We start from the raw sequence: 288,358 nt of genomic DNA, 5'->3' as shown, positions 1-288,358 counted from the left end.
ATGTCCAGCTGCCTGAACATTTAAAATATTTATTATTTTAAAATATCTTAAAACATATTAAATCTAGTATGTTCAAATTCAGTTAGTTGCAAAATTAATAAAATATAATCATCGATATCATACCTGGATTCCTGTTGCTCAAGGAGTATTCCTCAAATGAATATAACCCTAAAACTATATTTAATATTTTCTGATGACTTTAATGGCAATTTGGAGTCTTAAAAATGCTTCAGTGCCATCGTTATGAACACGGATTATCATTATATAGTACTCTAGAAAACACTGTGGTGCTATTAACATTTATGCTCATAGTGTTAACTTGGATCTCTAATAAACAGGAATGTATCGTATCACTTTGAAAGAGTAACAATTCATTCTGATTAAGCACAGAACATAACTTTTTGTTCCTCTACTCCATTAGGTGTAAAAACCTGAAGGGTGTCACTCAGCACCTAACATTGAAAGAAAGCCATGTAAACTACAAAATCACTTTTTGGAGTCCATCACAGTGACATTTTAGGACAACCACACAATCTAAAATCCCAGGAGGGAAAGACATTACCAGGGAGAGGTGGGAGCAAGGATGGTCTCACCTGTGGCAGAACATAGGAGGAAGGTGAGGCCTCCATTCAAGTGGGTAGAAAGAAATCAGCCAGCTTCAATTAGAAAATGAGTATTCTGGGGATCAAAAGCACAGCAGTCTGATTATAGCTAACAGTACAGTGCTATGTACTTGCAAGAGTTAAGAGAGTAAATTTAAATCTCACCACAAAAAAGAATGGTAATGATGTGACATGTGGGAAGTGTTAGCTAAGACTACAGTGGTAACCCTATTACAATATATATGTATCAGGTCAAACCTTTGTACACCTTAAACTTTCATGATGCTATATATGTCAATTATCTCAATAAAGCCTACAAAAATTAGACCTAAAAAAAGGAAAGAAATCAGCCATCATTAGCATAAGCTACCATGATAGCAAAAGGAGCCACAAACACAAGGGAGTCCCCTTGTAGCCTTTTGTTTTGTTGTTTTGTTGTTTTGTTTTTTGTTTTGTTTTTTGACAGTCATTCACTTGGTACTCACAGGAAATACTGGAGGCAGGGAAAGAGACTGGAAAAGACTCCCTCTGTGGAATAGGCATGGAACAGAGAATCAGCCACCACTGTTGGAAGGAATGAAGCCATGCTCCTCTGTTTGGACCTTTCTCTTAAAAGGCTTAAGCTCTGGGGAGGGGTAGTTATTGCTGGCACCTGCAGCAGAACAGATGCACTGTTTCTGGAAGGACAGAAGAAAATATCTCTATCCCTAGGGGAGGGCAGGAAACAGTCCTGAGCCCAGGATCCTGTGCCACTACTATTAGAGGTCTCCTGCCACTGGACTAGAGCAAAAAAACCACCTGCTCGATACCTGCCAATAATATAGGCAGAAAATTGGCTATGTGCCATGGGAAAGAGGTATAGTGAGAAAACTCCACCTCCAGAGTCCTTATGTGCAAGCACTCTGGCTGAAGCTGGGCCAGGACAATAAAGGATCCTCCTACCCTGCTCCCTAACAGTCTAGTAGCAAGACATGATAGTCTACCACTCTGAAATGGTCAAGAATATGGAAAAAAGCCCATCTATGGTACAAAGAAACGGCTAAGAATTGGAGAGTTGAAAGCAAATATTGAGATAAGCTTTCAGTCACTCAGATCTTCACCCAAAGCACATCACTAGAGAAATCTGAAGACTGTGGCATGCTGAAGGTAACCACAGCAACTATTAAACCTAAACCTGGTTTCTCTGCATTAACTCCTATAATGAAATTAAATTAGAAAACAATAGCAAATATATATGGAAGATACCTGAATACATGAAATTCAAACAACAAATTCCCAACTAACCCATGAGTCAAAAAGAAGATTTACATTGTGCTGAATAAAAATGAAAATACAACATCCAAAATTAGTGAGATGCTGCTATAACAGTGCAGCTAAAAAAGATCAAAGGTCTCAAACTGAGATCTAAGCTTCCACCTTAAAAAAAATTACACAGTTGGGGCACCTGGGTGGCTCAGTGGGTTAAAGCCTCTGTCTTCGTCTCAGGTCATGATCTCAGGGTCCTGGGATCGAGCCCCGCATCGGGCTCTCTGCTCAGCAGGGAGCCTGCTTCCTCCTCTCTCTCTCTACCTGCCTCTCTGCATACTTGTGGTCTCTGTCAGGTGAATGGATAAAATCTTAAAAAAAAAAAAAAATTACACAATAAAAAAAAAAAGAAGCAACAAAAAAAGTTTCAAAAGAACAAATTTAAACTACAGCAAGCAAAAGGAAAGAAATAATAAAGAATAAGAGAGGATATCAATGAAATTAAAAACAGGAAAAGCTGTAGAGAAAATAAATGAAACCAAAATGAGTTTCTTGAAGAGATAAATAAAATTTACAAATCTCTCACCAGAATGACCAGGTTAAAAACAGAAAATACAAAGAACCAATATCATGAGTAAAAGAAGACACTTTCTACAGACCCCACAAATATTTAAGGGATACTAGGAATATTACCAAAAAAACTCTATGCCCATAAACTTAACTTACATATATGAACAAATTTCTTGAAAGACTCATATTCCCCAAGTTCACTTCAGAAGAATTCCTATATCCTATAGGAGCTTATTATATCTGCTAAAGAATTTGAATTCATACATGAAAATTTCCAAAGAAAACTTTCAATGACAAATGCTATCAAACATTTAAGGAAGGTATAAAATTGTTTTTAAAAGCTCTTCCAGATTACAGAAGAAGAGGGAGCATTTGTCGACTCATTTTATGAGGCTAACATTACCTTGATAAGAAAACCAGAAAAAATTATAAGAAAAGAAAATTATAGATGGCTATCTCTCATGAACACATACAAAGATTCTCAACAAAATACAGGCAAATCAAATCTAGCAATATTTTAAAAACAAATTTTATGAACAAGTGAGGTGTATCTATGGATTCAAGAGTGGTTCAACATTTTTCAAAATCAAATTAGCCAATATAATTCACCATACCAACAGACTAAGAAGTAGAACCATATGGTCAACTAAACTGATGCAGGAAAAGCATTTGACAAAATCCAACATATTTTTCTGATTTAGGGGAAAAAAAAACCTCTCAGCCAACTAAGAACAGAAGGAAACATTCTTAACATGATAAAGATCATCTACAAAAATATCTACTGCAACATCCCTAAAATCAAGAACAGGACAAGGGTATCTCTTCTCACCACTTACATTCAACATTACACTACAGGTAATAGCCAATGTAAATAAGGTAAGAAAAAGAAATGAAAGTCTGATAAAAGGTAGAAATAAAAACATCTCTATTCAAAGGATACATGATTATTGTCTTAGTCCGTTCAGGGCCACAATAACAAAATACCACAGACTGGGTGGCTTATAAAAGAATTTTTTTTCATAATTCTAGAGGCTGGAATCCCAAGATCAAGGTGCCAGCATGGGGCCCTCTTCTGGGTCAGAGATTCCTAATTGTTTCCTTATAGGGTGGAAAGGGCTAGAGATCTCTCTGGAGCCTTCTATAAGAGTAGTAATCCCATTCAGGAGGGTTCCAGTCTCATGACTTGAACACCTCACAAAAGCCCCACCTCCTGATACGACCACCTTTGGGGGTTAGGATTCCAACATATGAATGGGGGGTGAAGGGAACACAAACATTTCTACCATAGAAATTATCTACACAGAAAATCTCAAAGAATATCCAAGAACTACTGAAAGTAATAAATGAATTTAGAAAACTTTACAGGATATAAGGCCAGTTCAAGAAATTTCAACTGTATTTCTACATATCAGGAAAGAACCGTTGGAAATTAAATCTTTAAAAAGGTATCATATTTAATAGCACCAAGAAACATAAAACACTTAGGTGTAAACCTAGCAAAGTAAGCACAAGATTTGTATGCTGAAAACTACAAAACACTAATAAATTAAAGAAGAACCCAAATGAAAAGAGAGATGTATGGGGCTCATGTTTTGGATAACTCAACAATGTAAAGATGTCGATTTTCTCTAAACTGATCTATAGATTCAGTGCAATGCTAATCAAATCCCAGCAGGATATTTTTATACAAATTGACAAGTTGATTTTAAAATGTATGCAAAACACAAATATAGAAAAAAAACCTAGATATAGTCCATTGATTTTTTTACAAAGGCCCAGAGGCAATTCAATGAAAAAAAGGAAAGTTTTTTCTGCAGTTGGTAACTTGAAAAATCCATATACAATAAGATACTGAATATTCATGTGCAAAAACAAAAAACAACCTTTGACTCACATTTCACATCTTATACAAAAATTAACTCAAAATGGATCATGGACTTAAATGTAAAACCTAAAATAACAGAACAGGATAAAAATTTTGTGACATTAGACAGAGTCCTTAGATACAACACTAAAAGCATGATCCATAAAGAAAAGTCAATAAATCGTACATAGTCCAAATTTAAAATATCTGCTCTTCAAAAGATACAGCTGAAAGAATAAAAACTATAGGAATGGGAAATGGACTGAAGCTTGCCAGAACTGAGTAGGAAAAAGGATTAGCTACAAGGGGCCGAAAGGAACTTTGGGGGTGTTGGAAATGTTCTATAGCTTGACTTGATGGCGGATATATGGCTCTATGCATTTGTCAAAAGTCTTAGAACTATAAACCTAAGAAGAGTGAATTTTACTGTATATAAAGTATACCTCAGTAAATGGTGTGTGTAAATGTGTGTGTGTGTGCGTGTGTGTGTGTGTCTGTATATATATATTTAATATACTCCATTACCCTTGTGTTTTCTTGAGGTAAATCCAGAGAAGCACTTTTTTTTCTCTTTAAGAAAATCAACAAGAACAGCATGGTTTGGGCAAAGTTTTGACAAGTAGACCAATGGAACAGAATAGAGAGTCACAAAGAAGACCCACACATAGGTGGAAACATGATTAATGAAAAGTTGACCCTGTAGCACAGCACACAAAGCCTTTTTCATGAATGGTTTAGTGGCAATCTGATACAGTCATAATCTTTTTTTATGAATGGTATATTGCCTGATATTTCTGGCAATCTGATATAGTGGAAAAAAGTGTAACTTAACTCCTACATCACACCATATACAATAATCAATTCCAGACAGATTATGCACCTAAATGTAAAAAATAACAATAAACTGTCAAAGAGATAACTAAGGACATTATTTTTATGATTTTTTTGAATCAGTAATTATTTCTTAAGTAGGACATAGGATGTAGTAATCATGAAGGAAAAGATTGATTAATTGGGCAATATTAAAATCAGTGAATTTTGTTTGTCAAAAGACACCATAAAGAGTGAAAAAGCAAGCCACAGGCTGGTAGAAAACCCTCACCACACATATAATCAACAAAGGGCTTGTATTTATAATACATAAAAAGTTATTTTAATTAATGAGTAAGACGGATAACTATAAAAAATTAGGCAAGAGATTTCAAAGGCATTTCACAAAGAGGATATTCAAATGTCCACTAAGCACAAAAAGGTGTTCAAGCTCACTAATCATTCAAGAACCCCAAGATAAAACCACGATCAGACACCATTTCACACCCACCAGAATGGCTAAAATAAAGTGAATGAAAATATCGTGTTTTAACTAACGTGTGAAACAGGAGGAGAGCCTGGATGGGGAGATGCAGTTGCAACAATTCCCAGAAGAGATGCAAAGGAAGGAGCAACAGGCCTCAACAGGCAACAGCAGTGGAGATGGGAAGAAAGGAATGTGACAAACCATGGAGAAGAATTGCCGAAAACTGTTAACTGATTAGATAGAAGGGGAAAAGAGAATGAGACAATAGTCTCAGGCAAATAAGGGAAGCCTAACCACCAAAGACTTCAAAGAAATTTATCTTCTTTCACTGTAGGAAGACAGTACCATAAATTACAATCAGTACTTTGCTGGATCTTTTTCACACCGAGTTTTATGTTGCACATACGAGACAGGATGCCAGAATGGTGCACATCAGAAACTCTGCATCTGCATATTTATCAGAAAAAATAAATTACACATTGTATGTGAAGGTTTTTATCTCCATTTCCTCTTATAGCATTTCCCATATATATGCAAACAATGACAAATTATGGTCTTGTAAATCTCTTAATTTTGTTGGCAAAAAAAAATTCTTTTATAAAATTTTCTAATCATGAAAACCAATAAACCAGAGGCTTCAATGTCCCAACCATGTTTCTCTGTTGGACTCATATCAATTTCCCAAGAACTTATCAAGCCTAGTCAGAGAGTCTATTCACTTAAATATTTCCAGGCTAAATTAAGATGCATCTTATTTATTTTATGGTAAGTTTTATTTAGCATTTATCATTTAAAACTCCCAGGCCACCAAACTTCCGAAACAAGACCCAGCTGCTTTCTGTCTTCAGTGAGTGGCCACTGGTCAAAGGGCATGTTTTGGAAGTCAGAAGTCTGCGTGTGAGTCAGGCTGAGTCTGCCCTGGGCAAAATTTGGAAGATAGCACATGTCTTTCATTACTTGGTTTTATTTTGATATGTTTTATTTTGAGGAATACCCCCACATAAAAATTTGATCCCACTTTCCCTGTCTCCCGATGTCCTTATCTTGCCCTGTAATCCTTCTTCCCGCTTTGCCTTCAAAACATTCGCTCTGAGGCTGCATGCTATCACGTCTGAACTCTCTTCAAAACGAACCAGCTGCCTCACACTCTTGCTAGGTAACAAGTTAGAAAATGGGTAGGTGTTAATACTCAACAATATCTTCTTGAACATTGCTATTGAAAAAACCCTCCTTTTCATTACATCCTTAAATAAAAGTCAGTAGTCCAAACGTTCATGGTAGAGGATATATTTTGAAAGCAAAGATGTCTTTTAAAGTTCTTTAAAATACGGGGCACCTGGGTGGCTCAGTGGGTTAAGCCTCTGCCTTCGGCTCAGGTTATGGTCCCAGGGTGCTGGGATGGAGCCCTGTTCAGCTTTCTGTTCAGCGGGGAGCCTGCTTCCTCCTCTCACTCTCTGCCTGCCTCTCTGCCTACTTGTGATCTCTCTGTGCAATAAATGAATAGAGTCTTAAAGTTCTTTAAAATAATGGAGTATTCATCTTTTGTCCATTTAGCCAATACAATGATTAGCAATATTTGTTTTTAATAATTGCCATGTAACAGGGATAAAGAGAAGAAAGAGAAAGGAAGAAATAGATTTCAATAAAGGGCACAAAAAAGAGTCCATACCAGATCTTGCTCAGAGCGGATATAGGCTTAAGACAGTAAGTGAAGAACAGTGACTGCAGAGAAATAAAGTAGAAAGGGGAAAAGAAAGAAGGTGAAGGAAATTGAAGAACAGAAAGGGGAAAAGAAAAAAAGAAAGAAAAAACCTGGAGCTACAGATTTATCCCTTCTAATACAGAAGCCTCTAATTGTCTGCTGGACAGGAGTTGCAAAAGTAAAACTTCACCTTTGTTTAAATGACAAAAGTAATTAGATGTTAATTATACAAAAAGTGCTCTAAGAAAGCAAATCATTTGTAAACAAAGGTGTTCCATCCCTCATTTGATGACCGAACAATGAAGCTGGACTTCAAGAAAAAATATTTTGTTAATGACTTTTGGAAGTTGCCCCTCTGGATTACCTTTGTTTAAGACAACCAGAAAGAGATGACATATTCCAACTTCTTTTCTTGATGTTTATATAATGGTTCATTCTTCTGAATTTCCCTGATGAAACAGTAACCCTAGTAGAAAACAGATGAGCTCAGAGTGAAAATGTTTGTGTGTTCTTTACCAATACATGGATATCAATTGAAAATTACAATGGAAATTTTCCGAATTGTCTGCCATAAATTATAGATATTCGGGGTGCCTGGGTGGCTCAGTGGGTTAAAGCCTCTGCCTTCGGCTCAGGTCATGATCCCAGGGTTCTGGGATCAAGCCCCGCATCGGGCTCTCTGCTCAGCGGGGAGCCTGCTTCCTCCTCTCTCTCTCTGCCTGCCTCTCCACCTACTTGTGATTTCTGTCAAATAAATGAATAAAATCTTTAAAAAAAAATTATAGATATTCAAAACTTTTTTACAATAAACTAAACCAAAAGCTATGTAATCAGTAATGTGCTGGAATCTGAACTATAATACCCATACTTCTACAGAATCAGCACATTTGAATTACCTTCATAGTTTGAATTTGGTGTTCTCCAAGCCTCTGCCGTGGTGTTTGTGGGGGATATTTCAAATGCAGAGCTCTGTGTTACCTGGGCCCAATTCACAAAAGAGGCCTACACTTGAGAGAGCTGTACAAAAATGTTTGTTGAAATGAAGTAAATTAATGAAACTTCACAATTTCAACCCTGTACTCCAGTCTGGACAGGAAATGTGTGGCCCTTTCTAAATCTACTCTCCTAGTAACAGCAGAAACAGCGAAAGAGGGAAAGGAAGACCTGTGTTTGGGTTTGTTTGTTTTTATTAGACCTATTAAGAGAAACTAAATTACTTAAATTTCAACTACACATTAATGTAAGCTCTGCTAACCCACAGACAACTAAAAAGATTCAGCCACATTTTGAAAGCATCCCTTTCATTATTTTTTTCAGAGTTAAGACTAGAGCTCTGGAATGGAGCTGGTCATGAAAAGAGCTACATGGTACATGGAATGAATATTTACAGACAACAGTGTCAAGCAAATTGCAAAACTCCAATATACTAACAGGAAAGAAAATATCAAAAGTGAAGGAAAAATCCAAAGTAGAGGGAAAAAATAAATTGTAAAAGGTAAAATAAGGGCTGTTTGAAAGTGTCATCAAGAAATCTTAGCATCAATATAAATAAATCTAAATGTGGAGAAAGAAACATAGACTGACAGATTCCATCAGCAGCTCTAAATCTCCCCAATTTACCCATCAGTTTCTTCCAGACACTACTTTTTTTTCCTTTAAGATTTTATTTATTTATTTTAACAGAGAGAGAGAGAGAGGGAGAGAGCACCCACACAAGCAGGGGGAGGGGCAGAGGCAGAGGGAGAAGCAGGCTCCCCACCGAGCAAAGAGCCCAAACTCCAACCCAGGACCCTGGGATCGTGACCTGAGCCAAAGGCAAACCGCTTAACTGACTGAGCCACCCAGGTGACCCTCTTCCAGACATTACAACAAATATGTCTGACTTTCATTAATGAGCCCATCAAATGGAAATATCAGCAATAATATGAGACCATATCAAGCAAACATGAACTACAGAAAATAATTTCTGATTAGGAACGGATTCAGGTTATACTAAAAAAAAGATATGACCCTTCTGGATTTTTATGTGTATATGCTAATCTTTAAAAATTTGCAATCTAGGCAAGCACAAATTGGTGGTCACACTTTTAAAAGTTGTAAAAGTCATCCATATTCATCAGTGATATTGGTCTGAAATTCTCCTTTTTGGTATGGTCCTTGCCTGGTTTGGGGATCAGGGTAATGCTGGCTTCATAGAAAGAGTCTGGAAGTTTTCCTTCTGCTTCAATTTTTTGAAACAGCTTCAGGAGAATAGGTGTTATTTCTTCTTGGAAGGTTTGGTAGAATTCCCCAGGGAATCCGTCAGGTCCTGGGCTCTTGTTTTTTGGGAGATTTTTGATCACTGCTTCAATCTCGTTATTAGATATCGGTCTATTCAGGTTGTCGATTTCTTCCTGGTTCAATTTTGGTAGTTTATATTTTTCCAGGAATGCATCCATTTCATCTAGGTTGCTAAGCTTATTGGCATATAACTGTTCGTAATAACTTCTGATGATTGTTTCTACTTCCTTGGCGTTAGTTGTGATCTCTCCCTTTTCATTCATAATTTTATGAATTTGGGATTTCTCTCTTTTCTTTCGGATTAGTGTAGCCAGTGGCTTATCGATATTATTGATTCTTTCAAAAAAACCAGCTTCTGGTTTCATTGATACGTTCTACTGTATCTCTGGTTTCTCCCTCATTGATCTCAGCTCTAATCTTGATGATTTCTCTTCTTATGTGTGGAGTTGGTTTGATTTGTTGTTGATCCTCCAGTTCTTTAAGGTGTAGATACAGCTGGTGTGTTCTGGATTTTTCAATTTTTTTGAGCAAGGCTTGGATGGCTATATATTTTCCCCTTAGGACCGCCTTTGCTGTATCCCATGGGTTTTGGACCGAAGTGTCTTCATTCTCATTGGTTTCCATGAATTGTTTCAGTTCTTCTTTGATCTCCTGGTTGATCCAAGCATTCTTAAGCAAGGTGGTCTTTAGCTTCCAGGTGTTTGAGTTCCTTCAGAACTTTTCCTTGTGATTGAGCTCCAGTTTCAAAGCATTGTGATCTGAGAATATGCAGGGAATCATCTCAGTCTTTTGGTATCGGCTGAGTCCTGATTTGTGACCCAGTATGTGGTCTATTCTGGAGAAGGTTCCATGTGCACTTGAGAAGAATGAGTATTCTGCTGTTTTAGGGTGGAATGTTCTGTATATATCTATGAGGTCCATCTGGTCCAATGTGTCATTCAATGCTCTTGTTTCTTTATTGATTTTCTGCTTCGATGATCTGTCTAGTTCTGAAAGAGGCGTGTTAAGATCTCCTACGATTAGTATATTCATATCAATATGACTCTTTATCTTGATTAACAGTTTTCTTAAGTAATTGGCTGCTCCCATATTGGGAGCATAGATATTTACAATTGTTAGATCATCTTGGTGGATAGTCCCTTTAAGGATTATGTAGTGTCCTTCTGTATCTCTGACTACAGTCTTTAGTTTGAAGTCTAATTTATCTGATATGAGAATCGCTACCCCAGCCTTCTTTTGAGTCCCATTGGCATGAAAGATGCTTCTCCACCCCTTCACTTTCAGTCTGCGTGTATCTTTAGGTTCAAAATGGGTCTCTTGTAGACAGCATATGGATGGGTCCTGTCGTTTTATCCAATCTGCAACCCTGTGCCGTTTTATGGGTGCATTTAGGCCATTCACATTGAGAGTGATTATTGATAGATACGTTTTTATTGACATCGAGTTACCTTTGAAGTCTTTCTTTCTGTAGAATGTCTCTACGTGAGACAGGAACCTATCAGAATCTTAGAGGAGAACATAGGCAGTAATCTCTTTGATATCAGCCACAGCAACTTCTTTCAAGATACGTCTCCAAAGGCAAAGGAAACAAAAGCGAAAATAAACTTCTGGGACTTCATCAAAATCAAAAGCTTCTGCACAGCAAAGGAAACAGTCAAAAAAACAAAGAGGCAACCCACGGAATGGGAGAAGATATTTGCAAATGACAGTACAGACAAAAGGTTGATATCCAGGATCTATAATGAACTCCTCAAACTCAACCCACACGAAACAGACAAACACATCAAAAAATGGGCAGAAGATATGAACAGACACTTCTCCAATCAAGAAATACAAATGGCTATCAGACACATGAAAAAATGCTCATCATCATTAGCCCTCAGGGAGATTCAAATTAAAACCACATTGAGATATCACCTTACACCAGTTAGAATGGCCAAAATTAACAAAACAGGAAACAACATGTGTTGGAGAGGATGTGGAGAAAGGGGAACCCTCTTACACTGTTGGTGGGAATGCAAGTTGGTGCAACCTCTTTGGAGAACAGTGTGGAGATTCCTCAAGAAATTAAAAATAGAGCTTCCCTACGACCCTGCAATTGCACTCCTGGGTATTTACCCCAAAGATACAGATGTCATGAAAAGAAGGGCCATCTGTACCCCAATGTTTATAGCAGCAATGGCCACAGTCGCCAAACTATGGAAAGAACCAAGATGCCCTTCAACGGACGAATGGATAAGGAAGATGTGGTCCATATACACTATGGAGTATTATGCCTCCATCAGAAAGGACGAATATCCAACTTTTGTAGCAACATGGACGGGACTGGAAGAGATTATGCTCAGTGAAATAAGTCAAGCAGAGAGAGTCAATTATCATATGGTTTCACTCATTTGTGGAGCATAACCAATAGCATGGAGGACAAGGGGCGTTAGAGAGGAGTAGGGAATTTGGGTAAACTGGAAGGGGAGGTGAACCATGAGAGACTATGGACTCTGAAAAACAGTCTGAGGGGTTTGAAGTGGCGGGGGGGTGGGAGGTTGGGGTACCAGGTGGTGGGTATTATAGAGAGCACAGCTTGCATGGAGCACTGGGTGTGGTGAAAAAATAATGAATACTGTTTTTCTGAAAATAAATAAATTGGGAAAAAAAAAACATAAATAAATAAATAAATAAATAAAATAAGTAATCTTAAAAGCAATATACAGATTAAAAAATAAACATTGCACATACCCTAAAAAAAAAAAAAAGTTGTAAAAGTCAGAGTCTAAGAAAAGGGAAACATGCTGCTATTGAGCAGGGAAGCTGGAAAGAATAAAGGCCAGTCAGGGGGTATGCTTTAGGCAGAAAATACATAGCAAAGACCTGACACAGTAGGGCCTGGGTGCTCAGTTGTTAAGAATCTGCCTTTGGCTTAGATCGTGATCCCAGGGTCCTGGGATCTAGCCCCACATTGGGCTCTCTGCTCAATGGGAAGACTACTTCTCCTTCTCCTGCTCCCCCTGCTTGTGTTCCCTCTCTTGCTGTGTCTCTCTCTGTCAAATAAATAAAATCTTAAAAATAAATAAATAAATAAAAATATTTTGAAATAAAAAATAAAGAACCCTGATACAACTTTTTCCATAAAAGCTAGACTGTTCAGGAGTATCTATGGATAGTAATTACCATAGGAAGTTTGTTTCTACTTGATTCAGTATTTTTATTGATAATTTGGAATTTAAAAATCAAAGGTTTAGGGGGTTTGTTGTTGTTGTTATTGTTGTTTTTTGACATATAATGTATTATTTGCTTCAGGGGTATAGGTCTGTGAATCATCAGTCTCACACAATTCACAGCTCTCAACATAGTCAGGGAAAGAAGAAACAAGTAAAAATAAATATGCATTAATAACCTATAATTTTAACATAAATTAATAATACAAAACTTTTACAGAAGGAAATAACACAAAATGATGATCTGCAAAGATTACTTCTAAAATATTTTGCATTATCCAGCTCCTATAACAGAAATAAAACAAGCATACCTGGGATAGCCACTATTATTTTTAAATTTTCTGTATGTTCTAAAGGAATCAATCCAATAGAAATTAAACGAATTTTGGGCGCCTGGGTGGCTCAGTGGGTTAAGCCGCTGCCTTCGGCTCAGGTCATGATCTCAGGGTCCTGGGATCGAGTCCCACATCGGGCTCTCTGCTCAGCAGGGAGCCTGCTTCCTCCTCTCTCTCTCTGCCTGCCTCTCTGCCTACCTGTGATCTCTCTCTGTCAAATAAATAAATAAAACCTTTAAAAAAAAAAAAAAAGAAATTAAACGAGTTTTTTAATTTGCCAAGAAAAAGAAAAAGTATTATTTGCACATGATACAATTTCTCTCCCCTTAGAAAATTCAAGGTAACTAACTGGGAAAAAACTGTCAATAAACAGAGAATTAAATAAGATGGAAAAAACCTCTTCCTAAGCATGACAACAGAGGCAGAATTCACAATGAAGGCCTGGTATATTTAAAAAAATAAAATAAAAATTTCACGGCAAAAAAATCTTTTAAAATACCTTCAAACAAACACAAAGGGAAATGACATTTGGAAAAGAAGTTCTGCAACATACATGATGTTAATAGGCTTCATTATACATACTTAATATGCTTTATCATATATGGTTAATATACCTTACCATACAGCTTAATCATGTATTATATACCATGTATATGAACAATATATATGAACAATATAATTAAGATAAATATTATAATAAAAAAAGAACAGAAATCTTTAAAAAAAAAAGAACAGAAAGCATAAAAATATGTATAAAAATTGTCAGTGGCTGATAAATGACAAGATGTTCAACATCATCATTAATCAAATAAATTAGAACTTTAATAACGATTGTATTTTAGCTGTCCAATTGGCAGATTTTAAGGATTTTTTTTAATATCCACTATTAGCAAAGGGCTAAAGAAAAAAGAAATTTCTGCTGGGTATAGTTGGAAATAATCATTGGTGTAGGCTTTCTGAAAGTAAATGTACCAGTTTATCAAAAATTTAAGTGCACATATAAACTTTTGATGTGGGAAACAGAGGCAGAAGAAAATCTATTAAATTTCCTTACCCACTGACAAGCCCTTGAAACAGGCAGAGTGAAATTCCTCTAGGGACTCAACTACCTCCACCTTAAGGCTTTGTGAATGAAGCATGAAGCATAAACTGCAATCCTAGCCTGACCAGTCCCTACCCCCAACCAGGATCCTGTATGTCTACTTTAACAATTCCTTTGGAAACTTTATCTGTAAATCCTCCAAGATACTGTTGACAATCATTCCCAAACATATGGCCCACTGATATACATCTAAAGGGTCTCACGACAAAGGTTTTATTACTGATAATGAATAACCTTTATCCCAACAATAGTTAGCCCCTCAAGGTCCTGGAAACCTTGCTTCCAAAATTTCTTAGAGATTTACACCATCCCTGACCCCCTTTCAACTTACAAATATATAATGGACCCCTCCTCACAGCCCTGGGTCCTGTGCCTGTATTTTAATAAACCACCATTTTGCACCAAACATGTCTCAAGAATTCTTTCTCGGTCATTGGCTCTGGCCCTCACCCCACCAAACCTCACTTATATTCTAAGACTACATTACTTTGACCTAGCAATTTCACTTCTTTATATCATTAATTACATGAAGACCAAGGGCATATAAGAAATTTTGTTCGTAACTAAAAATTGGAAAAACCTAGATATTCAGTAAATTGAGATGAATTAAATAAACTATGCATAGGATAGGCCAGTATTTGTTTAAATAAAAGCATGCAGTACATAATTCCCCTGATATATTCACATGCATTGAGCAAAAAAATGGAAGGATATTAACTAAAATGTCAACACTAAGAATTTCCAAATTGTTTCAGGGTCTGCAGTTGTGACACGAACAAATGGCCTCTCACTCCCACTGGAAAATAAAAGAATTTTCTCTTTCAGCTTAAATATCAAATGAGTGCTTTATTTCTGCTTAATCTAACTTATTGTCTTGTTGGGTCCATGGTCAAAGAACGAGACTGATATAAGGCGAAGGTCAAGCAAAGCTTTATTTCATGCCAAGCAACGAGAATCAAACTGACGGGCCAGGGCATCTCTTACAAAGAGGTGACCACTCTCTGCCTTACAGACTAGCTTTTAAAGGCAAAGGCCATGTGGTTGGGCCTGGCCACGCACAGGTGGCCAATGAGATAGACTGTAACACACAGAGAAAGCTGCACAGTCATGCTAGGTCCCACACAAGTGGCCAATTGAATTATAATTTACCCCATAGTAGATATTTGAACTAGCCTATCACTTCGGTCAGAATTGGTGCCCAAAAGGGGCCCAAAAGGTGGGGCCCACACTCCTTGGTAGCTAGGGAAACAGTATGAGTGCTCTACTGATTGGATGTCTCCACCTGACCCGAGTCATCCCTGCATTCCAGCTGTTATCTCCACCTGACCTGACCCACCCTTGTATTTGGGCTTTGTTACCTGGGACTGGTTTCCTGGACTTGCTTTTAAGTAAGCTAAGCTCCCCCCTCCCCGGGTGGGGCAGGGTCAGTTTAAGTTTTACTGCCTAAACAAAATCACTGTTTAACCAGATGGAATCGCTCTGACTAAATAGTCCCTTACAGTCTTTATCATCACAGAAAAAAAAAAATCTCATTTTCTCTGAGCACCATCTTTATAAAGTTAGAGTTTTGTATAATAAACTTTTATTAGCTAGAATGGTTATAATGAAATTTTAGAATATAGGTGAGGTTCCATGGGGTGGAGTCCGGAGCTGACGACCAAGAAAGAATTCTTGAGACATCTTTGGTGCAAAATGGTGGTTTATTAAAGCACAGAGACATGACCTGTGGGCAGAGAGAGCTGCTGCCCGGGGTTATGAGGGGTGGCAGGTTATATACCATGGTGTTGGGGAGGTAAGGAAAAAGGGAGGTTTCAACAGAACTTTCGTATGCTAAAGAGGACCTACAAGATACTGGATACCAGAGGCCTTGCCATTGTCAAGGTCCTTTTTCCCTCTAGCAAGGTATTAATATTAAGATAGATGGGAGAATCCTAAAGAATGTCACACATGTCCCACCCAGGAGTGGGGGTGGGGGAAGATTGCAGGGTGTCAGCCTTTTGCTTTGTCCTCAGCCAGCCTTCTGTTCCCTCATCAGTTAGAATATACTTTCTTGGCAAGTGATCAATTAACCAGGGGTGAGGTGAACCACGAAGGCACACATATCAATTTTATGGGAAAATATACTTTCATGACTCTCAAAAGAATCTGGGACTGAAAAAAATAATCCTAATAACAAATCAGCCTGAAGCCTGAGGGAAGCAGTCCTCGGTGGCAAGAGTGCCACATGCCCCCCAGAATCACCAGGAAAGCAACAGTGGCTGAGGCAACAGACCCCTTGCAAGCACCACATCAATGACGCCCCCTCCATCTGGAGCTCATGAGGGGTTTTAGATAAAACAGAAAATGTAGCTCTTTATCACAGTTTGCAAATGGTGCAGGCAATTAACCTGCAAAATGCAAAGATAATGTAATGTTACAAAATTTGCAAACTTTTATAACACACACATACACACGCACATGCACACACACACACACACACACACAAACATCTTCTAAGGAAAGTGTTCTAAACCTTCTCAGTGAACCACTGGGCCTTTAGGGGGCGGATGAGGATGTGGTTGGAAAAGAGAGTGGTGCTACAGGAAGGACCATAAGTTGCTGGGCCCTACCCCAGAGTTTTTTACTCATCTGGTCTAGGGTGGACCTTTATAATTGACATTTTTTACAAGTTCCCAATAATACGAAGGCTGCTGGTCCGAGAGTTCAAACATAGAGAACCAGTAGACTACAGCTAAAATTCTTTTCATAAACAGTAGATGGAAGAGAGGTAGAGAAAGTAAGGAGAATCTACAAACTTCATATGGGGAGGGAGGCTTTTTTTAAAGAAAAAGAAATGACAGTGGCCTTGAGAAATGATGAAAGAAATTTCAAAAAAATCTTCCTTTATCCTATGTCTTAAAGTTCCCTGTCACCAACCCCTGAAGAAAATCCACACTAAACATATTCTTCTTCAAAGTATTCGTAGTCAGATGTGGATCTTTCTAAGCTTTTTTCATGTGTCCAACATTGACTTACTGAGCTTATCATCTATGCTAAGCACTAGTCAAGGCCCTGGAATAAAACACAGAGACCAAATTCCAGTGAACTGGAAGCTCACATTGCCCAGAAGGGAAGCAGAACATGAACTAAAAGGCCCCATGGTATCAGGTGCTATACAGAAAAAGAAAGCAGAGCAAGAGGATAGATGATGATGGGAGGTAGTTGGTTAAGCAACTGCCTTCAGCTAAGGTCATAAACCAGGAGTCCTGGGATCAAGTCTTGCATCGGGCCCCCAGCCGCATGGGGAGTCTGCTTCTCCCTCTGACCTTCACCCCCTCGTGTTCTCTCTCCCTCTCTCCTTCTCAAATAAATAAATAAAATCTTTTTTAAAAATGGCATTTTAACAGAGATATGAAAACATGAAATAAGAAGCCATATAGATATCTGGGGGAATATGGCAGACAATATGGGAATTGCAAATATCCTGAAATGGGAGTTTGAGGAACATCTGTGAGGCCCATGATGGTAAGAGATATAAAGGCAATAAGAGATAATAACATGGGAGAGGTGGCAGAAAGCCAAATAATACAAACCAATTACTCCTCAGTAAGGACTTCGACTTTTACAGACCATGAAGTAGAAAGCCATGGCATGTTTTAAGTTAGAAGGATGACTATCTCACTTTTTTTTCTTTTTTGGAGGGATAACACATGGGGGGGGAATGTATGTATTGGGAAGAGACTACATTGGATCAAGGACAGAAGCAAGATTCTAGTTTGTAGGCTGCTATCATAATCCAGATGAGGGGTGATAGTACTCACACTGGGGAACTTGCAGAGATGGTAGTAAGAAGTGGTTGGATTCTGAATATGTTTCAAAGAGTGTACCATCAGAATTTTCTGATAAATTGGATGTGGTATACGAAAGAAAGCAATCAAAGGTGATTTCAAGGATTTTGGCCTGAGCAACTGGAAAACTGGAGTTGTCATACATGGAGGGGTTGGTACAATTGTGGAAATAGCAGGTGCAAGCACAGAAGAGAATGCTATGGGTTGTGGGGTCCAAGGGAGGGACCAAGAAGAGTGGGAAGCAAAGAGATTTTAAAGGCAAGGATTAGATGAACTCACCTGGGGAGTAAAGAAAGAAATGATCCAAGGACTCAACCCTTAGAGGTCTTGTAACCCTTAAAGATTGCAAAGATGAAGACAATCCAAAAAATGAGACTGAGAAGGAGCACTTGGTAAGATGAAAAACAACAACAACAACAACATGGAGTTGAGGGACTCCACTACAGCTTAACCAAAAAAGAGTTTCAAGGAGAGAATGACCAGCTCTGTCCAACTCTTGTAACAGGAGGTTCAGAGGAGGGGTAAGAATTAACCACTGGATCTAACCATTTGGAAATCACTAGCAGCCCTGCTAAGGGCAGTTTGACTGAAATGGTGAAAACAAAACTCTAGCAGGGTAAGTTCAAATAAAACATAGCTCTCCCTCTCTGCATTGAGTCAATCTCTCCAAAGCTAGAAATTTAGAGTTAATCCCTGACACTGCTGTCTTTTTCATTACTATAATGATTCATCAAGTTCAGTATTGACTCTCCTTCTGAACTTCTATCTTTCTGCCCACTTCTTTTCATGCCCAAGTCACCAACCAAGTCTGCATATGTTATTTAAGGAAGCCCTTCTTTATGCTCACACCCCACTCAAGCATTTCTACTACACATTCTCACAGCAACTTGTGCATCTTCTGAGTATGTATCACTAATGGTTAATTATTTGTAGGATGCCAATCATCCTGATAGAGCCTAAGTGCTACCAGGAAAACCCCATCTGTATTGTTCACTCCTCTGTAAACTCCTAATGTGACACATGACACAGAGCTGAGTTTCAGTAAATAGCTGTTGGATGAATGAATCAATGGTACCCACTATACCCTGATGATTTAGTACCCCATCAGACAAAGCTCAGTCTTCTTCTTTGTGTCCTTTATTCCAAGTCCGTCCTTCACACCCAGTTTCTGAATAAATCCACTGTCTCACATAAATCCCAAGAGAAACCGAGCTCTCTGCTTTCTTCTCTCATTTAACAGCAAAGTGCTGAACACCTATGATGCACCACACAAGGCATTAGGGAGGCCACAGAAACCATCGAAAACCCCTTGCCTTCAAGAAGTGTGCAGTCCTCACAATAACAACATGCTGGTCACCAAAATAACTCGATTCCCCCTACCTAACCTCTGCTCACTCCCGCTAACAGAAAATGCCTGCTGGGTGGTACTACATGTTAACAGCGAGTGTCATCCTGGAACAGACCAGCAGAATCTAGACCTCCAGATGCACTGGTTACTTCATTTTCAGATCTTCTTTCCACATATCCAAAAATCAGCCCAGGTATCTTATCTAAACATAACAGACCTTGGATTCCTGTCCTCGGTCTTCTCGCATTTGTCTTGCTTAATCACCAACCTAGCCCTGACCTTGTTGTAAAGGGAGTGGGAGTGGGAGTGGGAATGAGAGGTGGAGAGGAAATCTGCTTATTTCAAATTCCTAGATATTTGGATTCTAGATAAGTAGATATCTGCTATAAAGATATATCTGCTAAAATCTAGATAAATAGATGTCTGCTAGAAATAAAATTATATTCTTGATATCCTCACTATACAATTTCTGTCCACACAGAAAAAATAATCTTTTTAAAAATGCTTTACCTTCTAAAACATTGAAAGATATAAAATTCATACCCCAGGACAAAGGGACGTTTTTCTAAGGTCATTCCCTTCTACATTGGTTTTTTAGAAACACACCACGGAAGAAAGATTTGGTTTTCTAAAAGTATATGATTTTATAGAGGCTATAAGAAGAAGTCATTCATCCATAGAGGAAAAAATCAAGAATACAGGGAGCCAAAAGGGGCTATCTTTATGCTTTTGGGCACTCTTCTTTCATGACTGGCTTTTCTACTAAAAACTAAGTATCTTTTTTTTTACAAAACAAAATATATTTAGAGATATTGCTGTGAGAAAAAAAATGTTTACTGATGTAATTTATAAAAGATATATCACTTCAGTTAAATGTACCCATAACAATTAAAAGATGCTCATTTTTCTTTTTTTTTCCCAATAACAAGTCTAGACAGGACTGACTTAAGGTAATAATTCCTTAATTAACCATTCTAAATCATCATGAGGAATTAAGAAACAGGATTCTATTCTCCAAGTAGGTTATCAGGCAAGTGCTTCCAATAAATTTAGTTTGTTTTTTTTGCTTAATTAAAAATTAATTAGCATTGGCCACACTTCTCAATTTTCTCCATTATATTCCATTCATCATATTTTCCTAAGAATGATGTTCTAGCTTGTGTTAAATTTTTCAAGGAAAGAAATAACAGTTTTCAAGGAAAGAAATCAGGAGCTGATTAATTTTAAATTATTATTCTAATTAGAACAAAATAATTTATCCTTTTAATCTATCACTATAAATTATTATATATTAAAATTAGACAAATAGAATATTGACTGAAAAAGGCTATAATCTAGAAAACTGGAACAACATGGTCCTAAAATTTTAAGACTTTGAAAAACCATCCTCTAACATATGTCTTTAAATCATTCACAAAACATAAATATTCACTGAAACTAAGAGTGAAGTAAGTTGTTCTAGGGGATGTTATAGCTCAATGAGATTCATAGACTAGGAATGCTCTGTATTATTCTTCAGCAATTTATCTTGAGTTTAGCAAAGTGTTCACAGGAGTGTCTCTTTATTTGTTATTTATTCATGAGAAATTTGAAGGTTAATTATTTGGCACTCTTAAAAATACTTTGTACTAATCTTCTTTAAATGCTACTCCTACATATTTTGAAACTTTTAGAGTTCTCCAAAAAGGAAGTCTCTTGCATTGATCGCTGATCTTTTCTGTTACCCTGAACATGAAATGAAGGAGAATTTCCCTCTTTATTAATTACAATTCTTTGGATTGCAAATGTTAGGAAACCCAATCACAAATGAGTTAAGTAAAAACAATAAATATTTGTCTCCCCTAACTAAAATGTCCAGAGGAGTCCTTGCCTCAGGCTCTATCATGATTGATATTGTATATGATTGTAACTACCACCTTCCTTTAACCCAGTGGTCTCATGTCTCTGCTCCTCTTTATAGCAAAACTCCTTAGAAGAGTTGCCCATACTCACTAACTTCATTTCTGCATTCTCCATGCTTTGACGATGGTGCTGAGCATGAGAGCTGCGTGTCCCCCGCTGAGCTAGATCACAGGAATACTCCCAGCCTTGGCCGGGGGATGAGGCCTCCTTTCATAACACGACTAGCCCCCACTCTCTAGGGTGTCCCAGCTTCTCACCACTAACAACAGCTTTCCTTTCCAAGGTCAGCCACAGGTGGTTAGTTAGAGGAGGAACAGGGAGAGGAAGAGCCAGACACCAGGGAGAGTCTCTGGGAACAGTATGTTCACTCAGAGCTGAGTCCCCATTCCGCAGCTCCCAGGTGGTTCTTCTCCACTCCTACCCCTCCCAGGTTTTTTTCCACATTCCTTCTTCTCCTGTGAGTAGTTCCTTTGCCTTCCTTACCCTTTCCTCCAGCCCAAGCTTCTGAACTCAAAGAACCTCTGAATCACCCAGCCTAACATTTCAGCAACTGGCTTTTCTCTATAAATTTCCTACTCTTTGGAGCTGCTTCAGATGCAGGTGACAATCATCCAGAGACAAGGACTGGGGAAGGACGAGTGGTCAGGGTACTCCTTCTGACAACAGAAGGAAATATTCAAGGTATAGATTAATACCTTGAGATATCCAGCCACAATTCTTTGGCTATTATTCCAATGATGTTTTTATTTGGCTATTATTCCAAAATGATGTTAAATTAACATTAGCATCTCCAAAATTCACACTTCCAACAACATAAGTAGGGTTGAATTTTTATTTTCCAGGGGAAAAAAAGGAGAGAGGTAATCTTATATCTTTACCTTGGGAGAAATATCTTCAAACCAGCACTATCCATTCAGTGGGACATATATTATCTTTAAATATAGGTATTTAAGGTAAGGTAAATCCCTCATTGAATAAATTATTCTACATTCCTGCAATATAAAAAGCATGCAGCCATTAAAAGAATGAGGTAGGTCTCCACGTGCTGCAAAGAAACAATCATTAAGACTTTGTTAAATTTAGAATAGCAAAGTATAAAACTATTTAATCCCCTTTCTGTATATATGGTTTTTTTTTAAAGATTTTATTTATTTATTTGACAGAGAGAGATCACAAGTAGGCAGAGAGGCAGGCAGAGAGAGAGAGAGGGAAGCAGGCTCCCTGCTGAGCAGAGAGCCCGACGCGGGACTCGATCCCAGGACCCTGAGATCATGACCTGAGCCGAAGGCAGCGGCTCAACCCACTGAGCCACCCAGACACCCCCTGTATATATGTTTTTAAAGTAATGTTACTTAAATTTTTAACATGCTTTTAGATTATTCATTCATGTATATACATGAAAAATTTCCGGAGGTATACATTAGAAACTCTTGAATGGCATCACCTCCAGTGAGTGACACTGTGGCTAAGGGTCGACTAATCACTGTTAACTGGATAGACTTTTATTGTTTGATTTTTTTTTCTACCATGTGTACATCATTTCACAATATGAAAATAAACAAGATTCAATTCTTTACTCAACAGTATTTGAAGGTCTATGTTCCTTCATATGCAAGTTACATCAACAAGGGGTACAAACATTTTTTTTTTAAAGTGACACAGGCATGAGAAGTTAATGCAAAATCCTGTCCTTAAATGGTCTCCTCTCCCTGAAGGGTCTCTGAGAAATACACATACACAGAGGAAAATATATGCACAGAAAGCAACGGCCATCAAGTAAATCCTTTGTTGCTCCAGTCTGCAGCCCTGCAGGTTGCTAAGCCGTACTAGACCACCTAGAGACTCCTTATGCTTAAGTTAGGAAAGCCCTATGTAACCTGGAATCCAAACAACAAAAATGGCCTCTTATGCCCCTTTCTGTCTCATCTCTTCAACCAAATATGAGGTCCTCTCACTTCAAAGCAAGTAAGGCTGATACAGAATATACCAGAAAGAAAAACTGTAAAAGCACTAAGAAATTTGCCCATGCCCAGGGCAGTGAGAGCTGATCTACTTGTCAGAGCCCAGACTGCTCTTGAGAAATAGGCTATCAACTTGGTGGCCATCAGCAGGAAGCTCCCAAGAGAGTATGACCTCAGGATGGAGGCAGACCATACCCGTACTGTTGCCCTAATAACCATCATTGATCCTGGGCATGGGCCTCCACTTTGAGGTGGAATTAAGCACCTATCCTGAGGCATCTGCAATCAAAGAACAAGGAAGACAATCTACTCCTGCTAGGAGCCAGCCCCAACTTTACTTTGTACAGAGTATTTCTTCAAGATCCAGCTGTTTGCATGAAGACACCATCTGGTTGGCAAAGTCACTTTTCAAAATGTATTTTCAAATGGTCACCAATGTATTTACCTTAATTAAATGTGTCGTCTTTCATTTCAGAACTAATTTGAGTTAAATTTGGCTAGTATTCTAGAGGATGACAGATTATTTCAGTCTGGTAGAATCATTAACACCGAGAAGCCAACTGACAAAAAGCATCAAATCAAATGGAACTCTGAGGACTACTTCGTTGAAATAACAACAACATCATCTTTAAGTGTTTTTCCACACAAGATAGCATTGTAATGCCCAGCCCCCAACATTATCTCACCACAAGAAAACACACACCCAAAATATAGTCAGAGGTCCAGACTGTGGCAGATGTTTCAAATGTTTATTGGGCTAATACTTGAAATGCTGGTCACAGATATTTATTTATAACATCTTTAACATCCACACATTCCAGAATTTCAAATGATGCCTAGAACATAGTAGGCCAGCAATAAATATCTGTAGAGTGAAAGAAGGAATATTCAAAAGTTAAGAAGTTTTAAACCAAAAGAATATTTTTTTCTATTTAGTGAACCCTGTTTATTAACAGTTTTATTCAGTTATCTCAAGCTTTTATTGTCTCTCTCCCAATTATTTTGTGCTTTTGATCATCTTCAGAACTGAAAATATTTCTTGATAAAATAATAGGCAATAATATATACATGCTGTGTCACTTCACTCCTCGATCAACTAGATATTTAAGAAATTTTGCTCTATTGAATTTGCCAAAAAAATTTAATGAATATGTTCACTAACTCAGAATTGAAAACATATATAAATTTAATAACTTGGATTATTAAATTTTTTAAAAGAAAACATATATAAAAAATCAGTCTGAATCTTCTATATAACCCATACATATGGATATGTCTTAATGTGTCCATTTTCCAATGACAACTCTATTGGTTAAACATAGGCATCCTACTTCTTAAGACTGAGGAACTAGGATTCAAACTTCATGACAATGCCTGTAGAATCAAAGACCTGATCCTAGGCCAGCAGCAGCTGTAGCAAAGATGATGATTTAGTTGGGGACGACAATATACCAGGGCTGACAAAGACCAAAAGCCTTTGTTGACGGGAAACCCACCCAGGGTATAATGAACACAATATACTAGAAGATCATTTGAGATGTGGGTAGCTAAAAATAATGATGAAATGATAGGCTAGGGCCAGTCTAGGAAGGGTGTTGTATACAAAGCTAGAAATACTGAATTTTATTCTATTGTAATGGGAAACCATCAAGAGACTGTAGGTAACAAAAGGCCCAAATCTAGCATACTAGCTTTATTCTTCAAAATAAAGAGTTATTGGAACACAGTCACGACACTCTTTATATATTATCTACTTTATATATTATCTACGGCTGCTTTTGCTCTACAACATTAGAGGTGAGTAGTTGCAACAGACACAAAGACTACATCGCCCACAAAATCTAAAATATCTACTGTCTGGTCCTTTACAGAAAACATGTGCTGATCCCTAATATAGACTAGAGCCTTAGAAAGAATTTTGGTGACAGAACACAGAAAGTTAGACAGAAATAAGGAAACAGTTTATGAGGTTCATCACTTATGAACGTTTTCAGCATTTCAGTGACTAAAAGGTAGGGCTAGGAAAAGACCTCTCTGAGAATGAAAATCTGCATTCTTAGTGAACACAGACAGTACCTTGTAAAATCTAGGGCTGAAAGAATTCTGAATCACGACTTATAAATTATCTTTCCAAGAAGGATAGGTATCAAACTGCATGGAATATATAGTTGTCTTCGTGCTGGTTAGAATATGAAGATGGTGGGACACCTGAGTGGCTCAGTGGGTTAAAGCCTCTGCCTTCGGCTCAGGTCATGATCCCAGGGTCCTGGGATCAAGCCCTGTATCGGGCTCTCTGCTCAGGAGATGGCCTGCTTCCTCCTCTCTCTCTGCCTGATTCTGTGCCTACTTGTGATCTCCGTCTGTCAAATAAATAAATAAAATCTTAAAAAAAAAAAAAAGAAAGAAAGAATATGAAGAAGTTTAGGCTGTTTGGTTTTTATTTGTTTGTTGTTTTAGTTTTGCCAATTACAGCATTTGATTTCTGGAATTATGTATTCTTAGAAGCCCTTCCTCCCCACTTCCCTTCAGTCATTCATAACAGTAACAAATGTTTACAGAATGCTTGCTGTGTGCTTCGCGGTAGAGAATACACCACAAGAAAAGACAAAAATCCCTGTCCCTGGGAAGCATACACTCCAGTGGAAAGACACAAAATGAAAAAGTAAATTATATGACATGTTAGATGGTGATAAACATCATGTGGAAGGAAATAAAACAAGAGAATAAGAAGTACAGTTGGTGTGCAAAAGAAGAAAAGGGAAACAGCAAAGTCACATTGGGCCTTGTAGGTCTGTACAAGAATTCTGGCTTTTACCCTGAGTGAAATGGAAAGGCACTGGAAGATTCTGAGCCGCGAGATGACATTATCTGACATATTTTTAAAACCTCACTGTGGCTGCTATGTGAACAGACCAAGAAGGCAAGGATAATCAGAAAGAGCCTACTTAGGGAAGCTACTGGAAAATCCAGGTGAGAGATGATGGTGGCTTCAACTAAGGTAATAAGGATGTAAGTGGTCAACCAGTGGTCAAATTCTGGGACTAGTCTGATGATAGATCTCAAGAGACTTCCTGATGTGCTAAGCATGAGGTATGAGAGAGGAGTTAAGGGTTACTCAAAGCTTTCTGGCCAGAGCAAGCTGGAAATATGAGATATTGTTAGATGAATAGAGATGACAGCTGTGGTGGGTTGGGAAATCAGAGCCTCAGATTGGGATATTTTAATTTAAAATGTTTATGGATATCCAAATAAAGCATAGAATAGGCAGCTGGATTATAAATCCAGAGTTCAAGGAAGAGGTCCAGGCTGAATAAATATACACACACACACACATATATGTATATATGTATACTTAAATTTATATATTTATATAAATACATAAATGTATATATTCACACCATATACATGGTTTCTTAAATGCTATTGGACTCAATACGCTCATGGGGAAAGGGAATATAAATGAATGAAGAGAAGAGACCAGAGTCCTGGGCACACCAATATTAAAGATCAGGTTGATGAGAAGGACCCAGCAATAAGTGACGGAGAATGGATCTCCATTGATAAAAAGAAAATCAAAACAGTGTAGAGGCTGACAATCAACTGTATTGTCTAGGTTTTCTGTGATGAACATGTAAGGCTTTAAAGGATTTTTAAAACATAAAGAATACTTATTTTAAAAAAAAGAATATTTGAAGGATATTTGTCCCATTCCTTTATTATCACAGCCCAGGTCAGCAATGATAGATATATTTTAAGAGGAAATGCACTTCCACTTTCCATCTTCTTAGATAAATCAAAAGGACCCAGTATTTATCCTTAGAACAAAAGCAAATATATCAAGTCAAATATTTTAAATTTTTATCAAATTACTAGAACTCTTTTGCTCCCTAAGACTATGTGTTAGATTTATTGGTTTGAAATTTCCCCATGATGGCAGTAATAAATAAATAAATGCTCAAGTCTGAGTGCTCTATTTAAAGTTAGACTTCTGAGTGTTTTTTAGTTAATTACAATCAGCAGCTCCCCATAAAACTGGAGAACAGAGCTGAAGAGAATGCCAGCTTCCGGGGCCCTACCCTGAGGTTTTATTTGATGTCCTTTATTATTCAAAAGGAATTTGTTTATAGAAGGAGGGATCCAAACCATCAGAAGCAACAAACAAATACCCTGTATGGCTGAGTCTATCAGCTATTGATTCATGAATCATTTGGAAAACTCCTTTGAAGATCCTCAGGCATCACAAATTTTGTTCAGTTCCGCTTTGCTATTTGCACTAGAAATCGTGATCTTGGGAATGGAAAATGAAGAAAATGTTCTCTGGACTGTTTAAAACACACATGCAACTGGATCCGTGAGGCAAGACGAAGTAAGAGCTGCCATGTTTTGTGATGGTTTGAATCCCATCTATCTTAGGCTTATGCATTGTGTAATCAACACCACACAGCATCACTGATTTAGAAGATGTTAAATAACATGAAACGGTAACGACCAGCAGCTTGGTGTGAGAACAAAACCTCTTAAGAGACTGTAAATGATAACATAGCTGCTTATATCCCCAACTGTCTGGAGTAGAATTTATCATCAGTTCTTCACGAAACCATTGTAAAATGTGGCCTCTAATTACGATTGCTGGGGAATTCAAGCTCCTTCCACAAGAAGCTAAGCATGTATAATGTGGAAACATGCATAATGCGTGTCTCCCTGGGTGTAGCCCAGCATATGAAATCCTGTCCTGGGGATAGCCCCCATAGAAAGTAAGGATGACCCCAATCTCCACAAACTTCTCCCCAGAGGTCCTTAGCAACTGGGGTATTATATCCAAATGGTATGCTTCTGGTATTTTCTCCTCAAAAGAAATAAGAAAACTTTTTTTAATTAATTTATTTATTTTCAGAAAAAACAGTATTCATTATTTTTTTCACCACACCCAGTGCTCCATGCAATCCATGCCCTCTCTAATACCCACCACCTGGTACCCCAACCTCCCACCCTCCCGTCACTTCAAACCCCTCAGATTGTTTTTCAGAGTCCATAGTCTCTCATGGTTCACCTCCCCTTCCAATTACCCCAACTCCCTTCTCCTCTCTAATAACCCTTGTCCTCCATGATATTTGTTATGCTCCACAAATAAGTGAAACCATATGATAATTGGCTCTCTCCGCTTGACTTATTTCACTCAGCATAATCTCTTCCAGTCCCGTCCATGTTGCTACAAAAGTTGGGTATTCATCCTTTCTGATGGAGGCATAATACTCCATAGTGTATATGGACCACATCTTCCTTATCCATTCGTCCGTTGAAGGGCATCTTGGTTCTTTCCATAGTTTGGCGACCGTGGCCATTGCTGCTATAAACATTGGGGTACAGATGGCCCTTCTTTTCACGACATCTGTATCTTTGGGGTAAATACCCAGGAGTGCAATTGCAGGGTCATAGGGAAGTTCTATTTTTAATTTCTTGAGGAATCTCCACACTGTTCTCCAAAGAGGTTGCACCAACTTGCATTCCCACCAAGAGTGGAAGAGGGTTCCCCTTTCTCCACATCCTCTCCAACACAAGCTGTGATCACCAAGACAGCATGGTACTGGCATAAAAACAGACACATAGACCAGTGGAACAGAGTAGAAAGCCCAGATATGGACCCTCAACTCTATGTTCAATTAATCTTCGACAAAATAGGAAAAAATACACAGTGGAAAAAAGACAGTCTCTTCAATAAATGTGCTGGGAAAACTGGACAGCTATAAGTAGAAGAATGAAACTCAACCATTCTCTTACACCGTACACAAAGATAAACTCAAAATGGATAAAAGACCTCAACGTGAGACAGGATTCCATCCGAATCCTAGAGGAGAACATAGGCAGTAATCTCTTCGATATCAGCCACAGCAACTTCTTTCAAGATATGTCTCCAAAGGCAAAGGAACAAAAGCGAAAATAAACTTTTGGGACTTCATCAAAATCAAAAGCTTCTGCACAGCAAAGGAAACAGTCAACAAAACAAAGAGGCAACCCATGGAATGGGAGAAGATATTTGCAAATGACAGTACAGACAAAAGGTTGATATCCAGGATCTATAATGAACTCCTCAAACTCAACACACATGAAACAGACAATCATATCAAAAAATGGGCAGAAGATATGGACAGACACTTCTCCAATAAAGACATACAAATGGCTATCAGACACATGAAAAAATGTTCATCATTACTAGCTCTCAGGGAGATTCAAATTAAAACCACATTGAGATATCACCTTACACCAGTTAGAATGGCCAAAAATAAGAAAACTTTTGATTATCAACAGAAAGCAATGAATTTTCATTCTCATGATTTATTCAATAGCAATTTGAAGTTATTGATTCAGTGTACTTATAAACCTTATTTTTTAATTGTATAATTTCTGGATCTACTTACAGTTCTAGGATAAAAAGAAGCCTTCAAATTGTATGTGACTTCCTGAAGATCTTTCCACTAAAGATAAAGAGTCTACCTACTAGTTGGTGCCTATCAAAAAAATATTTTTTAAAGTCTCTCATGTTTAGAGTTAAAAGAGCCAAGCTTTGCTGCTTGTATTATAACAGACTTGTTGTCAATTTCTTTCCCTTCCCTCTTTGTCAGTCCAGGTGATAACCAGTCTCTTCCTTTAAGTTCAGTTTAAAGTTCTTGTCCTCCTAGAACCATACTCTGAAGGCTCCATCTGTATAACCTTGTTATGATGCTCCCACACCCTCAGTGGGCTCCCATTCCCAACCTCCAGACATGGAGGTGTCTACCCAGCATTTTCTCCCAGATTTCACTTCCCTTCCTGTTTTACTTCATTGCCTTACCTTCTAGATCCATCTTTTCAATTGTTCTTTTGCCACTCTCCACGACCCCCTGAACCTCTGCCCTAACCTCACAGCAAAACTCTAACCCTGGGTAACCCAACTCATCACTCTCCCTGCACTCAAACACAGGCCACTGAGTGTTTCCAGAGAACAGCCCTTTTTCCTATTCACCTCAAACTATTTATGATTTCTTGTTATGTTTATTACAGACCCTATAACTTACCACATATCATCCCTCTTACCTGAGACCCATTTTTCTTCCCCTGTTTTTTGCTAACCCTACTCCTAGATCAAGACTCGCTCAGGTATACAGCCTTGGAGAAGCAGCTCCTGGCTCTATACATTGTAAGAAGACGCTGTGCAGTTAGATGTCAAAGATAGAGGGAAAGTCGAGGTAATTATGGATCAAATCCTGGACAATTCTGGGGAAAAGTGGGATCTACAGTTAGAGGGTAGATTGTCTTTCAAATCAGGGATACTGTTACTTTTGTAAGAGCTTCCTTGGGTGATTTTGGTAATCAAAAAGTTTTGAGTATACGTACCTAGATTACATTTTATAGTAACTAATACAAAACAGTTTTTCCCTCTGAAACAGAGGAGAGTCAGATATGGAAGAATGAGTGCCTAGTTAACATTGTAAATGGAGTGTGGAAAGTTGAGAAGCTTATACCTATGATCCTTGATTTTATTTAATTCCAAAGGAAGAAAAGGAGGAAGGGTAGAGGAATACACTAGATTGGCAAATTCTTAAATGATAAGAATGAATTTCACTGGTCAAAGATTACCTAGTTTCTTTTGACAGTGATTATTACAAAAGATGGGGTACTTGCTTTTTCTGTGAAATCAAGTTTGAGTTCTAATAAAGATTTCTTTTTTTTTTTTTTAAGATTTTATTTATTTATTTATTTGTCGGAGAGAGAGAGAAAGAGTGTGCACCAGCAGGAAGAGTGGCAGGCAGACGCAGAGAGAGAAGCAGGATCCCTTCTGAGCAAGGAGTCCGATTCGGGACTCGATCCCAGGACCCTGAGATCATGACCTGAGCTGAAGGCAGCAGCTTAACGGACTGAGCCACCCAGATGCCCTTAGTAAAGATTTCTTGGTACTAAATGCATCCCCTAAGTTTCTTGTCTATGCATATATTGGTTTAGTTGTTTTCCAAGAATTCTTTAAGCCCTATATTGTCTATGACAGATGTGTAAAGTCATAACTGCCTGTAAAAACTGGAAGAATAACAGAAACCAGCAGCTCACTGTTAAGACTTCCAGTTGGTACCAATTATTTGGGAATTAGTTTCTGCAGATATATCCTTAAATACTGCCATTTTAAATGAAAATGTTAGCAGTCACCCAAAGGCAAGAATTATTTCAAATGTATAAATTGAGTATTTGAAATTATGACTAGGTGTGAGAATGAAAATGAATTAATCAGTACATATTATTCAACATCTATATATGCATGCCATATTTTAATAGCAACAATAATATGAAAAAATGCATAGAATTCCTTCATATCCCAGCCTTTAGAGAACTTATAATCCAGTTGAGGGCATAAGATATACAGTCATAAAAATCTAAACTTCAAGATGACATATAAACAAAAAAAAAATTTATGAATCTGACAAGAATAGTTAAAGCACTACAGAGAGGCTGTAACTGTGTGCTGGGGTGGCTGAGAAAGTGGATATTTAAATGGGGTTTTGAAAGATGAAACAATTTTCAAAAGCAGAGAGGGAAAGCAATGCAATATTCAAGTCAAAAGAAATGTTTTTTTAAAAATGCAAGGAATATAAACTGTGTCATATTCAGAAGCCCATAAACAGACAGTTTGGCTTACAGACTGGATCACCTACTGCAGTCCTGTCCTGTTCTAGGTGCTGGGACAGCACAGTGAAGAGGTCAAAGAAGTCAGAGGAGGCTTCACTCGCAGGGAGCTCAGAGTCCAGGGTATAGAGGCAGACATAAATGAGTAGACCAAAAATATAAATTTCAGATAGTGATAAGTTCTGCAAAGAATACTAAATTTGGAAATAGAATCAAAAGTATACAGAATGTTAGCTTAGATTGGATGGTCAGGGAAGGTCTCTCTGGGAAGACAGCATTTGAGCTGAAATCTAAATGACCAAAAGAAGCCAGCCATGAGAAGCTCTGGGAACCAACACTCCGGTCACAAGTGACAAAAAGGGGTCACCTGGGTGGCTTAGTTTGTTGAATATCTGACTCTTGGTTTTGCTTCAGGTCATGATCTCAGGGTCGTGAATCGAGCCTTGCATGAGGCTGCAGACTCCGCAGGGAGTCTGCTTGAGATTCCCTTTCCTCTGCTCCGACCCAAATCACATGCTCTCTCCCTCTCTCTTCCTCTCTCTCTAAAATAAATAAATAAATCTTTTTTTAAAAAACTGACAAGAGGAGGCACCTGGGTGGCTCAGTGGGTTAAGCCTCTGCCTTCAGCTCAGGTCATGGTCTCAGGGTTCTGGGATCGAGCCCCGCATCGGGCTCTCAGCTCAGCAGGGAGCCTGCTTCCCTTCCTCTCTCTCTGCCTGCCTCTATGCCTACTTGTGATCTCTCTCTGTCAAATAAATAAACTACATTTAAAAAAAAACTGACAAGAAAAACAAAAGCCATGGGGAGGAAACAGGCTGGCTTGTTATAAATAAAAGTATCCAGCGTGATGGAGCATAGTAGGAAGTAGAGAGAATGATAGCAGAAAAGGGGAGCTAAGTCATGCAGGGTCTTGGGGCCATGGTATGAACGTGGACTTGTATCTAGATGATATGAAGAATCACTGGAAGGTTTTCGAAGGAGAGTCTATAATCTGATGTATATGTTTTAAAGATTCCTCTTTATATGTGGAAGTTGAGATTTTTAAGAGAAAGCATAGAAACTAAAAAATGTTTAGGAGGCTACTAGAACCATCTAGTAAAAGAGGATGGTAACCCACATTAGATGGAGGCTGTGGCTGTGACAGGAAATAGTACAATTTGAATATATTAAAAGGTAACCGGAAGAGAACATGATAGTGGGTTGATCATGTCGGGTCATGAAGAAAGTGAAGGAATCCAGGATGACTTCTAACTTTTGACCTGATAGCAGATGATGGGATGGGAAAGTCAAGGGGAGGAACAGGTGAGGAAGACAGGAATCACAGTCTTTTTGGACATATAATATATAGAGTCAATTATCATATGGTTTCACTTATTTGTGGAGCATAACAAATAGCAGGGAGGACAAGGGGTGTTAGAAAGGAGTAGGGAATTTGGGTAAATTGGAAGGGGAGGTGAACCATGAGAGACTATGGACTCTGAAAAACAATCTGAGGGGTTTGAAGTGGTGGGGGGGTGGGAGGTTGGGGTACCAGGTGGTGGGTATTATAGAGGGCATGGCTTGCATGGAGCACTGGGTGTGGTGAAAAAATAATGAATACTGTTTTTCTGAAAATAAATAAATGGAAAAAAAATATATATATAGGACATTTTTACCTAAATTGAGATGTCAAATAGTCTGCTGGATTTGAAAATTAAGTGTTGCATGTAGATTTACATATGAATTAAGCACTTTTACAAAAGTAAGGGAAAGCTGAAACAGATCATGCAAACCTTGAATGAGGATATGGTCTTTAATGTGGAGGAATAAGAAGTCACTAAGTGTTTCTGTGCAGGTAGTGGCATAGATGTTTTAGGAAGGTTTATAAGACAGCAGGGCATAGGGCTGGAAGGTTCTAACAGAGTCTGAGGATGGGAGAGCCATTAGAAGATAACTGAGGTCATCCATACTTAAGAGGATTGAAGTTATTTTCCATAGAAACATAATTCAATCTGAAATACTAGCAAAAAGATGAAAAACTTTTTCCTGACTATGACCTTAAGGAGGCAATAAAATTCAGATGTTTTCCCACAATTTTGTGGCATAGTCTACTGTTTTTCATCAAGTGAACTATAAACATGACAGATTCTACATGTACAGCTGTTTAGCCATTATGGTAGTCAAAATCCCTATAAAACCAGTCACCTCTGTCAAACAACTCATTGTCTGTGATCTCTCTTGCCCAGTTTTTACAACTGACCTGACCAAGGTGGCATTTCCATATACTTCAGCCTGACCTGTGTGAAAGTGGACAGAGAACCCTCCCCTCAGCAGCTCACCAGGACTGATGCAGTGGCTTTTCCTGGGTGGTTAAATCTTGAGCTAGAAATCAGCATGCATCCTGCCCCACAGTCTGCCAATGCTGAACTTTTTGGTCCATCTCTTCTACCTTCCTCCCTTTCTTTCTGTCCATCTTCAAAGTATGGCCTCTATTCTCTAAGTGTCCTTTTCTAGGGAAAAAAAAAAGATTTACTTATTTATTTGAGAGAGAGAGAGAGAGAGAGAAAGCACCAGAGGGAGAAGAAGAAGTAGACTCCCCATTGAATAGGGAGCCCAGCTGACAGAGGCTGGATCCTAGAACCCCGGGATCATAACGTGAGTCAAAGGCAGCCACTTAGGGGCGCCTGGGTGGCTCAGTGGGTTAAAGCCTCTGCTTTCAGCTCAGGTCATGATCCCAGGGTCCTGGGATCGAGGCCCGCATCACGTTCTCTGCTCAGCAGGGAACCTGCTTCCTCCTCTCTCTCAGCCTGCCTCTCGGCCTACTTGTGATCTGTCAAATAAATAAATAAAATATTAAAAAAAAAAAGGCAGCCACTTAAATGACTGAGCCATTAAGGCACCCTTATTCTCTAAGTTTCTAAAGTGAGTAGAAAAACAATACAGAAGGGGCGCCTGGGTGGCTCAGTGGGTTAAAGCCTCTGCCTTCAGCTAGGTCATGATCTCAGGGTCCTGGAATGGAGCCCCACATCGGGCTCTCTGCTCGGCAGGGACCCTGCTTCTTCCCTCTCTCTCTGCCTGCCTCTCTGCCTACTTGTGATCTCTCTCTATCAAATAAATAAATAAAATATTAAAAAAAGAAAAAGAATACAGAAGATGCCCTTCTGAGTGGATTAAAGAATCATGCCAGTGGAAAAAAGATAATAAAAAATTTTTCAGGGGCTCCTGGATGGCTCAGCGGGTTGGGTCCCTGCCTTTGGCTCAGTTTGTGATCTCGGGGGTTCTGGGATCGAGCCCTGCATCGGGCTCCCTGCTCGGCAGGGAACGTGCTTCCCTCCCTCTCTCTCTGCCTGCCTTTCTGCCTGCTTGTGATCTCTGTCCGTCAAATAAATTAATTTTTTTATAAAAAGAAAAAATATTTTTTTCAGACATCTGCAAGTAGGAACCAGTTCCAAACATGGTTATTCCCCAAACAGTCAGAGCAGAAATACTCCCCAATTTCCTGCAAGTCAACTCTGGAACTGGTGTCATTAGGAAAAGACTGAAGGAATTGCAAATACCCCAATTCTTTCTCATATTTTCATTTCTGCATATCCACATGGTTTTTGCTGCCTGTGCAGATAAATGAACAAGAGAGAGTCAAAAGTGGGGCGCCTGGTGGCTCAGTCATTAAGCATCTGCCTTTGGCTCTGGTCATGATCCCAGTGTCCTGGGATCGAGTCCTTGGTCGGGCTCCTTGTGGGGGGGTGGGGGGAAAAACTGCTTCTCCCTCTGCCTGCTGCTCCCCCTCCTTGTGCTTGTACTCTCTCTCTCTCTCTCTCTAACAAATAAAATCTTTAAAAAATAAATTAATTAAATTAAAATAAATAATTAAATAGAAAGGCAATAACATCAGTTCAAATTATACAATTAAAATAATTATAGTTATCAAATTCTATTATCCATGTAAAATGAGGCCTGTCTCCTCGTACTCACTACCTTGTGTAGTTCCCCTCCCCTTAAATGTTGGCTGGACATACTGACTCACTTGTGATGTCGAAAGTGACAGGATATCACTTCCAACATTTGGCTACAAAAAGACCCTTACCTATCTTGTTCACTCTCTCTTGCTCTCCAAGTGCTCACTCTGATAGAAGCCAACTGCCATGTTGTAAACTGCCCCATGGAGAACTCCAAGTGGAAAAGAACTAAGAGAGGTCTCTGGCCAACAGCCAGCAAAGACTAAATCCTGCCAACAATCACATGAGAGAGACTGGAAGCATACCATCCCCGGCCAACACCTTCACTACTTCCAGGAGAAGATCCTGAGTTGCACCCAGATTCTTCACCCACAAAAGCTGGGAGATAATAAAATTTGTTATTTTGGAGCAATTTGTTACACAGCTATAGGTAACTAATGCAACCCATAATTAGTTGTGTCCATGAAATTTAAACTGTGAATAAAGAGATTTCACTGTTTGCAAGTGATGGTTTATAATTAGTTATCAGTTTTCAAGAGATTTTGATTGAAAGTCCATGCCCTATAGAAAGTACAATAGCAAGCAGAGCTCCTTGGAATCGAAACAGACCCTAAACGGGCTACCATGTTGAGTCAAAGGAAATACATTCCCATCAATTTATTTTATATGATAATTCACAAATCTTTGCCTCATTTATAGAACAGTACCTATGGGGTCTTCTTTTACTTGGAATGGACTCTTCTGTAAAATTCTGCCAAAACTTCAGCCAACCTCATGTATGTCCTAAGGAGCCAAGACCCTTCCAATACATCAAGCTGGTTACTTAATCCTCTCTTGATGAAACAGTCTGCTTCCTTCTACCAAAAAATTGGAACCTCATAGTCATGATATTTGCACTTCCCTTTACTGCTATAAAATGAAAAATTAAGCTTAGTGTGGAAAAATAATAAAACCCAAAATTTCTGTCTTTGGATCTCTAAAGTAGAGTAAGTAGCGGATAATCTATACCCTAGGCTAAAGACTTCGATTTTTTAAACCACGAGCTGGTTTTATCGAGAGGGCCCAAAAATAACTTTTTACCTTCATTCTTTCTTCCAATAATTAGATTATAGCTTGTCAGGAATATTTTTCAAACAAGTATCTTTCCTCTTTAGTACCAAAAAAGAAATAATGCTAATCTTTTGTTCCCTTCCGTTGTGAGGTAAAGGAACTCACTGAAAATGTAGCTCAAGATCAAAAGCAAAGTTGAGGAGTCACAGAAACAAGATAGACAGCACCCATGCCTGGAACTTGAATCTACTAAAATGACAACTTTCATCTCCCGGGCACTGACCAACATCCAATGATATATGTGGGGATCCAAATGGTATAGGTATCAGAGAAGAATATAACTGATTGACAGTATGAACAAAGAGTGAACCTCTGCTTCAAGAAGTAGCACACGACACTAAGCAATATAAACCAAGGCTGTACAACTTCCAAGCAATTGCCAAAATATCTAAGATTTCTGGATTTTTCTGAGAAGTACACTGCATGTTGATATAAAGGAATTATTCCATCATTTAAGGACTAAGGAATATCTACAGGTGACTCCCTCATAAATGTCCATTAGGTTCTAGCTGAGATGGGAATGCTGACAGAAACATGGCCTTCATGAAGGCTTTTCTAACCAAGCCTCCCCCTACTCCCTGACAACAGTTTCTGTCCTCGTCTTTTCAGTATATTTTGGCTCTGGAATAACCTTGGAGACAGACTTAAATGACAGGTCTTAGTAAGAGAAGTGACCACAGTTAATTCTTCTCTTCCTGATCACAAGCGAGGGCTATGAATTGATTCCTTTTGTTAGGAACACTTTAAGATCAAACCTCTGCCCTTATTTATTCAGTAAATGAGAATTCCTGCATTTCAAGTACTACTTTAAGTTGAAGACAGTTCTGAATCACTGAGCCACCAGCACATTTGATTTGTTTCGGAGTCCAATTTAAGTTGGAAGAACAAAAGGGTTATCAAATATTAAAGAAGGATAAACTGTATTACCTCTGGGCGGGTGCATTCTTCCTACTAAATCTATCACGTGCCCCAAGTTACACAAAACTTGCTGTCATTTCAAACAACCCAGTAATGGTGGCTTTGATGGAGTACAGTGCAGGAGGCAGGACCAAGTCTTTGTGAGTTCGCAGCCACCTAGGAAAAACCACATTCAACACATTGTCCAATAAGTCAACTGAATGTCCATTAGGGTTGTGTTCTTTTGCTAGAGCTACCATAACAAAGTACCACAAACTGAGCAGCTGAGACAAAATAAATTTATTTTCTCATAGTGCTCAGGCTGGAGGTCCAAGATCAAAGTATGAGCAGGACTGTGCTTCTCCTGAGGGCACTAGGGAAGAATTTGCTCCAAGCTTCTCTCCCAGCTTCTGGTAATTTCTTGTCTTGTGGCAGCATAACTGCCTCTGTGCATGTCTGTTTCCAAATTTCCCTTTTTTAAGAACACCTGTCGTATTGGATTAGGAGTCCATTCTAGTCCAGTATGACCCCATCTTAACTTAACTGATTATCTCTGCACCCACCCTATTTCCAAAAAAAGGTCACGCGCTGGCAGTAAGGACTTCAGTATATGAATTGGAGGAGCGGAGCCCAACTCAACCCATAACAAAGGTCACTAAGCATTTTTGCTAATGAGCTATTTTGGCAAGCCTGGATAGACCACAGTGGCTACTTTAGAAGGGTGATGTTGCAAGAAACATTCCTGGAACAGAAACTGGGCCTGGTAGCCAAGACAGAGGGGGAGATTTATTTACGGAGAGGTTATCCTAATACCTCTTTAAAAGTCAGAGGTAAGCCCTGGGATGAAATTGAGTATTGAGTAGGGCCCGGGGAAATAGGGCAGAAAAGAAGAACCAGCTGACTCACAGATTTTAGAGAAGAAATATTAGAACCACTTCATTTTTCAGATGAAGAAACTGAAGCCAGAGGCCTCAAGGTACACAATTAATCAGAAACAGAACTAAGACTAGATACCAGATGTGCTGATACTCTGTCGTGTCCTTTTCTCGACACTATAAAGATTAGAACTGCAAAGTGAGTCCAGGACATCCAGGCTCAAAGAAAGTACCAACCCACAACATAATTACTTCTCCTTCTATGTCTAGAACTCCAGGAAAAGTAGGTGTCCAAGACACTCAGTACTGTTTATCCCATCTAGCCTTAGACCCAGAGTTCGGCGAAAGACTCATAAGGCAGCACTGCCCTCTAGCGGCCGGATGCCAGGCGCTCGCTTGCCTCTGTCTGCCCTGCCCAGGCCCCTAGCTTCGCCTGGACTCAAAAGAGTCTCACTGTCACCAACAGGCCTTTCCTAAGGGGAATGCATCCAGGCCACGTTTCTCCCAGCAGCACATTCTGCACATAATTAGATACACACAGCCACCAGACAAGAAGGCAAAAGCACGTTTTCTCAGCATGTGGGACAGCTATCCCTCACTTCACAGAAACTTTGCATAATTCATTGGAGCTCAATTTATCTGGCCTCAGTTCCATAAACTGACAGAAAATAAAAGCCAACCCTTAAATCCAAAGGAAACATCCATTTTAATTATGTACAAAATTAAAAGGAGGCCAAATTATTAAACTGGGAACACAGAACACAGGTTACTATAGATGCATCTCAGAGAAGGGTAATAAACTGAAAGTGGCTGACTAAAACCGCTTTTAAATGTTATACTTAGCTTCATCCCCGGAAATCCATTAAAAAGCACCTAAGAGGGGCGCCTGGATGGCTCAGTGGGTTAAAGCCTCTGCCTTCGGCTCAGGTCGTGATACTAGGGTCCTGAGATCGATCCCCACATCTGGCTCTCTGCTCAGCAGGGAGCCTGCTTCCTCCTCTCTCTCTGCCTGCCTCTCTGCCTACTTGTGATCTTTGTCTGTCAAATAAATAAATAAAATCTTTAAAAAAACAACAAAAAAAAAAGCACCTAAGAGGAGTGCCTGGGTGGCTCAGTAGGTTAAGCAGCTGCCTTGAGCTCAGGTCATGATCCCAGGATCCTGGGATAGAGCCCTGCATCAGGCTCCCTGCTCAGCAGAGAGCCTGCTTCTCCCTCTCCGTCTATTTGCTGCTCTGCCTACTTGTGCTCTCTATCTCCCTAACAAATAAATAAAATCTTAAAAAAAAAAAAAAGCACTTAAGAAAGCCATTTTTTAGCTCTTTTTTTTTTTTAATTTAGTTCTAACCCTTTTCAGCATATGGTAGAAGGATAATTAAACTGGGAATCAGGAGTCTTAGATTCTACAACCATTTCTTCTGCTAAAAAGACGTGTGGCCGTGATTAACTTCTGTAACTTTCCTGAGTCTTAATTCCTTCAACTGTAAAACAGGGAGCTGCTTGAAATTATTTCAAGAACATCTGCAGCTTTAACTGTCTACAATTCCCTGAAATCAGTTCTGCTAGCAAACTTCTATGGCCTGGAACGTTCCTACTTACACACCATAGAGGGGCCTCTATTATGAATGGGGTTGCCTTGGCAATGACCCAAAGAGCTAGGGCAATCAAAACGATGATGCCCAAATAATTATTTGAAATACCAAAATCATTTTTTTTCTTTTTTTAGAATTTATACCATTTGGGATAAAAATAGCTTCCCAGGAATTTGCAAACATTCAAAAACATCTTGTGCTCTTGTCTCATCCTTTTAGACCTGACAAATAAACTGCTAGGCGGCAACATTGCAGTTGAGCAAGCTTGCCACGTTCACAGCAAGCAGCTGTGACCGCTAATGGGAATCAAAAGCTCCTGCTGGTCAAACTCATAAATACTTTCCCCCAAAATTTGAGTTTATAAAGCAGAGTCAAATAACTTTATTTTCACTCAGCTATTCCCAAATTGTTTCTAAATTATTAAATTAGTGACTGCTTCCCACCACAGCATCTACAAGCTTCAAAATTGTAGGCAGTAAATCTAATGTGCAATTCATCTTTGGGCTTATTTTTGAACAAATAAATTGAAACCACTCAGAAATGACTTCATGTGTTACAAACAGGCGATTAATTAACTTCCCCACTAGCTCTGGCAGAGCAATTTGCTATGCACTTATTACCTATTAAAGACAAGAAATATGTGTAAGCATTTCTATTGGTGTGGTCAACTGTAACTCTAAAATGTTTTGCTTCTGAAACACTTATATTCTTAGATTTCCAGGGGAAATATACGCCAAACAATTAAGACCCTTTAAAGACTCTACTGCACAACCCAAAAAATGTCAGTAACATGATAGCTCATTTTCCTGTTTGTCAAACAACAGTTTCTCATGGTTCACCTGACAGAAACTCTAAGATCTCAGTGGCAGTCCATAGGAAAAACTGAGCCAAAGGATGGAGTTACAAGTCAATGTTGATCTGAAGTCCAAATTGCAAAGAGGATATAGAAACCTTAGGCTCAATCAAGACTGATGTCTAAATCCCAAGGATCAATATAAGGGAAAGGAACTAATATCAGAAGTCTGCAAGGCGCATCTGTACTTTTAGTCTGATTGGTGAAAGCATCATGGTGCGTTGAGGTCCACTCCCTGTGAAGTCAGATGTCAGACAGTGACAGGGCATAAGAGGACCAGAATCAGTATCTATTGTAGAATTAGTAGGAAACTTAAGTAACTTGGTAGAAGGTCAAGGTCTTCTAATGCCAGAGTGGAAAACTGGGACATTCTCAGAAAAAAAACCTAGGAATTGAAAACTAAAAACTGTACCTCAGTAAACCAGAGCTTCCACAAGACCAGCAGATTTCCAGAATTAGGAAGAGTAATTCAGATACCTCTCACCTCTCTACCCAGCCACGCTCCCTCCCTCCTCCCAGGACAGTGAGGATGGAGTTTTTGTGGTTTTTTTTAAATATTCTATTTATTTGGGGCAACTGGGTGGCTCAGTGGGTTAAGCCTCTGCCTTCGGCTCGGGTCATGGTCTCAGGGTCCTGGGATCGAGCCCCGCATCGGGCTCTCTGTTCAGCAGGGAGTCTGCTTCTCTCTCTCTGCCTGCCTGCCTCTCTGCCTCTCTCTTTCTCTCTGTCAAATAAATAAACAAATCTTTAAACATCTATTTATTTATTTATTTATTTATTTATTTGACAGAGAGAGAGAGATCACAAGTAGGCAGAGAGGCAGACAGAGAGAGAGAGGAGGAGGAAGCAGACTCCTTGTGAAGCAGAGAGCCCAATGTGGGACTCGATCCCAGGACCCTGAGATCATGACCTGAGCCAAAAGCAGAGGCTTAACCCACTGAGCCACTCAGGCATCCCAGGATGGAGCTTTTGATAGCTATCTGGCTTCATTCCTACATCTTACAAACTTCACTGATGCTAAAAGATAAATCTCTTGACACTAAGCACCAAGATGGTGCCAAGGCAGGCAGGAACTGACACAGCTTTATGAATACTCTATTAACAATCCCCTCCTCTCTCTAATACACAGCCTGCCTCTTCCCTCCATCAAGTTCTTCTGATGAGGTAAGGGGAGAAGCTCAAGTAGAGGAGAAGAGAGCAAAGTGAAAATGGGAACTCGTTATTAACAACCATTCAATAGCAGTAGTAAGATTCCTAGACTACTTAGGCTGATGATTTTAAAAACTAGTCCCAACCATTAGTTTCTAAACGAAGAAACTAAAGCACAAAGAGGGAACTGTCTGACTCTAATTCACATAGCCTGTTGGTCACAGAACCAAAACTAGGAAAAAGATCTGCTGCCTCTTAATCCAATATAATCCCACCACAAGACGCTGTCATCAAAGCAGACGGCACTAAAGCAAAGTTCTGGGGAAGGGGAGCATCCCAGTGATCCATGGCTATTTGTCCCACATGACAACTAGTTTATTTAGGTCTTACTGTAGTATTTTCTAATTAAAATATATTAAATATTTTCTAATTAATATAATCAGAAAATTAATATAAATTATATATAAATAGAAAATTATATATAATATAATTAATTAATAAAACATTTTCTAATTAAAAATATATCAGTCTTACACTGCATTTCATGAAATCTAGAAACAAACGCACAAAAATAAAGGATGGATTTGGATCTGATGCCTACAGAAGAGTCTGGGACAAAAAGGACAGAATCCTAGAATGAAATGGCATGCAGTCAGCCTAAGAAGTCCTGGGAAGCCAAGATTTATGTGTCAGAGATGACATGTTGCCAAACATACCCTTAGAACATGTCTGGAGCTTGAAGGACACCATTTGAAAAACAGTCCTCCAGATGCATTTTTCACATACAGCCCTCATAAAGATGTGTTTCTACAACAAGCTAACATTTTTCTAATTCCCAAACGCAATGCCAAGACTTGAGGGAAAAATACAGATGCCATCAACATATGTTGGAATGGACCTGGTATACAGAGGTCAATAAAGTAGGATCCCAGATGACTCCTCACACGAATCCTAACATAAGTGGTTGGATGAAGGAAAACTTGGTTTCCAGAGGAAGTACCAGTTGTAGAAGCCAGAATAATTCTATATCCCAGATGGGATATGGTGGGGCACTATAGGCAAATGATGAAAAAAAACGTGTTTCCCTTTCGTCCAGGTCACTGTAGCCAGGTGAGGACACCCACTGCCCATTTCCAGTCTCCTGCTGCCTCTGACGAACTTGTGGCATGCATCAGCTGCTTGACCAGATAACTGCAATATGACGTATACATCAGCAATCACCAATTAAAAATTCTTAGCAAAGTAAAGTAATGCTGAATCTGTCCTCTGGATTATAACCTATGTACTCCGCAACAATTATCAAAAAACAACCTACTTAGGATATTGACGACTTCAAGGTAATTTATTAGGTAAATTACATAGGAATTTTGTTGTTGTTTGTTGTTGTTGTTGTTGTTGTTGTTGTTTTAAAGGTCTAGCTTTCCCTGAGAAACCTAGATGCCTTGTTCATAAGAAAAGAAAGTGATGATACCAAAGAAACATTTCATCTCTTGGCTATACATTTCTGAAAGCCTGAGAGGTGAATTCTGTGAATTCTTTTGATCTCCACTCTCCAGAACACAGGGCACCTGTAAGGCAGACCCAGCCACAAATGAAAGCCACATAAATGAAAGGAAAATATGGATATAATTAGTACTCACAACTTGCAACATATGTTGAGTAAGAATTTTCTCTTCAGCCAGAGCCTGCAGACATTCTATTCTAAGGAGTGCCCAGCTCCTGTCCACTTGTAGTTTTTATCAGATTTGGGGGAGTGGTTGGGGGGTTGGGTTTTTTGGTTTTTTTCCTGGCTGCAACTCGGCAAGTATGGGGAAACTTTCATTTATTTACTGGTTCAGAGATTGTCCTTCAACAATCCTATCTCCTTTAACTTTACTCCATTCCTGCCAAATCTATTGGAAATGGAAAAATGTCTAATGGTCACACACAAACTTGCTGGAAGACATCAAGTTTCCCCAGTTGCCACTCTATCTAATGCTCTACCTATTACCAAAATACTTGATAGTTCCATACAATCAACTCTGCATCTATTATTCAAAAATGGAGATGATTCTTCTAAAACAGCAGTTCTCAAACTTTTAAGTGTTTCAGACTCAGCTGAAGGACTTACTAAAACATAGATTTCTGGGTCCTACCTCCACAGTTCTGATTCAGGAGGTTTGAAGTGGGCTTCCAAGTTAACTTACTTGAACTGGAACTGGAACTGAACTGGAACTTAACAAATTCCAGGTAATGGTGATGCTGATTGTCCAGGGACCACACCTGGAGATCTGTTCTAGAATATCCTACCTGACTTTGCAAGCCAGACAAACAAATCCAAAGGAATTCAAGTGTAGGTATTTAATCATAGGCAATGATTAGTTTCAATCTCATTTTGTGCAAACTGTGACTATGGCATAATAAGGACTGTTACATTTTTTTTAAAAGGAAGGTGTGAATTTGGGCAGGGCTTTGCTCCTGCATATTGTATGAATGTATACACAGAAGAACGTATGCTAAGGAGCTCATTTGATATCTGGGTCCCTGGATATCAAGGCAGAACAGAACTAAAACCTTGAACTGGGAAGATTAGGGTCACCCCATGGTGCCTAGGTCCTTTGCTAGCAATCTACACTCTATTGTGGATTGATCTCGTAGCAGGAAACAAGTCTAAGAGGGAGATCCTCAGCAAGGAAAACTAAATAAAGAAAAAGACTCAGCTTAAAGATGTTGCTATTTGCTCTTAGATTCAGTAAGGTATCCAAACTGAGTATTTTCCAGATGCTAAGGGAACAAGATAAAGCTCAAGGGCTTCACCATGAACAAACAAGGGACTTGGAAGGAAAGAATTCAGGCATTGGCAAATGTATGGCAGCCTATTTGGGGCTAGAATAACTCCTTATCTTAGGATAAGGGCAGAAGGGAGTGTGAGGCACAGTCCAGTTTACTACTGCTTTTATGGGACACAATGTTAAAAACTGTATTTTGAGGACTTGCTTATTTTTAATGTTTGTAAATTTTGTGGTTATTACTGTGTCCCTCCTGCCTTTTCATTTCTTTAAATTGTTGTTGCTCTTTGTATCACCTATTAGAAAATAATTCTAGTCTCTTTTAGCTGAGTATAAGGGAAACAAATTTTTTTTTCATAGTTAGAACAAAGAGAAAAACTGAACTATAAAGGTCAAGAATGGTAGGAGTCAAAGTGATAGTTGTCACAAAGAAAAGCAAGAACTCAAGAGGAAGTTTATAGAACATTTAAATGTCATGCTTGGACATCTGCAACCAGAGGCTTTCTTTACTCAATCCCAAGAGAGTTTTGTATTTTTATATGAGCAACCCGTTCGGGTGCTCCAGGCTTCCTTGTTCCAGATGAGGTGTTTCCAGGAGGGAAGGGTACATTTCGTTGCCTCAAACTCTTAATATGTAGAGGATATGGTCTGTAAATACTTGTGTACTAGCAAATTGTTCTATTTGCTGGATATGTTAGAGCAGGGGGCATAGAATTCCCTCCGCCCTCAAAGAGCTTACAGTCTACTGTGGCCCGTAAGCAAGTGAACAAACTGTTAGCAATGGTTTGTTAAATGCTACAATGAAAGAGTGATAGGAGAGCTAGAAAGTAAACACGTGGAATATCATGTAAGGCTTTATAGAAGAAGTTCAATGCCAGCTGAAGGGTAAGGCAGAAAGAAAAGTGTACCCAAAAGCCCAGAGTGAGTGATACACATGAACTGAAAGGAATTTAGTATAACCAGAATGCAAACCAGTGAGGTGTTATAAGCCGAGCAACCATATATGTTAACAACAATGATTTAAACGGTGATGTATGGCCACTCTAATTATGGTGCACACTAAGAAGTTTGGACTTATGTTGAAGAAACAGGAAGTCTTTAGGAGAGTTACAAACAAGAACACGGCATGATCACATTTGTATTTTAGAAAGCTAATTGTGGCATCTCAATAGGTTGAAGATGCCATTCTGGGAGAAGAGAGAGCAACTGACAACTGTTTAATAGTTCAACAGGAAATGAAGGTTAATTAAACTAGAGAGGTGCCCTTAAAAAATGGAGGTCATGATGAATTCCAGGGCATCACAGAGGTTGACGTGAAGTCTATCTGGGAGGTATGGAAGGTGCTACAAAGGCCAGAGAGAGAGAGTGCTATCAAAAAGCTGTGTTAGACATGTGTCGCCTTCAAAATCTGGCAAACCATTCATGGTCATAACTTTAATTAAGGAGAATTGATTAGCTTATGTTTTAAGTAAGTAAGAATCGACCATGTTACATATTGAAAACAGAAATAACTCTGTTACTAACTTCTGAGCTCCTTCAGAAGTTTAACTGATACCATAATAAAATAATATACTTTATACAAATTGGGAAGACTAGATGTCTCAATGTTCTAATATCAGTTTTTATTTCATTTAAATTCACCCTGGTCAATCTCGGTTAAAAATCAGTAACTCATCTTGGGTTAAGAAAAAGTTTCTTTGACAAAATAAAGGAAGAATGACTCATAGAAGAAAAAATTAGTATGTTGAAGTTCATCAAAATGGAGACTTCTTCACAACATTGGGTTTTGTTTTTTTTTTTAAGATTTTATTTACTTATTAGAAAGAGACAGAGAGTATGAGTGAGGAGAGAGACAGAGTGGAAGGGAGAGGCATGCTCCTCTCTGAGCGAAAGGCCCAGTGCTGGGCTCCATGCATGGCTCTATGTGGTCTGGATTCCAGGACTCTGGGATCATAACCTAACCTGAAGGCAGATGCTTAACTGACTGAGCCACCTAGGTAACCCTTCAAAAGACATTGCTAAGCAAATGACAAGAAAAGTGAGACTTGGCCAGAGGTCAAGATGATGGAGAAATAGCAGGCTGAAACGACATTGGGTAGCAGGAGATCAGCTAGATAGCTTATCTAACCATTGCGAACACCTACAAATCCAACAGGAAATCGAAGAGAAGAAAAGCAACAATTATAGAAACAGAAAATCGACCACTTTCTGAAAGGTAGGACCTGTGGAGAAGTGAATCCAAAGCGATGGGAAGATAGACCATGGGGGTAGGGGCCGGCTCCCAGCAAGTGGCAGAGCAATGGAGCACAAAATCAGGACTTGAAAAAGTCGGCTCCACTGAGGGACATCAGTCCAGAGGCAAAACTGGGGGGAAGCCCACAAAGGGTCAGTGTAACCCAAGGTCTCACGGGGTCACAGAAGGACCGGGGTGTCTGAGGGTCGCAGAGCTTGCAGGTATTAGAGCAGAGAAGCCGGCTACAGCGACTAAGCCAGGAGTGAGCTCTCAGCTTGGGGTTACCTTGAACCGGGCACAGGCTGGGTGAGCTCAGAGCGCGGCCGGAGGCCAGGGAAACGGAGTGACTGAGCGCTTTTCTCCAAGCGCGACCAGAGGCCAGGGAGATGGGAGCGATTGGGCACTTTTCTCTGAAGGCACACTGAGGAGCGGGACCCGGAGCTCTCAGATCCTCCGGCCAGAGATTGGGAGGCCGCCATTATCATTCTCGTCCTCCAGAACTACGGAAAGTATTCAGGGAACAAAAGCTCCGGAAAGCAAACACGAGCGGATTACTCAGCCTGGCCCCTGATGAGGGCGGGGCAATTCCGCCTCCGGCAAAGACACTTGAGAATCACTACAACAGGCCCCTCCCCCAGAAGATCAACAAGAAACCCAGCCAAGACCAACTTCATTCACCAAGGAGAACAGCGGAATTCCAGAGGAGGAGAAAGCAAATCCTTTCTGGACAAAATGACAAGGCAGAAAAACTCACTACAAAAAAAAGAACGAGAGGGAGAGGAGTCAAGATGGTGGAGAAGTAGCAGGCTGAGACTTCTTCAGGTAGCAGGAGATTAGCTAGATAGCTTATCTAAAGATTGCAAACACCTACAAATCCAAAGGGAGATGGAAGACAAGAACAGCAATTCTAGAAACAGAAAATCAACCACTTTCTGAAAGGTAGGACTGGCGGAGAAGTGAATCCAAAGCCGATGGGAAGATAGACTTGGGGGGAGGGGCCGGCTCCCAGCAAGCGGCGGAGCAACGGAGCACAAAATCAGGACTTTTATTTATTTTTTTTAAAGATTTTATTTATTTATTTGACAGAGAGAGATCACAAGTAGGCAGAGAGGAAGGCAGAGAGAGAGGAGGAAGCAGGCTCCCCGCTGAGCAGAGAGCCCAATGCGGGACTCGATCCCAGGACCCTGAGATCATGACCCGAGCCAAAGGAAGCGGCTTAACCCACTGAGCCCCCCAGGCGTCCCAAAATCAGGACTTTTAAAAGTCTGTTCCGCTTAGGGAAATTGCTCCAGAGGCTAAACTGGAGTGAAGCACACGCGGGGTCATGGCTTTCTTCCCATGATTCTTCAGTCTTGCAGTTAATTTAATTTTTTTTCTTATTCAATTTTTTTTCTAGTCTTCTGCTAATTTTTTTAACTGTTACCCTTTTCTTTTTTAATGTATTTTAACTACTTTATCTAATATATATTTTTTTTCTTTTTAATATTTTTTCGTTATTCGTTTCCTTTTTTTAATTCTTTTTTTTCTGAACCTCTTTTTATCCCCTTCCCCCACCACCACCACGATTTGGGATGTCTTCTGATTTGGTTAAAGCATATTTCCCTGGGGTCTTTACCAACCTTTTAGTATTTTACTTGCTCCTTCATATACTCTTATCTGGACAAAATGACAAAGTGGAAAAATTCACCACAAAAAAAAAAAAAAAAAAAAAAAAACAAGAGGAAGTACTGAATGCTAGGGACTTAATCAATACAGGCATTGGTAATATCTCAGATCTAGAGTTCAGAATGACAATTCTCAAGGTCCTAGCCGGGTTCAAAAAAGGCTTGGAAGATATTAGAGAAACCCTCCCGGGAGATATACAAGCCCTTTCTGGAGAAATAAAAGAAATAAAATCTAACCAAGTTGAAATCAAAAAAGCTATTAATGAGGTGCAATCAAAAATGGAGGCTCTCACTGCTAGGATAAAAGAGGCAGAAGAATGAATTAGCGATATAGAAGACCAAATGACAGAGAATAAAGAAGCTGAGCAAAAGAGGGAGAAACAGCTACTGGATGATGAGGGGAGAATTCAAGAGATAAGTGACACCATAAGACAAAACAACATTAGAATAATTGGGATTCCAGAAGAAGAAGAAAGAGAGAGGGGAGCAGAAGGTATATTGGAGACAATTAGTAAAGAGAATTTCCCTAATATGGCAAAGGGAACAAGCATCAAAATCAATAAGAATAGATCCACACCCCATCACCTAATAGCAAAATTTACAAGTCTTAGTGACAAAGAGAAAATCCTGAAAGCAGCCCGGGAAAAGAAGTCTGTAACATACAATGGTAAAAATATTAGATTGGCAGGAGACTTATCCACAAAGACCTGGCAGGAAAGAAAGAACTGGCATGATATATTCAGAACACTAAATGAGAAAAACATACAGCCAAGAATACTATATCCAACTAGGCTATCATTAAAAATAGAAGGAGAGATAAAAAGCTTCCAGGACAAACAAAAACTGAAAGAATTTGCAAACACCAAACCAACTCTGCAGGATATATTGAAAGGGGTCCTCTAAGCAAACAGAAAGCCTAAAAGTAGTAGACCAGAAAGAAACAGAGACAATATACAGTAACAGTCACCTTACAGGCAATACAATGGCACTAAATTCATATCTCTCAATAGTTACCCTGAATGATAATGGGTTAAATGCCCCAATCAAAAGACACAGGGTATCAGGATGGATAAAAAAAACAAAACCCATCTATACGCTGCCTACAAGAAACTCATTTTAAACCCCAAGACACCTCCAGATTTAAAGTGAGGGGGTGGAAAACAATGTACCATGCTAATGGACATCAGAAGAAAGCAGGAGTGGCAATCATTATATCAGATCAATTTGATTTTAAGCCAAAGACCATAATAACAGATGAGGAAGGACACTATATCATAAACAAAGGATCTGTCCAACAAGATCGAACAATTTTAAATATCTATGCCCTAACGTGGGAGCAGCCAACTATATAAACCAATTAATAACAAAATCAAAGAAACACATCAACAATAATACAATAATAGTAGGGGATTTTAACACTCTCCTCACTGAAATGGACAGATCATCCAAGCAAAAGATCAACAAGGAAATAAAGGACTTAAATGACACACTGGACAAAATGGACATCACAGATATATTCAGAACATTTCATCGCAAAGCAACAGAATACACATTCTTCTCTAGTGCATGTGGAACATTCTCCAGAATAGACCACATCCTGCGTCATAAATCAGGTCTCAACTGGTATCAAAAGATTGGGATCATTCCCTGCATATTTTCAGACCACAATGCTCTGAAGCTAGAACTCAATCACAAGAGAAAATTTGGAAAGAACCCAAATATATGGAGACTAAACAGCATCCTTCTAAAGAATGAATAGGTCAACCAGGAAATTAAAGAAAAATTAAAAAAATTCATGGAAACAAATGATAATGAAACACAACGGTTCAAAATCTGTGGGACACAACAAAGGCAGTCCTGAGAGGAAAATTTATAGTGGTACAAGCCTTTATCAAGAAACAAGAAAGGTCGCAGGTACACAACCTAACTGTACACTTAAAGGAGCTGGAGAAAGAACAAGAAAGAAACCCTAAACCCAGCAGGAGAAGAGAAATCATAAAGATCAGAGCAGAGATCAATGAAATAGAAACCAAAAAAATAATAGAACAAATCAACAAAACTAGGAGCTGGTTCTTGGAAAGAATTAATAAGATTGATATACCACTGGCCAAACTTATCAAAAAGAAAAGAGAAAGGGCCCAAATGAATAAAATCATGAATGAAAGAGGAGAGATCGCAACCAATGCCAAAGAAATACAAACAATTATAAGAACATACTATGAGCAACTCTACACCAACAAATTCGACAATCTGGAAGAAATGGATACATTTCTAGAGATATATAAACTCCACAAGTGAACCAGGAAGAAATAGAAAACCTGAACAGACCCACAACATAAGGAGATTGAAGCAGTCATCAAAACTCTCTGAACAAACAAAAGCCCAGGGCCAGACGGCTTCCCAGGGGAATTCTACCAAACGTTTAAAGAACTAATTCCTATTCTCCTGAATCTGTTCCAAAAAATAGAAATGGAAGGAAAACTTCCAAACTCATTTTAAGAGGCCAGCATCACCTTGATCCCAAAACCAGACAAGAATCCCATCAGAAAAGAGAACTACAGACCAATATCCTTGATGAACACAGATGCGAAAATTCTCACAAAAATACTGGCCAATAGGATCCAACAGTACATTAAAAGGATTATTCATCATGACCAAGTGGAATTTATTCTAGGGCAGCAAGTTTGGTTCAACATCCGCAAATCAATCAATGTGATATAATACATTAATGAAGGAAAGAACAAGAACCATATGATACTCTCAATAGATGCTGAAAAAGCATTTGACAAAGTAAAGCATCCTTTCCTGATCAAAACTCTGCAAAGTGTAGGGATAGAGGGTACATACCTCAATATCATCAAAGCCATCTATAAAAAACCCACTGCAAATACAATTCTCAATGGAGAAAGACAGAGCTTTTCCACTAAGGTCAGGAACATGGCAGGGATGTCCATTATCACCACTGTTATTCAACATAGTACTAGAAGTCTTAGCCTCAGCAATCAGACAACTAAAAGAAATTAAAGGCATTCAAATCAACAAAGAAGAAGTCAAACTATCACTCTTTGCAGATGGTATGATATTTTATGTGGAAAACCCAAAAGGCTCCACTCCAAAACTGCTAGAACTTGTACAGGAATTCAGTAAAGTGTCAGGAAATAAAGTCAATGCACAGAAGTCAGTTGCATTTCTTTACACTAACAACAAGACAGAAGAAAGAGAAATGAAGGAGTCAATCCCATTTATAATTGCACCCAAAATCATAAGATACCTAGGAATAAAGCTAACCAAAGAGGCAAAGAATCTATAACTCAGAAAACGATAAAGTACTCATGAAAGAAATTGAGGAAGACACAAGGAAATGGAAAAATGTTCCACGCTCATGGGTTGGAAGAACAAATACTGTGAAAATGTCAATGTTATCCAAAGCAATCTACATGTTTCATGCAATCCCTATCAAAATACCATCGATTTTTTTCAAAGAATGGCACAAATGATCCTAAAATTTATATGGAACCAGAAAAGGCCTCAAATAGCCAGAGGGATGTTGAAAAAGAAAGCCAAAGTTGGTGGCATCACAATTCCAGACTTCAAGCTCTATTACAAAGCTATCATCAACAAGAAAGTATGGTAGTGGCACAAAAACAGACACATAGATCAATGGAACAGAATAGAGAGCCCAGAAATAGACCCTCAACTCTATGGTCAACTAATCTCCGACAAAGCAAGAAAGAATGTCCAGTGGAAAAAAGACAGTCTCTTCAACAAACGGTGTTGGGAAGATTGGACGGCCCAATGCAGAAAAATGAAACTGCACCATTTCTTCCACCACACACAAAAATAGACTCAAAATGGATGAAGGACCTCAATGTGAGAAAGGAGTCCATCAAAATCCTTGAGGAGAACACAGGCAGCAACCGCTTTGACCTCAACCACAGCAACTTCTTCCTAGGATCATTGCCAAAGGCAACAGAAGCAAGGGCAAAATGAACTATTGGGATTTCATCAAGATCAAAGCTTTTGCACAGCAAAGGAAACAGTTAAAAAAAAAAAAGACAACTGGCAGAATGGGAGAAGATATTTGCAAATGACATATCAGATAAAGGGCTAGTGTCCAAAATCTATAAGAACTTAACAAACTCAACACCCAAAGAACAAATAAGCCAATCAAAAAATGGGCAGAGGACATGAACAGACATTTCTGCAAAGAAGACATCCAGATGGCCAACAGACACAAAAAAAAAAATGCTCCACATCACTCAGCATCAAGGAATTACAAATCCAAACCACAATGAGATACCACCTCACACCAGTCAGAATGGCTAAAATTAACAAGTCAAGAAATGACAGATGCTGGTGAGGATGCAGAGAGAGGGGAACCCTCCTATACTGTTGGTGGGAATGCAAGTTGGTGCAACCACACTGGAAAACAGCATGGAGGTTCCTCAAAAAACTGAAAACAGAGGTACCCTATGACCCAGCGATTGAACTACTGAGTATATATCCTAAAGATACAAATGTGGTTCTCCGAAGGGGCACATGCACCCGAATGCTTATAGCAGCAATGTGCACAATAGCCAAACTATGGAAAGAACCTAGATGTCAATCAATAGATGAATGGATAAAGAAGAAGTGATATATATATATATATATATATATATATATATATATATATATATACTGCAGCTATCAAAAGAAATGAAATCTTGCCATTTACGATGACGTGGATGGAACTAGAGGGTATTATGTTTAGCAAAATAAGTCAATCAAAGAAAGACAACTATCATATGATCTCCCTGATATAAGGAAGTGGAAATGCAATGTGGGGGGCTTGGGGGGTAGGAAAAGAAAAAAATGAAAGAAGATGGGATCTGGAGGGAAACAAACCGTAAAAGACTCAATCTCAAAAAACAGACTGAGGGTTGCTGGGGGGAGGGGGGAAGGGAGAGGGTGGTAGGGATATGGACATTGGGAAAGGTATGTGCTATTATGAGTGCTGTGAAATGTGTAAACCTGGCGATTCACAGACCTGTACCCCTGGGGATAAAAATACATTATATGTTTATTTAAAAATTTTTTAATTAAATATAAAAAAAGAAAAAAGAATGAGACTTGGTGAAATGTTTTTATGTCACATATCTGAGTAAAGACTTGTTTCCTAGGGGCTTCTGGGTGGCTCAGTCAGTTAAGCAGCTGACTTCGGCTCAGGTCAAGATCTCAGGGTCCTGGGATTGAGCCCCACATCCAACTCTCTGCTTAGTGGGAAGTCTGCTGCTGCCCCTGCTTGTGCTCTCTTACTCGTACTCTCTCTCACTTTCAAATAAATAAATAAAATCTTTTAAAAAGAAAAGACTTGTGTTCTAAATACCATCTTTTAATACTCTCATAGCTCAATAATAAGAAAGCAAATAATCCAATAAAAAAAAAAACAAAAAATTTGAACAGGAACTCCACCAAAGATGATATATGGGTGGGCAAATAAGGACATAAAAAGATATTTGACATCAGTAGTTGTTAGGAAAATGAAAATTAAAATGGCTTCACATTTATTACAATGGCTAAAATTGAACCAAAAAAAAAAAAAAAAAAAAGACTGACCATACCAAGTTTTGACAAGGATGTGAAGAAATTAGAACTCTCATGCACTTCTTATAGGAACATAAATCACTTTGGAAACAGTTTGGCAGTTTCTTAAAAGTCAAGTCTTTCATATATTCATTCTACTCCTAGATATTTATCCAAGAGAAGTGAAAATATATGTCCACAAAAGGATGCATAAACAAATGTATGGCAGCTTTATTTGAAATAATTAAAAATCAGAAAAAATACAAATGGCCATCAATAGGTGAATGTGTAAACAAATTGTGGAATATCCATACAATAGAATACAACTCAACAAAAAAAGAAAAGCAACCAATATGGAAGAATCTCCAAGAAACCATATTTTTAAAAAGGATAATATACAGTATGATTCCATTTATACAAAGCTCTAGAAAATACAAAACACCAGATCAGTGGTTGCCTGGGGATGTGCAGGGAGCAACAGATATATTCCTTATCTTGTCTCATAGAAGTATACATTGGTCAAAACTTATCAAATCTTACACTCTAGATGGCTAGTTGTTGTATATAAATTCTACCTCAATAAAGCCCTTAAAAATAAAAATAAAATAAAAATCAGTCACCAGGAGTGCTGGGACTTACTGATGAGTTGAAAAGAAAAGTCAGAAAGTCTTTTGTGACATCATCACCTACACTGGAACTCACTATCTGTTTTTACTCCTACATAAGAGCAGAAAGTGCAAAAATAAGCCAGAACAAAAATGGGCTATTAAGTAAGGTGATCATACCTCCCAGTTTGCCAAGGGCAGTTCCAATTTACACCTATTATCTGGTTTAATTCTTTTTTTTTCTTTTTTTTCCTCCAATTTATTTATTTTCAGAAAAACAGTATTCATTATTTTTTCACCACACCCAGTGCTCCATGCAAGCCATGCCCTCTATAATACCCACCACCTGGTACCCCAACCTCCCACCCCCCGCCACTTCAAACCCCTCAGATTGTTTCTGGTATAATTCTTAATTAAACGGCCTTGCATTCTCAAAAGTGTCCTGATCTGTAAATAATCTATTACAGATATTCTCCCACATTCCAAAATTCACATTACGCCACTTTGCTCTTATGAAAGTACCTGTTTTCAGTAATCAAAACAAATCCAAAGAGGATTTTAACATTTGGAAAAAGTGAAAATAACATTCAGCATTTGTGTTGCAGTGAGCCGGTAAGAGAACTCCTGTGCACCACAAGCAATGAGGGTGGCGCCCCCAAGCGCCTCCCCCAAGGACTACACTCAGCTGCTCTGCATTGAAGGGCCACAGCTTTGAACTGTTATCTGTGAGCATCTGTGCTTTACCTTGATTAATTTTATGCAGCCGTTAGCAAGATGGGTCATAAGGCATTAAAAAAAAAGCCTAAGGTTTGAGGATCTGGGGATGTATAAAAAAATTTCCATGTAAATGAATGATAATAGCATAGAATTTGGTTTCCAAATGCAAATAAAATAAAAGCAAGACATAATAGGACCTTAAATGAAAAATCAAAATATGAACAAAAGGGTCAAGAGCCATCTCAAGGATCAATAGACGTTCATTTGCTTAGCACCCACTAAGTATCAGGACTATGCTGAATGCTAGGAATTCACATTTTGAATAAGTACCCTGAGCAAATAAGATGGTTCTAAAGCAATCTTTCAAAAACATGCACAGACTGGACCAGCCAGTTCTTTTTTTTTTTTTTTAACATATAATGTATTATTTGCCCCCAGAGTACAGGTCTGTGAATCGTCAGGCTTACACACTTTACAGCACTCACCATAGCACATATCCTCCCCAATGTACATAATCCCATCAACCTCTCCAAACCCCCTCCTCCACTAACCCTCGGTTTGTTTTATGAGATTAAGAGTCTCTTATGTTTTGTCTCCCTCCTGATCCCATTTTGTTTCATTTTTTACTTCCCCAACCCCAAAACCTCACTTTGCCTCTCAGATTGCTCATATCAGGGAGACCATATGATAACTTTCTCTGATTGACTTATTTCAATCAGCATAATACCCTCTAGTTCCATCCACATTGTTGCAAATGACAGTATTTCACTTCTTTTGATGGCTGATGAGTATTCCATTGTGCGTGCGTGTGTGTGTGTGTGTGTACACACCACATCTTCTTTATCCATTCATCAGTTGATGGTTGATGGACATCTAGGTTCTTTCATAGTGTGGCTATTGTAGACATTGCTGCTATAAACCTTCGGGAGCATGTGCCCCTTCAAATCATTACATTTGTATCTTTACAGTAAATACCCAGTAGTGTGATTGCTGGGTCATAGGGTAGTTCTATTTTCAACTTTTTGAGGAACCTCCATGCCATTTTCCAGAGTGGTTGCACCAACTTCCATTGTTGTTGGTGCAACTTGTGTTGCACCAACAGTGTAGGAGGGTTCCCCCTTCTCCACATCCTCAACAACATCTGTCGTTTCCTGACATGTTAATTTTAGCCATTCTGACTGGTGTGAGGTGGTATCTTACTGTGGTTTTGATTTGTATTTCCCTGATGCCGAGTGATGTGGAGCACTTTCTCATGTGTCTCTTGGCCATCTGGAAGTCTTCTTTAAAGAAATGTCTGTTCATGTCCTCTGCCCATTTCTTGATTGGATTATTTGTTCTTTGGGTGTTGAGTTTGCTAAGCTCTTTATAGATTCCAGATACTAGCCCTTTATCTGATATGTCTTTGCAAATATCTTCTCCCATTCTGCCAGTTGTGTTTTGGTTTTGTTGACTGTTTCCTTTGCTGTGCAAAAGCTTTTGATCTTGATGAAGTCCCAATAGTTCATTTTTGCCCTTGCTTCCCTTGCCCTTGGTGATGTATCTAGGAAGAAGTTGTTGCGGTTGAGGTCAAAGAGGTTGCTGCCTGTGTTCTCCTCAAGGATTTTGATGGACTCCTTTCTCACATTGAGGTCCTTCATCCATTTTGAGTCTATTTTTGTGTGTGGTGGAAGAAATGGTGCAGTTTCATTTTTCTGCATTGGGCCGTCCAATCTTCCCAACACCGTTTGTTGAAGAGACTGTCTTTTTTCCACTGGACATTCTTTCTTGCTTTGTCGGAGATTAGTTGACCATAGAGTTGAGGGTCTATTTCTGGGCTCTCTATTCTGTTCCATTGATCTATGTGTCTGTTTTTGTGCCACTACCATACTTTCTTGTTGATGATAGCTTTGTAATAGAGCTTGAAGTCTGGAATTGTGATGCCACCAACTTTGGCTTTCTTTTTCAACATCCCTCTGGCTATTTGAGGCCTTTTCTGGTTCCATATAAATTTTAGGATCATTTGTGCCATTCTTTGAAAAAAATCGATGGTATTTTGATAGGGATTGCATGAAACATGTAGATTGCTTTGGATAACATTGACATTTTCACAGTATTTGTTCTTCCAACCCATGAGCGTGGAACATTTTTCCATTTCCTTGTGTCTTCCTCAATTTCTTTCATGAGTACTTTATCGTTTTCTGAGTTATAGATTCTTTGCCTCTTTGGTTAGCTTTATTCCTAGGTATCTTATGATTTTGGGTGCAATTATAAATGGGATTGACTCCTTCATTTCTCTTTCTTCTGTCTTGTTGTTAGTGTAAAGAAATGCAACTGACTTCTGTGCATTGACTTTATTTCCTGACACTTTACTGAATTCCTGTACAAGTTCTAGCAGTTTTGGAGTGGAGCCTTTTGGGTTTTCCACATAAAATATCATACCATCTGCAAAGAGTGATAGTTTGACTTCTTCTTTGTTGATTTGAATGCCTTTAATTTCTTTTAGTTGTCTGATTGCTGAGGCTAAGACTTCTAGTACTATGTTGAATAACAGTGGTGATAATGGACATCCCTGCCATGTTCCTGACCTTAGTGGAAAAGCTGTCTTTCTCCATTGAGAATTGTATTTGCAGTGGGTTTTTTATAGATGGCTTTGATGATATTGAGGTATGTACCCTCTATCCCTACACTTTGCAGAGTTTTGATCAGGAAAGGATGCTTTACTTTGTCAAATGCTTTTTCAGCATCTATTGAGAGTATCATATGGTTCTTGTTCTTTCCTTCATTAATGTATTATATCACATTGATTGATTTGCGGATGTTGAACCAAACTTGCTGCCCTAGAATAAATCCTACTTGGTCATGATGAATATCCTCTTAATGTACTGTTGGATCCTATTGGCTAGTATTTTTGTGAGAATTTTCGCATCTGTGTTCATCAAGGATATTGGTCTATCATTCTTTTTGAAGGGAACTTTGGTTTTGGAATCAAGGTAATGTTGGCCTCTAACATGAGTTTGGGAGTTTTCCTTCTATGTCTATTTTTTGGAACAGTTTCAAAAGAATAGGAATTAATTCTTCTTTAAATGTTTGGTAGAATTCCCCTGGGAAGCCGTCTGGCCCTGGGCTCTTTTTTAGGAGATTTTTGATGACTGCTTCAATCTCCTTACTGGTTGTGGGTCTGTTCAGGATTTCTCTTTCTTCCTGGTTAGGTTTTGGTAGTTTGTATGTCTCTAGGAATGCATCCTAGATTTCTTCCACATTGTCAAATTTGCTGGCATATAGTTTCTCATAATATATTCTTATAATTGTTTGTCTTTCTTTGGTGTTGGTTGTGATCTCTCCTCTTTCATTCATGATTTTATTTATTTGGGTCCTTTCTCTTTTCTTTTTGATAAGTCTGGCCAGGTGTTTATCAATCTTACTAATTCTTTTTTTTTTTTTTCTTTTCAGCGTAACAGTATTCATTGTTTTTGCACCACACCCAGTGCTCCATGCAATCCGTGCCCTCTCCAATACCCACCACCTGGTTCCCCCAACCTCCCACCCCACGCCCCTTCAAAACCCTCAGATTGTTTTTCAGAGTCCATAGTCTGTCATGGTTCACCTCCCCTTCCAATTTCCCTCAACTATCTTCTCTCCATCTCCCCTTGTCCTCCATGCTATTGGTTATGCTCCACAAATAAGTGAAACCATATGATAATTGACTCTCTCTGCTTGACTTATTTCACTCAGCATAATCTCTTCCAGTCCCGTCCATGTTGCTACAGAAGTTGGGTATTCATCCTTTCTGATGGAGGCATAATACTCCATAGTGTATATAGACCACATCTTCCTTATCCATTCGTCCATTGAAAGGCATCTTTGTTCTTTCCAGTTTGGCGACCGTGGTCATTGCTGCTATAAACATTGGGGTACAGATGGCCCTTCTTTTCACTACATCTGTATCTTTGGGGTAAATACCCAGGAGTGCAATTGCAGGGTCATAGGGAAGCTCTATTTTTAATTTTTTGAGGAATCTCCACACTGTTGTCCAAAGTGGCTGCACCAACTTGCATTCCCACCAACAGTGTAAGAGGGTTCCCCTCTCTCCACATCCTCTCCAACACATGTTGCTTCCTGTCTTGCTAATTTTGGCCATTCTAACTGGTGTAAGGTGATATCTCAATGTGGATCTCCCTGATGGCTAGTGATGATGAACATTTTTTCATGTGTCTGATAGCCATTTGTATGTCCTCATTGGAGAAGTCTCTGTTCATATCTTCTGCCCATTTTTTTATATGATTGCCTGTTTTGTGGGTGTTGAGTTTGAGGAGTTCATTATAGATCCTGGATATCAACCTTTTGTCTGTACTGTCATTTTCAAATATCTTCTCCCATTCCATGGGTTGCCTCTTTGTTTTGTTGACTGTTTCCTTTGCTGTGCAGTAGCTTTTGATCTTGATCAAGTCCCAAAAGTTTATTTTCACTTTTGTTTCCTTTGCCTTTGGAGACATATCTTGAAAGAAGTTGCTGTGGCTGATATCGAAGAGGTTACTGCCTATGTTCTCCTCTAGGATTCTGATGGATTCCTCTCTCATGTTGAGGTCTTTTATCCATTTTGAGTTTATCTTTATGTACAGTGTAAGAGAATGGTCGAGTTTCATTCTTCTACATATAAGCTTGCAGCCTTCCTGTTGAGATCAGAAACACGACAAGGATGCCCACTCTCACCACTCTTGTTCAACATAGTATTAGAAGTCCTAGCAACATCAATCAGACAACAAAGAGAAATAAAAGGTATCCAAATTGGCTAGGAAGAAGTAAAATTCTCTCTTCACAGATGACATGATTCTTTATATGGAAAACCCAAAAGACTCCACCCCCAAACTACTAGAACTCATACAGTAATTCAGCGACATGGTAGGATACAAAGTCAATGTACAGAAATCAGTGGCTTTCTTATACACTAACAATGAAAATACAGAAAGGGAAATTAGAGAATCGATTCCATTTACTATAGCACCAAGAACCATAAGATACCTGGGAAGAAACCTAACCAAAGAGGTAAAGGAATTGTACTTGAGGAACTACAGAACACTCATGAAAGAAATTGAAGAAGACACAAAAAGATGGAAGACCATTCCATGCTCTTGGATTGGAATAATAAACATTGTTAAAATGTCTATACTGCCTAGAGCAATCTATACTTTTAATGCCATTCTGATCAAAATTCCACCAGCATTTTTCAAAGAGCTGGAGCAAATAATCCTAAAATTTGTATGGAATCAGAAGAGACCCTGAATCGCTAAGGAAATGTTGAAAAACAAAAATAAAACTGGGGGCATCACGTTACCTGATTTCAAGCTTTACTACAATGCTGTGATCACCAACACAGCATGGTACTGGCATAAAAACAGACACATACACCAGTGGAACAGAGTAGAGAGCCTATATATGGACCCTCAACTCTATGGGCAAATAATCTTTGACAAAACAGGAAAAAATATACAGTGGAAAAAAGACAGTCTCTTCAATAAATGGTGCTGGGAAATCTTACTAATTCTTTCCAAGAACCAGCTCCTAGTTTCGTTGATTTGTTCTATTGTGGTTTTTTGTTTTGTTTTTTGTTTCTATTTCATTGATTTCTGCTCTGATCTTTATTACTTCTCTTCTCCTGCTGGGTTTAGGCTTTCTTTGCTGTTCTTTCTCCAGCTGCTCTTTAGGTGTAGGGTTAGGTTGCGTACTTGAGACCTTTCTTGTTTATTGAGAAAGGCTTCTATCACTATGCACTTTCCTCTCAGGACTGCCTTTGCTGTGTCCCAAAGACTTTGAACTGTTGTGTTTTCATTTTCATTTGTTTCCATGAATTTTTTCAATTCTTCTTTAATTTCCTGGTTGACCCATTCATTCTTTTTTTTTTTAAGATTTTTATTTATTTGACAGACAGAGATCACACATAGGCAGAGAGGCAGGCAGAGAGAAAGGGAAGCAGACTCCCCGTTGAGCAGAGTCTGACGTGAGGACCCTGAGATCATGACTTGAGCTGAAGGCAGACGCTTAACCCACTGAGCCACCCAGGTGCCCCAACACATTCATTCTTTAGAAGGATGCCCCTTAGCCTCCATGTATTTGAGTTCTTTCCAACTTTTCTCTTGTGATTGAGTTCTACCTTCAGAAAATTGTGGTCTGAAAATATGCAAGGAATGATCACAATATTTTGGTAAAAGTTGAGACCTGATTTGGACCCAGGATGTGATCTATCCTGGAGAATATTCCATGTGCACTAGAGAAGAATATGTATTCTGCTGCTTTGGGGTGGAATGTTCTGAATATATCTGTGATGTCCATCTTGTCCAGTGTGTCATTTAAGGCCTTTATTTCCTTGTTGATCTTTTGCTTGCATGATCTGTCCATTTCAGTGAGGGGGTGTTAAAGTCCCCTACTATTATTGTATTATGGTTGATGTGTTTCTTTTATTTTGTTATTAATTGGTTTATATAGTTGGCTGCTCCCATATTAGGGACATAGATATTTAAAATTTTTAGGTCTTCTCATTGGACAGACACTTGGAGTATGATACAGTCTCCTTCCTCATCTCTTATTATAGTCTTTGGCTTAAAATCTAATTGATCTGATATAAGGATTGCCACCCCAAGGATTGCCACCCCAGCTTTCTTTTGATGTCCTTTAGCATGGTAAATTGTTTTCCACCCCCTCAATTTTAATCTGGAGGTGACTTTGGGTCTAAAATAGTTTAGACCCAAAATAGTTTAGTTTACTGTAGTTTGAGTTTATTGTAGACAGCATATTGATGGGCTTTGTTTTTTTATCCATTCTGATACCCTGTGTCTTTTGATTGGGGCCTTTTACCCATTTACAGTCAGGGTAACCACTCACTGAAAGATATGAATTTAGTGCCATTGTATTGCCTGTAAGGTGACTGTTACTGTATATTGTCTCTGTTTCTTTCTGGTCTACTACTTTTAGGGTCTCTCTTTGCTTAGAGGACCCCTTTCAATATTTCCCATAGGGCTGGTTTGGTGTTTAAAAATTCAAGTTTCTGTTTGTCCTGGAAACATTTTATCTCTCCTTCTATTTTCAATGATAGCCTAGCTGGATATAGTATTCTTGGCTGCATGTTTTTCTCATTTAGTGCTCTGAATATATCATGCCAGCTCTTTCTGGCCTGCCAGGTCTCTGTGGATAAGTCTGCTGCCATTCTAACATTTCTACCATTGTATGTTACAGAGTTCTTGTCCCGAGCTGCTTTCAGGATTTTCTCTTTGTCACTAAGACTTGTAAGTTTTACTATTAGATGACGGGGTGTGGACTTATTTTTATTGGTTTTGAGGGTGGGTCTCTGTGCCTCCTGGATTTTGGTGCTTGTTCCCTTTGCCATATTAGGGAAATTCGCTACTATAATTCACTCCAATATACCTTCTGCCCCCCTCTCTCTTTCTTCTTCTTCTGGAATTATTCTAATACTGTTTCACCTAATATTGTTTCAATTATTCTAATATTGCTTCATCTTAAGGTATCACTTATCTCTCGAATTCTCCCTTCATGGTCCAGTAGTTGTTTGTCTCTCTTTTGCTCAGTTTCTTTATTCTCTGTCATTTGGTCTTCTATATCACTAATTCTCTCTTCTGCCTCATTTATCCTAGCAATAAGAGCCTCCATTTTTTTATTGCACCTCATTAATAGCTTTTTTTATTTCAGCTTGGTTAGATTTTAGTTCTTTTATTTCTCCAGAAAAGGCTTTTATTTCTCCAGGCAGGGTCTAATATCTTCCATGACTTTTTCAAACCCAGCTAGCACCTTGAGAATCATCATTCTGAACTCTAGATCTGACATATTACCAATGTCTGTATTGATTAGGTCCCTAGCCTTCAGTACTGTCTCTTGTTTGTTTGTTTGTGTGTTTGTTTGTTTTGTGGTGAGTTTTTCTGCCTTGTCATTTTATCCAGATAAGAATATATGAACAAAAGAATAAAATATATTCCATGTGCACTAGAGAAGAATATGTATTCTGCTGCTTTGGGGTGGAATGTTCTGAATATATCTGTGATGTCCATCTTGTCCAGTGTGTCATTTAAGGCCTTTATTTCCTTGTTGAAGAATATGACTCCAGAAAAATGTACATTAACCAAATCAGAAGAGACCCCAAATTGGGGGGAGAAAAATGGGGGTAAAAAGAAATTTAAAAAAAAAAAAAAATATATATATATATATATATATATAGAGAGAGAGAGAGAGAGAGAGAGAGAACTTATGACCAGAACAGATTTGGGGTATATTTTGGTCTCTTGGAAGAAAATACCTCCTCAATTTTGGGTATATTTTGGTCTCTTGGAAGAAAATACCTCCCACAATTTTAAAGAAAGAAAAACTTATATATATATACAAAAATAAGGGTAAACACAATGAAGGGATGTAAAATGACTGTAAAGATGAAAATTTAAAAAATAATTCTAAAAAGAATTGATAGGGTAAGTTGGTTGGCAAAAGAAAGAAAAAGAAAGTGGAGAGAATTTGCTCAGGCTGAAGACTAGAACAAAGCCCTTTGCTAGATTTACAATTAGAAGAAATTGTATCCCAAAATTTTTTAGAAGAAAAAGCCCTATATGTATACAAAAAATAAAGTTAGATACAATGAAAGATAGAATATGACTATAATAACAAAGGTTTAAAAATATTTTTCTTTTTCAGAAATGGGCCAGCTAGTTCTTAATAGTAAATTATTTCTAACAGTGTCAAAAAGTCTTGAGGACAGAGGTAGGACTCTGCTGCAAGAATTCTGAGCTCAGTGTCTTCCATTTCTTTCAAGGAACTTTTTATTTTGGCAATATTAGGCACTAAGTAAATAATTACTAAAGAACAAATTAGTTAATTAATTTTCACTCAATGTATTTTCTTAGGCTAAATTAACAGCTTTTGCCAAAGGCAAGCATTAGCTTGCTGTGTGGACAAATCCTCCTTATGAGGTCTATGTACAAATACAGTAATAGGTATAATAAGTTTTATTCTCCTGGTTATTACATCATAGGGTTTGTGGGAAAATTAAATTATACATGGAAAAAAAAGATATTAAATGCACAAAATAAAATCGAGTAGTGTTGGTGAATTTGTCAGAGTGTTGGCAGGAGGCTACATCAGTGACCTTGGGCTCTGATCTCTTCATACCCACCAAAAATCCTTCACAGCTGAGGATGATAAAACATAGGTACTGCCCTTGGGTTAGGAATGCCTTCACCCCAGGTGCGCACCCCTCATTTACTGCTCAACACTTTGCCAGGAAGAAACCTTGGACCACAGAGGTGTATGATGCATATGCTGTTTGTTTCTGTCCTCACGACATTCAAATTTGTCTGAAGAGATGAGTTTAGTATTATGTCAAATTCTCTTAACTCTAAAATGTCAAAAGGCCTATTTACCTAGCTGTTATTAGAGACACTCATTTTCAACGAACTAAACCAGGTATGATTGTGAAAGATGATGGCAACAAATATAAACCTTGTGATCAGTCCATATATGATAATATCTGTGCAGTAGCTTTTTAGAAATAACATACATAAGTGCTAAGGGATAACTCTGAATGTCATAAATTGGCGAATTAATTTACCTCGTCTCATCCATAGTGATGGGGAATTCCATGCCTCTAAAGAAGCTATGGCAGCACAGGTGAACTGGTCTCATTCATTCTGCTTAACTTAGAGGTACAAGCAGAGCTTTTCAGGTCTTCTCTGAATCTTATCAGGATACCTAGAAGACCAACCACATATGAAAAATAGAAAGAAAGAGATAAAGAGAGAAAGAGAAAGAGTGAAAGAGAGAAAGAATACTCAGATTGAGCCTGACCAGGCCAGTCAAGAGGTACAAACACTAGCATACTTTTTCATAATTTTGGAAAGTGAGCGCACATGTGGAATGGCAAGCTTTTCAATGGAGTTTATGATCATCTTAAACATTCACAGCAAATACCAGGTGGGAAGTGCTGATAAACATGAGACACTATCCCCCAGTTCTCTCAAAGAGCCCTTAGACACTGCAGACAAAAACTGTATTTCACTCCACTGTTTTAAAAACTAACAATTCTTTGACTTTAATTTGCATATTTTCATTAAGAATTGTGTGATTTCTCCATCTCTCTGAATAATGCATTTATTCTCACTGTAATTTACTTAAATCCCCATGGTAGGTGAGGACAACATTTATGGTTTAAGAAAATTGGGGGAAATAAAAGGTCAGTCTAGAGTTAGTTGTGGTAGTGGAAAAATATCTGGCCAGCATATTTCATGGAATGTTTGCAATCACTTTTAAAATCTCTGAGCTAACACTCAAGAACTTTATAGAAATTAAGGAGTTATTGGCAAGCCCTGTTGACTGAGACAGCTCAATGGAAATATACAAATCCCAAGAAATAACCATAATTCTCGTTCCCCTTTTTCTTTCTCTAGCAATCACCTGCCATCTAGTGGATATAATGCAATCTAGTCATAAATCACTTTCTTTAAAAACAAACAGCAGTACTCATTGAATAATGTACTAATGTTTTTTAAAATAAGAACAGGAGCAGGAGCTTATACCACTACACCCCCCACCAAAAATAAACTCTATCTGGTAAGGACATAAAAGAGCCATTGTGGAGTCCTTTCTTATCAAATCTTTCAAAAAACATATTTTTCCATGCTTGACTAATTAAAAGCCGATTCCCATTAAATCCAAGCAAAATCAAACCAAGTTTATAAAGAAAGAAAGAATTGCTATTGGGGTGCCTGGGTAGCTCAGTTAGTTAAGTATCACTCTTTTTTTTTTTTTCTTTTCAGTGTTCCAAAATTCATTGTTTATGCACCACACCCAATGCTCCATGCAATACATGCTCTCCTTAATACCCACCACCAGGCTCACCCAACCCCCCAAACCCCTCCCCTCTAAAACCCTCAGTTTGTTTCTCAGATTCGACAGTCTCTCATGGTTTGTCTCCCCCTCCGATTTCCCCCATCTCACTTTTCCTTTCCTTCTCCAAATGTCCTCCATGTTATTCCTTATGTTCCTCAAGTAAATGAAACCATATAGTACTTGACTCTCTCTGCTTGACTTATTTCACTCAGCATAATCTCTTCCAGTCCCGTCCATGTTGCTACAAAAGTTGGGTATTCATCTGTTCTGATGGAGGCATAATACTCCATTGTATTTATGGACCATATCTTCTTTATCCATTCGTCTGTTGAAGGGTGCCTTGGCTCTTTCCACAGTCTGGCGACTGTGGCCATTGCTGCTATGAACATTGGGGTATGGATGGCCCTTCTGTTCACTACATCTGTATCTTTGAGGTAAACACCCAGTAGTGCAATTGCAGGGTCATAGGATAGCTCTATTTTTAATTTCTTAAGGAGTCTCCACACTTTTTTCCAAAGTGGCTGTACCAACTTGCATTCCCACCAACAGTGTAAGAGGGTTCCGCTTTCTCCACATCCTCTCCAAAACTTGTTTACTTCTTATTTTGGCCATTCTAACCCGTGGGAGGTGGCATCTCATTGTTTTGATTTGAATCTCCCTGATAGCTAATGATGATGAACATTTTTTCATGCGTCTGTTAGCCATTTGTATGTCTTCTTTGGAGAAGTGTCTGTTCATGTCTTCTGCCCACTTTTGGATGTGATTATCTGTTTTGTGTGTGTTGAATTTGAGGAGTTCTTTATAGATCTTGGATATCAGCCCCCTGTTGTAGTGTCATTTGCAAATATCTTCTCCCATTCCATGGGTTACCTCTTTGTTTTGTTGACCTTTCCTTTGCTGTGCAGAAGCTTTTGATATTGATGAAGTCCCAAAAGTTCATTTTTGCTTTTGTTTCCTTTGCCTTTGGAGACACATCTTAAAAGAAGTTGCTGGGGCCAGTGGTGAAGAGGTTACTGCCTATGTTCTCCTCTAGGATTCTGATAGATTCCTGCCTCACAATGGGGTCTTTTATCCATTTCGAGTTTATCTTTGTTTATCGTGTAAGAGAATGGTCGAGTTTCATTCTTCTATACATAGCTGTCCAATTTTCCCAGCACCATTTATTGAAGAGACTGTCATTTTTCCTGCTTTGTTGAAGATTATTTGACATTAGAGTGGAAGGTCCATATCTGGGCTCTCTACTCTGTTCCACTGGCCTGTGTGTCTGTTTTTGTCCCAGTACCATGCTGTCTTGGTGATCACAGCTTTGTAGTAAAGCTTGAAATCAGGCAGCATGATGCCCCCAGTTTTGTTTTTCTTTTTCAACATTTCCTTAGCAATTCGGGGTCTCTTCTGGTTCCATACAAATTTTAGGATTGTTTGTTCCAGCTCTTTGAAAAATGCCAGTGGAATTTTGATCGGGATGGCTTTGAAAGCATAAATGGTTTCAAGCAGTATAGAAATTTTGATAATGTTTATTCTTCCAATCCATGAGCATGGAATGGTCTTCCATCTTTTTGTGTCTTCTTCAATCTCTTTCATGAGTATTGTGTAGTTCTTCAAGAATAGACCCTTTACCTCTTCTGTTAGGTTTATTCTCAGGTATCTTATGGTTCTTGGTGCTGTAGTAAATGGAGTCAATTCTCTAATTTCCCTTTCTACATTTTCATTGGTAAGTGTATAAGAAAGCAACTGATTTCTGTACATTGATTTTGTATCCTGCCATATTACTGAATTGCTGTATGAGTTCTAGTAGTTTGGGAGTGGAGTCTTTTGGGTTTTCCATATAAAGTTGATTTTAGCTCAGGTCTTGATCTCAGGATCCTGGGATCAAGCCCTACCACCCCCGTTCCCAGCCCCACTCCCTCAGTGGGGAGTCTGCTTTCAGGAGTCCTCTGCCCTCCCCCCACAAACACAACACAAGAGCAGTCTCTCTCCCTCAAATAAATAAATCTTTTTTTTAAAAATCGCTATTTTCACACTTTTGTGTTATTTTTGTGTTTATTAAATAAATGAATTTATTTCATTCCAAGGTACTATAATTTTAACATTTGTACCAAAAATCATAAAATTAGTAATTATTTATTGAGCATCTCTAATGATGTATGCTATGGGAAATACAAAAAAGTAAGAGACGTAAACCCAGCTCTTATATTTACAATCTAGTCGGGGAGAAAAAAATAACCTAAATGGAGTAATTAGCTACCATGTCAACTTACTTGGTCCAAAGGAAGGAAAGATCAGCAAGGACTGGAGTACTGGGGCAAATGAGATAGTGACACTTTAGGTACCTTTTAAATATAAATTTGAGACAAATGATCAAATCCTTGGGCCTATAAACAGTGAAGATACCTCTTTTTCCCCATGGGAATTGGGAATTAATATTTTAATATAAAGGAAAGTAAAATGGATCTGTAATGATATAGACTCATGAGTGGCCTCTTATGTGAAGCTGTGTCATACAGTGCACTGATCAGGTAATTAGTTATCACCTGAGCAAAATTTGCAACATCATGATGATATGTATGAAAGAGTTAAGTTATATTGCTACTGCCATCTGAGTCATTAGACCCTTCCTTACTTGCCCTCAGCTGAGCAACTACTGGATGATAAATGGAATCAAATTCCTATAATTAGTAAAAATACTCTTGCAAGCCTTACCATTCATCAAAGAGAGGCTCCTCATTGCCAGACTCTTACAATGTCCAGAAAGGGAAACTAGAGTTCACAAAGCCCATGCATTAGTGAACTCCCTACCTATCCCTCCAGGTGAGGTGTTCCCTCTGTCAAAGGGTGGGGCCAGCCTGCCCTTTGGAGATGCAGGGTGCTCCCTGGAAGGCCAGAGGGGGAGCCCCTCACCCTAATCAAGGACCACCAACTATTCTCATTCCCCACTTAATACCACCATCACCAATGGCTTTTGTTACTTATAACTGCTATTAATCTCACTATAACATGAATTTTTTTTTCCAATTTATTTATTTTCAGAAAAACAGTATTCATTATTTTTTCAACACACCCAGTGCTCCATGCAAGCTGTGCCCTCTATAATACCCACCACCTGGTACCCCAACCTCCCACCCCCCCGCCACTTCAAACCCCTCAGATTGTTTTTCAGAGTCCATAGTCTCTCATGGTTCATCTCCCCTTCCAATTTACCATAAGTGACTCTTAATCTCACGAAACAAACTATAACATGAATTTTAATGTGCTTTACATTTTAAAGAAATTCTTGATTCTAGAGTTAAATTTCTCTGTTCTTATCTACCTATTCTTCAACTTTGGGGCCCTAAGTGTTTATAGCCATGATATAATAATAATTAAAATTACCATTTGTTGTCTACTATATATTCACTTATGTTCTTTGATATTAACAAAAGTCCTAGAAGATTATTATTGTCTCACTTCTGTAGACAGGAAACTGATGTTCAGAGAGCTTCTGTAAACTGCACAACATTACACTGAGAGAAACAAAATAGAGATTTGATTTTAGATCTTTCTGACTTCAAATCTTGTCTGTGTGTGTATGTGTTGTTTATTTTACTGGACTCTACTGCTTCCTGCTACAGAATGTATTTTTAAAAACTGTTTTATCTTCTTTTGCTCTTTCTCTGCTGGAGGTATCATCTCTAGAAACATTTCCTCACAATTCACAAACCTTGATTTAATCAAATGAATTCGATTTGGAAAAAGACCTTTTAGGTCAGGGAGTACAACTCCCTGCCAAGAACATGATTTTCCCCCACAAAGCATTTATTGCTCAAACACATTTATAATAAATATCATATTTTTCTATTGCATACCCCCTAGGAAGTCATCCTGCCAATACCTAAGATTACCACGTAATAAGTACTATCAAATATTCCCCATCTCTTATCTCAAGCTTCTTGCAACTATAGTTTCCTATCCTCCAATGTCTCTACTTCCCAGATGGAAACATTCTGCCATTTCTACTCAAGAGAATCATTTCTTCAGTAAGCTAAGCTGTCATTTGATACCAGTGGAGGAACATGGTTAACAGAAACAAGGTTTCTGTCACAAGCTAAAGACATTCACAAGGAATAAAGTAACCTAAACTCACACCTGGTGAGCAGCTAGATATTCCCAGAAGCCGTTAGCTGTCACATTTCTGGCAAGCACTTGCCTCTAAAGTTCTTTAGGAAAGAAGGGTGGGGAAAGAGCCCATATGAGTTCACAGGCCTTGGAATTACCTGATATCCCATGGAAACATGAGCCAGTGAAGAGTTCTTAAGGAGAAGAACGTCCTGGTTCCCTATTGAGCTCAAACCACCCAATTACACTGAAAAGAACTTTTATTATATCCCAAACAACTTCTATCATGATCAAAGTAGCTCAAGATTTTTCTAGTTAATGAACCCAAAGTCAAAGTTGCAGATTCTACCACTAAATTCTCCTAATTAAGCAAGACATTTATAAAAAGGTACTGGAGATTTAGAAAACCTTTTTAAAACCTATAATAACATCAAATACATACTTTAACCCAATAAACTTGGACACTAGGTCAACTTGGTGGGGGTTAATTACTTTGGTAATGCTGGTCTGGAGAGAGATCGCCCTAATCATGGAAAGCAGAAGCCACAATTGAAGTACAGAGGGAGAAGTTGCTACCTCTCTATTAATTAGCACAAGGCATATCCAGGAAAACCAAGTACCCTCTTTACTGAAAATCTATATTGCAATTAACAAAAGTTAAAAGATTTTTCTGAAGGATAACTGGGGCAGGGGCAGGAGATAAGATATAACACATACTTTGAAATCTGCCATACTTGAAGCAACTGAGATTCTGTAAAGAAAAATTAGCTTTTTCTTTAGGGTAGCTAAGAGCACAGAGCCAGACAACCCTGAGTTCAAATCCTAACTCTGCTACTTACTACCTAGGAGATGTAACTTGACCTTGCCCTACCTGAAAACTGGACTGTTGTAAGGATTAAATGGCATAATGTCTAAAAGCACTTGGCACAAGGCCTGGTATATCTACCTGCTCAATAAATGGAATTTACAGAAATAGAGGGGGCTTTTAGTGTTGTGGCCACCACTAATGGTCTGGTGACCAAAACAGAAAAATATCTAAAAATTTTAAGCTAGTAGAGCAGTCTTTGTCCATCTTGACCAACAAAATCACCCCCTCCAGACACTCCAGAGGGCTGCTTAATATCTCACTTACCTACCACCTCCAGAATCACATCAAACAGGTCATTTCAACACACTCATCCACAAAGTCAGCTTGAAATCTCTAAGCCATAAGATGTCCTATTTGTAAGAGCTGCTAACTCCTCATCAGGTAACAACCACCTGGGACACACCTGTGGTCTGACAAAGTCAGATATACTGACTGGATCCAGCAAGGGAGGGTGCTCCAGGGCAACCACGGAATGACATACCACAAAATGAGGTGGGGTACATTTCATCTGAAGTCTGACTTCTATGAAGGGTTCTGAGAAATATCTAAGGGAAATAGGGGCCAGTTCTATTTTGGTGGCTGCTTTTGACAAGATTGGGAAAAATGGAGATTTAACAAAAGACTGGGTGCTGTCATGTGGTAAATACTGGATACTTCCATTATTAAGTAGGTATAAAAAGCCAACTTGGGACCATCATTCAGAAAAATGCATTTACTCAAAGAGTGGGTTATTACAGCATTTGGAAGCTGTTGCATGACCTTGGGAGCAATAATGTATCCTGTTAGTTTTGCAACTTATCTGGATCCATAAGAGGGCTGCTTTTTCCTTTTCCACTCTGAGTTGATTCTGACTCTCTCTCCTGGATAGATTTTTCCTCTTTCTAGGTGGCCCCCTAGAAACCGGGTGTGGGGTTGACTAGAAATCTGTTCTATTTCTGCAACTTTTCTGTAAATCTAGAACTATTCTATTTTTTTTAGATGGCCCCTCCACAATCACTAATGGATGTTTACTCAACCTTCCTACATGCACCATTTCACAGGTAAGTAACTCCAGTTCATGTTTTAACACCTAAAATTCTTAATTCTTTTTCATTTTCAGCCAAAACATGCTTTGTCCAAAGCTACCCTTCCAAGGTCCAAGATAGGTTTCTGCAAAGCTATACAGAATAAGTGTACTTCCTTTTCCAAAAGTTGGCGTTTGGTTTTTTTTTTTATTATGATTTTGTCCTTCAAATTCTTCTCCAAGGTAAATCTCTGCCTCAACCCCTACTTGCCCATCTCTGGTTTCACAGCCAGATGCCAGGAGACCCTCTTGAAACTAGGCACCATACCAGACAGAGCACTCTAGTGTGGTCTGACCTTGCTGGTTTGGGGCATTCCACTGTGTTGGTAAGGTCCATACCCACCTCACCCTTTTCAGTAATAAATTGTGCCATTGGCTCATGTTGCGCTTGTGGAAGTAAAAATCCCTATATCTTTCCCATATGAACTGGGCCAGAGCCAACTTTCCTCTCCACATTTCTAACCAAGCTATATTCACACAGTTTACTTTTTAAGCCAAGCACAGAACTTTACTGGTAGCCTTTGTCTTCTAAGTTTCTCCTACCTGTCATAACTACAACAGAATTGAAAAAGATGAGGAATCAGAAATTCTGGGTACAAATTCTACTTCTCTAACTACTTGCAAACTTTAAGCAAGTCATTCTATCCCCCTGGGTCTCATTTCCTTGCCATTAGACAATCTCTAAGATTTCTTCATTTCCCCTCCTAGCCCTGTCATACTAACAGTCAGTCTGTTGAACTATGTTTCATCTTCATTTCACTGAAGAAAAAACTGATTTGGGGGGGTCAGTTAACTTGTCCAATATTGTATAGTTCCAAGATTCTAGCAAGCACAGCCAAAGGCTAAAGCCTGTGTTCTTTACATCACTGATCTCTCCTCTGCTTTGGCACACAAGAGTATCAAGAAACTTCTTAGCCTGGGAAAAACTGTCTACCCCCAGCTAACTTCCACTAGCTGCTCCATCCTTTCCCCTCTACCATACACCTGCTCAAGTGCCATCTGTACCCCTGTTTGCATCTCACTGTTCACTTGTTTCTTTGTCCTCTGAAACTCAGGATTGTATTCCTACACACCACTGAAACTGGTCTCTCAGCCAGTACGCCCAAGGCCTTATCTCAGTCACTATCATGATTGACTTATCTAAGCCCACTTTATTCCCCCCACCCCGAGTTTCCATAAGGTTTTTGTTTGAACTTTTCTCATTTCCAGAAAGTTTCAACTATCATCTCTACCCAAACAACTCCCAAATCTGCATTACTAGCTCTGACCTTCAGACATATATGACAGTTTCATTAATTGTGATACTAACTTTAGATGGACTCTCCCTGTATTTTCCTTTTCTGCTATTCCAAACAGATAGCTTGGCCCTTAGAGAATTCTGCTATGTGGAAATGTGAAGGCCCTACTGGATAGAAATTCTGTACAATGACTGTAGGCAGGCTTGTGGTAGCCTTTGTCCAAAGCACTATTAATAACTCAAAAGCTATAAAGCAGGTAAAAATCTACAGTGATATTTAGCAGGAGGTCAGAGTGCTAACAGGCATTTTGCCAACCTCTCATAAAAGCACAAAGATATTCTCCTTTCAGCTAGAAGAAGAACAAGTGATAAAGCTTAAGAGGAGGTCTGGTTACCTAGATGTGTAAATAAATATGGTTTGTTTTAGGGTTGAGAACATTTTTCAAAATCCTTGTCCATTTGCATGTCATGGAAACAGTCAAAACAATCCATATGACAACCTTTTAGTGCAAACAAGAATGTGCTGCACACATTGCTGAAACAAAACAGAAAACACACCAGGAAAAAAGTGAGAGACAAGCTCAACTGAGGGCTCACCATGTATTTAAAAAGAAAGCGAGAAAATCGTCCTCTTCATTCAATGATGTACTTATGAACACTAATTAAATGTCCTTCAATGTTGTGTGAAACAGATGGGAAGTTTATTTGGTGTAAAAATTTAGAGATAATATGAAATAGAAGAACAAAGCCAAGAAACCCAAAGTCCTCACCACAACCACCCATTCCATCCCCCAAAGTTCATAGTCAATAAAAAACTAAATTTAGACAGACGTTTTTAAGAGACTACAACAATTTAATTTTATAGTACAATAAAAGCTAAAGATTAAAGATTAGGATATTTCTATAATCCATCTATAAACTCTCATATAAATCTTAGACTATTTTCTGAAGAGCTTCTCATTTATATTTTCCAGAATATTCATGCCAGCATGAAGATAGATCAGTTTAAAATCCATACCACATGTTGCAATGGAATAGATTTTTTTCTTTTTTTAGTTAGATCATGTAAGGATTATTTAAAGACAGTTTTATTTTTCCTTTCTCTTGAATTCATTTTTTTTTTTCATTAAGAAAACACATTCATGGTAATAGTACCATATTAGTAAAAAATTTCCAACCTTGGCATGCTGGTTTAGAAATCTTACTATCTGAGGTGGGCCCATTTTTCAATTATGTGAGTACATTGACTTCAGGTTGGCAAATTGAAAAGAGTGTGTTATGTATATGAAAATATTTTTAAACTAAGTAACATCACATAGTGAAAACTAAAAAATATGGTTCTGACCATTCTGGAGAGAGAAAATAATGGTGGTAAATTAATGGTGGTAAATTCAAATTAGCAAAGTAAGAAATAATTTGTAATTGCATTCAAGCAGAGAAACTAAGAAAGAGGGCATGTGGGGCCATCCAGAGATTACAGGTTCCCCCTAATATCCATCTTTCCTCTTTCAGAGTTGACTTTTATGTGCTACCCAATGAGAATGTAGTAGAAGTTCCTGTGACAGCTTTCAGGAATCCTCCTTAAGAAAAATCAGTATTAGTACCATCCTGCTGTTGGAATGCAGATATAATGGTTTGATCTCCATTTCAAACTGTGAGAACAAGGGGCACAACCTCCTCTGAATGACAAAACAAAAGGCTAGAGATCAGGTCTTGAGAACTTTGTGGAGCCAACTGCTATACTAGCCATGGATTACTATAGCCATTCCCTAGGGCTGCCTTAACAAACTACCACAAACTGTGTGGTTTGAAACAACAAAAGTTTATTCTCTTCCAGTTCTGGAGGCCAGAATGGGAAATTAACATGTTGGCAAAGGATGCTCCTCCCAGAGCCTCTTGCTAGCTCTTCCTAGTCTCTGGTAGTTGCTCATATTGAGGAAATGTAACTTAAAACAAAATCTTCTCTCAACCCAGGAAACCTTTACATAAAGGTAGAAGAGAAAGAATTTTATTATTGAATAAGCATTCAACAAGAATGTGATGCACCTCACTAGCAATCCACTTAGAAATGGCAAAAACAGAAAGAAAACTCACCAAGCAGACCAACTCATTCCATGCATGTTCTTGAAATAAACAACTGGTCCTCAAGTAAGAAGACTTGACAACTCCATTTGTCACACATAGTTCATCCTAGATCCACCCGGTAGCTGAGGTGGCCATCTATGTTTGCAAATTGGCTTTATCCAGAGGAAAAAAATCTCACACTTTTATGGCAGGAGGTGGTTTTAGAGGGAGGTGTTTACTCACCCAAGGAAACTGGGAAAAGGAGATGCTGTCTCAATGACTGCATTTCAAAGAGATGGCACTCAAATCCTTGAGAAAGACACTGCTGTGGGGCATAAATCTGGCAAGAGGTTTATTTAGCTTTTAAAGAGATTGTCAGGGGTGCCTTGGTGGCTCAGTGGGTTAAAGCCTCTGCCTTCAGCGCAAGTCACGATCCCAGGGTCCTGGTCCTGGGATCGAGCCCTGCATTGGGCTTTCTGCCCACTTGTGATCTCTGTCAAATAAATAAATAAAATCTTTTTTAAAAAAATAAATAAAGATATTTACATACATTTCAAAGAGATAAAGAACATAATTAAAAGTTTTCTAAAGTAAATACTGTAATAAAAGAGAGGAGCAGGGAGTCTCTTATTTTCATATGAGGCCTCTTCTTTTTAATTTATACCTGCCCTTACATTGGCAATCTTTGGCATTCCTTATCTTGCAGACCCATCAGTCCAATCTCTGTCTCCAGCTTCACTTGGCATTTCCTTGCGTGTCTCTGCATCCAAATTTTCCTCTTCTTACAAGAATATCAGTCATTGGATTAGGGCACACCCTAATCCAATATGACCTCATCTTAACTTGATCATATCCACAAAGACCCTATTTCCAAGTAAGGTTACATTCACAGGTGCCAGGGGTTAGGACTTCAACATATCTTTTGGGGGGACACAACCCATAACAATGACCTTTTCACAGAATTGTATGTTGCAGAAAAATTCTAACATGGTTAAGGTACTATTATTTGTGGTCTTTGTTACAGAAGAATAGTTCTGGGTTCTGGAAGAATCTGATGACAAAATGAGGTCTTGCAGAATCCTTTACTAAACCAGGTCAGCTTCTATCCCTTGGAGCATAGGAAACACTCTTGAGAAGATGCCCTGGGCCATCTCTTATATCACTTACCCCCTACCACCCCAACCCCCATCCTAGTTACCCCTAAACCACAAAATCAGTTGCAAACTTGAAGTGTTGTCTACATTTTATCTCACCTAGCTGATACCTAAAATTGTTTGAGAGGAAAAATAAAAACTTTTAATTTCTTAATTAGCATAAAAGCCCTAACAGACATATGCTACTTGTGGCAACATTTTATAGTGAATGAGTTTCAGTCAAAAGGCAATCAAGCCATCAATCAAGAGATATCAATTACTTGAAGTGAAAATCTTGGCTCTTTTTCTAGGGAGAAGTAAGTGTTGAGAGCAGGAAAGTTCTGTTTTCCAAAGGTCATATCCAGAATAATACAATTAAAGCAAAAGCAATTTTTTAAAAGATAAAATGGAAACTATATTTAAACTTCAAAAATATTTAAATATTAGAAATGTATTATTAGACCAGCTAGTGAAATTCTGAACATGCCATCACAACAAAACAAAAAGCTCCCTTGTTTTGGTCCTGTGGTAATTCCAAACTGCCTGAGACAGAGTTACTCCTCTTTGTTGCTTTAAGACTGTGGAACAAAATTTACTCCAGGACAGAAAAGTGAAGAACTTAGAATGAAACCAGATCTGCAGAGGTAACATATGTGTGCAGATTACCCATCAGGAGGTCACCTATAGCAAGCATGGGGGATGGAACATGTCAGCTGGGCTCTCCATTGCTTAAAAAGTCTTTTCACAAGCCCATATGTTTAAAGAAAAAGAATCTCAGAATTCTAGATCTTCACTGGGTTTAATATCACCCGTGTAAGGTCCAAAGTAGTACAAGCAATCTTCCAGAACTCATATATCCCAAATGCACAGGAATGTGAGGGAGCAGACAGGCTGGTCAACCAACCCATGAGCAATAAGACAACACACGGCCATGGCAGAGATGGCAAAATGATATGCACTTCAGATAATTTTTGTTAAGCTTTTATTTCAATTCCAGTTGGTTAACATACAGTATAATATTAGTTTCAGGTGTACAATATAATGATTTCATACTTCCAAACAACACTGGGTACCAATCACAAGTGTACTCCTTAACCCCCATCACCTATTTCACCCATCCCCCCACCCCTCTCCCCTCCAGGTCATTTTAACCTCCTTATAACATGTTCTCTGAAGCCTCCTGATGTTTCCAGGGTCCCCACAACACAAAGCTATTTTCTAACCAACAATGTTAATAGGTATCTCCGTTTACATAACAGATGCAGTACTGAAAAAAACAATGGCTTTGAATTCTCTATTTTATTAGACTGAATTCCATTTATTAAATTTGTTTGCTAATATGAGAATAATATTCTAAGTCATTTCACAAAGCAAACAACACTACTGGAAAATATACGGTTACCTCCTATTTTTTTTTCTGTGTAGACCTGGACTGTCATATTTGCCTTTTGCTCAGTAGACAGGAGACACATAAGAGCTTCTCCAAAAAAGGCATCTCACATGAAGAGATCTAAAACTCTTTGTGGCAAAATAATGAGATTATTACTGAACAACAGAGATTTGCTTAAAATTCTCTCTTCCCCTCTTTCTCTGCTCCTCCCCCTCCCCTCTGTCTCTCTTTAAAAAAAAAAAAAAGAAACAAAGAAGAAAACAAAAGGATTGCTTGACAATTACAGAACCCACACTACTGAATGTATTATGGGTATTTTCCAAATATCTGATATTCAAGCAAATACTATAAAGGCAACAAAACAATATTTATACATGCCTATTAAAGGCTGGTGTTACTAATTCTTTTTTTTTTTTAACATTTTATTTTAAAGTAATCTCTATGCCCAACGTGGGGCTTGAACTCACAACCCCAAAATCAAGAGTCACACACCCTACCAACCAGTAGAGCCCCCAGTGTTAGTAACTCTTTATAACTGGAATATCAATGAGATACTCAAAATAAAATAAGTAAAGAATGTCCTAGACCTATTCAGATCCTCTTCTCACATCATCCATGTCATTACCATCCTCCAAGGATAGGTCATTAGAAACACGTTTGCCAAAAAGCAAACTATCAAACACAGGAAAAGAAGTCCAAGAAACTGCAAGCTAGAGGTCCTAAGCCAAGGACAAACGAAATAGCAACAGGAGGTCAAATGTAGGGGGAGCCAAAAGCTAGAGAAAGTAAGGTCAAGATTAGAGATGAAGACTAGTTGGTGGTAACTGCGTGAATGCCAACCATATGATCGGTATCTGTGGGTCAGCATGTGGCACTGGAATAAAGCTTGACTCTTCAAGGAGTTAAATATGTTCAGACACCATCTTTGCCCTCAGACTTCCTACCACTATACAAAATGCCATAAAGACAACAGAAGGAGGCTGATGCCTTCCCAACTTCATTTTTTGTAAAACTCTCTTATAGTCCAGGGCTCATTTATGTTCAGCCAGAGGCTCCCATATATGCTTCTTCAGTCTGCATCTCTGAGGTCCCTCAAGCCCCACTGGACCAGTTCTCTTCAAACTACTGCTCCCAGACACTGAATTTCCTCCATGGACAAAAGGCCATTGCTAGCATCTCTGATTCTGGCTTCTCCACCCTGATATCTGGGAGTGGATGGGAGATTGCGCAAGAATCTGCTGCTGGCCTGGCTAAAAGCAGTAGACCCATGAATAGGGAAGCTGAATATCATAAGCTGTAGGAATGACCCCTTGTTTCATGGAACCAAAGTACAGGAATTGTTCTCTCAATCACAAAGGACTAGGGCATCGAGGTATGACAAATAAAAGACCCTAACCTGGCTCTACTCCCAATTACTGTCCTGTTTCCTGATTTTGATGGCCAAAGCCTAATGGCAAAAATATTTCATGGAAATGTGAATTTTTCACTGGCTAGCCTACTTTACATTCTTCCTTAATTATAAGTTTAAGTATAGCAGTCAATAATGATGACAATCACAAATCCTCGAACCAGGATGACAAGCCCTTCTATAAGGAACTTCATGATTTCTGCACATTTTAAGCTTTACTTACTTTTTTACTCCTTTCTTGGGTACCATTTGCTTTATCTCAACTGCAAAATAAACGAGTTGGAAGAACATAAACTTTCCTGTCACCTCTAGGTCATTTCTACACATCCCTCCCCCTATTTTCTCCCTTGACCACTGCAAGGCACTGTATCCTCACCTAGCCAGACCCCAGCCCTGAGCTGTTACATTCCAGTGCTCTTCTCTCCTATACACCTTGCTGTCACATTGCATTTTTCTGTTGAACTTACTCTTCAGTCTCACTGAGTCCTCCAATATGGTTCATTCCTCCACTTTCCATGTTTCTTCCCTATTTACTATAACCATCACCTAAAACATCCCTTTACTAAAACCCTAAGTCCCTTGCCATTTGCTATTCCTTTTTGACTTTCTAAAATATCCCAACGCTGGACCAATCCACCTATTCATCTTCTTCCTTCCATATATAAGTTGGTAAGTGTCATCAGCTGAAAAGATTTCACAAATGAGCTATGAGAGAATTTTAACACCTACATAATTATGATCTAGAACCCACCTGGATTTTCAATGCTAACAGACAATTCTCTGTCCTTGAGAGGATTTTTCCATATTCTATCTTAAGCATATCCCAGATCCTTATCAGTCTAAGTAAGTACTCAGTGCTGCTACTTCTCCCTTACCTTCCCAGTTGATGAACTTACCTACTGCTCAAAGAAAATAAAAGTCAGTAACATTAGCTGCTATCAGTGGGTTTTCTGATTCTATTCAAGTTGATGCCTTCGCATAAGCAAGACAGATTGAAGGAATATCCTAGTCCATGACCTTGCTCTGCATGGCCAGTGTTTGAAGTGAGAAAATCTATCCTATTTTTCCCCTTCATCTTTATACTATCGTCTTCCATTCTGTTTGTAGTGAATCCCTCTGCTTTATTCTATATTCCTACCCCCTCATCCTCTTCAGAAGCCCTAGCCCAACTAAACAATCTCATACTTCTTCCTCACCACCGTCTTTTCTTCTTAACCTATACTCATGAGCAAGGCCATGTTTAAGACTCTCCTCTTGACTCGAAACCTCCCCCAAACAGCAGTCTGTCTTTTCTTCTCCCTTCTTGAACTGTTTTTTAAAAGAGCAACCAAGAAAAAAATATTTATCATATTTTCATCCTAATAGTAACAGTTATGTCTTCATTTTTAAAACTCTGAAAAACAAAGGAAATAAAAATCACTCTTAACCAACCATACAGAGAAAACCACATTTAATATTTTGATGGAGTTTTCATCAATCATTTACATCTCTACATTCCTAGGATCTAATCCTATGCCAGATGCCCAATGCCCATTTGAAGAACAAATGAATAAGTAAATGAATAAAGAGATGAATCAATAAGCTCCTCTTATTATTAAAAGGAAATAGAATTTTTACTATTCAAAATTCACAACACATTCTCACTGCCAGCTAATTGTCATTTTGCCCAGTTGGAATAAATTTCTCTAACGGTCAGAGCAAAGACCACGCATGGGAAGGAAAAAAAAAAAAAAAAAAAAAAAAAAACTTCTTGTACCTCCCCATTTCCCTCAGCCCCTAAAGATGGTGGAAGATGAAGAAATATGAAGTATGAGAACAGTTGGGGCCTCTTCAGGGTGATATAATATGACTATTTGGGAAGTAATACAGCTCATTTCCACAAGACTTCTAGAAGACAGACATTTAGGCCCACTTGGTAGTTATATTCTTGCCCATGACTGGCCCTCAAAAAGTAGAGAATATGGGATGATTGGCCCTCAAAAAGTAGAGAATATGGGTTCGAGACTGAAGTGGGAGAATTTCAAGAAATAAGACATTGTCAGGAAACCTGATTGTCACAGAATGGCGTTCACTCTACTAAGGAGAGTCACCTATCTTAAATTTCTCGCCTTGCACTGCTCAGAATAATTGAACAATCACCTGTTGAAGACTAAGCATTACAAAATTCAAATGGAACAGGATACATGAAGGATTATTTTTAGTACACTAAACGTGATATCTGAAATGGCATCTTCTACTTTCCTTCCCAATGATCACCCTGCATAAGCTGCTGAGGGTAAAGATACTAGAATGTAAAATGTTGGTTTCATAGGACACAGTGAGAGGTGTGAGGCAGGATAAGAGGTAGGAGAAGTAGGCAAATCCAAAAATGGGGCTGTCCCCCCTGCTGTTACAGAAGGAGATATAAAAACAAATGGGAGAGGAAGCAGGGAACTTATAGAAGAGTGCCAGAAGTGTGAAGGGTTTGTCTCTGTTACCACTGATCATCTCCACTCCCCACTTCTGAAGCTGATTGAAAGGTGGGGGTTTCAGAGAACAGATGTAGGTACAAGTGTGTTTCCTATGAAGTTTGGGGCTCTATGGAACAGGGGGGAGCTGTATTCTAAAATAATCTCGAAAGTTTCTCCCACCATCAAATTTGGTATAGGGAAATCTGCATTTCTTGTGGGCCCAAATTTCACTAAGAATGAGCCAACAACATATCAGCAATCCAGTCGGCAGAGTGGTAGGCATCCTAGTTTTTAAGGCTGGTGGGGGGAGTGGGGAGGATCAGGAATGCTACACCTATGGGAGCTAACCTAAATCATGTCAGGAAACCATGCAGGGGTCCCAGAGGAAACCCGCACATAGTGGAGCCTTTAGGCCACATTGGTGGAGCCTATATGGAACACCACCTCCCACTCAAGAGATCCTAGTTTATGGTGACACCAAGCATGGGAAAACAGCAGAAAAGCAAACACAGACATCAAACAAATGACAAGCCTGTGAGACCGTGGAGATAAATCAAAACCTGGTACAATGGGATTTCAAATCATGAAGTCACAACACCTCTGAAGTATTTTACTATAAATCTAAATATATTAAATTGGATTAACAATTAGAATATGAAAGTTTTTTAAGCCAGTCATAAAAAACATGATCAAATTATAAGAAAACAGAACTAAAACATCAATCCTCCTACTTCTCCAGCAGTTACTGTGTTAGCTGACTGCATTGCTCATTGACAGAGGTGGACAAGACAAAGTCCCCAAATTCCAGTAGGTTACTCAACCCCTTATAGCACAAGAATGCATAGTAATAACAAATAACAACACTCTGCCAAAGTTAAGAATTATGTAAAAGATTTTGACAGAGAAACATTAATCAGGTCTAAATAGCAAGGTAAAACTTCATAAAAGACACAAGAACCAAGCTGAATCTTGAAAAGGTGGCTTAGGATAGTTCTGGCACAGCCAACACACTACAGAGAAAGAATTAAAATCAAGGATGTCATCTCACTGCTTTCAACTTTATCATGCATGGCTATTTTTATGTAAATAAGTGGAAAATGATAAAAAATAATATAGGATATATTTGACATTTTAGCTCCTACCATGGTTCTTCAGATGTTAAATAAAAAATAAGAAGAAAAAAAAATAGAGAGAGAAAGGCAGGATAGTTGCATGTAAGGCAGAAAAGTTCTAATCCAAGAGCATTTATAGAAGAGAGTTTATTCAATTTAAAGTCCTAGAATAAAATTCTTAAAATAGGAACCAAGTCAAAACATTACTATGTATATCTATTTGTAAGTTTTTTGTGTAGGGATTATGTATGTCTTGGAAAAGAAGAGAATTTTCCTAAATGAAGCCTCTTACTCTGTATTATACCCCAAGGGACTATTATAAATGCTAGTGCTTGAAACATTTTAAATGAACCAAGATTATCACTGGCAAATGCATTGTGGGAATAGCTCTGGTGCTAGGCAGGATGAAATCAGATGATCTAATGGTGGGTCTTTTCCTGTCCAAAAATGATGAGTCTGTAAAGTGGATTAATCATTTTTAAATGAACTTAAAAAAAAAAAAAAGCTGGAGAAAGAAGAATGAAAGCAGTTCTTCCATTATAATGCAGATGACTTCAAAATGTACACAAGGGATAATTATACTCCAATAAAAGACAAGGGCCCCAAGTTGATTTTTTTTTTTTCTTTTTGCCTGGGAAAGAAAAAATGGAAATATCCAAAAGCAGTCTGATTTACATGCAGTCTACTAACATTTCAGTTAGGATGGAGACAGGAAGGAGCCAGTTCGGGGGAAGATTAAACCATGAAGTACACAGGAAACAAAAGAAATTCCATGGATGTTTCTATCGTCAGTAACAGATACGTGGATTTAATAGAAAGTGAAGTTGTAAGGCTTGTTGTGCAGATGAATACAGTACAAGAAATGTAAGTTAGCCTTTATGTATTTGAACATGGTCTGCGTGAGTATTTGTGGTTGAACTATTCTACAGAGAGCATTCTAGCAACAGAAGCAGTCCTAAAACAGAAGGGGACAAGGCTCAGTGCATACCTGCTACACATATGTTGAAAATGCCCAGAAGTTCAGTGGTTTTGTTTGGTTTGGTTTTCTACCACCTGCCTCTTTCTTAGATACATGGTATGCAGTATGTGCAGCAACATGACTTTTGAAGCATAATTCATACAGAAATTATACTATGTCACATCTGATAGCTGATCCTTTTATTATAAGACCCTGAATCAGCTTCAGCAGTCACCACTCCCCTGACTTGAGGATTTAACACCCAAGTAGTACTAGCTGTCCATGCTAGGGAGGTAGCTTGCCCTCCCAGAACTGAGAAGACTAGCCATTCCTTGCTTGACACTCACGTAGTATTTCACCAAGGGCAAATGTCCTGCAAGTGTGTCCATTCTTATCAAGACCCACCCCAACTATCCTTCGTTGCCATCACACACATAAGTAGGGTCATATCTCATGTTCCAGAAGGGAAGGACAAAGTTTGACCTAAAAGGAAATAATAGCTCATATGCCAAAAGATTGCAAAATTTTACTAATACTATATATGTATTCATACATGCACTCATACTTACATATACCTGAGACCAAAGAAAAGAGACTATGACCTTGGATCAGGTGAATGTTTTAGTATGGGTGCACTCACCTGAGAGTTTGGGTTAAAGGCTATAGCTTACACAGCTGGAAGGGGTTCCAACAGCAAGATCAATCAAGTCACAATTAAGGTCTGAGTCTAAGGTTTTCTCATGGACAAAGTCTAAAGATTCTTCTGAATCACTTCTGACTATCACTCTTTAGCATACACTATGGGTGACCTCTGCTCTTTACTACCCAGGATGATGATTTTAACTTTTTAGCATCTTAAGTACATAGGATTTCAAATCATAGTGAAGATATTGGTTCTATTTCCTGTTTATTTTTCCATTAATTGACCTTCTCATCAAGTGAAGTTAAATGATATTTCCTTGAGGGAGGAGTCAAGATGGCGGAGAAGTAGCAGGCTGAGACTACTTCAGCTAGCAGAAGAACAGCTAGATAGCTTATCTAAAGATTGCAAACACCTGCAAATCCATCAGCAGATCGAAGAGAAGAAGAACAACAAGTCTAGAAACAGGAAAACAACCACTTTCTGAAAGGTAGGACTGGCAGAGAAGTGAATCCAAAGCGATGGGAAGATAGACCCCGGGATGAGGGGCCAGCTCCCGGCAAGCAGCGGAGCAACGGAGCAAAAAATCAGGACTTTTATAAGTCTGTTCCGCTGAGGGACATCACTCCAGAGGCTAAACCAGGGTGAAGCCCACGCGGGGTCAGTGTGGCCTCAGGTCCCGCAGGGTCACAGAAGGATCGGGGGTGTCTGAGTGTCGCAGAGCTTACAGGTATTAGAACGGGGAAGCCAGCTACAGAGACAGAGCCGACAGTGAGCTCACAGCTCGGGGTTACCTTGAACCCGTCGCTGGTTCCGTGAGCTCAGAGCACGGCCTGAGGTCAGGCAGACGGGAGTTACTGGGCGCTGTTCTCTGAGGGCGCACTGAGGAGTGGGGCCCCGGGCTCTCAGCTCCTCCAGGCCAGAGACCAGGAGGCCGCCATTTTTATTCCCATCCTCCAGAACTCTATAGAAAGCGCTCAGGGAGCAAAAGCTCCTGAAAGCAAAGGCGAGCGGATTACTCAGCCCGGCCCCTGGTAAGGGCGCTGCAATTCCGCCTGGAGCAAAGACACTTGAGAATCACTACAACAGGCCCCTCCCCCAGAAGATGAACAAGATATCCAGCCAAAACCAAGTTCACCTACCAAGGAGTGCGGTTTCAATGCCAAGGAGAGCAGCAGAATTCCAGAGGAGGAGAAAGCAAAGCACGGAACTCATGGCTTAATCCCTGTGATTTTTTAGTCTTGCAGTTAATTTAATTTATTTTCTTTTTCATTTTTTTTCTCTTCTTCTGCTAAAAAATTTTTTTTAATTTTACCATTTTCTTTTTTAACGTTTTTTAACTAGTTTAATATATATATTTTCTCTTTTATACATTTCTTTATTCGTTTTCTTTTTTTAATTTTCTTTTTTTTTTCTTTTTCTTTCTTTCTTTCTGAACCTCTCTTTATCCCCTTTCTCCCCCCCTCATGATTTGGGATCTCTTCTGAATTGGTTAAAGCATATTTTCCTGGGGTTGTTGCCACCCTTTTAGTATTATACTTGCTCCTTCATATACTTTTATCTGGACAAAATGACAAGGCAGAAAAATTCACCACAAAAAAAAGAACAAGAGGCAGTACCGAAGGTTAGGGACCTAATCAATACAGACATTGGTAGTATGTCAGATCTAGAGTTCAGAATGACAATTCTCAAGGTTCTAGCCAGGCTCGAAAAAGGCATGGAAGATATTAGAGAAACCCTCTCGGGAGATATAAAAGCCCTTTCTGGAGAAATAAAAGAACTAAAATCTAACCAAGTTGAAATCAAAAAAGCTATTAATGAGGTGAAATCAAAAATGGAGGCTCTCACTGCTAGGATAAATGAGGCAGAAGAAAGAATTAGCGATATAGAAGACGAAATGACAGAGAATAAAGAAGCTGAGCAAAAGAGGGACAAACAAATACTAGATCATGAGGAGAGAATTTGAGAGATAAGTGACACCATGAGACAACAGAACATTAGAATAAATGGGATTCCAGAAGAGGAAGAAATAGAGAGGGGAGCAGAAGGTATACTGGAGAGAATTATTGGAGAGAATATCCCCAATATGGCAAAGGGAACAAGCATCAAAATTCAGGAGGTGCAGAGAATGACCCTCAAAATCAATAAGAATAGGTCCACACCCCATCACCTGATGGTAAAATTTACAAGTCTTAGCGACAAAGAGAAAATCCTGAAAGCAGCCCAGGAAAAGAAGTCTGTAACATACAATGGTAAAAATATTAGATTGACATCAGACTTATCCACAGAGACCTGGCAGGAAAGAAAGAACTGGCATGATATATTCAGAGCACTAAATGAGAAAAACATGCAGCCAAGAATACTATATCCAGCTAGGCTATCATTGAAAATAGGAGAGATAAAAAGCTTCCAGGACAAACAAAAACTGAAAGAATTTGCAAACACCAAGCCAGCTCTACAGGAAATATTGAAAGGGGTCCTCTAAGCAAAGGGAGAGCCTAAAAGTAGTAGATCAGAAAGGAACAGAAACAATATACAGTAACAGTCACCTTACAGGCAATACAGTGGCACTAAATTCATATCTCTCAATAGTTAACCTGAATGTTAATGGGCTAAATGCCCCAATCAAAAGACACAGGGTATCAGAATGGATAAAAAAACAAAACCCATCTATATGTTGCCTACAAGAAACTCATTTTAAGCCCGAAGACACCTCCAGATTTAAAGTGAGGGGGTGGAAAAGAATTTACCATGCTAATGGACCTCAGAAGAAAGCAGGAGTGGCAATCCTTATATCAGATCAATTACATTTTAAGCCAAAGACTATAATAAGAGATGAGGAAGGACACTATATCATACTCAAAGGGTCTGTCCAACAAGAAGATCTAACAATTTTAAATATCTATTCCCCCAATGTGGGAGCAGCCAACTATATAAACCAATTAATAACAAAATCAAAGAAACACATCAACAATAATACAATAATAGTAGGGGACGTTAACATGCCCCTCACTGAAATGGACAGATCATCGAAGCAAAAGACCAACAAGGAAATAAAGGCCTTAAACGACACACTGGACCAGATGGACATCACAGATATATTCAGAACATTTCATCCCAAAGCAACAGAATACACATTTCTCTCTAGTGCACATGGAACATTCTGCAGAATAGATTACATCCTCAGTCCTATATCAGGACTCAACCAGTAGCAAAAGATTGGGATCCTTCCCTGCTTAATTTCAGACCACAATGCTCTGAAGCTAGAACTCAACCACAAGAGGAAGTTTGGAAAGAACCCAAATACATGGAGATTAAACAGCATCCTTCTAAAGAATGAATGGGTCAACCGGGAAATTAAAGAAGAATTGAAAAAAATCATGGAAACAAATAATAATGAAAACACAACAGTTCAAAATCAGTGGGACACAACAAAGGCAGTCCTGAGAGGAAAATATATAGCAGTACAAGCTTTTCTCAAGAAACAAGAAAGGTCTCAGGTACACAACCTAACCCTACACCTAAAGGAGCTGGAGAAAGAACAAGAAAGAAACCCTAAACCCAGCAGGAGAAGAGAAATCATAAACATCAGAGCAGAAATCAATGAAATAGAAACCAAAAAAACAATAGAACAAATCAACGAAACTAGGAGCTGGTTCTTTGAAAGAATTAATAAAATTGATAAACCCCTGGCCAGACTTATCAAAAAGAAAAGAGAAAGGACTCAAATAAATAAAATCATGAATGAAAGAGGAGAGATCACAACTAACACCAAAGAAATACAAACTATTATAATAACATACTATGAGCAAATCTACACCAACAAATTTGACAATCTGGAAGAAATGGATGCATTCCTAGAAACATATAAACTACCACAACTGAACCAGGAAGAAATAGAAAGCCTGAACAGACCCAATACCCAATACCTGAACAGACCCATAACCAGTAAAAAGATTGAAACAGTCATTAAAAATCTCCAAACAAATAAAAGTCATTAAAAATCTCCAAACAAATAAAAGCCCAGGGCCAGATGGCTTCCTGGGGGAATTCTACCAAACATTTAAAGAAGAACTAATTCCTATTCTCCTGAAACTGTTCCAAAAAATAGAAATGGAAGGAAAACTTCCAAACTCATTTTATGAGGCCAGCATCACCTTGATCCCAAAACCAGACAAGGATCCCATCAAAAAAGAGAGCTATAGACAAATACCCTTGATGAACACAGATGCGAAAATTCTCACCAAAATACCAGCCAATAGGATTCAACAGTACATTAAAAGGATTATTCACCACGACCAAGTGCGATTTATTCCAGGGCTGCAAGGTTGGTTCAATATCCGCAAATCAGTCAATATGATACAAGATATCAATAAAAGAAAGAACAAGATACTCTCAATAGATGCTGAAAAAGCATTTGACGAAGTGCAGCATCCCTTCCTGATCAAAACTCTTCAAAGTGTAGGGATAGAGGGCACATACCTCAATATTATCAAAGCCATTTATGAAAAACCCACCACAAATATCATTCTCAATGGAGAAAAACTGAAAGCTTTTCCGCTAAGGTCAGGAACACAGCAGGGATGTCCATTATTACCACTGCTATTCAACATAGTACTAGAAGTCCTAGCCTCAGCAATCAGACAACAAAAGGAAATTAAAGGCATCCAAATCGGCAAAGAAGAAGTCAAACTATCACTGTTCGCAGATGATATGATACTATATGTGGAAAACCCAAAAGACTCCACTCCAAAACTGCTAGAACTTGTACAGGAATTAAATAAAGTGTCAGGATATAAAATCAATGCACAGAAATCAGTTGCATTTCTCTACACCAACAACAAGACAGAAGAAGGAGAAATTAAGGAGTGAATCCCATTTACAATTGCACCCAAAACCATAAGATACCTAGGAATAAACCTAACCAAAGAGGCTAAGAATCGATACTCAGAAAACTATAAAGTATTCACGAAAGAAACTGAGGAAGACACAAAGAAATGGAAAAATGTTCCATGCTCCTGGATTGGAGGAATAAATATTGTGAAAATGTCTATGCTACCTAAAGCAATCTACACATTTAATGCAATTCCTTTCAAAGTACCATCCACCTTTTTCAAAGAAATGGAACAAATAATTCTAAAATTTACATGGAACCAGAAAAGACCTCAAATAGCCAAAGGGATATTGAAAAAGAAAGCCAAAGTTGGTGGCATCACAATTCTGGACTTCAAGCTCTATTACAAAGCTGTCATCATCAAGACAGCATGGTACTGGCACAAAAACAGACATGTAGATCAATGGAACAGATTAGAGAGCCCAGAAATAGACCCTCAGCTCTATGGTCAACTAATCTTCGACAAAGCAGGAAAGAATGTCCAATGGAAAAAAGACAGCCTCTTCAATAAATGGTGTTGGGAAAATTGGACAGCCACATGAAGAAAAATGAAATTGGACCATTTCTTTACACCACACACAAAAATAGACTCAAAATGGATGAAGGACCTCAATGTGAGAAAGGAATCCATCAAAATCCTTGAGGAGAACACAGGCAGCAACCTCTTCGACCTCAGCCGCAGCAACATCTTCCTAGGAACATCGCCAAAGGCAAGGGAAGCAAGGGCAAAAATGAACTATTGGGATTTTATCAAGATCAAAAGCTTTTGTACAGCAAAGGAAACAGTTAACAAAACCAAAAGACAACTGACAGAATGGGAGAAGATATTTGCAAACGACATATCAAATAAAGGGCTAGAGTCCAAAATCTATAAAGAACTTAGCAAACTCAACACCCAAAGAGCAAAAAATCCAATCAAGAAATGGGCAGAGGACATGAACAGACATTTCTGCAAAGAAGACATCCAGATGATCAACAGATATTAAAAAATGTTCCACATCACTCAGCATTAGGGAAATACAAATCAAAACCACATTGAGATATCGCCTCACACCAGTCAGAATGGCTAAAATTAACAAGTCAGGAAATGACAGATGCTGGCGAGGATGCGGAGAAAGGGGAACCCGCCTACATTGTTGGTGGGAATGCAAGCTGGTGCAACCACTCTAGAAAACAGCTAGGAGATTCCTCAAAAAGTTGAAAATAGAACTACCCTATGACCCAGCAATTGCACTACTGGGTATTTACCCTAAAGATACAAACATAGTGATCCAAAGGGGCACGTGTACCGGAATGTTTATAGCATGTAGCAATGTAGCAATGTAGACATGTAGTAATGTCTACAATAGCCAAACTATGGAAAGAACCTAGATGCCCATCAACTGATGAATGGATAAAGAAGAAGTGGTATATATACACAATGGAATACTATGCAGCCATCAAAAGAAATGAAATCTTGCCATTTGCGACAATGTGGATGGAACTAGAGCGTATCATGCTTGGCGAAATAAGTCAAGCGGAGAAAGACAACTATCCTATGATCTCCCTGATATGAGGAAGTGGTGATGCAACATGGGGACTTAAGTGGATAAGAGAAGAATAAATGAAACAAGATGGGATTGGAAGGGAGACAAACCATAAGTGACTCTTAATCTCACAAAACAAACTGAGGGTTGCTGGGGGGAGGGGGGTTGGGAGAAGGGGGGTGGGGCTATGGACACTGGGGAGGGTATGTGCTTTGGTGAGTGCTGTGAAGTGTGTAAACCTGGAGATTCACAGACCTGTACCCCTGGGGATAAAAATATATGTTTATAAAAAATAAAAAAATTTTAAAAAGAGCAAAACTTTAAACAAAAATGTAGCAAAGGGAAGTAAGTAAATATTTCTTAAGTATTAAAAAGAAATGATCTTTCCTTAAAGCCAGACAGGTTTTTGACAGGCAAGTGTGGCCTATCTGTGCAATAATCCCTCATAACACATGAAAAGATCATATCAACCTCTTCAAGCTTTGAAAATTCTGTGATCTACTGGGACATACTTGGCAATTTCTGCAATTTCTCATTGCATTTCCTATAGAATAACTCTCATTCTTTGGCACAAGTAACTTTTTGCTTTGCTGCTTCATTTTGGTATGAATTTTTTCCAGTACGTGTTGTATGACAATGAAGGATCCAAATTTAAAACTCAACCATGTGTGTAGGTAATCATGGCATAATTATGCTGAAGTGATAATCATAAGAACTGAGGACATTTCTGCATAGCACAGTCCCTGTGATGACTAGGTTATGAGTTCTTCTTATTCCTGGCAGATAACTTTCCACATTGCATTCTAACTGCAGATCTGTTAAGAGGGAAATGCACATCTTAGAACTGTGGGAATTTGATACCAGTATGTATTTTTTTTAACCTAAATACAATCTATTACTGCAACTTCCTTTCTCTCCGGACAACAGAGAGTTGTCATTTTTATATCAGCATACATAGATCTACACATTCTTTCTAGAAGGGTATTTTATAAAATGGATATATTGGTGCACCTGGGTGGTTCAATCAGTTAAGTGTCTGACTCTTGGTTTTGCCTCAGGTCATGATCTCGCATTTGTGGGATCAAGCCCTGTGTCAGTCTCCAAGCTCAGGGTGGAGTCTGCTTCAGATTCTCTCTCCCTCTCCCTCTCTGCCCCCGCCCCAGCTCATGCTTGCTCTCTCCAAAATAAATAAAATCTTGGAAAAAAATGGATATACCATATTTACTTAATATCCAAAAGTATGTGCATTTTATTGTTTTAATTACAGATAATTCCAAAATGAACATCCTTATGCAAATACAATATAATAAATTTCTACAACTGACATTACCAGTTTCAAGAATCTTCATGTTTTTAATCTAAGTTGGAACTGACAATTTGCCCTCCAAAGATGCTGTATTAATTTACTCTCCATCCAACGGTCTACGGACAGTTTATGTTTCTCCATATGCTTGCCCTATATTACTAACCTTTCAAATGTTTACCAGCCTTTAAAATGGTTACAATGAGGAAAAAGGTATTACCTCATTTTACTTTAATTTACATATTTTTCAAGTTTCTTAGCCATTTATATTCCATCTGAATTATCTTTCACCATTTTGCTATTATATTGACAGCTTTTTTAAGCATGACATCTATATATTTTCTGCATATTAAGCCTTTATTTTATATGCTACAAATATGCAATCTTTAATCTCTGTCAGTTTCCTAACACTGATTATGGTGCCATTTGCCAATTAAAGTTTTAAATTTCATATAATTAAATCCATCAGTATTTTTCTTTGTGGCTTTCAGTTATCTAACTTTCCTAAGTCTTCCTTAACCAAAAATTATAAAAATGTTCATTTCGTACTAAATCCCTTTAAGACTGAAACATTTAATGTTATTTAAGTAATATCATATAGGCTTTTTGTGGTATTAAGGCACCTAATTTTCATTTATTTCTAATAGATGATTATTTTAATTTTTATAGAACTCATTAGTACTCTTTAAAATATATTGAAATATATTTTTTAATTTCCAAATGTGTAAGTTCTTTTTTAAATCTTTCTACATCAGCTTTTACTTTCCTTTCTTGTGTTCAGAAAATATAGTATGTACTATTTTTACTTTACAGAAATCACTGAAATTTTTGTGTAACTAACACAAAGTCAAAACTGTTTTCTGATAAAATTACATTCTGCTTGTTCTGAGTCAAGATTTTTCAAAACACTTTTTGAATTTGTATTCAAAGATTTGGAAAGAATCACTATTATAGTCTTCCTATATTCCCAATTTAATAATTAATGGCTAAAGTCACATCAGCTATTTTGTTGAGAAATCACGTGAATCTGAAAAAAATACCTTATAAAACACTTTTTTTTAAAGATTTTATTTATTTATTTGACAGACAGACAGAGATCACAAGTAGGCAGAGAGGCAGGCAGAGAGAGAGAGGAGGAAGCAGGCTCCCGGCTGAGCAGAGAGCCCGATGTGGGGCTCGATCTCAGGACCCTGGGACCATGACCTGAGCCGAAGACAGAGGTTTTAACCCACTGAGCCACCCAGGCGCCCCTATCAAACATTTTTTAACAAATCATTTATATTACTAAATTTTTTCTAATCATTTATAACCCTTCTTTGCCTATGCCTTAGCAGTAGTTTTCATGAAACCATGTGATCTCATAGGACAAGTCTAGTACAGTCAGGAAACAGGATCTCATCCCTAGCTCACAAATATTACAAATATTACAAATATCACAAATATTACATGGTCTTTGGCAAATCATTTCACCTCCTTAAAGTTTGGTTTTCTTACCTGATATTGGGGGAATACCCACACAGAATGTCTGTGATGATGATCAATGAGAAATTATATTATTGTTTTATTTAATGAATGTTACATTCAATAACAGTTAATCAGTGGCTGAAAAATACTAACTGGTTAATAATGAAGACCACTTACTAGACCAGTAATTAAGTTTCTTATTTAAGTGAACACAGAGATAGCTCCTAGTTTCATTTCTTCTGGCTTTGTCAAAGTGACATCCTATCACTCCCTTAATACACTATTTTACCAATTGATGATCAAGACAGAAGAGGAATAAACCATTGGTAGAATTTTATATCATTCTGTTAGAATAATTTTTATTCTAGGCAAGGAATCATCAAAATTACCAATCTTTACTGAAATATTGCTTTCTATACAGTATTTCGTTCCTTGATGTGTCACTAAGTCTGTGTAATGAGTGGCAACACACTTCAGATGATGAATTTCTTAAAACAGTTCCCCCCCCAAAAAATACTCCAACCACAAAAAATAAACTAGCTTCTTGCACTGCCTTGTCTTTTTGAAATCTTTTTCAGTTGTCTGCATAAACTCTACTGATTCCAAACAAGCACACTAAATTCAGGAACCATGTCTCACAAACTTTGTATTTTCACCCCTAAGCAGAATACGCAGTATACTGTCGAATTCAGTGGGACTGAGCAGCATTACAGCAGCATATAGTCTCTGGAAGAAAAGAAAGAAGGAAAAAGAGAAGGATAAGGAGAGAATTATCAACCAATAGTGGAGGTAGTTCTTCCACCCACTGTAGCACATATCTGTATCTATCTATCCATCCAGAGAGAGAGAAAGAGAGCGACTGAGCTTTCTGAGTGAGTCTGGAATGGAAGGTGTGAACTTGCTTTTACCCCCGTTCTCGGTTTCTGGCAACCTTTCAAGGTTTGAGCATGTACTGAGCTGAGTGATTTTAGCATTGAAATATTCATATTTTTCATACAAGATGACTCCAGAGTAAAGCCAAACATGTCATGTAGTTCTCAATTTAAAAAAAAAAAAAAAAAAAAAGCACTATCTGTTCCAATACCAGAGGTAAAACTGGCTGTGCTAAATTTCATAGAAGATGTGAGTTCATCTCCAAGGTGGCATTTTGGTCTTCACTGCCTAGCTTTTCCTGTTTGTTTTTAAATCTTTGCCAGTTGGTCGCTTTTTTGCTCCCCTCTCATGTCCATCCTACTCCCCTCTCCTACTGTGGTCTGTATTTCAAGGAACTACAGCTCCCAGAGTCTCTTGCCCTATGCCTTCTGGGTAGGTCTGGCCAATGGAAGGTCCTGGCAGGAGACCAGAATGCTTGAGCAGTGAAGCCAGAGTCTTTCTTTTCTCTTTGCCTCCTTCTATCTCTCTCTCCCTATTTTCAGTGGTGCCACTGGCAATGGCTGTTCCTCCAGTGTGGTTCTAGCTCCAAGACCTTCCACCATGGTTCAGAGAACCTCAAATTTTAGGATATGGAAACACCATTTCTGCCCCCTCCCTCTGACAAGATGTGGGGAGCAGTGTGCTATTCTTGTTCTCTGGATTGCCTCCCCGTGACCTGCTCGGCCGCTGAGTTCTTTTATCCCCTGTGTGACCAAAGGTTTTGTTAAATTCCCTCTGCTGAAAAGTCTAGATTGTTTCCTAGCTGGATTCTGATTGATACAAAACCTATGTCAAATACAAAATGAGATTACCCTGCAACTTTTATTTCTCATTATGATTATTTTTAAGTAACGAGGAAATAAGAGATACTGAGCAAAAGAGTGAAGGAAAAAATGAGTGGTAACATAGCAGCAGGAGTCACTCTATCTTTTCACTTCTGAATATCTTATAAACAAGCATTAAGAATCTCATCTGGGAATAGGTAATCCCATATGGGGTCCAGATTCTCTTCAAAACTTGAATATCCAAATATGGAAATGTGCTTTTTTTTTTAAGTAACATATGTTAATACTAGAATACTAACTTGAATTGGACTGAAAAAGTACTGTTAAGCCTAACTTCCACTAAAAACTGCATGATGTTACAATTAAAGTCATTCGGCTTCTCAGAGACTCAGTTTCCTCAACTCTGTAAGCTAGGAAAATTAGACTAGATCAATGGTTCTTAAGTTTTGGGGGGATATTGACTCACTAGAGAATCTGATGAAACCCATGAACTCCTTTCCCTGAAAAATGGACTTAATCACAATATTCTGCATACCATTTCAGGGATTTTCAGATGCTATGAAGTTCATCTGTGGTTCTTCAAAAAGCTTATGGACTGATGTTTTGAGCTTATGGACTAGATCCTAGACATCTCCAAAGGTCCATTTATTTTTGTTTTAATTAATTTTTTCAGCATCCAAAGGTCCATTTAATCATCAAGTTTTGTTAAGATGAAGTTTACTGTCTTAATTCTGGATGCTGGAAGTCTGAAAGCAAGATGTTAATAGGGCCATGCACCCCTGAAATCTGTAGAGGTAACTTCCACATGCATTTCCCTATATCAGGTCAGGAAAACTGAAGAAAAATTATGAGAAGACTGTCATGTTTATCTTCTATGTTTCCTAACAGGACGGGCTGACAAGGATTTTCCCAGTCCTAAGACATACTCTCTCCCAAGAGCCTGAGGTGAGATCAGCTTCTTGGAGTTACAAACTTGCTGGCAAGCGTGGGGAGCAGGAGGGTGGAGATGCAGGCTCACTGGGACTGACAATGGAGCAGGCTGCTTGCCACTGCCTCCCTAGTCTGTAATAGGCAAGAATGAATGCCTAAGGTAAGTGCAGAATGCTAATATTTCCAAATAACAGGACAGAAATGGAAACCATAAATAAAGCTCAGGTTTGACTTAGCTGTCCCATATCGTTCATTTAGAAAGCTCTTTCTCTGTTCCCATTCTTCCTCTCTACTCACTCCCATCCATAGATCTCCTGGTCTCCGGCTATTTCTGAATTGCTTTCTGCATGGACAGAAAATGCCAAAATCTAATGGCAACACTTCCCTTTCCTGAAAAGCAGACATAGTTCCAATCAAAAAGAAAATGGTAACAATTCTAGAGAGTGTTATTCAGGTAACAGAAAGAGCACTGGTTTTACATTTTATTTAACCTTGAAAAACACAGGCCTAATTGCTTTGTTTGGCACAATGAAAGTACATAATTTTAAAAGCCTTTTTTTTTAAACAAAAGTTGTACAAAACAGTTGATAGTAACCATGCTCAGCTTCAGAAGACCTGAGCTTTAAGTTTAGGTCTGCCATTAATTATTTGACTTCAGATAACTCGAAGGCTCAAAATTGGGATAAATCATCTCTGAATTATATTCCAGCTCTAAAAATCCTACCATTCATCTAGCGTTTCTCTAAATATGTTCTGGAGAACACTAGCCCGCAGGAGGTTTCCTCAAAATAAAAAGTGTACGTATATAAATAACCTTGGGAGACCCCATAAATCTCTATCTCCATCCTGTCTGTTAGAGATTACCTATATATGTGAACATATTAAGACTATGGGAAGTCCTGCAAGGAAGAGAAACATGCTTAGCTTTGTCTATTTCACCATTTCCCAAATGTACTTGGCCTGAGAAGTCTTTCAGTAAATCATACCTTTTGACAGCTCAGCGTATAAACTTTCAGAAATAATGTTAATTGTATTATCAAAACATTGGCATTTAAAAATTATTCTCAAGAAAGTGGAGTTATTAAAAAGGAGGAGGTAGAGGTTTTAGATAATGTGTAAATAAATAGGAAAAGAACTAGCATTTTGTGACTAAAAGTCAATGCTAATCAAGCTAAAGAGCTTTAAGTAAATCCCTTGATAAAGTATTAAACTTTCAGGGCCAAACTTTTTTGAAACTAGAAGGATTGGCTGGGAGGGGGAAGCATGTCCAAGAAATGACCCTGCTACCTCCCACTTTACAGTTAGGAGCTAACCAAACTGACCTCCTGCACATAATACCTTTAGACCACATTAAGCTAAAAAAAAAAGTCTTAAAAGGAGACAAAATATAAAAATGAAGGAATGAAGAAACATTGGAAAAAATAAATGGAGATAAATGTCTTAGTATTTAAAAAGCTGAGGGACGCCTGGGTGGCTCAGTTGGTTAAGCGGCTGCCTTCGGCTCAGGTCATGATCTCAGCGTCCTGGGATCGAGTCCCACATCGGGCTCCTTGCTCGGCAGGGAGCCTGCTTCTCCCTCTGCCTCTGCCTGCCTCTCTGTCTGCCTGTGCTCGCTCTCTCTCCCTCTCTCTCTGACAAATGAATAAATAAAATCTTTAAAAATAAATAAATAAATAAAAATAAAAATAAAAAATAAAAAGCTGAAATATCTTATATTGGAAGTGTCAATTCTGTGCCAAACAGAAGAATAGAAGAAGAAGGAAAGTGATATGTTAAAGTGAAATTAGAATATTAAAGACAGGCAAAACTTTTAAAGATTCCAGAAAAAGCAGATCATGTACAAAGGAACAAGAATCATATTGATACTGACTTCCTCAACAGCAGAATTAGATGAATTTAAAAAACTGACATTATCTCTTAAAGTATTAAAGAAGCAAAGATCTGAACCTGGAATTTTATATCCAGTCAAAATGTCATTCAAAATGTTTTAGTAGCACTATTGCTGTTTCAGCATCAGCATCATGGTTCTATCAGATGTTCCTCCTTTTGTCCTTCTTTATCAACTAATTCTGTACCCATCCATGAACAAAAGTCTCTCCATGTAGTTGTGGGACCCGGCAGCACACTCCTAGGAGGAGGCTCACCCTCCTGTGCATTAGGTATAGGCAGGCAGACCCCAGTAGAGGCTGCAGAACCAGCAGGAGTTTATACACTATCCACAGCCCGTCAGCTGCAGTTGGGGAAAATTAGAAAAGTGATGACTTGGGTAGACACCTATGGATGACAGAGCCTTTGCAGAAATCCAGCCTTTCCAAGGAGAGGTAATAGCATTCCAATGGAAAAGAAAAGTATGAGTCTGGATGCACTGGAGAGGGAAAAGGGAACTTTGCCAGTACTGCCCCTCTTCCAAGGTAGCACAGTGCAGGGCTGAACTAGCGAGAGACATTCTATTCCACAGGGGAAAGGCAGAGTGATGAGTAAATGCCCAGCTGCCCAGGGCTATGGGACACTGCTGGATAAACCTGTATCTTTCCAGCTCCCTGTCATGATTGGGGGGAGGAAGGTAAGAAAAGAGGAAGACAAGAATACAAGAAATACAAAGGACACTAAAGGCACACAGTTCTTGCTAACTCTCAGTGGGAAACCTGCCCACAAGCCACTGGTATAACCTCACCTGAAGATCCCCACACCTGCGGGCACCCCCAATGTCCTCAGAGCTAAACCCACACCTCCCCCCTTCTATTCAGCCAGCTCTTTGTGTATGCTTCCAAGTAAACAGGGAGTCCCCTTTAAAAAACAGCCCAGGGTCTGGGGGAAAGGGAGAATCCACAATCTTGAACTTCAGTGCCACTTTCTGAAAAAAAGAGAGAGAGGAAGAGACAGAGAGATTCCCAGCACCAGCTGGATGAGTTGTAAGAACCAGAGACAATATACCAGCTTAAAAATTCTGCAATAAGCTGAGGAACTGTGAGCAGGTGTATCCATACAAGGTTGGAGAAAGTCCTAGATATAAACAGGACCAACGAAAAATATGTCTCACCCAAAGACAAGTAAAGATTTCAGGAGGTGTCTGCTATTTTAAATGAGAAAACTCCAGGGGCACCTGGGTGGCTCAGACAGTTAAGCATCTGCCTTTGGTTCAGGTCATGATCCCAGGGTACTGGGATCAAGCCCCACCTTAGGCTCCCAGCTCAGCAGAGAGTCTGTTTTTCTCTCTCCCTCTGCTGCTCTCCCTGCTTGTGTGCACTCTCTCTCTCTCAGCCAAATAATCTTTTTTTAAAAATTATTAATAAGGGGCGCCTGGGTGGCTCAGTGGGTTAAAGCTTCTGCCTTCGGCTCAGGTCATGATCCCAGGGTCCTGGGATTGAGCCCCCCATCAGGTTCTCTGCTCAGCAGGGAGCCTGCTTCCTCCTCTCTCTCTATCTGCCTGCCTCTGCCTCTCTGTCTACTTGTAATCTCTGCCTGTCAAATAAAATAAATAAAATCTTTAAAAATTAATAAATAATAATTAAAATAATAATTAAATAAATGAATGAATAATAAAAAATAAATGAGAAAACTCCAAAGAACATGAAGAAACAAAGAAATCTATCAACAGCAAAAGATAACAACAATCTTCCATTAACTAAATTCAAAGACACAGAATTCTGCAATTAAGTGACAAGTCAAAATACCTGTTTCGAATAAACTCAAATTTTTCCAGAAGTTGGTCTATCTTATTAATCTGTTCAAAGAACTAACCAGCTTTTGGTTTTGCTACTATTCTCCTTACTTAATATTTGTTCTCCATTTTACTGATCTTTCTGTCTTTATTATTTCTTTTGTGGTTTCTCTTTTAAGTTTACTCTGTGGCTCTTTCCACAACACCTTGAGTTGAATGATTTGCTAATTTAATTTAATCTTTCTTCTTCCTAAATAAACATATTTAAATTTCCCTCTAAGTACTCCTTTAGCTGTCCCATGGATTTTGAAGAACAGGGTTTTCCATCAGTTCTAAATATTTCTTGACTTCCTTTTAAAAACAAGGGTAATATGGCAATATATATTTCCAAACATACTTTTTAAACTATTTATTATTAATCTTTAACTTTATTGTATTATGATAGAAGATGTGGTATGCAACATATTTATACCATGAAATGTACTAGGGCTCAATTTAATATTTAATTTTTTAAATGTTTATAGTATGCAAAGCTTCAATATTCTCTGTTAGGTGAAAAGTTGCCTATCTAATAGTTGAGGCTCATTTTTTACATTGTTTAGGTCATAGACATTACTGTGTATTTTTTCCCTGCTTGGTATGTTAGCTTCAAGAAAAGTATATTAAAATCTACCATTAAAATTATTGATTTATCTATTCTTATGGTACACTTATTCATTCACATATTCCTGCTATTCTTGGGGTTTTTTTAAGTAATATTTCTCTTTGTCCACTATGATTGTTTTAATAATACATTTTAATTTTAATTTTTTAGATATAATGCTATTCCATCATTCTTATATTATACTTATCTGTATAATATTCTTATCCTTCTCAATTTTTCTGCATCTTATTTTTCATATATTTCTTATTGACAAAACTATATTTTAAAATTTCAACCTAAAGACCTGCCTTTTTATTTGACAAGTTTAACCATTTGCATTTATTATAATTACTGTTATAGTAGGTCTTTTTTCTATTATCTTATTTTGTATTTTTCCATTTAAAATATTTTCTACTTTGTTTCATAGACTTTTTTCTCCTTTCAGTTGTCAGATTGATCAAGTGTTTTTCTTCTAGTTTTAATATTATGTATTTTCTAATGAATTACTGTATACTATATCAAAAATTAATGATGTACTATATGTTGGCTAACTGAACATAATAAAAATATATATATTTTATTTTTATTCTGACAGTGATTTTCTTTAACATAAGATTCATCCATGTTTATTAATTTCTATTGGTTTCTTAAACTTATCACTATGTTTATCTTCCCCTATTACTCGTTAGTAATCATCCACTCATGTTCATTTGATTTTCAGTCTCTTCTCCATCTTTCTCCAGATAGTAACATTTTCTAGTATTTTTTTCTTGTTTTACTTAATATATTTTCTTTTCCTTCTCTTGGTTTTAGATTTTTTTAAGATGATTCTTACTTCCCATATATTTCTTACAGATCACATGCATTTTTCTTCTTTCATTTGAAAACTATTTTAAAAAGTCTGCACTGAGAATATTTGGTTAGCAAATTTTTTAGGGCTGCATGGAAGAGAATATTTTTAGGATACAAAAGTATTTTTTTTTTAATTTGAGATATAACTGACACATAACATTGTGTTAAGGATGTCCAATGTGATTTGATACATCTATAAATTAAAATTACAATAGGATTACCACCACAGCACTAGCTAACGCCTCTATCATGCCACATAATTATCACTTTTTTGTGGTGAAAGCAATCAAGATCTAGTCTTTTAGAAACCTTGAAATTTTTAAAACAGTACCATTGACTACAATCACTGTGCTATGCATTATATCTCCAGAACATATTTATCACTTGTTACAGGTTTGAACCTGTAAACATCTCCCCAGATCGCCCAACTTCAGCCCCTGGCAACCACCATTCTATTCTCAGTTTCTAAGAGTCCGGTTTTATTCACATATGATACCACACCAATTTGTCTTTCTTTGACTTATTTCACTGAGCATAACACCCTCAAGATCCGTCCGTGTTGTCATAAATGACAGGATTTCCTTCTTCCTTGTAGCTGACAAGTATCATTCATCTGTTGATGGACACTTATGTTGTTTTCACGTCTTGGCTATTGTGACTAATGCTGCAATAAACATGAGAGAGCAGATTTTTTTTTATATATCCTGTTTCCATTTCCTTAAGATATTTACCCAAAAATGGGATTACTGGATCATATAGTGGTTTATTTTTAATTTTTTAAGTAAACTCCAACTGTTTTCCACAGTAGTGGAACTGATATACATTCCCACCAATAGTGCACAAAGATTCTTTTTCCACATCCTTGCCAACACCTGGTGTCTCTTGTCTTTTTGATGACAGCCATTCTAACAGGTGTGAGATGATATCTCATTGTGATTTTGATTTGGATTTCCCTGATAATTAGTAATGTTGAGCACCCTCGAATGTGTACCCCTGGTCTCATATCTAAAAAATCATTGCCAAAAAAATAATTAAAAAATCACTGCCAAGTTCAAATTCAAGTAGCTTCTTCCCTAATTTTCTTCCAGGAGTTTTACAGTATCAGGTCTTATGTTTAAATCTTTAATCCATTTTGAGTTAATTTTTGAGAGTGGTATAAGATAGAGGTCCCATTTCATTTTTCTGTCTGTGGTTATACAGTTTTTCCAACACCATTTATTGAAGACACTGTCATTTCCCCCATTCAATGTGCCTGGCTCCCTGGTCCAACACAAGTTGACTGTATGTGCATGGGTTTAGTTCTGGGCTCTCTATTCTGCTCCATTAGTTTATGTGTCTGTTTTATGCCAGTACCATACTGTTTTAATTACTATATCTCTTTAGTATAGTTTGAAATAAGCCACAGGCTATGCTCCACATTGGAGAGGTTGTTGGCAGGGCTCCCTGGTCAGACAGGGCCTTCAGATACACAGCTGGATGAGGCTGGAAGCTATGCTGCATCATCTAGTGGGGTCACTTTCCAGTCTCCCTGGTCAGGTAGGCTGCAGGCTATGTTGTAGAATTAGCTGTTGTCACTGGCTGAGCTTCACTCATTCTGCTTCATTCTGCTTCACTCCCTTCTCTATTTTCCTCCAGATATTAATATCTTCTAGAATCTTAGTTCCTTGTTTTACTTAATATATTTTCCTTTTCTTTTCTTGGTTTTAGATTTTTTTAAGATGATTCTTACTTCCCATATTTCCAGAATAGGCTTCATTCCAAGGCTGCCCCAGGTCACTGCTTCCCTGGTCAGGCAGAGGAGGAATTTATGTTCCACAGCTGGGCAGGGTTGCTGACTTAGGTTTTTGGCCTCAGTGGAGCTGTAGAATGGGCTCTGCAGCTGCCCAGAATCTCTAGCCAGCCTTTCCAGTCCACGAGGACTGGAGGGTATGCTCAGCAGTTGGGCAAAGCTGCCAACTTGCTTCCCTGTCCAAGTGGGGACACAAAATGGTCTCCACAGCCAGTTCAGTCCATTGGCTGGGAACCTAAAACAGACAGAAGGGCTGACCAAGTTCCCTGTCCAAAGGGGACTGCAAATGGGTAAAGCCACTGACTGGGATTTCTGCTCAGGTACCACCACCCATAGAAATGTGGTCCACCAGAGTCTACAGGTAATATTAAGGGTAATATACAAAATATATAAAGATCTATAGATTAATAGAAAAAAAACCTAAACCTACTAAAAAACAGGCAGAGAATCTGGATAGATGTTTTTCCAAGGAAGATATACAGATGGCCAACAGGTACATGCAAAGGTGTTCAACATTACTAATTATCAGGGAAATCCAAATCAAAAATCACTGCTGTAGCCCCTCCCCACTTTTCCATCTCTGTCTGATCCCTGATGGTCCAGCCCCTGGTGATCCCTGTAGGGCAAGATCCAACTAGGCTTTCTAGAAAGTATGCAGAAGAAAATTATATCATCTTGGGCTTTTATCCCTGGAGAAACCATAGGCCCCATGGGGTCTTTTCAGTGTAGAGCTTTTGTCATTCTGGGGGAGGAAAAATGCAGTCAAAATGAAAACACTTTTATTGCCCTTCTAACACAGTCCTTCTTGGTCTCTGTGGTCCATTGGGTGCTTCAGTCTCACCCCTAGCTCTGAAATATTCACAAAGTTGTCTTGTCTGTAGATAGCTTGCTAGCTGGTCTTTCTATGAGAGGGAGGGTTGGGGATCATCTATTCTGTCACTTTGCTGATGTTATATATTTTGTTAATTTAAGGAGAATGTCAATAAATTAATAAAAATACCAACTGCAAATCACACAACTATATCATTTTGATTTGTTGGGTACTGAAATGACCTTATATAAGAAATATCTCTCCAACAACTTTGAAATTCTAGGCAGGTGCAAAAACCAACAAGCTATTTTATTACACAAAAGTATAATATACAGATAACATGTACGAATGAAAAGACTGCTTTATTACATTCATTTCACTTACTCAATACCATCCACATTCCATGATGTAAAAATCCAAAGAAACAAAATATCAAAGGGCAACTGATAGGGGCAGGCTTTGTTCCCAGCAAGACTGGATACTACAGCCAGGTCGGCAAGCCTGTACTAGGTCTCTGGAGTAACAACCTTGCTGACTCTATGCAGACTGACCCTGCTTACATTCCAAAAATGTTAAAACACTAAAACATGTTCATCACCTCTACCAAAATGGCTGCTGGGGGCCAGGGAGTGCTTAAAGGCTAGGGCTAATTTTGTATTTTTCATCCTGGTCTGAGTAATTCTAATTTTTAAAGAGGAGAGAAAGCAGTTTTCTAAGAAGTTATTCCATAACAAAGAAGCATTGTTAAGTCCCTTCCTTGTGTCCAGAAAAAAGTGGAGCAGTACTTAGACTAAATATCAGACCACATCCTGTGTCATGGGGAGTGGTACGGAGCAACGCCTGATCGCTGGCACCAAATAGCAACTCTTTGGCAATAAATCTTACTCATTTGTCCTCTTTCAGGCATAATTACTTTAAAATTTTAATGAAGCTAATTCTCCAAGAAAAGGCCAGACCAATCTATCCTGCCAGGCAGACAATAATGAATTCCTCAATCCCTTAATCTCCTTCCGCTCTCCCTCTACACACACACACACACACACCCTAAACCAGGGGCACTATACCAAAGCATCACACTCCTGGCACAATCACAAGCCACACAGCACAGAGTACAGAAGGCACCAAGATTCGGGGATGCCAAACCACAGCTCAGGATTTCCTTAGTTTTTTCTCATTTCTTTCTGCATTTCAGGTGGAGGCTAAAGGAAGACCAATCTTTAGTTGAATGCTGTTTCTAACCAGGTGCACTGTTACCAGGGTGAATCAACTCTACCTCTCACCTAAGAAGAAAAAAATTTTTTCCCTTAAAGATTATAGGAAGTTTGTGTTCCCTTGTAAAAAGATGAGGCAAGAATGAGAAAATCCTAATTAAAAAAAAAAAAAAACCATACAATGGCAATCTTAGGCCATTTGATATCAATTTCATTTTCATTTCCTCAAATTTGTTTTTACAAAAATCAATATAATTTTTACATATATCTTAAAATCTGCAGGATTGTATGACAAGAAGTCCAAATCAAGACCTTTTATAAATAAGAAAGCTGCAGAGAGACTCAAAAAGTCCCTAGCGTTAAGGACAGAGCCAGGACTGGAACCCATATGTTCTGACCACCAGTCCAAAATTTTTTCTACTCTACAAGTTTCTTTTCTGATAATGATGCATATAAATATTTTTTAAAGTTTTTTTTTTTAATTTATTCGAGTGAGAGAAACAGAGATGGAGAGAGAGAGAGCACAAGCAGGGGGAGAGGCAGAAGCAGACTCCCTACTGAGCTGGGAGTCAGATATGGGACTCTATCCCAGAACCTGGAGATCATGACCTGAGCCAAAGAAAGACACTTCATCAACACAGCCACTCAGCCACCCCCATTCAAATATTTTCTTTAAGATTTTTTATTTATTTTTTTGAGAGACAGACAGTGAGTGAGTACCAGCAGGGGGAAGGATCAGAGGGAGAAGGAGAAGCAGACACCCAGCTGATAGCAGGGTGCCCTACATGCGGCTTGATCCCAAGACCCCTGGATCATCACCTGGGGTGAAGAAGACAGATGCTTAACTGACTGAGCCACCAAGACACCCCACATATACATATTTTTGAAGATAAATTTTTAAAGAAAATCTCATTAAAGTCATCTTGTTTCAATTCACAAATAATTTTGCTTAACAATTAGAATACATGTGTCTCCCTATAAAACCATCAGTGGTATTTACAGCTTTATTTAAATAAACACAATAGGAATAAATTACAGCTAACCAGAATTTCGTGCCTGGGATTTGTACTAACTAGGCCAATTATTCTTTCATTTATTTGGGGAAAAATTACCTTAATGCTTCTTAACATTTAGAAATATAAGAAAAATAAAAATTCATTTTCTTAAATGGTGAATATAATATGTTACAGAGAAAGTAGAAAAGATCTAGTGTCTAATAAAAGTGACTTATACCTGCCCAGAGACCCTCCATGTAAGTTACACATCATGTTACATCTTCATTTGTCAAGCTGCTGCCACAATCCACAATGACACTACTGTAAGTGCTTTTCCAACTACTCCATTCATTAAGCACTGCCATTCCTTTTTTATTCATTTGTGATAGATTTAAAAAGGGAAAGAGGGGTAAACTGTCCGCATCTATAAAGGAAGCACTGCCTCCTACTACCTTCTATTTGCAATTCTTCTGTTAACCTGCCTACCAGGCCTAGTGACCCCGCCAAGATTACAATCAGATAAAACTAATAGTAATCGCCTACGGCTAGAAAGAAGAGCAACAGCCATACATTCTTTGACTTAGAGGGAAGAGTTCTGATTAAAGCAAATGGTTAAAATAAAATCTTCAAGTCTGGCTCCAAGTTTCTCCGCCGTCTTGGACTAGCCAACTTAAGTCATCAACTAGGTCCCAAATTAAAGGAAAATTCCTGTATTGACTAGACAGACAGCTGTCTGTTCAACAATGAAAGCTGTTGGAAATTGTTTCCTATCTCAAATTCCCTCCAAGCTCTTCCTATAAATGACTGAGCGTAATCAGTTCATCAATTAACATGCCACACAATGGCTTAAAGGATGTCCTGTTTTTTTTCTAAAGATAGGTTTTAACATGTCTGTTTATATGCACACATTAAAGACTCTCTGCTCTGTATTTCCTCTTACATCGAGCTCACAGAATTTCAGAAGCCCCCTGAGACCATCCAAGTTATGCCACCTGACAGATGAGGAAACTGAGATAAAGAGACCTTTAGACCGGCCCATTTTTAGTTCCCTGACATTTTATTGCTTTTACCCATTCTCATGAGTAACCATAAGAATGTGCAGTCATCTAACAGTAACACAATAAGTGTTAAAATAAAAACAGCTCATTTCATTATCCTACATTAAAGTATACTTAGGTAGTTCCAATTCTTATCCAAATGGCCCAGGTTTTTTAAAGATTGATTGATTGATGAGAGAAAGAGAGAGAGGGAAGGAGGGAGGGAGAAAAGGAGAGCATGAGCAGGGTGAAGGGCAAAGGGAGAGGGAGATAATCCTCAAGCAGACTCCCTGCTGAGTACAGAGCCCCGCTCAGGGCTTGATCCCAAGGACCCTGAGATCATGACCTGAGCTGAAATCAAGAGATGGATGCTTAACTGACTGAGCCATCCAGGCACTCCCAAATGGTCCAATTTTAAAGAAATATTTGACCATAAAATTTTAAGTCAAAATATTTGGGTGTCTCCTTATAACTAATTGTGATTGCATGTTATTTATTTATTTATTTAACCACCAGTTTTTGAATACTGGCCACTATTCCAGGAGTTACAAACAAAATGCAAGTTGGTGCAGCCACTTTGGAGAACAGTGTGGAGATTCCTCAAGAAATTAAAAACAGAGCTTCCCTATGACCCTGCAATTGCACTCCTGGGTATTTACCCCAAAGATACAGATGTAGTAAAAAGAAGGGCCATCTGTACCCCAATGTTTATAGCAGCAATGGCCACGCCATTGTGGAAAGAACCAAGATGCCCTTCAATGGACGAATGGATAAGGAAGATGTGGTCCATATACACTATAGAGTATTATGCCTCCATCAGAAAGGATGAATACCCAACTTTTGTAGCAACATGGACGGGACTGGAAGAGATTATGCTGAGTGAAATAAGTCAAGCAGAGAGAGTCAATTATCATATGGTTTCACTTATTTGTGGAGCATAACAAATAGCATGGAGGACAAGGGGAGTTAGAGAGGAGAAGGGAATTGAGGGAAATTGGAAGGGGGGGTGAACCATGAGAAACTATGGACTCTGAAAAACAATCTGAGGGGTCTGAAGCGGCGAGGGGTGGGAGGTTGGAGGAACCAGGTGGTGGGTATTAGAGAGGGCACGGATTGCATGGAGCACTGGGTGTGGTGCAAAAACAATGAATACTGTTATGCTGAAAATTAATTAATTAATTTTTTTTTAAGTGAATTTTTTACAAAAGTAAATCACTGAGAATGTGAGGTAAATTTATAAAGGAATTTGTATCATTTCAAGTAATGACAAGGACTGCATAGAAATAAATTAGCAATACAACAGAAAATAATCAAGCAATGTGGAAGATGGGATAACCTTAGATTGAGTCAACAGAGAAACCCTTTTATAAAAATGACATTTAAACCCAAACCTGAATGACAAGACGTAGATAGAGGAGTATTCTAGAGGAGATACCAGGGTAGATTTTTAACTATGAGATAGCACACGTGTCCTCTCAAAGTAGCTCTTCTTCAAACAGCGGGAGATGAAGCAAACTCTATCTCTAGGCCTGCTTCTGGGCATTGGATTAAAGCAAAATTTTCCTGGGAGTCTGAAATCTTTTTACCCATCCTTTTGTTCTCTCTCTACCCTTTATGCCAAAGCTTTTATCACGCTCTGCAGCTATTGCTACAAGGAAGATATGGAACCTATAAATTATAAGTCAGTCTCTGGAGAAATGGAGAGTCTGAGCGGTAAAATCAGTGCACAAGTAACCATTAGAGAATCATCAAGGGTACATTAACCATATGGTAGAGACTAAACATACAGTTAAATCACATTAATATGAGTTCTTAAAAAGGAGACACTGCAACAGATAGAAAAAAGATTAAACTAGGTACATTATTTTGACCCTATGTTTTGTAGCCTTCCCTCCTTCCTCAAAAGAGAGAATCGCATCTCAAATTTCTTTATAACTCTAAGCCCCTCTTAGTATTTTCAACATCCTAGAGGCTCTTATTTCTTATTAACTAAATAATTTTGAGCAATACTCTATCTTGCCATTGTAACAAATTATCCAAAACCTTCACCAGTTTCACCTAAGATCCATACTTGATCTTAAATAATGAGAAAGAAGGAATGAGTGTATTAGGTCATAAAATATTCACACTAGCATTTTTTTTTACAAAGTACTCACATAGCATTACCTCATTAATCCTTAAAGAAACTCTTAGGTAGTCATTATTATCCCATTTTACAGAGAGGGTAACTGAGGCTTAGAGAAATCTGTGATTGCCCAAGAAAAAGGCACACTCAGGCCTTCTTGTTCTTCTACTGTCCACTGAATTGAACCATGACTTACTACAACTTAACTTCCTAAGTATAATTACACAGAGTTGGTATAGTATCATATAACCTTAAAAAGCAGTTGCTGAGGATGGATAGGAAAAAATGCCTCATAAGATTTAATCAAGAAGAATTAGGATGAAACCTCAAAGGCACAGAGTCAGAGCCACAGGGACTGGTGACAACACACACAGCTCAGAACACAGCCTGAAAAGGCAGATTTTCCAATTGTCCAAACTTACTTGAAGGTATCATTGACATGCTCAACTGCACGAACTAAAAAGTTGCCAAACATAGCTATGGACAGTTGTGTGACCATGGGCAAGGCCTTTAACTGCCCCGAAGGGAGTTTTATGATTGGATGAGTGAGGTGAGCACACTGAATTCAATTTTACCTCCATAATTTTATGATCAATCAATGTAGTACCACTGAGTATCAGAATGTTCCCTTAGGAAGAGGAGAGTAAAAAAAAAAAAGGTAGAAACTGGTTTTTTTAAATGCACTCAATGTACCGGAAGTCAATAAACCAATAGGTGAGTCATAAATATTTATGGATGCTGGAATTACACATGATCTACTTTCCTTCTCTCCTTATTCTTTCTCATCATCATTTTCTTTATACTCTGTATTTCAGTAATGTGAATTTATTACTTTTAAAATACGAAATACCTTCTTAAAAGTGAAGGGTTAAAAAATAATAATAAAAATAAAAATAAAGGGTTAGTTGATGAGTATGTATGGCAATAATGGTAAGATCCTCAAGATTAGCTGTTCTTTGAGCCTCATGAAAGCCCAGAATCATTAGAGGTGTCCATTTCCACCAAGAAGGCTATTTGCCTCAAATCCAACTTCTACCTTCACATTTAAGACAAGCTTGCTCCTTGGTATTCATTGCTTTCTGGGATGGAGAAGGGCAGGACCTCTCTGTCCTCACAAGGGCGAGCCATTCTGGTTCTGCCTGATCAGGACTGATGCCAATACTCCATGGCTTGCTCTGAAAACCAAGTATCAGAGCCCCACTCCACCACTTGGATTTACTACAACTACTACTACTATTATCATCATCACTATTAACATTTTTGTAATAAAGTTTATACTTGGGAGTTCAAAAAGTGCTTGAAGCATTTCTAAGCTATTTGAGGTACTTCTGCTAAAATAAATATATTGAAAAATGCAGTAAGTAATGAACAGGGTGATAAACTGCTTACACAAAGAGCATTAAGTGGTAGCCTCACCAGCGGCTGCGCTTCTTTAGGATTTCTTCTTTAGGAGTTCAGAGGATCCAGTGACTGAAGCTTAAGAAGGAAAAGGGAGTTTAGGAAGAGAAGCTGTGTAGTCTATTCCCCCTGGAAGAAGTCAAGGGTCCTGGATCCCAACTACCCAAATGCAAACCTGCAAGCCACACACTCCAAGGGAGCATTTAAAGTTGTTTACATGTGCCTGGTAAGGAACTGAACTTTGAAAGAGCCTTTGATGAAACTTGGCCTGGCTTTCTCAGGTCTGAGACAGTGGCATCTGGGGCTTGTTTATGCTTAGTGGGATAAGGAGCTATTTACATTTCAAATACATATTTGCTTTTAAAAGAATCAACTTCAGATGGTTTGGAGGTTTCATTTGGAGACCCAGCCAAAGGGGCACTACCATCCTCCAGTTTTGATTGTACAAGGCATTGAGTGGTGTTTCCAGAGGCATCTCAGTGTTTGAAAATCACTCACGGAGTCAACCAACATGCAAGGGAGAGTCACACACAACCAAGAACCACCCAAAATACCAGTGAAAAAAAGACAGACACTTACGATTCTACTCATATGAGGTACCTATAGCAGTTAAACTCAGAGATAAAAAGAATGGTGATTGCCAGGAGGCTGGAATAGGGAAGAATAAGGAGTTATTATTTAATTATTGTTGAACCGAAACAGAGTTTCAGTTTTACAAGATGAAGAGTTCTGGAGATAGACAGTAGTGATGGTGGTACATGATGTGAATGCACTTAATACCACTGAACTGTACCCTTAGAAACAGTTAACATGGTAAACGTATGTGTATTTTATCACAATTAAAAATAATGTTTAAAAATGCAATGGCACCTCCAGCTGAGGTATACTGACTCTCAGCCCAATCCCGTATCTACTAAAGTGAACATAAGAGCCAAAGAACAGACTCTGTTCTCTTGATCACTTAGCACTAACCAGGGGAAGAGTTCTAGGAATCAGCTGTCATACAAGGCCTGAAGCCAAACGGGCTCACGTCCCGTGAAATATAAACAATTAACAAGTGAGCGCCCTTCAAACCCTTGTGAGCTACATGAAGAGACTTCATTCCATTTGGTCTAAGAACTCAGAGAACACCTCACTTGGTACCAAATGTGAATATGTGTATAAAATGTCCTTTTAAATTGTAAAACAATACACAAATAAGGTATCATACTTTTTATTCAATACAGACTCTCCATCCTGTTCCTTCAAATTAAGACATTCTACCACAAGCAGAATTGGAAGGGCTTTATCTGGCCTGAGTTTCTCAGAACACAAGAGTTACTCTATTAGGGACAGAACACACATTAATTTTGCATGATGGCATGCACTATCAAATTTGGTGTTTACACTCTTACAAATCAGTAAGGAAAATATGACATGTCTACAGGAAAATGGGAAGGAATCTGAACAAGCAATTTTCGAAAGATACACAAAGGAGCAGACAAATGTACCGAAAAGTGCTCAATTTCATTAGTAATCCAAAAAGTGCTAATTAAATAATTAAGATATTCAGGCTGGTTGGCAAGATCGGCGATGATATAACTGGACTGGCGGCCCTCCTCTTGCCCTCCTCCAGATGAAAGCAGAGGAGAATAAACTCCTTTTACTAAGAAATAGCCTCTCTAGAACGGTCATCTCACAGACCAACTTTGTATATGCAAGGAGACAGAAAAGTTAATTTGATCCTTTCCTATTCCTGCAGTCCCTAAGGCACATGATCTGAAAACAGGAATACAAAGAATACTTGCCTGCACAGAAAGAGAGATTGCAAATTGTAAGACAAGAAAACGATTTCTTCTTTAGGAGTTCAGACGATCCAGTGCCTCAGAATGAAACTTTACCTTGGAAAATATGTGAGTACCTGCGGCCTTTCAACACGAGTCATCGTAAAGAAATAAGGCTGCAGCTTACTCACCACCCACACAAAGGCCACACAGGCTAGAGAAAGGTGCCTTCACTTACCCCAGACCCACGGAGAATCTTGTGCTGCACACCCTTGTGCTCGGGCAGGGGAGGGAGGTGGGGTGTAACTTCTTTTTTATTTACTCCTGACCAGACGGAATAGGGAAGCACCGGCTATTTGCAGGAGGACCATACACCGAGGAACCGAGTCTGACTCCCAACAAACGTGTGATACCTCTGAGGCTTCTCACCGCCACAGGCAACCTGCAGCTGGTACGGAAGTCCATGACACGCATGCGCACAAAGACCTAGTTACTGGAAATCAGAGTGCGCCTGCGCATAGTAGGAACCGTAAAGCGTATGTAATGTTACGCAGAGCTCCTAGAAATCCTGCCAGTTGCTCCAGGGCCTTGCCTAAATGCTTTATGCCTCAATGATAACTTCCCATAAAAAATCAGGGTCTCTCATCCCCAGGTTGTGACTCAGATCCTCTTTTGGAGTATACGGGCACACTTTCACCCCGCATTTGCAGTGTGTGGTCTTGCTTTGCAATAAAGTTTCTTCTGCTATGCTTTACTCTGCTCCTTGAATTTTTTTCTCCTGCAAAGTGAAGAACCCTGGCACCGGCTGGCGGTTGACGTCGCAGGTCTCCAGAATTCTCCCAGTCTCCGGTATCACTTACTGTTTGAGAAAATCTTCCTAAGTACGCTGTTTTACTTTCTTCTTCCTTTGTTTAGATTCCTTTTTATTTAAAAGATTGCCTGGGCCCTTAGATAAAGAAAACGGAAAACACCTGAACAGCTAGTCGGTGGTTTTAGGGAGACTGAGACACACAGGATTCACATGAAGAGTCTCCACTGAAGCTTGTGGGGTACGGAAGGGGATCAGTGATCTAGCAAACAGATCATGTACTATAAAGGTCCAGCCAATAGCCAACAGTGGGAAGGCCTCACCTACACTGTAGATCTTCCATTGGAAGAGAGTAATCACCATTTTTCTATCTTGTTCAGGATTAGACCCAATCAATGCCTTATCCATAAGCAATGCTCAATTCTTCCTAGATCCACTTTGATGTTAACTATCAAGTGGGATTTTCCTCTAAACAACACAAAAACTGACTCTTAGTTTCTTCCAGACATTTCCCTTCTAACTGGGAGTTTATTAAATTGTTTTATTAATTAAAATATTTCAGTGATGGGTTACAAATGGTCCTGAGGACAAGACTAGGAAAGTCCCCTGAAACAAAAACATCCCACCCTCATTTCTTCTGGGGTGAATTGTACGGGGGCCCAGTTTTGGTCAGGACACCTTACATCACTTACAGATTGTAAAGCTGTATTTCATTAGGAGATGGCTGGGAATTTATGTCAATCTGGATTCTGGTCAGGTTCTGGAAGCCAAGTGCTGACAGTGGGTGAGACACTATATGCCCAGCTCTCCTGGAATGAAAAAAGACAGCTGTGTTTGTAGAAAACAGGTGGACATCATTAACATGTTGGCCAAATATTCGTTGGATAAAAAGCAATTTCTCTCCTTTTACAGGAGGCAAAAAGATGAGTGTATCAGGGAATGCTCTTTAAATTGGGGCTTAGAAATTTGGAGAACCTCTCTTCATTACTACTACCTCCCTAGAGTCCACAATACTTTTAAAAATGACACATCTAGTGGCTCCGGTGCCATTTAGTTTTGAGAAATAAGTGGAATTCCCTGATGTAATATTTTCCTTTATTTAAAATGTTAGCCATTTGTCAAGAGCATGGTCTTAGCACCAGATGTCTAAAACTAGCTTCAGGATGGATGGTACCTCAGGCCAGGAGCGCATCTTTCAAGTACTTGAGAGGGGAAAACAGACACACATTCCAATGCCGTACATCAGAATAACTCAAGGCATGCTAAGAATCTTCCGTGACATCTGTTACAACCACTCCACTAATAAATGTCACCTAATAAATGTTTTCCCTTTGGCCCCTTAGGTGATGCACCCCTCCTTGTCAAGAGCCATAAAGGCAGAGAGAACAGAATGGGGAGTATTCATAAGCCCATGGCAGGACTGCTTTGTAGGAATTGTCCCATTGACCCTGTCACCTGTTCATTTTAACTCTTGAAAATATCTCAGGAAATACGCCTTTTGTCCCTGGCACCTCCCTGGCCTAGATTACTGGAATAACCTCCGCAAAACCCTACACCCACTCCAAATAGAGCCTTTTATCTACACCAAATCAGCCCACCTACCACATTTGCATTTATTTTTGAAGAAAAGTTTACAATGGTTCAACACTCTCCAGCTCAATAATGAATAATTCACTAATTAATTAAATAAATAACAACAATAAAGACAGTGCTTGTAAAGTCCAAATGCATCACCACAACATCCAGGTGAACTACCCTTCCTATCCTAAAGGCCCACCCATAGGATATTGGGTTGGATCACTAGACAGAGCTCACCTTAATGGTGCTAAACACAAAGTTTGGTCTGACTGCCTCAAGTGGGATTGGATCTCTTTAGGCATTGGTGGGCAATCGGGACTGCAACAGAAGTAAGGTCTCCAACAAAACGGGCCTTCAGTACAATGGAAGGGCAAATGGGGAGCAGCATGAGTAGGGCTGTGAACCCTCTGTGAAGGACTTGGGGCTTCAGACTTGAATCAAATGGTGAGTAGTGAAATATAAGGGATAAGCTGATCCAAGTGACAAGTGAGCTCTCCTAGGCAGCCTAGGGACACAATAGAAGCCAGTGATCTACTAAGGCAGGATGGGGTAAGGATTCAGTCATGGATCCTTCCCTGGTCCTTTAGCTTGTTGTGTCTCTCAGCCAAGTCTGCAAGGCAGCAGAGTCCCACCTGTGCTAGTGAGCCCTCTCAAGGTTCTGGATTTAACTCTTAGTGTTGGGACTAGGTAAGCAGCACTAGACTGGCTGCACAAAATTTCATTTTGCATGTCCAAGGAGCAAGCTGTGGCATGACCACCCTCAGAGTTTGTCAGTATGTCTATAGTCACCCACAGGCAAGAGCTATCAAACAGGTTCTGGATTGAAGCACACATGAGAGAGAAGCTTTCCTAAAGAGGCAGACTTTACATGCCAAAGCAATTCCACACAAAGAAGTAGTGGGAACAGCTACTGGGGCACAGAAAAAAAAAATGGCTGCCAATGAGAGAGTGGTAGGGCTGCCACACTGCACATTTCTATAAACTTCACAAGAAGAAAACAACGTCTCAAATACCACTTTCTAAGAGTGGGAGAAAAGATGGATTTTTCCCCCAAACAAAAGTGGTGAGAAATTTCTCCCAGCTGACTTTAAGTCATTGTGGTTTCTGAACAACAGGCATTAACTGACATCCCCAAGAAACTAGAACCAAGTGTTTGTTGGTGTCATTTGTTTGGTTGGTCGGTTGGTTGGTATTGCTTTGTTTTGTCTACATTCTTTGCCTCAGATGCTATTGGGTTTCTTTCATGACCTTTGGCAATACAACACACCAGATTCTGGGAATATAACTTTGCATAGGTTATTTGCTGAAATTCTTGGGTTAAGGATCAGTACTATGAGGTCCTATCGACTCATTAGACCCCTTTTTTAAAGGAGGTTTATCAGAGAGTTGGCATCAGAGCTTCTGAAACCCTGAACCAACTCTACTCAATTCATGCAAATGACACACAGATCTAGATGTTACACGGTGACCAAGTGCTACTTCCCTCTGTCAAAGCAAGCAAAATGCCATGACTTAGGTGATTACCAAATGTGGGGAGTATGCCCAACTCAGTCCTTTCCTTCTTTTTTGGAGTAAGCTCCCTATGGACATCATCTGCTGTGCTACCTTTCCAGAAATCAAGTAGCAGGGATTTAGGCTCTCACAATGAACTAAAATCTCAGGCTTAGCCTTTATCTGAGTTCAAGATGTCGATATCATGGTTTCTCATCATCTACTCCTTTGTTTTATTTGTTTGTTCAGCAGGAGGGAGAGAAGAGGCAGCACGATTTATTGAGACTCCTACTCCTCTTCCAACATGCCAAAGGCAGGCCTACTGTTGATTCTAAGCTTTTTATTAAACAGTTCCACCTTCCTCAATAGTATTTCCTTTTCATTTTCCAATTCGTCAAGACTCAACAACTCCACACATCTTCTCAAACATTCCTACACCCAGTACCCAACCTAATTTCCACTCTAGCATTTACATTAATGCAGAGCCATTATATATGGTTTTATCTTCTCGTCCCAGATGTCCAGTTCCTGAGCAACTGATATCTTGCTTACATCGACTTGTAATGCCTCTATGTTTGTGCACTTAACACAATGTATGCGTGTTGAAAGCACTTGTTGAATTATTTTTTTAAATAAGTGAATACTTACTTTGCATTTCCCTAATATTTAAAAAAATGCTGAAAGACTTCCTTTCTATGTAACAGAACAATAATAATTTTAGACATTTGAATGTTTGGACCACAAAAGGCAAAATACATTGCTTTTTGCAATATGTATAAATTGTGTGTGATAAGTCAAAGGAATTATATATTTCTACAAACTGAACCCTAGAAAATTTTTGCCATTCATTTCATATTTATCTACTGAACACCCGCCATACACCTAGCCCCATTCTAGTAGAGGCAATGCAAAGAAGAAAGATAGAGCCTGGCTCTCAGAGAGAGCACTCTTGAAATGAATGAGATTTCAAAGTGTGGTCCAAAGGCTATCTCATCAGAATCATCACCCTTTAAACATTCAGACACTCAGGTCGCAGGACCTATTGAATCAGAATTTTCGGGAGAAGGCCTAGTAATCTCTTATTAAATGAGTTCCCTGGATGTATTTAAGCATACTTAGAACCTCTGCTGCAGAGCAAGATGGAGACAAATAAGTGTAGTACCTGAGTTATGAATCTGATACTGTAGGAACACAAGGAAGATCTGGACTGCTTTTGTGGGGAAACAGGAATCTTCTGGAGGGAAGTGATGTCTAAAGCAGAGGCTGATGCCGGATAAAGAGTTAACCAAATGGCAAAAGGGAGAAAGTAGTTCCAGCAAGCAACAACGTTTGTTTTTTTGTTTTTTTATTTATTTATTTTAAACTTTAATCTGCAATGGTTCTTCCTCAAAATAAACTCACCCAACAGGATGTTGTTTTTGTGATTGTGGTGCTGGTTGTTAACACCTGCTAGCTGGATAATTCAGCATTCCATTTAATTCTCACAACAACCCTCGAAGAAAAGCAGAGCTAATGTTTTTTTTTTTTCCCAATGTTTTTTCCAATTTATTTATTTTCAGAAAAACAGTATTCATTATTTTTTCACCACACCCAGTGCTCCATGCAAGCCGTGCCCTCTATAATACCCACCACCTGGTACCCCAACCTCCCACCCCCCCCCGCCAATTCAAACTGAAAATCAGTCTGAGGAGTTTGAAGAGCTAATGTTTTTTAAACTTTTTTTTAATTAACATTTTATGTATTAATTGCTCCAAGGGTACAGGTCTGTGAATCATTGGGCTTATATATTTCACACCACTCACCACAGCACATACCCTCCCCCATGTCCATAACCCAACCACCTTCTCCCTCCCCACCACTCCCCAGCAACCTTCAGTTTGTTTCCAGAGATTAAGAGTCTCTTATGGTTTGTCTCCCTCCGGATCCCACCTGTTTCATTTTTTCCTTCCCTTTCCTCGACAACCTCCCATCCTGTCTCTCAAATTCCTCATATCAGAGAGATCATATAATAATTGTCTCTGATTGACTTATTTCACTTAACATAATATTTTAAAATCTATTTTATAGACAAAGAAACTAAGGTGAATAATTGATGTGTCATATGCCTGGCAAATGCCAAAGCCAGGACCAGAAGAACTAGTTTTCTTATCCTAATACCTGTGCCTTCTACTTCACAATGACATGCCATCTCTTCAAGAATTTATACCAACTATAAAATGCATTCTATCAACCTGTCTCCCCCCTCCAATTAGGGATTCAAAAAGGATTTATGCATGCTAGATTACCTTTGATGTCTACCCAAGCACTAAAATTCCACAGATCTGTGAAAAATTTTAAACCTTGTTAAAATGAGAGTCAAGATCACCACCGATAGACTCATTCATGAGACACTGACCTTAGTTTCCAAGCATGTGTTTATTTTCAGGCAAGAGCCAGTCAAATTGGGAAACACCAGCTGGTGTTTCAAAATTTTGAAATATCAAAAATTAATGTCATGATTCAAGTAAGAAGGCAAAGATAAAAGAAAAAGGCCACCGTGACTGAATATTGTGACATGACATGATGTCATATGAATATTATCCTAATACCAGTAAATTTTTAAAAGGAAAATGTTTAGCTCCTTGTCGAGTTGGTTCTGATTTTGAAATAATTTATTGGACTTAAGACATTGTCTTTATTATTTTGACCTATTTCAATCTGATAAATGAATAGTGCCAAAGGCATACCCGGGTCCATCTTTCAAAGAGCATTGGTATTTGCTTCAGGTATGAATATTTTTAATTTTTAATATGGACTAATTCTTAATATTCAATTTGTTTCAATAAAGTGATCTTTAAGACTGAAGAGTGGGAGAAAGAAAACAGGATAAGGCAAATCATTTAATATGCTTTTAACTTAAGTAACTGAAAACTTCACTTCAATTGATTCAATCAATGAGGAATTTATTATCTCACATAATAAGAAGTCAAACTACAGGACTGATCTATTTAGCAGCTCACTGGTATTATTAAGGATCATTTTCTTTCCCCTTTTTTGTTTAGCCTTCTTTAGCAAATCACCTCACCCACAAGCAATTGGAAACCGCAGTTTGTAGACATCATATTTTCACGAGAATGGTCAGACACAATTAACTGTTCCTTCTCATTTAACAATGTGTTAAAATTTTCCCAGAAGCACTCCAGCAGACTTTCTCTTTCATCTTACTGGTCAGAATTGTGTTAGATCCCCATGCCTACATCATCATTGGCAAGAAGAAAGGGACCTCTGTGATTGTCCTAGATTGATGGTTCTCACATGGGACTACTACTACCCAACCCCTCAGCATGACTTTTTAGTCTCTCCTTCCATTCCCTGCTCACATGGAACATCTAGAAATGTTTTGGAGCATTTCTAGCTGTCACAGTAATGGAAGATACTTTGGAATCTAAACAATGAAGACCAAGGATGTTAAATGTCCTGCAGTGCCTAAATCAGTCCAAAAAACCAAAGAATTAGCCTACCGAAAAGGCCTAAAATGGGCTCCTTCCAACTATGAAGATCACCAGCATTGACCACTGGGGTGGAATATGGAGCCCACCTTCCCTGAAATACATAGGCCTGTGAAGGGTGGGTCCTGGACAGAAGTTAGGTTTCTGCTGTGTGAGCAGGTACTATCTGTACTTGGTATGGAGTATGAGCTAGTAAAACCATTAGGACAGTGAGAATACTGGAAGTAAATTCAAGGTGTTCTCTCTTCCCAGGCTCTTAGGTTTATACTTCATGTCTTGCAAAGTTTTTACACAATCTTATAACAATCAGCACTACAAGCATGATATTGTGGAAAAGTCAATGTTCTAACATAACAAAACAATGATCATAGTGACCTCCACACTTAGTCCCTACAATTTTGACAAGAATGATAATTACCAGTGCCCTGCTTAGTTGTGAAATAGCAAGTTTTGCTCATCCCTAAATTGCTACAAAGAAAGTATACATTTTATTTACCCACAAGAGCCAACGTCTTTTCAATAAAAGCAACAAAGCACTGTAGGCTATGGAATTTGGACTATACCTGCACTAGGCTGACTAACAATAGGGGTTGCACGAGGCAGTGCGATGGGGAAGCTACATCTGGCTGGTAAAACCAGCAAATCTTGTTCTGCTTTATGGCATGGGAGAACAGATCCTAAACTCTGCCAGTTCTCCTTGTTTGCCTTTTCTGCCTCTGTTCTGCCTCTTGAATTGAGCCTTGGGTTATAGTGATGAAAGATTCCAATTTATGAAAATAAAATCATACTGTTTTTAAATATTTGAAGGCCAGTCACATGGAAGAGAGAGAAGACATTTCTCTATAGTGCCGAAGGATGGGACCAGCATAAGTAGGTGATGATTTTCTAGCAGATAACTTTCTAAGGATGGAATGATAAGCCTTAGGTAAGAATGAGGATGTGGGTTTGGCAATCTTTGTAAGAGAGAGTTAACAAATTTTGGACTAGACGAAATTAAACATGCCAGGGACCTTCTATTCTAGCCTAATTAAGTGATTAAGTAGCCTAAATGAAAACTTGATTTGGGACACCAATTTCCACTCCCCACTGCCTGGTCCCATATTCTACTATGAATTTCATCAAATCTCTTCAGTCAAAATCCAAAAGATAGCACTAATTTATATCACTTTAAAGAACTAAAACATTGTAATAGAACTGAAAAGTTTAGCTACATAGAAAGAAAGGATGTGTTTAACTCACTGAGCCACCCGGGTGCCCAGAAAGGATGTGTTCAGAACATCTTGCTTATATTTACCTGGTAAGTTCAAACAACATTCACTATTACATATACATAATTATATATATATATAATTATATACATTACATATACATAATACATATACATAATTATATATATTATATATAATTATATATATTATATATACATAATCATATATAATATGTTAAAAAATTTTGTCACAAATTAAATCCAAATTTGTTCAAATATTCTGCCTAACACAGACTTTGGGAACCCATTCAAAATTCTTATGAATCGGACCCTACCAAAAGGAGAATTTTAGACCAATATCACTGATGAATACGGATGCTAAGATTCTCAACAAGATCCTAGCCAACAGGATCCAACAGCACATCAAAAAGATTATCCACCATGATCAGGTGGGATTCATCCCTGGGCTACAAGGATGGTTCAACATTCACAAATCAATCAATGTGATACAACAAATTAATATGAGAAGAAAGAAGAACCACATGGTCCTCTCAATTGATGCAGAAAAAGCATTTGACAAAATCCAGCATCAGTTCCTGATTAAAACGCTTCAAAGTATAGGGATAGAGGGAACATTCCTGAACCTCATCAAATCTATCTATGAAAGACCCACAGCAAATATCATCCTCAATGGGAAAAAGCTTGCAGCCTTCCCATTGAGATCAGGAACAAGACAAGGATGCCCACTTTCACCACTCTTGTTCAACATAATATTAGAAGTTCTAGCAACAGCAATCAGACAACAGAGAGAAATAAAAGGTATCCAAATTGGTAATGAAGAAGTCAAACTCTCTCTCTTCGGAGATGACATGATTCTTTATATGGAAAACCCAAAGACTCCACCCCCAAACTACTAGAACTCATACAGCAATTCAGCAACGTGGCAGGATACAAAGTCAATGTGCAGAAATCAGTGGCTTTCTTGTACACTAACAATGAAAATACAGAAAGGGAAATTCGAGAATCGATTCCATTTACTATAGCACCAAGAACCATAAGATACCTGGGAATAAACCTAACCAAAGAGGTAAAGGATCTGTACTCGAGGAACTACAGAACACTCATGAAAGAAATTGAAGAAGACACAAATAGATGGAAGACCATTCCATGCTCTTGGATCGGAAGAATAAACATTGTTAAAATGTCTATACTGCCTAGAGCAATCTATACTTTTAATGCCATTCCGATCAAAATTCCACCGGCATTCTTCAAAGAGCTGGAGCAAATAATCCTAAAATTTGTATGGAATCAGAAGAGACCCCGAATCGCTAAGGAAATGTTGAAAAACAAAAATAAAGCTGGCGGCATCACCTTACCTGATTTCAAGCTTTATTACAAAGCTGTGATCACCAAGACAGCATGGTACTGGCATAAAAACAGACACATAGACCAGTGGAACAGAGTAGAGAGCCCTGATATGGACCCTCAACTCTATGGTCAATTAATCTTTGACAAAACAGGAAAGAATATACAGTGGAAAAAAGACAGTCTCTTCAATAAATGGTGCTGGGAAAACTGGACAGCTATATGTAGAAGAATGAAACTCGACCATTCTCTTACACCGTACACAAAGATCAACTCAAAATGGATAAAAGACCTCAACGTGAGACAGGAATCCATCAGAATCTTAGAGGAGAACATAGGCAGTAATCTCTTTGATATCAGCCACAGCAACTTCTTTCAAGATACGTCTCCAAAGGCAAAGGAAACAAAAGCGAAAATAAACTTCTGGGACTTCATCAAAATCAAAAGCTTCTGCACAGCAAAGGAAACAGTCAAAAAAACAAAGAGGCAACCCACGGAATGGGAGAAGATATTTGCAAATGACAGTACAGACAAAAGGTTGATATCCAGGATCTATAATGAACTCCTCAAACTCAACACACACGAAACAGGCAAACACATCAAAAAATGGGCAGAAGATATGAACAGACACTTCTCCAATCAAGACATACAAATGGCTATCAGACACATGAAAAAATGCTCATCATCATTAGCCCTCAGGGAGATTCAAATTAAAACCACATTGAGATATCACCTTACACCAGTTAGAATGGCCAAAATTAACAAAACAGGAAACAACATGTGTTGGAGAGGATGTGGAGAAAGGGGAACCCTCTTACACTGTTGGTGGGAATGCAAGTTGGTGCAGCCTCTTTGGAGAACAGTGTGGAGATTCCTCAAGAAATTAAAAATAGAGCTTCCCTACGACCCTGCAATTGCACTCCTGGGTATTTACCCCAAAGACACAGATGTCATGAAAAGAAGGGCCTTCTGTACCCCAATGTTTATAGCAGCAATGGCCATGGTCACCAAACTGGAAAGAACCAAGATGCCCTTCAACGGATGAATGGATAAGGAAGATGTGGTCCATATACACTATGGAGTATTATGCCTCCATCAGAAAGGATGAATACCCAACTTTTGTAGCAACATGGACGGGACTGGAAGAGATTATGCTGAGTGAAATAAGTCAAGCAGAGAGAGTCAATTATCATATGGTTTTACTGATTTGTGGAGCATAACAAATAGCATGGAGGACAAGGGGCATTAGAGAGGAGAAGGGAATTTGGGTAAATTGGAAGGGGAGATGAACCATGAGAGACTATGGACTCTGAAAAACAATCTGAGGGGTTTGAAGTGGCGGGGCGGGGTGGGAGGTTGGGGTACCAGGTGGTGGGTATTATAGAGGGCACGGCTTGCATGGAGCACTGGGTGTGGTGAAAAAATAATGAATAATGTTTTTCTGAAAATAAATAAATTGAAAAAAAAATTAAAAAAAAATTCTTATGAATCACATGTAGTTTCACAGCATTCATATTTTACGGCCTTCAGTAATTTTTTACTTCTCTAGTCAGTTATTAAAAGCATCACCTCATTGTCTGCCTTCGGCTCAGGTCATGATCCCAGGGTCCTGTAATTGAGCCCCACATGAGGCTCCTTGCTCAGCAGAGAGTCTGTTTCTCCCTTTCTCTCTCTCTCTCTCTGCCTCTTCCCCTGCTTGTGCTTTCTCTCTTCCTCAAATAAATAAAAATCTTTAAAAAAAAAAAAAGCATCAACTCACATATTTGAAACATTCCCTTAGAATGTTAGATATTGAGCATTCCAATACATCTATCAGAGCTACAGATAGATATGTAGATATACATGGTATTTCTTTAAAAGTGATTAAGTGACTTGTCAGTGCTCTGGCTAGAAAAATATAATATAAAATTCATGCTTATCTGAGATAGCTTTAGTAACTACATATATAAATTCATTTTACGTTTTCCTATTTAAAAGGCATAGTTCTCAAATAATATTCTCTTTTCTAAGTACTCATACAATTCCAGAAGAAAAAAATACTAAGTGTATTCAGGAAAAGTAGATGTGTTTCATATTTTACCAAAACCAAGCATTTAGTATTTAAAGAAATTGACAAATATTTAGATACAAATACTTGGTCAACATCCTTAACTATAAAAAGTATATCCGGAAGCTTCATTTATTTCTAAAATGGTATTTTTCAAAAAAAATTTTGACAACTTTAATAGAAATCCATGACATAATGTTTCAAATATACTCTTACTGGATTTGTGATTAAAAAAGAAATCTAAAGTTAAATAAGCCAGTCACAAAAAGAGAAAAACATATGATTTCACTTATATGAGGTACATAGAGCAATCATATTCATAGAGACAGAAAGCAGAATGGTGGTTGCCACAGGCTGGGGGAACAGGGCAGTGAGAAATTGTTTAATGGGTGAAGTTTTAGTTTTGCAAGATGATAAGGATTCTGGAGATTAGTTTCACAACAATGCGAATGTACTTAACACTATTCAACTACACACCTGAAAATTATTAAAATGGTAAATTTTACATGTATTTTACCACAGTTAATAATTTTTAAACTTTAAAAAAGAAATCAGGGTGCCTGGGTGGTTCAGTCAGTTAAGCATCTAACTTCAGCTCAGGTCATGATCCCGGGGTCCTAAGATCAAGTTCTGTATTGGGCTTCCTGCTCAGTAGAGAGTCTGATTCTCCCTCTGCCTCTGCCCCACCTCCGGCTCATACTCTTGCTCGCTCTCTCTCTCATAAAGAAATAAATGTCCTTAAAAAGGAAGAAAGGGAGGGAGGAAGGAAAGAAAGAAAATATATTCCTAATTCTGTTAAAAGGGCCTAGAAGCAAAGACATCACAGTAGTAGTGAACACATCTGACATCCAGTTTTTTGTTTTCTAAATCCCATTTCCAACTAAAAGGAGAGAGGCCAATAACAGGGAAAGTACATGCTGAACCCTGGAATATCTTACTGTGCCAGCCAGCAAAGTAGGGCTCAGAAACTGATGGGAACATTGCAAAAGGTCACAAGAGCCACTCACACAGGGTTCCCAGTGCCCAAACATAGAATACTTTGAGTATGAAATGAATCATGAAAGTCAAGGATTATAGCACAATGAATAAAAATAATCTGTGAGTTTATACTGATACCAAAACAAAAAAAGTTACCAAAGAAAAAAACTTTTTTTTAAAGTAAATAACCAACACTTAAGTGTACAGGGAATCATAGAGCTAGAAAATTATTCTTTCATAATCATTATACTAATAATTGGTTCAAGCAAGAACCATCACTGGACACTAAAATCATTGGATACAAATTTATGTGGAAGAGATTATTTGCACAATCATAAAATGTTCCCCCATAGAGAATTTATTAATCACCTAGAGGGGAAGTGATGCCTTTATGTGGAGGAATCTGGAAGGTAGCACCCTAACCTTGTGATTAAAATGATCATCAGGGGGTGCCTGGGTGGCTCAGTTTTTAACCAGCTGCCCTTGGTCCAGGTCATGATCTCAGGGTCCTGGGATCGAGCCCTGCATGGGGATCCTTGCTCAGCAGAGAGCTTGCTTCTCCCTCTTCCTCTGCCTGCTGCTCTGCCTGCTTGTGCTCTCTCTCTAGCTCTCTCAAATAAATAAATAAAATCTTAAAAAATAAAAAATAAAATGATCATCAATAATGATACCAACTGATTTGGGGTACTTCCTGGTATAATGCAGTGAGAAAGAAACAGCACCATTTACATAGCAGTCCCTCTACTGAAGATGTACAACCTAACGCAGAACAGGAGTACAAATCCAAAGTTAGGGATATTCTGCAAAACAACTGGCCTGCCCTCTCCCCAAACATCAATAATAAGGGACAAAAAATACTGAGAAAATATTCCAAATTAAAGGAGAAAAGGAAGATACAACATGTTATAAATAGCAATATTGGCACAATTGGTAAATTTTGAATGAGGACTATATTTACATAATATTGTATTGATTTTAAATTTCCTTAACTTAATCATTATACTTATCATAGCCGTAACTACTGTTGACTTCTGAGTTAAGGTGATGTTTTGATTTTTGGATACATGATGAAATGATTACCACAGTCAAGCTAATTAACATATTTATCACCTCACTTAGTTACCTTTTTTGTGTATATGTTGAGAACTCTTGAGACCTACTCACTTGGTAAATTTCAAGTATACAATAAGACATTTTGTTCTAAACCTCTTTTTAAATCAGGATATTTAACAGGGAAAAAAAACAAGAAAATAATAGAGAATTAACAAACACCTGCCCCCCTTCTCTCTCTCTCTCTCTCTCTCTCTCTTTCTTTCTTTTTTGTTTTTGTTGTTGCTGTTGTTGTTGTCTTTTTATTTTTGGTCAGTCAGTCCACATCATGTATTCTCCAATGGTGGTTATGGTTATATAAGAGAATAACTTGTTCTTAGGAGGCAAAGAAAATAAGTAAGCATAAAACATGTAAACACATACATGTTAAAAATAGAAATAAAATGTTAACAGTTTGTTAATTTAGTTGAAGGTCATACAGTAATCACTGTTCTCTATTGCAAGATTCAATTTTTTTTCAAAACAAAAAGGTTAAAAGTCTTAAATCTGAGGACAAAGTCACAGGTCTTAATGCAGGACTCAAGGTTCTCCTTTCTAAAATGTGAATGATTTCAAAATCAAATACGTCTTTAGACGGACTTTCTAAGAACATCTTAAAAATATGATCACCACTTCTTACTGCTTTTTAAATTATTAAATTTTACCCTGAAAAAATAATTAACCTTATTGGCTAAAGCAAATATTATATAATTTTTAGGCTATTCTTCCATATAAAATTCAACCACTTTTAGCTCTAGTTTTGTGGCACCCCAGTAGTACCTTTGACATGAGCTATTTAACTAATGATCATTCACTATATTCATGTGTTTTATTTCAGAAAATATGACTGAAAAGAAAGTATATCTGAATAAAAAGAAAAGCTTCTATTAATACCAGATGTTCTGAAAACTTAATTTCAAAGTACATCCTATGATGGGGAAAAAAAAGCACATTCAGTGAAATAACTATCCCTGATGTCATGGGTGTCAAAAGAAAATACAAATAATTACTCAAGTCCCTCAATGAAGACTGAGCACAGGGGATACACACACTTAGTTCATGCTCTGCCAAGAGTATGCCCTCAACATGTGCACCCCAGGGTTTCTCCAACTCAGCACTACAGACTTTGGGGGCCAGATAATTTTTTGTTGTAGATGACCATTCCATATATTGTAGGAAGTTTAGCAGCATTCCTGGTCCCTACCCACATGGCCATTAACCACGAGATGAAGTAGCACCTTTCCCAGTTACAAGAGGAGTTGTTAAATGTCCTTTGGAAAGACAGGCAAAAGAAACTCCCTTTTTAAAAACCAATTATCTAGACTGATTAAAAAAAGAAAAAAGAAAAAGAAAGCTATTTACTAACTCTCTACTTTTTTCTTGGTTTTATCCTGGTAAATACCCTGACTTTTGTTCAAAATTTTAGAACATAATATAAAATACACTTGAAATTTGCCGAGAGTGTATCTCAAGTTGTCATACCAGCAAAGAAAGGAAACTATGTGGAGTAATGCATACATTACTCCAAATTAGTTTGACTGAGGCAATCAGTTCACATGTATATGTATATCAAAATATCATCTTAGATATAGACAATTGTACATCTTAAGTATATACACTTGTATACCTTAAAGATGTACAATCTGTTTCAATCATAGTTCAATAAGCTGAGGGAAAATTTTCAGAACAAAAGTCAGATCTCAACTATTATTCAAGAAGAATTTGTACATTGAAGTAAATGAAAACAATTGAAAGCTTAATCAATCTTCCTAACCCAACCTTCATTTTGTATCTCCTCTACTCAAAGCCAGCAACAGTTCCTGCCAAAGTAAGTTCAAATTCCTAGTCCTGCATTTGAGACTCAAGACAATTTCATCAACTTCCCTTTCTAGGCTTATCCTGAAAACCTCCTGCTTGGATCAAATCCCTCTCAAAGGTACACACAGAGGCCATGTTCCAATCCCAAATCCCCAAACAATAACTTTGCAGATGGAAAGGGTAATTCTTCTCCTCTTGGTTGTGTGGGTAGCCTTGCAACTCCAGCAAAGGATAAAAATAATTATAGAGATGATGAAGAAATAAATCAATCACATTGTAATTATTGGGGGTGGTGGATTAAATACTAGTGTTCATAAGTTTTGTAATTATTGTGTTACTTTGTATATACTTCATTTTTTAAAGAATTTTGAAAACACTAAATATGAACTGATATACCAAGCATATGAAGCTTATAAACCTGATTCATAATATTTATAAGATACTTACAAGCCTACTCTAAGTGAATAAGATAGATTATGCATTTTAACTGTATATATCACACAAAGGAGTGTAAAAGTAGTATGTTATATAAAAGCACATGTGCTTTAATAAGCAAATGAAAGGAATTCTTTCATACTAAGCACTCAATAAATTTCTCTGATGATTACATAATACTTAACAGTAAAGATTCATCTTGTTATGTTCACTTTTCCTATATATCACAGCCCACATTTTCAGTATTAATAGTTACACTACAAGCATTTAATTGAAAATGTCAGCTTTGAGCTAGAATCACATCTAATCAATCTAAAAAACTAATGGGCATAATTTCCAAAAGATGTATCAAACCCATTTTATGGAAGGCAGATGATTTGCATGAACGTTAACTGCCAAGTTTAGCCTTCACAATTCACAGTTTCTTATTTTTGAACTAAGCTGAATTCTTTGATGTTATAGTTTGGCAGCCCTTGACTAAGTAAAGACTTCCTAACTTCTGAATCAGACTCCAAAACAGCCAAATTTAAATAATCAGGAAGGAGCCCATCATTCTTGGATCGAATAACTTGGAAAAAGTAACCTTTGAGATTTTAAGTGTAAATTAAACCCCTGCCAACTCTAAGATTCTCTGTTATGTGAGTGAAAAATATACAGAGTCCATTTCTCCTTCAGAAGGAAGAGAATTTGTTTAGAATTATGGGTTTTATCTCCACTTTAACATTTGAAAAATTGAACTAATCCTTTAGAATCTAAGTTCATCAGCAAACTGTTGTGGCATGTGCTATATAGAAAAGGATATCTTATTTAGGAAGTGATCTAAATGATCCTCTTTCCTATATAAAAGAGATGGAAAAATTAGCTCTAAAAGTAGAAGACATTCTCTAAATTTGGGCTTATTTTACTATGGTTTCTCATAATTGAAATGTGTGTAGCCATTCTATTCTTTACTTTTTCCACATAAAAAGTAGAAAAACTTTACAAATTAGACAAGTAATAAAATTAAAATTAATGTGCTCTAGACAAAAATTTTATTTTACTTGCATGGAGCACTAATTTCATTTCCAAAGTCCAAGTATTTGGAATTAATTCATAATATTTCCCACTCTGATATCATTCACAAGCTCTGGGGACTAAAGAAGCCAAATATAATTTTGACAAAGAATCTTTCCTAGGACTCCAAAAACATATATTCAATACAATTAAAAGAGACCTAGCTGAAAAAGAATGAGATCAATTTAAGAGATGTAGCATATGAGAGATTTCAGATAACCTTAAGATAATGTGACAATATATAATTTCATTTAAGAAACATGTATATGATTTCTCCTTTAATTAATCTGATATAACTAATTTTGCTCATTTGGAAAGTACATAATGGTCAGTACCCTATGCTACATAGAAAGTGACACATCTGTTATAGAAATGGCTCCTTATAAAAATTTAAATAATTGAATATAGAATTTGGAACATATGCACTTGATTATATGTGCCTTGATAACGGCCTATATATTTCTAGTCTCTCCTTAATATACAGCATTAAAAGCCACATTACTTCTCTCTAGATGAAAGCTCTAGAAGCAATATGTTTAACATAATTATTATGGAATTATAACCATTTCTGAAGGGAGCTTTAAAAGATAAATATTCTATTTCAAGTACTTTGAAGACTAATTTTATGATCTTGGTTGAACAGATCTTCTATATTCTGTTGTAATATCAAGGAATCTACAAGGCTTAAGATAGGGCCATCTCTATAGTATAAATTCACCAACCTCTTCAATCATCTGCCACATCTCGCAACTTTATATAAGGCACATGAACACTTGAGATAGCTTTGAAGGGAAAAGTAATCACAAAGAGAAGCATAAAAGAAGGGTAGAGCTGGAAAAGAAAGGAAAAAGTCCCACCTATTTTCTTAAAAAATGTTTTAATGGACTAAGTTATGCCAACAGCTAAAAGAAAGAACCTACTGCTTCAGTGAACCTCTATCTTGTCACTCCCCTCAACACAGCACTTCGATACTACTCATGAATGCATTCTGTGGAGCACCTTGTCCTAGATACTATCACTGCAGGTGCCAACTATCATCCAGGCCTCTCTGTCACACCATCTCTCTTAGGATGTCACTCTTTGGCTGACCAAACACTATTGTTATCTAAGCATTTCTAATTTCACATGGAATACATACCCTTATTTATTCATATCTGATTCCAACTTCTGGTCATACCTTGAATATAAGGTACAATTATAGATTTCTTATCTCCTCTTCATAATTTCAGTTACAAGAGCCATAAAGGAAACAAATTCCAAACTGTTCCCCTGGCACACTCACATCACCTTGAATATCCAGAAATCCACATAGTCCACTAAGCAGATACATGTTGATTGATAGTAGAAGGAAGGAAAAAGAGACAACAGGGTCAATGGACTACACAGTACAAATAAGAGCCACAAATAAGAGTATGAAAAGCCTTTGAGCCAGGAATTTAAAGGTGGAAACACCAAACGACAATACTAGATTCAAAAACAAAATCTGAGAAATACACATAAGCCTAAAGCAGAGATCTCCAGAGCACCCTAAGATTGATTATGAAAGGCAATGGCAGCTAATTCACATCAGTTCTGCATTCCATGTGTTGTCATTCATGCAGATCACACAGGTGTCTTTACTTAGCTAGAATTCACCATAAAAGAATTGTCTGGGATTCTGATATTATCCAACCTCCTCACATTTCTTGCTCAAGAAGGTCAACTTTCTATGATTGTTATTTCTACAAGCTAACGTTCTTGTCTCACAGATTCATTGTTGGAAACTGTAAGGCTTGTCTCTTCTCCTTCAGGAAGTAACCCAAAAATAACTAGGAGAATGAGAAACAGAAAGCTAAGCTCCACTTTTAATAAAATTCAGAGACTTTTGTAATTTCAAAACATAATATGTGAAGATGAGCTGCCAAATGCATTAAAGGTCAAATAGAGGTATGGGAAGACACCCAGAGAGGAAGTCCTTAGCTAACAATCTCAAACAAAACAAGCCTATCAGAACACAGGCCTCCAGGGCCAGTAGGACAACCTGTGAGGGTATATAGTCTGTATCAAGGAGGAACAAGGAAGGTAGGGAACTAGGAATCACTCACACACTCCATATTTTTAGGAAGCTTTCAAAAAGTAAGGCAGAATAGAGTACATTATGGGCAGTGCTGTGGCTTCCAATCACAGGTGGCTGTGAAGAAATAAAAGCTAAAAGAATTTACCCACACAACCTTATATCATAAAGATTTCCACTTGTAATAAAAAAATTTTCAAAAAAAATTTTCTACAAGCTCAAAAAATTCCCTTCTTACACATAACCTTCATGTAATATATAGTACAGAAAGAATTCTACTCATTATGAAGAAAAATTTAAAAGGAATCATTAAACAAACTTCCCCAAATTCCACCAAAAAGTTTGTGAGAGAAAGATGGAGAAAGAGAGAGAGAGAGCGAGAGAGGAAGCTGGAGGAAAAATGGCAAAAAAATAATCACAGGAAAAATATTTTTGTGGAGCAGATAAAAGCAAATTTTAAAAATTAACATACTACATCTATAAAACAGGGACTCAAAGCAAAGATCCAAGAGTTCAAGCAAGACAAAATCCCAATGACTTTTTTTTTGCAGAAATAGAAAAATCCATCCTAGTCATATGGACTTTCAAGGGACCCTGAATAGCCAAAAACAATCTTAAAAAGAAGTACAAAACTGGAGTCCTCACACTTCCTAATTTCAAAATTTACTCAAAGTTATGGCACTAGAATAAAGACAGACATATAAATAAATAGAATAGAACAGGAAGCCCAGAAATAAACCTTCATATATATGGTCAAATGATTTCAATAAATGTGCCAAGACTGTGCAAAGAGGGAAAGAGTCTTTTGCAGCAAATGGTATTAGGGAAACTGGTTACCCACATGCAAAAGAATGAAGTTGGGCTTTTACACCATACACAAAAATTAACTGAAAATGGATCAAAGATTTAAACATAAGAACTCAAACTCTTAGAAGAAAACATAAGTGAAAGCTTCACGACATTGTATTTAACAATGATGTCTTAGATATGACAGTAAAAGCACAGGCAACAAAAGCAAAGTAGAGAAGATGGACTACATCAACATTTTAATAATGTACCTCAAATAACACTAGAGACAGTATGAAAAGGCAACACATAGAATGGAAGAAAATATTTGCAAACCATATATCTGATAAAGGATCCAGAATATATGAAGAACTCCTATAACTCAATAACACAACCAACATACAAAGAAAAAGTGGATGCTTGTAAATTGTGTAAGACTGATGAATCACAGACCTGTACCCCTGAAAAATAATACATTATATGTTAAAAAAAAAGTGGGTGCTTGAATAGACATTTCTCCCAAAAAAGACTTAGAAATGACCAATAAGCATGTGAAAAGATGCTCGATATCATTAGTCCTTAGGGAAATACAAATAAAAACCACAATGTGATATAACTTCACATCCATTTGAATGGCTATTATCAAAATAACAGAAAATAATAAGTGTTGACAAGGACAGAGAGAAATTGGGATCTTTGGGTGCCTTAAGTGGGAATGCAAAACAGTGAAGCCACTATGGAAAATGATATGGCAATTTCTCAAAAATTTAAATCACTGAATTCTCATATAGTCCAGCAATTCCACTTCTGGATGTATACCCAAAAAATCTAAAGCAAGGACTCAAATAGATATTTGTATACCCATGTTCATGTTCATAGGAGCATTATTCACAATAGCCAAAATGTGGAAACAATTCAAGTGTCCATTGATGGATGAATGGATAAACAAAATGTAGTATATGCATTTGATGAGATTACTTAGCCTTCAAGGGACGGAAGTCCTGACACATGCTATAACATGGATGAACCTTGAAGACATTACATAAGTGAAATTAGTCAGTCACCAATGGACAAACACTGATGATTCCACTTATAAGTAGTCAGAGACAGAATTCAGAGACAGAAAGTAGATTTGTGGTTAGGGGAAGAGGAAAATGGGGAGTTTTAAATAGTAAGTCCCCTATTTAATGTGTGCAGAGTGTCTATTTAGGATGAAAAAAGTCCCAGAAATGGATGGTGGCCATGAATACCCAACAGTGTGAATGTACTTAATGCTACTGAATTGCCCACTTTAAAAATGATTGAAATGGTAAATTTTATGTTTTATATATTTTGCTACCATAAAAATGTGACTATTTACAAATGATCAGAAGCTCAATAATTGAGCAAAAAAGCAGAGGAGTCCATCAATGCCAAGGGCAGAGTTATAAAAATCCTAGGGAATGGATGAGGAAAGGTGATGACCAGAACACTGGAGAGAACTAAAAATTTCTATTTCTCATCTCTGCCACTCTTTAGCCTCTGTCTCATTATTCTCTTTCTCTGAAGTCCCGGTTTAAACTTTTGTTTCAGAAAACATCCAGCTGTCTAGAATCTCTTGGTCTCAGAGATTTGAGAAGGGACGTATCACCCCACCTTTACCCAGTCAGCTGTGAAGGCAAATACATGTTGTGTGAATTGGCTTCTCCCCACTGTGAGCCAGAAGGGCAATTGCATGAATGTCCATTCCGAGTCTACATACATATTTAGACTTTCCACTTTTTCAAATTCCACCCCCACCAACACTTACTCCTACTACCACCCATTTTCTTCAAGATTTTCCCACCCTTCAAGCTCATTGACCTATCCATTCGTACTTAAAGTGTTATGTCTGCACTGGAAATGAATATACCTATCCCAGAACCCTTTCACCATGGGCTCTGCCCCACTCTCTGTAACTTGAAAGAACTCATTTGGCTAATATGGCACTCCTACTAAATGATCATCATCCAGGGATGACCTTATTTGCATTTTCAGAGAATTTTCAGATATAATACTTTCTTTCTCTATGCCATTAACAAGCATTTTAAAGCTGCTATGTCCTCAGATCATGCCATGTGGAAAAAGTGACACTGGCAAGGGAGTTTGGATCAGTTTCTTTGACAAATCCACAAGGATAATTGTAGAGCCAAAAATTTATCATTTAAAAGTTATTTATCCATATATATCATTTTCCTGAAAATACCCGTCATAGTGCTATATAGCTTCCATTATTGTAGTGAAAAAATAAGACTTCAAAGTAATAAAACATGTATTATTAAATTAACTACCAAAAAATTGGTTTCCATAAGAAAAGAAACTAAAACAATAAAAATCTCATAGAGGAAAGAGTTTGAGCAAATCAAAGCCAGATGATGAAAGCTGAACACTGAAGAAAGAAAGAATGGTACACAGATGGTTCAAGAGCAGAACAGAATCAGCAAAACAAAATTCAGGAACAGAGAGACCAAGACTATACCTCTCCCAGTTTTTCAGGAAAGCTAACTAATTGGAAAGATGTCTATCTTGAACTACAATAGGATATCAGTATAACTCATTGGTTAAGAACGTGGGCTTCGGGGTCATACAGTGTTGAGTTCAAATCTCACTTCTGCTTTTTAAGAAGCTGAACAACACTGAGAAATTATTAAATAACCCTAAATTCATCTGTAAACAAGGGACAATAATATTTACCCCATTTGGTCACTGGGTGGATTAAGAAGTACTAAATAATGTTTCAATAAATATTAGTGGTATCATTTGAAAATGATATTGATGAGTTTGATATAAGGAATGATTTCCCAGGTCACATTCTTCTTGAGTTGGTATTAGAATGATTTTATCATTAAACTCTAGTTTTCACTTTGGACTGCTCTCCCCAAACAAGAGTAGCTTTCATGTATGTGATCACATCAGAACCTAAGGGACTGTGGATGAAAATCACCAAGACTTAATCCAGATCCATAGGGTTTCACGGAAGTCCGGTGAATGCCACCAGGTGACAGGACAGTGTAGTAGTTAGGAGCACACTCTGGAACCAGAATGCTAGGATCTGAGTGCAGGCTTTCTACTTCCCATTATCATATATACTTCTTCTCATTTTGTCAGCATCTTCTTCTGGAATACTGCACCTGTCTTACAGGGCATTTGGAAGAATTATTTGACATAAAACATGTAAAGAACTTAGAACAATGCCAGGCACAGAGTAAATAAGCAATCTGTTGTCACAAATGACACACGCTGGCCACAGAAAGGTGTCATGCAGAAGGAGGACAGATGTTACGGAAGAGCAACCAACAATCCCACACAGTGATTTTGCTTTTTCACAGGAATGCAGGGGTTCAATAATACATATTACTAAGTAATTGTCATCAACATCGTGGTGTTCCTTTCCCACGAGATGAACTACACTGAGGAGGAGAAAATGGAACACCCTGGTGCTCCCGCTCAATGGCCCCTTGCTTGGAATTAAGGTGGCTCACTGCTTTCACATTTCACAAATTAACAATAGAAAGGACTTTGCGCTTCAGTGTACCGGATGAAGAGTGATGATTCCATGTCCCCTGGCCCAATATTTCTTTCCCAAGGAGGCAATAAAAGGTCTCTCTCTCTCTCTCTCTCTTTCTCCCTCTTTCTCTCTCTCTCTCTCACACATGCAGTCACATACACACCACACACGCACACTCCTCTAAAACATTCATCTTTTCACAGCCTCAGGGCTTGGCTGTGGTAATCTAGGAGAAACTTCTGCATCTGTCCTTTCAACCAATGAGCCACACAGCTCAAGATCCCAGAGTCCTTAGAAGAATTCCACTTTCAGTACAAAGCTGAAGATCATGCAATTAATATCTGATACTGTTTAGCACAGCCTTGGGTGGAAAATAAAGAATTAGTATAAGCCTTCTATTGGACTGCAGAGTAAGACCTGGCCAACAAAGTGGACACATCCCTATGTGGGGCAGTGTCCCTGACACTCAACTTCCGGTTTTCAATGCTGCTGTTTATCAAAGCCATCACCTCCACACTGGCCTCACCGGGAGGCATGGTTCTCACCCTACAGTTTAAATTCTTTTTAAAATTCCCTTTAGTGCAACTAAAATAAGGCCAAAACATTTAGAAATCACTAGCATCTAAAAGTTAGCAGGAAGAGAGTAAGTGGGAATCCAGTTTACATAGTATAATTCACTCATCTGTAGCCTCCTCCATCTCCTAGCCTTCCTCTGTCTGGCAGAAGCCATCCTAAACCCTCCTGACAGCATCCTTAAGCATGTCTAAATAGCCCCCAAGTCCAAACCCAAGAGAGCACTATCTAGAGAAAGGCAAGAATTCCCTCTCCCAATCCTATTATCCCTTTTCCTGTCTGAGGACCCACAACTTCTCCTGACGGTGGCCCCTGGGAATGACAACGCCCTTCCAGGGAGATGCAAACCCCACCCTAGGATCCTCTCACCGGGAAAGTTGTATGACAAACAAGGATGCACTCTAGGGAAGGGAGGAAGAGAGTAGATGGGCACTGTGGAGGGGAGATCCCGTCAGGACAGTATCAAACTGATAAAGCTCTTTCTCATTAGAAAATTTCTAGACTGTTCTCTCAGATGAGAGGGGTTTCCTGGATTCTCATGAAACATTTTTATTTAGATAAGCTAGTTCACTATGAAAAAGAACATGTGGGAGCCTGGTGCTGTAAGTGAAGACAGCCTTTGAGAAGCTCACCAGGCAACCAAACCTCCACTAACAAGCCCATTTTGCTCTCCTGTTGGTTATATTTGTTCTTCTCCAGCTGTGATTATGAAAGCAGCAGCACTGGGAGGAGAGAAAATACTTCAAGTGCACAGCAGAAGTCAGCAGAGAAAGAAAGTAATAAATATATGCTGAGGATTAATGGAGATTCTTTGATTCCAGTAAGAGATTAAAATTCCACAAACTAGGTCAAACTTGACTTGCCATAACTTATTCCTTAACCAAAATAGGCTAGAAGAATGATAGCAGAATATGGCAATGATATTTCTTTCTAAATTTCCAAAAACTAATGCTCTCTTGGGTTTTTTAATATCAGGATTTGTTTTCATAAAATCGAAAAGCAGCTCCCGCTCTGGATATGTTTTTTACTCTAAAAATAATAAATTATTATGCATAAATTACATGCCAAAGAACAAAATGCATCCTCAGACGTATACGGTAGTAAGCAGAATATCTTAATAACTTTATTCTCTGTTTGCACAAAGAAGAGAAAAAGCTCAGGATCCCATTCCATTTTTAGCTCACAACAGGAATTTTTAAATTGGGCAAATTGGGGGTTTTCTTTGTTCTAATCCTCTTCTGCCCCCTAGTGGCATCATATTTTTATGTAACTTTTCCAGCTTCATTGAAGCATAATTGACAAAAATTGCATATATTTAAGATGTACAACGTGATGATTTGATATACATAGAGATTGTGAAATATTTACCACAATTAAGTTAATTGTTACATCGATTCCCTCATACAATGACCTTTTTTGTTTTTTGTTTCGTTTTGCTCTTTGGTGTGGGGAGAGCCGCGAAGATCTAGTCTCCTAGCAAATTCCAAGTATACAATGCACTATTATTAACAAAGCCACTATGCTGTATGCTAGATCCCCAGAACTTTTCCGTCTTATAACTGAAAAGTTGCCCTTTAAATAATATCTCCCCATTTCCCCCACCACTAGCCCCTGGTAACCATCATTCCACTCTCTGGTTCTAGAAATTTGATTTTTTTTTTTTTTTTGCCATTAGGAATATTTGATTGTTACATTTATGCCATTAAAGCAACTTTGTCTTTTATACCTATTATAAACCTTTAAATCAACTTCATAAACACATTTGACCATGTGATAAAACTTTATGATAAAGCTTCATAATCATTTTGGAACTTAAGTACTGTATATTAATTTACAACAGCTTTTCCCAAAGTATTTTCCCTGGAAAACTCTCAGAAAGAAATATTCTGAGAAAAATGACATTCATGTACTTGTTTGAAGGTCTGGAAAGCACAGAATATCATGTCCTCCTTTTAGAATTCAAAATATACATGACTATATTAAAGATAAATCCTACAACTGTGACACTTTTTTGCGATTGACTGAACTTTGCCTTTAAACACTTTCTCCACATTAGAACTGTTGTCATTCTGTACATTACAATTTGGGAAGTGTTGGTATATTGGCATTGTTCCCAACCCCACTGTTTCCTCCTGAGCATGGCTAAGAATTTCCCTCTTTATGATTCTCTTCCTTTGCCACACTTATTATTCCTATTGTATCAACTTGAATTCATTTGAACATTTTACATCGGGTTGGCAAGGCTATGCACACTCCATACCTAGAAGTCCCACAGGCTCTCAAAATCGAATCTTGTGATCCTACTCAGCAGTAAAAGGGAATGAATGTTGATACGTAGAACTGCTTGGATGATCTTAAGAGCATGATGCTGAACAGGGAAAAAAACTCAAAAGGTTACATACTATATGATTCCACTAACACAACATTCTCCAGATGAGACTTACGGAGACAGAGAACAGATAAGTGGTTGCCAGGGATTAAGGAAGGAGAGGAACGGTAGGGCTCTAAAGTCACAAGACGGAGTTCTTTGGAGTGAAGAAATGGGTCTGTGTTTTCGTTGTAATAGCAGTTATTCAAATTTGTAAGTCTTAGTCCAGTCAAGCTGCTCTAACAAAACACCACAGACTGGGTAACTTATATACAAGAAGCATTTATTTTTCACAGTCCTAGAAGCTGGGAAGTCTAAGATCGAGGTGCCAGCAGATCTGGTGTCTGGTAATGGTCTGCTTCCTGGTCCATACATGGCTATTTTTTTTCCTCCCTGACCTCACATAGCTAAAGAGAATAAGGGATCTCTCTGGTCTCTCTGATAAGGGCACTGATCCCGTTCACAAGTGCTCTCCCCTCATGACCTAATCACGTCCCAAAGGCCCCCATCTCCTAATAACAACACCTTTAGGGTTAGGTTTCAACATATGAATTTGGGTGAGACACTTTCAGACCACAGCACTATAAAATGTCCTAGGATTATACACAAAGACACATAAGAAAATAGTGCATGTAAAAAGATCAAGAAAATGAAGTAAGGTCTGTTGTCCAGCTAACTGTATTGTGTTGATCAATGTCCTTACTCTGATAGTGCACTATAGTTAATGTCACCACTGGGGAAGCTAATGTCACCACTTGGTGAAGGGCATACAGGCCTTCTGTGCAGTATTTTACAACTTGTGAGTCTATAATTATCTCAAAATAAAAAGTTTTTTTTCCAATTTATTTATTTTCAGAAAAACAGTATTCATTATTTTTTCACCACACCCAGTGCTCCATGCAAGCTGTGCCCTCTATAATACCCACCACCTGGTACCCCAACCTCCCACCCCCCCGCCACTTCAAACCCCTCAGATTGTTTTAAATAAAAAGTTTTTAAAAATCAAGTCCTATGGTTCATACCAATGAGTTTGCTATATGAATTCTTTTGGATTTTTCTAAATTTCTCTGGATTACAAAAAAAAATGGGAGTAGATTATTTTATAGGAATAATTAGGTAATGTGGTGCTGTTATTCTTTGCATTGGTAATATTAGAAGATAAATCTGAGGCATATTTTAAAATTTTAAGTTTATTTGTATGAAAAATTGATTCTAATTAGGCAGCATCTAATCTAATAGAAAGGTGACCAGAAGAGCTGTACAAAATGAAAGATTTTATAGCCAAGAGGGAGCAGGAACAAAGAAATCATACTGATTTTAAAAAACAATAAAGTAGGTTGGTTATTGCAAGGTTTTTTCTTAAGATTTTATTTATTTATTTGACAGATAGAGATCACAAGTAGGCGGAGAGGCAGGCAGAGATAGAGAGAGGAGGAAGCAGGCTCCCTGCTGAGCAGAGATCCCAGGACCCTGGGATCATGACCCAAGCTGAAGGCAGAAAAGCTTTAACCCACTGAGCCACCCAGGTGCCCCAACAAGGTTATTTTTCTAGGAGCTGGAAGGGGTCTATCATGAAGATTACTTAACTAGTATTGACCAGAAAATTCCCGACTGATTGGTTTAAGGTCCATTTGGAGGGTCAATGCTGTAAATAAGCCTTGGTTTGGGGACATGATGCTTAGCACAAGCAACTCCATTTGGAACCTGTTGTCTTGTTTTTGTTGTTGTTGTTGTTGTAGTATTTTTAAAGATTTTATTTATTTATTTGACAGAGACAGAGATCACAAGTTGGCAGAGAGACAGGCAGAGAAAGCCGGAAGCAGGCTTCCTGTTGAGCAGAGAGCCTGATGTGGGCCTTGGTCCCAGGACCCTGAGATCATGACCTGAGCTGAAAGCAGAGGCTTAACCCATTGAGCCACCCAGGCGCCCTGCTGTCTTGTTTTTAACAGCAAATCGCTAAGGGTCATAAATATATGTCGTTCCTCTTTGCTGGGAACGGAATGAGGTATAATGCCACAAAATGGAATCTTTGAAAACACACGCACCTTCCTTTATCCAGTCTTTTTTCTTCATCTCAGTAAATGCCTCCTCTTAGCCCCCATCACCTAGTTGCTAAGGCTAGACTTTTCTGACCCTCTCTTTTCCTCACCCTCTATGTCTAATCTATTCCAAAGTCTTCCTGATAATACCTCCAAAATATCTCAAGTCTGAATTTTAAAAATATACAGAGGGAAATGGGAATTCAAAGGAGAAAAATCAGGAAAGTGTGCAGACAAATAAGACAAAGGGCAAAGAAGACCCAGGAGGGAGAGTTGTTGGAATGTCAGATGCTCCTAAGATGTCAAGAAGAGAAGGGAGGAGAATGTTCATTAGATGCAGAGAAGAGAGCAGATCAGTTTATTCAGAGCATCTTCTATAGAGTAAGACCAAGTTTCAGTGGTTTGAAGAATGGATACAAAATTACAAAGTGTAACTAATAAATATAGAGAATTCTCTCAAAAAGTTTGGCTGGGACAGAAGAGATAGAGCTGGCAGGACAGAGTTTTTAATATGTGAGAGCCTTAAGATTAAATTAAAGATTCTCCTAATAAGGAGGCATGATTACTATTCTTTCATAGACCTTATTTTAATATATTCAGTACTTTCAGTATATTTAGTGATGCATAACTATGACATTCTTTCCCTAAATCAGTTAAAATTAAGAAGAATCCATCTTCCCCTTGCACGCCTGCACAAGGACAGCCAGAAATTAGCTAATGCAGTAACACAGAGAGCCACAGTTACTCATCACTTTATAAATGAAGGTTAACTTCTTACTCAGCACTTAAAACACACGACTTCAGTATCTATAGTGTTTGGGAATCTGCCAAAATTCTCCAAATCCCCGTAATTGAAATTTAGTAAGTCAAATAAGGATTATGCCTAGAATTATTTCCTTATTTCTCCATCTCCTGCATTTCTTTCTTTCTATCCTTTTCCCTCTTTACTTCCTCTGTCTCTAGGCCTGTATCTTCTGTTTATTCACATGGAAAGTCCTTAACTGTAGGTTCTTCAAATTCTATTTTTCAGTTAAACATTTCTGAGTATCTACCATGTCAAAGGTAGTGTTGGATGTTGTGAGAGAAAGCATAAATATGATATTATACTGTGATTTGGGGATATTATGATTTATAAGAAAAATACATATTTGATCTTTCTCCATAGTTCCTAGTTCCCAGGTTCCCCAAACCCTTGGAATTTCTTAAGTGTTGGGAATGAGAAAGGCTTCTTCTGTTATGTTAATAACGTGCCCTTTAGCACACAGAGCAATGAGGCCTAGTTGCCAGTGGAGCCAAACATGGGGTTAGAGAATTGGAACCTTCAGTCTCACCCTCACCCCCCACCTAGGGTAGGTGAGGAGGGTCTGGAGATTGAGTTCAACCACACCAATGGTCAGTCATGCCTATGTTATAAAGTCATATATAAAAAGTCATATCAGTCATGCCTATGTTATAAAGCCTCCATAAAAACGCAAAGGGCCAGGGTTCTGAGAGCTGCCAGGTTAGGGAACCCACGCAGGTGCTGGGAGACTGACAGGCCTGGGGAGGGCTGGGCAGCTCCAGACGCTTGCCCTGTATCTGGCCCTATGCCAGTCTTCCATCTGGCTGTTTCTGAGTTTTATAATAAACCTTGTCTAATAAACCAGTAATCTAGTAAGTAAACAGGTCTTCTGAGTTCGGCGAGCCTTTCTAACAAATTAATTGAACCCAAGTAGGGGGCTATGGGAGCTTCCAATCTGTGGCCTGTCAGAACAGGAAAGAGCCTGGGCTTAGACTGGCCATTGGCATCTGAAGTGGCTCGTCTTGTGGGACTGAAGCAGGAACCCGCGCAGTCTCATGCTGTTTCTGTCAGAACTGAGTTCTAGACACCCAGATACTGACTCAGAATTCCTTGGTGGTGTGGAGAAACCCCTGACACACTGGAACTGGTGACCAAAACATTTGGTATCTAAACAAATTCAGTGAGGTTCTGGAGGAAATCAGGCAATGAATGGGCCTGAAAAATAAGTAATATTGTCTTTGTTCTCCAAAAAAAAGTTAATATTTTGCTGCCTCTCATATTGAGTATCTACCATTTGCCAAACTGCATAAATGGTGAAAATCAAAAACTAAGTAAGGCATAATCTCTGCCCTTCAAGGAACCTGCTTCTCATTGCTTCTGATACATGGAGTAACGATTAGGGCAATATGAAAAGTGAGCATAGAACTTTCTGAAGATACTGAGAAAAATGACACAGAGCTAGTTTAAATTTCCCAAGAATTGAGAAAAAAATCTGGTATACTTCTTTAGGATAAATGAGGAAAATTAAAACCTTCAAATTATGAGCTTGTACTTGCCCAATTTTAAGATTTTATTTATTTGACAGACAGAGATCATAAGTAGGCAGAGAGGCAGGCAGAGAGAGAGAGGGGGAAGCAGGCTCCCTGCTGAGCAGAGAGCCCAATGTGGGGCTTAATCCCAGGACCCTGGGATTATGACCCGAGCCGAAGGCAGAGGTTTTAACCCACTGGGCCACCCAGGCGCCACTGTACTTGCCCAATTTACCAGACTATCTTCTTTGCCTGAGTAACTCCTGTTCTTCAACATCCATTAACCTGTTCCTAAGAAAACAAAATCTGCAACTTGCAGAGAAGAAAGAAAAACTACTAAATCTGGAAAATCAAAGCCTTTAAAAAATAAATAAATTGTCCATTCTCTGGGGCGCCTGGGTGGCTCAGTGGGTTAAAGCCTCCGCCTTTGGCTCAGATCATAGTCCTGGGGTCCTGGGATAGAGCCCCACATCGGGCTTTCTGCTCAGCAGGGAGCCTGCTCTCCCCACCCCCAACACCTGCCTCTCTGCCTACTTGTGATCTCTGTCAAATAAATAAAATCTTCTTTTAAAAAATTGTCCGTTTTCACTTGTTTAGAATGCTAGGACCTTTATTGCTTAACTTTATTATTATTTTTCTTGTTCTTCCTATTCTTGATAAATCTACAGTTCAGATCCTACAGAATGCACCAAGTACATCAAAAAGCACTTATCATAAATGTGGCGAAAGAGGTGGATGATAGAGACATCAAATATATATAGACGGTCTATGGTATGGGGTAGAAAATTCTAAAAATTCTAAAAATTAAGTTTGTAATGTAGTAAGTGATCAAGATCTGTACCAAGAAAAACAATCAGCTCACAGTGCAGGACAATGTAATTAAATGCTACATTGTACAGTCCCTAAATCAGGAATGGCAAATTCCCAGCTCAAGTACCCTGCCTTCTCCTACCTACACAGCACCTAATTGTAGGTCTTGTTTCCATGAGGTTCAGAAGTGGCCTCAAAATCCCTGTAGAATCCCCCCAGGCAGTTATTTCCAAATGAAGTCAGCTGGTATTCATGAGGAAATCTATTGGCCATGACTTCCACAAGGGTTGTTTGTTTAATTTTTTATTTCTTTTCAGCCTAACAGTATTCATTGTTTTTGCACCACATCCAGTGCTCCATGCAATCCGTGCCCTCTCTAATACCCACCACCTGGTTCCCCCAACCTCCCACCCCCCGCCCCTTTAAAACCCTCGGATTGTTTTTCAGAGTCCATAGTCTCTCATGGTTCACCTCCCCTTCCAATTTATCCCAACTCCCTTCTCCTCTCCATCTCCCCTTGTCCTGCATGCTATTTGTTATGCTCCACAAATAAGTGAAACCATATGATAATTGACTCTCTGCTTGACTTATTTCACTCAGCATAATCTCTTCCAATCCCCTCCATGTTGCTACAAAAGTTGGGTATTCATCCTTTCTGATGGAGGCGTAATACTCCATAGTGTATATGGACCACTTCTACCTTATCCATTCGTCCGTTGAAGGGCATCTTGGTTCTTTCCATACTTTGGCGACCGTGGCCATTGCTGCTATAAACATTGGGGTACAGATGGCCCTTCTTTTCACTACATCTGTATCTTTGGGGTAAATACCCAGGAGTGCAATTGCAGGGTCATAGGGAAGCTCTATTTTTAATTTCTTGAGGAATCTCCACACTGTTGGTGGCTGCACCAACTTGCATTCCCACCAACAGTATAAGAGTGTTCCCCTTTCTCCACATCCTCTCCAACTCATGTTTCCTGTCTTGCTAATTTTGGCCATTCTAACTGATGTAAGGTGATATCTCAATGTGGTTTTCATTTTAATCTCTCTGATGGCTAGTGATGATGAACATTTTTTCAAGTGTCTGATAGCCGTTTGCATGTCTTCATTAGAGAAGTGTCTGTTCATATCTTCTGACCAAGCCGCCCTCAAAAAATATTTGTTTGTTTTTAAGATCTCATTTATTTGACAGAGAGAGATAGTAAGAGAGGAAACACAAGCAGGGGGAGTAGGAGAGAGAGAAGTCTTTCCGCTGAGCAGGGATCAAGACCTGAACCAAAGGCAGACACTCAACGACCCATAGAGCCACCCAGGCGCCTTGCCATAAAGGTTTATATAGAAGACAGTAAGTACACCTAGAATGAATGGCAATTCAGCCCTCCCACCTGTGAGTGAAGGCATGGAGGGAGGAATGCCAAGAGTAGAGGGTAAACTTTGGGGACTTAGCCACCAGCACCAAACCCACAAAAAGCAGGAGCTAGGAAAGCCATCACCATAGTAGAATCCAAACTCAAAGTAAAGCAGTGGGTTAATTCATGCCACAATATTTATTTAGTGCCTGATACTCACCAGGTAGAAGTCCCAGTTTTGCTCTTGAGAGGTTGGGGCATGGGGGGACGGGGAAGCTGTAGAACCTGTGTAAGCATTTAACATCTCAGGGTCTTAGTAATATTGGGAAGCCACGTCCATTTACGACTGCTACAACAAAGTATCACAAACTGGGTGGCTAAAAACAACAGAAATGTATTGTTTCACAGTTCTGGATGCTGGAAGTCTGAAATCAAGGTGTTGGCAGGGCCAGGCCCACCAGAAACCCTTCCATGCCCTTTCTAGCTTCTAATGTCTTGCTGACAGCCTTGGGCATTCCTTAGCCTTTGTCATCACATGGCATTCTCCCAGTGTGTTTCTGTCTTCCCTTGGCCATCTTATCTTGTAAGGACACCAGTCATACTAGTATAGGAGCTCTCCTTCCTCTAGTGTGATCTTATCTTACTGAATGACACTGGCTACAATCCTCTTACAAATAAGGTCACATTCAGAGGTACTGAGGGTTAGGACTTCAACATTCTTTTTTGGGAAATACAATTCAATCTAAAATCGGAGCTCAACAAGAAAACCTCTTGACTCTTAACAATTTTAACACTCAATGCAAAAAAAAAGTAATGGATCCTGTACCATTTTAGAAAGTCCGCCGTTACTGATCAGCTTCTGCCAAACCTGTGTAGTGACCATGTAGTCACTGTCTTCTGAAATAACAAAGTTCTGTTTAATTCCTCCCAATGTTGTGCCAAAGTCTATCCACTTGCAACAATTCTGCAATGTGAACTTGCAGGTGACAGCCTTTCCCATATTTAAAGAAAATGTTGAGTCCACATTGTTTCTTTCACCAGCTGAACACTCCCAAACCCAGGGAGGTTTCGTCTGACACCGTTAGGGCCACTCTACCCCACGTGGACCCCAGGTGCTCTTACCTTCTTAGACTGTGACCTTAGTATTGGGTGCAACACCCTGAAACGTGCAGGCTACCGCAGAACCAATACCTCCCTTGCTGAGCAACTGGAGGCAGTAGATGTCTGGTCACTGACTCATACTTTGCTTAACCATCAAGTCTTGTTCATGTATTGTGCCATCTAATGTCTCCCTCATCCTGAATTTATGCAGTTGCCTGACCTTTTAGAGCATTATCAGGACAACAGAAAAGGGAATAAAAGCCAACTACCAATCAGAGCGGAGAATCCAAAGGGTCTTCATCACTCCTCCACTCCAGGGACCTGACCCACCGGCAGAACAGGCAGAGGACAGAAAGCTCTGGCTGGCCGCGCACTCCAGACCAAGAGAAAACTGAAGACAGGAGGGAAGCCTTAGTACTTGCAGATTTCTGAGAGGAGAAGTGGATCAGGTGGGAGCTTCAGGATGAAAAAGAGGGATAAAAATGGGGAGAGACGGGGCAAGGGCCTAGAGAAAGCTTCGAGAATTCACCCACTACTTCCTCTGCTGACAGCGTCCCTTGTGAGGATGCTGCAAAAGTCTGGGGGTGACGCCACATGTGCCTGAGCAGCATGACTAGATCAAAGGCCACAATACCTCCATCTCTGAAGCCCCTTAATCTGAAGTTATCATCAGTGACTTCAAATAAATTGTTACTTGAACCTTATTCAGGTCCATTTGTAGATCACCTTAGCAGAAATGATGACGCAAGCTGTAGCGGGAGGAAGAGAATCCAACAGCCCCAAGCCAAGGACCACCTCTACTGTGAGAATCAGAAAGTAGCTCAGACTCAAAGGGACCCACCCAGAGACAACAATCCATGCCTCTACTTTCCTGTATATGCAAACTCTGCATTCCATATTTCTGTATCATTTCCACAAGCTGAGTGAGTCCTTACCTCACATTCTTTATTGGTCTGTCACTTACCTCTCCACAGACCCCACTCCAGCCCCAAAGCAAAGCATGAGGAGGGAGGTGGAGCAGGTGGGCAGCTGTTCCCTTCACCTCATTCATGTCAGACTCCTGTAACACAAGAAACCCACTCTCACAATTAACAGGTGTAGGTAAAGGGGATGTGTTAGAGACATGATTGAAACTAAAATAAAAAGAACACTGATAGTAATAGGTGGGAATTTTAATTTTTATTGATAAACCATGATTTCCTATTGAATATATGAGAATACAATTCACAACAACATAAGATTCTAACATTTAAAATTTAAACTTTCAGAATCACTTTGGTCAACATATAATGCTTTAATTTGGGAGAAAATAAGGTTTCATTTCAATAGTATTCTTCTCATATGCAAAAACGATTCTTAAAATAGGGGATTTGTGAGTAAAATTTCATTAAGCTTCCTGTGTAGAAAATAAATTGACTCTATCAGATCAGCTACCAACAACCCTACTAAAAATCCAAAACAGAAAGATAAGGAGAACGAAAATAGAGCCACATTCTCCCGAAGCTATCAAAGATAAATCTTAAAGACCAACAAATGGAACATGATACTACCCTCTACCACAAATTCAATGCACTGGGCAGAAGAGTGTTAAATCATAGACTCATGACAACATGAGATAAAATTTTTCCTAAATATGAAGCCACACGTCTATCGATATCATTCATCCCCACTACAGAGATAAGCACATACCAATGTATAAGTGTCCTTTGAAGTGAAAAGCTCAGAAATTATCTACAAAATATCTATTTTCCTGGGTGAAGACTGAAATGAAAATGACATTTTATGGAATGACACAATGTGTTTGAATGAGGCAGCTGAAAACACACTGGCTAGAAATCGTTTTGAAACAAGCCTACTCTCACTAATGCATACTTCATTAAAAATGTATATTTACTGCTTAGTTTCTGGAAGAAAGTGGGATAACAGTCCTCTATTCAAAGTAGCGATAAGAATAATTACACCTCAGAGTCTCCCAATGTAACTTAAGATACTTACTATTAACATAAATATCATTTGAATAGGTGATACAAAATTTTTTAAGTTCTTAAAAGTGCTATGCTTTCTTGCAGTCTGAAAACAAAGGAAAATGAGAAACACACACTTCTGTCTAACAGAAGCCTCTACCGAGGGTAGGATAGGTTCTGAAGCTAACCCAAGAGCAAGTTCAGTTACTGTAAGTGTCTCAGACTTCTACTGTGCCAGAAAATGATGCACTTTGCCACTTGGCAAACTCAAATAAGTACTGTCTTCATCTTAAGAAACCTTGTCAAGTAGGTATTTACAATGCATTTCTACAGAAATCAGTATTAAACTTCAATGGAGCAAATGAGAAAAAAGTAAGGCTCTTACAAAAAACTCTAGATGATATGCTAGAGGTGAATAAAATGCTTTGTTCTAAAAATGACAAAGAGAAATGATAGCTCCAATTTTCTTTAAGTGTCATCGGACAGCCAGAAATGTTGAATTAAATAACTAAATTATAGCTAAGATAATTGGTAGTCTAATGCCAGACTATTTATAACTATATTTTACATAAACAGAAAATAGGGCTCAATATAAATTTAAAAAAAAATAACTATGCCCAGGCTCAAAAGGATGGGAGCAGGGAGAATTATGCTATCTACACTCCTAAAAATCCCCATGTGTAGGATATGATATTACATATTTAAGTAACAAGTTGTTAGGTAACAGATGTGGACGTGGATTTCATATATGTACGTGGATTTCATATTAGCACAACACTCTTCAGATTATACTATACCCCAAATTCTAAACCAAAGATACTATTGTTTCAGTGTTTTGAAAAACATAAAGTATAACAGAGTAATACAGTCAAAAAAAGCATTTCGGTAAGTGGGCATTTTTCTTTTCTGAACTCATAGAGCAAATAAATCGTTAGCTGCCTTCATTTCTTTTTCAGAATTCTACCTGAAGGCGGTAGGATGGGGAAACCGAATGTAAAAGTGTTGTTCTGTCTTTGAATTGTTTGGCCGCTAGTGCGTGGGTCAGTGTCCAGAACCACTGGTCAGTGAAAACTGCAAATGGGAGGTGCTGTTGTCTAAATAAGGTTCCCACTCGGTGAAAGAGAAGGGGAGATGTCAGATTAGTTCCAACTCTGGAAATGAGATGGACAGCATTCTAAATGGAAGAGTCTCAGCGCAAGCAAACTTAAAGGTAAAATGGGGTTTTTTAAATATATAATTATTCATAATATAATTATTCATAGCATATGCAGTCTATACTATTAATTTTTACTCCTACACGGCTTCCTATTCCCTTCTGCCTGTGGCTTTTTCATCACTTCTAATGCAACCCCACTGCCTGCAGCAAAGCCAGTGTTCGAAGAAAGGTATGAAGGACAACGACAGCGCAGCCCATGCACCGAGAGCACTGCTGACTTTCTCCTCCTCTTCTTCCTCCTCCACTTTTAACAAATTTATAATAAAAAGAGATGCATTACAAGAAGAGTTACTAGATAACTTGTTAATCTGAAAACCTCAAGTACTTCCCAAAAAAGTATTAGAGTTCTAGTTTTTAAATGAGGGAATATGGCCTGAGAATGATACAAACTGTCTTCCACTGGCCTTTCCATTCTAGTTGTTTCCCAATTTCCTACACTCGAAGTTCAAAATAAATTATTTACTGAAGAATATAAGGTACCGATGGTCGGGAGAAGGTTCCCTGGGCAAGCAGGCGAGGAGGACTCCCTGTGCCAACACCCTCCCCCGACTTCATCAGAAGATAATCTTCATCTTAAAGAAGTCCTAGGATGTAAAGGCCAGAAATACCGTACCTGAAGGCCCAAATATGACAAGTGCTATTTTTCGGTAAGATTCTTTCAAAGCTGTAACAGAACTACAAACTTACACCCACCAAAAGTAAATACAAGAAGATTATTTATTTGATATTTAACTTCCCTGTCTCTATAGACCACTCTCTGAGGATCTACTTTCTACATCTAGGTTTCAAGTTTTAAAATACTGAATGTTGGTAACTCCTACCTTGGTATTCAATTCAAAATATCCAAAAGCAATAAATGAATATCCACTTCACTACAATTTCTTAAAATTCAGTAAGATTTTTTTTAAAGTTTTAAAAATTCCTCTTAAAATATATTATTTGCATCCTTTATTTCTGATGGATTTATTTGTAAATAATTGAAATACCGTAATGCAGACTTTCTGGAGCTCGTGGCAATTATTTTTTCCATGTTCACTTGAGAGGAATGCCATGGAATTAAGCAGCAAAATTAAATCATTTCTAGATTTAGTAAGAGATCTTTAGTTGATTTTTGATATATCTAAAATATTTCAATGTAGGAAAAGAAGAAAGGAAGAAGGGAGGAATGTAAGAAAGAAAGAAGAGAGAAAGGAGGAAAAGGAGAAGATGGAAGGAAAGGAATTTTTCTTTGAAATTTTCACCCAGATAGAAGAATATTACCCTTTAGAATACAGGGTAACCAATTATCCAGGTGCTCAAAGTTCAGAAATCTTAAAGATTCACACAAGCATTCACGCCAGACAGCCGGCTGTCTGACGCTCAGACACCTGAGCCTAGAAGAGCTTTTACAGGACTCCTGGTAACCCCCAACCATACTTGAGGTCAGCAGTCATGTTCACCTCTCTCGGTCCCTGTCAAGCCCCAGCTTCTTGCCCAGACCACAGGGAGTCAGCCTGTCCGTCTTCGATAGTACCGTGTGCCCTGGTTAATCGTCCCCCATTGCTAACAAAGCTGCATCTTCTGGTCTCAGGAACATTCTGCCATGGCCTCGGACTCTCATCTCAGAACCAGAGCCAATGTGTGGGGCTGAGGAAGTGAAAGGGAAGGCAGGGCACCCACGACTCCTTCGGGCAGTTTTCCGTACACTCCTCCAGCTCTGAATCACACATTCCCTTTCTCCTTCTCTCCAGAAGAAAAACAGGAAGGGTAAAGGTTGGAGGATGAGATTACAATTGGAGTGAAACAAAACAAAACACTTGGCTTAAAAAAAAAATTCACCCCCTACTAAAAAGGAAGAAGGATATTATTTATGAAGGATAGACTGAGACCACTGGGGGTGAGGCATGGGGGAGGGCAGAGGTGGGTGGATGTGGAAAGGGAACAGAGCAAGCTCCTTCTCTGGTTGCTGCCTCCCAGTTCCCAGACATCTGTCTTTAATGCTAAAGCCAACAGCGCTGTATAGTAATACTTAAGAACCCAGGCTCATTTCTTCTAGAAAATAAAAAGAATAACTAATCTAAAATAACGCATTTATTCTGGGGAAAACAACACCTCCATGAAACACTCCTGAACGATTTTTAAGAGGGGGAAATAAAGACATACGACTGCGAAACTCTGAGATTCTGTTCCACACAGAAGTCAGTGATGACATCTATGCCTCTAGGACCTGTTGCGCACCATCCCCCACAACCCCACAAAGAGAAAAAAAAAATTGTTTTTCAAGAACAGAGGCAATACTTGATAACGAAAACAAGACGTGTGACTTCTGGAAATGTCCATGTTCCATGGAGTCCTTAAAAAATGAATCACAGCCCACACTGCAAAGAGAAGAGCAGCGCGACCCCGAGCACCACGATGACCGAAGCGGGATAAAGGGAGGCTGCAGCTCCTCTGTCGCAAGGACCGCAGCCGTGAACGTCCGCACAGAGGTCACAAGAGGACAGCTTCACTTCCGAGTTGTAACTCCTCACCGTGTGTCTCCCTGTGCAGAGGCAGACACCAGTTTACACGGATCCCTTGTTTAGAAACGTTTACTCCACCAAACCTTACCACCATTTCAATACACATCTCAGAGTTTTCCCTTCTTCACACAGTTTTATTTTTCTTTACAAGAAACAACTGAAATGCTCAGGAGGGGCTCATGCTCCTAACCAAATCCAAGAGAGAAACAATGCCTTCCCTGCACTGTGGCCCTCGGCCCTCGCTGGGAAGATGGTCGGGGGGGGGGGGGGGGGGTTGGGGGTGGACGGACCACAGCTGCACTCTGCGACTGCAATCTGGAACAGGAAAGACTTGAAATGGAGGCTTGTTTAACCTTCCTGAGAGTTTATTTTCTAGTGTTATTTTCTCTGCATTCAAGCAAAGCTCATTAGAACTCCCAAAAAGAGATTTACTGTGGGCTTTATTAAAAAAATATATAAAAATGCAAAGGGAAGCCTGCCTTTGTAACAAGTTTCTATGCTTTGAAACGTTGAGCATATAGCATCTAATTTTATAGTACAAGCTAATATTTGGGGGTGAATTTTATAGCATAAGCTAATATTTTCTAAAAACTGCATAAAGTACCTGCAGCACTACAGTAAACTTACCATACATCACAAATGACTTTTATTTTTACAGTTTTAAAAACACATTCTATTTTCAAATGTCTTCATGATTTTTTAATATTATGTTTTTAAATATTTTTTATTATCATATTTTTTTAATGTTAGAATCTTCAAAACTGGGTTGGTAAGGTTTTTACTATTTCTGATCTTGCCCATATTTTCATTTAAAAATGTCCCCCTCCTAAGTAAGTTGCTTCCCTCACAAACACACACACACACAAATATACAAACTGAATCTTTTTTATTTTTCAAATGTTTAAAATATTCTCCATTTGTGGAAGGAACATCAATTGGAGACTTCTGCAACTAGTCTGAATTCCGAAGTTGGATAACTGGGCGCTACCATTAAGTCTCTACCATATATCCCGCCCTTCCACAGAAAAGAAGGGTCACCCTCAGTGTTTCCCCCAAACCTCCCATAAGAACCTGAGCAAATGCTTTTCCCCAATTCCACCAAGAGGCAGAAGATGAGAGGAACTGACTTGTTGACTCAGAAGGAGAAAGAACTCGTGTTCTTAACCTTCATCTTCTATGATACTCTATCCAACACTACTGACCGCATGAACAAGTTCATTTCACTTTAGAGTGTTCCTACAACTCCTAAGTACATCAAAATGTTAATGATTCTCACACATTCTGATGATTCTGAGCCACCAGGAGTACCGTACCACTCAGAATGAGATCTATTACAATTACAGAGACCGGGCTCTGTAATACTCTGTGACTGAGTGTAGAAGTAGTCCTAATTAGCCTGGGTAATCTACAAACCAGATCTCTGCTTTCACAATCTAACTTTTTAACATTTTATAAAGTAAGAAGTGACCAGTAAAATCAAAGAAGCTTAAGTTATTTTTCAGACTATATTTTTCTTGATCTGCTAATCAAAAAAACCTGATATAATGTATAAATTTTAGCAAAACAACAGACTCAGCTAAACCCATCCCAGTCTTTCATACTGCAAATGAGGCTCATGTTCTCTCCTGAAGAAATCCTATCTTAAAACAGAAAACAGATGGAAGAGATGCTTGGAACGGAAGCAAAATCCCGGAAACTGCATATAACTAGACTCATGGTTAGGTCACTTTTTCTTTGTAAATTTTGTAAGTGTGAGTTAAAAACCTAAAACATGAGGAAAAACCAAATTATTAGGAAAAACATCACTTTTTGTATTCATCTGCTCAATGCTATCATGGGACTTTTTAAAATTATTGTCTTCATTTAATTGAAAAGCTCACCTCCTACGCTCTCCTATACTTTCCCCACACCTATGATCTCCCCAACAACACTCCTCACACACAAGATACATGGCCACGGTAAACAAATGAATGAAGGAACAAATGAATAAATTCCTGACTTAATTTCTAAGATATCAGAAACTCTAGAACACACTTACTCGGTTCATAGTAATCTGTGATGGACACCAAAGCATCTTGTGTATTTGAAACTTTAAAGTTTCTCACAGCAGGAATATCCACACAAATCTGGGTTTCATTTACCTTGAAAAATACAAAAGACTTAAGGGGGTGACAGACAATGTGTTCATGATAAACCAAACGACATTTCTTTTTCTTATCATTTTAGGAAACAGATGGAAACTATGGAAACTAACATTTAGGGAGGATTTCTACATTCCGGGTTTGTGATAAGTCCTTTATATAAATTATCTCATATAGCTCATAAAACAATTCTCACAAGATAGGTACTGTTCTCACTTCCATTTTACCAGAGCAATACTGAGAATCAGAAGGGTTAAGGAAGCAGCAAGTCCAAGGAGGCACATTCCTGGGTCCGGGTGCCTCACTCAGCCCCCATCTCCCACAACACGCCCACCCCATCGCTGCTGATAGCTCCCGGTAGCCCCCTTCTCTGAAGAACTGCCCTCAGCTCACAGGAGCAACCTCATGGGTTACTGTGAGGTAACCCCGTAGCCAAAAACTTATATCGGGTGCAAAAGGCCAGCTCCTTGCCTCCAGGAGGGGCCAATGTGACAACCGATATTGTTAAAGGAACCTGAGAAATGATAAATTCCTTCAAATATTCCATTACGTGCCAGTAGCAGTAAATGAAAAGTCAAATTAATCAGTGAGAACATACTGCACCCTCAAATTCAGATAACCATCAAATAAAAACATATGTAGAGGGGCGCCTGGGTGGCTCAGTGGGTTGAGCCGCTGCCTTCGGCTCAGGTCATGATCTCAGGGTCCTGGGATCACGTCCCGCATCGGGCTCTCTGCTCAGCAGGGAGCCTGCTTCCTCCTCTCTCTCTGCCTGCCTCTCTGCCTACTTGTGACCTCTCTCTGTCAAATAAATAAAATCTTAAAAAAAAAAAAGCAGCACTTCTAAGGAATTTTAAAAAAACATATGTCGATACACACATACATACAAGTACATCATAGATACAGGACAAACTCCAAAACCAATTGCATTATTAGATACAAACCTCAAACTTGTTTTTCAAGTTCCAAATCAAGCCCTTGGTATTCAAGCAGTACGTAATAATACATGAAAACTCCTGAACAGAAAAAGAAGCTAGAGACTTTTGGACAAGTTTTAACAAAGTTTTGGCCAAAGTGGCTTTTGACGTCTTAAGACGAATGAGAACATTCAGAAACTAGCTGTTTTTAAAGTATATCTATTGCAAACGCAATATATTTCCGATTCATACCTGGCAAAACTGCAATAAGAAATGTAGGGAATTCCCCCAACATAACATAAAAGCCTAAGAACACTTAAAACTCTATTTCGATTCAACCTAAGAGTTTCATATCGGTGTTTGAAAAAAAGAGTAAGTTATATGCCAGCAGTTTTGAGACGTAAGGACGGTCAAATTTTCACTTAAGTCTCTCTTATGCACCTTATTCTTGGATCAGTAAGTTTCATATAATAATGAGAAGAGTATATGAAAATTATATAATAATTTGTGTGAAGACCAAACCTCTGAGACTATTCTTCTATGATTTAAGCACCTAATATATTCATTGCAGGAATATTAACCCCCTTGGGATTTATTAAAATTTCTATGAAAGCATTTTAGAACTTGTAATTAAAGCTTTCATCATCAGCATTTAAAGAGATAATTTTAGGGATGCTGAGTGGCTCAGTCAGATCGAGTCCCACATCAGGCTCTGCTCGGCAGGCTGCCTGCTTCTCCCTCTGTCTGCTGCTCCCCCTGCGTGCACGCGCTCTCTCTCTCTCTCTCTCAAATAAATTAAATTTTTAAAAAAATATATAATTATGGGGTGTCTGGGTGGGTCAGTGGGTTAAAGCCTCTGCCTTCAGCTCAGGTCATGAGCCCAGGGTCCTGGGATCCAGCCCCACATCGGGCTCTCTGCTCAGCAGGGAGCCTGCTTCCCTTCCTCTCTCTCTCTGCCTGACTCTCTGCCTACTTGTGATCTCTGTCTGTCAAGTAAATTTTTTTTAAAATCTTTAAAAAATTAATAAAAAATTTTAAAAAGATAATTTTAGCAATTCCCTAAGGCAGAGGGTCCTCAAACTGAGACCTGGACTGAATTTTTGAAAATACAATGTGACAAGTTTCTATAGAGTTTACATCTGGCAAGAAATAATAATTTAGTTGTCAGGACTTTCATCAGGATCATCATTAACAGTATTCTCTTTAAGTTGATTTTATAGTGATGTCTTTTTAGTGGGGATAAATATACGATTGCCACATTAGGATCATTCAGGAACACAAAAAGCTGAAATAAAGACAACGGAAATACATCTAGCATAAGGCAGTCTTTCCAAGACAATAAATGGCACCTTGTCACCAGTCACCTACTACATGAAACTTACGTTTTACTACTTACAGAATCTAAATATAGGTTGACTTTTCCATGATCATGTTCCACTTTCCTCACAGTCTCGCTCAGAGGAATTGCGTCTGAAGGCACGGTGAAACCACTGAGGAGGTTCACTTCCATCAGGGCCATGCCGCTTCTAGCTGGGCCCAAAAACCTACAGCAAAGAGGAAAGGATGGAAGGGAAAAACCCTTTAGGAAAAACCTCAAGCTGTTGGCAAACTCTCATCACATAAATATTAAAACTGCCAAGTGTTATTCCAAATACTTGGGGTTTAGTGGAGGTAAAAAAAATCTCTAGGGGCACCTGGGTGGCTCAGTGGGTTAAAACCTCTGCCTTCAGCTCAGGTCATGGTCCCAGGGTTCTGGGATCGAGCCCCACATCAGGCTCTCTGCTCGACGGGGAGCATGCTTCCTCCTCTCTCTGCCTATCTCCTCTGCCTACTTGTGATCTGTCAAATAAATAAATAAAAATAAAAATAAATCTCTATAAAAAATTATTATAAAACCGGTAATCCTTTCCTTACAGGTAGGTATGAAATTCTTATAATTTTCAACCATATGAGGAATAATAATTTAGCAATGCATTCACTTGATGCGAAATGCCTTCAGAGTGTCAGCTTTGTGCCCACAGAGTTGTAACAAGTACAACCTGGACGCCCTCTCAGTGGGCAATGATGTCTTCTCGGGGTGATTCCAAACTGAATCACATTTTTCATTTTCTCAGAAGTTGACAGCTCTGAGCTTTCCAGCTGAAAGCTGGGACCCAAAAAAGAAACTGAAAACTTGACCACTTCAAGCAGGAAACTACCGCCAAGTCTTTACCAATCTTCTCATCTGGTTTTAGAAAAAGAATACCAGTAGGGAGGGTCCTTCCCTTTGTTCTCCAAAATGTACTCGGAGCCCATTTTGTGTTTTCTTTGGCCACCTGGCGAGAATGCCAAGCCTTGGAAAATTCTGTGTCACCACCTTGTTCTCTCACCCTGTTGTACACAACATGAGCATCAAAGGATCTGGGCGCCAACGGGCATTTTGTCTCCTTTAAAATAAACGGTTTTCTGCCATAAATAGGTGGCAAGAGCTTTTTGGTTGGAGCAGTTAAGAGCCCAGTGTGGTTATAGAAAGGAGCCTGCCTACCATGTGAAAGGATCGCAACACTGTTATGTGAGCTCCTGTTGTCCTTGCAGACGGCAAAAGCAAGAAGGGCTGGTAGAGAATCTTGCTTCTGAGAGCAGCAAACCAAGGGCTGCCAAACCGGTCTGACTGAAAAGCCACACAGCACAAGGGCCGACGACAGCTGGCTCAGCAATCACAAACAAGAGAAACCACCTGCAGAGTGATGCACTTGGCCAAGAGAGGTGTCCTTGAAAACCGAGTGCCTTGCAGTTCGAGGTGTTTGTGTCAGAGCAAACACTGAAGCAAACTTTAAGCCAATCGGCTTAAATACAATGACTTTCTCGGGACACCATCAAAAGCGCCTCAGCTGACCTGGTCTTTCTGTCAGCCCAGGGCAGAATTTGTTAAATGTCCACACCACACACAGAAAACCTCCTCTGAATTGATTAAGGGCTTGGACCCTATGGATGGGAATAAAGCACCTAAAATACAGTTTTTCTTTTTCCACTGAAAATTTTCACTAAAAATGTTAATTGTATTCATATCAGATTTTTCTCAGAAGACTGGTAGAGCATCCAAATCCTTTTCACCAACTGCTACTCTCACATGAAAACAGTTCCCTTCTCTAGTTTCTCTCCCCCCAAAAAAGGAAAAAAGATATATATATCTTCTATCAGAATATGTCACCCAGCTGATTCCTGATGATAGGTTAAGAGTTGGAATCCCACATCCTTTCATGAGCCCTTGTAAGTAATGAGGCCCCATCCTGATAGGAATCTTGGTTTCACCTAATTTTCCTCATCTGTTTCTTCAATTGACCTCCCTAAGAGGTAAAATCCCTCTCATAGCTCCAAAGACCTTTTTCTTTGCCCATTTCAAAACCAGAATTTTATACTGATTTAGAAGATTTATTTTTATTAGTTTCTCTCTGTCTCCCCTCCGAACAGTAAGCTCCATAAAGACAGGGCCTCTGTCTTTTTTAGATCACTGTTACATTCCAACATCTGACACTGTGCTTGGTACAGAATGGAGACTCAACAGATATTGAATGAATGAATGAGTGAATGACAAAAGCAGGGATACTAATGCCACCTACTTTATAGAGTTAGTGTAACAATTAAATGAGATGCATGTGAAAGTGATTGATACGATGCCCAGCATGTAAGTTTGTGATAAATACAGCTTATTATTACTTGGAATAATAAAAACTTGATGCTGTTATTCTGGAAAACAACCCAATCATAAGCTTCATAAAGAAGAGTGGGAGTCCTATTTTCTTCTCAGCTGAAAAAGGAGGCCACTGAAGGAATCCTGCTTTCCCCCTGCTGTGGGTCCGAAATGCTCAGGAAGGGAATGAATGGGACAAACACAGGTGACATTTTATATCAAAATCATGAACATGAAGGCCCAAAGGTAGTAGAGATGGTAGTAGTAACGGAGGACACTGGATTCACGCCATGCCTAAGGAGTTTGGCCCCCTGGAGAAACACCCAGCGATGACCTTGAAGAACATCTGGCCACTCAGAACCACATCAGTGGCTCCCAGCCCAACAACAAGCCAAGTTCAACCAGAACACCAGCGGGTACTTAAGAAGAGCAGACAGTGCTCCTCAATAGCAGTGTATCCTCATAGTAACTCCCAACTTCACGGCAAATCATGTAGAGGTAAGAGGCCAGACCGACAAGGAAAAAATTGTAAAGTCTCCTGGTTCAAGAACCTGTTACAGGAGTTGCTCTGTTGCGCCCCACCCCTTTTCCTTTTGACTTAACAAGATCCTCAGATATTTTGGATACAGACTAAATTTAAGAATTAAATGTAAGAATTCTTAAGTTGAAGAATTAAATTTTATTTAATTTCTTAAATTAAAATTAATTTCTTAAATTAAATTTAAGAATTCTTAAATTTAGGAATTAATAAGAATAAACCTTATTAAATACTCCCAGAAGCTAAAAGTGCCTATTTATCTAAGGTGAACACCTTCTAAACTAGAATATTCTCACTGTGTCTAAAACTCTATTCTCGGGGTGCCTGGATGGCTCAGTGGGTTAAAGCCTATGCCTTCGGCTCAAGTCATGATCCCAGGGTCCTGGGATCAAGCCCCACATTGGGCTCTCTGCTCAGCGGGGAGCCTGCTTCCTCTTCTCTCTCTGCCTGCCTCTCTGCCTACTTGTGATCTCTGTCTTCAAATAAATAAATGAAATCTTTAAAAACTCTATTCTCTTCATTAAACTTGCATGTTCTTATAAAGTCTTGGTTTAAAAGCATAACACTAAAGGTTGAATATAAACTTGGAATAATAACAGAAAATTACTAACCAAGTAATAATGAATTTTAGAGTATTAAACATGATTGGTTAATTTGAAGTTTTCATATATTAAGACCTACATTTTATTAAAATTTTCTATTCAGTTATTATAAATATAAAAAATTTGTAGATTATTTTGAACACATTGAGAAGTAATTAAACATAATTAAGCAGTATTTCTAGTTTATAATCTGAAGTACATTAAATAACTGAAATCTTTGTTAAATGTAACTCTTTATATATGTATTTTTAAGAGTTTACTTATTTATTTGACAGAGAGACAGAGAGAGCACAAGTAGGGGGAGCAGCAGGCAGAGGGAGAAGCAGGCTCCCCACTGAGCAGGGAGCCCAACATGAGACTTGATCCCGGGACTCTGGGATTGTGACCCAAGCCAAAGGCAGAAGTTTAACAAACAGAGCCACCCAGGTGCCCCTGTAACTCCTTATATCGATATAGTTAGATAACTACATATATATAATTTCCAAATCTGGGATGTAGATGGCCCAGTCAGTTAAGCGTCTGACTCTTGATTTTGGCTCAGGTCGTGAGCTCAGTGTCACGAGATCAAGCCCTGCCTCAGGCTCCAAATTCGGCATGGAGTCTGCCTAGGGTTCTCTCTCTCAGTCTCCCACGGCCCTTTGCCCCCCCCCAACATCCATCACATGTGCTCTCTCTCTCCCTCTCTTAAATTAATTAATTAATCTTCAAATCTATTTAAAAGAAAGAGAGAGAAAGGACTTAAAGCAATACCAACCTTGTGCACACATTCAAATTCAAGTGATTGGTATCATCTTTATTGTCTTTTACAGCAACGTCTAAATCAAAAGCTTCTTGGTCTTGAATAGATCTCCGTCTTCTTGGGGAACCCGAATCTTTCACATTATAAATAACATTAAACTGTAAAAAATAAATTAGCATAAATAATAAGCTAGTCATAAATTATTAGCAATAAATTGCCATCACCATATATTCTAAATATTAGGTACTGATTTTCTTTGGGATAAACACAACTAGATTTGTAATCTTCAACCAAGAAAAAAACTAGTTTTACTAGTCAAAAAGTATCATTATTAACAAAAATTATAAAAGTTTATAAGCAATAATTTTTAAAATTGAGAAAATTTTTATGTAATACTCCAGAGCAGGTATAGACCTTCATGATACTCATAGATATTTTTTTTTTCAAAGAATGTAAAACATTCCCTTTAGGGAAAAAATGAAACTACTGCCTACTTCTTTCTTGAGAGCATCCACTAATTTCTAAGCTCTGCTGCCCAAGTGATGTCGTTTTTTACAAACCGGAATCTTAGAAACTCATTTCAAGCCCTGGTTGAACAGAAACTTGTTCAACTGCTCAGTGTTCTTTTGGTTGTACAATACTTTCAAAACATGATAAAACAAATGACAGATTTTAAGACAACTGGGTCTCTCTGTGCCTACCACTAGTGAAAGGTACTATGGGGACACTGGGCAAGTGTGAGAAGTTTTTTGTTGTTTTTTTTGTCCTTTTGTTTTTTTTCCCCAAAGGGTTCCTAAGATCAAAAGCTTGGAATTTACTCAAAATTTCCTACACTTGCCTCATGCCAAGCTGAATTGGAATCTATTTCTTCTTCCTTTTTTGATACCAAGTTTCATAAACTTTACTGTTGCTATTTAATGTGTGTTTTCTTTTTTCTTTTTTTTTTAAGATTTTATTTATTTATTTGTCAGAGGAAGAGAGAGCACAACGAGGGGTAGTGGCAGGCAGAGGCAGAGGGAGAAGCAGACTCCTCACCGAGCAAGGAATCTAATGTGGGACTTGATCCCAGGACCCCGAGATCACGACCCGAACCAAAGGCAGGTGCCCTACCAACTGAGCCACCCAGGCATCCCATAATGTTGTATTTTCTTTTTTTTTTTTCTTATACTTAAATCACACACACACACACACACACACACACCAGAACTAAGCATCCAGTACCCTCTGTAGATTTTCACACTCTAAAAAATCTTCTTTCTGGGGTGCCTGGGTGGCTCAGTCACTGAAGGGTCTGTCTCTTGATTTTGGCTCAGGTCATAATCTCAGGGCCGGGGGATCAAGACCTGATTTGGGCTCTGTGCTCAGTGTGGGGTCTGCCTATCCCACTCCCTCTGCTCCTCCCTGCCCCCCACACACTCTATTTCTAAAATAAATAAATAAAAACTTTTTAAAAAATAAAAAACTTTTAAAAAGATGGGAGTTCCCAACAACTCACATTAATCCTATCTAAAGAATTTAATATTAACTTCAAAAAGCATATAATACTCAAAATCTTCTTTCTAAGCCTTCATCTTTCAAACCTAAGAGTTCCAACTTTTTATTCTGCTATACCTAGCTTGTATAATCCCTTCGTCCCCTTGATCATTCTGGTTGTCTCCAACTCTTTCTTAAACTACAATTAAAATTTTAGAATATTCTTGGAGAAGGTGAAGAATAGTTTCACGTAACTGGAGAGATGGTCTCTGTTATTTTCATCATCCGCTTTGCAGTGGCATGCAATCGTCCTTTACAGACCAATGTCATCAGGAAACAAACAAGAACTACTAGATTTTGTCCTCTGGGTCATAATTAATACTTATCTCTAATGAAGCATTGGGCTTAACGTTTGACCCACGAAAAGCCCAACTGCTCATTCGGCGAACTCTCATACGTCTTGCAGTTTATTTCCAACAGCTTAGCATTTCAGTACTTAATATGGGGTTAACATTTACTGCAAACCTCAGAGATTTCTTTCCTTTCTTTATCTAGAGCACTTAACAAAAATATCAACTAAAAGAATTTCAGTACCCATTCCGAGGTGTCCAACTTGTTAGCAATATTCTCCATCCTAACAAGTGCCTACCGGTCCCTCCTTTTCATTTTCTGGAAAAGGTTCGTTTGGGGTCTTCTCCAAAAAGCCAAAAGCCTTCATTTGGAGTCTTCTCCAAAAGCCTTCTGACGAGTACGTACCACATTTACACTGTGTCCTTCAAAGCTCAAGTAAAACTCACTTGGCTTCAGTAATTTATCTACATTTGGTTTAATCGAGAATGAATTCCAACCAATTAGTGATATAAGTATGTGTGATTTTTCAGTTGTATCTAAACTATCCTGTGTATTTACTTTTGGATTTGCTGTTTGCTTTGAAAGACAGCTTGAGAGTGAGAATTTTCATGTGGCCTTTGTTAGTAAAGACAAATAGAAATTATTCACTCTTTTCTTTTTCTATTCTTTTTGTTGAATACTGTTCCTTTCAACTGTGATAATTTTTCCTTGAGTTTTAAAAAACCATTTACTACCATGTTTTGAATATTATACAAAATAATCTTAGAATTACTTGGAAGTTTTGAAATGATACCTGACCATCTATCTGCAATACTTAGCAAGTATACTTATTCTTTTAACTATAACAGTTGTACTGGTTTCTGGAAAAGTGCTTTTCCCGTATAACAGCTTTTTTTTTTAGCTTTCTCAATAAATCTTTCAGGGTTTGTTTGGTTTGTATATTCTAACCAAGCACGTAAAGATTGTTAGTCCTATAACATATGATTTTTGTTTGCAATAAGATTATGTCAAGTCCTTATAATTTCCAGTGTATTAAGTATAATAACTATTCCATTCAGGATTTTACATACTACCTCCATTTTATTCTAATGCTATTGCACAATTAAAAGTAAGTTTATTTGGATTTTTCTTATACCAAAGCATTGGACATATCATGCTCTAATTGTTTTATTTACTATTATGTAAGACTTTATTTTTTAATTTAAATTCAATTAGCCAACACTTACATAAGAATTTACATTAAAGGGACACATTTCCTATCTTCAAATCTATTCCTTATAATACCATGTTGCCCTTTATATTGTTAAATGAATATTAAGAAGTTTTGGGCAAAAAGTATTGTATTATCAAGTCATAGTAGAAACTCTACCAGCATTACAATTTCTGAGCTGTATTTTCACAAAAAGATGGGCGTTCCCAACAACTCACATGATCATATCTAAAGAATTTAATTCTAACTTCAAAGAGCATATAATACACAAGGAATATTTTTCCAAGATTATCAATCCATTGGTTGCTGTCCACTGACTAGTAGTGACATCTCTAATACTTTTTATTAAAGAGAGTGATTTATCTTACCTAAGTCACAGATAGAGATCCTTAAGAATTTTATGCATTATCTGTTACAGATTTAGCAGTACCCCAAATGAAAGAACTGTTCTAACATTTAGAATTATTGAACTAAACAAAAATGAAAATCGTTACATACCTGACAAATAGCAAATCCAACACCACTTGCAGAAATATTAACAGCAATTGGCTGAGCCACAGCAAGCTGAATAAAGATGGAGGAAAAAGTGAGTAAGACTAACCTTCCATACCTCCGTCTTTCTAGCAAGCACAGGATATCAGTGTCACCCCTCGCTAGGAGTGTAAGCCATCTGTGAAAAGCTCTAAGAATTCACACAGCTTCCCATGTCAAAAGCCAACCAGGTAAGAGAGGTGAAGGCAGAGGAAGGGCCCACTCTCCACGCACCCTCACCTCTGCCTTTGAGAGAGGAGATAGGGCTGCCCTCCTAGAGGTGCAGAAGCGAGAGAGACAAGAAACAAAAGTCCTGGGGTGCCTGGGTGGCTCAGTGGGTTAAAGCTTCTGCCTTTGGCTCAGGTCATGATCTCAGGGTCCTGGGATTGAGCCTCACATCGGGCTCTCTGCTCAGCAGGGAGCTTGCTTCCCCCTCCCTCTGCCTGCCTCTCTGCCTACTTGTGATTTCTGTCTGTCAAATAAACAAATAAAATCTTTAAAAAAAAAAAAAAAAGGAACGAAAAGAAAAAGAAACAAAAGTCCTCTCACTCCTCCATTTCCCTTAGTGCCTAATCCGACTAATCTGTTGGCCTTCCTATGAACACAGAGGCACATGATCAGGGACTAGGAGTTACACTACTCCCTTTCTTTTGCCATCAGCGCTCTTCCTCAGTTTCCAGCCCTGAAGTTATCACTTTCATCCATTACTCTCAGCTTCCCACAAGGTTAACCCCAGGAATAAAGTGGGTGTATGATAAGTCTTTATTCCATTTTAAAGTAAGAATTTGGTCCTGATTCTATCAATTCCCCTAAGAGGCCATGTGGTACAGCTGAAAAGAACACAGTCTGAAACACAGGTTCATATCCTAGCCCTGCTATTTCTAGCAACATGATCTTGAGCAAGTTACTTAACCTCCCTCAGCCTCAGTTTTATCATGTGCATGGTAGAGATGAAATATTTTCTTAGTGTTGGTTTGAGAAGCAAATGCAATAGTACATGTGAAGAAATCTGGCACACTGCCTGCAAAGCACAGGAACTCAGCAGGTGTTCACTCCTTTCCCAATATGATAGAGCCCGTATTTTCTCCTTTTCCAAATCTTTCCAAAGTTCCCATCCCCCGCTCTCCCCTCTTCCCCAGATCAGCAAATTCAACCAAAGGAGGGCACTCCTTCCTCCCAGTCTCTTTACAGGGTTCTAGGAACAAGCTTCTGTTGAAGTTAACAGAATGGAAATAAATAATAAAACAACATTCCAGCATAAGGAATCACCTGCACATAATTGTAAATAACCACCCCCTTGTCCACACCTCTGACGTCTGGAGGAGAAAGCGGTTCTGTGTGTCAATCCGAAACTTTACAGGACTTGGTGAACTGGGCCCCGTCACAGTCACTTGGATGTTGGTCCTGTCTGTGTTCATTAGGGCTGCAAATTCAGATAGGGCCTTCAAGGCTACAACAGTGTCCTATTGAGGAAAGAAAAACATGTGTGCATACAAGCATATATCAGTGTCACCGAAGAGTCTTTAAAGTGGGTAATTAGGAGACCTGCTATGTAGTCATCCACCCTCCTTGGGAGTGGAGTTCTCCTTTATTCATTTCTGAAGGTCCCAGACATACAGTACAGGAGAGGCTCGGAAAGTATCTGCTGACTGACACTGAGTATCTGCTCCATCAGTTACCACACACAAAAGATGGCCTGGATACATGGGCAACTAATTTGTCCCACATACGTAGCACAGATGATGTTTACATCCGTGATGAGAAAAGATGAAAATAAGTAACTTAGACCTTTGACTTACAGTAGTAAATTTTTAAATTGCCAATTTTATGAAGTCATGAAGAAAGCAACCACCTACTTCCTTTAAAAAACTACATTTATATTTAAACTATATTTAGTTTAAAAAATGAAAAACTATCATCACTCACCTGGGTAGATGCAAAACCTCCCAAGCTATTTCTTTGGCTGCTGAGCCACCTCATAATTGGGATTCCCTCAGACACCTGATACTGCAGGAAGTGTGAGAGCAGCGCGTAGGCCGCAACCTCAATATCCAAGGAACGTGGCTGCCAGGATTCAGAAAGTTTAGGCTCTGATGACACCCAGAATTGCATGCCTCCTGTAAGAAACAAATAGTAATAGTCTGACCAATGGAGCAAAAATTTTATTTTATACCATTAAATATTCCTACACTGGTCCAAGTCCTACTTTACAACATATATATATATATTTTTCTAAATATGAATATATTTATGCCACGCAAATATATGTGTATTCACAAACACAGACACATATGTAAACATGTACTTAATAGGTCACTTTCTAAACTAATACAACTTATAAATTTTCATCCATTTCCTTGTATTTGAGGATATTTTGATGAAAATAATTTCCCAAGGGAAATTCCACATGTTTGGCTCAAAACTAAACAGCTATAAATAAAAGAAAAACATACTATACTCCAGAAGATAATGTACATAACTTTTCCGACCAGGCCATCCTAAAAATATTTTAGGACAGACACATTAGAAAGAATCCCGTTCTGGGAATCTGCCATTAACCAGCTCTAATGTTCCCGGAAACCTCTCCTTTTTTTCATTATCTGAAATTTGGTGTTATAAGTTCAAAAATCCAAGCCCCGAAGGAAAAAAGAAAAAATGAAGACCCCTGGCCAACTCAACAATCTTCCTAGAGATATTCCTGTTACCCTCAGAGGAACATCTTACTGGGCGCCCCCACTCCCCGCTCAAATATTATTCTTTAGATGATCACACTCAGGTGGAATAATAAGTACCACTTAAACAAGCAGAGAAGAAATATCAAGACCTACAGTCTCCAGGTAACAATCTAGTGCCCAGCACTGCAAAAGGCAGTAAGATAATAAGAATGCAATCTAAATTACTGCTAACAATAATGCAATGTTTTTTACAGTCTTAAAAAAAATCTCTAAGCTCTTTCAACATTTACCCTTTCTTGAATTAAAAGGCTTCAAATCGGTGGACATTACTTATTTCTGCCCACTCATCCCCATCTGTGTCTGACTACCCTTGTTTCTCTCACACGTGTGTACACACAGACACACACACACAGACACACACACACCTGGATCCCAACCATAGAGGTCATCCGGGAAGTAGCAACACCTGTACTTTTTTTCTTGTTGTAGCCCATTTAAAAAAAAAAAAAAAAGTAGGGCGCCTGGGTGACTCAGTGGGCTAAGCGCTGCCTTCAGCTCAGGTCATGATCTCAGGGTCCTGGGATCGAGTCCCACATCGGGCTCTCTGCTCACTACTTATAGGTCACTCTCTGCCTGCCTCTCCATCTCTCTGCCTGCCTCTCCGTCTACTTGTGATCTCTCTCTGTCAAATAAATAAATAAAATCTTTAAAAAAAAAAAAAGTCATCCAACTCACTAACAGCATTTTTCAGCATTTGCATTTCTATTAAATAGCATTTTAGTTCAAATTTTGAACATTTGTTAGTTGTTATTCCCATTTTATAGTTAGGAAAACTGCAACTCAGAAAAGCAAGTAGCACTAGAATTTGAACCGAAGTCTCTCTACAACTTTTTATCCTAATGACCACTCAAGGCCACCAAACCAGAAATGGTATCAAAGAGCTCAAAAGGTAACTGACACAGGGCAGAACATATCTAAAACAAGGAAACACACAAGCCCTGAAATTCTCTAGAAAACACAGGGAGAGCAGAAGCAGCCATGTCAGACTCATCTGATCTCATCTGCATTTCATTTATCATCCCATTCAGAAGAGGTAAATGTTATCAACTTCCTATCTGGCTTACAAAACTTTCTCACATACTTTGTATATTTCATGATGCATAGCAGTCTAACAATCTCAAACAACCCCATGCATTACCTTCTTGTTCTGCTCTCCAAGTCAGCATATTCAAAGCTTCCTTGGCTTTAGGGCTCCCCACGGATGACAGTGCATAAGTTATAAGAGCTAAAGTATAATTGTCTGAAATTCCTCTATTAAATTCAGACTCCAAAAAGTTGATAGACTCTTGCACATCAATATTAGGCTTGAAAAAAAAAACATATATTTTACTATACAAAGTAACCCATTACCACACATTTTTTAAACAAAAAGTATTTCCAAACATTCATTCAAAAAATAATTTCAGTGTGTGTTTAAGTATCTGACTTTGTCCTGGGCGATGGGAATCAAGGATGATCACTGACATTTAAATATTTACTATTCATTTTTAAAATAATACTGCATTTGAAAGAAAAATGAAGGAATCATACCTATTTATAATTGCACCAAAAAGAAGAAGATACCTAGGAATAAACCTAACCAAAGAGATGAAAGACATGTACTCTAAAAACTATAAAACACTGATGAAGAAAACACAAAGAAGTGGAAAGACATTCCATGCTCACATGGAGTAAAAGAACAAATAATGTTAAAATGTCCTCGCTACCCAAAGCAATCTATATATTTAGTACAATCCCTATCAAAAGTACAATCCCTACCAACAGCATGTTTCACAGAGCTAGAACAAACAATCCGAAGATTTGTATGGAACCACAAAAGACCCCAAATAACCAAAGCAATCTTGAAAAACAAAAGCAAAGCTGGAGGCATCACAATTCCAGGCTTCAAGTTATATTACAAAACTGTAGTAATGGGGGAGGAGTCAAGATGGCGGAGAAGTAGCAGGCTGAGACTACCTCAGCTAGCAGGAGATCAGCTAGAGAGCTTATCTAAAGATTGCAAACACCTGCAAATCCATCGGCAGACCGAAGAGAAGAAGAACAGCAATTCTAGAAACAGAAAAACAACCACTTTCTGAAAGGTAGGACTGGCGGAGAAGTGAATCCAAAGCGACGGGAAGATAGACCCCGGGGGGAGGGGCCGGCTCCCGGCAAGCGGCGGAGCAACGGAGCACAAAATCAGGACTTTTAAAAGTCTGTTCCGCTGAGGGACATCGCTCCGGAGGCTAAACCGGGGCGAAGCCCACACGGGGTTGGCGTGACCTCAGGTCCCGCGGGGTCACAGAAGGATCGGGGGTGTCTGAGTGTTGCAGAGCTTGCGGTTATTGGAACGGGAAAGCCGGCTGCAGAAGACAGAGCCGACAGTAAGCTCGCAGCTCGGAGTTGCCTTGAACCGGTCGCAAGCTCGGTGAGCTCGGAGCGCGGCCGGAGGTCAGGCAGACGCGAGTTACTAGGAGCTGTTCCCTGAGGGCGCACAGGGAAGCAGGGCCCTGGGCTCTCGGCTCCTCCGGGCCGGAGACCAGGAGGCCGCCATTTGTATTCCCGTCCTCCGGAACTCTACGGAAAGCGCTCAGGGAACAAAAGCTCCTGAAAGCAAAGCTGAGCAGATCACTCAGCCCGGCCCCTGGTAAGGGCGGTGTAATTCCGCCTGGGGCAAAGACACTTGAGAATCACTACACCAGGCCCCTCCCCCAGAAGATCAACAAGAAATCCAGGCAAGACCAAGTTCACCTACCAAGGAGTGCAGTTTCAATACCAAGGAGAGAGCAGCAGAATTCCAGAGGCGGAGAAAACAAACCACGGAACTCATGGCTTTCTGCCTGTGATTTTTTAGTCTTGCAGTTAATTTAATTTTTTTCTTTTTCATTTTTTTTTTTCTCTTCTTCTGCTAAAATTTTTTATAACTTTTACCCTTTTCTTTTTTAATGTTTTTTAACTAGATTATCTAATATATATATTTTTTCTTTTTTATACTTTCCTTTATTCATTTTCTTTTTTTTTAATTCTTTTTTTTTCTTTCTTTCTTTTTGAACCTCTTTTTATCCCCAAATCAGAAGAGATCCTAATCTCTTCAATCTTTTTTTTTCTTAATTCTTTTTTAAAGTCTTGATTGAATTTTTAATTCAATCTCCTTTTTTTAATTCTTTTTTTCTTTCTTTTCTTTCTTTCTTTTTGAACCTCTTTTTATCCCCAAATCAGAAGAGATCCCAATCAGAAGAGATTGGGAGATCCCAATCAGAAGAGATTGGGAGATCCCAATCAAAGGAGATCCCAATCAGAGGAGATCCCTCACCCAATCGTGAGGGGGGAGAAACCCCCCCTCATGATTTGGGATCTCTTCTGATTTGGTTAAAGCATATTTTCCTGGGATTGTTGCCACCCTTTTAGTATTTTACTTGCTCCTTCATATACTCTTAGCTGGACAAAATGACAAGGCGGAAAAATTCACAACAAAAAAAAGAACAAGAGGCAGTACCGAAGGCTAGGGACCTAATCAATACAGACATTGGTAATATGTCAGATCTAGAGTTCAAAATGACAATTCTCAAGGTTATAGCCGGGCTTGAAAAAGGCATGGAAGATATTAGAGAAACCCTCTCCAGAGATATAAAAGCCCTTTCTGGAGAAATAAAAGAACTAAAATCTAACCAAGTTGAAATCAAAAAAGCTATTAATGAAGTTCAATCAAAAATGGAGGCTCTCACTGCTAGGATAAATGAGGCAGAAGAAAGAATTAGCGATATAGAAGACCAAATGACAGAGAATAAAGAAGCTGAGCAAAAGAGGGACAAACAGCTACTGGACCATGAGGAGAGAATTCGAGAGATAAGTGACACCATAAGACGAAACAACATTAGAATAATTGGGATTCCAGAAGAAGAAGAAAGAGAGAGGGGAGCAGAAGGTATACTGGAGAGAATTATTGGGGAGAATTTCCCCAATATGGCAAAGGGAACGAGCATCAAAATTCAGGAGGTTCAGAGAACGCCCCTCAAAATCAATAAGAATAGGCCCACACCCCGTCACCTAATAGTAAAATTTACAAGCCTTAGTGACAAAGAGAAAATCCTGAAAGCAGCCCGGGAAAAGAAATCTGTAACATACAATGGTAAAAGTATTAGATTGGCAGCTGACTTATCCACAGAGACCTGGCAGGCCAGAAAGAGCTGGCATGACATTTTCAGAGCACTAAACGAGAAAAACATGCAGCCAAGAATACTATATCCAGCTAGGCTATCATTGAAAATAGAAGAAGAGATTAAAAGCTTCCAGGACAAACAAAAACTGAAAGAATTTGCAAACACCAAACCAGCTCTACAGGAAATACTGAAAGGGGTCCTCTAAGCAAAGAGAGAGCCTACAAGTGGTAGATAAGAAAGGAACAGAGACAATATACAGTAACAGTCACCTTACAGGCAATACAATGGCACTAAAAATCATATCTCTCAATAGTTACCCTGAATGTTAATGGGCTAAATGCCCCAATCAAAAGACACAGGGTACCAGAATGGATAAAAAAACAAAACCCATCTATATGTTGCCTCCAAGAAACTCATTTTAAACCCGAAGACACCTCCAGACTTAAAGTGAGGGGGTGGAAAAGAATTTACCATGCTAATGGACATCAGAAAAAAGCAGGAGTGGCAATCCTCATATCAGATCAATTAGATTTTAAGCCAAAGACTATAATAAGAGATGAGGAAGGACACTATATCATACTCAAAGGCTCTGTCCAACAAGAAGATCTAACAATTTTAAATATCTATGCCCCCAACGTGGGCGCAGCAAACTATATAAACCAATTAATAACAAAATCAAAGAAACACATCAACAATAATACAATAATAGTAGGGGACTTTAACACTCCCCGCACTGAAATGGACAGATCATCCAAGCAAAAGATCAACAGGGAAATAAAGGCCTTAAATGATACACTGGATGAGATGGACATCACAGATATATTCAGAACATTTCATCCCAAAGCAACAGAATACACATTCTTCTCTAGTGCATATGGAACATTCTCCAGAATAGATCACATCCTCGGTCCTAAATCAGGACTCAACCGGTATCAAAAGATTGGGATCATTCCCTGCATATTTTCAGACCACAATGCTCTGAAGCTAGAACTCAACCACAAGAGGAAGTTTGGAAAGAACCCAAATACATGGAGACTAAACAGCATCCTTCTAAAGAATGAATGGGTCAACCGGGAAATTAAAGAAGAATTGAAAAAAATCATGGAAACAAATGATAATGAAAATACAACGGTTCAAAATCTGTGGGACACAACAAAGGCAGTCCTGAGAGGAAAATATATAGCGGTACAAGCTTTTCTCAAGAAACAAGAAAGGTCTCAGGTACACAACCTAACCCTACACCTAAAGGAGCTGGAGAAAGAACAAGAAAGAAACCCTAAGCCCAGCAGGAGAAGAGAAATCATAAAGATCAGAGCAGAAATCAATGAAATAGAAACCAAAAAAACAATAGAACAAATCAACCAAACTAGGAGCTGGTTCTTTGAAAGAATTAATAAAATTGATAAACCCTTGGCCAGACTTATCAAAAAGAAAAAAGAAAGGACCCAAATAAATAAAATCATGAATGAAAGAGGAGAGATCACAACTAACACCAAAGAAATACAAACTATTATAAGAACATACTATGAGCAACTCTACGCCAACAAATTTGACAATCTGGAAGAAATGGATGCATTCCTAGAAACATATAAACTACCAAAATTGAACCAGGAAGAAATAGAAAGCCTGAACAGACCCATAACCAGTAAGGAGATTGAAACAGTCATTAAAAATCTCCAAACAAACAAAAGCCCAGGGCCAGATGGCTTCCCGGGGGAATTCTACCAAACATTTAAAGAAGAACTAATTCCTATTCTCCTGAAACTGTTCCAAAAAATAGAAATGGAAGGAAAACTCCCAAACTCATTTTATGAGGCCAGCATCACCTTGATCCCAAAACCAGACAAGGATCCCATCAAAAAAGAGAGCTATAGACCAATATCCTTGATGAACACAGATGCAAAAATTCTCACCAAAATACTAGCCAATAGGATTCAACAGTACATTAAAAGGATTATTCACCACGACCAAGTGGGATTTATCCCAGGGCTGCAAGGTTGGTTCAACATCCGCAAATCAGTCAATGTGATACAACACATCAATAAAAGAAAGAACAAGAACCATATGATACTCTCAATAGATGCTGAAAAAGCATTTGACAAAGTACAGCATCCCTTCCTGATCAAAACCCTTCAAAGTGTAGGGATAGAGGGCACATACCTCAATATCATCAAAGCCATCTATGAAAAACCCACTGCAAATATCATTCTCAATGGAGAAAAACTGAAAGCTTTTGCGCTAAGGTCAGGAACATGGCAGGGATGTCCATTATCACCACTGCTATTCAACATAGTACTAGAAGTCCTAGCCTCAGCAATCAGACAACAAAAGGAAATTAAAGGCATCCAAATCGGCAAAGAAGAAGTCAAATTATCACTCTTCGCAGATGATATGATACTCTATGTGGAAAACCCAAAAGACTCCACTCCAAAACTGCTAGAACTTATACAGGAATTCAGTAAAGTGTCAGGATATAAGATCAATGCACAGAAATCAGTTGCATTTCTCTACACCAACAACAAGACAGAAGAAAGAGAAATTAAGGAGTCAATCCCATTTACAATTGCACCCCAAACCATAAGATACCTAGGAATAAACCTAACCAAAGAGGCTAAGAATCTATACTCAGAAAACTATAAAGTACTCATGAAAGAAATTGAGGAAGACACCAAGAAATGGAAAAATGTTCCATGCTCCTGGATTGGAAGAATAAATATTGTGAAAATGTCTATGCTACCTAAAGCAATCTACACATTTAATGCAATTCCTATCAAAGTACCATCCATCTTTTTCAAAGAAATGGAACAAATAATTTTAAAATTTATATGGAACCAGAAAAGACCTCAAATAGCCAAAGGGATATTGAAAAACAAAGCCAAAGTTGGTGGCATCACAATTCCGGACTTCAAGCTCTATTACAAAGCTGTCATCATCAAGACAGCATGGTACTGGCACAAAAACAGACACATAGACCAATGGAACAGAATAGAGAGCCCAGAAATAGACCCTCAACTCTATGGTCAACTAATCTTCGACAAAGCAGGAAAGAATGTCCAATGGAAAAAAGACAGCCTCTTCAATAAATGGTGTTGGGAAAATTGGACAGCCACGTGCAGAAAAATGAAATTGGACCATTTCCTTACACCACACACAAAAATAGATTCAAAATGGATTAAGGACCTCAATGTGAGAAAGGAATCCATCAAAATCCTTGAGGAGAACACAGGCAGCAACCTCTTCGACCTCAGCCGCAGCAACATCTTCCTAGGAACATCGCCAAAGGCAAGGGAAGCAAGGGCAAAAATGAACTTTTGGGATTTCATCAAAATCAAAAGCTTTTGCACAGCAAAGGAAACAGTTAACAAAACCAAAAGACAACTGACAGAATGGGAGAAGATATTTGCAAACGACATATCAGATAAAAGACTAGTGTCCAAAATCTATAAAGAACTTAACAAACTCAACACCCAAAGAACAAATAATCCATTCAAGAAATGGGCAGAGGACATGAACAGACGTTTCTGCAAAGAAGACATCCAGATGGCCAACAGACACATGAAAAAGTGCTCCATATCACTCGGCATCAGGGAAATACAAATCAAAACCACAATGAGATATCACCTCACACCAGTCAGAATGGCTAAAATCAACAAGTCAGGAAATGACAGATGCTGGCGAGGATGCGGAGAAAGGGGAACCCTCCTACACTGTTGGTGGGAATGCAAGCTGGTGCAGCCACTCTGGAAAACAGCATGGAGGTTCCTCAAAATGTTGAAAATAGAACTGCCCTATGACCCAGCAATTGCACTACTGGGTATTTACCCTAAAGATACAAATGTAGTGATCCAAAGGGGCACGTGCACCCGAATGTTTATAGCAGCAATGTCCACACTAGCCACAGAAAGAACCTAGATGTCCATCAACAGATGAATGGATCAAGAAGATGTGGTATATATACACAATGGAATACTATGCAGCCATCAAACGAAACGAAATCTTGCCATTTGCGACAACATGGATGGAACTAGAGCGTATCATGCTTAGCGAAATAAGTCAAGCGGAGTAAGACAACTATCATATGATCTCCCTGATATGAGGGAGTGGTGATGCAACATGGGGGCTTAAGTGGGTAGGAGAAGAATCCATGAAACAAGATGGGATAGGGAGGGAGACAAACCATAAGTGACTCTTAATCTCACGAAACAAACTGTGGGTTGCTGGGGGGAGGGGGGTTGGGAGAAGGGGGGTAGGGTTATGGACATTGGGGAGGGTATGTGCTTTTGGGTAAATTGGAAGGGGAGATGAACCATGAGAGACTATGGACTCTGAAAAACAATCTGAGGGGTTTGAAGTGGCGGGGGGGTGGGAGGTTGGGGTACCAGGTGGTGGGTATTATAGAGGGCACAGCTTGCATGGAGCACTGGGTGTGGTGAAAAAATAATGAATACTGTTTTTGTGAAAATAAATAAATTGGAAAAAAAAAAAAACTGTAGTAATCAAACAGTATGGTACTGGGGGCGCCTGGGTGGCTCAATGGGTTGAAGCCTCTGCCTACAGCTCAAGTCATGATCTCAAGTCCTGGGATCGAGCCCCGCATGGGACTCTCTGCTCAGCAGGAAGGCTGCTTCCTCCTCTCTCTCTGCCTGCTTGTGATCTCTCTCTCTGTCAAATAAATAAATAAAATCTTTAAAAAAAAAAAAAACAGTATGGTACTGGTACAAAAATAGACACCTAGATCAACAGAAGAGAATACAAATCCCAGAAATAAACCAGCAATAACAATATGGTCAATTAATCTCCCCAAAGCAGTAAAGAATATCCAAGGAGAAAAAGACAGTCTCTTTGACAAATGCTGTTGGGAAAACTGGACAACCACATGCAAAAGAATGAAAGTGGACCATACACAAAAATAAATTCAAAATTTATTAAAGACCTAAATGTGAGACCAGAAATCATAAAAATCCTAGATGAGAACAAAGGCAGTAATCTCTTTGACCTCGGCCATAGCAACTTCTTTCTACATGTTTCCTGAGGCAAGTGAAACAAAAGCAAAAATAAACTACTGGAGCTACATCAAAATAAAAAGCTTCCACACACCAAAGAAACAATCAACAAAACTAAAAGGCAGCCTACAGAATGGGAGAAGATATTTGCAAACAACATACCTGATAAAGAATTAGTATCCAAAATATATAAAGAACTGATTCAAATCCACACCCAAAAACCAATAACCCCATTAAAAATGGGCAGAAGAGGGGCACCTGGCTGGCTTGGTCATGGAACATGCACTCCTGATCTCAGGATTGTGAGTTCAAGTCCCATCCTAAGTGTAGAGATTACTTAAAAATAAAAAGGCTTTAAGAAAAAAAAAGTAGAGGAGGGTGCCTGGATGGCTTGGTTGGTTGAGCATCCAGCTCTTGATCTCTGCCCATGTCATGATCTTTGGGTCTTGGGATCAAGTCTGTACTTGGGCCTGTGCTCGGCAGGGAGTCTGCTTCTTTCCCTCTCCCTCTGTCCATTCGTCTGCTCACATGTTCTCTCCCTCATATAAATAATTTTTTTTTAAAATGGGCAGAAGACGTGAATAGACTTTGTTCCAAAGAAGACATACAGATGGCCAAGAAACATGAACTAAATATCACTGATTATCAAGGAAAAACAGATCAAAACTACAATGAGTTATCACCTCACACCTGTCAGAACGGCTAACGTCAACAACACAAGAAACAACAGGTGTTGGTGAGGATGTGGAGAAAGAGGAACTCTCACACACCGTTAGTGAAAATGCAAACTGATACAGGCATGGGAAACAGTATGCAGGTTCCTCAGAATATTAAAAACAGACCTACCGTATAATCCAGCAATTGCACTAAGAATACAAAAGTACTAATTTAAAAGAATACGTGCACCTCGATGTTTATAGCAGCACTGTCTACAACAGCCAAGATATGAAAGCAGCCCAAGTGTCTACCGACTGATGAAGGGATAAAGAAGATATGTGCGTGTGTGTCTGTGTGTGTGCACGTGCATGCTTGTACATAATGGAATATTACTCAGCCATAAAATAGAATGGAATCTTTCCATTTACAGTGACATGAATGAAGCCAGAAAGTGTTATGCTAAGTGAAGCAAGTCAGTCAGAGAAAGACAAATACCATATGATTTCACTCATATGTAGAATCTAAGAAATAAAACAAATGAATGAAGAAGAAAAAAAGAGAGAGGCAAACCATTAGCAGACTCTTAAGTGTAGAGAACAAACTGATGGTCACCGGAGGGGAGGTGGGCAGGAGGATGGGTGAAGCAGGTGATGGGATTAAGGAGTGCACTTGTCATGATGAGCACAGGGTGATGTATGGAAGTGTGGAATCACTATGCTGTATACCCGAAGCTAATATCACACTGTATGTTAACTACCCGGGATTTAAATAAAAAGAAAGAAAAGAGAAGATTTTAAAAGGAAAGAGTTAAAGAAAAAGCACTGCTTTTCGGTTTTTATGAGTAAATAGGCACCATTTCCTAGAAGGAATAGAAATAAAAAGTAGAACACTTGCCAGTGCTTCTACCACTGAATATCATGAACTCGGAGGCAAGCACAAAATATAGTTTGAGAAAAATATTATTCATATCTGATCTCATGTGTTGAACCTCTAAGCTTAAGGGAAAGTTTATCTTCCATGTGTCTAGGACTGGACTAGGGAAACAGTAGGAGCTTACTATGAAGAATGGCTGTTTTTGATCATGTGAAATGCTGTTGCCATTAAAGCAGTAAAGGCATCAATCACTGAGACAGTTCTGAAGCAAAAATAAGTTCATTAGCATAACTTTGCATGCATACTCATTCTCATCCAGAATCCATGCCCCTTTAACATGATTTTTAGAGTGTGGGTATACTTTTGTACTAAATTAGCAGACATTGTCATCGCTCCATGATATTTTAGAAATTTTTAAAAAATTCTTCAAAACCTAAATGTGCTAGGATAAGTTCCCAAATTCTGAAGGATTTTCTGTCCCCTAAGAAACTAATCTTTCCAATGATAAATACATATTGATTTATCTTACCAATAGCAAGTATGCCATTTATACAAGAAAGCATTCTTAGTTATTCTGAAAGAGCAAGTTCATATTTTCATTCTCAGATTTTAGAATATGGCCACAAAGGCAAAGCAAAAAGGTACTCAAACTCAGACTTCAAATGTGATGTAAAATTGCAGAACTCTTTTGGTTTCCAGACACATTCTTGACTCATCAAGACGTAACTTGCTTGTGATTTCCCATCCATCATTTATTAAAGATTAAGTACCTGATACTTTTTATATCCCAGGAGAGAAGTCACAATATAAGCTGTAAGCGTTACTGGACTTTTATTGCCACCTTGAAGCTCACTGTGGATCACTCTTCCCGGCTCCCAAAATTCACCATTGGATTTCTGACGTCCTTTGAGCCACGTATATGTTCTGTGTAACACATTCTGATCAATATCTATGTAAGGATCAGCTTCAAGGAAACATCTTAAAACAAAAGCTGACAACCTAGGTGAAAAAGGGAGAAAAACTGCATAAAATACACTTTATAAAGTCCTCTAAATAACACTGAGCAAGAAAACACCAACAGTCACATTTCTCCCCAACCAAAAGACTCACAAAAGGATAATCATGGAAGAAGGAACAAAGGGATAAAAGGCAATAAGGAGGCAACATAAACATCTCAGCCGAGCTGGTAGACATGGTTCCCACTTGAGGATGGCCAAGAAATTCCAGGTCAACTTCCAAAATATCAGATTTGGAAAGGAATTTAGAAGTCATCTAATCCATGCGCCTCCCCCCTCACTATTTTATAAGTTGAGAATTCAACACTCCAAAAGAATTAAATTGTCCAAGGTTATCATTTTTGGAGTGTTCTAGGTATTTACCAAGGAAGATCCCATTACACACTTGGCTTAGCCCTAAAGCCATGGATGAAGTACATATAGTTCACAGTCAAACTGTAGCACTGTTAACTAGAAAAAACGGATAATTTCTCTCCGGCAGGACAGGAGTCAGAAAATTACAGCTTGCAGACCAAATCCGTTTTGGTCAAATCTTGTCCTTGTGCCAAATCCAGCCCAGTGTCTGTTTACACGTGTGTCCCTTCCACTACCCTCCACCTGAGAATAGTTTGGGAAGGGATGGGAAGGAAGGAAGGAAGGAAAGGGAAGGGAAGGGAAGGGAAGGGAAGGAAAGGAGAGAAAGGAAGAAGAAAAAGGAAAGGAAAGGGAGGGGAGGGGGGGGAGATAAGAAAGACAGACAGACAGACAGGGAGGAGAATTAGCATGCAACAGAGACTCTATGTGGCCTGCAATGCCTAACATATTTACTGTCAGACCTTTACAGAAAACGTTAGGCAATGCCTGCTACAGAACAATAAATATTTAGGTGAAAAGATCATCAAGCAATAAAACACTGAAACCTTTCTATTTATGGATCTATATCCTGACACAGGCCAAAAGAGAATTTGAAGTGAAGCCAATATGTCTCATTCTATGAACTGTTGAGGTGTGATAGATATTACTAGTATTCAGTAACAGCTGATCCTCTTTTACTTTGAGTATGCAGAGGAGTTCCCTTTTCCACCCTTTTGAAGTTAAGGACGGCCATGTGACCAGCTCTGACAATGATTCAGTGAGGAGAAATGCTGCACCCACGCTGAAGCACCTAATTACCGGTGAGGGGTCCTCCAGCTTTCTCTTCCCAGACTCGCATAAGCCCAGAGCGTCCTGGGAAATGGTGTCCGCTGAGGAAAAACTACAGCGCCCCCTGCTGACCAATAGTGGACTTGCAGCATGAGCAAGAAAGAAGCTCTTGTTAAACTACTGAGATTAGGGGGTTGTTACCACCACGTGCCTTGTCCAACCTGACTGCTACAGTTAGTTAATCTTCTGGGTGAAATGAAGAACTGACAATAGTGCAAGGAGAGAAAATAATCATCCAAAATCAGCCGCACAGAAATCCCATTCTGGAGGAAATCTGGTTGCTTATTACTTAATTCCATCACAGTTTTTCACAAAAAATAACCTTAAAGAAACCTATGTTGACTATGTTAATACAAAATTTGTATTGATCATGTATGACTAAGAAAAAAATTACGTCGGGGTGCCTGGATGGTTCACTGAGTTAAATGTCCATGCATACTGGGCGTGGAGCCTGCTTAAGATTCACTCTCCTCCCTCTCCCTCTGCCCCTCCACCCCTGCACTCGTGCTCTCTCTAAAAAATAATTAATTAATTAATTAATTAAACAACAACAACAAAAAACTATGTCATAATCACTCAGTATTTCTAACCAGTTTTTCTTGTCAACTGCACCATCATCATAAAGTATTTTTTATTACTTTTCCCACAAAAAAGTGATTTATAGCTTATCTTTTCTAAATAAAAACATTTTACTTGTTAGTGTTTTAAAACCATATTTAAAAAGGAAAATCTCCCTTAAAGACAGGCTATAGGAAAAGCAACCTATGAGCCCATATACATAGGGACACATCTGTCAGTTTCATGGCCATTTTGCCTGAATAAGAGCCCACTCGTGAAAGATTTGTTCTATTAGTAAAAAACACTTACCAAGTGGGGGTCCTTGGGTGGTTCAGTTGCATAAATGTCCGACTCTTGGTTTCAGCTCAGGTCATGATCTCAGAGTCTTGAGATCAAGTCCTGAGTCAGACTCCAAGGTTAGCGAGAAGTCTGCTAAAGTTTCACTCTCTTTCCCCTTGTGCCCTTCCCCGGACTCACTGGCACTCTCTCACTCAAATAAGTAAATAAATAAATCTTAAAACAAAAACAAAAACACACTTACCAAGTGCTCCCGGAAGGGTCATTATTCCCAAAAGCACTGAAAGAGCCGTCTTCCCTCTGATAGAGAAGTTCTCTCTGGTAACCTGTAAGACAAAAAGGGCACAGATGATCGATGTCATCACAACTTGAAATGAATGGAAGTTTCTAATCATGACTTCATATTACAGAAACATAAACAAAGAATGGGAAAGAAGATATCAAATCAGCAACTGATACTGAATATTTTCTATATTAAGTGCTGTGAGAGAGTAAAACTATCAAGACTTTTCAAGCAGAATGTGTAAAATAACAACTGTGATAGCTCCAACTATATTCAGAAAAATACCAAAACAGAGACAACAATTCTAGCCACTTAAAAGGAAGCAAACTGGTCTCTTGATTTTGGCTCAGGTCATGATCTCAGGGTTTTGAAAACAAGTTAAGATTCTCTCTCCTGGGGCGCCTGGATGGCTCAGTGGGTTAAGCTTCTGCCTTCGGCTCAGGTCATGATCTCAGGGTCCTGGGATCAAGCCCCGAGTTGGGTTCTCTGCTCAGCGGGGAGCCTGCTTCCCACCCCCCGCCCCCGCCTGCCTGTCTGCTTACTTCTGATCTCTGTCAAGTAAATAAATAAAATCTTAAAAAAAAAATTCTCTTTCCCTGCAGCAGCTCTTTCTACCCATGGGTCCTATCATTGTGCTTTAATAAAATCACCTTTTTGCACCACACCCACACACACCAAAAAAAGGTGGGGGGTGCCTGGGTGGCTTAATCAGTTAAGCATCTGCCTTCTGCTCAGGCCATGATCTTAGGGTCCTGGAATCAAGTCCTGCAACTGGGCTTCCTGCTCAGCAGGGAGTCTGCTTCTCCCTCTGACCCTCCCCACTGCTCGTGCTCCTATGTTCTCTCTCTCTCTCTCTCTCTCTCTGTCCCTCTCACAAAAATAAATAAATATATCTTAAAAAAAAAAAAAAGATTCTCAGTCCCTATGTCCCTTCCCCAACTCATGCTCTAAATAAATAATAAATAAATAAATAAATAATTTAAAAGTAAGCAAACTAAAGACCAAGGTTTATTTATCTTTGTAGGGTTGACTACAATAGTTTCCATGCTTAATCATCTAAAATTGTTTGCTACCTAAGAAAAATACTATCTAGAGTATCAAAATCAAAGTTTTGGGCTAAAATAAAAAGTAAAAATACTTTCTATTTTTAGGCCAGCAACAGAATGGGAAAATTGTTAAATAATCTAAGACAACAGCTTTAAAATATGTTGGCAATGGCCAACTGAAGTAAACCAAAGAACCAACTTGTCTGTCCACCACATCAATTCCAAATTCTAAAAAATAAATAAATAAATAAGAAGCCAGCAATGGTAATGAAGTCTCACCTTAGAAGTAAATTGAGAAGGGGGCTAAGGCTCATATAGTGACTTTAATAAAAGCAGATGTTTCATATTTGCAAATAAATGGCTGCAAATAAGGCAGGTGTTTCATATTCGCAAAGCAATGGACGTAGGTCTCAAAGACCAATGACTGAGATCACAAGAAGATTCACCAAACAACCCACAACAAACTAAGCTGCTAAAAATGAAATTGAAATATCAATAATTAATCATTAGAAAGCAAGCAGAAGAAAAAGTGAAAAGTTTTTCCAACACAAGGCATTATCCATGATTCTCTGGTAACCAAGAAGTCTTCCTGAAAATTACAAGATTCTAGTAAAGGTGACATCACACAGTATGAACTTTGCAGCATGGTCACATAAAGCCTGGCAACCATAAGCATTTACAAAATGTTGAATTCAATCTCTAAGAAACTCTACAAAAAACGTTTTATTCTATGAATACCACATTTTAGAAGCATCAATAACTATAAGTAATTAATTCCTATTTAACTAACAAAACATGAGCACTGATGGTTTAAAATTACAGTTGATCTGCTCTTGCCATGTCCCAAACTTTCCTCCTTAAGCCCTTCCCCAGAAACTCCAGATCTAATTAAAGCTACAATAAGACAAAGCATGTAAAAAACAAGACACTGTGTCATGGTGATCTTTAAGACCTACAGGAAAAGAAATATAAAAAAAAAAAGAAAGAAAGAAATATAAACAACATTTAGGTGATGTCAGAATTCTGCTTTAATTTAAAGAATGGGGTTATAATCTTGATATTTAAAATTGAAATACTATGGTCCAATAATTAAATATCAAATCTTGATCCAACACTGATTGTATGTCAGGAACTGTTCAAAGCCCTTTCACATGTATGAACCCATGTAATTCTCACAACTCTAAGATGTAAAGGCTATTTAGAGATAACATCTTCAGAGATGAGGACACTGGAACTCACAACACACCAAGTGCAAGGTCATGCAGTTGGAAGGTACTGAAGCCAGAAACTAGTCAACTTCCGTAACCAGACATAGCCAAGGTCTAGGTCTCCAAAGCTGCTGTTTCCCGCTAACTCACAGAGCTCCTTCTGTTAATGTATGAAAAGTCCTCAGCACAGCACAGCACCTTTTACATGGCAAGCCCTCAGTAAAAAGAGGTATCACTCCATACCACAGGCATGGGAAAAGGCTTTCTAACACCAAATTTTTAAGAAAATATGTAATAAATAGGACCATAAAAATTATTTTAAACTTTTCCATGGCAAAACACAGATTAGCTAAGTTAAAGGATGATGAATTAGAAGAAAATATGTGCCACACACAGATAAATGGCTAATGTCCCTAATATTAACATATAAATTATATATATTTATATATCACTACTACATGGCTATACATATGCTTATATAAAGTATCTTTTAAGTTTAGAGAAAAAGAGTAAAATCCTATAAGAAAGAAAATGGACAAACGACAAGAAAAATTTCACAAATGAAACCAAGGGAGATGGACTTCAATATATGGAAAAATGTTCAACTTCATAATAAGTGCAATGCAAATTAAAAGTACACTGAGATACCATTTCTCACCCATCCTGTTAGCAAAGATTCAAATCTGACCACCCATTCTGTTGGGAAGGCTGTAAGAAAACTAATACCTTGTTCGATGCTAGAGGGAACTCAGAACAGTACAAGTGCTATGTAAGGGACTGTCTATGTCTTTTGACCCAATAATCCAACTTCAAGGATTCTACCCTGAAGATATATCTCTAATAATATAAAAAAATGCATGCAGAAGATGATAAGATTATGCACTGCAGCATTATTTGTAATTGCAAAAGTACTGGAAGTACCTAAATGCCCCTAGATTGGAAACTGGTTGAGTAAACTGTGGTGCGTAAACAAGTGGAGACTATGCAAGGGTGAAAAAAATGAGGATGTCCCTCTAAACTTATACAGCATGGTTTCCTGCAGGCACTTTTAAGTGAAAAGGGCAGTCTAAAATAGTATGTATGGTATACTACCTTTTGTGTAAGAAAAAGAGGAAATAAGAAAATATATATGCATATGTTAATTTCTGCACAGAGAGAGAGGAAAAGAAACTAGAAATTAATGAAGTTACCCACAAAGGGTTGGGAGAAGGGGTACAGGAGGGAGAGATAACCCTTCACAGAACAGAGTAAGTTGGTCACACAAAGTTATTCACAAAAAGAGTAAGTTGGTCTTTGGGAAGCATATTAATGTTCTACATATTCAAAAAAGAAAACAAACAAAAATAGAAAAAAATGATAGGCATTACTAAGACTAGATCATTTCAACATGTTTTAGTTTTCATAAACCTTGAAAAAAAAAAACAGTATATAATCTCTTCCTTTTTCAGAGGCAGTCAGGGTTCACCGAGAAGCAGAAAAACTTTCTAGTGTTTACAAAGGAAATTAGTGAAAGAGTCCAAGACATTCTCCTTCAGTTTCCGGTTCAGGACTAAATCCACGAGATAGAATTTAACTGTGAACTCAATCCGACAGAAAAGGGGAAGAGAGAGAGGGGTGGAGAGGACAGGAAAGGAGAGGAGAAAGAAGGAAAGAAAGCTTTCAGGACCCCCCATCACTACAGGAAATGTCTCTGTGAGAAGGACGAGCAGCTTCTAAAGAGAGGATCATGTGCTTCCAAGCCCCCAAATCACGTCAACAACTGCAGTTCCAAGTATGAGTTATTGTAAAACCAGAGAGATGAGATCATGCAGATGAGATCACTGCTTATGGAAATTACCCCTCAGGTGGCTGACCTCCAACAGTCCCCATTAATATCAACAACTAACACCATTCCTCTACCAGGGGCAGCCAGCCCGGAGGAGGGGGAGGACTCAGACAATCTCCAGTTGTGGAGTGCATTTCTTGAGCTGGTTTAGATGAAACAGAGACTCCAAACCTCCAGCTCTGCTCCCATGGCAAAACAAAGGAGAGAATCAGGACATAGAGAAAGGAACTTGTATGAGTCTCCCAGTAGGAATATCCTGTGAGACAGCCTTCCTCACCTAAATCAACCATGCATCATTAACCCTCAGCTGCTTCTCCTGCAACTCAACCACTCCACAAGCAGTAAAAGACACCGTTGACTCATGACGTTTACGGTTAACACAATTCAACATTCAAGTGTAGTCACCTCAGCTGGAAATTTTCATAATAGGTGGAAAAGGTATTAAGATGCTTTCCTTCAAAAGTTTATGAGGAAATAAGAGTATTGCCTGAAGATCATAGTTTCGTGAATAGCTCTTGAGTTATAAATCAATAGTATAATAGGAATTAACAGACACTTCTGAAAATTAAAATACAGAAGTCGTCAAGAGACTGTTGGGATAATGACCCATGAACTGTTGTTTATAAAAGGCCAAAAAAGCTACACATTTCCTGGGTCATGAATTTTCTTTGGAGTAGCCATGAATGTAAAATATTTACAATTTATCTTAATAAAGATGAAAATACTGTCAATAGGGGCGCCTGGGTGGCTCAGTGGGTTAAAGCCTCTGCCTTCAGCTCAGGTCATGATCCCAGGGTCCTGGGATCGAGCCTCACATCGGGCTCTCTGCTTGGCAGGAAGCCGGCTACCTCCTCCCTCTCTTCCTGCTTTTGATCTCTGTTTGTGAAATAAATATATAAACCTTATATAATATATATATTATGATATATAAAAAAAGAAAATAAAATACTGTTGATAGAAAGACTAGAAAGACATAGAAAAAAACCCTGAACATAATTTGATTTGGTTTACCTGAAGTATCAAAATTACATATAAGTAAAAGAAGTAAAATCAGCTCCTTGTGACTCCATCACTCACTTTCTCTGATAAAAAGCTGATAAAAATAGTTTCTGTACTAAAAGAAAAGTAATCATTATCAAGTCCTTACTCTGTATGATATGGAATATGGAGATCGAGAACTTACTTCCCCTGGTTTTTTAGTTTTTCAGTAATTTCACTATTGCTTCTAGCCATTCTTGTGACTCCCAGAGCAGCATCAGAATTTTGAAACCTAGGGGCACCTGGGTGGCTCAGTCAGTTAAGCACCTGCCTTTGTCTCAGGTCCTGATCTTAGGGTCCTGGGACTGAGTCCTGTGTTAGGCTTGCTGCTCAGCATGGGAGTCTGCTTCTCCTTCTCCCTCTACCACCACCCCACATACTCTCTCTGGTTCACTCTCCAAATAAATTTTTTAAAAATCTTTAAAAAAAAAAAAATTCTGAAACTTATTTTTCCTGTTTTTCTTTTTTTTTTAAGATGTTATTTATTTATTTATTTGACAGACAGAGATCACAAGTAGGCAGAGAGGCAGGCAGAGAAAGAGGAGGGGGAGTAGGCTTCCTGCTGAGCAGAGAGCCCAATGTGGGGCTTGATCCCAGAAATCTGAGATCAAGACCTGAGCCAAAGGCAGAGGCTTAACCCACTGAGCCACCCAGGCACCCCTCCTGTTTTTATTTCAACAGAAAATAAATATAATGTGTTTTCAACAAGGTTCGGTCTGAGTCTCACTTCAAAAATGGAGCCACAGGTTCCATTTTTAAATACTCAAGGAAAACAAGGGGTTTAAATCTCTAATTAACAGCATTTCCAGTTCTTATCATAAACAGTTTTCATTTTACAGGTTTTCTTTTTGACAGCAAGAGAGACTTCGTTCAATGATGAAGCTGTTGTTTTGACCAAAAAACAATGGGTTAGGTTACAGGGCTCCTGGGCCAAGCATGATTTAAGTAAAACAATGCGCTGTTCATAAATGACATTTAAATAATATAATCATGACTCATGACAAAGCCACTTTAATTTCTTAAAAAGTAAAAACAACTACAGTGTATTTAAAGGACTTTGGCAAATGTGATTGCAAAAGAAAAAACAAAGTCTCTGAAATGAGACACTGATTTCATAATGAAAATCATTATAACCAAGAAGCTTTTGTCCATGACTTTGAAACATAAAAATTGAGTTCGGGTGAAATGATGTATTTGGGGGAACACCATTGTGTCGACTTCCATCAGCCACCTCGCCAGCTCGGAAAGTGAGTCGAAACCACTGACCCCTGTGCCTAGCTCCTAAGAAAAGGCCCAGGCCAGGCAGAACTTTTAGTGTTTAAAACAATCACGGCATTGTGCAAGTACCTGAGAGATGTTCTGGGCCCAGCCCCTGCATTAGGATGAGAAGTCCGAGGCCCCAGGAAGTGAATACTGACAGTAACTCCTTTATCCAGGCTGCATTTAAAGCAGGGCCCATATGGCAATACGATGGTGAGAAGCTTAAACATGGCCTGCACTATCACGGAGCTTACCTTCTAGTACAGGAGACACACAGGTAACAGGCAACCGAGAACACTGCACATAATGCTAAGTGCGGAAAGAAAAGGAAATGAGAGCTCCTAAATGGGAAGGGAAGGCCACTGCGAGGGAAAACACCAATTAAGTGATGAGAAGGAGCCAGCCATGGGAGGGTCCCAGGAGAAGGAAGAGCAAGCTTAGAGTCCTGAAGCACCATGGAGGCAGGGAGTGCTCCGGATGGAGCCGAGGGGGCCAAGACGGGGTAGCCTCAGTGAGGTGAGAGATGGAGGCCAAGGCCAGGTCACCCGCTGCAGAACCCACTAGAGAATTTTAAGCAAGGAAGTGACCATATTTTAACATTTTCAAAAGATCCCTTTTATTGGGGCCCCTGGGTGGCTCAGTCAGTTAAGCTCATGGTCATGATCCCAGGGTCCCGGGATCCAGTCCCACATTGGGATCCTTGCTCAGCGAGAACCCTGCTTCTCACCCTGCCTGCTGCTCCCCTGCTTGTGCGTGCTCTCTCTCTCTCTCCGACAAATAATTAAAATTTTTTTTTAAATCCCTTTTAGGGGCGCCTGGGTGGCTCAGTGGGTTGAAGCCTCTGCCTTAGGCTCGGGTCATGATCCCAGGGTTCTAGGATCAAGCCCCGAGTCGGGCTCCCTGCTCGGCGGGGAGCCTGCTTCCTCCTTTCTCTCTCTCTCTCTGCCTACTTGAGATCTCTGTCTGTCAAATAAATAAAGTCTTTCAAAAAAAATTTTCTAATCCCTTTTATTATATGTGGAGCTTGTATTGAAGGGGAATGAACATAGAAGCAGAGAGGCTTTGCAAAAAGAAGCCACTAGAGTTGTCCAGCTGAGCAATGATGGTATGTGAGTAGAAGGATTCGCCATGGGATGGAAAGAGCAGAACCTCACATCTGTTTCTGAGGCAGATGGACAGGGATTACTTGCTGACTGCGGACCCTAACTCCCCGTCAGATGCAACTGACTGTATACGCTCCAGCTAACAGTTACTGGGCATTCGTTGTGTTAAAGTGTTAAAATGTTAAAGTGTTAAAATTTCATCTTCAAAACAACCCCTGTGAAGTGGGTACTTTATGACCCCTATCCTATAGGTAGGAAAACAAGGCTCAGGGAAACCGGCCCAAAGCAGGAGGCAGGATTCAGAGCCTCGGTATGACCGGATGCACAGTGGGAACTGTCACCACAGGGTTCTCCTGTCCCCCAAGGTGAGGCTTGCCTACTTCACAGCAGTAGTGTTCTTCAAGCCTACAGCAGCTTGCAAGACTACACGGCCTTCAGAGAACCAAGTTTTTTCTGCCCCCTGTCCCTCTGCGCCTTCAAACAACCAGCAAGCGTGAGGAAGGCTCTCAAGCATCAAGGAGATGCAGCCCCCAGGAAAACAGCTTTGCAATACAGCAGGCTGGTGCTTAGCCTGGCTAGGGCTGGCCTGAGGGACGAGCGCTCCTTTTGGGAAAAACAAAAAAACCCCTACCAAGGATGTGGAACATTCATTTTTTAGGACCTCTGCTAACCCAGAGCAAAGTATCTAGAACACAACTCAAATTAAGGGATGATTTATCATTTTATCATTCCTTAAGTGGTTCAAACTAGAAAATTCATTCTGTCTTTTAAAGCACTGATACTTGGCTAGACAACATAATAATTCATAAAGCATATAAAATACAGAATTATGGGGCACTTTCTAAAATATTTTATCTTATTTTATTAAATTATCCCAAAGAATGTGTATCATATTATAAAGCAACAGCCTAGTTCCTACCTACTTTCTACTTGAAGCCAGTCACACCAAATCTTGAATACAAGTCAGCATCTTGTTTTTAAAAAGGTGCAGTTGAATTATGACAATCCCAAATATTTTTCATCTCCTTAAGTATAACCATTATGGCAACGTGTGAAATCTCAGTTTTCTTTTTTAGCATGGCACACTCGGTACCACTTCTTAAACCTTATAATAGAACGTGAAAAAAGCAGCTCTTGAATTTATACATTTAAATATGACTGATCCACAGATACATGTATGAAGGAGGATAATTTTAAATAGGCAGCTCTGTATGGAAAGTTCCAATTGGTAGATCTCTGAAAATTTCCTGAAGACCTAACCACATTGCAGGCCTGCGGGGCCTGGCTCGAACCCGAGGGAAAATATACCACTCTTATCTTCTCCACAGCAACACTCAGTTCCCACTCAGCTCTGATTCCAATCCCTGGTCTCCCTCAGTTTGTCCTCTCATGCGGTACGTGGTTCCTGACTCACAACCCCCTTCCTCCCTCTCAGCCCTTGTTCGTGCCAGCCTACCCCAGAGAGAGCTTTGGACCCTCACCACCTCATCCTCTTGGATCCCACATCTTACAGCTCATTCTGCTCTAACCTGACACTTCAGGTGTCTCTGCTGTCTCCTTCCTGATAGGAGCCCATGTTCCTCCCTTACTATTTTTTTTTTAAGATTTTTATTTATTTATTTGACAGACAGAAATCACAAGTAGGCAGAGAGGCAGGCAGAGAGAGGAGGAAGCAGGCTCCATGCTGAGCAGAGAGCCCGATATGAGGCTCGATCCCAGGACCCTGGGACCACGACCCCAGCCGAAGGCAGAGGCCTTAACCCACTGAGCCACCCAGGCACCCCCTCCCTTACAATTTTATCAGAAGCCCCTTTGAGACTTCTTGCACACTGGCCATACTCAATCACTTTGGCCAATTCCTGGACATTTTCCATCCTGTTATGGCTTTTAACAACCTATGAATGTTGCAAAGTAAACTTATTCCACATTGATCTGAAGAAGAACATGAATTCCAGAACCAGATCACCTGGGAGTAATCATGCGTAAGTTATGCAACCTCCCTGTGCCTCAGTTTCCTCACCTGTGAAATGGAAATAGTATCAATACACCCATCTCCTAGGGTTTTTGAAAGAATTAAATAAAAACATGGGGCACCTGAGTGGCATAGTCAGTTAAGTGTCTGAATTTTGGTTTCAGCTCAGTTCCTGATCTCAGGGTCATGAGACTGAGCCCCGGGTTGGGCTCCATGCTCAGCTCAGAGTCTGCTTAAGATTCTACCTCCCTCCCTCTGCCCCTCCCCCGATCATGCACACACTCACACACTCGCACATGTGTGCGCTGTCTCAAATAAATAAATAAATGGGTAATCTTAAGGAGAGAAAAAGAACTAAATGAAAACATTTGGAAAGCCTTTAAACAGGGTTAGTTATTACCATTATAATATAAAATTTAGTTTAGGATAAAGAAGTCCCTACACAATGATGGAACCTGGAAGAAAAGCTCACATCAAAATAGTGTCTTTAAGCTTTCTAATTCTTAACTGTGGAGAAGTTAGCAAAACCACTAATAGCTTGCCTCTATTTGCATGTAACCCATTCCTTCCAAAAAAATAAATAAATAAAACCCTTAGGAGTTGGGAAGTGTTGACCTGATTTTTAGATTACACTGAACAAGGGGTTCTTTTTTTAGCATTTTACATAAACCATTCTATTCCTCATGAGTTTGAGGGGCAGCAGGTATCCCAAACTGTGTGCAGATAAACTCAGCCACATAGAGATTTGCTACAAGTCCCCTAACGTGGAAGTGCAAAGCTAAGCCTGTAACTTTGGGTGGTTGGCTTCTGGAGTATTTGAGGAAATCAAATTCACATTATTATTATTAAAAATGCTTTTGTTTGGGGGGCACCTGGGTGGCTCAGTCATTAAGCTTCTGCCTTCGGCTCAGGTCATGATCCCAGGGTCCTGGGACTGAGCCCGCATCGGGCTTCCTGGAAGCCTGCTTCTCCCTTTCCCATTCTCCCTGCTTGTGTTCCCTCTCTCACTATCTTTCTCTTTGTCAAACAAATAAATAACATCTTTTAAAAAAAAATTTGTTTTTGTCTAAGTATGGACATTAAGTTTATGAACTCTGAGGTCAGGGAATGGTTCCATGTGTAATGGTGAGCACTCTGGACTCTGAGGTCAGGGAGTAAGTTCAAATCCCAGCTCTGCCACTCACTTGCTGTGTGACCTTGGGCAAGTTAATTAACTTTTCTGTGTCTCAGTGTCCTCATCTGTAAAAATAGGAGGACAATACTAACATGGTGAGCATTAAAGAAGACATCAGGTATAAAGTGCTTAGAACACTGCCCGGCACATACAAGCTCTCAGCTAATGACAACTGTTGTTACTTACACGGCACAAAGCATCTGGTGTCTGCAGACAGTATCAGCCTCTCTAGGTGTCGGGACAGTAACCACCAGTGTGGCATCACCTGGGGGGCCAGCAGGGACTCCCCGTACAAATGTGCCCTCCTAACTCCCACCTACCTGACACTTCAAATGCACTGAGAAGGTGCCTGCCCCACTACACCCCATGTGTGTATGTACAAACAGTCTTCCCTGACAGGGAATTCCTTGAGAAGAAACGCCCTGACCTCCTGTTTCCTCAGCAGCAGAGCTGACACAGGCACCAACAGATACTCCATGAATGGTGTGATGAATAAATGAACACTCATCCTCTAGATTTTTAAGTAGCTTTAAATGTCAGGTCCCTTATTGAAATAAAAACCCCTTGAGACAATAACTCCTTAACGTGTTAGCAGCCGTTAGTGACAATTAGCTGCAGGAAGAATGGTGACAGCTTCCCACGGCTTGAACTTGTAGCACTTTTCAACACCATCTAGTCCTACAGTCACATAGCAAAGACAAATTGGACTTACTGAAATATGGACTCTGCCAAGGTAGAATGAAAGGAAGGAAGGAAGGAGTGAGGGAGGGAGGAAATGAAGGAGTGAGGGAGGGAGGGAGGAAGGAAGAAATTAATTTATAAATGAAACTATATTTCTAAAATGCTTACCTTGCCTCATAAATGAAAGGGCTTTTTCTTTTAAGTCTTCCGTCAGTTGTCTCTTTTTAGTCAGGTAATCCAAAACATAAATATTGGGAGCAAAATTTATCATGTTCTGTTCACCACAGCCATAAGGCATCCGAATCAGTGAGGCTAAGCCATTGATGGAAGAACCGAGGATATCTCCTGAAAGCACAAGATACTCCATACATTTAGCAAATAGTCCTGGTGGCCAGGACACTTCCACGGAGGACAGAAGGCAGCTGACATTGAAGTGATGAACAGAGTACAAAGTCTATGTCAAGCTTTTAGGAAGACTGGTCAAATAACTGATAACACAGTGGCACTGAACTCACATAGATTACAGGACAAATCAGATGTTTACTGCAAGTAAAGATGTGGCATACACTAGGCAAAAAATAAGTTTAAAAATCATTCTCTTTTTTTTAAAGATTTTATTTATTTATTTATTTGTCAGAGAGAGAGCAGAAGCACGGAGAGCTGCAGGCAGAACAGGCAGAGCAGGCAGAGGGAGAAGCAGGTTCCCTGCTGAGCAAGGATCCCGATGTGGGACTCGATCCCAGGACCCTGGAATCATGACCTGAGCCGAAGGCAGATGCTTAACTGACTGAGCCACCCAGGTATCCCTAAAAAATCATTCTTGAACAAAAATGTCAGGAACTAATTAGGAAACCATTATTTTTATATAGGAAAGAAATGTTTTATTAGTAATATTCTTCACAAAAGTAGAATTTCACTCTGATTTCTTATTAATACACTATAAACACTTGAGAAATGATTTTTTTTTTTCAGGGCAATCAGCAAAATGCCTGACTGTAGTATTTTTCAGTGTGTCATTTTTCAGTGTGTTCTCTTTAGCAAAAACAAAGTAGAATTAACATGCAAAAATATGTCAATGAGGGGCTCCTGGTGGCTCAGTCGGTTAAGCATCTGCCTTCAGCTCAGGTCAAGATTCCAGGGTCCTGGGATCAAGCCCTGCATCAGGGTCCCTGCTCATCGGGGAGCCTGTTTTTCCCTTCAGTATTCCTCTGTGCTCTCTCTCTCTCTCTCTCAAATAAATAAATAAATAAATAAAATATTTAAAATATATATATAGATATTTCAATGAATCTCAGGATCAAAAAGGATTATTACTATTCTTCAAAGTTAGTAAAATAAAATTAGACAAAATCCCTGCTTAAAAGACACCTCTACCCACATTTTAACACTATGACTCGGGGAAATAAGTAAAACTTCAGAAATACAGAGGCTGAGTTCTAATTCTGACCCCACTCTGAGGGAAGGCTAGGTGGCCAGTAGGTTAAGCATCTGCCTTAAGCGTGTACCTTAGCTCAGGTCATGATCCCGGGGTCCTGGGATCGAGTCCAGGACCCGGCTCCTTGCTCAGCAGGCTGTCTGCTTCTCCCTCTGCCTACTGCTCCTCCTGCTTGTGCTCTCTCTCACACACACATAAGTAAATAAATAAAATCTTCAAAAAAAAAAAACCTCAAGGGTATTTCAATAACCAAAGACAGACTCATTCCAACGTAGGAAGGAGTGGTGGTATACATTTGAAATTCAAGGCTTCTTCCCTGTGTGTGTGTGTGTATGTGTGTGTGTGTGTCTGTATGCACATGCCTGTGGACAGTATCCCCCTCCCCCCCCATTCCCCCCACCCGCCATGTATGCTGCACCTCCCAGCATCCAAACACTATGAGAGAATTTATTCGCCTAAGTAGAGGGCTTATTTAATTCTTCTTGAGAATTACACCGAAGGCTCCCAAAAAGTCTCCTCCAGAGGGACTGGTTGGTTGAGTTATATTGGAAAGCATTCCACGTACAGATGAGATTTAAAAGAACCTCTGAAAAAGTGCCTTAGGTCCTGACAGCCTGAAAATCTAACGAACTATTTAGATTCATTAATCTTCATTAATCTAAACATTTCCTCCAGTTATTTGTGAAGCGCAGCTATATAAACAAAGCGTTTGTGTGGAAGCTATGTTTAACAGCTGATGGACGAAAAAGTACTTCTTGGGTTGCCAGAAGTTCACAAGGAGAGGGTGAAGTCAGCGGGCCGCTTCCTGCTCTGAAGGTCATCTGCGCACAGAGATCTGCTCTCGGCAAACAGCGCTCAACCTTCCATCCTCACAAGCACTTGTGAAACCTTTTCAAAATATACGCACCCTAGCCATAGCTAAGAAATTCTGATTATGTCAGTTGCAAGGGGAGCCTGTATTTTTATGAAGCTCCAAAGAAGATTCTGATTATGTACCAGTGGTGGAGAGCCACAGAGGGCAGAAGCTCTGCTCTTAGAACTAACCCCTCCCTCCAGCCCCATTATAGTGGGCCCTACTACCCAGAGAGTGGTCTATCTACCGGAAGCATCGGCATCAACTGGGAGCCTGTTAGAAATACATACCCCAAGGCCCCACCCCAGGCCTACTACACCAGCATCTTCCTTTAGAAGAGATCCCCACGATTTATATGCACACTGCGATTAAGAACTGGCCTAGGACACGTATCTGCTACTCTTTCTATTGTAATCATCAGTTGGTACCAACTAAAAATTTTTGCAACCTCTTCTCATTAGGACTAGATAAGAAAATGCATCCAAAAATAGATATGTATGTAGTCACATACAAATAAACCAGCAGTGATGGTGATACACTGTGTTCTTACCAATAGCAGTGATCTGAACTCGTTCACTACCACTCACTGTGTTGGGAGGAAATGAGAAACTCAGAGTTTTCAGGAGATTTTGTAACTTGTTGTCAGTCAAGTCTAACAAGATGGATTGTGAATATGATTTTTCTATTCCTTCAGCCTGTAGGGAAAAAGGAACACGATTAATATCGATTGACATCATCTCGACTCCTCTGTTTACAGAGAACTTTATGAAAATAATAAGATAAACATCTTGCCTGCTGTGTTCACAGTATGTGTACAATTAGATAAATACCTACTGTTTTTTATTCCTGCTTCAAATCTGTTAATAAATGTTTACTTTCTAGTTAGAGTAAACAAAACATTTCATGAAATGGCAAAGAAGAAGATGAAAAGGTGATGAGAAAAACCCTCTGAGTAAATCCTATTCTTATCCAAAGACAGACTAAATACCTTGTCCAAAGTCACACTTGACAGAGCTGGGATATGAACCTGGGGCTGTCTCACCCCAGAACACAAGTGCTTATCCACAAGGTTGAGTTGTCTTTTCCTGCCTTCTCGAAAAACAAAAAAAAAAGAAAAAAAAATTCTACCGAGCGCCTGGGTGGCTCAGTTCGTTGGGCAGCTGCCTTCGGCTTGGGTCCTGGGAATGAGTCCTGCATTGGCTCCCTGCTCCCTTCTCCCTCTCTGTCTGCCCCTCCTGCCCCACTCATGCTCTCTCTCTCTCTCTCAATAAATAAAATCGTTAAAAAAAATTTTATGAAATCTCTTCTAACTGTATTAAGGAATTCCAAAATTCAAAATCTACATATCAACTTGGGGTGATTTAACAGGACTCCAACATAACACAGTTTTTAAATGTAACTGATAGCAAAAGAGATTTGCTGTAGGGGCATACCATAAAGCTAAAGAGGTAATTGGCAATTACTTCCAAAACATATTACAGATCTTTACATACAGATAAGAAAACAATCACACAATACCAGGAGGGTGGAGGGGATGACCTACTAGATCTTGACAACAAATTTAACCATGAGAAAAACCATCTTCTGTTTCTCTTTTTTTTTTTTTTTTAATTTATTTATTTATTTTTCCGATTTATTTATTTTCAGAAAATTCTGTTTCTCTTTTGATTATATATTTCCATCTCACTTATTTGAGACTTCAAATATTTACCTTGACTAAAATCTTCTGGGTGACGGCATCAGAAGCAGCAGGAGAAATGGCTGTGACTGTGATAGGAATTTCCCCCAGATGTGTGGGTTTGACCGGAAAAAGAATAGTTGCCCCATCCTCACTGGGAACCAGAATGGTCTGCTGGTGTCCTGTGGCATTTATTTCATTTGAAGTCATTAGAATATCAAATTCTTCACTTTTCTCAATGATTACTTTAACCTGGAAGGAAAAATATCAAAGTTTTATATAATAAATGCTCCTCAGGAAAGTGTTGCTTTATTACTACAGTAAAGGTTAATAAATCTGTGAGGCTCAAGATGAGAGGAAAGTGAGACAGATGCAGCCAAGGACAGGACAAGAGGGTTATCAGGGAAAACATCATTTCTCTATGCTCTCCTCCTCCACCTCAAGATATATGGAGAAAGGGCACCCTTCAGTTCCGTTTCTAATATTAAACTCCTACTAACATTAAATTTTGTTATTATCCGAAGACTTTGAGGGGAAGGATGGCCCAGAAAGGTTATTGCATGTTATGGTATTGCCACAAGCCTGGTTTAACTGTGTCATCTTAAGACATCGGTCCCATTAGAAAAACCTAAGACACACAGGATGAAGTGTTATTACAACCACTGAGAGTCTCTGCTAAAATTATTCCAAGGTGGGTGCCTGGGTGGCTCAATGGGTTAAGCCTCTGCCTTTGGCTAAGGTCATGATCTCAGGGTCCTGGAATCGAGTCCTGCATCGGGCTCCCTGCTTGGCAGGGAGCCTGCTCCTCCTCTCTCTCTCTGCCTGTCTCTCTGCCTACTTGTGATCGCTCTCTGTCAAATAAATAAATAAAATCTTTTAAAAAAAATTATTCCAAGGAAAGAATGATGCAAACATTAGTCCTGAAGCATATGTTGGTTGTAAAATTTAGTAAAGTATGTCAAAGTTGCAAATCTTACCAAGAACAGTATTTATCTAGGACTTACACTTTATGAACTGTTTCCCATTTATTTTCTCATCTGTTTCTCAAAATATCTTCTGTAGGGATAATTACTAGTCCCATTTTGCAGGTGAGGAAACTACTATTAACTTATTTTCTGGTAAGTGTTAGAGCAAGACATTGAATCTGGCCTTCTGATTCCAGATCTTTTGCTCTTTACAATGTTACAATTGTTAACTAGGTGAAAAAGTACAATTCAGAGGCCCCTGGATGGCTCAGTGGGTTAAGTGTCTGGCTTTGGCTCAGGTCACGATCCCAAGGTCCTGGGATCAAACCCCACATTAGGTACTTGGCCTTCTCCCTCTCTCCACCCCTCCCCCCACTTGTGCTCTGTCTCCTTCTCTCAAATAAATAAACAAAATCTTACCCCCCCAAAAAAAAATTTTAAGTACAATTTAAAGTAACAGTTTATAAACATAGTGCTTAAAGACATTGTAGCATTTTCATATAATGAGATTAATAATCCCTACTTACTCTGAGGGGGAAAAAAAAATCAGTCACTTGGTTAGTACTACAGGGAGCACAACACCAACAGTGGCCTAATCCTGCCTTCCAGGGAACTGACTAAGGAAACATAAAGCATGTGACTCAAAAAACAAAGCCTTGTTTTGAACACATGGTATTCAGAATCAAATACACTATATAAACATGGGAACAACACATAACAGAACAGGTGAGAAAAGGCATCCTAGCTTCAAGCCAGGTCTTGAATAAGTTCTTGCCAACCGCAAGGAGCACAGAATGGCAGTGAGAAGAAGCAACATCTTCCAAGATGCAGGGAGGACGAGGAACAAGTACAGGGAGGCAGGAAAGAGAAAGACCTGCCTCAGAGACCTCGAGGAACTTATGCAGCTAACGCGGAAAACCTGTGCTGGAAATAAAAAGAATGTGTAGACGCTAAGACTCACCTTTGACATTAATTAAGTAGAAGAAATCACTGAAAAAATATGTATATTTTCAGTCTCTCAGAAATGTATTAAAAGCTCAGATTTCCAGACATCCAAACATTAACAACCCAATCCCTGTGTGTTTTCTCTATTCTTTCCTGAAGTGTGAATGATTAACAAAACCTTAAATATATTACCTCAGTGGCTTCTTTCAAATAATTGAATATGGTTACTTCCAAAGCAAATTCTTCACCTCTGATAACAGAGTAGGGAAGATTCAAAAATATGAAAAATGGTTGGAAGGCTTGTAGCTGGAAAGAACACAACAAATACATACTTCATTCAAGTCAAAATGCTTCACATTTCATACAATAAAAGCAAATCTCACAAAATCTGTGAAGCCTATAATTTAACATGGAAATGTCCACTTGCCTATCAATGGAAAACAAACAGCCAACTTATTCCAAGTCAATGTTGATAAATTAATGTGATTTATGTTATTTAACATAATTTAACTAGTTAATTAAGTGCCTACTCGGATCCAGGGTCTTTATTTTTTTACCTTTTTATTTTATTTTATTTTCATCATGGTAAACATACTCTTTCCTCCCCATTCCCTATTTCCTCCATCCCCCCACCCATCTCCCCTCTGGTAACTACCAGTTTGTTCTATAGTTAAGAAACTGCTTCTTGGGGGTAGGGGGGGCGCCGCTTTGGGTGGCTCAGTGGGTGAAGCCTCTGCCTTCTGCCCAGGTCATGATCTCAGGGTCCTGGGATCAAGCCCCGCATCGGGCTCTCTGCTCAGCAGGGAGCCTGTTTCCTCCTCTCTCTCTGCCTGCCTCTCTGCCTACTTGTGATCTCTCTCTCTCTGTCAAATAAATTAAAATCTTTTTTTAAAATAATACATAAAAAAGAAAAAAAAAGAAACTGCTTCTTGGTTGTCTTTTTTTTCCTTTGCTCATTTGTTTTGTTTCTTGCATTCGACATATAAATGAGACCATATGGTATTTGTCTTTCTTTAACTGACTTATTTGACTTAGGATTATACTCTCTAGCTCTATCCATGCTGTTGCAAATGGCAAGATTTCATTTTTATGGCCAAATAATATTCCATATTTTATTATTTCTATACTATATCTCCTTTATCTATTTATCTATTGGTGGACACTTGGGCTGCTTCCATAGTTTGGCTATTATTGATAGTGCTGCAATAAACACTCAGGGGCATGTATCCTCTGATTTAATGTTGTTGTATTTGGGGGATAAATATCCAGTAGTGTGATTCTTGGATCATAAGATAGTTCTATTTTTAGTCTTTTGAGGAACCTCCATACTGTTTTCCACAGTGGCTGCAAGAATTGTCATTCCCACCAATGGTACAAGAGGGTTCCTTTTTCTCCTTATCCTCACCAATACTTGTTGTTTCTTGAGTTGTTTATTTTAGCCATTCTGACAGGTGTGAGGTGGTATCTCACTGTGGTTTTGATTTGCATTTCTGTGATTATGAGAAATGCTGAGCATCTTTTCACGTGTCTGTAGGCCATCTGGATGCCTATTAGGAGAAATATCTGTTCGTGTCTTCTGCCCATTTTTTAACTGGATTATTTGGTTTTGGGGTACAGAGTTTATCAGTTTTTATATATTTTGGATACTAACCCTTTATCGGATATGTCATTTGCAAATCTCTTCTCCCATTCAGTAGGTTGCCTTTTAGTTTTGTTGGTTGTTTCCATCACCATTCAGAAACTTTTATTTTGATGTAGTCCCACTAAAGTTTATAGATACTTTACACAAATTATTTCATTTAATCTTTACAACTCCAGTGAGGTAGGTTCTATGTTCATACTTTACAGAAAAGAAATCTGTCCAGAAATCTCTGTAACTAGTACAAGGTCACATCAATAGTAAATGGAGAAGCCAGAAAAGGACCCCAGTGTGTCTGATGCCAAAGCCAAGCTTCTCACCTACTATGCTATTATGACTCCAGCCATCTGCTTGAAAAGCCACTTGCCAAATCCAACATCCCTGTTTGAGACTCATGTACAAAGTCTAGATGATGTGCTGCTTACTACCTTCTGACATATACACGTGCATGTACTTTCTCATTGGTGACCCAATTCTGAGATTGTCAGCCACCAAATCCTATAGGGAAGCTGAACCGCTACCCCACCTCTGAAAATAAATCTTTATTAGTTTAGGCCAATGGTTGCCACTGGCAGCAGTAATTCCCTCTAGAGGTTTACGTAGACAGTTGTAGAACTGTCTTAGATTGTCACAATGATTGAAGTGTAGTGGGTGAAAGTCTGTGACGCTCAGGACAGTCCAAGACAATGAAAAAGTGTCCCCCATCCCTCATGATTCCCGAATATCTCTTCAAACATTCTCGTAAAGTACCTGCTTATAATGATCTGAACTTACAACCTATTTCCACCTTATATGTAAACCCAAAGCATTTTTCAATACACACTGAATTTTTCGCAAATACAACTACGTTGTAAATCAACAGAAGACCGCACTTTGTTTTGTTTGTGACTTTACCAAAAGTTGTTCACGGTTTCAAAGACTGACATCACCACAGGCAGCACCACTCAAGGTTTTTGAGATGCTAAAACAATACATACATATCAAACTTCACTTGCAGCTGTTACATACAGGGTGCTTCTATACGCATGGAGTAAATATTTGAAGATTTATGCCATCTAGTGCAGCTATGTCTGACCACTTATATAGTGTAATATATATATATATTTTTTTTTTTACTACACATTACTTCCCTTTAATTTTTCCTTAATATTTCACTTTAGGCATCATATTGATTTTTTTTAACTAAGTATATAAGTATACCATATTTCCCATGACTTTCACTCCAGATGGGGAAGGGGAAAACAAAGTATCTGTTATAAAAAGGGGACTTTAGTTATGACAGAGGTAAGAGCTACTGGTCTAAGACCAGACATGCTCATAAAATTCTTCTTGCCAGCGACTGGTTTAAGAAGTAACATGTGTACGCTGAAAAAAATAAATTAATTAAAAAAAAAAAAAAAAGAAGAAGAAGAAGTAACATGTGATGCAGTTTGACCAGAAATGGGAAAATGTGCTATGGCACATCTTGAGAAGGTCTGCCCATCCTTTGCAGAAACTACCTCTCTTCTGGCCTTTGGAAATAGCTGAGTTCAGTCAATAATGAAGTTTTATCCAAATCTTAATTCGGACGTAGCACATTTAGGAGTTTAATACGGCTCACATTCTAAAGTATTAAACTAACAAAAAACAAAAAGGAAAAGCTAAGGAATTGCTAGACACTGATCAACATCATAAGGAATCATTTTTTGAAAATTCATTGAAGAGTTGACACTTTCTTTGCTTTGGGCGCTTTAACATTTGCAAGTAGGTCTTTAATATACTACCTCCACTGGAGAACTTGTTAGTCCAAGACCTAAATCTTCAGAGATCACGAAAGCAGTTGCCACCCAAGAAGTGATAGAATCAGGCACAGTAACCTCAAATTCTTGGTAAATCCTAGAACTGAAGTCAAGATAAAAATAAAAATCACTTGTGTAAGACTGAGGATTCCCAGACCTGTACCCCTGAAGCAAATAATACATTATATGTCAATAAAATTTTAAAAACTAAAATAAATAAATAAATAAAAAATCACAACACCAAGGACTGACATATTTCAAAAAAAAGTCAACATAACCTAAACCACTTTTAGAAGTTTTAATTTTCCAAATTATTTACCTATCTAATTTTTTTAAGTAACCATGAAAGAGTAGATCTTAAATTCTTAGGAATAGTTCAGTTAATAAGGCCATATCATTGCATCCTCACCCAGAGACCACTAAAAATTTTCTACAATGTTTATACCTTCAGAATGACCATAATTTTCATAAATGTTGTATAGACAATAAATATCTATTTTCTAATTTAACTCAATTTATTTGTCAATTTGCATAGAAGTTTCCCTCTGTATCTCAGTCAGTGCTATTTTTTTTTTTTGAGGTTTGACTTGTGTCTTATTTCAAGTTTCCATAAATGGCTGACCATAGAATATGTGAAGATTTCATGCCTCATCTGCTCAGTCATCAGGCCAGAAAGCTCAGGGTTGGTCAACTAAGCTGAATCCTCCCACCACCTGTGCTCCGTCTTCTTGTGGCTTATGGGGGTGTTTGACAAAGAGCCACAAGGAAGAGAGTAATTACAAGTGCTTCCCACCCTAAGGCAATAAGCATACTCTCAGCAATTTACTCAAACAAGTACCATGAAACTTGAAGGAAGTTAAAAACACCCTTCATTAGAAGATGGTCTATCTTCTTAATGATACTCTCACTGCCCCAATTTGCCTGTGGCTTTCTTAAACATTACATTTAAATATAATAAAGATTCTAAAATAAAAACCTCTTGGTCTATGTAGTTGTTCATCACAATACATTCGTACTTAAACATTAGAAAGAACACAAAATTTATTTAAAATGAACACTAAACAAAAGAGGTATGAGCAAAGAACATTATAAATCTTTACCCCATGTTGGTGTCTAGCCAAATCCACGTCTCTGGAAAATGCTTTCTGATACGTGGGTTGCTAACCGAAGAGAAGTCATGAAAATCTACCAAGTATCCTTCAGTTTCCTCCGCAAACCTCTCAAGAAATTCAACACTGTCATCTAAAAATCAATATTGACAATGGTTGGGGAAAAAGTCACTGTAGCAGATGATTATAAACTTAGTCCACAGGACCGTAACACCTCTCAGCTGAATGGGACTTTAGAGTTCATCTTATTCAACCTTCTCATTTTACAGATAAGACACCTGAGACCCCCTGAAGTCAAGTTGAAGTCAAGACTTACCCAGGGCTCTGAGGCCAGTTAAAGCAGCTCAAAAACTTAAAAAAAAAAAAAAAAAAGGAAAATGTTCCCTGCCTGTACAACCAATACCTGAAAAACTACTTACAGCTGCTAAAAAAACGAGTTAAATCACGTTTTTAAAGTTCCCTCCAATTTTTCTCTTCTCTTTTTAGTTCCCTAGTGATCATTACCATTGGTTATACGAGCCCCAAGATGCTACAATCATCTAGTTAACTAGCTTAAAAATAAAGTCATGTTGCCTGGCAAAATGACACATTTCCAGAAAAGTCAATATAATCTAAACCATTTTTGGAAGAGTTTTCATTTTCCAAATTGTTTACATAACTAAATTTTGTTAAAGTAACCATGAAACAGTAGATCCCAAATTCTCAAGGAAAGGTAATCTAGTAAGGCGATAACACTGCATCCTGACCCATATTCCACCAAAAGCTTTCTTTCTGTTTCTATCATCTACTTCTATTTTTTTTCAACTTTTCTGTAAGTTTAAAACTATTTAAAAAAAAATACAAAATAGGGGCACCTGAGTGGCTCAGTCATTTAATCTTTTTTTTTTTTTTTAAGATTTTATTTATTTATTTGACAGAGAGAGATCACAGTAGGCAGAGAGGCAGGCAGAGAGAGGGGAAGGGAAGCAGGCCCCTGCTGAGCAGAGAGCCCGATGCGGGACTCGATCCCAGGACCCTGAGATCATGACCTGAACCGAAGGCAGCGGCTTAACCCACTGAGCCACCCAGGCGCCCTGGCTCAGTCATTTAAACGTCTGCCTTCAACTCAGGTCATGATGCCCAGGTCATGGGATGGAGCACCTCATCGGACTCCCTGTTCAGCAGAGAGCCTGCTTGTCCCTCTCCCTCTGCTCCTTCCCTCTGCTCATCGTGCTTTCTCTTTCTCCCTTTCTCAAATAAATAAAATCTTAAGAAAATAAAATAAAATGCAAAATATTCAATAAATGAAAGGGAGCAAAGGAATATACAAGGTAGAAGGATAGGCATTTGAATTCTAAAAGTAGAGCAGTGTTCCAGTAATAAAATGGCCTTGAGTAACTACTGACAGCCATCGTGGTGACGGCAAGACAGTACACATTAAATGGATCAACCACACAGACAGTCAAATCCTCAGGATGACAATAAGAGTAAGACTTCGGATATCTTGTGAGAGTCTTCAATGCACACAGAAGGAAAGGGAAAGTAGGGGACCTAAATGTTGGCTGAAGGATCTATAATGGAAATTTTTGAGTTTCAAATGATAAATGGCTCTTAACTGAGGGTTGCTGAGCAGTGACACTGAAGTACTCAAGAGAACACCAAACACTAGGGACTTAGGAAACTTGATCCAGAAGAGAAGCAGAAAAATTAATGTCAGTCACTTGAGAAGGTTTCTAAGGACATAGTATCCTAGTAAGAGTATCAAGTTTCTTCTGTTATGTTGTGGGGGAAGTGGAAAGGTAGAAGAAAGTTCTCAGGAAAAGGTAAAGGATACAATGAGTATAACTAACAACAGAATGAGTATTACAGTGGAAATCAGGATTTCATAAGATGAACAAAGATAGGTAAAAGCTGATACTGGCAAAGAGAGAATGGAAAAACATTGCTTAGAAGATGTCCAAGATGGATGATTATAGGAAGAAAGTAACTGTACCATATTGACTTTAATACATAGAGATCATAATGACTTCATAAAAATTTTAAAGCTATAAAATTATCTTTTTAGCTTCAAGACAGAGGCTCGGGTATCCAGTGGTGTTGAAAACCAACCCAAAGCTGTACAGCCTTGGGTCAGTATGGAGTAACTGAGAACAACTGACAGGCATAGGGAACTTGGGGACAGAAACTAATACATTAGCATGAGGTTTCCTGAAAGAAAAGAGAACAACTTCTAGAGTTAACCATTCTCATTTATGCACAGTTTGCAATACAAATTGGAAGCAGTGGATCTTCCAATATGTCCAAAAATATAACCATCCCAAAGAACTACAGAGAGAAAATAGCAAGCATTCATTTCAAAAATCTAGATAGAAGCCCAGACAAACATTCCATGTCATGGCTCAGATGAACATTAAACGCCAAAGACTTTAGGGTAAGAGAACAGAAAATGAAAATCATGATATCCATGTCCAACCAGAATGTATTCATACCTAAGTGAATAATTTTAAATACCTAAAAGACTTAAATACTTAAAGCACACCGCCGGGCGCCTGGGTGGCTCAGTGAGTTAAGCCGCTGCCTTCGGCTCAGGTCATGATCTCAGGGTCCTGGGATCGAGTCCCGCATCGGGCTCTCTGCTCAGCAGGAAGCCTGTTTCCTCCTCCTCTCTCTCTGCCTGCCTCTCTGCCTACTTGTGATCTCTCTCTGTCAAGTGAATAAATAAAATCTTTAAAAAAACAAACAAAAAAAAAAGCACACTGCCAGGTTTTACTTACAAACACCATCAATGTAATCCTTCAAAAGTTTTGCATCCGTCAATACCCAGAGGCCACATTCCTAGAAAGAACAAGTTTAATTTTCTTTAAAAATACAAGTTTAAATGCTCTGCAAAATGTCCCAACTGTCTCCCATACTTTCAATTCACTCTTGTGCATTCATTTTTATGCACATGTGAAAGGGTTTTTTTCTACTCTATCTCATTTTTGAGAATTTACATATGTACATGAGCATTCACTCTCCCTTTCCGTACACAGAACACACACACACACACACACACACACACACACACACACTTTTTCCATTTGCTTTTAAAATTGGAAGGATAATTATCTTTCCATTTCAGATTACACTTATATAACACTCCACTTCAGCAACACGTTTAAGAAAAGGTTAACATTTCATAATTCAGATAATTAATTCTGAACGTGTTTGCAATAGTAAAAGATATTAATATCTTTTCAAAGTCTGTAACAAATTAAACATACCTGAAAAACTGCAAAAGAATTCATGAACATGCCTAAATAATAGCCAGTGTTATAAAGTTCCAGCTCATGGACCACCTAAAGAGAAGATAAAATACATGAAATGAATTAAATCACAGCAACCTGTTCTGCCCTCTGTCATATTTCTTGTATGTTGCTTAGACAACACAGGGCCTACAAGCTTAAATGAAAATGACATAAATGGAGGATTAAAGAACACTTGAATGCCTTGTTCATGATTCAGTCAGTTAAAAATACATTTCCTCTCTTAACTTATTTTTATTCTGTTCAGTGATAGAGAGTTCCTAAGAGGTATATGCTGAGGGGCACTTGGGTCATTCAGTTGATCAAGCAGCCGAGTCTTGATTTCAGCTCAAGTCACAGTCTCATGGTCCTGGAATCAAGCCATGTACCAGGCTCTGCAATTAGCTGGGAATCTGCTTATGGATTCTCTCTCTCCCTCTACCTCTGTCCTTCTTCCTGCTGGTTTTCTCTCTCTCTCTCTCTCTCTTTCAAATAAATAAATAAATAGGCACACCTGGGTGGCTCAGCTGGTTAAGTGTCTGCCTTCAGCTCAGGTCATGATCTCAGAGTCCTAAGATCAAGCCCCAGGTCTGGCTCCCTGCTAAGTGCGGTGTCTGCTTCTCCTCTCCCTCTGCTGCTGCCCCCTGCTTATGTTCTCTTTCTCAAATAAACAAATTAAATCTTCTTTAAAATAAAGAGATAAAATAAAATAAAATAAACCTTTAAAAAAAAAAGAAGTGTATGCTTGAGTTTTGCCCAGGAAGAACTTAAATATCACCCTTGACTAAACCAACACATAGGGGTCAGCATTGAAAACAACCCATACTTTTGGCAGATAAATGGGTTAAATTTGATGGATAATATAAGTTCTGCAAAATGTCAGTTAACTATATTTTTTAAAATAAAAAAAGAGGCAATTCACAAAAAAATAAAAATTATTAATAAGCAGAAAAAATATTCAACCTCATTGATAATCAAAATAATGCAAATTACAACATCAATGAGATAGCTTTTTCAATACCGAGATATTTGCATTATCACATTAGCAATATTATTTTTTTAAGAACAGCACTCCTTGCTAGCAAGAGTGAGTAAAATAGTTTAAAAGAGTGAGTAAAGTTGGCAGCTTTTAAAAACACTAAACATAGGGGTGCCTGGGTGGCTCAGTCATTAAGCATCTGCCTTCACTAGGATCATGATCCCAGGGTCCTGGGATGAAGCCCTGCATCAGGCTCTCTGCTCTGCGGGAAGCCTGCTTCTCCTTCTTCTGCTTCCCCTGCTTGCGTTCCCTCTCTCACTCTCTTTCTCTCTCTGTCAAATAAATAAATAAATTTTTTAATAAATAAATAAATAAGCTAAACACAGATTAGAATATAACCTGGCAATTCCATTCCCATGTACATACTGAAAAGAATAGGGACCCAAAGAGTCTAACATGCCAACAGTCCATTGCAGCATCAGTCACAATAGCCAAAAGTCAGCAAGTTAACGTCTATCAACAGAAGAACAGATACACAAAATGTGGTAGACACATGCAATTGTATATTATGCAGCCATAAAAAGAAATAAAGTTCTGACAGGTGCTACTACATGGATGAACCCTGAAAACCTTAAGCTAAGTGAAAGAAGACAGACACAGAAGGACTTACATGAAATATCTAGACTAGGCAAATTCATAAAGACAGAAGTAGATTAGAGACTGCTTGGCGGGGGTGAGGAAAGGGGGAAACGGAGGATTATCACTTCATGGTTACAGACTCTCTGGAGTGATGAAAAAGTTTGGGAAACAGATAGTGATGATGCTTGTACAACATTATAAAAGTAATTCACACCAACTGAATTATCTTTTTTTAAACAGTTAAAATGGCAAATTTTATGTTATCTATATTTCACCACAATAAAAAAATTAAGATATGATACCCTTTTTGGTAACTATTCCAATACATCTCTTGTTTACATTAGCATTAACCAGACATCTTAAGAAAAAGGCAGGAATAAAAACCATGAAAGATTCTAAGTCCAAGTTTAAAAAACACACCTGTTTAAAATGAAACATATGCATCCAGTGTTTCTGCCGTGCTAAGCACCACCACTGCTGCATGCATGGTAACCAAACATGGTGCCAGAAGAGGCACCAAGAAGAAAACAAGTGAATGAGAAAACAGGAAATGTCAGATTATCTCAAGAAGTTGGCAAACAGGTAATGGACCCAGAACCAGACATAATAGAGAGAGAAGGTTTTAATCCCATGACTCAAACTCTGCTACAGAACACAAATGCATGCAGGATCACCTTCTGCTGACACACCAGCATGAATCAGTGGAATTATCTAGAAAGAATCAATTACCTCCAAAAAAGAGTCTCCTTTTCTCAGTGGCTCAACAAAAAGGCACTTGCTGCAGCCAAAGCTACAGCAAAGGCCGGTGTCTGAAAATTATTTCCGTAAGGTCTAGCACACTTAAATTTTCTCAAGGTGTTCAAGAGTCTCTCAGCACCACTTATAAATTTAACAAGAACAAAAGAAACCAAAATGGCCTGTCACTACAAGCTCCTGACGCCCTCCCCCAGAGCCAACTCCGGACAAACAGTAAAAGTAAGTAGGAAACTTGGATGAGTGGGATGAAAAGACCCTGGGAAGAGTCAAGGATATCTTGAATTGGTGTGTTGGGAGGAATTGGGTAGCAGAAAGTGTTAGAGGCAGACAGTCTGGGGAAAAGGTTCTGCTCTGACTTCTTTCCAGTGGGTAGCCTCAGGACAATCATTCCCCGCATTTTCACTGCCGAAATCAGTAGCTGCAGCAGCAGCCTACACTTCCTGTTGCAAGGTGTCGGGAAAATAAGTCAGCTCCTCTGCCCTTCTGGTGTGAGAAACAGGAGAACCTGTGGACAGACCCATGGCCCCAAGCATTCTCTTCCTCTTGTCCTCCAAACTCTCAGGGCTGCTGAATCATAATCTCAAGAGATTGTCTCTTCTTGGTGATGTTTTTCCCTAAGAACTTTAAAGTGAAACACTGAATGAAACCCAACATCACACAGAGAGGATCAAGAGTAATTTTCTAGTCCCTGGAGCTTAACCCCATCCTCTCTTTAAACTCACAAAACACACAGATTGGAATGGGGCATTGAGCCTTCCTCAACAAGACATTATCAGAGTAGCTGCCAACCCAACTACATTCAAAGAATATGTCTTCCATAAAAGATATCCAAGTAGACAACACATAACATGTGAAGCAAAACACTGAAAAGTCCAGTTCAAGAATTTAAAATAAACATGATAAATATACATAAGGAGATAAGGAAAAATATGGATGATATAAAGCAAGAACAAAAGACAGGAACCAAATGAAAATAATAGATATTAAAAACGTAATAGCTGACATAAAGAACCCAATATAAGAAATCAAAGTAGGATAGATACAACTGAAAAATGACCAGTGAGCAGAGTCACATGAGGAGCTCTCTCAAGAAACACAGAAAAGACAAAGAGATAGAGAACATAAAACAAAAAGCTAGGAGATATGGAGAAAGAAAATAGATATGCCAATCTCTGACTAATGAGAGTCTCAGAAGAAAAGAAAAAATTTAAATGGAGAAGAGGGAAGGTGGTGGCTCCGTGGTGCAATGGATAGCGCATTGGACTTCTAAATGGAGAAGAGGGAATATATGAAGAAGTAACAGATGTAAATTTCCAGAATTAAAAAATGAAGGAAGAGTATAGATCAAAAGGGCAATCAATAATGACACAGAATTACAATCCCTCACAAAAGCAACATGGTCTGGCTGGGGTTGGAGAAGAAGATGGTAACAGGTGAAAGACAAAATGTATATGCAAGAAAATGAGAGGATACGAAAATGCTTGTTCTGTTAGATAAAGATACAAATATTGATAGCTGTAAGAAATCAACATGATAAATAAATATGCATGGTTCATGAATTAAGGGCATGTATCACAAGAACAAAAACAGAATGTAAAACTTCAAAACCAGAAGAACAAAATTTTATCTAACCCATGGAAAGAAGAAAAATGAAAAGATGAAAAGAGAGGGGAAAAAAGAAAGTAATCACATTAAAAGTATGAAATAAAGTAGAAATAAATCTGAATTAGAATAAGAATTATCACACTTGTAAATGGATTAAATAAGCTTATTAAAAGACATGGACTACCAGACACTAAAAAACAAAAGCAAGGGGCGCCTGGTTGGCTCAGTCAGTTAGGTGTCTGTCTTTTGCTCATGTCCTTATCTCAGGGTCCTGGGATTGAGCACCACATCGGGCTCAATCGGAGAGAAGCCTGCTTCTCTCTCTCCCATTCCCCCTGCTCTGTTCCCTCTCTTGCTGTGTCTATTTTTGTCAAGTAAATAAATAAATCTTTTTTTAAAAAATTAAATAAATAAATAAAATGGATTTTTAAAAAGTATCTTTATAGACTGAAAATTATATATAATTTTTATCAAGTGGATTAATTTACAACAAAATGATCAAGTTAACCTAAACATTTATATCTTTCCTCCTATATGCACTTAATCAATTAATGGACATAGGTTATACAATCTAGATTTCAACTGACAATGGCACAAAAGGATATATCAAGAACTTACAAATGAACATGAAATCATTAATGAATAGGGAATTAATTTATGTAACACTAGATGTTCCCATATTTCTTGATTAATAAGTTTTCTGTAGATTAACATGATTTCACTCCCTCAATATACTACAAATTCCAGATTCAGTAAGACTATACTTATATATGACACTTAGGTATAACCAAAAGAAAAAGTATTTCAAAATTATCTAAAGTTCTCTTCTCCAATGTCATCCACAATTACACAAGTAAATTTCCTAGTACTTTCTCAAGAGTCTTAAATTCAAATACAGTATGAAAATAAGGGAAAACTTCAGATGGCATCTCTCATGTAAAACAGCAAAGACTCTTCACCTTATGAAGCCCCTTTCCAACACAACAACCAGAATCCAAATCCTTTTTATTTGGAAACTTTACTGATTACTGACTTAAGAGGAACTAATGAACTTTCCTTTAGATATTTGAACTAAGGCAATAGGTTTCCTTTTTGCTCTTTAAACATGTATTTTGTAAGGAAAAAATTGCTAAACTCACATTTTCCATTGTAATATCATTTGAGACATTCATCAGATTGACACTTTTGTCAACGGCTACAATCCCAACTGTCGAGTCTGGCTGTGTCACGGAGATCCTAAGAGAGACTCTCTCAGATGGTTCAGCCTGAGTTTTACTCCAAAATAGCTTTATCTAAGAAAGGGAGAAAAGAGGACTGATTTATTTGACTTATTAAAAATCATTACTTACATGTCTTACAAACTCAAAATCTAGCAAAGATTCTACATTTGCCTTGACTCAGGGATAATTCTGAAACCATACATAAGCCTTCTGCAGGGAAAGAAAATTTTTAAAAAATTTAAATATATCCTCTTCAAATTTGTAGTTTCTTCATGAGTAATGTAATAAAAATTATATAAAAAGTAAAGAAAGAACGGTGCCTGACTGGCTCAGTCAGTAGAACATGCAACTCTTGATCTCAGGGTTGTAAGTTCAAGCCCCACATTGGGCGTAGAGATTACTTAAAACAAAAAAAAATGTAGAGATGCTTTGGTGGCTCAGTCAGTTAAGTGTCTGCCTTCAGCTCACATTCTGGGGTCCCAGGATCGAACACCACATCGGGCTTCCTGCTCAGCGGGGACCCCGCTTCTCCCTCTGCCTGCCGTTCCCCACTGCTTTTGCTCACCCTCTCACTCTCTCTCTCTCTCTCTCACTCTGACAAAAAAAAAAAAATATTTTTTTTAATTTAGAGAAAAATATATCTTCACAAATATAGCTAAAACTATACTTCTTATCTTTCATAGCTAAGAAATTTCTTGGAATTGTGCTTTTATACCTAACCCACTGAGTGTCTGGTAGTCCATGTCTTTTAATAAGCTTATTTAATCCATTTACAAGTGTGGTAATTCTTATTCTAATTAGGATTTATTTCTACTTTATTTCATACTTTTAAATGTGATTACTTTCTTTTTTTCCCCTCTCTTTTCATCTTTTCATTTTTCTTCTTTCCATGGGTTAGATAAAATTTTGTTCTTATACCTTGGAGTTGTGCTTTTATACCTAACCCACTAAGCCACCCAGGCACCCCTCAGTCAAAGTCTTAAAGCCAAGAATCATAACTTAAAATAAGACCCACACTGCCCAATAATTCCACCTATGAAAATATACATGTAACAATATGAAAAGGTTCAACCATAGTTCTGGAAATGAATATCAAGAATATTCATTTTGTTTATCTGGGGTGCCTGGGTGGCTCAGTGGGTTAAAGCCTCTGCCTTGGGCTCAGGTCATGATCTCAGGGTCCTGGGATCGAGTCCCGCATCGGGGGTCTCAGCTCAGCAGGGAGCCTGCTTCCCTCTCTCTCTGCCTGCCTCTCTGCCTATTTGTGATCTCACTCTCTGTCAAAAAAATAAATACAATCTTTTTTTTAAAAAAAAAAAGAATATTCATTTTGTTTATCAGTTGAATAACTGATTCAATTTAGAATCAATTTTTTTAGTGATACTTTTTTTTTTAGTGATACTTTTCTAAAGAAATAGTAACATTTCTCAGACTTCACTAATATGAAGTTTTCTTCTAACATCATTCATTACCTTTAATCTTACCTTATTTTTAAAAACAAGCTGAACAGGGATTTTTAGAACATCATTTATAATTTCCCCATCATCCTCAATATAATACACAATAATGCAGGCTTTTGGAGCCCAAGAATTTTCTGGTGTTAAAGAGAAGGTTGTTGAATTTTGCTTGCCTACAGCCACCAACCGTCCCCTGGATACGACCTGAAAAGAAGAGTAGAACAGTTTCATTTTATGCCAAAGCTGGTAAGAATCTTTTTTTTTTTTAATATTTCTTTATTTATTTATTTGACAGAGAGAAATCACAAGTAGATAGAGAGGCAGGCAGAGAGAGAGAGAGAGAGAAGCAGGCTCCCTGCTGAGCAGAGAGCCCAACGCGGGACTCGAGCCCAGGACCCTGAGATCATGACCTGAGCCAAAGGCAGCAGCTTAACCCACTGAGCCACGCAGGCGCCGTAAAGCTGGTAAGAATCTTAGCTGCAGCTATAATCATCATAACTTTAACCATACACACAAATCGTTTACTTAAACCAACTTCAAAGCCTTTATGAATGCAAAGAAACTTCCCTGACCAACACAGAGAGGATAAGCTAGGAGACAGAAAAGGATAAAAGAAATACTGATTGAGACAACAGTAGCTTCACAGTCAAGAATCTGTTTTCGAAAAAAAAAAAAGAATCTGTTTTCGAGTGGGAAGAATATAGAGCACCACTGGGGAGACCAGAATGAGCAAAATTCAAGGCTATGGGTAGCAATTCTTATTTATTTATTTTGTTTTTCTCATATTTTATAATTTTCTACAATAAACTCAGATGGATTATCTCAAACAAATTAAATTTTAAACATAATGCAAGATTTAATTATCCACCTTAAGTTGGAAATGCAAATACAGGTGAAGGAATAAAAAAGAAATTTTAACTGTAATATGAAAAGGGCAGGCTAAAGGATAGAAGACTGAATTTTAAAAATTAATGAGTTTAGACATAAGGTAGATATCATTCGTGGTGACCCTATAAGAGATAATAAATTCAAGGGGCGCCTGGGTGGCTCAGTGGGTTAAAGCCTCTGCCTTCAGCTCGGTTCATGATCCCAGGGCCCTGGGATCGAGCCCCACATCGGGCTCTCTGCTCAGCAGGGAGTCTGCTTCCCCCCCTCTCTCTCTGCCTGCCTCTCTGCCTGCTTGTCATCTCTGTCAAATAAATAAATAAAATCTTTAAAAAAAAGAAAAAAAGAGAGATAATAATTCAGATTCTATAAGAGATTACCATGTAGCTTAACTCCTTCAATTGCTTATTGCCACTAACCACCAACTCAAAAGGTGATCCCACCTAGAAAAAAAAATCTTAATTAATAAGCACATATGAATGGCAAAAGAGAACAATTATATTGTAATTATAAGTGACTGTAGGCTTTACCTTTACATTCTCATCTCTTGTCTTTAGCTGGATGTATGTTTGACTGGGAGACTTAAACATACCATGAACTGCCATGCTACTCACACTATTAAGAAAAGAAGCCTATAATAGAAGAAAAGGGAGCTATAAATTTTCATCTTCAGTAACACCCTGAGAAAGGATACTATCTGTTGAACAATTCCTGAAAGGCAAATTCACTTTTACTCTTTTTTCTTGCAGAAAGAAAAAGTGTGTTCTCCAGACATTGGATCTTCACTTTATAGTTTATAAAGAAAGTGACAGCTTTAAAACACAGAAGGGGGTCTTCATCACCATAATCTATGAGGAAAAAGCATAGTCCTAATTTATTTCAGAAATGAAAGTACATTATCTAGAAACACAATGAGAAGAGAGAACAAAATGAGAAAGAACCCCTTTCCTTCTCTCCACAACACAGAGTTTATTTACAAGCAAAACATCAGACCAACTCATGTATCTACCAATAGAGTAAAACTCAAAAGGACCAAACCTGTGGCAGGGTTGAGCAATGAAAAGAAAGAGCAGGAATGGTTGGGGTGTCCCAAATGAGACCCTCTGAGAAGAGTTCAGCAAAGGAGCATAGGTTTAAAAAAATGTTTTCCTCTTCATTTCAGCTCCTGCCAAAATACACTTTCAAATGATTGAAAACCAACCTCGGCCGGGAATCTGAGGCGTTTCATCATATTTTCAGAGCACTATATTATACTGTGCTCTTTAAAATAAATTTACAAGGAAGTACTTGGTCCATCCCTCAAGCTGCTGTTACTAAATTGTTTATAACGTTTTCCTCCATTTTTAAAAATAGAAACGTGTCTACTTCCTACTTCCTGTGCACTTTGGTCTCTTAACGGTTTGAGTACCTACCATGAAATTACAATTTTAATGATCTTATAGTAACATAACGATGAAAAACAAATGGTACCTTCAACTGTAGCTCATTGGAATCATCCAAAATTGGGAATTCAATCTTAAAGATTCCATTTTGGGGGAGGGTATAATTTATGATCTGGACAGCTCCTGTTTCCTGATTTCTGCTATTCCATCTGTTCCAGTACTCAGAAGAATTTTTCTGTGTCACTGTTATAACTACATTATTTCTTCTTTCTTCAAAAGTCAGTTGATTGCCATCAGCACGGGTTACCTTCACCTAATTGTCAAAACACAACATTTTAAAAACAGGTAACAGAAAAGCAAAGCTTTTAAGTTCAAATGAATCCAGTCCCCATCTGTGGTATTCTGATGAAAATGAATTCTCAAAAACTGTTGGCAGTACCCTAACTTCCAGATGAAGTAGTCTCTCCCTAGGCTTCCAACACCACTGACCATTCCCTTCTTATTAGTATGGCTTCTCTTGCCTTCCATGGCTCCACAACAACCTTCTTTATTTCAGAGCCCTCTTTCTGCATCTTCACGTGACCTTTTGGGTTTCACGTCCCTCTTCCTAAATGTGGAAACTTGTCAAGGCTAAATTATCAGTTACCTGTGCTTCTCTTTTTCTCAAAGGTCTCAGCACTCCTGCTGCTTTCTTCACCTTGCTCCGGAGTTCATACTCAACACTTCCAATTTCCACTTGCAGACTACTTCTACTTAAGTATCCCTGTCAACTCGAATTCAGTGCATCTATCACTGAGCAACCATCCTGCCTCTCCTATTTTTGCTAACACCACAATTTTGCCAGACTTCCCATCTCTCAGTTACCCCTCCCTTTTCCCACCTCCCAGATCAAATATACACTAAGTCTTGTACTTCTGTCTTGCATCCTCTCCATTAGCACATCCCCCCTCAAGCTTCCTCGCCACCTCCTGCTTCTGAGCTGCAGCCATCCTCCTACATACAGCCCCATCCATCTCCCTGTAATACGGCTTTCTCCATACCCTTCCCACATTCGTAAGGCTCCTAGGCTCTTCACTGCCTAGAGCATAAAGTTCAAAAACATGCATGTGCCATTTAGGATTCTTGACAACTTCCCACACTTTGCCTCCTGTTTTCTGTCTCACCAGCCCTGGACACAACTCCCTGCTACAACTGTACCCATCCAGGTGAATGCACCTGAACTTGGCAAAGAGGGGCCTTTACTTGTTTCAGCTCATCTTGTTCCCCACCTTTAACCCCCACACCAAACATTTACTAATATTGGGCACCTGAGTGGCTCACTGTTTAGTGTCTGACTCTTGGCTTTGGCTCAGGTCACAATCTCAGGGTCATGGGATCGAGCCCCATGTCGAGCTCACACTCAACGTGGAGTCTGCTTGAGGTTCTTTACCTCTCTCCCTCCCTCCCCTTCTGCTCCTCCACCAGCTCATACTTGCACTCTCTCACTCTCTCTCTCTCTAAAATAAATAAATGAGGATGCCTGGGTGGCTCAGTGGGTTAAGCCGCTGACTTCGGCTCAGGTCGTGATCTCAGGGTCCTGGGATTGAGTTCCACATCAGGCTCTCTGCTCAGCAGGAAGACTGCTTCCCTCTCTCTCTCTGCCTGCCTCTCTGTCTACTTGTGATCTCTCTCTCTCTGTCAAATAAATAAATAAAATCTTTTAAAAATAAATAAATAAATAATAAAATAAATAAATGAATAAAATCTTTGAAAAACTAAAATAATACCCTTCTGATCTTTTAGCAAATAGCTTAAATCTTCCCCTTCCATAAAGCATCCTTTAATGACCCTCCTCCGTATCCCAAGCCAACTCCTCCTCCCAGACTCTTATTGTCTCACTCTACTCATTTGGAAGTTACCATTTGCAGCCTCAAGGGTTTTTTTCCTTACTTTTTCAAAATAAATTATGTGATCATTGAAATCAGAAACTATCTAAAACTTTTCTTGATCCATTCAACAAGAAGTCATACCTTCCTTCTTTTTTTTTTTTTTTTAAAGATTTTATTTATTTATTTGAGAGAGAGCATGAGTGAGGAGAAGGTCAGAAGGAGAAGCAGACTTCCCGTGGAGCTGGGAGCCCGATGTGGGACTCGATCCCGGGACTCCAGGATCACGCCCTGAGCCGAAGGCAGTCGTCCAACCAACTGAGCCACCCAGGCGTCCCCATACCTTCCTTCTTTAAACCAGAGGTCAGCAACTATGGCAGGCAAGAAGGCCGAATCCAGGCTTTTTGTAAATAAAGTTTTACTGGAACACAGCCACCCTGACTTTGTTACAAAGTAGTTAAGGCTGCTTTCATGCTATAATGGTGGAGTTGGGTAGCTGTCACAGGGACCATATGTATCACAAAGCTAAAATTATTTACTATCCATCCTTTGCAGAAAGTTTGCCAACCCCTGCTTTAAATCACTAGAGAAATGTATGCATGACACTGACCTTATCCTCCTTAAATCATACTTGTGTGTTATACTTTCTTGTCACCATCACAAAAACTGTAAATCCAGGGTAGGGACTGGATTCTTCTTCTATAAGCCCCACCCAGCATCCTGCCTTGCACACTGTCAAAATTCACTCAATAAGTGTTAAATTTTTTTTAAAAAAAAGAGTAATTATTGATAATTTTTAATGCAACATCTTTGCTAGAACTAAAATTAATCATTATAAAAATCAAACTGAAATTGAAACTTTTTGACTGGCACTAAATTCTTTCAAGTAATTTATAAAAGCTTCAATGTAGCAATCCAAATCTAACCTAAATTCCTCATTAAATAAATTTTGAGGAAAATACCTTTGTCGGAGACTACTTTTTTAAGTAAACTTAGACAAAGGTCATTTGGGAACAATTATACATACCTCATATATCTAAGGGGGAAAGTAATCTATCTACTTTGAGTTTAATATTTTTTTGAAAAGCACCAAAAATATAAACTGCCATTCTGTTTCATTAAACTGAACTTGCTGCTTTAGATCATTAATAAGCATGCCAACTTACAGTGGCTGTGAAGTTGAGAGATGGCTTCAAGACAGTAGCATAATCAAAAAATTCAATGATGTAATCATGTTGCTTGAAAAATACATTAGAACTTGCATTTCTTGAGATACCTGTTTTGGAAATTGCACCATTTAGAAACCAAATGTTATTGTTCACCAACAGCCTCTATTCATCCAATTTCTCTATCTAAGGTACATCGCCAAGAAGTTAATGGGGCACAGAAGCCTCATTCCCACACTGGCTTGGTCATAAAGAGAACCATACGGTTCTGTTACGGCTTCCAGGGACCCATTCTAAGCACCGTTCCTGCTGTGCCCATCCGCAACATGGACACTGAAGATTAAGGCCATAGACAATCATTTTTTGCTCCTTCGAGGTCTCGTGAAAGCTGTGGATAGCAACAGAAAGATCCAAGCAATTAACCTTTATTTTATTATTGAAAAAGAACTGTCCGTGAGCAGACAAGAGCTCAGAAGATGTTAAATGATTAAAAACACACCCACATACACACAAAACAGAAGGTGGTTAGTCGGCTGAAAAAACAGGCCTTTCCATGTAGTTCCCAGGTTGAAAAGAAAGGAGAAATGGAGAAAATTACAAATACCTATTACATGTGGTTGAAGCACAGACTGTGGTAGAAAATAGGTAATCCCCCCCAAAATTTAAAATGAAAATGGAAAGAAAGAAAAGAAGTTTCTCCTTCATAATGAAAACATTCTGCAAGTGACACTAATTAACAGACATGACAATTTCGGAATTAAGTAGCATCGTTAGAAAGGCTCCCAAATGAACGTGCTAGTCGTAACAAGAAAGGAGAGAGAACAGCAGCACATAAGCAGCTTTACCTTCACTTCAACGTCTACAAACCTGTAAGTGATTCTGTCACTGTGGCTAAAATTTCTACCGGCCCAGGGGAAGACAGATACATGTGTTCAGAAAGCCCTTCTGAAAAATCCATTACTTTTTTCATCTCTTCATCATTAAAAGAGAAGTTTGCAGATCCATTTATCTGTTTTGTTTAAAATAATTCAATTTTATTCTTCACTTTAGCAATTCAAATTTTAGAAATAAAATTCAAACTGAGTCACAAAATATGATGGCTCTGGAGTATAAATGGGTAGATTCTCATCCATCCAATTCTAAAAAACTCTCGATTTTCTTACACTCAATCTTTGTTAATTCAGTATGAAATCTTATTTCTAGTAAAAGTATACATATAGTGTTTCCCCATTTGAGGTCATAAGATCTCTGTAAAAGTTACCTTAAAATTTTTTGTAATATTTTTCTTCATGCCCCAAAAGGATAAAGGTAAAAATGTAAGTGTTACATCTCCTTTCACGGGCTTCCCATACGTATACCTGAAAAATAATAATTTTTTTTACATTTTCAACTTGATAGTATCAAAACAGCACATGAAAATATGACTTTCCAAAAAAGAAAATATTACTTTCAATAGCATCACTGGCAATCCAACTTAAAAGAATTATATTTTTAAAAATACTCTCACTGCAAATTTTTAAAACTAATCACAACTAGGAATATCCTTAATCAATGGTGATCCTTGAAATTAAGTCTCTGAAATGAAAAGACTTTTTTTTTCAATTTATTTATTTTCAGAAAAACAGTATTATTTTTTTCACCACACCCAGTGAAATGAGAAGACTTTTAATGACAATACTTCAAAAACAGTTCATAGCACCTACTTCACCTCTAACCATTTTAGACACTGCAGAGAAAAATCTGATTATAATTGCAAGTGCAGTTTCCTGTCCAAAGATTTTTTTTTTTTAAGTTACAAAAACGTTTTATTCCTAGAAATCTAGACTGGCCCATTAACTGCATGCCCAGGACACTTTGCTACTTTTGAACATTTTTAAATGGTAGTTGAAATTGCAATCGCCAAGGCCCACTGTTGCATGTTCCAGTATTACCCAGAAGGGTTTATTAGACCAAACACACTGCGGCACCAAACGTGCTCATGGTTATCAAAACTTGGCTTTGTGCAGAAAAATATAAAAGAAGAGTAATTTTTTACCCACAGTACCAAAGTTATTTTCTGGAGTCATATCTCATCTCTGCTGCTTTATATTTTATGTATTAATTTTAATCCTCTCTCATCATGGGAAAATCTCTTCATATGAAAAAGAGAGGCAATCTTTGGTAAACCATTTTACTGCCAGAAAGCCTTTTTTAAATGTGTTTCCTGGGTTCCTTCCATTTCTATTGTGTAATAAATGCTCAGCCAAATGTGGAAGTCAGTTTTGCTCCGCACTCTATAAATCTAACAGTAAACTCCTGTTTCCTGAATCCATTAGTTGAACACAGAAAAGGCTCCTCATCTGGATCAACTCAACTCAAAAGCCAATGGTGAAATGCAGTACATTCCAAACTGAGGAGAATGAAACAAATACATTTTCAAATGTATCACCTTCCAAATGAAAACAGTCAAGTCAGTTGCAACCCTGGTCTGCAACTTCAGCACAAAGTTCATTCATTCAAAAAAGAGTCCTCAAAACTTAACAGTTCTTGTATCTTGTTAAAGCTTAAATAAATGCATAAGGTTACCAAAACATTATATTTTAAAAGAGTTCTATCACATGAGGTACTGGGGGCTTGAAAATCCAGACATCATTTAATGTATTCTCAGACACAAATATTTTTTTATTTTTGTTTAAATGTGAAGCAGATTTAGCCTTCTTTGCCTCAAGCTAATTATAATAATTATGAAACAAGGATACTGATAATTATTGTCCTAAAGTGGGGAAGCATTTGGAATAAACTAATAACTTAGAAAATAATAGTTTGACAACATTTTAAAAAGCAAATGGAGCATATTCTAGGGTAGTGCCATTAATAAAACAAGGACTTTTTTTTAAATAGCCATAACACAAAAGGTTTACAAAATGATACCTAAAAAATTGAAGTGGCCAGTTATAGTTCATGTTTCTCCCACTCTTTTTTTCATGTCATTTCAAAGACACATGTCTCAATTTATCAAATAATAAATACACTTAAATAAACCTTAGCCTAAAAAATATGTTTTTCAACTTTACTATCTGCAGAATATATAGAAATAACTAGACGTGTGCTATGTTATTTTCTTTAAAATCCTCTAGAACTCTCTGTGGTCAGTGGGGAAGAGTCTACTATTTATTTTAATGTGGTGGGAATAGTGAGCAGATGTTCACATCAAACCCAATAAATAAATGCAGATTTTTATTCAACTCAGTTAAAGATTTCTAAGCTAGGGGTTCCTGGGTGGCTCAGTAGGTTAAATCTTTGCCTTTGGCTCAGGTCATGATCTCGGGGTCCTGGGATCGAGTCCCGCATCAGGCTCTCTGCTCAGCAGGGAGCCTGCTTCCCCCTCTCTCTCTGCCTGCCTCTCTGCCTACTTATGATCTCTGTCTTTGTCAAATAAATAAATAAAAATCTTTTTAAAATTAAAAAAATAAAAAAATAAAAAAGATTTCTAAACCAAAAAGAGACTGTTAACCTTCTTCTCTGGGAAATTCCTAGCAATGTTCCTCACCTTAACCATGCCTTGATGGACAGATGGCTATGACCAAAAGAAAAACCCAAACTGTTTATTAACCACTCATAGGATCATCATCTTCATCAACACATCTCCATTTTTTGCGGGACACAGTATTTATAGACTAGGTCTACACCAATTTTTATAGACTGATAAAATACTCTGCTGGTCAAAATATTTCCTTAATCTGTTGCAAAGATGTAAAGTATATCCTCAGTGTGAATGTACGCCAGGCCCCCCAACAATCATGTAAGCCCGTTCCTCACAACAACCTCTTAATATGTATCTCCTACTGGCTCTACTTCTGCGGAACCTTAACTGCAGGCGTCCTAAGGAAAAGGATGCAAGTAGGATGTGGTGAATGCTAAAAAAAAAAACAAACAAACCAACCAGGGGCCATCACAATGGCCATGTTGTTCTCAGACAGTGGTATTTCAAAGAGGCTCAACAAATGAGAATCCAGATGAAACTAGACGAGTTCTTTTTTCTTTTTTTTCATCTAATTGGCTTAACTAAGCAACTCCTAAATCGGCAGCATCCCTTCTAGCACCTAAAGAGATGCTCCTATAAGAATTCTTACCGGGCTAGCAGGGAGGAGGGTATCAGGGGATCCTCACATCCCACCCCCCAAGTTATATATAAAACTTTCTGAAGAGTTACCAGAACTCAAGAATCACTGTTCTAAGTGATTGTACTGAATCCCTGGCATAGCCCTGAAAACCAAAAACCAGAAGCGAAGAAGGTTTCCACACTCAACCTAATCCACGAGGATGTTGATGGTTTGTGTGGATTTGCACTCACTGTTCTAAAAACTCTAGTCAAAGAACTCAAAATAAAACTCAGAATCCTTAGCCTTCGGCTAAGATCAAGGACAGGATAATAATTTTGTAAAATGCAGGCATTTACTTGTTTTCTAAACCATAAATCCATCCACAGTACCCAAATTCATATTAGAAGCCACCTCTTAGTTGAACACAGGCAGAACACTAAGTTGGCATATATATTGTAGACACATTTTTGCCTTTGTGTCACAGGATTTTCACATGGGTTGGTTTTTGTGTTTTGTTTTGGTTTTGTTTTTCCAAATAAAATCTGAAGCAGGAGTCCTCAGAATGTTTTGTCTGTGGGTTTCTTCCACCAGGAGACTGACTGCCCGTCACTTGCCACTGCCACAAACCCTCACCAAGAGAAGAATATGGCTATGAGAAATCAGTGAGAGGGAGTCCAGTATTTATCAGCCATTACAAATAAATTCTGAAACTAAATAAATTTCAGGAACCAAAGCACAGCTAGTCACACATCAAAAATGAAAGCCACAGGGCGCCTGGATGGCTCAGTGGGTTAAAGCCTCTGCCTTTGGCTCAGGTCATGATCCCAGGGTCCTGGGATCGAACCCCACATCGGGCTCTCTGCTCAGCAGGGAGCCTGCTTCCTCCTCTCTCTCTCTCTCTGCCTGCCTCTCTGCCTACTTGTGATCTCTGTCTGTCAAATAAATAAATAAAATCTTTTAAAAAAAAAAATGAAAGCTACGTAAGATCAGTTCTGGAATAACTCTGGTAGGCTGGGACTCTCGGGATGCTTTCTGCCGCCCCAAAATGAAACCCTCTGCTGTTCAAGCCAGCGGATCAAAATAATGAGAGCCATGATACACCTATATATGGGTGGGCTGGAGTCTTTCTGTGTACATCCACTGAAACAATGAGGAGGGAGAACTTCTTCCTCGTTTGCTAATTGCATTAAGACAACCAAATTCCTCCCTCAAGATTCAATCTCCATTCAAAATAAGATTGAAGAAGACCTAAGTAGCCTTGATCCATGTCAGCCAAATGAGGGATAATGATACAATTTTTTTTTTTAATCTGGAACAATCTATAATGTAAATCCCCTGACTAGTCTCAGAAAAATCCTCGTCTGTGGGAAATACTTCAGGATTGGATCAGCGTGGAAGCAGGCAGGTGGATACAAAGACCTGTACAGACAAGTTCTGTGCTTAATTAGTTATTACAGATATTTGTTTCCTGCTCATTGCGGTATTTTAATAAACAGAACACGGTGCTAATATTATGGAGTATATAATGAGCTCTTGGTCAGTTTTATAACAGTATATAGCCATTTTTTTTAAAATGATACTTACTTTGCTGTGACAGTACCATTTAAGCTCCTAGAATTCAAAGAACAATATAATGGTGTCTGCAAAGTAACTTCAAATTTGGGTAGTACTGAAAAAGAAAAGCAAGCGTAAATATCTCAAAGAATCTATTTTACTATCATTTTTAACTTAACAAAATAAAGACTAAGTTGTTCCAAAGAAGTCAACAATTGGTACTATTTGAACTTAGATTCCTTAGACTCCAAAGACACGTTAACACAGAGATAAATGAAAAGCACTTCATTTCAGCCAAAATGAGAAACCCTTATGAGGCTGATGACTAGACAGTGACAGTGGGGGCCAGTTGCTCTGGACACTTGTGTCACTGGAAGTTTCTCAACAGTAGAACCTGTATTGTATCCAGAATCCTAGATGCTAAGGCATCTGGATGGTGGGAGAGCAGGCATCTCCCATTAGTGCTCCCTTACTGCTTGTTAAAATACTCCCACACTAGGTGTTAAATAGTTGCGTCTAGAGCAGCCCTTTCCCTAGGACCATTCTCCAGTGTGGTTACTAAAAGCACATCCTAGGGCCCTAAGACTCCCTGTCTGCATGGTACCATGTATACAGTCATACAGAATCCTTATTCTTTGAGACAATCAAAAATGAATCTGGGGACAGTTAAATGTCATGGAATGCAATGAAGGGAAAGTTGTGTAGTAGGATTTCTGAGTTAATCATTAAGATATGACTACAAAGTAATGATGCTTTTCTTACATGACAGTGATTTCTGAGGGCAATCTCAAAGTAAAAAATCCCTACTTTGGTCATCTTTATATAATTAGGATGTGAAATATTTTATAAATATGAACACTATTTGATATAAAGCATACCACCAGAGTAAAAAAATATTGTATCCTTCCAGTCTATAGAAATTTTTTTCTCTAACTTCACTAGCTCAACAAACAGATCAGTCTTATTACGAACCACCTCACCATTCAATTAACACAAGAGAAGTGTCAAGAAGGCCAATGGGTCAACAGTATACATCAAATCTCCAGCTCCAGACCAGGCCAAAGGTCATTAGTATGTCAAGATAGTTCTAGAAATATCTAGGACTGGCGGGCCAAGAAAGCCATATGATCCACTCAGAGGTGGAATTTCCTTAGAACAAAGAATTCAAATGTCCATTCCTCAAACATCATAGGTTGGCAATCAGTTCCCCATCTCCACCATATCCAGTTCAACAACATATAACCACCCAGCACCACCTCTATGTGAAATGAAAATAGCCTAGATAAACCTTGGCCACCTCCAATTTCTTCTTCTAGATCAGGGCGATCCAAAAGAAATAAAATATGAGCCACATGTATGATTTTAAATTTCTAGTAGCCACATTTAAAAAGTAAGAGGAAGCATGTGAAATTAATTTTTGTAGTATTTTATTTGATGCCATATACCTAAATATTATCATTTCAACTTGTGCTCAATATAAAAAATTACTACTAATGAGCTATTTTCCTTTCTTTTTTTTTTTTAACTAAGTTTTCAAAATCTGATCATTAACCCACTTAGAGCACATTTCCACTTGGACTAGTCATACTTCAAGCACTCAATAGCCACATGTGCTAAGTGACCCCCAATTTGAACAACACGGTTCCAGATCAGGGGTCAGTAAATGACAACCAGCATGAGCTAAGAAGAGTTCATAAATTTTTAACTCACTGGGGGGGAAATCAAGGAAATATTTTATGACATGTAAAAATTATAGGAAACTATCATTTCCGTGTCTCTAAATAAAATTTCATTGGGTCACAGCCACATTCACTTACATATTGTCAACGGCTACTTCCTACGACCGTAGCAACACTGAGTAGTTATGACAAAGACATAAGGACCACAGAGCCTAAAATTTGCTGATCCTATTCTTATGGATTATGAGACTTAGGAGTGACCAGTGCTGTATGAGATATGTGGACTCTGAGCCACTAAGGTGTGAACAAACCACTTTCCAAAATTTCTATTGCCTGAATGAGACACAGTGTCAAAAAGTGACACAAATCAAATGAAAAAGCTCATGTGTAACCTCAGAACAGTTATCCAAATTATAACGAACAGTTAGATCCTATACTAACAATGAGATCCTAGTCTTATCTTTCCATCCTCTCCATCCACCAACAAACTAGTTGGGCCATGCTGTTTTTATCTATGCATATCTAACTGCTATACAAATGTGACACCTGCAAGAAAAGGATTTGCCCAAGTCAAACAGACCATCTTTACCAAAGCCAACCAAATGAAAAATAGGGGAAATAACTGTTATGTCAAAAAAAATTTATGGGGCACCTGGGTGGCTCAGTGGGTTAATGCCTCTTGCCTTCGGCTCAGGTCATGATCCCAGGGTAGTGGGATCAAGCCCCACATCGGGCTCTCTGCTCAGCAGGAGCCTGCTGCCCTCTCTCTCTCTCTGCCTGCCTCTCTGCCTACTCGTGATCTCTGCCTGTCAAATAAATAAATAAAATCTTAAAAAAAAAACTTGCAAAAACTAAAATATGTTAAGATCACAATGAAGTAGACTAACAAAAAAAATGCATAAGAGAGACAACATAATGGGACTCCAGGTGATCTGTTCTGTATATTTTTCTTTATAATAACCTTTTATATCTTTTACAAAGGAAAAAATGTGTTTAGGTAGGCCTATAAGAAACATCAGGAATTCACCCTCACTAGCATTTGTACTTTTAATAACATATCTCTTGGAAATTTCTCTTATCTCTGTGGAAAGTAACAAATATTTCTTTCTTTCAGAATAAATTGAAGAACTCTTACCATATTCTGAAACCTGAAATGATTGATAATATGTCTGGTCCTATAGGGAGGGGAAAAAAAAGACAAGAAAATATATGAGTTCTTATTTAGTTATTTTGTTTGCTTACTTACATAGAAGGATTTAGGTAATTATTTTTAATTGCATTTATAATGATTTAGTGAGCAAAACAGTTAATTTTAACTTGTGGAAGTTTACTCTTAGTCATCTGTGACATGAAGCCTATGGGATTTCATTTAGTGTTTCTTGTCAATTCACTAACATAAAAAGGTGACGTGTCTCTATATTTCACTGCAGGCCATGTGAACAAACTGTTTAATTGGACTTCCATCATTTGTGAAATGAAAACTAAATTAAATTAGATGGTTTAGAAATTTATGAAGCAAGAATACCACATGCCAAACTATGACTTCAAATTTGTTTTGAATATCACTCTCCAAAAAACCAATGGAGAAAATAAAGTTACACATATTTTAAGTATTTATACATAATCAAAAATACAAAATCATCTTGGACGAACATCTTCTACCTTTCATTTTCTTGTGCAAACCTTAAAACAATACAATATATTCTACCCTATTTTAACAAATATTGTTAACTGTTTCCTTTCCCAAGATCAACGAGAAAATATGTGGCCTCTTGTTATATCATTTTTTCTAGTTTCCCATATTTCTATCCACCGTAAGTCCATAAGTAACATATTAACTAGAACTTCTTTGATATCACTAAGTAGTTCCACCAATAAAATTTGTATTCTAAATCTGATTCCCTATGTTTATCAAAGCAACTACACAGATCCAGCTATAGAATATTGGTTTTTCAAATCATCCTTTGTTAATCTAAATCAACTGAGCAAGTTATTTTTAATCCTAAAAGGATAGAGTGCAATCAAAGTATGAAACAAAGGTAACTGCTTATATGCCAACAAAATAATTGTCTAAAACTTGATCTCGATGATGTCATTTAAAGTAGATCCCAAAGAAATTGTGTTGATCAAAGTCATAAGAATCTACGTTTGTGGCTTCTATCTTAAATTGTTTTCATGTCCTATATAGGAATGTTACAAATTACCTGTATTAGGTTCCTTTATAAATTCTAATTTGTTTCCAGTTTCATGCACTGTGCTTTGGCTCCTACTCTCCCCTAAGCTTGACCTACACATTACTTCCATCCCTACTCATCTTCCGAGACTTAGCTCAAACGTTACTGCTTCCCCGAATCCCCAATTTAAGAGCAATCTCAGCACCCTGAGCCTCCATGCTCTTCAGTTCTTCCTTCTGTCCCTTCGCACCCTGTAAAAAGTGTATCATAAATATTTAGGGATGTAGTTTATCTTGCCGCAAGTTCTTTGAGGGCCAGGTCCTTGCTGGACTTTTTTACCCCTCATAGTTTATCCCTTGAGCTGCCAGCCTAAGAGTGTCTAATACCAAAAAAGCGCTCAATCAATATGTGTTAGGTAAATAGTAGTAGATTTGACAAATGCAGGAAATCAACTAATTCGTTTGGGCCTACGTTAAACAACAGCCTTGAACCAAGTTTTCGGAAATTATTTAACAGATACGTAGTTATATGAATTACATTTGCAATGAATTCTCCTTTTGTGCTTCTTACATTATTCATCATCCCTGATAACTCCTGATTTTCCATCTCTCTGTTTACTATCTCCTCTTTCATTCGGTCTATAAACATTTTCAGTTCTTTTGTTCTCCTGGTACTCCCAAGTATCTTTCTGACTACTTTCTTGTTTCTTTAGTGGTCCTCTCTCTCTTTCTGCTCCCGAAATGTGGACCCTACCGACCCCGAGCCTGAGGCTCTTCCCATTCTTCAGACCCTTAAGTGAGCTCATCAACTCTCCTGGTTTTAACTGCCATCTCTATACTCAAGACTCCTAAATCTTTATCTCTGACACATACCTTTGCCCAGAGATGCAGACTCAAGTCCACTTTCTGTACATCTCCACCTGAATGTCCTACAGAATGTGTTGGACTTCTTTAACAGGATTTAGCCTCACCCAGGGACCTTCTCTTATGTGCCTTTCCCCCGACTGAGTTAGATACCATTCCCTCCCATAATAACTTGTGTATAACTCAATTATTGTACTTAACACAATATATTATAATTATCTGCTTTGTATCCATATCCTAGAACAGACTATGAAATCAGTGGGGACCCAGAACCTAATGAAGCATGCCTTCAATGTTTGTTGAATGAATGTATGTATAAACAAATGAACAAATGGATTCTTGTCCGCAGGCTGGTTCTTACAGGGCTCCTCAGCTTGGCCTCAATTATCATACAGCATCTCCTACCAGAAATTGAAATAACCTTCTCATGAGAAGAATCAGACAACCTTGAAGAGACATGGCCATTTGGCAAATGGCCCACAGAGTAACCTTAATTCTCTGCCCTGTACTTGGAAGGAATATAAATGTCAAAGAGTAGAAGACGCCAACTGCATGCAACACTAATGGGCTGCAAAGAAGTGCTTCTTTTCACTGTCAGTTTAAATTGTTCCAGTAAATCAGAAATCATTTTGTAACTGAGCGCTGACAGGGTGCTTTGTCCTGGATGAGGTTTTCCCAGGGTGTTTATAAGTGGTGAAATGCAAATCAAGAAATAAATTCTTTTACTTTCCAAGGGGTTTCAAAAGCAGAAATGAGTTTTGTAATTTCCAACATATTATCCATTAGGCAATCGGGTCATACCAATTCCCACAATAAGTTTAGTGATTTTTATTAAATATGTTTACAAAACCTATCATCAGGACTGATATAAGATATTGAAATACTTGAAACTAATAATAAATCAGAGAATTAATAGCAATTTGTCATATATAACCATAAAAATATTGATACTGAGTACTTTCATAAGCCTGAACAGGTATTTGTGAAGTTTTTTCATAAAAGGCCAGCTAGTAAATATTTTAGGCTTTTCAAGCCCATATGGTTCCTGGGGCAACCACTCAACTCTGCTTTGAGACAAGAGGTAAATGAGACTGAGTGTGTTCCAATAAAACTTTATTTACAAAAACAGATGTAGCTATTGGGCTGGATTTGGCCATTAGGCCATAGCTTGCTTAACACTGATCTAAAAAATAAAATGTATTTCCAAACTGTTCTATGTCAACTCTAGCTGAACTAAACTGACTAATCTTAGCTAGAACAATGGAGAAGAAAGAAAAAGGGAAAAAAAAAAATACAGCGCTTTTGTAGGAAGCACGATTTCATTGGCTAAACAATCTTCCTTCAGTTCCACAGAAACAACCTGCCTCAACATGAGTTTTCATGTTTATTCCAGCTCATCAAATATGGTTTGTGCTCATTCACTCTGCCAGCAACAGGAGAGGAAGGCTGACCTGAAAGAGTATATACTTGAGCAGCGTGTCTGGCAGGCCAACCCCTTTCCAGGGGCAAGAATACATGACTCATCCTCTCAGTTCTGCTTGTCCCAGGTGGTCACTCTTCCATGGGGAAAGCGCTCCCTCACAAAGCCTGCTCTTACCACATACATTCCCCCTTGATTCGTATGAGATGGAAGCCTGTCTCAACTAGCCTTTTTTTTTTTAAAAAGATTTTATTTATTTATTTATTTATTTATTTGACAGACAGCGATCACAAGTAGGCACAGAGGCAGGCAGAGAGAGAAGGGAGGAAGCAGGCTCCCTGCAGAGCAGAGATCCCAATGCGGGACTCGATCCCAGGACCCTGAGATCATGACCTGAGCCGAAGGCAGAGGCTTTAACCCACTGAGCCACCCAAGCACCCCTGACTTTTTTTTTAAAGATGTCATTTATTTATTTGACAGAGAGAGATCACAAGTAGCAGAGAGGCAGGCAGAGAGAGAGAGAGGGAAGCAGGTTCCCTGCTGAGCAGAGAGCCCGATGCGGGACTCGATCCCAGGACCCTGAGATCATGACCCCAAAGGCAGCTTAACCCACTGAGCCACCCAGACACCCAACTAGACTTTCAAAACAAATTCTAAAGGAGAAATGGAGAAGACAAACCAGGAAGTATTCTCAGTAATCTCTGCAATTTCTTTATTCCCCTTATCCCTAAACCAACAGTTCATTGGGACGGTATATGTTCAAAACATCAGTCAAATGAAAGAGAAAAGAGAAAATACACTACTTTTACTAGTTCCTAAAAAATATGCTATGACCAGATGCAGATTAAAGACATATGAATTGCCAAAATCATCTATTCCAGTTACAGACTTTCTCTTCTCTAGCCACAAAGCCATGCAACTCTTGAGAGAATTCCTATTTTTAATAAACTTGCAGGAATATGACATGCTACATGACCTTTTAAAATATATATATGGTAAAATGCAGGTCAGCAACTTTTAACTCTTGCTTCTGGAATAAAAAGAAATGCTAGAAACAGAACTAAAGGTGCTGAGTGGATTTTTGCTCGCACATTGATGTTCATTCATGATCGTTTCCATTTCCCAAAAGTCTGCTTGAGCACTGATCTCCGTGTCTGGATTTAATTTGTATTTAAAGATGAAGAAACACACTGAGCTTTTTTAAATCCACATATAACAAATACGGAATTATTTCAAACGCAGTTTTGGCTCTGTCCCCCAAGACCGCAGATGCCAACTACATCCACGTTCCCAAGCCAGGTGTAAGCTAGCCCACAGGACTTACAAAGGAGGTTTCCAAAAACTCGTTTTGCAACTCCTAACCAAAAAGGTCAAGATGGAAATAAACTAGAAAGGAATTTTGGGAGAAAGCTTTTGATGTGCTTTCACACATCAGTGGCTGTAGGCAGGCACTTGACATGCCTGGACAATCTAAGAGCAAAATACTGGTATTGGCCAGCTGTACAGATAGCTAAGCCAAGACGCAGTGCTATACTGGGAGTGGCCTGTGCCTCCGGACTTGCAAGAGGCTAAGAAAGGATAAGTATATGCAAAAAAAAAAAGAGAGAGAGAGAGAGAGTCAGCATGGGGCTGTCTTCTTTCCCGATCAAAAACACCTTCCAGATGGGGAGCACCTCTGGTGGGGGAAGCTAGAGGTATCCTATAGATGTCCAGGTGCTGAAGACAAAGTTAAGAGCTGCCAGAGGAGGAGATGGGTTCAAAACCATCAAAGACACTGAATGCGAAGCCTCCCAGCAATGGTAGGGGAGCTCCAAAGAGCCCACAGAAGAGTCTGATGAAGGAAAGTGTTAGTTTTTAATGCCTGCCAAGCCCTAAGAACACTAATGCCAGATGACAACAGTACGACGTTGAACCATATTTTTTTCTACTTTTTTAATTTAAATTCTAGTTAGTTAATATACAGTGTAATATTGGTCTCAGGAGTAGAATTTAGTGATTCACCCCTTATATACAACACCCACTGCTCATCACAAGTGTCCTCCTTACTGTCCATCACCCATTTAGCCCATCCCCCACCCACGCCCTCCATCAACCCTGTTTGTTCTGTATCATTAAGACTCTCTCATGGTTTGTTTCCCTCTCTCTCTTCCCCCTTCTTCCCATATGTTCAGCTGTTTTGTTTCTTAAATTCATCTGGTATTTGTCTTTCTCTGACTCACTTATCTCACTTAGCATAATACCCTCTAGCTCTATCCACATCGTTGCAAATCAAAAGATTTCATTCTTTATGATGGCTAATACACACACACACACACACACACACGTGTAGATATATAAATAACCACATCTTCTGTGTCCGTTGATCAGTAGATGGACATTTTGTGCTCTTTCTCCAGTTTACCCACTGTTAGCAATGCTGCTATAAACATTGGGGTGCATGTATTCTTTGAATCTGTATTTTTGTATCTTTGGGTAAATACCTTGTAGTGCAATTTCTGGATCACAGGGTAATTCTATTTTTAACTTTTTGAGGAACCCCCATGCTGTTTTCCAGAGTGCCTGCCCCAGTTTGCATTCCCACCAACAATATGAGTGTTTCCCTTTATCTACATCCTCACCAACATCTGTTTTTTCCTATGTTGTTAATTTTAGCCATTCTCACTGGTGTGAGGTGGTATCTTATCGTGGCTTTGATTTGTATTTCCTGATGATGAGTGATTTTAAGCATCTTTTCATGCGTCTGTTGGCCATCCGGGTGTCTTCTTTGGAAAAATGTCTATTCATGTCTTCTGCCCATTTCCTGACTGGGTTATTTGTTTTTTGAGTTTTGAGTTGGTAAGTTCTTTATAGATTTTGTATACTAACCCTTTATCAGATATGTCATTTCCAAGTATCTTTTCCCATTCTGTAGATTGCCTTTTAATTTTGCTGACTGTTTCCTTCTCTGTGAAGCTTTTTATCTGATGAAGTCCCAACAGTTCATTTTTGCTTTTGTTTCCCTTGCCTCTGGCAGCATGTCTAATGAGAAGTTGCTGCGGCCTAGGTCAAAGAGGTTGCTGCCTATGCTCCTCCAGGATTTTGATGGTTTTCTGTATCACATTTAGGTCTTTCATCTATTCTGAATTTATTTTTGTGTATGGTATAAGAAAGTGGTCCAGTTTCACTTATCGGCATGTAGCTGTCCAGTTTTCCCAACACCATTTGTTGAAGAGACTGCCCTTTTTCCACTGGATATTCTTTCTTGCTTTGTCTCAAACTAGTCGACCATATAGTGTGGGTCCATTTCTGGGTTTTCTATTCTGATCTGTTTGATCTATTGTCTGTCTTTGTGCAAGCACCTACTGTCTTGATTACTACAGCTTTGTAATATAGCTCAAAGTCCAGAATCATGATACCTCCAGTTTTGTTTCTCTTTTTTAGGAATGCTTTGGTTATTTGGGGTCTTTTGTGGTCCCAGAGACATTTTAGGATTGTTTGTTCCAGCTCTGTGAAAAATGCTGTTGCTATTTTGGTCAAGAGTCCACTGATTATGTAGATTACTTTGGTAGTATAGACATTTAACACTGTTTTTTCTTCCAATCCATGAGCCTGTCTTTGTATCCTCTTCAATTTCTTTCATCATTGACATTGAACCATATTAAACTGCAGGACATATATTGATCAATACCCCAATGTTTATAGCAGCAATGGCCACGTCGCCAAACTGTGGAAAGACCAAGATGCCCTTCAACGGACGAATGGATAAGGAAGATGTGGTCCATATACACTATGGAGTATTATGCCTCCATCAGAAAGGATGAATACCCAACTTTTGTAGCATCTTGGATGGAACTGGAAGAGATTATGCTGAGTGAAATAAGTCAAGCAGAGAGAGTCAATTATCATATGGTTTCACTTATTTGTGGAGCATAACAAATAGCATGGAGGACAAGGGGAGTTAGAGAGGAGAAGGGAGTTGGGGGAAATTGGAAGGGGAGGTGAACCATGAGAGACTATGGACTCTGAAAAACAATCTGAGGGGTTTGAAGCGGCAGGGCGGGGGTGGGGGGAGGTCGGGGTAGCAGATGGTGGGTATTATAGAGGGCACGGATTGCATGGAGCACTGGGTGTGGTGCAAAAACAATGAATACTGTTATGCTAAAAATAAATAAATAAAAAAAATTTTTTTAAATCAAGTAGTGATTTTTAAAAATTATTTTCATTAACATGTAAAGTATTATTTGCCCCAGGGGTACAGGTCTGTGGATCGTCAGGCTTACACATTTCACAGCACTCACCATAGCACATACCCTCCCCAGTGTCCATAACCCAACCACCCTCTCCCTACCCTCCCACCCCCCAGCAATCTTCAGTTTGTTTTATGAGAATAAGAGTCTCTTACAGTTTGTCTCACTCCCGATCTCATCCTGTTGCATTTTTTTCCTTTCCTACCCCTCAAACCCTCTACCCTGCCTCTAAATTCCTCATATCAGAGAGATCATATGATAATTGTCTTTCTCTGATTGACTTATTTCACTCAGCATAATACCCTCTAGTTCCATCCACGTCATTGCAAATGGCAAGATTTCATTTCTTTTGATGGCTGCATAGTATTCCGTTGTATATATACACCACATCTTCTTTATCCATTCATCTGTCGATGGACATCTAGGTTCTTTCCATAGTTTGGCCACTGTGGACATTGCTGCTATAAACATTCCAGGGCAGGTGCCCCTTCAGATCACAACATTTGCATCTTTATGGTAAATACCCAGTAGTACAATTGCCGGGTTGTAGCGTAGCTCTGTTTTCAACTTTCTGAGGAACCTCTGTGCTGTTTTCCAGAGTGGCTGCACCAGGTTGCATTCCCACTAACAGTGTATGTTTAGCATACTGTTTTTATGATTACAGCTTTGTAATAGAGCTTGAAGTCTCAAGTAAAGATTTTTTAACCCCTTGCCTCTCTTCCCTCCACCCTGTTCAATCCTGAAGTTATCAAACAGTGCAATGAGCCAGAGAGAGATAGCCAGACCAGAGAAGACCCAAACTGGGAGAAGACAGCACTTGACTTTATTGGACTGGACATATTAGTTATTGAACATAGACTCTTCTTTGTGTGTAAATATAACCAAAAATGACAGAACATTTATTACCAAAAAATAGCCAGGAAAATGGTGGGATTTGGCCTACATTTCAACAAGTAATAGGGAAGAATTGTTCCCAAAGAACAAGACTAAATGGCAAAAGAATAATGCTGTGGTTTTCGTATTGTACCTTTCAGTACACATGTTCAATGTCAGAGTCCCACACAAGTAACTGGACATCCCAAACTGGCCACTTGTTCATGTTAAGAAAAGCTGGGGTTGCAGAAGGTATCAACTATTTGGACTCCTAGTTTCCCACTAGAACCGTATGGTTAGATTTCTCGACTCTTCCACAAATGTCTACTTTACCATAATATGAACAAAATCACATGGTGTTTTTGTTGTTGTGCCCACAGCATACTATATTAATTCTTTCCTTAGAAACAAAAGTTTTAAATGAGCTGTCTATACTCTTTATTGTCACCTGGACTCTGCCTCTTCCATGTCACTGGTCTGGAAGGGTGCTCACTCAGTGATGGCTGCTTGCCTCTGCTAATTGCCCATGGCCTCTCTCTTAGGCCGGGTTCTCCTGGAGGCCTGTGCAGCACCTAACTCTGTGGCCACCCTCTCTGAATCCCATCTCCTCTGCTCTGTGCCTGCACTCTGGGTTTTCTCATTACAAACCTGGCTGTTCGTTCCCGTGCTCTGGGTGGCTCCTCCGTTTAGCTGCTAAATGTAGTGATTTCCCTCTGATCAGCCTGCCCCCTCTCTCCCCGAAACCAAGCTTCTGGCCCTGACTTCCCTTGTAACAGATGATTCTCCCAGAGATCACCCTTGAAATTCCACAGTCAACTCATCAAAAGGTAAGCTGAGGCCCATTAAAGATTTTAAAGAGTTTATGTGCACAAAAATTGATTGGCAGTGGGCAGTCCTGAACCGCAAGGGGTCAGGCATCCTCTACGAACAGGAACTCAGGGAGGAACTTTCACAGAGAAAAGATGGAAGCAAAGTAAGAAAAGTATTGACTGGCTGTAACTTGAAGCTTCTTTGGTTGTTTGTGACTGGTTATCCCTAGCATTTTGATTTCGTAACCTTGAGGGATGTGCACACTTAGATTCTGGTTTGCTTAAGTTGCTCACCATGGGGACAGAACCACATCCGTCTAATGGTTTCTTTAGTTAACTTAACACCTTTTACTCCTCTTTCTCCCTTTCACAATCACGATCCAGTTAGTACCTAAACCTGATGAATCATCCTTTAAAGTGTCTCTTAAATTCACCCATTCTTCTTGAGTTCATGCTGCTCCCCTAGAGCAACCCTCTGTTACCTTCAGACTAGACTACTATCACCTAACACAGAAGGTAGGCTATATAGGCTGTATTTGCAAAGCAATGATTCTAAGCCCCTGGCCCTCTCCCTGCCTTCGGCTCCTCTCCTTTTAATCATCTCCATGTGCTGCGATCTTCCTAAAATACTACTGCAATCATGTCATACTACAGAAGTCAACAAGACAACAAATAATGATGACATATTTTTTCGTCCAGGGGTTTCTCGTAAGCACGTCATTCTGTCCACTGCATAATTATTATTCCAGTGTTTGTTTTTGTTTGTTTGTTTGTTTGTTTAAAGATTTTATTTATTTATTTGATAGGCAGAGATCACAAGTAGGCAAAGAGGCAGGCAGAGAGAGAGGAGGAAGCAGGCTTCCTGCTGAGCAGAGAACCCGATGTGGGGTTCCATCCCAGGACCCTGGGATCATGACCTGAGCCAAAGGCAGAAGCTTTAACCTACTGAGGTTAAAGCACCAGGCACCCCATATTTCGGTGTTTTTATATTGAGCATGCATTACTTGTATAATCGGAGGAAATAATAAAAGTGTAATTTTTGTATCTTTTATAATAGAGACTCATTCACACGTAATTTTTGCTCTCCTTGTCCTCAGAAGTCTTACATGAAATTCATAACATTAACATTCCAAGTAAAATCAAGTTTTTAGAGCTCCCCTCCTCCCGTGCACAAAATGAAATCCAAAACATGAGCCTGATATCCAATATGCTCCACACCTCAACCCACACACTCTTCTCACAGTCCTCTTTGACTATTACTCCCTGCAGGACCTCCACTCCAGGCAAGTGTCTGCTCCCAACTCACCCAGCCCCAAGCCCCAAGCCACCGCTACCTCCATGGTCCCCATCTGACTTCTGGAGTGTCATCTACCTCCATGTAGTTGAAGCACGGAATTTTAAAGGCATGAAGAGGCTTACAAGTCCTCTGCCCCAAGAGGACTTTTTTTTTTTTTTTTTTTAACAGGACTTATTTTCAGCTGAGGAAACAGATCCATGGCGGACACCACCTGTCCACAGTCCCTCGACTACAGCATAAGGCCCCATGTCCCATAACTCCCAATCTAATGCTCTGCATTTATTACATGAAGACTTCCCTGACTCTAAGCTCCTTCATAGTAGGGCCTGTGTCTTATCATCTTTAGATGTTTACTGACATGTTTCTTCCCACCAAACACATAATAGGAAAATTCCTTATTTTTAGTTTTATGCAGATGCTTATTAATTTTCCTATGCTTTATCATAATACTTAACAGAACAGCAATTGTGTAGTATCTCATCTTTTTCCCTCTTTCATTTTTACCACAAAATTAGCAAAGAACTTAAAAACTATCAAGAAATCACAGTGAAAATACCATCCATAAAAGTGTCAGTGGATACTGACCCACTGGGAGAAATGATAGATGTGTGAGAGAACGGAAATGTTGGTTAACATCCACATGATCCTTGCTTTTCCTGTTTAGAGTCTAAACATCTGTGGTCACACCGTAGTTGCAACACATTCCTCCCAGGGTTTTCAGCCCCAGGCATCAGGATCAACTGTGGTAGATTCAAGAAGCAGAGATGCCCCATTCCCACCCCAGAGCTGCTGATTCAGAGAAGAGAACTGCAGCCCAAACAGAGCAAATGTATTCCTTCATCCACGAGACAACAGAGAAGTAATGCACCTAAGTACACTTAGCATTGTGCTCAGTGACGGAGATACACTTGCACAGGATGAGGCTTCTAATCTGGTAGAAAGAAGATATTAATCAAATAATCACACACATGAATATATAATTATAGACAATGATAAAAGCTGTGAATTAAATTTATAGGGAATTATGACCTCTGAAGATGAGGCTGGAAAAGTAGTCCGTAGCAGGGCCTTATGTCAACCATGGTGAAATATATGAACTTTATTCTGAGGGCAATGGAAAGCCTGCGGAGAGTTTTAAGCTGAGGAAGAACACAATCCAATTTAATGTTTACATTACTTTCGCTGCTGTGCAGGGAACTGGTTGCAAATGGAAAAGAGCAAATTTAGGGAGATGCATTAAGAGACATCACAAATATCTAGGGAAAATATGAGGGAGGCTTGGACAAAAAAGGTAGAGGTGGAAATAAAGAGAAGCAGAAGTAGATGGATTTGGAATATATTTATGGGAATATGGGAATTCTATGGGAATTAGTGAAGGTCTGGGTAATTAGGATGGTGACAGAGCATGAGATGACAGGAAAACTCCAAGTAACTCCAAGGCTACCAGCTTACACAACTGGATAGATGGTAGAGTAATTTAATAAGCTAGAGAATGCTGGAGAAGAGCCAGATGTGGTGAGGGTAGATTATGAGAATGAAATATCAGATGTGAGGAGATTAGGAAGCGTTTAAAACATCCAAATAGAGATGTTAAATAGGTTGATTATTATAAAGGTCTGGAACACAGAGGTCTGGGTTCTCTCAGACAAATCTGAAAGTCATTGGTGTATAGATGGAAAATACAACCATATCTATGGATGACATGGTCTAGAGTGAGAAATGAAAGAAACTTAAGGCCAAACCTTACGATATGCCCATAGGTAAGAAAGGATAAATGACAAAACAAGATAAGGAGAAGAACTCAGACTAGCAAATCTGTAGAAAGAAACCTAAGTCCCAAACAGCTGAGGAAGAGATTAAGACAACCCTTTTTTTGGTGGATTGGCTAGAATGGGAAAGACAAAGAAAGTGAGGTTACTAGAAAGGAAAATAGGGGCAGAGCTCAGTGACCCTTCCCAATCTCTCTCTGTTCCACTCTCACTCTCTCTCTCCCTTTCCCTTAATCATGTAAGAGATTTGAACAGACTAAACTTTGTGGAAAGATCCAGGAGACAAAGAGAGAGAGATCCAGGTAGAAGATGGAGAAAGAAGAGATCATAAATACTGTCAAGATTTCTGAAAAAGGGGACGCCTGGGTGGCTCAGTTGGTTGGACGACTGCCTTCGGCTCAGGTCATGATCCCGGAGTCCCGGGATCGAGTCCCACATCGGGCTCCCAGCTCCACGAGGAGTCTGCTTCTCTCTCTGACCTTCTCCTCGCTCATGCTCTCTCTCAAATAAATAAGTAATCTTAAAAAAAAAAAAAAAAAATTTCTGAAAAATTAGAAAGGAGAAGCCAGGGAAGAGGTTGAGGTTTTGGTGTTAGATATGAAGAATTACATCTCTTCTGGAAAGAGGATGACCCTGAGATGGGCACACACACAGGTAGACACATAGATCTGGCAGAGGAATTTTAAAAATTCCTATCTAACAAGTTCCGCTTTGTTTATGAAGTAGAAAGAAAGATTACCTACTGAGAGTGAGGGGGTGGGGCAGAATCTCTACATGAGACAGGATTTTCCTGAATCCCTTCTCTCATTAGAAAGAATGACAAATATTCTGGTACTCATCAAGATTGGAACTAAACTAGTCTATACCTAATAGTTACTCATAGTAACAGGACTTGGGGGAAATAGATCTAACCAATAACAAAGACATAGACCATGTAAGACTCCATGGCAGTCCAGACACCCAATACCACAAGTACATGCATACTTCTAAAAGGTTTCTCCATCTGCAGCACAAATTTATGCTGTACAAGAGACAAACTGGTTTCCATAGCAGAAACGTGCTAACTAGAAGCACACTCTCTTTAAAACAAGCAAGCAAACAAACAAAAACCATCCACTTAACCTTGTTTCTCCTAAAAATTGAAAAAAATAAAAGTTTCTAAAGATGTGCCCCATGATCCCCTTTCTTGGGCACCTATTTCAAGCAAGATGAAAAAGCAGAAATATAGCTACAACTTTGTATTGAATGGGAAAGTTACCCTTGAAGCAAAATAATTCCATTTCTTGCTCATTTCTCCTTTTCTCACTCTACCCGACAGACATAGTACTCATTTTAGTGACCTACCCTGGTACCCAGCACTGCCATTAGCAGAGTCCAATGAGTTGTGATCTTCCAAAACTCCCTCTGCCATTGAAAACTAAGCATTTTACAGAACTATACACACATATCCTATCAATGTAAGTTTACTGTTTTGATATTGAACTATAATAACATTAAGATAAGTATTTGGTACATTGCATACTGGAACTAAAACAGACACACAGATCAGTAGAACAGAACAGAAAACCCAGAAATAAACCCACAACTAATCTTTGACAAAGCAGGAAAGAATATCCAATGGAAAAAAGACAATCTCTTCCACAAATGGTGCTGGGAAAACTGGACAGCTACATGCAAAAGAATGAAACTCAACCACTTTCTTATACCACACACACACATACACACACACACACACAATTCAAAATAGATGAAAGACCTAAATATAAGACCTGAAACCATAAAAACCCTAGAAGAGAACATAGGCAGGGGTGTCTGGCTGGTTCAGGGGGTTAAGCATCAAGACTCTTGATTTTGGCTCAGGTCATGAGCTCAGGATCATGGGATCAAGGTCCACAGAGGGCTCTGTGATCAGTGGGGAATCTACTTGAAATTCTCTCTCTCCTGCTTCCTTTGCCTCTCCTCCCACACACTCTTTCACTCTCTCTCTCTCTCTCTCTAATAAATAAATCTTTGATGAGAACATTGACAGTAACCCCTTTGACATCAGCCATAGAAACTTTTTTCTAAATAGGTCTCCTGAGGCAAGGGAAACAAAAGCAAAAATAAACTATAGGGACTACATCAAAATAAAAAGCTTCTGCACAATTAAGGAAAGAATCAATAAAATTAAAAGGCAACCTACTGAATGGGAGAAAAGATTTGCAAATGACATATCCAATAAAGGGTTAGAATCCAAAATATATAAAGAACTGATAAAACTCAACACTCATAAAATAAGTAATCTGATTTTTAAATGGGCAGAAGACACAAACAGACCCTTCTCCCAAGAAGACGTATAGATGAACAACAGACACATGAAAAGATGTTCATCATCACTTACTGTCAGGGAAATGCAAATCAAAGATACAATGAGATATCACTTCATACCTGTCAGAAGAGCTAAAATCAACAACACAAGAAACAACACATGTTGGCAAGGATGTGGAGAAAAAGGAAAACTCGGGCACTGTCTGTGGGAATGCAAACTGGTGCAGTCATTGTGGAAGACAGTGTGGAGGTTCCTCAAAAAGTTAAAAATAGAGCTACCCTGTGATCCAGCAATCATGCTACTGGGTAATTACCCAAAGGACACAAAAATACTAATTCAAAAGGATACATGCACCTAATGTTTACAGCAGTATTATTTACAATAGTCATACTATGGAAGCAAACTAAGTGTCACTAATGGATGAATGGATAAAGAAGGTGTGGCAAATATATATGGCATATATACACATGCGCATATATAGTGGAATATTATTAAGCCATAAAAAAGGATGAAATCTTGCCATTCACTCTAGCTCTGCACAGAGCTAGAGTGTTCCAGAGCTAGAGTGTATAATGCTAAAGCAAAATAAATCAGCCAAAGAAAGACAAATACCATATGATTTCACTCACATGTGGAATTTAAGAACAAAACAAATGAGCAAAGGAAAAAAAGAGAGAGAGAAATCAAGAAACAGACTCTTAACTACAGAGAACACACTGATGGTTACCAGAGGGGAGGGCGGTGGGAGGATGAGGGAGACAGCTGATTGACGTTAAGGAGTGCACTTGTCATGATGAGCACCGGGGATGGACAGAAGTGTTAAATCACCATATTGTACATCTGAGACTAATATTACACTGTATGTTAACTAACTGGAATTAAAATAAAAACTAAAAAAGCCAGAAAAGAAGAAAAAAAAACAAAAAAACAAGCCCATGTGTGAAGGAGTGATTGATTGTCTGGCACCCGCGAATCACATCACAGAGGTGGGCATCTTCTCTGCCAATGCGCACAGCAAGCTCTGTTAACATCTAAACTCAACCAAAAAGGTGACCACCTTTAAATAGCAATTGCTACACATACTAGATAGTTTAATGTTCTACAGATGAAGGTGTCAGGAGATCTGGCTTCGAGCCCTGATGCTACCACAATACCGTGTAAGCCTAACCACCAAGTCACATCCCTTCTCTCCAGTTTCTGCCCCATAAAATGAAGAGATGGATCTGGGGAAACTTGCTACAGGCTGACAGCCTCCCGAGATTCTCCATTTCACTGAGGATCAGGACATGCTAACGTCTGATCTCAGAGTTTCCACCTGATGCCAAAAAGAGGTACCTGAAGAGAGATGTAGATAAGACACACTTGAAAGGAAGGGCAGTCCTAGGGTAGCTTTTGGAGAGGAAGAACAAGACAAGGAACTCCTCACAAAACTTAAGTTGGGATCCAGAAATTAAAACGCACACCACTGAGATCTGGGTGGCTCAGTCAGTTAATTGTCTGCCTTTGGCTCAAGTCATGATCCCAGGTCCTGGGATCGAGCCCCACATCGGGCTCTCTGCTCAGGGGGGAGCCGGCTTCTCCCTCTCCCTCTGCCACTTCCTCCTGCTTGTGCACACTCTCCCTCTCTCTCTCTCTTTCAAATAAGTAAATAAAATCTTAAAAAAAAAAAAAAAGCAAAGGATAATAACCAAAGGCAATAGCCTAGGAGAAACTGTTCATTCATTCTTTCATCCCTCAAGTATGAACGAGTTCACACAAAAGGTCAGATACTCCATCAGATAGAATAAACATGAAAATTAATAAAACAGAACTCCTATCTTCAACGAACTCACAGTCTAATAAACAAGGCAGTCATATTTTTTAAAACTACACTGATCACAGTTTGGAAAGATGAAACAAATTCTGGAAATTGGCAGTGGTGATGGATATAAATTTACTTGATGCCACTGAACATGATACACTTAAAAAATGGCTACAAAGGTAGGGAGAGGGTGGTAGGGTTATGGACATTGGGGAGGGTATGTGCTATGGTGAGTGCTCTGAAGTGTGTAAACCTGGTGATTCACAGACCTGTACCCCTGAGGCTAATAATACATTATATGTTTATAAGAAAATTTAAAAATTATAAAAAAATAAATTTTAAAAAGTGGCTACAAAGGTAAATTTTATGTTATTTATATTTTGCCACAATAAAACAAGCAAACAAGGAAATAGCTACTCTGACCGGCAAGTGCTGTAGTAAAGATGTGTATCAGGGCCCAGAGAAGAATGGAGAAGGAGGTGCTCACCTCTGCCCATTGCTGCTGTAAGAAATCAAAATCCTCAAACCGACTCCCCTCCCTGCCTTTCTCACTGCACATGGAAGGAAGGACTTGAAGCTTTTCCCAAAAAAAGCAGTCTTCCTTCAAGGGGAGGCCAGTGAAAGTATTTTGGAAGCCCCATCCACATTCCAGAGGAGGCCACTGTTTTCTGAGCTGTCACAGATCGCTCCATGCTTTCTGTTAAGCTGTCAGCAAAAGCCAGGAGCGGGGTCACCAGATGCTACTCCAGAGAGCTTCAAGGACAGGAACTGTCCAAACAAAGACACGCTCCTTTGCAAAGGACAAAGGGCTCCAGCGGAAGCCAACCCAGCCAGGCAGCAGCTAGGCAGCAAGGCAGGAAAGATAAGGAGCAGGCTGCAAGGCTGTGGGAAGCCGGTGCCCCTAGCAACCCTTCCTAGCCCGGCCATAACAACTAACTTGCAAGAACGGATGCAAGCGCTATGAAGAAAGGAGCAATTCAAGGCGGGCTGCTTCTGAATTCCCATTATCAGCGGGGCAGGATTCTCTCTGTGACTTGCTCTCCCTTCAGGTTCTCAGAGGAACATGAGCACCCATGCTTCGGTCACCTCGTTACCTAGAGGCCAAGTCCATAGCTCAGAGTCTCCCCGGTAGAGAATGAAAGACTGCGTCGTGGGCCCGTCTCCCGTTCTGCGCCTCTTACATCACCCGACTCTGCCTTTCAGCAGAATGGACGGGAAGGAGGGCTGCCTGGCGGAGGACAGTAATCAGCACTTCTCAAGATGTGGTGCAGAAGACAAATGGAATTTCCCAGAGTGCTTATTTAAAAATCCAAATTCTTCAGGCCCACGCCAGCAATACTGACTTGTGATCTGGGGGCAGGGCCCAAATTGGGCATCTTAAATAAGCTCACCAGTCTGCTGGTTCTCAGGCACACTGCTGTTTGAGAACCACTGGAAGGTTCTAGCAAGCGCAACCTCAGGAGGTCAGCTGAGCTTCGGGAACTCCTCTGGAAGGAAAGACAGGCTTCCACTGACCACACCGCGGAGAAGGGCAAGGGCTACGATTATCAACTGGGCAGGATTCTCTCTGTGACTCCCTCTCCCTTCGGGTTCTCAGAGGAACATGAGCACCCATTGGCTGTGGGTGCCTCTGGGGAGAGGGCAGGGGTGGCCAGATCCCTCCTCGCTCCAGGAGCCTGCTGTTCACACACCAACGTTAGCAGTTCTTTGAAAGAACCTCTAAGCCAGGAATACAATTTTTTGTATTCTAGTAACCTAGAATACAATTTTTTAAATCAGAGATGCAAGACCATTTGTAATGAATCCTGGCATACACATACAATGAAATATTTCTCAGCCTTAAAAAGGAAGCAAATTCTGACATGTGCAACCATTTGCATGAACCTTAAGGATATCATGCTAAGTGAAATAAGCCAGTCACAAAAAGACAAATACGGTATGACTCCACCTGTATGAGGTGCTTAGAAATGTCAAATTTCATGGAGACAGAAAGGAGAGCGATGGTTGCCTCCCGCTGGGGGAGAGGAAGAATGAGGAGTTCGTGTTTAGTTACAGAGCTTCAGTTCTGCAAGAGGATACAAGCTCAGGAGATGGAGCCCAGTGAAGGAGGCATAACAATATGAGTATGTTTCATACCACTGCCCTGTACCCTAAATAGTTAAGAGTAAATTCTGCATTTATTTTACCAAAGTCTTTAAAAATGAGAAAAAAATGTGTAACTCTTTGGGACAGCCAAGGATCCGAGTCAAGAGATAGATCCTTAGAGCGATAAGACACCTAGAGAAGTACCACAAAAAAATGAAAATACAAGCAATGTCTAACTCTCACAAGTTAACTGACCAAGGAATATTTGTAAGATGATTATTAAATTGGAGCACATTTCCCCACCTGTCCTCGAATGTACCTGAAATCTAGCAACTCTGTAACACACACTTCTGTGAAGAGGTATTACAGCTAAAACTAACTTCCTTCTAAGGGGAGGTCACAGTGTCCCCGAAGTTAAGGGAGAAAGGATAATGGGGGCAGGGAGCTGAAAGAGGTAGAAAGGGTGGTGATTCTTTTCAAAAGAAGCACAGTCCCCATCCCAGCAAAGAACTATCCACATTCCAAGCAGGTATAGAAATTAAGTACATGCAGAAGTAGCACACATAAAAAATCAGTGCTCTTGGGAGCCTGGATGGCTCAGTCAGTTAAGCATTTGCCTTCAGGCACGGGTCATGATCCCAGGGTCCTGGGATAGAGTGCCTCGTCGGGCTCCCTGCTCGAGCCTGTTTCTCCCTCTGCCTGCTGCTCCCCCTGCTTGCGCTCCCTCTCTCTCTATTTCTCTCTCGCTCTCACTCACTCTCTCAAATAAATATATAAAATCTTTTTAAAAAATCAGTGCTCTTACTAAATCTTACTAACTTTAAAAAAGCTTAAAAGTTATCATCATCAGGGCGCCTGGGTGGCTCAGTCGGTTAAGCATCTGCCTTTGGTTCGGGTCATGATCCCACGGTTCTGGGATCGAGCCCCGTATCGGGCTCCTTGCTCAGCGGGAGACTGCTTTTCCCTCTCCTCCTGGCTTGTGCTCTCTCTCTATCTCTCTCACTCTCTGTTTCTCTCTCTCTCTCTCTCAAATAAATAAATAAAATATTTTTTTTAAAAAGTTATCATCATCATGAGTAGCTTTGCAATTTAATTAAATTGGCATTGTAAAAAATGCAGGTCTAGGAATATGTAGGGAACTTCATATGCTCTACCATTATATACTGTACAGATAAAAATAATAAAAACTTAGAAATTCAACTAAATCAAAATAATTACTCATTATTAAAATCCTGAAAGTAAAATGCACTACTCAAAGGTCAAAAGCAATGTAAGTAATCCAGGTAGGCTAGCATATAGTAAATGACTCATTCACATAATGGTACATTTTATAATTGTAGAAATGCTAAGGAACCCACCAAGTGTGCTTCACCTAAAGGATCCTTTCCCTGACCTAGCTGAAAGTGTAATTTAAGAATGCCACACTGATTATCTGCACAGTCACTACAAATCAAAGCTCTGATAAGTCTAATACTAGGATCATCCCATATTTTTTCTAGAGACAAGTGGAATTTCAAACATTCTTCTGAAATAAATATTTTCTCCTCCCTGAGATTTATACTGAGAATGGTCACTGGCTTAGAAAAACAAAAATAGGGCGCCTGGGTGGCTCAGTGGGTTAAAGCCTCTGCCTTCGGCTCAGCTCATGATTCCAGGGTCCTGGGATTGAGTCCCACATCGGGCTTTCTGCTCAGCAGGGAGCCTGCTTCCTCCTCTCTCTCTCTCTCTCTCTCTCTGCTTGCCTCTCTGCCTACCTGTAACCTCTGTCAAATAAATAAATCTTTTTTAAGAAAAGAAAAAAGAAAAACAAAAATATAGTTTAACGTGGTGGACTACTTAAATAATAAATACATTTTCGCCAGAGTCATTATCCACTGCTGGGAAAAAAAAGAGTTTAATAATAAGCAATAAACAGTCTGAATACTATGCAGGAGTCAAGGAAAGATAAAAACCAGAGACAAATACTGACTCCAGGTTTGTGTCCCACAACATTTCTTTGATTATACTGACCCCTGGCGGCCTTTAAAAGACTTTTTTTTTTTTTTTTTTTTAATTAAAGTGCTTATTTTCCTTTAGTATGTGCCTTAACATTATATCACCTGGAAGGAATCCTTTCATAAAGTGTATGTCTATCAAATAATCACACTGTACACTTTAAATATCCTATCGTTTTATTTGTCAAATGCACCTCAATAAAATTGGGAGAAAAAACATATCACCAACAATAAGTACCTGATCAATATGCTTGTCTTCTAAAAGACAAAGATGCGTTATATAATATGGAAAAGGTGGAAATTACACTTAGTTCAATACAAATGATTATCATATAGCTTTAATACACTCACCTAATAAATACTGACTAATACCCAAGTGCAAAATGTGCGCTAGGTCACAGAGATACAGATATGAACATGCGCCAAAAGACCACAGTCTAGTAGGTTCCACCCGTTAAAAGTGACATGAATGAAGCAAGAGAAGCACAGAGTGCTCTGGGAATGTCTAGAGGGATCAGGTCATTTTAGATGATGCCCAAAGGGCAAAAGCAAGCCTCTAGAATTACAGACAGAGGGAACAGCATGGGAAGGCTCTGGGATCAGGCAGAACTGTGAGTTTAAGAAACTTAAAGGATATAAAATGTCTAAAGCACAGGGTTCAAGGATAAGGGTGGCACTTAACAAGGCTTTAGAGGTCAGTAAAGGCCAAATCCTGTCAACTATTTGAATTTCGTAAGCACCTACATTTCCTTGTGGTTTTTTCCTACCAAAGCAACATGATGGGTCGAGTCCACAAAGCACGGCATGAGAAATCCTGAAAATCTTCCAACCTACGACCTCACAACTTCCAAAATCTTCTCCACTGTTCTATCACCCTCTGTCTTCTGGTACATATTCTGGCCACCCCTCACTGAATAAATTACCCCTTGGAGGCTGCGACCCCACCTGGCCCGTGTGCAGAGCTGTCCCCGAATGGGCCAACAGTGGACACCTGACTCCAGGGAAGCCCATCCGCCACTTGCCAGCCACGGGTGAAGACGCTGGCTTGTCGGGCTCTGAGATGATGGCTACTTAGCAGAGCGACTGTGACCGGTTTGGATTTAAAGGTTGACAGAAGAGCAAGAGGAGAATGACACAGGCCACAAGAGACAGAGGGAGCTGTGTCCCCAAAAGCATCAGCACTCATCCTTACAATAAACCCTCTTTAGAAACTTCTGACAGACCTCAGAGCTCGCTGACCCAGCACCTGGCGGTTTCCCGCTGCTGCACTGCCTTGGTTTTGTCACGCTTGTGTTAGTCAGCTTTTACCCTACTACATGTCAGCACAACAACAGTCCTCAAGGACACAGATATTTGCTTCCTTGTATCCACCACTGCCCTGAAAGCCTTCACCACATACCCAACAGAGGAGCAGAAGGAAAGATGTACAGATGGATGGATAAACAAGCAATTGATCCTAGAGAGTTTAAGGTGAAACCAAAGGTAGGAACTGAGAATAAATCCCAAACTCCTTCGAAGTCATGTGCTGTCTTCACCTTCAACTCCCATCCCTCTCCACACGTGCGAGGACCACCAAACTTCCCCCACATCCCCAGACCCATGAGGCTCTCTTGCATTTTCCCTGCCTCTACACACGGCTTTCTCTCTCTGAAGTTTCCCAAACATCCACGCTCCTTCTCTGTAAGTGCAAACGTCTGGTCCCCCCAGGACACATCACCCACTAACCCCCAAGCACCCCTCTACACTTTCTTGTTGCCCACGTGTCTCCCTCCACAGCACAACCTCTCCGCAGGCTGACGGCACTCTTCGTCTTTCCGTGGGTGCTCAAAACACGTGCTGGCGAGGAGGGACAAGTTCTGCCTTTAGGATATCACCCCAAAATACATTAACCAAAAGGGGAAACTTTTTTAATTTTTATTGATGAAGTACTTGGTACTTTTATCCCACTAAAGGTCTGATGTTAATGAACGATTATTCCTTTTAATAAAGTGGTTCTCAGGGGTAGAGAGAGAGGGTATTTTCCCCTGGGGACCCTGACTGTGTGTGTAGACGTGCATGGTTGTCACACTTGGAGGGAAGGGAAAGCTGCTCCCGGCATCTAGTGGGCTGAGGGCAAAGATACCACTAAACATCCTCCAGCGCACCTGACAAGGCCCGCAGAAAAGCACTGTCACCAAAATGTCAACAGTGAGAAGCTATTTCAATAGAACTATTTTTAAAAGCTCATATTCATATGAGCTCAAAATTCATATCTGTACATTTTTAATAAATATCGAAGAAAACGGGAAAAATATTCAGTGAGTCTTCAAACATCACACAGTGATGTGCAAGAGAAAACCTAAGGCAGAGAGATGAGGATGTTGCCGTGCACCTGCCCTGTTGGGTCTCAGAGCTACAAAAGTTGGCAGTGAACAAAGGAAGCATGTGGAAAAGCTGGAGAGAAAGAGGACTAGGGAACATAAAATTGCTGTGGTTGGGGGCGCCTGGGTGGCTCAGTGGGTTAAGCCGCTGCCTTCGGCTCAGGTCATGATCTAAGGGTCCTGGGATCGAGTCCCGCATCGGGCTCTCTGCTCGGCAGGGAGCCTGCTTCCCTCTCTCTCTCTCTGCCTGCCTCTCTGTCTACTTGTGATTTCTCTCTGTCAAATTAATAAATAAAATCTATAAAAAAAAATTGCTGTGGTTGTTTAAAATTACTGTGGTTTTCATTTTTAATTTTTTATTTAAATTCAACTTAGTTTATACATTCTGTGTTATTAGCCATGGAGTTAGAAGTTAGTGATTTATCAGCTGCATATAACACCCAGTGCTCATTATTTCAAGTGCCCTCCTCAATGCTCATGACCCAATTACCCCACCCCCCACCTTCCTCCCAAAATCACTATTTTTTAAAACAAAGTCGAAGTAGGTTAATCCAATCCCATCACTCAGAGACATAAAATCTGCCAAATAATCACTATGTATTCATTGTTTAGTTTTAAAATACTCAATGTGTACCCTTAATAAATAAAATAAACATTATTTAATCAGCTTTACACTAAAATGCAATGTTTTAATGTTCAAACATTATGTTACAGAAAAAAGCAGTAATGACTAGAACTCTAATATGTTACCATGAAAGCTAACTCATTGAAAAACACAGTAAATTAAAAATAAACCACCTAAATTGTCCAGATGTTCAGATTAACATTTTTCTGTTCACTGAATAAATGACTTTGGAGCTCTTTTCCCACCTAACCTATTCAAATCATTTTAGCATTCCCCTTAAAAATACATTTATACTCACATTCACTTGAACTTGAATGGACCAGTCACCAAGTATTGGGTGGGAAGATAATTGAAAAGTTTTGGAAACCACGCCGAGATCACTTCGTTCTGACAACCACTGCTGGATCAAATTTGACTTGGGGTCCTACAATGAAAACCGTACATGTTAACTGTATAGATTTCCATGTACATGTGTACCCTATCTGGTTACGAATGATGCCCTGAAGCACCCCCAGGCACATTCAAAATATGGCCATAGAGAGAGTTTCTGGAAAATGTTGGCTATATATTACAAGACAGAAGACAATCAAAATTCTTCCTTTCTCATACTCCCCATCTTTATTCTACTCCACTTTTTAATTCTCAGAACTATATTTCCTTCAACATGGAACACAATGGCATGTACACCACCAAACTTGTGTTGTTACTGTTAACTGTAGAGATCACAGGCCTCATGTATTCAAGGCCCACCATGTGTCAGGCACTGTGTTTTATCATTACAATCACACATCACCCAATCATTACAATCACACATCACCCAATCAGGCGCCTGGGTGGCTCAGTGGGTTGAGCGTCTGACTTCAGCTCAGGTCAAGATCCCAGGGTCCTGGGATGGAGCCCCACATCAGGCTCTCTGCTCAGTGGGGACCCTGCTTCTCCCTCTCCCTCTGCCTCCTGCTCTGCCTACTTGTGCATGCTGTCAAATAAGTAAACAAAATCTTTAATAAAAAGTTTTTAAAATCTGTAATTCTCCCCCAGGGAAGGACTGTCCTCCCATTATAGTAGAAAACAGATTCCCAGAGAGCTTAGGTAAGCACTCAACTGTAAGTAATAAGTGAATTCAGGATTCAAACCCATGTGCCTTTAAATCCAAAAAATGTATCCTAAAAATGCTCACCCAAGGGGATACGTGAAAAACCCTTCCGTCCCAGACTCTCCCAGACAACAGGGGAAGGGAATAATCCCTTCCCACAGAATTCATCCAAGCCAATCCAGCAGCCGTCCCGGATCCCTCTCCCATTCCCAGCCCTGTCAGCTCCGGCTCTTTAACCTCTCTCTCATCTTTCTCCTCCTTTCCATCCTCACATCTAGCCAGCGCGGCCTGTTTTCTAACCATCCCCACTAATCTCCCTCCTCCAGTGTCGCCCCTCAGACTGAGACAAAGTGGTCAACAAGCTTGGTCCCGCTGCTGACCCAACAGGCAGCAAAGACACACCGGCTGTGGTCATTATGCTGGACCACAAGGTGACGCTCGCTCTTGTCTGCCTACAGAATGAGGTCTACATCCTCTACACGGCGTACAGAACTCAGGAGTCTGACTCCATCTACGTTCCTAAGCTCATCTTCCTCCAAACACACAGATCTGTTTGCAATTCACCCCTAAAAGCCTTTGCATCTAGGTCTCTACAACTGCTGCCTAGAGGGACCTCCCTTCCCGTCCAGTCGGTGCAATAAGCTCCGGTATCTTGCCTCCCATCCACGCCACCAGCAGATGAAATGGCCCCTTCCTGGAGAGCCCTACGATATCTGGAGTTTACCCCTTTTGAGAACATATTACTATGTAAGGTCCTCATGGTTAATATATGGGGGTTTTTGTTCCCAAACAGACTGTGAGCTCCTGAGAGCAGGATCAAATATTTTCCCTTATTCCTATGCTCTGTCCTTTGACTAGAGGTAGTGGGTTAGCCCAGTTACTAGAAGCGAGAAGAAACCCCTCTTCCTGAGTGGGGGGAAACTGTGAAAGTCATAGGTTAAGTACAATGCCAAGAACTGAGTATGGCGCAGTCTAGTAAGCCAGAAACTCACTGTTAAACCTGAAAACCAAAAGCAAGTCGAGACTAAGCAGGTCACCACCCTTGGCCAACTCCTGGGACAGGCACTCTAATCAGCAGTCGGCTCTCCTGTGCCTGCCACAGACTGATGCATGCGAGGCCCACAAAGTCTAAACACTCAAAACCCAAGGAAAAAAACACAAACAGCGAATAAATATATGCTGTCTAATAATAAAGGGAATGCAAGTGAAAATGAAAAAAAAAATACCATTTTTCTTCTGTCCATCTGATAAAAATAAAAAAATAACAGTAATTCCCAGTGTCATTTAAACTGTGTGGAAAGGAATGTTCATACTCTGCTGGTGTATTATTTTGGTATACATTTGAGGGTACACGTTTTTCTGGGGTGGGGCCACGCCCTCACAAGCAAAGGATGTCCTAAGTGAAGTTTTTGATGACTTTGTCCAGAGGATCTGGAGGGTTGGGAGTGAACAAGATAATTCCCCAGTTGCTCAAGCCTGTCTTAGACCTAGGCCTGTCACCAAAAACACAGAGAGCGTCGAAACACCAGAAGTTTTCACACATCAGGATGTGAACAGGGCATCAGAGCAGAACCCCGCATTCGAACGTCATCATTTCCCGCGAGGTCGCATGCAAGATTGCCAGGTACCATGTGAACCGTGTCCCTGGCACAGCCGCCACAGTCACCACAGCTGGACGTGCTGGGAAAGTGGCCCCTTGTGCCCTCAGAGTCATCTTTAGATGGCCCAGGATCTCTCTCAGGTGTCTCAGCTCAGCACAGTCTCTGCTGCCTGGGCCGGACTGTCTCCAGCCACAAGCTCCCTGGCTGCAGAATGCGTCCCCAAGGAGAATTTTGGCCACTCGTTAGAGTCCTGGATGATGCACCCAGGGTCTGTCTAGAGTGGAGAACTGGAGAAGTCAAGTCACTTAAACAAGGTGGCCCTTCACCTCACCAGGGATGAGGTCATGGTTTTGCCCCAGCTGCTCCAGGCTGCAGGGCCAGGGCACAATCACAAGATCGAACCCCAACAACACCCCTCCCCAGGCAAGGTCATTCACCTGGACAAGGAGCAACACCTTTTTCAAGAAGGAAGTCAGGGCAGAAACCCCCTGAGCCAGCTGCCAGGCCAGTGTCGAAGGCACTTATTTCCAAAGTGTGAGCCCACATTAGCTGGAGGAAGCCAGAATTAGGGCAAGTTTTTACCACTGCTGAAAGGGCTGTGAAGGCCCTCTCATCCTGAGAAGGTCAGCTACTGAAGCAGCAAAATGAATAATATCCAGTGACCAAAAAAAAAAAAAAAAAACCCACTGATCACCCCATCACCCACAACATGTTGTGACAATCAATATTTTAGCTACATCCTACAGCCATTCTTTTTCTTTTACAACTTAGTGATTTGACCAGTTTTACACTATGCTGTGTTCACAAGTGTAGCTACTGTCGGCCCCGTTACATTGCTAAGACAGTATCACTGACTGTATTCTTTTATGTTTTGTTTTGTTTTAAATGTTTTATCGTGTTATGTTAGTCACCATACAGTACAACATTAGTTTCTGATGTAGTGTTCCATGCTTCATTGTTTGTGCATAACACCCAGCGCTCCATGCAATATGTGCCCTCCTTAATACCCATCACCAGGCTCACCCAACCCCCACTCCCTTCCCCTCTGAAACCCTGTTTGTTTCCTGTAGTCCATAGTCTCTCATGGTTTGTCTCCCCCTCTGATTTCCCCCCCATGTCACTGACCATCTTATTGACCCGGCAAGAAGGGTCCTGAGAAGTCGGCCTCTCAGCCATCAGGTGCACTTCTCCACTATAGCCTGCAGGTGGTGCTGTCCTAGGGGGTACCCACGGATTCAAGTCCGAGGCTCTTTTGTTACAGCAAGTTCTACTTTTTTTCTGGGAAGTTTTTGCCAAGAAACCAACTATCGCACACTGAAAGATGGAGAAAACATCACAGTCTGGCCCAAATGACTGCTGTCAGACGAAGGAGGACAGCCGTGTGGGTATCAGTGCTCTGATCTGGCTTCCACAAGTTAGAGGGAAGGAGGCTGCTGGACCTGGTTCGTACCCCAGCCGCACTGCCTGCTTGCACAGAGCAGAGGATGGCTTTCTGCCCAGGCACCTGTGCCCAAACACTCTGGGTTCCAGGTGGAATTCTAACCTGTGTAAATCCCCACCCCTGGCCAAGAGGGCCACATCTTGGCCACGCAACTAGGACCAGAGATTTCTCTGAGCACTTCTGAGAAAGTCAAATGTGGCAAGCTAAGCTCAGAATTGGAGAAAAGAGCCCAAGAGTACAAATTGAAGGTTCCAAAGGTGATCCTAAAGCAGCGTAGAGAAACAAAATAATAAATGCACAGATCAGCACCACTCTAAATGCTTTACTTAAATTATCTCACTTAATCTTCACAAAAACTCCTGGGAGGTGTTTGTCCATTAATCCAGTAGTTAGCATTAATCCAGTAGTTCTAGATTAATGCCTAGAGCAGGCAATTTATCCAGTGCTGACTTTTATTACCACAGGTAGAACAAGGCAGATTGGATAGAAACAGCCAGAAACAGGCAGATGTTGACTTGAAAGATGGTATGAATGCAGTCCATAAAACCCTGCTTAGAGAGCTATTTGAATTTAGAAATGCTATTCTCTGGGGCACGTGGGTGGCTCAGTCAGTTAAGTGTCTGCCTTTGGCTCAGGTCATGATCTCAGGGTCCCAGGTTCAAGCCTGGAGACAGGCTCTCTGCTCAGTGGGGAGTCTGCTTCTCCCTCTCCCTCTGCCTCAGCTCCTCCTCATTGCCTGCGCGTGCTCTGTCTCTCTCTCTCTCTCTCAAATAAAAAATAAAGTAAAATAAAATCTCAAAAAAAAAAAAGAAAGAAATGCTATTCACTGTATCAACCTCCTTTATAAACATTTCAACACACAGCAAAGGCAGAAATTCACAGAGCTATAATTCTTGGAAATTCAAAAGCATGCATCGAGCAACATGCCGACCAACGTTGTATTTACTACAAACACAGACTGGCTTGAAGTTACACGTATACATGTCTGCTTGATTTTTGTTTGCTTTTTAGTTTAATTTAGAATGACAAAAAAGTTAAAAAGAATAAGAAGATACTGAACTAAAAAAGCCTGAACCTGCCTTCCATCCTATGGCATTCATCAGAACATTTAGGGTAACCAAAAGAGATCCTGGGACCAGGGACTTTCAGGTGTATTATCAAGAGAGTCCCAGGAAAACAGGGATGGGTTAGTCACCACCCTGTTTCCATGCAGTGATCCAATGTCTCATATCTTCCTCAGCGTAAGTGTAGAAAAGCAGGTCCAGCCGGATCTCAATTGTCCTCAACTTGGTTCTCACAGGAAAGCACTCAGTCTAACTATGTTGCCTCTAGGGCATCAGAGCGTTGGAGAAGCAGAGGCCAGATGACTTCCTGCCATAGGGGATTCCCATAAACATAAGAGCTAATGTTTAGTGAACATGTACTATGTGGCAGGCATAATTCTAAATGCTTTCCTTGGATTATCTCACAAAAACCTTTGTGAGGTATTACCATTATTACTCATTTTAGAAATAAAGAAACTGTGGCTCAGAGAGGTGCATTTTCTCCAGATCTCACAACTAGCAACTATTCTTCTTAGAGCAGACAGTGATCCTTTTATAAGCCAAATCACAGCATGCCTGTCCTCAGAATTCTCCAGTGAATTCTCATTTCACTCAGAGTAAAATCCAAGGTCCCTATCATGACCCTGAGAAGATCCTGCACGATCCCTCCTCTAACCCACCTACCTGTATCTTACCTCATCTCCTATTAGCTGTCCCCTCACTCTCTGGGACACTATCGGCCTCTTTTCCCCCAGTGCACCTAACAAGTTCCCACCTCAGGGTCTTTATACAAGCTGTTCCCTCTCTAGGGGCTCATTCTTTTACTTCCTTTAGGTCTCTGCTCAAATAGAACTTCCCTAACAACCCTGGAGAAAATAGCAAACACACTCTTTCTCTCTTAACACACACACACACACACACACACACACCCCAATTCTTTTATATACATTTTTTAAAGATTTTATTTATTCACTTAACAGAGAGAGCATAAGCAGGGTGCAGAGCAGGCAGATGTAGAGGAAAGAGCAGGCTCCCTGCTGATCAAGAAACCCATTGCGGGCCTCGATCCCAGCACTATGGGATCATGACCTGAGCCGAAGACAGATGCTTAGCCAACTGAGCCACGTGAGCACCCCTACACCTTCTTTTTTTGTTTTTAAAGTAGGCTACTTGCCCAGCGCAGAGCCCAATGCAGGGCTCAAACTCAAAACCGTAAGATCAACCTGTTCACCCAACTGAGCCACCCGAACCCCAGGCTTCCCACTTCATACACATATTTATGTGTTTGTTTAGTGTCTGTCTCCACACTATTCACTGAAATACAGGCTTGGTGTGAGCAGGAGACTTAATCTGTTCTGTTCACAGACCCATTCCAGGGGCCTGAACACAGAAGCTCAATAAAGTTTTGACCAATGAATTAATCAATGAAAAAGCAAGGACTGGAGCCCGAGTTGCCCCAACTCCAGAGCCTAAGCTCTGAACCCATTGTTCTACCATCTCCCCTCCGAGAGAGAGCACTCTCATGTTGGGAAGGAAGCTTCCCCATGGTGAATTCTAAAATAACATGAACAGGACTTCAAAGAGAGCTTTAGGGAGATAACTTGAACTTACTTTATTTCTCTCTGGCACTTACCTTAATGAGAATGTTTAAAGAAGTTTTATAAGGTTTAAAATCTGAGAAGAGTGTAACAATACGAAACTTCACTTCCTGCTTTGGCTTGTATAGAGACTTGTCTGTTTGAATGAAGACAGTCATTCTCTTGGTCTCAAATGATAAGCGCGTACTATTAGAGAATAAAATCTCATCCTGGGCCCATCCAGTTACACGCAGCTCATAGATCCCATCCGCACTGTTCAGAGGTAGCTGGGGAAAATAAAGAGATCAGACAAATGACATTCTCATTTTGCCTCAAAAGTGTTTTTAATTGTAAGTCAGACTAGAACATTTAAATCCATAGTATTATTAACAGCAATTGCCATGTTGAAAAACTCACTCCTCGTAGGCACCGACATTAAACAATTTGCTTCCCTCCTAACATCCTGCAGTTTTCTCCCCAGCTAAATCGGAGGGTTCCTGGAAAGGAGGGCTCAGCAGCAGTGACTGTGTCATTTCCTATTCCCAGAGCAAATTCTTCCTCATGGTCGCTGTGGGGTTGGGATATCTAATATCTTTCAACATTTCTTCCATGTCCCCCTAGTTGAGACAGTCCACTGGTGAAAAGCACATTTGCACAAGACTTCTTTCCTTGCTGTACTCTCTCGAGTTCTTTCCTACCGTGCACACGCTTCCTGCACCCCGCACAGCACGAGTCGCAGTCCTGGAAAGGACCGGCACACTACTGCTGCTCTCCTAAGGCTCTCACTGACAGAATTCCTACCTTCCAGCATGAACAGACCAGAAGCCTTACTCAGCAGTTTGCCTGACCTGTGGCACCTGACGACAATCCTCCAGGTGGGTGCTCCTACTAACACCTGTTTTATAAGCAAGGAAAGTGGGGCTTGGAGGAGTTTGGGAAGTTGCTCCAGGTCAGGAGCAAAGATGCAAACCCACAATAATGGAGGCTAAAAGCCTCCATTGGCTGCCTCTGAAACATGTCTGACCATTCCTTGACTCTTGCCCCTCTGCCCTTCCAAATGTGGAGTCTCCTTCTCCAGAGTTAGGGACTTGCTTCTCAAGAAGAGAATGAAGCTGTGTCATAGAAAGGATAGCATCTGCCTGGTTCTCTCTCTCTCTCCCTCTCTCTCTCTGGGATTCTTCACTCTGGAGGAATCCAGCTTTGTCCTGTGATGAAGATGCTTGAGACGCCTTCAGGGAGAAACTGAGGCCTCCCTCAGCACCAGCTTGATAGCCTTATGAATGAGCTCCCATACAGAGGATCCCCAGCCCTGGGGAATCCTTCAGGTGACTGCAAGTCTAACTGACATCTTGCAATATCCCAAATCAGAACAGCCCAGTTCCATGGTTCCCCTATTCCAGACCCACAGAAATTGTGATAAGCCATAAAAGCTTATTGCTGTTTTAATGCCAAAGCTTTGGGATAATCGGTTCACAATAGACGACTTAGCATATTTGACTCTCAGTTGGTTTTCATGTTAATAAACCTGCGATTCTGGGGCACCTGGGTGGCTCAGTGGGTTAAGCTGCTGCCTTCGGCTCAGGTCATGATCTCAGGGTCCTGGGATCGAGTCCTGCATCGCGCTCTCTGCTCAGCGGGGAGCCTGCTTCGTCCTCTCTCTCTGCCTGCCTCTCTGCCTACTTGTGATCTCTCTCTGTCAAATAAATAAATAAATAAATCTTTAATAAATAACTAAATAAATAAACCTGCGATTCTAAAACTAAATTGTGATTCATTCTTGCAAATAAGTTTTGTCCACAGAAAGCTCGGAGACCTTCCAGTCATAGCAGCTACCTGGAAGCTGGCAAGATGCCTAAGAATACAAAGGAAATGTAACAAAGCACCAATAAAATGATCAACAAAGAATATTTAGGGAGAGAAGTACTGATGTCCACAATTTACCTGGAGATACATTTAAAAAATAAGATGAATTAATGGACAGAGAGACAGAGAGACATGTTATAGAGCAAGTATGGCAAAATGTTAATGGGAGACTCGGAGTGGTGGGTATAAAAGGGTTCACTAAGAATTCCTTCAAGTTTTGTGTATATTTGTAAATTTCTTAATAAAAAGTTAGAAAAAAATCAGTAGCATCACATTCAAAAAACTTCCAGTGCCAATTTCTGCTTTTCTTCAGTAAATATTTCTTGAGCACCTTCTGTCTCCAGGTTGTTCTGAGTCTTTGGGATACAACATGAACCAAAGACGTGTGCCCTCATAGGGCTGGGAGTCTAGCTTGGAACCTGCATTCTTATTTCCCATTTTCTCAAATGATACATCAGCTCCCAGATTCTTTTAAATAGATATTTTAATACTAAAAGCAGGACACGGTCTATGCCAGCCTATCAAAGACTTACACGTGGCAAAGATTCATAAATACTTCGTGTTTAAAATATGATATTTGATAGGATTGATTTTCATGATCTGGAGACAGTTTGATCATTTTTAGGCTCCAGAACAGATAGCAGATTGAAGATTTATGGCAAATCCATGAGGCAGCGGCCCAAAACTAAAGAGGCCCATTAACCACTAGAACACCAAAGAGTTACAGAAACAGAAGTAACCCACAATGTGTCCCAAAACCTTCTCTCCTATCCATCCTCCTTCAGGGGGCGCTGGCACTGCCTCAGGAGGAGACCGTACTATCTTTCTGCTCCTCTCAGCTACACCTCGCCCCCCACATCCCCTCCTCCCACCCCAATTTGTTTTCTCAGCTTCCCTGTTAGAAATCTCACCACCACCACCCCTCCTGCATATGTAAGATTTACATAATTCAAGATGCTCAAAGCCTCAGTGTTCATCCCAGGGCTGGAAAGTCAGAGATGACAAGTGAACCTAGAGTATCAGCAGAGCAGGGGTGACTCTACAAGCCACAGGGCATCACTGTATGCCTTGGGGTGTCCCCACAGACTTTGCAAGGCACCAGGAATCCTGAGCCATGGTAGAGACCTTAGTTTTCCATTGTTAACAGTACAGGGGCAGAATGAGGAGACTGAAGAAAACACCATGGGTTTTAAGCAATCTCTATGGAAGTTTCTCTCTGTACCAGACCTAGGATGGGTTGTAACCTGCTCCCCACAGTGGAGAGGACACCACAAGGTATTAGCTCCTGAATCTTCGCTGATCAACTGTCTCTGCCTTCTTGGGGTCACAATTATTGAAAGAGCTCCCAGGATTGGTAATAAAGAGGCTCCCTCATCAGAGATTTCCATATCTCTTATATAAGAACCAATTATTCACCCACAGAGATTTGGGACCCCTGTATGTTGAGCCAAGACCAGATGGCTGGAGAAAGATACAATGCCCACAGATGACACTGTCTAGCAGCAGGACAAGAGACGGGGAGTGCACAACATCAAGGGGCTTTGATCAGCAAAGTATCGATTAGCATCTGAGTTGGGCATGTAAGATTCTCATTAGGCTAAGTCTATTCTGTGTATACATGAATGCAAATTTTCTGAGGAAATGATTGCTCTTTGCCCAAGATATGGAAGGAAGGTATGCTCAAAAAGTCCTTGGCGGACCGGCACCTGGCTGGCTCAGTCAGTGGAGCATGTGATGCTTGACCTCAGGGTTGTGAGTTTGAGCCCCACATTGGGCAGAGAGTTTGCTTAAAAATAAAATAAAAATAAATAACAATTTTTAAAAAGGTCCCTTGGTGGGCAAGGAACTAATTTGGGTTGACTAAAATCATCTTGTCCTCTCTAAAAGATCAGTTGTCAGGGAAACTGAGACAACACAATAGCATTTATCCTACTCTACCTCATTAATAATGCTAGTTATTAAGAGTAGTGGAGATTTCAAATAACTTTCAAAATAAGGTTGGGGAATTTAAGAGGATGGTTTCTATTAAAAAATATTTTTAGGGCCGCCTGGGTGACTCAGTGGGTTAAGGCCTCTGCCTTCAGCTCGGGTCATGAGCTCAGGGTCCTAGGATCGAGTCCCGCGTCGGGCTCTCTGCTCGATAGGGAGCCTGCTTCCCCCTCCCTCTCTGCCTGCCTCTCTGCCTACTTGTGATCTCAATCTCTCTGTCAAATAAATAAATAAAATCTTTAAATATATATATATTTTAAATATTAATTATACATAAAATAAACTTTAAAAACATTTCCAACTTTAAAAGCCACTCCTTCATTTTAAGTTGGACTTCTTTACAGAGATAATAAAAGAAATTTCTCCTAGAACATTCTCTGCAAAAAGTAATATTGGTATTAAGCATCAATTGTTTTTTAATTTACTTCTTATTAAAAGCTGACTGTAGTGTATCAAAAGTAGAAACAATAGGCTAATCAGATATTAAAAACACATTTGTTTCAATGCAGTCAAAATATTTATATTTTACAGCAAAAACTTGAGAGAACCTTAAAAAACAACTCAAAATGTTACATTTACAAACATGAGATCACAAGAGCACACTCTGAAAGTTGGGTCTATGTTAACTGAAAACTTGTAACAATACAGAACTTTCTATTTTTGCCAAGAATGATCACATTTTCCCAGACACTTTATGACTAGGCCTTTAAACTTCTGTTTTACTAGAAAAGGGATATAGTCCTAAATATAATCTCCAGTAAAGCTTTCAACAGATAATTGCTATATCTACAACAATAGAAATGCCATTAATATTAAAGACAAATACAGGATGCTGGAGTTTGTATTTCACACAGTTAAGACTTAAAAGAGTCAGAGCAGCCAAATTCCAGCTTAATGATAGTTTGGCCAGGTACAGTTTATAATAAACTGACATTACCGGAACAGGCCCAGGTGCCCTCATCCGGCCTGATGCCTTCCCTGCTCAGCTCTTCCACACTTCCAGCCTGTGCACCTGCAGGCTTCTCTGAAGAAACCAGACAGTTGTACTTTAAACTGTGGTTCCTGGGGGTGCCGGGGAGGCTCAGTCACTTAAGCGTCTGCCTTGGGCTCCGGTCCTGATCTCAGGGTCCTGGGATCGGGCCTCACCCATGGCTCCCTGCTCACCAGGAAGTGTGCCTCTTCCTCTGCTCCTCCCCCGACCCTCAGGCTCGCACGCTCTCTCTCTCTCACTCTCTCTCTCTCTCAGATAAATAAATTAAATGTTTCAGGGCGTGAACCTGGAGTCCCGGGATCGAGTCCCACATCAGGCTCCCAGCTCCATGGGGAGTCTGCTTTGCTCTCTGACCTTCTCCTCGCTCATGCTCTCTCTCACTGTCTCTCTCTCTCAAATAAAAAAATAAAATCTTTAAAAAAACAAAATAAAAAAATAAAAAATAAAAATAAAAAAATAAACTGTGGTTCATGGACTTAAATCCCACCACCTTCTGCTGTAGGACTATTGTATTACACAGGATTTACTTTAACCATTTATTAGAAAATTCTTTCAACAGCATATGGCCAGCTTCTAATGTTTTAGGGTACAAGAACACAATGCGATATTTTATTATCACTGAAATTGGGTTTCCCCACTTCTACCTGCTTCGCCTCTTTTTCCCTACTTTCTATTTAACAGTAGAAAAGCAGTTTTATTTCTTAGTAAGGAAAGCACAAACATAATAGGTAAGAAATAATAGTCATGGAATATAAGTAATTTTTATAAAGCACTATTTGGCTGCACTGTATTCTCTAGGAACAAACCCACTCCACCCCAAGCAGAAAAATGAGTGTGATTCCTGAATATGTTTCATAAGTAACCTTCAGGAAGTAATGGAGGAAATGGGGGAACCTGGCTCATCAGGTAATGCTGATTTTACATTTAGTATGTAAAGTGTCAGGGCTAAAGTTGTTCAAAAGAAAACCACCGGCCCAAGGTGAACTAGCTTGCTCCCAGATGAGCAAACTGAGATTTAATGGCAGTTTCAACTTCTCCAGGAGTGGACTTTTAGGACAATCAATCTGGAACTTTCTGACAAGCACCCATGAGGTAATCTGTCACATGGGCCCTCTCCATCCCCACCCACCAAAGGAAGATGAGGTAATCTACAGGATAAGACCCCAGGCCCTTCCCCCTAAGGGAAGGTGACCTTGTCTGGAACAATCCTTTCTTTTCTTTTGCTAATAACTTCCTTGCCCCACCCTCCTTCCTACAAAAATCTTCCACATGGTACAACTCTGGAGCTCCCCCTCTACTTGCTAGATGGGATCCTGTCCAATGGCTTAATAAGGCCAATTAGATCTTCAAATTTACTAGTTTTGTTTTTTTAACAAAGTCACCAGTCAACTATTCTCAGAAAAGTATACTAAATGGCATCTCTTGTTGGATGCTGTGGTCTCCATTCTCTATTGTACATTCAAAGTGTGAAGCTCCAAAACAAAACATAGTCATAAAAGCACAAACTTCCAAATCAAAGCTATGGCAAGTAGGATCAGTTCACAAATAGCATGTAATCATCAGGTTTTATGACTTTCTCAACAAAATAATAACCCCTTTCCACTTCTATAGGAAATTTTTACAGCACTTTCACATCTTACTTCACCTCTGGGGTATCCCCTATGAAACAGGAGGCAGTTTCTTTATCCCCTTTTCCAGGGCTGGGACAAGGGTGAGGTGGGTGAGGCCCTTGTCCCAGGTGCAAAACTTAAAAAGGAGACAAAAAAAAATTCAGCAACCAAGATAAATAAATTTTTAATATTTAAAATATTTCAAAGTAGAAATAATGTAAAAAATTAAATTATGAACAACAACAACAACAACAAAAGTTTCAATAAAGACAGGATCAGTATCATCAATGCCTCAGCCTTCAGTAGAGCTCAGCGTGGCACTCCACTTTTCCAGGACAGAGAAACTGAAGGACAGAGTGATCATTACACCCTCAAAACTCCAAGGTTTTTTAAGGCAGATGCCTGTGTTTGTGGCAATAGTCCAGGCCAGGTTCCCTCAGTGAGTTCCCTATTTTACATGAGGAAAATCTCTGCTATGGGTTTGAAGAGACTGATAACCAATCTCCTTGCAGTAACAGTATTCTGGGTCTAAATGTGAAACTGAACTAAAGTCAAATTCACAAGGGGTGTAAATTGATATAAAGGCCAACAAAATATTAAATTTTTTGTTTCATTGGTCAAAGCAATATATATTTCTGAAACCAAATTTTTTAAATGGATACTTACTGATGGAAGAGTAAGTGTCTTGAAAGAGCCTAAAAGCAAAACAGGGAAGAAAAGAGAGTCATAATCTGAATACAATGATATACTACACAACTCCGAAGACTTTCCTAATACTCTTTCAGATGGAGAAGGAATCTTAAGCTTACAGAATCGTAAACTTATTTGGTCAAAACAAAACAATTATGTGAAAGCCCAGAATACCTAAGGGATTACCACAGAACTTCGTGCCAAAGAATTAAGGAAAGCTAAGCCAGACTTAAAAAGCCATCAGTGGGTGAATCCCACCCCCCAAAATTAGCTTAAGTTCTTCTTTTCTTTTCCATTATCATTTTTGTTGTCATCGTTGCTGCTGTTCATGTTGCTGCTTTAAGGTTCTAAATATTAGGGGCACCTGGGTGGCTCAGTGGGTTAAGCCTCTGCCTTTGGCTCGGGTCAAGATCCCAGGGTCCAGGGATCAAGCCCTGCACCAGGCTCTCTGCTCCGCGGAGAGCCTGCTTCCTCCTCTCTCTCTGCCTACTTGTGATCTCTCTGTCAAATAAATAAATAAATCTTTTTTAAAAAAAAGGTTCTACATATTGGAGGGACATTTGAATCTGTGTTGAGAAAGAAGTTGAGGTTTATTTATGTTCTCAGACCCTCATGATAAAGGAAGAAAAGGAAGGCATTAGTCACATCAGGGGTGAGCTGGGACTCATCACTGAGTCACTGGTATTAGAGTGATGCAGACCTCTTTTCATGTACAGTTTCTAAACATAGGGCTGCTAATTTAACTCATGCCAATTTCTCATCAGATTAATTACTTCAAGGGAAAAAATGTTTCAAGTTAAAAATAAAAGAGTACTTATCCAAAGGTCCTATTTAAGTGACATGAATTCAGAGGTGATGATGGACCCTCACAGTTCCTTCATTTAAGAAATACTTGTGAATATTTAAGAAGTATTTACCACCATGAATAATACAGATATGGTCCTTGTCCTCCTGGAAGCCACATGTGTCTATCCTATAGAAACAGACAGACACCAGAGCAGAGCACAGTAGAGAGCAGGGGTTAAGTTAAGCAAGTGGCCTCTGGAATTAGACTCCACCAATTCTATACTCATTAACCATGTACTAGCCCCATCCTTGAAAGAGTTACCTGATTGTCTGGGTTCAATTTCTTCACCCATAAAATGAGCATGTTAATAATAGGACCAATCTCATAAAGTGGTTGTGAAGAATAAGTATGTTGATACCTAGAAAGTGTATAGAACAGTGTCTGGCATGGAGGAAACACTTGAAAAATGTAAGTCACTGTAGTGCCAGAAAACTTGGAAGAGATCTCCTCTGGGGATGTCAGTGTGCCTCTATAGCAGGGTCTTCCCATTTTCATAATGGAGCACTCAGTCGATCAGTACATATCACCAATGTCAAGTTAGATTATCAAGTCATATACATACATGCACTTTCTCAACCAAAATACTAAATATTAGAAAACCTTAGTTCCTTAGTTTTGCTCAATAAAATAAAAAAAGTAAAAGTTAGTACGTTTTCTGCCTACACCCTTATAAATGGTCTTGCACAATCCCCAATGTGTGCACACCCACCTGAAGACCACTGCCCCAATGGGCCTCCGTGAAATACAAATATGTTTTCAGAAGCAGATAAGCAATTCATCAAAATCACTTATCACCTAGCACAGACCAGTTTATCCAGTGACTGTCACCATAGGAAGCAAAGAGCAGGACTCTTAAATAACAGGACACTGGACAAAAAGTGTCTTGAAAAGGTGACAAAGAGAAACAACTGAACAGATACAGCACAACAAGGGAGGGCTGCAATAAGAAAAGGACAGAGCCCATCCCACAGGGACCAGGAAAAGGCTCCCAGATAAAACGATGCCAGAAGTCTAAGATTGTTATGATAAGGAAAAATTAGCCAGATGAGAAAGGAAGGGAAGAGTTTCCAGGCAGAGTAGCAGCAAACGCAAAAGAGCCGAGCTCAGCATGAGTCTACAGAAGAAAAGAGCCGGCAGGGAGAGGACTAGAAAGATGAGGTTGGACAAGATCCTGAAAGGCCTTTTGCACAGAGTGAGTCCTGGCTGGTATTAAATATCCCAAGTTATGCCACTGTCCCAGCATCCTGATGCAGCAATTGTCCTGAATCGTTTTGGTTTACTGAAATATTGATAAAGGTGGGTTTAATTTGCACAAGACTTAACTTTGAAATATTATAATCATGCTTTGGTATTATCTCAACTTGTGGGAAGAAACTTCTCCTCATTAAGTTCTTCTTTTAATGGGATAGCCATATTCCATACTGAACTGAATTAAGATTTGAGAAGCCCTATGATATTGCAGCCACTGAACTTGGTCGGTCAAAAGAACCATAAATACAGACAATTTACTTGACAAGTTTTGTGTTGTAAAAATATTTGTTGAAGGGAATCATAGTACTCTCCAGGCAAAAAGACAAACCCTGTAAAATATTTGGACTGAAACATTTAAATAGTTCAATATGCAGGAATAGATGGAATTGAGAACATCCGCCATAGAGCAGAATTTGCTCTGATCTTAACACGTACCTCAGCAGACGAAGAGAGTGTGTTCTCAATAAAATATATACCAACAATGAACAAATGCTCTTTGAAACTAAAAATAATACCATTTACCCTAGCATCCCCCAGAAAAGAATACTTAGGTATAAATCAAATGAAATGTGTACAAGAGTTATATGAAAAAACTACAAAACTATGATAAATGAAATCAAGAAAGGATTAAATAAATGAAGAGATATTCAATGGATAAAAAGATTCAACATTGTCAGGACATCAGTTCTTCCCAACTTGATCAATGCAATCCTAATCAAAATCCCAGAAAGTTATTTTACAAAAATCAACAAACTGATTCCAAGACCCAGAATAACCATCACAATACTGAAGGACAACAAAAGCTGGAGGACCAGTACTAATAACTCCAAGACTTACTGCAAAGCTACAGTAATCAAGGCAGTGTAGTATTGTCAGAAGAATAGACAAACTGATCAATGGAACAGAAGAAAGAGCCCAGAAATGAACCTCTACTAATATGGTTGAATGATCTTTGGCAAATGAGCAAAAACAATGCAATGGAGCAAAGACTGTCTCTTCAACAAATAATCCTGGAACGGACACCACATGTAAAAAAAAAGTGAACCTAGACATAGTATTTACCCCCTTCAGAAAAACTGACTCCAAATGGATCACAGACTTAAATATAAAATGCAAAACTATAAAACTCCTAGACTATAACATAGGAGAAAACCTAAATGACCTTGGTCTTTTTAGATATAAGACCAAAGATACAATCCATTAAAAAAACAATTCAGGGGAGCATAGGCGGCTCAGTCAGTTAAGCATCGACCTTCATCTCAGGTTGTGATCACAGGGTCCTGGGACAGAGCACCATGTTGGGCTCCCTGCTCAGCGGAAGGTGGGCGGGGGGGGGGCCTGCTTCTTCCTTGCCGCCCCCCACTCGTGTTCTCTCTCTCTCTCTCTCAAATAAATAAATTTAAAAAAAAAAAAAAAACTCATAGGGGCGCCTGGGTGGCTCAGTGGGTTAAGCCGCTGCCTTCGGCTCGGGTCATGATCTCGGGGTCCTGGGATCGAGTCCCGCATCGGGCTCTCTGCTCAGCGGGGAGCCTGCTTCCTCCTCTCTCTCTCTGCCTACCTCTCTGCCTACTTGTGATCTGTCTCTGTCAAATAAATAAATAAAATCTTTAAAAAAAAACTCATAAGCTGGGGTGCCTGGGTGGCTCAGTGGGTTAAGCTGCTGCCTTCGGCTCAGGTCATGATCTCGGGGTCCTGGGATCGAGTCCTGCATCAGGCTCTCTGCTCAGTAGGGAGCCTGCTTCCCTCTATCTCTCTCTCTGCCTGCCTCTTTGTCTACTTGTGATCTCTCTCTGTCAAATAAATAAATAAAATCTTTAAAAAAAAATCATAAGCTGGACTTCATCAAAATTAAAAAGTTCTGCTATGCAAAAGACAACGTCAAGAGAATGAGAAGAAAAGCTGCAGACTGGGAAAAAATATTTGCAAAAGTCAAGGACTATAGTCCAAAATCTACAAAGAAATCTTAAAACTCAACAATAGGAAGCAAATAACAGACTGAAAAATGGGCCAAAGTCATTAATAGACAACTCAGCAAAGAAGATACACAGATGGCAAAGAAGCATAATAAAAGATGCCCCACATCATAGGGAAATGCAGATTAAACAATAAGATATCAGGACACTTCTATCAGTCACTGACAATGTCAAATGCTGGCCAGGATACAGAGCAAGAGGAACTCTCCCATACGGCTGATTTACAATGCAAAAAGGTACAGCCACTTGGGAAGACAGTTAAGCAATCTCTTAAAAAACTTAATATATTCATACCATACAATCCAGCAATTCCATTCCTTGGTATTTACTCAAAAGAGCTAAAAACTTATGACCACACACAAAATCTGCACACAGGTATTTACAGCAGTTTTATTCATAACTGCCAAAGCTTGGAAGCAACCAAGTTTCCTTCAGTCAGTGAAGGAAGAAATAAACTGTGGTACATCTAGACAATGGAATATTATTCAGCTCTAAAAAGAAATGAGTTATTAAGCCATGAAAAGACATATAGAGAAACCTAAAATGTGGGACGCCTGGGTGGCTCAGTCGGTTAAGCATCTGCCTTCCGCTCAGGTCACGGGTCCTGGGATTGAGTCCCACATCGGGCTCCTTGGCTCAGCTGGAAGCCTGCTTATTCCTCTACGTCTGCCTGCCTGTGTGCTCACGTGCTCTCTCTCTCTCTCTCTTTGAGACAAATAAATAAAATCTTAAAAAAAAAAAAAAAAGAAAGAAAGAAAGAAACCTTAAATGTATATTGTGAAGTGAAAGAAGCCAGGTCTGAAAAGGCTACATACTGCATGATTCCAAATAAATGGCATTCTGGAAAAAAAACAAAACTATGGATATGATAAAAAGATCAGGTTGCTGGGAAGTGGCACAGAGAGATGAAAAGGCAGAGCACAGAGGGGTTTCAAGGTAGTCAAAATACTCTGTATGGTATTATAATAATGGTTATATGTCAATATACATTTGCCAAAATCCACAGAATATACAACACCAAGAGAGAACCCTGATGAAAACGATGGACTTCCATTGTTTATGATGTGTCAGTGTAGTTTCATTCCTGTTAAAAAAAAAAAAAAAAGTACCATCTGGTTTAGTGATCTTGATAATGGGGAAGGCTGTGCATGTGTGGGGACAGGGATAATATAGAAAATTTGGGGGAAAAAAAGCCTTTATTTGACTGTTCAAATCATTTGATCACTCCTATATATTATATAAATTATATAAATGTATATATAAATAATATAAATAAAAGGTTATATATATATAATAATATACATCATGGAATGGTCAGACAACTTGAACATTCAAATAATTTATGGATTATAACCTACTGAATAAAGGAAGAGTCCACGAGCGCATGCTGCTCTGTAATTAAACACATGACTAAATGATGGAGAAGTTCTTCTTTACTGTAGAATTCCAACAAGTAAATATAGAAGGAATCATGGAATTGGGAAATTTCACAGCTATCCTGGAAATAATTGATTCAAGCAACAATCATCAATCTTTTTTTTTTTTTTTAAAGATTTTATTTATTTATTTTGACAGAGAGATCACAAGTAGACAGAGAGAGAGGCAGTCAGAGAGAGAGAGAGAGAGGGAAGCAGGATCCCTGCTGAGCAGAGAGCCCGATGCGGGACTCGATCCCAGGACCCTGAGATCATGACCTGAGCCGAAGGCAGCGGCTTAACCCACTGAGCCACCCAGGCGCCCCAACAATCATCAATCTTGTGCGTACAAGCTGGGTGAGTGAGATTCATGAGAAATAATGAAGTACTGTTGTTTCAAACTGCTACGTTTTGGGTGAATCGCTCACAGAAATGGATGACTGGAACACTCTTGAAATAAAAAGATTAACTAGCAAACCTGTAAAGGTGCACAGAGCAGCACAACATCCTCCATCCACGGTGGCTACTGAAATGAGCAACTAAAATGTGCTCCAAACGCAAAATACACCCCATATTTCTAACACTTAAGGAAGTAAAAAGAATGTAAACCATCTCAGTAATAATTTCATAGTGAGCACATGCTGAACTGATTATATTTGTGAATTATTGGGTTAGATTAAAGTACACAATTAAAATTAATTTTATCTGGATTTTCTTTACCTTTTTTTAAAAGATTTTATAAGTAATCTCCACACCCAACATGGGGCTCAAACTCACAACCCCAAGATCAAAAGTCACATGCTCCACTGCCTGAACCAGCCAGACACCCCTATTTTTTTACCTTTTTTTTTTTTCAAAGATTTCATTTATTTATTACAGAGAGTCTGTGTGCACAAGCGAGCAAAGAGAGGGGGTGCGATGCAGAGGGAGAGGGACAAACGGACTCCATGCTGAACACAGAGCCCGTCACAGGGCTTGAGCTCACAACCCTGAGAACATGGTGACCTGAGCCAAACCAAGAATTGGACGCTTAACTAACTGAGTGACCCAGGTGCCCCTATTTTTTACTTTTTTATAAAATGTTGTATGACATACATGGTAGAATCATACTTCTACTGGACAATGTTAGTCTGGAGGATGGAGAACTCCCATTTCTGCTTAGAAGCAATAAAACAACAAGCTAGATCTGATTGCCTGCGATTTTTAAATATGGTGAATAAAATAATAATATGTAAATAATAATAGATACTATTTATAGTGTTATAAAAGCATGACATATATTAACTGATCTAATCTGCATCATAATCCCATTAGGTATTCTTTTCCTTATTTTACAAATGAGAACCCTGAGTCATAGAGACATTAAGTGACTCGCCCAAGGTCACCCACAGAAAAGAAGTAACAGAGCCAAGATAGTAATCCAGGCAGCCTGGCTCTTGGGTCTGAGCCATAAATCATCATTCTGGGCTCCCTCTCAGCACAGAACCACCAGCTGAACCTTTGTGCCTTTTTTTTTTTTTAAGATTTTATTTATTTATTTGAGAGAGAGAGAGAGAGCATGAGAGGGAAGAAGGAGAAGCAGAGAAGTGAGAGGGAGAAGCAAGACTTCCTGAAGCTGGGAGCCTGATATGGGACTCTACCCCAGAAGGGATCAAGACCTGATCTGAAGGCAGTCACTTACCCAACTGAGCCACCCAGGCGCCCTACCTCGGTGCTTTTATTCTACATACCCTTGATTACTGGAAAAGTTCCCCAGCCTAGAGAGCCTCTTTGTGCACCTTCTCACCCCTCCGTCACAGAGGTTCAAAACCTCTATTACCTCAGGACTCTTCTCCTCAGCTCTATGCTAGTCATCAAAGGACCAAGGGATTCTTCTTTATCCATGTTGCTCCCAACCTTTCAAGTTCAGCTATAAGTACTGCGATGGCAGAACTAATTTTAAAATAATTCATGTTATACAAAAATTTCTGAGAAGGATACAAAAACTAGAAAATCTCCCAACTCTCTTATCACTTCCTCATACTACAGTTCTGATACATTTGAAGATAATTTCAAGATCTGAAAAATCCCTCTTCAAAGGAAAGTTAAAAATAACCACATATGTCTATAGTTGGGACCCCAGGGAAGCCAGGGATTTTGTGGGAAGTGCTGCTGTATTCAGTACCTGGTAAAGGGAGGAGATAGGACTTGGGGGGCAGCGGTACATGCACAAGACACGTACTCTCAGAAACAGCCAAGACCCTTGAGAACTGTCCTGAGCCAGGGGGATGGAGTTGGACCTTCACCCAAGGAGCGGTGCCTCTTGGGCAAGGCGATTCTCTTAGCAGATGCAAACCCCAAAGTGGGCTGGCTTTGAGGGCAGAATGCCACAGCACTCCCAGGAGCTGGAGAGAACCAGTCCTTCTTCTCTGAAGGGCTCTACCTGGGTGCCACAGCACAGATCCACCATGATATCCCACACTGGGAGAAAATGGACAAAATTAGACTGCAGAAAGTGGAGCCCCAACAAACCAGTACCCTTGATTATGGAGAGGTATTTATTTTTCATTACTTTAGGATAAATCATCGGGGTTGGCCATTCTGTCAGGCCTGTGACTTGGAGGAAACAATGTGCTTCCTCTCCATCATGGCCTGACACACAGTCTACCTCCCATCACTGGCAAATTTACAAAGACTGTGCATGTGTGTGTGTGTGTGTGTGTGTGTGTATTTTGGGGCAGGGGCTGGAGGTATTTATTTTTATCTAAGAGACACTAAACAAGGAGAGAGTAAAAAACAAAATGAAACAAAACAAACAAACATACAAAAAACCAGCTGAGAATCTACGATCCAAATAAATCCAATAGGTTGATTAATCGGAGGGCAAGCATTTCAGCAACTCAGGACCAGTTACCCAGATTCGAAGTGCAGGAAACCCCAGTTCATAGAACTTTTTTTTTTTTTTTTTTAATGTAGCTCTTTTGGGTCAAACCCTCGAGGGGCTTTCTCATTAGAGAAAAACTGGAAGAGGAGGTTGACCGCATGCCTGGCTCTCACTACTTTGACACATGACGGTGTCTGTTCACAGACCCAGGAAAAACAAGGCCAGAAACAGAAGCTGCTCCCAAAAGCCAGAGTGTCAGGGCAGAGATGTCCCACCCACCCCTAATTCTTGCTAGATTCAGGGAGTGGCTCAAAGGATGTGTAGAGAGATCCAGTTTAAAGCCCACTCACTGGTCTCATGTGTCATTATTAAAAGGTCAACTTCAAGTACTTGACATTTTTTTCAACTCGTGTTCTCTCCAAATTTACAAACGCAGCCTGGAATGTCCTAGGCACTTACTCAGCCTTATGTGAAAGTCCTAACATTCTAGCAATAATTTACACAACCAAAACCTAAAGCTGGGAGTGAACCGGTGGGAATGTAGATGCCCAACGGTCATCTCTTTCTGTGCTGTTGCTAGGTTGAAGATTAAATAGACAGCATTTGCAAGTTGCTGTGACCATTTCTGCTCCCTCTGAGCAAGGTTCCACTCAGACACGGGAAACAGGCACCACCTCTAGAAACACTAACTCGTGTTCCTTTAAATCGCAGACAAAAGATCCGCTCTGGGACGAAAAGTCCTTCTCAACATTATTGTAGATAAGTCTGTAGGACTCAGGTTATTCTTGTGTGTAACCACAGAAAGTCAATCTTAGAACCCTTTCAGATGCTTTCTCCTTCCCGATGCTGCCGAAGCCACTCAAAAGAAACCTTGTTTTAAGGCTTCACACTTGGCACAAGTCTGAGAGCTGGCCGTTTGATTTACAAATAGAGTCAAACTATTTTTAAGTTGTATAATAAGCATACACAAAAACGAACCTTCCCTTAGCTTTTTAAACACACTCTATAATACCATATGCTGCCTCTTCTGACATCTGTGCTCACCAAATAGCTCTGTGGAGAACTGCTGAAGGAAAGGGGTGATGTGTAATGGGAAATCCAACAGATCCAGAAACAGTCCCTATGGGTAAAAACAAACAGCTTTTCCACTAAATGCATATAAATATATATGCGTATATGTACGTATGTATATGTATGTATATGCAAATATATACATACATATACATTTATATGTCTGACTTAATAGTTACTGCTTAATTGTTTTTGGTAGTTCTCTGCTATTCAGTAATATAAACTAAAGTATATCACTATCCTGGCTGAAAACTTGGACCTCCTTACCAAGTTATTAAATACTCTCTCATTGTTCAGCATTTTCTTTGATCACAGGGAGACAAAGCGAGAAATGGGGTTTCCCCCTACAAATCCGTGGAAGACAAAACCTTAAAACTTGCTTCTGCTTCACAGTTTACTGTCACTGTAAAGCTAAGTAACTCTTCAGTGCATCCAATCTATACAGAAAAGACAAGCATTTTGAGTAAAACAAAACAAAAATATCTCCTTTGGCCTCTTACACATTCCTTTAATTTTTTTTTTTCTCTCCTGCCTCTCCTTATTTACAAACATCCCAATAAACAGGAGTTTCCTAAATAATGTGTTGCTCCAGTTAGACCACTGAGTATCAACAGGTCAAACAAAACCCATAAAAGTAAAATAAATACAATGTTACAGTATAAACTAAATGTTGGGTTCAAAACAGATGAAAAACCAAGAGTCAAACAAGGTTCTGGGCTACTGAATGTCTGGGCATTTACAATAGCAGGGTTGGCAGTTTAAGACCCATGAGCCAAAGATGGCCCACACCAACTTTCCTACAGTTCATCAACTAGGAATGGTTTTGCATTGTTATATAGCAGGGAAAAGGAAAAAAAAAATATTTCATGACATGAAAATTACATGAACTCCAAATTCAGGGTCCGTAACGTTCCATGAGCACACTCATTTACTACGCACTATCTGTATAGCTACTCTGCACCTACAAGGACAAACACCAAAAACCATAAGGCAGCAGAACCTACCATGTTTACCATCTGGCCTTTTTGGAAAAGTTTACTGTCCCCTATGGGATGGTGCTCTTTTTAGAAAGATCTCCTCCTTTCTCAAGGGATAAGGAGTAAGGTTGAAGGCCCAGCTGAGTCACAATCAAACTGCCATCAACAGAGACCTGGCCTGATGCCACAGCTGCACGGCATCAATAATAACATGTGATACTAGGAAATGCTAGGTACGACACAGCTGACATTCTCCAATGTTTACCATATGCCAGACAATATGATAAATGTTCTAAGGCAATACACTTAAGAAAAAGAAGGGCGCCTTAAGAAAAAGGAGGGGCGCCTGGGTGGCTCAGAGGGTTAACCCTCTGCCTTCGGCTCAGGTCATGATCTCAGGGTCCTGGGATCAAGCCCTGCATCGGGCTCTCTGCTCAGTAGGGAGCCTGCTTCCCCCTCTCTCTCTGCCTGCCTCTCTGCCTACTTGTGATCTCTCTCTGTCAAATAAATAAAATCTTTAAAAAAAAAAAAAGAAATGGATAAAATTAAGTTTAATAATATATTTTATTTAACCCAATAGACCCAAAATATTACCCCTGAAGGTATAATCAATATTAAAAACTTATCAGTTTTTAAAAAATTCAGTTTTGTCGCATCTTTTGGTATTAAGTATTCAAAGTCCAGTGTGTATTTTTTACTTGCAGCCCATCTCAACTTGTACAAGCCACATTTTAAGCACTCAAAATCCACAGGTGGCTTGTGGCTACCATATTGCTCAGCACAGGTCTGAAGTACTATCTCATTTAATACTCACATCAATGCTCTAACGTGGGTACTATTCTTATTGCCATCATACAGATGAAGAAACTGAGATTAGATGAAATGAAGTGACCTGCCCAAGGCCACTTAGGTAATAAGAGGTAGTGCTAAGGGTTCGATTCCAGTGTGGTTCTAGAGCCCTGAGTCCGACTCACTATGCCACCCAAACTATACAGAAGAGACCTGGATATTACTTCCAAAATATTGGTCCCAACAAAATCTCATGTTTTCTCCCTGTCCCTCCTCTGTACTTAGTGCACTCTCATGGTAGTATTTGAACACACCCATTCTTCTACCTTTTCTCTCTCATCCATGTTGTGATTACCTCAAGCCCCATGTAGCCCTGTAGAAGTCCATCCCTCTTCAACCCAACAGCTGTCTTTACAGCATTCATAAAACACTCCCTAGCCCCACGCCCATGGCAGACACAGCTAATCCATCTACTCTCTGTTCTGGTAAACCCGGACTTCACCTTGACACCATCAACAGAGCACTCCAAGGAGCCTCTACCATCAACTTGAGATGGCACATGAAAAGAAATTTACTTTGCATCCCCATGAAGAGCCCAATATTTATGCCACCCAATATTGTGCCATATATAATTTGATGCCTAATAAATATTTGGAATTCTCAAAGTAGTAATGCCCTGTCTCAACTACATTTCTGAGAAGATTTAACAAGATTACAGCAAAATTTACATTTATAATACTAAATCATTTCTGCCATCTACATTTCCATAAATGTAAATTCCCAGCATTGCCCTGCCAAAAGGAAGCTACCAAGTACTCCTAAGAGAATGTAACTCCCTGTTTATTTCTAAGCTCTTTACCATTTTGGTTTTTAGATTAATTCATGAGTCACTTCTTCAAAACTAAAGACCCAAGGACCTCCCCACTACTCCCCACCAAACTCCCTCCACCAAATTTTCTTTGGCCAATTTCACCCTCACACTTGCAAAGAAAGAAAGTCAAGTCATGGAATTTTCCTAAGAGAAATGAAGAGTAGAAAAGACAGAGTAAGACCAGAACCCACTATAATTTCCTTCTCCTCAAGTTTTGTCATTGCACCTTTGATCTGATGATCACCTTAGCCCAGGCCAAGAGATAATAATAAATTACAATTCCACTTCCTACTCATGCTGACAATCCCATGGCAATAATAAAATAACTACCCAATTCCTTCAAGCTTCAAGTGGAAGCACACTACCACAACCAATGCCCCTTTCTCTTCTCTATTCTCCTGTGTTCCTGTGTTCCTTTCCTTGATACCAATACAAGTATCCGCCCTTGCATTCCAACATCCCACAAACCAGCAGGGATCTATTTGGCTACAAGGGAGTATCTCCATTCTGTGTTTCTCTTTCCAATGGGCTACTACTTATTATGTATATCCCCACTCCCTATGAAGAGATGACCAAATGTGTAAAATTTAGAGGCAGGTAAATAACTACTGCAAACTTTTCCTGAAACTGTATTCCAATTTTTATTCCTCATTGCAAGCCCATACCTCAAAATATTTCTTCCTTTATTCATTCTCTTCAATCTCTTTCTTGCATCAAAACAAAAAGTACAAGTTTGTTTGTTTTAAGGATTAATCCACTTACCTGTGCTCCTAATCCTGATCCCAGGACTTCTTATCCATGAATTATCCACCCCCTCCTTTTGCACCAATGACTTTTACCTCTCTACTGGGCATTTTAAGAGAGTATCTACCTCTCTCCTTTCAACTGTCAAATTTCGGTAAAGAGTAGTCTACACTCTCATATTTTCTCATTACCTGTTTATTTCCTTAACTTGGCTTTGGCTCCCAACGTTCAACTTAAAACCATTCACTTAAGGATACCCAATGTCCTTTTCTCTGTCTTCCTCTTCTCTTCTCTTCTCTGACCCTCTGGGACACTCAGCTCTAACAAAACTTTCCTTCTTACAACTTTCTTCCCTTGGCTTCTGAAACATCTCACCATCTTCAACCTATCCCTTTCTCTGGCCGCTCATCACTCATCCATTTCACTGATTTCTTTTCCTTCTTCCAAGCTTCTGTCACCAGTATTGTTCCAATAAGTTTTGTCTCTCTTGTACATCTTATGCATTCCCACCAAGACTCCAAGAATTGTCTGCTTGTGTGAAAACAATGCTTTAGACTCTCTCCCTAGGTACAATTTCAAAACTATCTGCTGTACATCTCCACCTGGATGTCTCCCCAAATTTATATCTAAAGCAGAATGTAGCATCTTTTCAGAAAACAGACACACAAACCTCTATCCCCCCATGGCTGCCACTCCCAGCCGTCAGCTCTTTCCTCCCGGCACACCCTTCCCTCCCCTAGTATGTGAAATGACTGTTCCCACTAAATGCCAAATATATCAGCAGGAGTGGAACACGTATGAATGGACATTTGTATAGCTCTGGATGTAAAAGGCAACACCACCAAGCACAAGGTCATACACAAGAAGCACTATTTACAAACCACACTGAATTCTTTATATAAAAACAAGAAATAAAAAGTCAGGCCTTCTGCACTTTAAAATATATATTATCCTTCTAGAACCTCTGAAACTTTTCTAATCCTACCTTTCTCTTATTCCCCACCTGCCCCCACTCATCCACAATCACATACAACAAATAATCAGGAAATAATAAATTAGTGGAGGAAAATGTCATTGGGCAAACAACTAGTTGTAGCATTGTAAAGCCCTCTTAGCAACATAAAGGATCAAACAGTAACCCAGCCCAAATTCTTACAGGATCTGATTTCTATTTCCACCACAACCCCTCTGTGAGTCACTGGGACAGTGACTCATTTTGTGTTAGAAAAGGAGCAGCACATGTTTAACTTGGAGTTTAAAGAATCAGTAAGTTTTCTTTCAGCTTCACTCAATCACTGATTCATAAATCAAACCCCAAAATAGGATTCTTCATTGCTTAAAACGAACACCCATGCTTAGAGTTGGGGGCTGCTTGAAAGCAAATACAGAAGTCTGGGAGGGGACTTGGCTCAGCTGCCATGAATCACCACAGACGTGCAAAGGCACGCCTCCCATTCTCAGGCTTTCCAACACTTGGTCAGGAGCCATTCATGAGATAGTAAAAAGCAGTCGTTTTCATTTTAATGTGGCTAAGAATCACTTGTGATGACTGCTTCAAACAAAATGTAGATTCCTAGACCTTACCCATGTCTTAAAGGGGTGGCCCTGGCATTTTTTTTTAAGATTTTACTTTTAGCCAATTCTACACCCAATGAAGGGCTCGAACCCACAACCCCGAGATCAAGAGTTGCATGCTCCCCAACTGAGCCAGCCAGGCACCCTGAGTCTGTGCTGTGCATAAGCACAACGCACACAGTGAAAAACCCAGAAACAGGATTTAGCGTTAGAAAGATCCATGAGGCTCCTCGCCCAGCCCCCGCTCGATGCAGAATCATTAGTCCATAAAGAGCAACTCCACCTTGAGCTGAAATAAGAAACTTGCACAAATATGCAGGTAAGCATTTTAAAACTCCTTAGTTAGCCTTATTTTCTTTCATATCAGAAAAATCAACATTTGCAAATATATCCTAAGGTCTTACACACAGTTCTCCATATGTTAGGAAAGTTTCCTAGAGTGGAAATAGCACTGGCCTGCAAACTTAGGGATGTGTGAGGTCTTCAGCTCTGCTACCAATAAGTGATTTCACCTTGGGCAAATCATCAAACACCAGCCCTCAGTCTCCTTGGCCATATATTAGGTGACTGAATTGGCTTATCTCTGAGGTCCCGTCCAGATCCTGCATTCTATAAAGCTCAAGGAAAGTGGGTAGAGAGCTAGCACTGCCTTGTGATTCTTCAGATCCAGATTGGATTTCGTTAGATCCAGGACTACATCACCCCAAGCAAATGTGATGATAATTTTATAAGAAGATGACTGATAGAACATTGTATCAATATCCCAAAGTAAGACAAACAAAAACTATGTCATACTCTTCCATCCGATCTCAACCTTCAAATTCGGAACCAACAGAACCAACTTCAAATGCAGGCTTCACTATTTAGCTTGTTAACTCTGTTATTTTTTTTCTCTCTTAGCCTCAGTTTCTTCATCTCTGAAATGAAGATAATAGTGCCTTCCTCACAAGCTTACTGACGTTAAGTATTGTGCATTAAGTCCCTGGCACTATAAGGAAATTCAATATTTAATATGTTAAATCCCTTTCCCAGCCCCTCCTAGTGATGTGCCTTTTACAGGGTTCCCACTTCAAGATCACCCCAACTGATGATTAATAACTGCCTCGGTCATGATTGTTGCTATTCTTTTCTAATAACAATAGCTAATAACAACAGGGTAACAACAGCTATCCTCTTCTTGAATAATTCCTATGTGTTAAGTGCTTTCAACATGTTACCTCACTCAATCCGTACAATAGCCTTGTAATTGCATAAGGCAGGAACCACTATTCTCCAGATAATAAAACTGAAGCCCGGTGAGATCATGACTGCCCACAACCATACAACCACTAATGGACTCTCAGGTAGCCTGGCTTCATGACTACACTGTGGTCCTTTATCTTTCGGATAGATAGATAGATAGATAGATAGATATCACAATACCAAAGACATGTGAATGAAGAGGCCACACCCTTTAAAAATAATTCTCACATACCTACAAGTTCAGACTCAGCTCTCCTGACAAAGCTGCCTGTGAAAACCTGTCCTGGGAGATCTGCCCACACACTACACTAATTAATCTACTCTCGTAAAAACCACAGGACTGATTTTGATCTACAAGCCATGAAACGTATGTTCCAGAGCTTTGTTTCCACCAGAAAGCCATCCGAACTGAACTGGATGATTTTTTTAAGTCTTTCAGATAATAGCTCAAACTGAAGAAGCATTGATTTCCCACCCTTACTGGATCAAGATGGAAAATAAAAGACCCCCTTGTCAATGTGGGAAAGAAAGACAATAAAGGACAAAGAAGAATTTTTAACTCTTAAAAAGTTAAACTTTTTGACTCTCCAAGATTTTAGAGCAAAAGAAAAAGCAATTACTAAAGGACATAGACACACTCCCTCATAGAGTATGCCTCATGCCAATGCATCAGTGGGAAGATGGAAGTAGGCCTGGCCCAATAAATAATTAAACAATGCATCCCAACCAGCAGACACTCAACCAAGATGCCCTGCAGAGCACCCACGGCTTCCGCTGACATTTTGTTTAGGGTTTTTTCTTAAATCAGGTTTACGTGAACCACCGACAATGAATTCATTAATGAGGGGAAAGGGGGAGTTCATATTCTTACTCAAGAGAAACACTGAAAGTTTACACAGGAACATTTCAGATTGTAGAAAGCATAAGGGCATAAGGCAGAAATAACAATTTCAAGGACATTAAAAATAATTCAATCATTCCATATGGCTTCACAGATGAGAAGATAGTTCCCACTTATGACCCATGAATTCAAATGTTCTTCAACTTTTTTCCTTGATCTGGCATGGAACTCCAGGGCAACCTCTCACTAATGGAAAAGATAAAAACCAAGAAGGAAAGACATAAAGGAACAGACTCACTCTCCACCCAGCATGCCGTCTGATTTGATTTCAAATCTGATTTAATTTCAAAAGTGACTTCATCGTCTTTCCTCTAGTAATTTCCACCTGCTGAACTTTTACCATGTTTTGTTAATTGGGTCCACTTAACTATTTTATGAGACAGAAGACTCTGAACCTAGCTCTGTTCAGTATGAAGGTGCTGGTGGTAATGGTGACGATGAGGGTGAAGGTATTGGTGGTGATAAGGGCAAGCACGCTTCTGCGTCTGAATCTCTCCACTGAAGATGCATTAATATACCCTGACAGAATGCCACAAAGTCTAGTAGAAACACTTTTCTAAAGGGCTGCCGTTCACCCAAGAAAACTCACAATTGATCCCCAATAAGTGGAGAGACGTATTTAAAAATGAATAAACTCCCCTGGGGCAAATAATACATTATATGTTAATTTAAAAATAAAAAATTTAGGGACGCCTGGGTGGCTCAGCTGGTTAAACGGCTGTCTTCGGCTCAGGTCATGATCCCAGCGTGCTGGGATCGAGTCCCACGTCGGGCTCCTTGCTCAGCAGGGAGCCTGCTTCTCCCTCTGCCTCTGCCTACCACTCTGTCTGCTTGTGCTCACTCTCGCTCCTCTCTCTCTCTGACAAATAAATAAATAAAATCTTTAAAAAATAATAATAAAAATTAAAATAAAAATAAAAAATTTAAAATACACAAATAAGTAAATAAATAAATAATAAAAATTAATAAGCTATAATGTAATCAATGCTGCTGGCCTCACGGATGGAAATGTAAATAAAATCTTCCTTATATCTGTCAAATAAATAAATGAACTCTTCCTTGAGGACAAGCCAAACTTTTCTATCTTCTTTCTTTTTTTAATTCATTTATATCTTTTCATTTTTTAATTCCAGCGTAATTAACACACAGTGTTATACTAGTTTCAGGTGTACAATATAATGGCTCAACAATTTCATATATTACTCAGGGCTCATCAAGATAAGTGCACTCTTAATCCCCTTCACCAATTTCACCCATTCCTTTTTTAAAGTATATTTGGCAATTTGACTCCTTTAGCTATTACCATTTCTGACACAAACTAAGCTACCAATGCATTCTGGTTATGGTGAAACACTGCTCTGCCCCCAGGAATTTCTAAAACAGACTGTTAGAAACAGCCGCTCAGAAATAATACCTCTCTTTACCCAGCTCTACTGGATGATGAATCTTTATTAGAAGCAACCTTTTCTTGGAGGCCCTCATAAAAAAGTAATGACATAATCAGACCTAAAATGTATTTATTTGTTTGTGTTTATGTGGCAAGGGAGGGAAAAAAAAAAAATGGATCCTAGGAGGATCTCTGGATTTAGAAGACCCATTGATTTAAAATACTCATTTGTCTACATATTGCTGCCACTGGAGAAGTTAGATTTAAAAAAAAAAAAAAAAAAAAAAAAAAGTGTCTTGGTCCTTGAGTCCTAACATTACAGGAAGCATCTGCTTTGAGAACAATGACTCACAGCCTCTGATAACGGAGTAACATTCTCCTTTGCAAGGGAGAGAGTGCTCCCAGAAATGGTATTTTCAATGAAACTCTATGTCAGCAGAGTCAGAAAACAGCCTCTAGAAGAAACGCATTTTCTCTCTCTCTTTTTCAAAGATTCATGCTGCCCTCAGGATAGTATAGTGTGACCCAGTCTTGAGCATTTTAGACTTCCTAGAGACATGGGACCAACTCTCTTCTCAAAAGAAAAATCTCAGAAAAAAGGTTTAAAATGAGCCAGAGTCCTCCCCATTCCCCTCAACAGTGTTGGTACTATTTGCAGAAAAAAGAAAAGACTGATAAAGGAGATTACAGAAAGATAATGCAGTAGAAATTCTAAAATAAGAGTATACAAACATCGGAGCAAAGCCCAAATATTTATCAAAATCCTCCATGTTATTCTGGACCTCTGCAACGCAGTAAAACTACTGCCCTAGTAGAGCCAAAATGACAACTCTTAGTGGATAAATAATGACTGTGCAACTACATTAAGTAATGTCCGCTCGAACTTAGTATTTCAGTATTTTCTTTAGCCATCATTGTAAAACCAGGATTCATTCATTCATTTTCAGAAATAATAGTTCAATACCGAAAACAGAAGTCTATTCTATATAAAAGGAAATAATACATCCTGCATGTTCTTCTTCAGTATGACTATGGAAAATACTAACAGCAGGTGTTGAATTCCGCATAGGCACTGGATACTAACTTTCACTTTATACCTGCTCTGGAATGTAAGTTTCGTTATCCTCACTTTACAGGTGAGGAAACTGAGGCTCAGAACAGACAGGTAACTGCACACGATCATACAACCGGTGCTAAGACAATCTCAGGTCTTAAGCACTAAGCTACATTTCCTCTTCAGGGAAACAAGGCCTCTAACTTTCCTGACATTAACTCCTAGGAAAGACAAAGAGGCTTGGCTCCGATACGCATGAACTCTTCTTAGCTTCCATCCCAAACTTTACTCCCCTAGTCAGTCGACCTCCAGTGGGAAGAAAAAACAAAAAAACAAACAAACAAAAAAAAAAAAACCACAGATACAGATAAAATTTGATTTTACCTTTTTTCATGATGGTGTTAATTTCTGTATGTTAGTAGAGGATAAACATTTAGAAGATGAACTATTGCGGAATCCCTTCCACCTTTCATTATGTGCTCTTACATTAATTTTTTAAGATAACTCTTAACACTGTAGGCATTTATGCCACAATCTCTGCCCTCTGATGAAATATCTAAACATGCTTCTAGTTAACTGTGTTTATAGTTAGGAAGTAGGATTATGGGTGATTTGGTTTATTTCCTTTACTTCCAGGATGTAATCACTGAGTATATACTACTCTTTCAATTAGAGAAAAAATACAATAAATGTTTATTTTAATGGAAAAAGGCTTAAGTATTTACCCCTAAAATTATTTTTCCCTCCATATTTTTTTTAAAGATTTTTTCTTTATTTATCTGACAGAGATCACAAGTAGGCAGAGAGGCAGGCAGAGAGAGAGAAGGAAGCAGGCTCCCTGCAGAGCAGAGAGCCCGATGAGGGGCTCGATCCCAGGACCCCGGGATCATGACCCGAGCCGAAGGCAGAGGCCCAACCCACTGAGCCACCCAGGTGCCCCATTTTTCCCTCCATATTAAAAAAGAAGACATTCATTGACCCAATTTAATCCTAAATCAGATTTGAATCCAAATTTAAGAGATGTGGGTTCTTTTACAATGACTTCCACATTTATATAATTTTTTTCCTGTACTTTAAAAATTAAGAAATATTCCATAATACTGAACTTTTAACACTGTGTAGCTCTTTTCCTTTCCACAGGCCTACTTAATAAAATCCTTAGCACTCAATAAATATTAAAAAAACATGGTTACATATGGTTTATGTGAACGATATATAAATACAATTTTGCCTCAGCCTGTTGACCTTACCCATTTCCCCCTCTGGGCTGTCACTGGCCTACATTTCCCAGTCCCCTTTGCAGCTAAATGTGGCCATCAGAAGAGGAACAGAAGTGATATGAGCCTCCTCTAGGCCTATCCTATAAAAACCTCCCACATGAGAATTCCATGCTCCTCCCCTACAAACTTGGAAGCCACATGTTGATGATGAGGGAGCCACAAAGTGTAAGGAACCTGGGTCTGTGCATCTCCATTTGGGAAAGTATCCGGGAACACCATTTTGGACTCTCCATGCGCAAAAATTAAAAGCGTACTACATGAAACACTGCGACTCTGGGGTTTCTCGGTTACCCTACCTAACACATGGCTCTATTAATATACTCCAGTTACTACTACAGAAGGGTAAGACTTCATGCTGTTTATCTTACCTTTTTCAAAAACTCCTTCTGCTTCCAGGACAGAGACCGTGAGGTTGGCTGCCATCTTGACCAACTCTGCCTTCACAGTGACCTGGGGGGGGCTGTGTTCCAGAAGATCAACCCCAATGGTTACATTTCCTCCAGGCCTGACAATCCCTGGGGCCGTCACCAGAAACCTAGGCCTAAAGAGGCCCCAAGAAGAGAAAAACACAGTTTCTTATCTTTACATCTCCATTCTTTTCCGATGCTCAAATTCCACAGATAGTGAAATAGACTTCATACTGCGCCAACTGCAGTTGTTCCAATTATTCCAACATGGCCCCACTGACCATTTAGCAACTGCACTGAAACCCTTCTGAAACAAGAATTCCCATGAGTCAACCTTAATACAGTAATTCCTGCACCACTAGAGGAGAGCATGTGTTATTATTTCCATTTTATAAACCACAGACAGCGCAGGATGAGCCTGTGTGAATGGCTTACGCTGAGGCCGGCAGAAGTTACTGGCAACGTACAAGCTTCTAAACTCCTTTACAGCCAGCCTCATCCCAGCGTGATTTTTTTTTTTTCTTGGCTTAAACACACACACACACACACACACACACACAAATTTGCGGTTTTTAATCAAACCTTCATCCATGGGCATCTGCCCCAGGAAACATCACCTAACAAATACCACTGATTGAAACATACCATCATAAATTAAACGACCAGTGGTAAAACGTCGAGGTGTAGCCGTGCATAAAAGTCAGCAAAAACAGCACTTTCTCTGCCCAAGCCGAGGGTTAAAAAAGGCTCAGCAGCAAAAACCCGTAGGAGTGGGGCACTTTGCATTAATGTGGGTGTCTCATTCGCTATCTTCCTACGGTGTCTGCAGCGGAACCACTTCGCCTCAGCCACACCTTGCCAATGCCGCCGCTGAGAGACCTCGATTAGGAAAAACACATCACAAGCCTTCGGGGGGAAAAGGCACGCTCTTTGCGGGGGAGGGGGGGAATGTGGAGGGAAAGGCAGAGGCAACGTGTACTAGAACTAAAACGACTCCCTAGAAAGTCGCTACGGCCAGAAAGATGCTGCAACAACTTGCACGGGTGGAGAATGTCACTGTCCCGCGGAGAACCCAGCTGCCGCGACAGCCGGTCTACCCTCCCGGCCCGTGCCCCGCTGCGCTGCGCTGTGCCGCCCCGGGGCCGCTTCCCACCCGCGGCCGCGGCCGCACAGCCGCCGCCCCCTCCGCCCGCCGGGCCGCCCGCACCCGCGCCCGCGCTCCTACCCGGGGGCCGCGGCCAGCACCGAGGTCCACACGCACAGGAGGTGGGCGGCGGTCAGGAGCCCCCAGCCCCGCATCTCGGCCGCGTCTGCCTGGGCCACCGTCGACTCCTGGGGAAATTCGCGGGCGCCGCGGGGTGTGGCTTTCCACCTCCTCCCCGCTTTTTTTTTCCCCTGACTCTGGAGTTTAGCAATCTGAAATGGGCGCGCCTAAAAGCGGAGTGAGAAGTCTAAATTGAGACAGGGCTTGGTGGCTCCACCCCTCCCACCGGCATCACAATGGCGCTTCTCGCGGCTCCCGCCGGCATCGAAAATCCCGGTGGGGGGGGGGTCAGAGAGCGGTCTCTAAATGCGGTGGAGCCCGGCCCGGCCCCGGCATCCCTGCTCCCCGCGCAGAACACACGGCGCCCACTTCCCCAGCCCACCGGGTTGCCGGGCTGTTTACACTAGCGTTCTACCAGCGATGCCCGGAGTGAATAAACAGGCCCATCCTTGTGAGGAGAAATTCAGAGCAGCTATGTGAAGTGGGGAAAAAATCAATCATTGTCCCCCGGACTATGAGTCATAATTTTAGAGAAATGGCAAACACACACATATGCACACACACAGAGGCCAAACCAAGGTATTTTCTGGCGAGTCGTTTAATGTATGTGAAAAGACAGTAGAAAAACTGTTTTTACTTAAAACGCAGATTAAGGTATTTTGTTTGCCTCTCCAGGAAAATGTTGTGGTTTCTCAGTTGAAAAAAAAGCAAGAAAGGAATTCTGGCACACTCAACAGTTAGGTGTTGCTACTTGGAACTGCGAAGAACAATTATCTAGGGTGATGCTTTATAATTTGGGCTGTCTCTAAACACGTTTCCTCCGGACGGTATTCATTAAGACTGTAAAGCTGGGAGCAATTTGTAGAAAAACAATTAGGACTGGGGTGGCTCTCCTGTCCCAGCGGGATGGGAGCCGCAGTGCAGCAGTTACGGATCTTCCCCAGCTCCTCACCACCCTGGCTTGTCAACAGCTCCTTCTCCAGTTCTTTGGCACTGGCACCATCTTCAGATGACTCAGGTTTCACCATGACTACACCATAAAAGCAGAGAACTGCCAGAAACTGTTGGAGAACAGGCACATTGAGTCCTTGACAACTTAAAGTTTCTAATTCGTGGAGAAAAATTTTAGATGGTGACTTTTTCATGTGGGGCAAAATGCACAAGGAAAAGAGGTCAGCGAAGGGATGTCACATGACAAAGCTATGTGCTAAATAAGGGAGAAAGTAGCACCTAGACAAACTGTGGTTTTTGGAATCCAGGAACTTGCTTTCCTCCCTTTCCTGTTCCACCCTTTTTCACCCTGCTGAACGGCTTGCAGAGGTTCCTTATGTCCTTATGGCTCTTTCAGGCAGCCTATCTTTAGTGCCTGGCTTCCTGTGCAGGCAGGATTTGAGGATAGTGAAAAGTGTCTGAGTGGATCCTTGGGTACAGATCCTATCCCTGACACGGCTGTCACTGCTGATCAGTCTCCTTACCTCTGTTGTTCAGAGCCGAGGAACAGGGTCAAGTGTAAACCAAGCCTGGAGGTCTAAACCAGTGCTTCTCAAACTCTAACATGTACGATAATCACGTTGGAATGCAAACACTATTTTGGGGATGGGGACTAAGA

General features: G+C 39.3%; 1 protein-coding gene across 1 annotated transcript; it reads right to left on the bottom strand.

Moving 5' to 3' along the window:
- Window positions 1-148,659: 148,659 nt before the first annotated feature.
- CD109 (CD109 molecule) lies at window positions 148,660-286,931 on the bottom strand. The gene is made up of 33 exons (XM_044254700.1): window positions 286,711-286,931; window positions 285,447-285,619; window positions 264,815-264,843; window positions 257,752-257,982; window positions 251,239-251,364; window positions 227,472-227,511; window positions 224,688-224,772; window positions 220,283-220,379; window positions 219,889-220,030; window positions 219,022-219,131; window positions 216,079-216,303; window positions 215,139-215,240; window positions 214,989-215,051; window positions 213,751-213,927; window positions 212,186-212,338; window positions 207,047-207,121; window positions 206,558-206,618; window positions 203,796-203,937; window positions 202,681-202,798; window positions 199,471-199,584; window positions 197,402-197,620; window positions 196,241-196,385; window positions 193,571-193,747; window positions 182,057-182,138; window positions 179,530-179,758; window positions 169,226-169,391; window positions 167,279-167,469; window positions 166,660-166,815; window positions 165,320-165,385; window positions 161,803-161,945; window positions 157,635-157,782; window positions 155,219-155,321; window positions 148,660-153,200 (listed from the first exon to the last, which is right to left on the bottom strand). Exons 1-33 carry the CDS (start codon window positions 286,782-286,784, stop codon window positions 153,025-153,027), a joined length of 4,338 nt encoding a protein of 1,445 aa, XP_044110635.1. The 5' UTR covers window positions 286,785-286,931; the 3' UTR covers window positions 148,660-153,024.
- Window positions 286,932-288,358: the final 1,427 nt, after the last annotated feature.

Source organism: Neovison vison, chromosome 1, assembly GCF_020171115.1.
Source record: "Neovison vison isolate M4711 chromosome 1, ASM_NN_V1, whole genome shotgun sequence".
Lineage (NCBI taxonomy): Eukaryota > Metazoa > Chordata > Mammalia > Carnivora > Mustelidae > Neogale > Neogale vison.
This window is presented reverse-complemented; position numbering and strand designations above follow the sequence as displayed.

Coding starts and splice junctions, on each gene's coding strand:
- CD109 (XM_044254700.1), bottom strand. CDS start 286,784: ATGCGGGGCTGGGGGCTCCTGACCGCCGCCCACCTCCTGTGCGTGTGG. Junction 257,983..264,814: donor AGACACTTACTCTTCCATCA/GTAAGTATCCAT, acceptor TATTTTCCCCAG/CTACCTCTGAACAGTGCGGA. Junction 224,773..227,471: donor ATTTCAGGTTTCAGAATATG/GTAAGAGTTCTT, acceptor TTTCTTTTTCAG/TACTACCCAAATTTGAAGTT.